The sequence below is a fragment of the Pezoporus occidentalis genome, unplaced genomic scaffold, assembly GCF_034315485.1.
Source record: "Pezoporus occidentalis ecotype Australia unplaced genomic scaffold, CSIRO_AGI_Poc_V1 ctg150, whole genome shotgun sequence".
Taxonomy (NCBI): Eukaryota; Metazoa; Chordata; class Aves; order Psittaciformes; family Psittacidae; genus Pezoporus; species Pezoporus occidentalis.
The window spans coordinates 1517756-1725497 of record NW_026913317.1 but is presented as its reverse complement, the minus strand read 5'-3'; the positions used below and the strand labels follow the sequence as shown (position 1 = coordinate 1725497).

Sequence of the window (207742 nt, the reverse complement as noted above, 5' to 3'; positions counted from 1 at the left end):
CACAAGTAGCTGTTGGAAGCAGTTATTAAAGTAGGTATTAGACTAGATTCAGATCTTGTGCAAACAGTTGTAGCTCCCTCGAATACAATCACACTGACAGGCTGGTTTCAGTCATTTAGGCAAGAGAGAAGCAAAAAGTGAGAGACGCTAGCAGAGCATCTGCTAGTTAGATCAAAAAAAGTCTGTCTTGTTGGCAGAGCTATTGTCCTTTGGTCACACCAATCCTAATTTGAGTCCTGCTTGCAGCAGCACATAAAACCTGTGACAAACACAGTCATGCTGACATTGAGGTGGGTGCCAAAAAATGATAATCACAAGTACTCGAGACTGCACAGAAAAAAAAGATAAAACACACACACAAAAAAAACAACCACAGACCCAGCAGGTCTGAAATTAAATTTAAAAAAAAAAAAAGATTAAAAAACAGGACGTTTCTTTTTCTCCCCAATCCTCATTCAGTATAAAAAGCAATAGTCAAAAACTGCAAACACACGCCTGGATGAGATCCTTTTCCAGAAATTCAAGTCTTTGTCTGTGCACTGTTTAGCCCAAGGCTAGGGTGTGTGCAAAACAGAGAAATACTTTATATCTCCAGACTTACAGTATTTTTATTCATGACTGTCTATGAACTCTCCTATTTGTTCTGGTTGCTGTTTGGGTCTTTTATTGTGCCCAACAGAGCAATTTGGCTTGGTCTAGAAGTGATTCATGTAATTACTTTGAAGAGCGACAAAATCCTCAGCAGAGATTAACAAATGCTTCTTGTAGTCCACATCGAAGAGCAGGATTGTGTAGGTCAGTTGCTGGCCTTGCCTGGGGCATTGATGAAGCCGCATAAGGCTGAGTGTGCAGCAGAACCAGAGGTGAACACAACTGGCTAAAATGCGTAGGCAAGCCCACTCTCCTTGGCCAAAAAGGATGCTACAAAAAGCGTCTGAGACTTGAAGCACTGTCATACTCCGTGGGTTATAGTTAATTTATTCATTATATTCATGCTGTACTACCGGTAGAGAGAAGGCAGCAAAAATAACTATTTCTGTTGTCCCCTCCTGCCCCATCTGTATTAGTAATCTGGATAAATACGTAAGAAGTCATCTGTAATGACCACTGAAAGTTCTTCTTGAATTAACTCTGCCAAAATATGCAGCCTTTTCTGCACCACCCCAAATACTTCGCATAGGTCTGTTTCGTAGCACAGATTTTTCAGTTAGCCCCCAAGATACCAGTTTATTTTCAGAGCTTTATTTACTTCCTGAAAAGGTATTTGGTTTTTTACACTGTTTTGAATAAATGTATTTTCAACTGCCTTGGTGCTTATGAGGATATAATACTAAGAAGAATGCTCCCAAGAGTATATGCAAATAGACTGGCTTTGAGTTAATGAGAAAAAGGTTTCTTGGTCTGGCCTGGGTTGAATCCTTGCAGCCAGCTTGACTTCTCCAGAATTCCCTTGCTGTTTGGCTCCTCTTGTGTTCGTCTGTCACATACAAGCTACTTGTCAATTCTTCCTGACCCTGCCTGGAGCACTTGTGGTTTTGGTGATGTTGTGGTTTTGATTAGATTAATTTTGTACTTCCCTCCCCACTTGCCCGCTGTGCAGCAAAAGGCACCCTCACACATTGCATTAACCAAAAGGACATTTTGTCTTCGCCCCACCCCCCCACCCCCGGAAAAAGACAACACTATTGCTCTCTTAATGACGAGTAAAGCCACATTATTAGAAATGTGAGCACTTGCGCTGCATTGTGCAAAGGCAAGATGAGGTTTTGCTTTTAATAATAGGTAATTATAAATGCACGGTAATTAGATACTAAGGAGGAAGTTCACCTTCCTTATTCCAGTTTATAACGAAGATGCCCTCTGGTGGCTGCAAGGTGAAATGTTATTTAAGCTCCTGGGTAAGGACAGCAGCAGTGGGGCAGCGGTGGGCTGAGATCTCCCCAGTCTGACCCCCTGCCTGCACCAGCAGGCAAAGGCAGCTGGAGCAGAGAGCCCCTCTGAGCCCAGGGCTCTGCTCCGCTCACTCACCTGTGTGACACCCACTAAAAAAGGATGGGTCCCAAAGGTTGGGTTTGCTGATGAGGACAACGCTGTTCAGGAAATTAATTACAGCCTTGACACGGGGCAGCACCGTACACTGCAGGGCTGATCAGATGATCACCATCTGGAATAGATGAGCTGCACATACACTTACTGTAATACATACAATGGTATGGTTTGTCCCAAATTGTTTTCCCAGAGATGACTGGATAGTTTCATCTGCAGAATATTTTCAGGAGTGGAATTCCTGGAACCGCCTAATTCTCCCTTTTAGAAAATTTTTTAATAGCTGAAATCTGGATTTTCAACATTTTAGTACAAAATCCACTCTAGAATGCTAGAATGGAATGTAAAGCTTTGCTCTTCCTAGGGTCGCTATAGTGAAGATTGAGCTAGACCACTCTGTTAAATAGTTTACCAAGAAACAACTTAAACCCCAGGGGTTTCCACTCTTGTACTTCCACTACGTTTCTACTGCTGTCTTTGTTCAGTAACTTCTGTGATGCAAGAGCTCATGGCACAGTGGCATTGGGCTTTTTACTATGTGAAGCCTGTGCCTTGCTTGATGAGCTGCCTCCTTCCCACTCACATATGAACCCTCTGCCTACAGACAGCTGGAACTTGTTGAACTATGGAAAGTGAGACGAGCAGAGCTGAAGGAGGTCATGAACTCGGAATACAAGCAGCTGGTAACTTCTGGAGCACTGTATTCTACCTAGCTGCACTGGCCTTTCTTAAAGCTGTTTGAAACCTAGTTTTCATTCTGTTTTGGCACAGTCAGCATCACTTGGAGGTCCTGAACACCCACCCCTCCAACTGCACTTCACCAATGCCTTCTTGACACGAGGAAGACCTGGAGTACATCACCTCATTGCTCAGTCCATGCCATATACTCCCTCCCGTCTGCTGGGGCTGCAGCTGCCTGTGCAAAAAGGCCCAGCTCTGATCCAGCCCAGCTGCAGAACCCTGCCTCAGACTGCCAAAACAAAGCTGTGAGAAAGTCTGTGGAGAGATAAGAAAGGCAAAATTACAGGCAGAGGTAGAGCTGTTGAGACAGGGGTGCCAGCAGCTCAAGGATTCAGGAGGGAAAGCAGGCACAAAATCTAAAGGAAGAAAAGAGTGAGGCTAGTCAAGAAGTACCAGGTCTGTTTGTTGGGGCAAGCAATCAGTGACCATGGCACTGATGGAGCTTGGCAGAAAGTGGAAACGTGGGTCTGCCCTGGGGAGCTGCAGGGAGAGACCCTTTCCCTCCTGCCTGGTGGCTGCTTGGCCAGCAAAAGCACTGCAGGACCCTTGCTGGGTAAGCGTACTCATGCTTAGCCTAATGGCTTGTAAAATCCTACTTTTCTTTGCTGTGAGCTAGTCTGTAAGTAACCTGTTTATGCACCTAGTTACGTATATTCTGCTTAAAGATTATCTTTCAGACTGGCTAATGATACAAACTGATACAAAAGCAAGGCTGTGACAAATATCTGTAAATACATTTGCATATTTTTTACATTCCTTGGAAAGCATAAACCCCCAAATATTTCCTAGTGGGTAAAGACTGAGGCACACAAAGTCATTTTCTATCTGTGCTTGCAAAAAGCTAAAACTATTTACCAAAAAATCCCACCTACTAGTAAATTTTCTCTTGGCCTTCTTTTAAACCATTGTCTTATCCCATTTCCCTTAAGTGCTTCAAGGATATTGCCTGAAAACATCAGCCCTGTGTGTGAATGTCAGGTGGTGAAAATACCAGGGAAAACTCCTACTGCAGATGACTACCTAGGATCAGCAGTGTGTACATGCAGAAATCATTTCCCAAATGTGTTTTCCCTTGGCAACATTAGCATGTTAGGCTCTAAAACAATAAAGCTGCTTAGAAAGCTGCCTGAGCAGGTTGATGTGAACACCTGTGGTGTGCATGTCGGATGTTTTTAGGCTGGCACATACCCTCATTCTGCACGTTCTCCAAAGATCTTTCCATCCTAGTGAAGCTGTTGAAAGAGATCAGTTTATTCAAGCTGCAGGGAGACCGACAAAACACAGCAGAATTCAGAACACCACTGATGTTAAGTACTGAGCAAGGGGATACTGTTGAAAAAAGGCAAGATAACTTCAACAGTTAAAGCTTGGCTGCTGACAAGCTGTCTTTTCTTCTTGGACATGGAAAAGTACTCCAGTAGTATATTTTCCTGTGATATGACTCCTTCTTTACTACAGAACTGGGCCCCACAGGTTTCTCAGATGGTTGATGCAGTTAGAGCTGTCCTGAAAAGGAAAGACTGACTCATTCCACACGCAGGCTTTTCCACACTCCCTCTGGTCACCACACTGTAAATCTTTGCTGTTCTGAAATCAGCTTGGCTTTTCTCAGCTGGAGGAGAAGTTGCCAAACAGAATAGGTTTTGTATATCCTAACCCCTATTCTGGATAGAATTAATGGACCAAGTCTGAAAGCCAAAAGCCTCAGATTTGTTTGGGTTAATCAATGCCAGAATTTGTTGGCTAAGGAATGACACAGATGATCTTTCACAGCTGAAAGAGTATGTCAGTGTTGCAAGTGTTTTGGAAGGTAATAGCATACATGTCTTAAATGCCACCAAATAACGCACTGGCTTTCACAGGAAGACACGGCTGGACAGTATAGGACTGGGTATCTTATTCCAACGCATGTGAAAGTTGGCAAATGCTTATGGAGCACTTGATCAAAGCAAAAGGAACAAGTGCAGTGAAGTGTGCACAGGAGGAGTAGGAGTACAAACTCATATAAATATTCTGGCACACAAAATGCATTTCTCATAGGATGTTTCTGCAGAAAGGGAGGTGGCAGAGCTTTAGTCAACCATCAGATTTGTCTGGATTGGTGGATGTACCACAGTGTAAATTAAAGCTGGGAGGAGAGAGCAGAACACCACTTTTTTTTTCCCTACCCAAGAAAAAATGACAAAGAGTACCAGGAAAGAGCTCCACAAATATTCTAGCCTAATATATGTGAACAGTCATTAGCAGGGCTCAGCTATCAACAGGACTTTGCTACTTTGCCACACTGCTGTTAATGCATTACTTGCACTCGTCTTGCACCTGCCTAGTGCAGAAAATAGAGATTTTGTTCAGCGCCTAAAGAAAGGCTACTTTCTAATCACTAACAGCCAACAAGCAACAGAGTCTGTGCATGATCTTGCAAAAAACATTTGTATTGGTACAAAATCATCCTACAAGAAAATGATGCTTAGAAGTATTTGTTAATAGGTAAAAAAAAAAATATTCACAGCATGTTTGCAGGTAGGGTTCAAAACAAGCTGTGTGCAACAGGATGGAGCCAACATTTGAACAAGCCAGTTGGCAATAAATATGAGCTTTATTATATATAACAAAAGTATATTACATAAACACATTGCCTCACTTGGAGTACTGTGTGCAGTTCTGGTGTCCTCAACATAAAAAGGACATGGAACTGTTGGAACAAGTCCAGAGGAGGGCCACGAGGATGATCAGGGGACTGGAGCACCTCCTGTATGAAGACAGGCTGAGAAAGTTGGGGCTGTTCAGCCTGGAGAAGAGAAGGCTGCGTGGAGACCTCATAGCAGCCTTCCAGTATCTGAAGGGGGCCTATAGGGATGCTGGGGAGGGACTCTTCATTAGGGATTGTAGTGACAGGACAAGGGGTAACAGGTTAAAACTTAAACAGGGGAAGTTTAGATTGGATATAAGGAAGAAATTCTTTACTGTGATGGTGGTGAGGCACTGGAATGGGTTGCCCAGGGAGGTTGTGAATGCTCCATCCCTGGCAGTGTTCAAGGCCAGGCTGGACAGAGCCTTGGGTGAGATGGTTTAGTGTGAGGTGTCCCTGCCCATGGTAGGGTCATTGGAACTAGATGATCTTAAGGTCCTTTCCAACCCTGACTATTCTATGATTCTATGATCATTGCAGACTGCCTGATAAAAATGATACAACCTTTACTCAGGTAAAGGGTACGAATCTGAAAGTATCCATTCTTATCAAATATATTTGGAGCTACAGTAAGAGACCTAAGTTTACAATATGGCCAACTGGAAAAGCAAATAGATAGCAAAAAGCCTTTCCAACCTGTATTATTCTGAATGCACCACATACAGCTTTTGTGAGGTAGCATGCACACTTAATTCAAAAAGACTGCTTATTGATCTGAAATTAATTCAGTTTTATGGTGAACAAGAATAATTTAACAAAACCCTTTAAAAATCTTCATCTTCTCATCCAGTACATTTTATACAGGCAACGCAGTGGACCACTATTTAAATTATCATAAAATGCTTAAATTTTTTTCAGTTACAAGTCTAAATGTGTTTAATACCACACAGTGTGAGGGACTGGTTTGCTTGTTTTGTTGGGGCTTTTTTGCTTCATTAATAGTAAGAGCCATCATTATTAAGGATGCCCTTATTGCATAAGCTAATGTAACCTCTAAGTGAGTCCCTTTCACTAGCTCCACCAGAAAAACACGTATTTTCAGAGGGCTGGGGCACCTTTCCTACAAAGACAGGCTGAGAGAGTTGGGTTTGTTCAGCCTGGAGAATATTCCAGACCTCAGAGCAGTCTTCCAGTACTTAAAGGGAGCCTTACAAGAAATCTGGAGAGAGACTTTTTACAAGGGCATGTAGGGATAGGACAAGGGGGAATGGCTTTAAATTGGGTTAGATTTAGGTTACATATTAGGAAGAAGTTCTTTACTGTGAAGGTGGGGAGGCACTGGAACAGGCTGCTCAGAGAAGTTGTGGCTGCCCACCCAGCAGGCTGCCTGGCCTGTTGCAAGGTCGGTGGAACCCTTGGTATATGTCAAAACCATGTGTATAGTGTAAAGGACTGTCTCCCAAGGGGGAGGAGGGTTCTCCAGGACAGCACAGCCTATGGTAAACAGGCCTCCACTTTGCTTATCCAGCACTGGTGGCAAGTCACAGGAATCCACTGGATCACCCAGCCATTGCTTTCTGCCACTGGGTGCACCCCTGAGTGCCCAAGACTAGGTCAAAGCCCCTCTCCTGGCACACTCATCGATACAAAGCTATGTTGAGGACCACACAGTTGGTAAAGCAGTTGGCTGAAGCAATGCAACAGTTCGCATTTTCCCGTCTTATCTTCCCCAAGCCTTACTTTAGGCAGAGCAATCCTCTATCTGACATACATCAGCAGCAGCAGTGATCTTGTAATAAAAATCAGAGACCATCTTTAAAGAAATACAGTGCTTACAGATTGCAGCTGGAAGGCAAACACTTGGGATCATTTTGAATTCCAGTAAAGCATCACCTCTGAACCCAGAACTGGGCATGCCACCCAACGCCGCTGCACGTGGGAAGGTGAAAGCACTTTCAGGCAAGCAGTTCAGTGCTATGAACTACCGAAGTGACCTACATCTCCATCCTTCTAGAAAACTGGCCTGCTTACAACTACAGTGTGCAGGCCTGGTTACACATAACTCTCTGTGCAGGTTGAGACAGAGGGCAACAGAGTTCTTGCATTCAAACCAGATATCTCATCATATGTTTTTCCTAAATCTTTTCCTGTCTTGCCTGAAAGAATAAGTGACTTGAATGTGGTCTGAAAGAGTTAAAATTTGCTTTTACCAAAAGGCAGGAGGGAAAGACCCAGACTGTAAAGCAGAAAGCTACTCCAAGCACTTCAAAATGAACACCAAGGTTTTACCACAACCTGTTGGCTTTTCCCCCAATAAAGGAAAGGCTGAAGAAAAAAGACAATGGATTTTCATTTTTTTGGATCTTTTTTATTCAAAAGTTTTCAAAGAAATAAAACAGAAAAAAGCTAACAATCTAATCAAATTTACAGTTCAAAAATGTCTTTTGGCGTTTAACAACAAGTCCTAGGAAACAAAACTACAGAGTTATCTTGAACCGGACAAATAAGTTACCACTGGCAAGTTTGTGGCACTAGTAAAACAAAAATAAAAAATTAACTCTCTTGATCATATAGATATCTCTATGAAAATCTTTTTTTTTTTTCAATCTGTACAAAAGGTCTTTCTTCATAAATTAATTTTTTATAATTTAATGGCTGTCTACTATGTGATGTTTAAGTAACTGATTATTTCTTTATGTACAGAGGTTAAATTTCCCAAATCTTACCCAGACAATGAGTATGGCACTTAGTTCAGACATTTCTGGCAGCAGCTCTTCCCTCCCTCTAACACAGCTATCATACTGCAGTTTTAATTAACGCAAAAATATCAAGTAGTGAGAGATCCAGGTTTGGAAAGTTACCAGATACAGGCAAGGTGCTGCAGGAAGTCTGGACTTTTACAAAGCAGTAATATTCCAGGGAGCATAGAACCAATAATACCACAACTTCTTAAAAAAAGAAAAAACAAAAACACATCTCTTATGACTATGTATTTCACTAGAATCTACACTTCTCAGAGCAGCAATTTACTTTTGAAACTATGAAATGTCACCGACATCTATACTCCAATACTCACACAAAATTTAAAAACTAAAAAATACTTGAAAGAAACAACTGCTTAGCCCTAGCTCCCGAGCTAGGATGATTTGGTCTGTGGAAACAGGGAGGGCCAGCAACCTGTCCCAATACAAAAGGAAATAAACTTTGAGGTAGATAACTGATCATATACAGCTGACCAGAGAAGTACACAGTTTTGGAAGACAACTTAATTTATCATTCGATTTAAAACATATGCAATTGTAATAAAGAGCTTTAGTAGCAGTGAATTATCTAATATGTGAAGTACAAATAACTGTGTATTTATGAATCAGGAATTTCATAGTTTCAAAATTGGTTTTCTTTACACTTAACACTTGTAGTGATGATGTAAAGTGTGGCACTGCTTGGATCCAAGTCTTCCTTCATGCTTTTGTGTCCATACGTCAATTAAAATTATAAAACCTAAATGCAAATGTACAAAAAAGGCACATTCTCCTAACCGCAAACTGGTCCGGCAAAAATAAAGAGTACAGAAGACGTAATGCTGAGACAAATCAGAATTATTGGTTACTGGCTCTTTGTTCTTTGGTAAAGTTACCTTTTAAAAGTGCCAAGTCTTTTTATTTTTATTTACCTACTATAGAGAGCTAGTATCCAATCAATTATGCTTCTACTTACATCTCAGCGTATGTTTGAAAACAAGTCCTTTAGCTTTTGCCATTTTGCTGTAATAGCAACTTTTCTGTTTGCTAAGTCTCAGCACAATCCTCATCCTAAAGCACTATCATTAGTATAAAGGAAGGACAAAAACATTCGGTGATATCTCCGCCCCAAACTCCCTACTCTACCTATGCTAAAACTAGAACATCAAGTTAGTTTCTGAAAAAAGGCAAAAAAAGATTTTACATTGCATCATACAGCAGAGTTCCTAAATCATTCAAACTACCAGAGGGAACTATTGGCATATGGCCTTACAAACAATTTATCCTATTAAAATTTCCCCAGTCAGAAAATGTGTTTCACACAAAACATTTTTTTCCCTCTTGCATTTCACTACCTTACATATTATGTGAAAAATCATTAAAAACACTTACTACACATTAAAAAAGCCAAATTTTCAGCAATTTTTATTGACTACCTTTAAAAGCCCTATGCTGCTGTTTTACAAGGCATAATAGACCAGCTCATTTGGTCAAAGCATTCTACACCATTAGTTTGGACTACTTACTGAAACAGCTACAGCATTGAAAGATTTAAGGCAAATTGGAATTTATAGAAAAGGATAAGACACTTCACACTACATTAAAAGAAAAACAGAAAGCTAAAAGACCAGACACTATAATTGCAACACTGCACTAAAGCAACACTCACACACTGCAAGCACAGAACATCGTCTTAGATGTTTTACTATTTTAAACTTGAGAAAACCCATTTCATACAATTACAAAAAAAAAAAAGGGAAATAAAAAAGAAAGAAATAAAAAAAAAAAAAGAAACCAACAAAATAAAAAGAAACCAAAACACAAATTCTGTCATGCACATGAATAAGTCTTCGTGGTCATCTGTGCATACGCAGAAATTCAACTTTTTTTTTTTTGCGTCATAACACTTGATAAAAATTTTTTTTTACTAAAATAAACCTGTTCATGGGAACAGCTACTAGATGAATTTAAGGTTTTTCTTATGCACCTTATAGAACTTATAGCAAAAATAGTTTTAGTTGATTTCATTATAAATAACATTTTCAAGAACCTGTGCAAAACTGTCAATAATTCCTAAAGCACAATTGATCAGTAAAATCCATGATTGTTTCAGCCTTTGCACCCTTCTCCAGGCCAGGTCAACACTGGACATCTGTAACACAGAAAGGTCAGAGCTAGAGCAGAGATACAATTGCATCCTTTTTTTCTAATGTAGCTGTTGACAAAACTAAATAATTTCCTATTTTAGAGAGCTGTGAGAAGAGTAAGTGAATCCAAGTATAAATTTGAGAAGTAACACAGGTGGCAATACAGGTGCTTGGCCCTTCCCGGGACAAGGGATATCTCTGCCAGGACACAGCCTGTATTGTACTTTCCCCCCTCTTATCTCCAATACCTGTTCAGCATGCGGAGTTCCCACTGGGGAACCCTGAGACTGCATTCAAAGCTATTCCCTTCTTTGTTGTTTTGTTATTGTTGTTTCCTTTTAATTGACCAAAAGTGCTTGAGTGCGTGAGCTTACTCCCGTGGCATCTCCAAGGCTTTTGATGTCTGGAAAAAGAACACAACTTTCTTTTGGCGCAGCCTCAGGGAGGCTATGTACAACAGCTAATGCAGAGACAGCTACTGTGCCTCCATCACTGCTAATACTTAACGGCAACTCAGGGCCTATTAAACTTGAAGAAAGACTTCTCAATTTACTGCACTGGCTTATACTGCCATATGGATTAAAAAAAAATACATTGCTAATGAAAAAGGTTTTAGTCAATTGTTGAATTTCTCAACCCAAAACAAAGTCTGCTATTTTAAGGCTTGTACATTTACAGGTGTATATATAATTATAACACGTTTTTCCTCTCAAGTCCCTTTGACTATTTTCACATGGCAACTTTCTGAAAAGAAGCTATAAAGTGGTTAAATGTAGCTGACAAAGGAAAGACACTATGTATCTTTGATTGACTGCATCCACTTGTGCCAATATGCTAGTTGTCATTTACTCCTTGTTTATGGCAGTATGCATATTGACTTTTAATAGGACACTCCCAAAAGTGCTGCATGTACATTTAGACTGAAGTTTCAGTTTGACAACAGTAACAAAGCCACAACAATTAAGAGACTGCAGTGTATTTAGGGCAAGAAATAACTCTCAATTCCCTCCCCTTCACCTGTCCAAAAACCGACAAGTACCAACATGTTCCAGGGACAGAAATACCAAATGCCATACTCTGAGGCTGAAATTAGCTGAGTAATATTAACCTTCCCCACGTGCTCACTGCCATAGCCACTGCTGACATAGAGTCCTCCGGCTTTCACTGCATATAAATACAGATAAAAGTATTTCTCTTAAGAATAAAATATATGGAGGATTGGCTTACAGCAAATGAACAGGGTTGCTCACAGAGCTCGGTATTCTACACAGTTGGAATTATAAAATGTGTCTCAGAAGGGAACACACCTCATCCTTTCAGGAGACTCTTGCCTGGTCCCAGTCTATGGGAAAGACACTGACAGACTGGGAGAGAGAGGCAGGATGGGGAGATGACATGCAGGATTACACTTCATCATCTACCACAGATCTCTACTGGTAAGGAGGTTTTACATGCCCACAGGGAAGACTTAAGGCAAAACAAATAATTCATTGAAAAGCAGCTAACACCAGCCAACAGCCTTGGCATCGGAAACATGCAGGAGCCATGATTTTAACACCAGGCAATGGATAACGGGAAGAGTCTGTGGCTTTGTTTTCTCCCTGCCCTGGAAGCAAATCAAGGATATGGGCTTTCTCTCGATACCAGCATTTGGCTAGACTACAATAATAAACACAGGTCATGCGTTGCACTGTGCAGACTGGTGCCTTCTGTTGAATGTGTGAAGTTTTCTCATTGGTTTGTTTCTATCTTTACATTCTTGAACATGTAAGAAGTTGCTCTGCCAAAAATGGGAATGAGAGCATTGTTGTCAAACAGCACATCTGACCTGCAAAATCCCAGGTAATGCCAAAATGTGTGTATTGTTAGATTTATATATTTTAGGGAGAATATCACACAATTGGAAATTCTTCACACATAACTGATTATCATTTTTTAGTATCTAACAAATGCTGCGAAAGCTGCAGAACCCCGTTCTTAACAGCCTCTGGAACATTATTGCAACAGAACGGAATTTTTCACTATGAGGTCTTCGAAATTTGATTAAAATGATTTTGTATTCAAGCTGCCTGGTTTACAAAGCACTCAGAAAAAAAGATGAGTTAAGAAAGAATTAAATTCCAGAATTTCAAAACATGGGGGATGCAGAAGGGAACAGTTAGTGCAAACAATACTTTCACACGCTGGCAATCTACAGAAAGCAAAAATTTTGCACTGAAGGAGTTCATGTTAAGTTAATTATTTGTTAGTAAAGGCCATGCAAAACTGGAGTAGGAAAGTGAAACTCTGGAGTGGGAGCCAAACAAGGATGTGGATTAAAAAACAACTGTCAAAATTTTGGATCAAACTGCTTTTTGCTAGAGTAAAGGATGAACAGCGAAGTCTGCAGGAGAAAAGGTCAAGCAAGGATTTCCACCAGACTAACTCCGTGCCTGTGGTCTGTAAGTCAGTCACAATGCTGCTTCCAAATCTTACACGTACCACAGAACTAGAGGATATTTTATGTGCAAATACAGTTCCCTTTCTCATTGTGATTCTCATAGTTTTGCACTAATTCATTGTTATTCTTGTATATAGCACACTGCCAAGATGAACAAATTAAAATCCAACATAATCCAGTTATGCTACAGAAAATTATTAAAACTCTATTACTCGTAATTCATTAACTCACTTCTAGAACCTGTGCTTTCCTTCCTGGCTTCTAACTTTGGCCAAGTTCAAATTAACCTCACTGCCTGTCCTCAGATTTATCAATGTTATTTATATGACATTGAAGAAAGAATTAAAATTCAATATAGAGCACTGTAGGTTATGAAATAAAGTATCTCTGAATTCACATCTTTCATGTGACAGGATGAACCCCTACCTCACAGTTACTTATTTTGCTGATACGTATATGGAGAATGATCACTGGACGTCTCTACTGTAACTTGTTGCTGACCACTGGCTTCCTGCAAATAAAAAGGAAGACAAGACATGAGACAAAATCAGGCAGCATTAGCTGCAATCTGTATTTTGATGTGACTCATGCAATTAGCAGTCTTCAAATAGCTAAAGTCTAATTTTTCTCAAGTGGGGTATTCCAAACTGGAGATGTTAATTTTGCATTGATTTCCATTTCAGCAAACAGAAATAAAATGATCAAGCAAACGTCGTGTTACCCCAGCTGCCTTGATGACTAAAATAAACCACAAACTTTTAACATTATAAAAATAAATACACAGAGCAAGCAAATAACTACTAGTACATTTTCTACCTGAAAATGCTAAAGATCATTCTGCCCCTCTCCTTTTGAGGGTTAGAAGAATATCTACTTACCACATGTACAAACACTATTGCTTTAAGTACTGTGGTGTGACTGGCACTAGGGAACACAAAGAACTGTAGCTGGGACTTTGCACACAGACCCCCAAGAAACCAGGGAATTAATTCAGCTGATAACGCTCTGGCAGACAGTGCTACCAGCTATTACCAAAAGCTCTTACCTGCATGTGGGTAAATGAATAAACTGAACCAAACAATTTCTAGAGTTTCTGGGCAAACAGACTTTGAAATAAAATGTTTTGCCTTACAGGCTCTGGAATAGACTATCCAGCACTCATTCTGAATACAAGAGCTGCAGTATAACTGCTCCTCTGTTAAAGAAGTGCTGACCTATGAAAGGGTGTAAGATATAGTAGACAAACTATTGTGTACCGTTTAGTTATGCTTTTCAACTGGACTTGCAGAGGAGTTTTTTAGGCAAATAGCCTAATAAGTATCCTGAGATGCCAGGGTAAAAATCAGGATTCTTTGCTAAAAGTTACATTCATGGTCTGTTAGCAGAGAAGTTTGCTCACAGGAAAACTAAATGAAAGCAACAAAACTACAACATACCCTGAAGTTTTTCTATTGGAAGTTAGGCTTCAAAACCCATAAAGTTCATCTCAGTCATGCTCATATGGAATACTGCTTCAAGTACTGTACTGCTACAAGTACAGGTCATTCTTTGTTATACTACTATTTATATTAGTAAAGAATAATGATATGTTATAACTTTAATATACAGTGCATTCACAGTGCACTCACAGTTACAATGTTAGGCTTTAAAAATCAAGTTTTCTAGGAATATAACAAAACAAACCCCCCCAAACCTAGTCTCATATTCATGTCTCTCACCTCTGGTCTTTTATAAAACATACTGACCTCAACAGGAACTGCTGCTGTCTGGACATGTGTATATTGGGGTATGTAGGCTCCTTGCATAGCTGTTGTGGCTGGCATGTACTAAAAAGACAGGGAGTCCATTAAGTTGAGTTCAAATTCAATGTAAATAAGAGTAGTCAAAATATTTATCATGCTATTGTTTAACAGCTATTAACTGTTTCCCTAAAGTAATATACATGAGAAAAAGACTTTTGTGTTTGACATTAACAGGCTTTTCAGGAAAATGAGATACCTGTTTCAAGAAAACTCAGATGTAGAGTCCTGCATCTGGGCAGGAACAACCCCAGGTTCCAGTATAGGTTGGGGAACGACCTGCTAGAGAGCAGTGTAGGGGAGAGGGACCTATACCATGAGCCAACACTGTGCCCTTGTGGCTAAGAAGGCCAATGGCATCCTTGTATTAGAAGGGCGGTGGTTAGTAGGTTGAGAGAGGTCCTCCTTCCCCTCTACTCTGCCCTGGTGAGACCCCATCTGGAATATTGTGTCCAGTTCTGGGCCCCTCAGTTCAAGAAGGACAGGGAGCTGCTGGAGAGAGTCCAGCGCAGGGCAACCAAGATGATTAAGGGAGTGGAGCATCTCCCTTATGAGGAAAGACTGAGGGAGCTGGGTCTTTATAGTTTAGAGAAGAGGAGACTGAGACCTTATAAGTGTCTATAAATATATAAAGGGGGAGTGTCTTTTCAGTGGCAAACAATGATAGGACAAGGGGTAATGGGTACAAACTGGAACACAAGAGGTTCCACTTAAACTTGAGAAGGAACTTCTTCTCAGTGAGGAACACTGGAACAGGCTGCCCAGGGAGGTTGTGGAGTCTCCTTCCCTGGAGACATTCAAAACCCGCCTGGACACATTCCTGTGTAAATCTAGGTGTTCCTGCTCCGGCAGGGGGATTGGACTAGATGATCTTTTGAGGTCCCTTCCAATCTCCAGCATACTGTGATACTGTGATTTAGACTTCAAATACTGTGTAAAGGACTTTTCTTTCTCTGTTAATCCAAATCATCATCATTTCTCCTGAAGAGTAAAACAACTATTTTTCCCTTTCCAATACAACTTTGGAGCTGTCTCCTAAGTTCTTTTCATTTGGTTTGATCTATTTTTATTTATTAATTTCCAATTTCTGATCAAGTAATAGACTGACAAAAAAAGAGCTGAATAAGATTTAAAAATGGAAGCAGTTATTAATATTTTACTGGATGAAAGACTGAAGGACTACTTTTCCCTATATGCAGGCTGAACATGCCTACTGTGATCTACATGCAGTATTTTCTACTTGTGTAAGTTCTAGTTAGCATTCAATTGCTACATACTGTTCCAGTACTGCCTAATGAAAGATGACTCATCTGCTGTGTCAGAGGGCTTATCATCGATGCAGGCTGTAGTGACATGGTGTGGTCCATGGAGGGAGTCAGTACAGCACCCTATTAAAAAACAGAGAAAGAAGGAAATGGTTGTGGCAACACTGGGATTTTAATTACATTTTGCATTTGAAAGTCTAAGTCCTTCCGATGTGATATACCACAAGAACCCTCCTTAGACCAAGACACTGACTCAGGGAGTAGGTCTGGGGCATTCTGAACATTCTACTTCAGCAGATGTGTTTTGTACAGTTTGGGAATGGGTTAACAACTACATTGACTTCCTATTGAACACACAACTGAAGTACAATGAGCTTGAGACACCTGCTGAAAACACTTTGTAAAACATGAGTTTAACCAGATGCTAACTTTACAGCAAAAATCTACACATGCTGCCATAGATTCACTCAGGTTAAGCTTTGCAATTTCAGGCTTTAGGAAGAAATTCTTATCTCATCTTTAGGAATGAAGGCTTTGGAGGAACATTTGTATTAGGAAAATTCTACCTGTCAAATGTGAAGTTCACATACAAGACAGCTGCCCACTTAATGGCTGGATTCAGTAGAAGACACATTCTGGAAGAGCAGGTTAGCAACACTGACTCTGTCTAAATACTAGCTGCTGTGATGATCTCTATCACTCCTATACCATTTTGTTAACTTCATCAAAAGTACATGTTGAATTTTTAAACACTTGAGATTGCTAAATATGGAGGACACACTTGTAAAGTTTCCAGAGTTATCTGAAATGGAGGATTATCAACAAATTTCATTTTACAAACCATGCTCTACAAAAAGAGATTTCCAAATACTTTGTACGACTTATGCTTGCAAAAGTGTTGATTAAGACTAATGGAGGCTCAAAACTAACAGAAATAAATGCAGTGTACTGAAAGACAGCACTCTGATTCAATAACTAATCCTTGAAAACAACAAAAAGAAAAAAAAAGAAAAGAAAAAACACCAGTACAGAGTATAGTTGGAAAAACAACCATGTGATCAGTGTAGATTAAATGAGTCACAGGCACATCAAACACTAAAAGAATTTCCTGTCTGTAGACTGCAGGCTTCTCTGCAAAGCAAATGAGCAAGACAGCACCAGTCTTTGCACAGGCCAAAACTGAACTTAAAGTCAGGAATCTAGATCTTCATTTTCAACTGTGAAATCTCATTTTGTATACCTGTGAAACTAATGCACCTTACAGCATTATAATTTATCAACTTGTGTATTTCACAGCATGGTGTGCAAGATTTTGTTTTTCAGAAAATCTGTGTTGACAAAAAAGTTAAAACCTGTTGTGTGCATGTGTGTTTAGCATCAAAAAACACAAATACAACAATTAAGCTTGCGAGAGGGTGTTCTGGTTAAGTATCACCTTCTCTGCATGCATAAGAAGAAAATGTTCTGCCAAGAAGATTTACATTCTATAATCTGCATGGAGAGGTTAATTAAAGTCAAGACAATATCCTTTCTATATCTGGAAACAGACCTGTTTGCTAACTACAGGAGGGCATATATTAAAGCTCCTGTTATTATTTGTAATACTCATCTCAAGAAACCCACTAAGTCTCAGATATTATGGTACTTAATTGGCAAATGACATAGATAAGAAGCAAAATATCATGGGAGAGTATAGATTAGAATGCTTGACAGTCTGGTACAGATGCCACAGCCAAAAGTGTAGGGAGACCAGCATTACTCATGAGCGGGGAAGCCAGAACCAGCTATGCAGGTTTTCTTAAGTGGGTGCCCATAATGTCATCTATATCACTACATCCATCTGTCTTTCACAAATTATCCAGTCTGAACTACTCCAGACCCATTTTAAAACCTTGGGTCTTCAATTCCAGCTCCTGATAGGTAAACAGTATGTAAAACAATGGTATTTGCAAAGTGCTTTTCATTTAATAAAAAAAGTTTCCTCAGGATGCTGACTTAGTAACTCTGATTGTTCTCATCACTTTGATACCCTGAAGAAAGCTTTCTTTTTCTCCTAACGAAGCCCCAGTTCAGGTTACTATCATTGTTTCTCTTTTTATTTGAATCCATTATTTAGTCATGATGTAATTGTCATGATGTAATTGTCTGGAAGTAATTGAGTGGGAATTGATCTATTTCCTGTTGTTTAAAGTGTGCAAAGTGTTTATACAAACAGTAAACAGCAATGAAGAAGCATAGAGACTTACTGGGTGCTGCATTATATATGGTTGAGGCTGCATCCAAGAAGGACTCTGAACCTAGAACAAAAGCAGTATTTTCCATTTTAGTCATTCTTTTCCTGAATACTCCAACTGAGATACAGTAGTAGTTTAACAAATAATGTTAACAAGCCCCCTCCCTTATTTATTCACTTCTTAATACAGTCATTCTGTGGAGCAACAATGATATCTATGAAAACTACCTGTACATCAGAAACAAGATTTGGAGACAATATACCACATGCGCCTTTCAGAACACTACACTGTTTTAAGTGCAGGTCTCAAAAGCTTTATCAAGTACACTGAAAGGGTTCAGACAGATCCATGAGAAAATTGTGATGTGTTAAAAAAGGACCGTCTTTGAAATCCCTTTGAGGAAAAGTAGCTGGGACCTCAGAAGTTACAGAATTATTTGCTTTCTAATAAACTATTGGATTTTCAAAAGAGAAAAAGGAAACAGGAATTCTGCTGGACTCTTATTCCAGGAACAAGGAGAAGATTTAGGAGATTCATTCTCCAAAAACATTGCAGTATGAAGAGGAAGAGGAGAAGGTTCTGATGAGCTTCCCTGCTCTTGAAGCTAGCATGTTTTCTCTCTGCAATCACTGACTATGCAAATCCTTACATTGGGATAGCATGCCTAACTTTGCATGAAAAGGTAAAGTAAAAAGATTAAAAGGTAAACTACTAGGTTTCATGGTTATCTTAGTTAAAAAAAAAACAAACCCAAAACCCAGCTGATTGCAATAGCTCTTTGAAAAAGCATGCTCCAAGAAATATTTAAAGGTAGGTATTAGAATGTTTCCTCCCCATCTCCTGCAGGTGTGTAGGATAAGTCAGGATTCTGACCTGTACTACACATGCAGAACTAACTCACCACTGTTGCCAGACATTTAAAGCCCCTTAAAAGCCTCTACCATCATTCTCAGGATTCTGGGACAGGACAGGTAGACAGTCCGGAAAAAAATCCAGGTGAGGTATTTTATACAAGAAGTAAATATTTCTTCCCTCCTTTTGCTACTGACTTTCAAATCTGAGTAATATTTTTACTTTTTCAAACAGAAGAAGAGCAAACAGGAGTTCAAAAATGGAAAACACCTGAACCCTCCCTTTCCTCAGGCAAGAGCTTAATAGCAAAAATACTGGTACAGCCTGACTAAAGCTTTGGCTGATCTAATCATACTATGATAGTACCTGGCTTACTACTGTCATTTGGGTATACAGGAGTTGCAGAAACAAACAATGGACAAAGCTTTATTAAATTTGTTCACCTTTAATAAGAATAAATCCAGGAATAGGTTATACCATGCCTCAAAGAAAAAAAATAATAAATCATGCTCTTATGATACGTCCTGTTCTGTAGATGACAGAATGTTGCAGGTTTCAGTGAGAAGGGTTCAGTAACAAAGATGTGACTAATGCTCAAATTGTGAAACTTTTCTGGCCAAGAACCTCCTCCCTCCCCAGTACAGAATACTTCAGTTAATTCTCAATTCCTTTTACTGTAGCACTTCAAGCATAATGTTGTTAATAACTCCATCTACAGTAATTCAAGCTCCACAACATGTCTATTTAAATAATGCTAACAACATTCCTGCAAACATACACTATTGTGGTCTGCCTATCTCTTAAGCCCAGGAAAGTGAGACTATATTCCTAAGTACGTTTCCAAGCCAACTTCCAACTTTTACTTGGATTATGAATATCTGAGAATCTTATGTTGAGAAATAATTTATATTTTAATAAAGAACAGCAGATAATTCTACCTGAATATTTTTTCTGGGTAAGAACTTGCTGTAATTTTTGAGGTATTGCTGTACAAAGCAGAATGATTCAATATACTGAAAAATACAGTACTGGCACTGTCTGCCAAGAGTAAATACTGTGTTGCATAAGTCACCTCAGAAATTAATATAAAGTTAATTCAGCCCTTTACCCCAGAGTACACTGTTTTCATTCCTACCTAACACTCTGCTCACGCAAGAAGGCACTAGACCTCCAGACTAATTAATACTAGACAATTCTTCCTCTTCTCACTTGGAATGGAATGGAAATACCTGCAAGGGAACACTGACCAAATGGCCCACAGTGCCTCTGTCAGCCTTCTACATTAATTTTCACCCAAACCTAGAAAACTTAGCACATCTCTCTCACTAAAAAACAAACAGCCTCTTCTCCTTCCCCTGACATAGAGAGGTAAGGATTTCCTAAATTTAATCAGTTTTGGTGATTTATCGCCTGATTCACTGATTTTTACTTTGTCTATGTGTTAAACCATAAAATGCCAAAAAAGCTGATTATTTACATTATACTGGAATAACCGGCATATCTCAAGTAGTAATTACAGAGCATATGTCTGAGATTGCCATACCGGTTGCATTAAACACAAGTTATTTGTAAACTGAAATGTATGATGTCCTAAAACGAGCATTCTTAGGACTGTATCCAACCGTTCCACATAATTTCCCAACATGTTGAACTGTTTGTCAATATCCCCTAGTAGGGACTCAAGATGCCATCTATCAAAATACCTTCCCAGGAAGCTTTGGACCAATCCCCAGGAGCAAAAAATGTGCATGGTTCATGTTTTAAATCATTGTTCAAAATAAAGTAACTTTTGGGTTAGAAATACTGTTCTATGCTATTAAATGCTTTAGTCCTAGTATAAAATCACTGAATTTGAATGCTAATGCAATTTGTGCTCTGAACTCTTTTTCAGATTTCCTTCTCTACTGTCTAGCAAATGTCTGCACTCTTTACTCATTACAATCACGTAATACATTATTGTTGGGCCTTCTTTTGCACTGACAAAAACCTGGAGAAAAGTTCAAAAAGCATGGAGAAATATCTCTGAAAGAGAATTTAACTAAATCAAGGAGTTTTAAGTAAAGAATAATTACTTTAAAGATGGATTACTGACATTAAAGGAACTTGACCAAGAAAAAATGAAAAATCATGCATGAAAAGCAGAAGTGGCTACAAATATCTTGGCTATCGGCACAAGTCAGTGACTTTGTTTTGCGAAACACCATGTATCTCATTCTACTGTGTGCTTCCTGAAACAAACACACAGTTTTTAAGGCGATTTTTATCATGCTGTTCAGCATAAAGAACCCCCTTCATCAAAATGAAGCATTACTGGAGAACTCATGAAACCAGATGTAGCAATTGATAAATAAACAGAAGCTCCAATGAACCATTTCAGCTACTAAGTTCCAAATACAAACCTGGTATGTGGAAACCGGAGAAGCGATATATGGCGTAATAGATGTCTGAGTGATCATTCTGTTTGCTGTAATACTGTAGGGTGATGGATAAAATCTAGAAAATTAAGAAATATCAATTAAATGCCAGTTCTGTGCATCTTTCATAATGCAGACTTTTTTTTTTCTTAAGTGTACCAGTATTTAACATACCCATTTTGTAAAGCAGCTGTGGTTGGATCATATGTGAGTGTCATTCCAGCCTTTAATCAAGAAAAGAAAAAAAAAGTGGAAAAAAAGAGTTGACAAAGTTAATTTTTATTGAAAGCTTCTCTTACTAAATTTCTCTTACTCTTTCTTTAGTTGCATTTTTTAATTGAAAATTTGTATTGAAATAGTTTATTACTATAAGTTAGGGAAAGGTCAACAGACAAAAGTAATTATACAGTGAAGATAGTCAGCAATATTGGCTATGAATACAAGTTTCCAAGTTCCCAGCATGAGGAACAAAATGCAATCTATGAAATACCTGGCTAGGAGAAAATGTGTGCATTTGAGAGGCAGGGCATGAAGATGATTATGTGAGGGTGTTGCCTACAATATATTAACTAGAAGAATGAATGGGGAGTGCTGTTTTTCAGAAGACACATTTGAATTTTTCTGTCTCATATAAACGAGGTGTCTAGGCTTGCTAACCACAGTAAGCGTATGGAACTATTATCTTGAACATTAAAGATGAAAAGAGTTGTGATTAAAAAAAAAATTACTGCTGGACTGCACTGGTATACTATTTTAATCTTATGAAAGTGATGTACATTTCAATGATGCATAAATCAAAGGACTGTTTACCACATGTAAATAAAGTTATGTCTCAGGTAGTTTTATTTGAGAAATATCTCGGCATATTCCTGACCAAGTTGAAGGAGATTTTGTTTTTCACTTCAATGAGATAGGATTTAGTGTTTCACATTTTGCCTTTTTTCCTCTTAAGAAAAATACAGTATTTTATAAAGCTGCAAGCTGTCAGGTAAGAATTGCTTGCACATTTTTAATACACCACAGAGCCAAGCCAAGAAGTCTCAATGCCTATCATTTTCATAAGTATTCATTATTGTACACCCACACTAAAGCTTGAAGGGAGGACTTACAAGTCTCACCTCGCCTTCTCTGTGCCATGCTCTTCCATTCTGTATATATTTATTCTGATTCTGTCTCTTTTTCTGTCCTCCATCCGCAAACTTGCACAATAAAGGTTCTGCAGGAACTGAGAAGAAGGAGTATTAGTTGAAGCAGTGCTCCTACATAGACATTCAGTGCTTCAAATGAGGCATGGTTTTTAAGTTATATTCCCAATATGACAGTTAAATAACATGGACTCATACCACAGCATCAACTGTTCTGCATAGCACAAAGACAGCTGCCACACACAAAGAGAGCATCTGGAATGCCTTATATCTTTGATTTAAAACTCCTGCTTTAAAACCTGTTGGAAAGAAACATGATCTATACATCCTGAGCATGCGGCTGTTGGTCTGGGGATGAATGAGAACTACCACCTGAACTCAGAGCTTTGCCTCTTAGGAGGTACATCTAAGGAGGGTGGAGAATAAATCTGGCCAAAGGTCTTTAATATATTCTCCACCCCACCCCTTGGAGGTTTCAGTAAGGTCCCAAAACTTAAATTGCTCTGCTCATCTAGAATAGCCAAATGTATCTCCACATACTCTAACCAGCAGGGTGGAGCAGGCACCTTTATCTTCTGCCACCTTGCACTGAAAAAATGCCACAACTGTCCATTCCCTTTTTACCTCTGCTCTATAAAGAGCATGCAATAAACCAGAAATTCTTCAAGGCTTTTGTCCATACTGTCTCGAAATGCTATCTATCACCTTTTCTTTTTCGTAAGATAAGCCTGACAGTGATTTCAATTTATAACATCAAAATTAAAGAAAAAGAAAACTTTGCACAGTATTATCTCCCTGTTACTAGCTTAAACTGCAGTAGTTTCTGACTACCTATAGCTGAAGCACAGTTCTGCTACATCACACCACACCCTCCCTAATAACAGGGTGGAAGCTCTGTTATGACTTGGATGTGAGTGCTACTCTGCCAGTAATTCCTGATGCATGAGCTGTCTAAGCTTCACCGTGACACTCCTCCAGTCATTCTCTGTTTGGAAACACCTTCATCAGACACAGCTGGATCTGAAAACATGTAAGTTCCCAAATGCAGAGTAAACACATGCGGTGGGAGGGCCACCCACAAAAGAAAACCCCCAAGAAAAAAATTAATATATCTGTATTGTGTAACAAAAAGAGCTGATGTGCTCTTCATTCTGCATGCACTTACAAGAGATGACTGAAAACCTCAGAGACTTGTAACCTGGCAAACAGCTTGACTTTTACGATTTTGGCACAAAACCAGCACTAATGGCCAAGTCATCCCTGGCTTCGGATGGCATACCTGAAGCACTAGCGCTGGTTCTACTGGGGAAAAGGTACCATATCAATAGGCTGACGGATAATTTGACATTACTTTATAAAAGCCAGATCCTAAAAACCTTGGTCATATCACACAGCATTTTAAACCACATACAATTCTGTTGAAGTAAGAGGAGATAATTTCAGATGTTAGTCAATAGGGGCAGAACTGTCATGGTCTGGTCTGAAATTGTTTTGACTCTCCATTTTACACAATGGAAAAAAACCCCATCCGTCAGAAAGGGAGAGCTGAGATCTAATACTGAAGTTAACTGCCTTAAATGAAAAAAGTCTTCCCCAAACTGAGCATCTCTGGCTACCTGTAAATTATTTCAAACCTACCAGCATTATGGGAAGCATGAGTGACTTCCAAAATACACACTATAAATTACTGGATGAAGTTAAAAGAAACTGACATGAGAATGGCTTATAAAGACGTCAGAAAACACCTAAAGGTTTCTAGCCCTGTTATTCTGTATTATAGCACTCACAGGTAGTAAATACTTCATTCGAAGTTGCATTATGCTTTCATGAAAAATCACTACAGTGAATTGGATAAAACTTTTCTTGAAAACATTATTTGTGCTTAAATTTCCCATCACTGTCTCAAGACAAAGACAGTTGTTTTTAGAAGTCGGAGTAAACCTGTCCGAACAGTTAGAATAAAATGTTCACAGAAAAATATTTTAAGAATGTTTTTTTTTGCTGAGTCAATAACTGAAACCAGCTAAATTTTAAATGTTGAAACATCTTCTATTGTCCTCTGTAAACACTCTCTTGATAAATTTAAAAAGGAAGAAAAAACGGAGTAAGAATTATCCACATGTATTGGACTTTGCATACGCAAAAACCTGCAGCAATGACAAAAATATTAAAAAGGCATGCATCTGTGATTTGCCGGGAGTTAGTGCTCCATCTTACTGAGAACAGATCTGATCACGGGAACCCCTGTTTTTCTTATCTTCCAGCTTCTCTTGGTCCTCACTATGTCCATAAATCAAGCCAAACGCAAGAGCTCCAACTCATGTTAAAAACCACAACCAATCAAACAACTTCCCTCCAAAAAAAACCCATGAAGACCGTCTATTTAATACAGCCAACTGCTGTGAAAAGGCTCTATAGAATTTGCCTTCCCTGATTCCAGTTCAAGATCTGAATGCTGATAGTAGGAACTGCTGCAACTAACTCCCAGTCTTTGGCTGCTCTTTGATACATGTGACCTGAGTACTACTGCGTTCATTGCTTTCAGAACACAATGACTGATGGTCATCAGAGGGAGGGTCGTGAGAAGGAGATAAACCTTCATGGGAGCCAAGTATGACCTGTTGATCTCCCTCTCACCGAAGAATGAGTGTAGCCCTTACTTTCTTCAAACTCAAATCTGAAATTTATTTCTTCAGCTTACCTTCCCTCCTATTTTTCAAATACGTGACATACTTTCTCTTGCACATGCAAACACGTATACAATAGATATATACACAAAAAACTCCAACAAGTCCTACAGACCAGTCAGCAATCTTTTTTGTGGTCCAGGAAGGAAGGGAGAGTCATTTTTATTGTTTAATTGTTGGGAAGTGTGCAGGCCTCAGCGATGAAGGGGATCATTAATCATTCAGTGACTTGTCTGTATGTGCAAGACAGAGAGGCATTGTATAAATATTCAGAGTTGCATTAACCACTAAAAGACTGCTGATGTAAAAGGCCAATGTAAAAGGCCACAACTTAGAGTGGACTTACTTCTAGCTAAGCTAAGCAGCTAAGACACCACATTTAGAATGACAACTCTACTGACAATGAAAAGCAACAGACACTCTCAATGATTTGTAGATTTCTGTTGAGGGGCTGTTATGGAGGCATTCTGTAACCATAAGTTTTCCTGCACTTTAACAGCAGGTCAGTGATTTAAAACCTGTCTTTGGAAAGTGCTGATCATCTCCTCCTGCTCCAAATCACCCTCTCCTAGGGTTTTTTTACAGAAGAAAGATGTGAATGAAGTATTTGTCCACAGAGTAAATACTTCTTGTCATACACACATGCACATGTGTAGATCAGAATTCAGTCTTTGTTCAGTGTCTACCCAAATATATACCAGGCAATCACAGAATCATAGGATGGTTAAGGTTGGAAAGGACCTTAAGACCATCTAGTTCCAGCCCCTGCCACAGGCAGAGACAATGATACATATATACAAGAAAAAAAAACATGATGTTTTTATGTCTGACTTTACGTTTACACCCTTAGCTTTACATGGCCAGTTGTATAAACATTTCAATAAACCCTGCTTTCAGATATTAAATAAATACAACAAAAGAGTCTTAAAATACTATTGTTTTAATAAGTTCGCAATTAAATAGCATCTTTTAGTGACTTTCATTTCTTATTTTCCAGTGACAAAGCATGTAAGTCTACTGAATTTTAACATTAAAACATTGCTTGAATACTAGAGCAAGCCTGTACAGCTAGTACACCTGTTGCCAGAAGCTGTGCAAAATGAAAAAGTTGTGCAACCTAAGATCGCAGTAGCTTTGTATGTTTGAAGAGAAACTAAATATATACTCTTTACCATTCTCATCTTCACTTAAATGCAGTGCTCAGGGCCACATTTCTTTAATAATTCACACAAAGTGTAATAATTTGTCACAGGAGCATATTTTTAGTGGGTTTATCCAACATTGCTTCTTAAAACTAAGAAGCAATTATGAACTATGAGAATTAGAGCAGTAAAAGCTTCTCATCTTTGATCTAATGTACAAAATTTTGGTTTCTCTGCCTTCAGTGTGACAATCAAGAGTAACACCAGCACTGTGACCTCTTGATACATTTTAGCAGTGGTTTTCAGTCTATGGTTCCCGGATTATTGCTAAAGGATCTGTGAAATGTACTGAGATATGAGTTTATGGTCAAGCAAATTAAATTCGCTATATAGAGATCTCCAGTGTTCTTTTTAAAGGTAAACAAATAGAGAACACTCAAAAATGACTGCCACAAAATAACTACTTCAAGGCTCCATTTTACTCCTCTCCTGCAGTAGGAACAGAATAATCTCAAGCAGTAGTATCCACCATACCCGCTGGCCCTCTTCCTAGCCTATACTCAAGAGAACAGGCAGAAGCAGGGCTCTCTCAGCTGTCTTCAAATACCCTCCTAAAAAAAAAAATAATAATCTGAGTGACCAATATCCTTACCATAAGTGGGAAGAGTGGCTCACAGACAACCTATGCTTTTTGGGTCATCACCATAACCCACCATTCCTGAAGCAAAAATGGTATGAGCTGCTCATCAAAAATGCCCTCCACCTTAGACCCCTTAAAACAAAATTATTCAGGTTATTTCTCGGAAAAAGAAGTATTAATTAACCCATAAAGCCTGTACAACAGGCATAAAACTTTTGTAGCTTTCAACCTTCTGTATTTTTCATTTTAAATGCAACAAAACCAAACACACTCAGACTTGCAAATACCTTAGGTATTCTACAGCACAACTGCTTCATGTAATCGTTTATATAATTATTCTCGGATATCATCATGCTGCTGTGATAGGGAGGAGATGCCTTTCATGATTTTGCCCAGCAAAATCATCATTATGGGACCAACACAAGATAAAAAGACAGTATCATCTTTAATATCATCTTTAAGTATCACCTTTAGGGGAGGGAGGCTATTAATGCTGCTCTGCCCTCACTACTCATCTTCTGCCTCCCACCCCCTTATACTAGCCTACTCTGTTTCCTCCAATTCTTGTCATGAGCTTCACATTTCACAGAATAGTAAAGCTTTAAATATCACATTATTCACTGAAAATAATTCTTTAAAGAGAAAAGTAGAACTAAATGCAAATTATTTCAATATTATAGCAATCATGTAATAAACATACAGTTGAGAAAAGAATGAAACACAAAAAATCAAAGTCCTAAGAGAAATGGTCAGAAAGTCACAGTCCATAAAACAGAACAAACTATTACAGTAACTTAAATAATGGAAGTACAAACCCCAACCAGAACAAATAGTGGAACTAATACACCACTCCTAGGAGTTTTAAGATTACACCAACTTGCAGTGCATTTGAAATTGCTCTCTGAGCTAACCTTCCTTCTTCCTCACTGAAGACAAAGGAGGACATATTAAATATTGACTGTATTTCATTAATCTTACTATAGAGCAGGGAAATAAAGCCTGAATAGCCTGTTCATCTGGGTTCAGCTTGCTCAGTATCATCAATGCCCAGTCACTCTCTCAATTCTACAGTCAACACTTTTGTGACCACCCCGTGCTACCTCTGTTCTCTCAGATTCTCAGAGAGCTTTTCTGTTCCATCTTCTCATGCTCCAGGTTTCACCTATGCTTCCTATAACTGTGTTTAACCCCTTCTTCCATTTAAACCCAAACTTGATTAAAATAACAAAGCTACATTATGAAAGCTTGTTTTTGTTGAACAGATGTTCTTCCTCCCACACCTATCTCATTACAGGCCAGTCTCTCCTACCCTCCTCATCCTGATAGCAGTGTTTTTATAGCCAGCTCTCTTTGCTGATCTTAGCCAAGTTTCTAGGACACAATGTTTTAATTTAAACGTAGTTCCAGTTCTACGATTTTATTCTGCATTTATTTGAACTTGCTCCTCTACAACCCTGAAGGATGCTAATCTATTTCAAAACATTTTCCTAACCTTTGTCCAAGAGCTTTCCCACTATATCCACTTTTCTCTCTGCAGGTAGCCCAAGACCACAGATGCCCCATGACTGCCCTGCTTTCTGGCAAACTGCACCATATTATTATGCATAAGCTGCATCCTCTAAAAAGACTGCATTATTTGACATATGCTTGTGATGTGGTGAGGAACTACAGAAAGAATCTGAACTGCATAAAAGCCTTTCAAAGAAGCCATTCAACTTCACAGCACCAGCATGGAAAAGCAGAGTTGAGGCTGTACCCTATACAACAGAATTGATGGTCTTTAATAACAAAGACTCTCAAAACACCCTTATGCACCTAATTATTTATTGCACTTTTCAGCACCATGGAGGTGTGACTCATCTCAACTGACTTTCAGACATTGAGAGTCAACTATTTCTGAGCAACTCATCTAGAAATTCTTTGTAACCACAAGGACAGCTGACAGCGAAGACACATCAGTCACTGGAGGTGTGTGCTGCTTTACCTATTCTAGAAAGAGAGCCTAGGTGAATACTTTGCCAAGTAAGCATTAGAAGTTAAAGTCCATGAGGTGGATTACATCTTCAGACCCCTCTTTAGTTTCCATTTTCTGACAACCACCAGTTCTGTACAAATTTATTGTCCCTAATTTTTCAGACTTTACTGCTAAACTTTCCTCCACAATGCAGAAAGTGCACTTAGAATTCCATGCAGCAACTTATTTCTACCCCATTGAACCTGATTATATAAGGGTGCAAGTCCAACTTCAGCAACAGCCCACCAGAGACAGCATGAGTAGCAATGACACGCTTGATAACTTGTTCATTGAGAACACAATAATACAACTGAAAATAAAAATGTGTAACCTAAAAAGCACTAATAGGGAGTTCTGATACAGTTCTTTTACTGGTTCTGATTGAAAAGAAACCCCTATATGTTAATTTGAATTCTTAGTTTCTCTATGCTTCTATTTTAGGTCCAAAGCCATAGCAGCACTATAAAATTAATCACAGAGGGTGGATCAGAGCACAGTCAGAATTCAGAGAAAATGGTTCTATGATCTCTTTGCCCCTAAAGGGATTTTCCATCTCATAAAACACAGATTGCTAAATATATGAAATAGCAAAATAAATGTTACAGCCCCGATGTATAAAAGAGTTTCACCTAAAGAATCTCAGCAATCAATACCAATGCAAACGGTCTGCAAAAGCCAAGACGGGGAAGTCAAAACCCTGCATTAGATTAGTGTTGGTGAAGGGAGTGGTTTCCTGTGCTCTGCAGCAGCTTTCCATCCCCACTGCAGAACAGACTGCCTTGAACTGGAGTAATCTTTCAGGGATGAGGCATGTATGTAGTTTTACTAAACAAGCCACATTCTTGTCTGCCTGCCGAGGACTGCTCTCCTCCTTGGTATCAGGGTCTGGCTGCAGAGAACATTTCACCAGAGGGATAAAGGCAGCTTCAGCAACCACATCAACAATGTAATTTGTAAACTTCCCACTTGGGATTCTCAATAAAATGGTTACTGAAAGCTGCCTGGAATGTCAGGCATGTATTCTTTTCTCCTTTATTGTCCTCTTTTCTTGCTGTTTTACTCTGCTGCTCTGAATTTCCTTCCCTCACTTTTAAGTGTTTATAGAATACATTTTGTCTCTTAGAAACAATGCTGACAAAGCAAACAAACTGATGAGGAACTTAGTGTGACAAAAAAAATTGCACTGTGTACCTTCTCTGCATTTTGCCTTGCACAACATTTCCAGAAGTAGCATTCATTGACCTGCCCTTCAATCGTCCTGAAGAATCTCAAAGACTATGTAAGACTTGAGAGTCACAGCTTCCCAAAGAATGAAAGTGCCGGGCCTTAAGTCACTGCTGCAGAATCTATGCTTTTTTAATCAAATCTTTTATTGAAAATTACTTAAAAAAAAATCAACAGATAGCAAAAGTAGTCCATTTTTTGCCTCTCAAAAAAAACCCAAACCCAAGAAAATCCAAACAAAAAACCCCCACCAACCCAAAACAGACAAGCAAAACAAAATAAAACCCCAAAACAACCAACCAAACAAAAGCCCACCGAACCTGTCCATGGACCATCAGCCAAATTCTGTTCTGATACACATACAACACACACTTGTTTCCCGACTTCAATGTAGGACGTAAAGCTGTGCATAGCTGGCTTAAGGCTTTCCAACCCTAACTATTCTATGATTCTATAAGGCACCTTAGCCACTTGTCTTTCTGCTAGGAGAGAACACTACTGGATTCCTGTAAAAGGTTTATAGGAGTGATATACTGTGTTACAAGTGAGCAAGCATTACAGTCATCCAACAAGACACAGTTTAATTTTAATAAGTCTGTTTCCGAATGAGAAGCCAGATAAACAATCAGGCTTCCACTCCACAAGCTGTAACCCATTCATACATCTTGTTAGAAATGTATGCAACATACCAGAAACTCCTGCTGGTGTCTTTATGAATTTTCCATTAAAATGAGCAATCACTGCTTCACATTTTTCTGTTGACTCCATCCTAAGAAAATAAAGAATAATTTGCATAAATTAAACACTCATCCAGATTTCCATGTTTGTGATTTTTTAAAGCACATTTCTTGCTTTTTCTTGCTTCATTTTGTGGCTTGCTTTCCCATGTATGAGCAATAGAGAAGATGCCTTCTAAGAATACACAACTTCAGAGAGGGAGAACTAAACTCCATTAACGTTTTAATGCAATCTGAGGCCCAAGTCAATACAATACCTTTATTTACTTAGAAATTAGGCAAAACGTGACTTAGACAGCTATAGTACAAATTACCTATGCTGTCTTGAAGGAAGCAAAGACTGATTCACAATCACCCACAGCTGAATCCTTAAGAGTCTATGATATATACAACAAACATTAATGCCACTTTTGCCAAGGATTCTGAAGTGTGTGCATGGTTTAAAAGTAATAAACACAAATATAAACATGCCTGACAGCATGACCCAAACTGCCTTTGCAGTTTTTACCTTATAGGTATCATTCCAACTAAATGATGTATCTGTCTCTTATTTAATTGTCTCCAAGTTACCTTCAAAATAGGTACCAGTAACAGAAAATGTGTGACAGCTACCAAGAATTCATCCAGGATCCTGAACAGGTTTGTGTGCTTATGTTGTGAAAACCAGACTTAGTAGGCTGGGTGGACTACTGGTGAGCTACGGCTAATCTGGGAGCGGCTCCATAGGCTGCAGCTACATCCTTGCACTGCAGTGTAGACTTGTCAGTTCTAACTGCCAGCCTGGACTAAGTTGCAATAGATGACTGAGACATGCAAGTGTAACAAAGTTTATTTTAAAAGAAGAATATATTTTGCAGCTGTCTGCAAGATGATGCTTGGATAATACTGAACCGGTATTCCTTTCTATTTGTTCGTTAAGTTCTGTAATCCAGTTCCACAAATTAGGCCAATGACCTCAGCAGCAAAGCAGCAGTACTAAAAATTATGAAGTTTTGGCACCATTTTAATTCCGATAGCCCTTCTGCACAGGCTGTCAAAAATACAGTCACAGACAGCAACCAAAATCATCAAAATGCCAGACTGAGCAAGAAGTTTTCCTCATGGTTTCAAAAATACCTTCTAGGGAATTTTCACAAGTTTCGGATCGTTGGATCTGCATCAAACTTTTTTTTGTTTGTTTGTTTTTTTTTGTCTTCCATGGAACAAACAATATGATTCAGCTTCAGACTCAAGCTTGGACTTGATAAAATACATTACTGCTTATTAACCTAAGAAAATGCTCCCAAAGGCAAGAAATTAAAATCTTTACTTAATGACTGCATGTTTCTTGGGACAATTTTAACTTGAACTAGTAGTTACCCAAAAATATTCCAATACCTAGCTTGCAGAAGGGGAGAAATTCTTATTAGCTATGACAGCAAATCCTCACTCTATAACTTATGTGCATAAATATGTGTACAAAAATAACCAAGTTTATACATATATATAAACCAATGCATAATACAGAACCTATTGAGAAAATACTATAATCACTTTTAAAGTCTTTAATACAAGTGAGGTTTTGGATACACACAAGTCTTTTGGACTTTGACACACAATTCTAAAACTCTTCTGGGTATATTAAAATAAAACCATTCTTAAAATACCACTGATTCAAGACAGTTAGTAAGCAAGTTTAGGGAGAAAAGACTCAATGCCCCTATATTTGATGATAGAAATACCCAAACTAAAGCCTCCAAATTTTGATTGTCATGCTATGCTTAAAGCAGGACTTAAAGAGAGAAAAATACTAGAAAGGCACAGAAAAGGCTCTGATCAAGAGACCCCAGAACAAATAACTGAGTTAACTAGAGAAAAAGTAAGCTCACACAGACAGAATATGTGGGAGGTATCTACTAATTTATAGAAAATATTTGTTCTTGTTGATTTGGGAGAGATATTTGACCGAGCTGGCAAATATTTTAAGGTGAGATTTACCGTAAGTGAACGAAAATATTTTCTTTCTCAGATGACAACATGTTAATGAGCCAGAAAATTCGAAGAGCTGACATTCAAAGGGCAATGGTGAGTTCATTTTCTCAGAGTAACTAATGAAGGGGAAAAAAAAAGGATGGGGGTGGGAGGAAAGGGGTTCCTCCTTACAGTCTCCTGTCTCAAATGCAAGCCTTAAAAGCCAGAACAGTCACAGAAGAAGTCTCTGTAAATCACTGCATAACTCTTACTTATTGGTTCAGGGATCGACCAGAAAAGAGAAGTACAGAGAAGAGAAGGAAGTAGCAGAGAATGAACTCTTACTCTAGATAGCTGTCCATTAAGAGCAATAGATTCAGATTTTGCCATCTAAGCAAGATGGGACACATCCATATTTGCCTTACCAAAGGAATAATTAACAAAACCCTGCTGGTATCCCCATCTAGATCTCACTTTTCTTTAAAAGATTGATAATTTTCAGTAATTTATCCTATTCCTGTCTTTTCAATTAAAGAAAAAAGGAAGAAAGCTGCCAGCATGGCTAATGCCACTGAAATACCTTGCAAAGCCAACACCACGGCTTGTCCCACTCGAGTCCCGCAGTATCCTTGTAGAGATAACCTGCCCAAACGGTTTCAGCATGTTCTCAAGCTCCTGCTCATCCATTGAAAGCGGCAAATTGGAAATGTATAAATTAGTTGGGTCTTGTTCTTGTTGCTGAAAGAAAATTAAAGCAAACTGTTACTACTGCTGCCACTGGAAAGATATTTTGAATATAAGATATAACAACAATTACATATAACTACTACTGGTATAGATTTTTACTTCTCAGGCCTCTTTTTAAAAGGCTGTTCTTCCCTAGGATTAGTGACCTCCATCTTCAATCACTCTCTACAGCATTCCTGAGAAAGCTACCCTCCTCCTATTACTGCTGACAAGAACATTTTTTAAGTGCAGATAAAGGTGAATAATTGACTAGTTTACAGTCTGGATTACAACTTCGTCTTTCAGATTTCCCCAAAAGGAAAAAAAAAAAAAGACAAACAGGAATCAGCAGACAAAGCAATACAAGAATGGTGGAAAGAGCTGAAAAATGCCAGAGCCAAACGAAAAAGAGAAAATATTGGAAACAATGCATCCAAGAGTATGTACATTGCCAAAATATTGACACAAGAATAGACTGATACAGACGTGAGTGGGACACTGTCATCTTCTCCCACATAATGTTTTTGAGTTTTTACCTAACTTTTACATTATGCATACAGACAAAAGTCTTCCAAAACCATTCTACAGAAACAGACAAAATGACAGAGCAGGGCAGCCTTGAGATGAGTGATTAAGGAAGAGATAAAAGCAGTCATGTCTTTGCCATTCCCCTGATTTTAGGCTATCTACATTGTGTGATCTATGTATGCGCCATGAAATTCCATCTCAAAGAAACATTTTTGCTGAAAATTATCATTTCCAGTGTTGGTCTACAGATTTTCCAGCTGTGGTGATTAAGCATTTCTCCCATGCTACTAACTGTTGGCCATGCTATGTGATGAAACAGATTCTTAAGCTACACAGAACTATATGACTTGGCCCTGACAGTTGTGCAAAACATTGATGTCCTCATTGCGGCTCCCGGTACAGATCAGGATGCGTTATATGCAGAACTTTTTGGCATTAGGAGTGATACAATCTGAAACAAACACAATTTGGTCGAAACAGTCCTCATCATATTTCCATTCTGTACAAGAGGGGTAACTCACAAAGATGTTCGAATCAAACCAGAAAACAAAAAATAAAGCCACAACACTTGCCTACTGGAATTAAAGCATTTATTAAATTGATTACAGCTGCACAGGTAACGCTACCTTGTTATACAGATTAGGTATCAATCTGTCCTTAAACTGTCCTTATATCAGCAATATCTCAGTGCCATTGGCGGCATATTGTATAATTTAGTAACTTGCTATCCTGGATACCACCTCTCAGTTGGGGTTGGTTTTCCCTAGGAAAAAAAGAAAGAAAAGGAGTTGGGGGCTAGGGGAGGGCAGGATTGCACCTTTTAGGCATAGAAATGAACTATTCTGTTCCAAAAACTAATGAAACTTAAAAATGGGGAAGCAAATTCTATGTTTACGGACCTTCACTATTTGCACTTTTACTCCGAGACTGAACTAGAAAGGGCTAATGTTCTGAAGTTTTCTGTAAAGGTTTTTGACGGAATTTCAGCATCAAAGGACCTATAAAAGGGAAACAAGCTCCCATTGCATCTTTCTGATCTGCTATGCCTAGCCACACTGAAATCCCACATACCTTAGAAAACACAAACTTTTCCAAGTGTCAAGTGTTGTCCTCATCAGTCCCTCTACAGTCCATCGCAAATGGCACTTGACTATCATGTATGTTTTTCCTTTTGGTATCTACTGGAAATATCCCTCCTCCCATAATAATACTGAATTTACACAGTACGCACAAAGGTTTGTGATTTAAATTATCTTACAGTATCTGACTTCTTTTTCAAGTTAGAAAAATCAGCAGAAAGACAAGAAAATGGATTCACTGTGAGGCCACAGCTGACATTAACACTTCTTGCTGGGGAGTGTTCAACCATGAGTGAAAATCTATGTTATACACAATTCAAATTTCCTCAGGAAGGAATCTGAAATGAAGACAGCTTTCACATTTTTGGAATTAGTTTGTTGCTTTGACTGTATTAGCCAGTTTTGTTTTGCACCTTGAGATACGCAGGCTTCCCTCCTACTTTAATGAGCACTATTAGCAAAAGCTTTATAAGGAGCTTTCAGCCATGGGTATTATAAAATTGCATTTGTAGCTATAGCATAATTATCTGAAACTCTAAGTATTATTTGAAAGGAAAAAAAATTCTTTACTTCTTCTTATAAGCTGTAAAATGCATTGCACACAAATACCTTAAAACTTCTCTAAATAACCTAAACCTACAAGCTGGGAAATCAGACCCCTTGCATATTTTAATCTAATTTGCTCATGTTTTTATTCTATAATAACAAAAGGTCTAAATTACATTATAAAAATGTTCTCATTAAAAAGCCTAACAACATTGGGAGAGATAAAAAAAATGCCCCATTTTATTCACACTAATAAAAATGTAATTTGCATGCAAGAAATAAATGCTTACATTCAGAAACACCTAATAGAGAAAGAAACTGTCAACTGCAGAATGTCAGAGCAATCTGTTTTATTTAGGTAACTGGGCAGATCACATTGCACTCCTCTTGGGCTCCTATTCTAGCCTAGGGGGTTACCACACTCGCATTATGCGGACATTGTATTCAGGATGAAAGATCATGAGTTTTCCTTTCCAAAAGGGACAGAAAGACCTATGACAATTCATGGTTAAAACATGAAGATCTTCTTCCACACATGCTGGGAAGCTTAATTCTTGTACCTATGCATCTAGCAAAGGAAACTTCATGCCATAAAAATCAAGTAACAGCACTGTGTGAGAAGGGAATGCTCTACTTTGAAAGACCATTGTCAACTTTACCACTAACCTACATTGCAAATCCCTTAGGAACAGGGCAGCGGGGGGGGGGGGGGGGGGGTCAGAAAGAAGTGCATCTGAGGAAATTGTTGTAAAGAAATTGCTTTCTCTGAACAGAAAGTATATTGTGATGGAAAAATCTGACTTGTGGCCCATTTAACAATACATATTTTGCATTAGCAACTACTGGGTTTTGAACAAGTGACTGGAAAGGACTTACTTTGCTTTCTGGATCCTTCCTCTATGTCGCAGTCTATTACAGCCTGAATTCTACCAGGGATTCAGTTATTTCTGCTTTTGATCCTTCGACAGGACATACTGACCACAGTGGAAAAAGAGAAGCTTGAAAATACTTTTACATATATCCATAGCTAGAACCCGTAAGATGGCAGATATGGGAGAAGAGGAGCAAAAAAGCTGCCAGTGGATAAGGATGTCAAACTGAAATCCTTGAATATGAGTTGAAATTTCATTCATCTGCAATTCTCCCAGGACAAAGTAGTTGAAATGCCAACAAACACATTCCACAGTGCAACAGGGTTGTGCCTGCACTGCAGGAGCAAACCCACAGCCATCCTGGGGAGCAGCAGCAGTTCAGCTACAGGGACAAATCAGAGTCACAGACTCTCTCAAGTTGGAAGGGACTCATATGGATCATCAACTCCAACTAGGTCAGGATAGATCAAATTAATCCACAATCCACTTCTTCGCTTTGCAGGGAAAAAGCCGAACAAACGAAACAAAACAAAAAAACCCTGCCATCTCTAAAAAGTTCATTTACAACAGTGGGATAGTGCTGTTGGGGTACATCTAAAGCAAGGCTGAACTCTTTCTAGACTGCATTTGAAAATTTATATAGTTTGGCAGTGGAAAAATTCTTAATGTGCCAAACACCTCCTGTCATTAATTACTTACGTCACTGTGCAGCTTCTGTCATCACAAGACTACTAAACCTTAAAACAGCTATCTGGGTACATTTTGGGAGATCATAAGCAGCAAGCAACTTCCTTCCCCTTAGAACATGCTAGATTTCCAAGCTGAATTCCAAATGGCAACCACAACTAAGACTCCCCATGCATCTTTATCCTGTCTTACACAAAAGGCACCCTACAAACAGATGTTTGCTTTTATACAAGATTTTGGCATCAAAAATGGTTAAACAGTTAAAAATTCAGGAAGTTAGGAGAGAGACAAACTCTTTAACTTGTCCCCCCATCTCCCTGGCAAACAGCAGTTTAATACATTAAGTACTGTGACTTCCTTCCTTACCGAAACTTGCCTCACCATAGTTTAATTCACATGGTTATTTCAGTTCTGTTTCAGAAGAGAAAATAATTCCTTTGATAGCCAAGTTTCTAACTCTTAGTCTGGAACTCCACAAAAAAATGAAACTGGCAGAAATATCTGCAAACATGACTCAACTCAAACCTTACCCATCCACTGTAATTAAGTGCTTTCAAAGGTAGAGTTTTTCTCCTGGGCTTAAAATTCATGAAATCATAGAAATTGCTTTCATCTTATAAATCCTGTATCTCTTGAAAATGTTTGTACCAATTTAAGGGAATTATCAAAAAGAATTACTGGAGTCAATTCACAGCTTCCTACACCAGGGTAGCAAGCTAACATTAAAATAAAGACCACTGAACCATTGAGGGTTTGGTGGTTCTTTATTTTTAATTCTACATTATTTAGGATAATTGCTTATTTTGAGAGTCTTCATAAGTCACACAGGGTTTCCCCAGTTAACAGAACTTTCAGCAGTTCCTGAAAGTTGCTGAAAATGCTCAATATTTGCAGAATATGGGCAATGTCAGGGAATTTGTGGGCTACTGTAAGCATCCATTTTAGTGAGGAAGCTAGGAAGTCTTGGTTTTAGCAATTCTCATCAAGTTTCCATCACCTTTAGCTATGCCTCTAGAGTTCTAGCAGAACATAATAATATGAAGATGCAGAACAGTGCTCTTGCAGATTAATGCACTTCTTTCTAAAAAGCACTTACAACACTAACTTAATAAGCTGACAACAAGACACAGTACTTCTCATAAAAGGGATAGGAATAATCAAGTGCTAATATTCATTTCTGTAGAAAGAGGTTATCAGGAGTCTTAAATAATGCAAAATGCTCTACCATCATCTGAAAGAAATTAACAAAAACCTCCCTGTGCGTGTGGAACCGTTCCTAAACTGCAAGCAAGAAACTTGGCAAAATGATACGACATCTGTTTTCTCTTGCTCTGTGTAAGGTCAGAGTGAACACACAGCCATTCAGAAACATGTGACGAGGCACCGCTCACAGCATGGAAGATCCTGGCTGATAGGCATTAAATGCTTGTCTGCCTTCCTATAGAAACTACTTTAAAAATTACAATTGGCCTGTGTCTCCCTGAAATACGTCTGTTTTAGCCACAGTTTTAATACTGCCTGACCACAGACTGTTAACAAGACAATTCAAGGGAAAAAATCACTACCATAATCTTCACTTGTTCTCCAGGACTGCATAAACACTCCATATGATGAATAAACTAAACATTTTAATTTCTTTTCATAGGCACATCTGTATTCCAAAGAGGGGTAAGAACTGTATGAAAAGGCATTTTTAACGACAATAAGCACCATGTTCAGATTTGCAATCAGACTACCACTGCAGTCATACATTCCCTTTTTAATCCTTGATATTCTTGTTTTCCCTTCCTCAAAGGGCACCAAGGTGCTCCCTGGGAGCTCTACATGTTGATCACTGATGCCTGTGTTTTCCATAGGAAACTGAATGATGCCACCACGCTTCATAACAGGGCACTGGACCCTCATCTGAACAAGCCACAGCACTGCTTAGGAACTGAGATAAGACTGTGGGTTGGAGCTGTGTACTCAAGAGAAGTGGTTGTTACCTGTCTTTTTTAATACACATGCAACTCCTGAAATGGTCATTTATTCTCCAGGTAAGCAAAATTTGGATTACTTTCCATTTATTTTATAATGACTTTTAAGAGTTTTTACAAATAAAAAGAGGAAAATTGATTATTTTGTTAAAATTTTATTACAGTAGGTTTTAATTCTACTACCTACAGAAAGCATTATAAACTAGGTGGAAAGAAAACTCTTCTTACAAGACAACTGCTGAAAAGCACTTTTGAAATCTGCTTGTGTTAGCTCCTGTTTGCCTAGCATGTGTTCTTTGGCATTCAGAAGCCCAGCTGCAGAATAAAACAATTGCATTATGCCTACCTTCACCAGTTAAAGTGCACTAGCTACCATGGTAACCTAAACTTATTTTCTTATTTTACTCTGTAGGAATGAAAACTGGTACCTAGAAAGTTGCCACAGTGAAGACAAGTACAAAACACAATACATTATTAAAAGCCACAAAAGTTAGCTATTTCTCATTTTTGCTAACTCAAAACAATGTTCTTCATCAGTGGCATAAAGGATGACTGCCTTTGAAGCATTATGTTTAATAGCTGTGGAAAAGTCTTGATTTCTGTTACTGAGATGAGGACAAGTGGCTAAGCAGCCTTTCCCTCCCCAGAAGCCCCCAAACGTGCTGTGCAACTCACACTTTATACTAAGGCATTCATCTTTTCCAAATATGCTTGGCAAAAGCATATGCTTATCTAAAGTAATCATAGAATATAAAAAGAATGCTCCTGCATTGAACTTAATTGGAAAGAAAGATCAAGCTACAAGCCCATGGAGAGTGCTTCACAGTTCTGCATTTGTAACCAATAGTAAAAAATACAAAGATTACAAATTTATGTCATCTCTAGGTTCTGGAGGATGAACAGAAACTCAGGCAATGGGCTAATGTTTATCACAGACTGAAAACCACCCTCATGTAATGAGTTTTGGAGTTTGATCTGTTACTTTCAGGGCCAAGAGACTACTCTCCACAACAGAAATTGTTCTTAAGAATGGCAGAAGGGTCAATAACCATGGTATAATATACTGTGCATTGTTATTGCAGCCATTCTTCTGACACAATTTGAATATGAAACAGTTCTGAAGATGGCCCTAATTTTTTGCACAAACCTAAAATACCTGAAAATAGTGTTTTGTTACTGTGAAAATTTGTGATTTCTTAAATTAGAAAATTAGTGATTTGTTACTGTGGGAACTGATACAATATAAGCAAAAGCATACTTAATTGTGTCAGTGGAAATAAAGACCTTAAGGAGGAGGAAATTGTAATATTATAAATCTGAAGCCCTGAGTCCTAAAAATGGGCAGCTGTGGGGAAATCTTTGAATGCATAAACAATGAGTCTTCCCCTCAAAACACACATTAGTACACAGAACAGCATTCCTTGGCTCAAATTAATGAGTTTCATTGACCACAGAAATCTTCCATGTCCATATACTACTGTCATGGGTTCTATTATAAGTAGCATATATTTACTAAAGGTAAGCATGTGCTTCTGTAGAGAAAAAAAAAATAGAAAAACACAAATTGGAAAAGAATTAATATCACTTTAGTTACAAATGATTCTAACAATCTTAAAGTTTTACATAGAGATGAACTAAAAATCTCATTGAGAGAGAACAGAGAAGACATGAAAGAGGGTAATGTCTTCAACAACTTAGTCTGGAGGATCAGGCTCATTGAGTCTATCAGTTGTGCTGACTTGCATGGTTAAAGCATTTTAAAGGGAGGACACTATACCAATTTTAAGGACACAGCTGATATACAGTTGTGAGAACACAGGAATGTACATTAATCCTTCTTGTGATGCCCAAAGTACATTACAAGCTCTTTGAAAATATGGTAACTCCATATGTAGAACAGTTTTAGTACAAGCCTTTCACTATTTATCTCAGAAACCTGTTACCCTATCACGAACTAGACAATATGGCTATGCAAATGTCACTGCCATGCCAGGAAGGAAATTTAGCATTTGAACTCTGAGCTGCCACAGGCTGGTATTCTAGCTGGCTTGCATATCCCTACATTGCTGTCAGTACAACATCGATATTCTCCATTTGACTTTATCTGGGCTGCAAACACAATCATTCTCCTCTTGGCTTCAGTCTGCTAGATAAAAAATATAGTTCTTCTAATATTTCTATTAACTATTCTTATTCAGTAATTCATTTTACTTTTTATATTTACACATTAGTTTGCATTCAGAAGAACAAGAATAATATTCAACCTTTCATCTTAAAGGGCCACTTTTCAAATCACCTGAAACAGTTTCTTAAGTAACTACAGTTGAGCTCAGCTGAATACCATTTGATGAGGCAGAGCTACACCTGAAAACTAAATGCCTTATGTTAAGTTCAAGGTCAAAAACACATAAGAATTTAAATGATGTCTCAGATGTCTATACCATTTAGACCTCACTATCTCCAAAACATCCCTTACAGATCCTCAGGTTTTTTTAAATCTTCATTCAAAATACCAATATGCAATAGATTTTTTTCTATGCATCTATCTTCCAACTACAACTTTTCTACTAAAGAAAATGGGCAGAGCTTTTCAATACTATTAATTAAGCTTATCTAAACTCTGCAAAATAGGAGCTTTTTAACCCATTACTACTGGTTTATAATCAAAGAACTTAATTACGTTAAAGAAATTTCAAGAAACTAAAATGAATGAAAATAAAAATTATACACTCACTAGTTACTTACTAGTTTAGAAATTACAACAGTCTTGAAAGACATGTATCTTCTCTTTCCGTACCTCATGTCTGTAGTAACATACAGGCTATTGGTTTTGTACTAGGTACTGAAGCAAGCTGGCTACCAATAGCTCACATCACCTCCTGATCCCTTCCTGCTGCCGCTTATACACTCTGACAAGACTGAACACTGGTAATAGTCAACTGGAAGGGAGAAGAAAGGCAACAGCCCAGTATTTCTAGTTTAAATTTCCATCCAAAAGCTATTCCCATGCCCTGGCAATGCAGTATCATCTTACGTAAGCTCTCCACAGCATTATCTGACCAACAGGAATTGTTGCAGGCGTTTCCCTTTCAGTGGGAAGATACTGTTATACAGCACAGATCAAAACAGTTCAAGTTGTTTCATCTTAGTCAAGCACTCCCAATTCAGATCCAGAAAAAGGAGAATAACTGAAGACATAATGTCTCCTGAGCAGTGGCAGTCATCTGACACTGTGTTCTTTCACTGACACCATCATTGTGACATCCCCTGAGGTGTCACCAGCAGTGATCCCCCTGGAACAGATTTATCAGGATTTGGCCTGAAGGCACATCTCAGGCCCCAGACCCTCCTGACTGCTCAGCAATAGCAGAAACATAGCGGCTGAGACTAGATTTTTCTGGAGTCAGACCAACTTGAAACCAGACTGCCAAGTACAGCATGATCTTACACCATGGATAGGAAAAGCTCACACAGTAAAATATTTGAAGTTATCTCCACAAATGAAATAACAAAGATTTGAATAGGTATAATCTGAACCACTGCTACTAAACTAGGATTTACAAATGAACTTGCTGATGTAATTTTTAACTGACTAACCTACAGCTACAGAAAGACACTGCAAAAAGGGCTTTACAGCAGCCAGAGTCAGAACAAGGCTTCAGCAATAACATTTTCCTATCCCCTCAGTTGTTGCAGGTCAGGGACTACCACCACGTCTGGGAGGAGGGCAAGAATACCGAGAAGCCATCATGTTGGCTGAAACCCTGGGCATAGCATAACAACAACGCCTTCCCACAGACAAATCCTGCCAACAGGCATTTATTTCTCTTTGAGACTGAAGCAGTCATAATGGTCAGTAAGGAAATCTGTCAGCCAGACATCTGAGATACTGTCCTCCCAATCCTTCTCTGTGATACTCAGGCTTAAGCTTGAGCAGTTTCACTGCAAGAAGACTACGCAGGGCACAGGTGAGAACACATAAAAGGACAGATTATTAAATGTAGAAGTTAGCTTGTGTTTGTGTAGTGTCTTGCATGTGAAAAGTCTAATTTGCTAATCTTGCCAAAACAACTGTAAGTGACTGACACTTCCCAGCTTGGAGCATCCAAGTGAAGACAGGATTTTTTGGACAAAAGCAGATCAGCACTGCCCAGGAGAAAAAAAAAATAATTAAAATCCAATGGCTCAAAATAGACAAAAGGCAAAAAAAAAAAAAAATAGCTCTTAGTCACTTGTGTTGTGACCGTTTGTTGTGGTTCTGTTCATTGGGTTAGTTTGGGGTTGTTCTTTTTATTAACTCAAACACACTTCCAATGTTTAGAAGCAGAACAACCAGTTTCACTGGAATGCAAACTTTATAGTTACAGATTTCCCAAAGGTCACCAGGCCTGATACACTGTAAGAAAAATCAACCAAAACTGTCAGGTATTATGGTGCACATTTTTTCATTAATGCTGACAGAAAGAAATATTAACTATATTGCAACAACACACATACACAGCTGTCCTGCTGGGTTCAGCAGTAGCGGTCATTTTTCTCCTCCTTAGTAGCTGGTGCAGTGCTGTGTTTTTGACTGTTTTGACTGTATCAGCCTGGGAACAGCGCTGAAAACACCGATGTTTTTAGTTGCTGCTCAATAATGTTTACTCCGATCAAGGACTTTCTGAGCCTCATGCTCTGCCAGGGAGGAGGAGAAGCCAGGAGGAAGCAGAGACAGGACACCTGACCCAAGGTAGCCAAAGAGGTATTCCATACCACAGCACGTCATGCCCAGTATATAAACTGGGGGCAGTTACCCGGAAGGGTGGGATCACTGCTCAGGTCAGGCTGGGTATTGGTCAGTGGATGCTGAGTGGTTGTATTCTCTTCCCTTGTTGTTTCCCTTATCATTATTATTATTGGTGGTAGCAGCAGTGATTTGTGTTATACCTTAGTTACTGAACCGTTCTTATCGCAACCCGTGGGAGTTACATTCTTTCAATTCTCCTCCTCATCCCTCTAGGAGCAGGGGGAGGAAGTGGAGGGGAGTGAATGAATTGGTGCGTGGTTCTGGGTTGCCGGCTGGGCTTAAACCACAACAACAGCGTTCAACACTGTCCCGCATGACATCCTTATCTCTAAACTGGAGACATCAATTTCACAGATGGATCACTTGGTGGATAAAGAACTGGCTGGATGGTCGTACGTAAAGATTTGTGGTCAATGGCTCAATGTCCAACTGAAGACTGGAAACAAGTGGTATCCCTCAGGGGTCGGTGTTGGGACTGAGCCTGTTCAGCATCTTTGTCGCTGACTTGGACAGTGGGATTGAGCGCACCCTCAGCAAGTTTGCAGATGACACCAAGCTGTGTGGTTCGGTTGATACGCTGGAGGGAAGGAATGCCATCCAGAGAGACCTCAACACGCTTGTGAGGTGGGCTGATGCCAACCTCATGAAGTTTAACCATGCCAAGTGCAAGGTCCTACACCTGGGTCGGAGCAATCCCAGGCACAGCTACAGGTTGGGCAGAGAAGAGATTCAGAGCAGCCCTGTGGAGAAGGACTTGGGGGTGTTGGTTGATGAGAAAAAGAACATGAGCAGGCTTCAGTGTGCGCTTGCAGCCCAGAAAGCCAACTGTATCCTGGGCTGCATCAAAAGGAGCGTGACCAGCAGGTCAAAGGAGGTGATCCTGCCCCTCTGCTCTGCTCTCATGAGACCTCACCTGGAGTATTGCGTGCAGTTCTGGTGTCCTCAACATAAAAAGGACATGGAACTGTTGGAACAAGTCCAGAGGAGGGCCACGAGGATGATCAGGGGACTGGAGCACCTCCCGTATGAAGATAGGCTGAGAAAGTTGAGCTTGTTCAGTCTGGAGAAGAGAAGGCTGCGTGGAGACTTCATAGCAGCCTTCCAGCATCTGAAGGGGGCCTACAACGATGCTGGAGAGGGACTCTTCATTAGGGACTGTAGTGACAGGACAAGGGATAACAGGTTCAGATTTAAACAGGGGGGAAGTTCAGGTTAGATATAAGGAAGAAGCTCTTCACTATGAGGGTGAGGAGGCACTGAAACAGGTTGCCCAAAGAAGCAGTAAATGCTACATCCCTGGCAGTGCTCAAGGCCAGATTGGACAAAGCCTTGGGCGACACGGTCTGGTGGGAGGTGGCCCTGCCCCATGGCAGGGGTGCTGGAACTAGTAGATCTTAAGGTCCTTTCCAACCCAAGCCATTCTATGATTCTACGTATATTGCAACTGTCAGAGGAAATGAGTCAGAAAAATATATTGTGGGAAAAAAATAAGAAACTATTAATCAGATTACTATGCCGAATTATTAGAGCTTCTCCATCTACTGACGACAATTAAATCAAACCTCAAAGTACATTAGCAAAATGAATTTACATGACTTCACGTTGTCTTTTCTACCCTCCTACCTAGATATCTTACCCATAAGCTGGCAGACAGAGGCTTTGAAAAATCCAGTGTGTATTTTAAAGTGATCACTTAAAAACTAAAGATTAAAAGGTCTTTATTAACCATGCATAAAATCTTATAAGAAGAAGGAAAAAAGAGGAAAAAAAAAAAAACACACCACCACACCAAATGTTTTCCAGTAAGCATATATGTTTGTGTCATGGCTGTAATGAAACATGCATTAAGTATGAAACATATGGTTTCCATTTTGCTGCCCTGGAATTCATCCAAAGACATTTTATGTTGTTAGCTTAACTGTTCTCCTCAGCTGAGAAGCTGTGGAAAAATCTCTCATCTGAAAAAAATCTATGCCTAATAGCTGACTATAAAAGATTTGCTAGATCTGCAGCAGACTACTTTATTAAAAAAAAAAGCCTCCAAGATTACTAGTTAATTACTGGACTATTATTTTTTCTGATTAGAATATATTTTTCAAAGTAAAATTGCTTTAAGAGGTACCATGAATTACATGAACAGATTATGTTGGCAATATTTTCTTTATTTAATAAATTTGTAGCAGTGTTTATGGCACTCTACAGGAACCAGGCCATGTGACCTAACAAGAATGCATAACAAAATCATTACTAATGTATCATCTCCCTGATTTTATAGATTTGAGAAACATAGGCAGAAAAAACATTGCTCTGAAGATCACTTTCTGGTTAATAAGCTGATTCAGAGGCAGGGGTCAGTAAAAATGAGAGAAAAAGAAGAAAGATCATATTTCTCTATTTTTAATAATGCTTAGGTTTGCCCTGATGCAGAAATAGGTTGTCAAAGAGTTGGATAAGAATTTCAAGACACCTATCATGAACGGCCAGATTTAGATTTTACTCATGAAGGGAAAAGAAAGACTGAATACAAAGTCACAAGGTTAAATTTTGCCATGCTGTGCTTAAAAATTCATCCCCAAATTGAGAGGCTGATAACCTCAGTAACAACAAGCAGGCAGCATATAAAACCTTTCATACCCTTGGTGCTGTAAACTATTTGAGGTATTGACTTGCTTCAGGAATTAACATGTATTTAAACCATTAAGCCTGCAGTAAGAACGGTAGTTCTTAAAATTTATTGCTAATCTTTCTTTTGATTAAGCCAATGGAAAAAACTGTATTTTAACCCACCTTTGCCATCTGTGCTTGGACTCCACTAGCCTTTAAAGCGGAAACTGCCTTCTGAGCAGCTGCTGGGCTGTCAAAGTCAACAAAACCATAACCTGAAATATAAAGCATACTCATTAACAAGACAGCAACCAACTTATAATGAGTTCATATGCTACTAGCATAGTTAATACAATTTTCCTGTTGGGGAAGAGGGTCAATTTGAACTCCAAAGCTCTTCATGTAGTCCCCAAGAAGAAAACCAATCGTCTAGTAAAGTCCTTCAACCTTGAACTGGTGGGGAGCTACCCCACTGGAACAAATCAATTTCCATGCCCAATCATTATCAGAATTTTGTCCAAATTGCCAACAAGTAGCATAGTGTTTTGTTTTATGTTACCTGGTATGTATCATCCAAGAGCAAATGTGACATCAGTTTATTTCATAGAGGTCAGAGTGAAGCATATTCTGTTAATTTTTCTAAACTAAATTCTTAGTCCCGTATGAAAATAAGTGACAATCCCCCAAGTTACGTGTAATTTATTCAAGGCTGAGAGAAGATTTAGTTTAAAAGATGCTTATCTACTGTATCATAACCCAATGTTTGATGAATTACTTCATTGTATATATATATATAGTTAAATTTAAGTAGAGAAAACCCAGCTTCAGTGAGAGCAGATGAGTTTTTCCATTGTTGTTACTGAAACCAGAATGTAAAAAGTTGTCCTAAAAGCATTTTCTATGCCCTATAATGCAGTCTTTAAATGTTAAAGTAAACCCAAAGTTAATTGTATATTTCCATAGAGTTGCAATAGCTTCTTTTCTTGTTCTGAACAACAACATACAGCTAATAGAATCCAGGACATCTGAACAGCCATACACTTTGGCATTTACAGGCACTGACCTTACAGGCTGCAATTTTTAATGCTACTTGGGAATTGGATGCTCAAGTCTGACCAAAAGGCAGGAAGAGTTTGGAAGCTACTTCCCCATAATGTTATTGCAAACATCATTCTGTACTTTTCAAGCCCATTCTTTCCCACCAGTGAACTGCCTCAAATATTAAATAAATCCCTCTCCAATGTCTAAGTTGGGTTAAAAGAAAACAAAAGCAACCCACCAATAAAAACAAACCACAATTCTGGGGGAGTAGAAAATTGAATTCTTTCTTCAGAAGGTAATAGCATTCTCTTACAACGATATATCTATACTGAGGACAAAAAAGGTTGTGTAGAGCTATAACTGAACCAGCTTTGAAGTCCTTAATTTGGGAAAAACAATTCGAGCAGCCTTGTACATCAGTGCTAGCTTATTTAACCTGCCAAGAAGCTGAAGAAAGCAGCATATTGTTCTGTGTAACACGTGGTGTTGTGGACTGTTAAATCTTGACATGAAACAGAGTGAATTAGCTCATATCAAGTTTTGTGCTGCCAAGGCAAACTAACTTTCCATACCCAAACTAGCTTTCCATACCAATGACAGCCCAGGTTATCAACACCACCACACTGCAGGGTGAAATACAGATGAAGTTGCATACTGATACCAAGCATGCCATCGAAGCTGGCTTTGCCATCTTCTAGATGTTATATAAACTCAATTGCTTGTGTTCCAGTTAGTTCAAATTCCATGGTATGTTTTCTTGGCAAGAGACAGAGATGCTGTCAAATCTTTTGGGTAAATTCCAGTTAGATATTTGCATTCTGCCTACTTATGTAATTTTAATGACATGCAGTAAGCTTCCTTACAGCCTTACCTTGCTGAATATTGTTTCAGCAGAATGTTAGTTACTGCTTTTCACCAGTGAGGTTTAAAATCTGTATCGAAAAAGTCAGCTTAAATCTCTTAATGTGAGAATTTCTGTACCACTGACAGAACTACTGAAGCCTTCAGGAAAGGTGGGAGTGGCCAGATTAAATCAGTTAAGTGCTGTCATAGATATTAATGAATTAAAATAATTGAAAGGGGCATCTCCTCTTTCCTAGTCACAATACATGCAGGTGACATCTGCATACAAACTAGGAAAAAAAAAAACTATAGAATTTTCAGTTTCTGAGCTGTCAGAATACCTTTAATTGCTTAAGATGAGGAGCACAGCTGAGAAGCTATGCTGCTGCTTCCACGTTCTGCACAAAAACTCTGTATTAATGATGAACTCTCCTCTCCTGCCTCTGCCTATCACCTTTATGCTCATTCATGAGCTTCACGCTTATTAACATTGCTAAATCAGCTGACTTAATTCTTCACTTTGCTCAGAAATTCTTTTTTTACAATTAAAAGGATAAAGTCTGAAATCTGATATTACCACACCTTCTCCCACCATGCACATTGCTGGGATATGATCTCACTACAATTGCAATGAGTGATGAAAATAATTGAACTGATGCATCCAGCTTATCTAAAGGAGTTCTAATTTTTTTTTCCAGCTGCAATTACTGTGGTGAAAATGAACCCTTGCTTTGCTCCCAATACATTCAAAAGCATATAACAAAACACAATTAAGAGTATTAGAACATGTAATTAAGTGCTGCTTTAAACTACTCTAGTCAATGGAGCCGATTTCCACAATGTGTAATTTTTTCAGATGCTTAGTACAGTTGAATGGTCTTCTGCAAGATTCCCTGGTTTCTCCAGGCAAAAGGGTGAAAAGCTGCTTTTAACTCCATTTTTGTTTTTAAAATAGAGGCAAACTGCCAGCCAGCCCTATGCATGTCAGCTCCACTCTGGCTCGGCTGCACCACTGACACAGGCTGTCTGCCAGCTTCACTGGAAACAAATGTATTGAGTAAGACTAGTTCAGGAATAAAAATGGGAAGAAGAAAAGAAAAAAGAAAGGGGGGGGGGGAAGACCCACACAGCAGCACCACTTCCCCCCCCCAAAGAAAAAAGGTTAAAAGCACTTGAAATACATTAGCATATTTTACAGAATCAATTTCGACTTTCAGGTGAATGTAATATAAAGGCAAATATACATACCTTTGCACTTGTTTGTTGTCTTATCCAAAATAGCCTTCGTAGATACAATTTTCCCATACCTAAAATGTATTACACATATGTAAGGAAAATGAGAAAAGAATGTCCTACTACAACAGATACCCAATTCCATTATTTTATATCCTATTATGCTTTACTTTTAACAAAATGGAATAATATATAGACCACATAAATCTGTAATGAAAAATCATACACAGATGGAAGTGACAAGAGAAACAGTTTCGAACATGATCTTGTTCTATTCTCCCTATCTTCTCAGTGGCACAGCAGAACCACAGAACAAGGCAGAGAAAGTGCTTTATACCAAAAAAAAAAAAAAACAAAAACAATATGGTTAAAACCCTAGTACTTACAAAAAACCACATTTTAGACATAAGCTTGGACTTAGCATATATACAAATAAACCAATGTAAAAAAAATAGCCATATCTTCCGCCCCCACTGACAAACACAAAAAAGATTAAATACTCCTATCTCGAAGATGACAAGCAAGGACAGGTTTACGAAACCTGATCAGCAAATGCAGTAAACGATTTTCTGTATTTTTAAATGGAAAACTGAGATGCAAAACATCTCAACCAAAATCAAAACAGCCCTCAGGAAAGTTGCTATTTCCTTTTTCTTATTGCCTGTTCCTCAGCTTCTCCATAACTGGCAAGCCCAGGTGCCAACCTGCTACACAGTCCAAAGGTGCATAACCAGATAGCAATACAGCTTGGGAAACAGGTGGACAGCAATAGGAAGATAACTGCTCCTTCCAAAGTGCCCTGCAAAGTTCATCAGCATTAGGGCTTTTGAGCAAATTTAGAGTAGAATTTGTCACTGCTTGTGAAAACTTGCAATTTTCCTTCAAAGTCAAATCCTAGTTTCATTTTAAAAAAAAAACAACTCCCTTGGCCAGAATCAGCAGCACAACTGGAAATGGAGCAATGGATTCCCAAGTTCCTTACTACAGCCTCCTATTTTTCCTGTGAACTACATTTGATACAAGGCTGGGAGTATACAAGGGAGAAATGATGCAACATGAATTTGTTTTCACTGAATCACAGAATGGTTTGGGTCGGAAGGGACCTTAAGGATCACCTAGCTCCAACTTCCCTGGCACAGGCAGGGACACCTCCCACTAGAACAGGTTGTTCAAAGCCCCATCCAACCTGGCCTTGAACACTGCCAGTGAGGAGGCAGCCACAGCTTCTCTGGGCAACCTGTGCCAGTGCCTCAGCACCATCACAGTGAAGAACTCCTTCCTAATATCTAATCTGAATCTACCCTTTTACAGTTCAAAGCCATTCCCCCCTTAAACTATTCCTGCATGCCTCTCTAAAACGTCCCTCTTCAGCTTCCGTGTAGGCTCCCTTTAGGTACTGGAAGCTGCTATGAGGTCTCCCCTGAGCCTTCTCTTCTCCAGGCTGAACAAGCCCAACTCAGCCTGTCTTCACAGGAGAGGTGCTCCAGCCCTTGAAGCATCTTTGTGGCCTCCTTTGGACTCACTCCAACAGGTCCGCATCCTTCTTATGTTGGGGGCTCTGGAGCTGCATGCAGTACTTCAGGTGGGGCTTCATCAGGACAGAGTACAAGGGGAAAAAAATCACCTCCCTCGACCCGCTGGTCACACTCCTTTTGATGTGTCCTAGGATATGGTTGGCTTTCTGGGCTGCAAACGCGCACTGCAGAGTCATGTGGAGCTTCTCATCAACCAACACTACCAAGTCTGTTTCCTCAGGGATGCTCTCAATTAGAATATAATGTAGCTTAATATTACATTAACAGGTATACCTAGGCACTGTGTACTAAGAGGTTCTTTATCATTGTGCAAGAACCCAGAATGAACTGAAAATTCTAAGAAATGTTATCAACATAAGAAAGTGGAATTTGGGGAAGAATTCATTTTTACCAGCTCACCTGCTAAATATAACTTCAACAGAGTTAACATAATTTCAAGAAGCTATTATTTCAAAAGACAACTACCTCTATTTGTGCAATAGTTGTACTAGTCTTAAAACTTCTTCAAAATATGTAAGAAGCTTAATAAGTAAAGTTAAGCTTAGATTACTCAAATTTTCACTTGCAAAGTGATAGCTAGTCAAAGATGAAGCCTATTTACAAAGTACTTTCCCCCTAAAGAACATTTAAATACATGTTTCAGTATAATCATCACTCTCTGTGACCAGTTTCAAGCACCTTCTGCTTGTTCAATGAGTTACTGTATGGCTTCAAATAGTTGCAAAGGGGTAAATCTGAGACAGTAGGTGTTTGCTTCCTTATCGCATCTGAAATTATGAGCATCTACACTGATATAAAATAGAGCTATCCAGCTGTAGCCTAAAAAAAACCAAACCAAAACCAAAACCAAACGCAAACATCAATGAAAATCAGTGCACACCTGAATCTGCTATGCTGGAAGCTGTAATAAGGCAATAGAAATTGTGCCTAGTTATTGGAACAGGTACTTCCTTATTAGTGCTACTTATTTTTGAAATATATTATTCACTCAGAAAGCGCTATCATCTGTGAGTCAAAACTTCCCAAACCTTCTCCAGAATTTTCCTGAGTGCCGAGCAAACTTACATGAAAAAAAGGCAAACTGTTCAGGAACAGTGCTCTTTAAGATCCATTGAATTCTTGTGTCCTAAGTCACTTGCACCCAGCATTACATTTGACAGCAGCCATTCTCTATAATCTAATGGCTTCAGCAAATTGTTAAACTGAAGAGCCACAGAACCTTTTGTGGCAAAAATCCCTGAACCATGATCTTGTCCTGCTACTGTTTCAGTTCTTGAAAGTGTAGAAAGTGGTTGTGGTGGTGGTGAAAAGCAACAGCACTGGGTATCCATGTGAACAAAGTAACTGCAGCCCTCCCACAGTTCGGTCACAGAGAGGAGCGAGGGGCGGGCTGCAGACTGGAGTGGCCCGTGACAGTGAAATACACCAGCCCCTAAATAAATGTCTGCATGTCTGTTCTTTGCAGCCATTTTATGGATCATCTTCCTGTGTGCAAAACCAGTAACGATTTAATTCGCTGTCCTAGACTGCACGCCTTCTGCAAAGAGCTAGCTGCCATGGAAGACTGCCAAGAAGTTTCAGCAGTGTGAGTCTAGGAACAATTCAGAGAACCAGTATAACAATAGCAGCTATCGCCAGGATTTCTCTTACGATTTTCCCTGTGAATACTCCTCCCATAATGTGAATACTCACACCATGAAGCACAGAAATGCAGTTTAGTGCCTGGGCAGAGGGATACATCCCCTCCTTGCTCCTGCCCAGTGTTCTGATACCAGGGGAAATTACTCCCTGCAATTCCTCCTAAGTGCTTCCTTCAAATGATGACCACCATGAAAATCTACTTCCTTCCTCCTGAATTCTGCAGTCCCAATACTGCTGTTAAAATAGGCTTTTGTCTTCGACTGCTCATTTGTTGGGTGTAACTGCAGCTAAGACCCACCGGAAATCAGTGACCTAAAAAACACATCAGTCATGGTGCAAACTAATATGTATTGCTTGCTTACAAAAAGAAATATAACAAGCAAGAGAAAACTTATATTCCAAAGATGGCTATGATGTTAGGTCTCACATAAAGATCATAATTCCTCTCAAAGCTCATGCACATCTAGTTGTCTTAGGCATCCTGCTAATGCTAATCTTCTGCTCCAAAGCCTTACCACGTGCTTAGTGAGACCTGCAACCCCAGGCAGAGTACATCTCTTATGGCTGGCAGAATCATTTCAACAGTAATGGGCAATTGCTCATTCCCTGTCCTTTGAAGCAATTATTTAAAAAATATGCTGTCTTTTACATTAAGTGCTAATCTTCAGATATAACTGCTAATCTGGCTGGTGACAAGCAACTAGGTATTCCTTATTAAGAAGGTTGTTTTTCTCCCCAAAATACCATCAAATAAACTCCCAGCAGTAACAGAGTGCCTTCTTTGGGGTGGAGGGTAGGGGGTGTATGTGGTTTTCGTTGGTTGCAGATTTTTCTTGTTTCTATTTGGTCTTCTTTGAGTTCTATTAACATATTCTCTCTTCATTCTGAATTATCTTCGGAGATGGAAAGACGTTTTCAGCTTTGCATCTCTTTTCCACAGACACTTGTACCAATGTCAACTAAGGTATTAAGGAAGAGATGATATGAGGCACGTAAGAGATTGCCAGAGTGTATTGGTTATGTGATTAAAAGGGCTATGTTCAGTACATCTCTGTACAAGCTACCATTATAGTACAGAACATCAATACAAATGTATATTTGTATAGCAGATGAAGAAACTTATTCAAAAGTCAAGTTAGGAAGATGCACAGTACTGCCACTTAACAGGATTATGCTTACCACTGCCCATTGCATATGCTCTGTGCAGAAATGAAAGGGTAAGCCCCACTTACTCAACTGCTCTAAGAAGACCTACTGCCAGGCAGTGTGAATGTCAAAATACAGCACTATACATTTGTCTTAGATACTTTTGAAGTGGGAGACTTGAAGCAAAGCATCGCCTTACACTTTTAAAATACCATACTGTTCAGCAACACAGACAAAGCCAGTGCAAATAATCACACTGATTTATTGCAAATAGCTGTTTCAGTTTTAAATAAAACAAAACATTTAAAACATCTCTGAAGCCTAATTTTGACAACCTCCATGATGCTGAAATAAAAGGGTCCTTAGAAAACTAAGTACATGGATCAAAATGAACCACTGTTTATTTTACTCCCTTTGTACATCTGCTAGTATAACGAACATACTTGCAAATGTGAGGGCGATAAAATGCCATCATGAGCATGACAAAGAATGGGGAACGAAGTAGCTTGAAGTCTCTGCCACAAGTGCTATTTTGAGTGTTGAAAGAACTTATCTGTGTGTGCCTTAGGGGAGGTACAGTAAGAACAGGCAGTGAGAGGCTTGTCTGGAATGGATTGCTGAAATCCTCATCTACAAAAGCTTAACATAATATACCTCATACAACCAAGTTCACTCACAGTGCTTCCCTCTGCAGTACTTCTAAACCATTCTCCAGCTTCTGCTGCAAAGGGTTTCTCTTCCTGATGTTGACTTGGATACTAACACACCAGAAGGATGTTTCCATATCTCTGCTACCATGAGAAGTCCTTGACTTTTAGAACTGCTTGGGTCCTCCATCCTGAACTACCCAGAACTTGATGTTGAAGAACAGTGCTCCTTCTTTGCTGAGTCCAGTTCAGCTTTAAAAAGAGCATTCCTAGAGATCCTGCTGTTGTAAGCCTTGCATTACTGTGGTGCTGTCAGAACTTCTCTGCTATGCAGAAACAATGCTGCATATCTTCTGTGTTTATTCTAGATTAATTTTCACATCTTAGCATCTTATCACTGCCCTCATGGAATGCTCTTTATTCCTAAGAGCCAGAATCATGTGGTAAAACCAGGCATGGATTTCATAACATATAAGTGGCTCCGAGTACATGAACTCATTGTAAGGTGAAATTGTGAAAGGAAAAGAGAACCTGGCTGAACACAAAACTTTCAGTAGAGAGCAGATTTCTCACCAGGTGACCCAAAGACAACAGTGAACACAACAAACAGGCAGATCCAGCAAGGATTGTCACATGGGAGAGCAGATCAGCTAATACTAAAATACACTGCAGTTGCTGAACCAATTCACATCAGAATAAACCTCACTTTAGCCTAGGGTAAATAAATAGAACAAAACGGACAAAGCAAATACTTCCAAAACAATACCTGTACATTAACTATAACACTGAAAGGAACATGTAGGTGGAGATGCTTTGTCTATAGATCAGCTTAAAAAAAAAAAAAAAAGAAAAAAAAAAGTAGAACAACAGCAACAAAAACCTTTCTTAGTCAAACGTGGCTTTATTCAGTGTACAACACTGTGGCACCCTGCATGTGTTCTGAATGCAGCAAATTCATGCTTGAAAGGAAATATTATGCTTTAGTATAATCTGAAATAAATGCCATGTGCAACTTTCAGATGGCATCCTTGCCTCCCCAAACACAGAGCATCCTATTTTGAACAGTACAACTCAAAACATTTATGTGAAATTAATGGTCTTAATAGCCAAGCCCACATCACAGCCTATCTCACTTGTAGAGTATGCAGAAGCCCCAACCCATTCATCTCAACAGAGACCTGAAGAGGAGAAACTTGAACAGTCCACGGGAAGGCCTCATCTATGCTGCAGTTCTCAGCTCTGCTATACCACCTGATGGAAAAGGAGCAAAGAAAATCCCCTGTAACTGAGGAAAAGAGTCAAGGGAATTGTCAGCAAGAGCTGACTTGGTACAGCTGGCTCCCATTCCTCACTGTTCTTCCAGTGTTCAGGCCACTTCTAAGCCAACACGACAGCCAAGGGAACATAATCAGCCCCAGCAATCTTTCCTGCTGGATCCAAAAAACAAGTTCAGAGCATTCTCTAAGCAGTACAAAAGGTTTTATCTGGCTCTCATACCTCCCTTTCTCTGCTGCATCTTGGAAAAGCAGTGTACTGAACCTTAAGCTCCTCTTCCCTTTTAAGCTTAGATAAACACAAGAAGTTTTGTTTCTCCATGTATCAAATTTTTAATTTTCCAATAAGGGGAATTTCAGAAAATATTTGTCAATAAAATACTGCTAGTCCTTGTGATAGCCTACTCTAATCCTGCTATTTAATTATGAGTAAATGTTCTTCTACAGAAACTTGATGGAGAAATGTATTCAATCCAGCAGACTACAGAGTTTGGAGAACAGAATCAAACCATATGGTTTCCATTTTTAAATTCTTCACCACATCTATGCCATAGTGTAGAAGAAGACATTGCTGAGAACATTTTGTCCATATTTTGTTTTCTGTTGTTGGAAGACACACACTGTTCTTTGAGAAAGTTTTTGGAATCACTGAGTTGCTTTATGGCCATCATGGGCCTAAATATTTGCTACCAGAACATGATGAGTACCTACCACCAAAAGCTGGACCAACCATTTTTAGTGCATAATTATACATTACATAAAAAGTTGCAGTTGTATTTTTCTTATTTGCAGAGTTGATGGGTACGCATAATCTATCTTAGTATGAGTTGTGTTTTCAAACAGTTGCAGATTTGGCTAATTTGTTCAGTTCAGCAAAATCTCCTTTACTAGCTTCAGAAATTGAGGAACTGGGTTAACTAACTCAGCCAGATGTGTTCTGGATCACTATGTGCACTGGATCACTATGTGCAAAATAGAGCTTCCTTGTAAAGCCAAGTTAGAGCACTGCTTTGATTACACACTGTTAAATAGTCATGTGGTTTTGACATAAAAGCTAGTTCCTCTCTTATTAATTGTTCCTTTGTCTCTCTGGTACTTCAAAGAGAAAGACAATATTTTTAAAGTATCCAAGTTGTTCTCATTGTCTTTTTTTAATATTTTAATTGGGAGATAAGTAATACATTCAAATAAATTACAGTTTATTTTTATGGAAGCCAATACTGCTTTGATTGTTTTAAAATGAATAGTTACATTTTTTCCATTAATGTAAAACTATTTCTGAGGAGTCAGGGTCTGTGTACTTTAAAAACAAAAAAAAAAAACCACAAAACAAACAAACAAACGCAAACACACACCCCCAAAAGAAAAACGAAACACCAAAACCACCAAACCGCAAAACAAAACACACCTCACAACAAAAAATAAACCCAACCCCTCAGATCTTTACTTTACCAATTCAACAGTCTCAATAGTCTTACATGTGGCTGTAAATTCTTCACAAGCTCATCAAAGTCTTCACAACCTCTCTATCTTTAAATCTTCATTTAAGTTTTGCATAGTTGTGTTTTCTATAAGAATCAGTGGATAAAAGCATGTACCATCATCATTACTGATACAGTTACCAACATCAGCACAGTTCACAGAATCAAAGTGGTTTGGGTCAGCTTCTCCATAACTGGCAAGCCCAGGTGCCAACCTGCCACACAGTCCAAAGGTGCGTAACCAGATAGCAATACAGCTTGGGAAACAGGTGGACAGCAATAGGAAGATAACTGCTCCTTCCAAAGTGCCCTGCAAAGTTCATCAGCATTAGGGCTTTTGAGCAAATTTAGAGTAGAATTTGTCACTGCTTGTGAAAACTTGCAATTTTCCTTCAAAGTCAAATCCTAGTTTCATTTTTAAAAAAAACAACTCCCTTGGCCAGAATCAGCAGCACAACTGGAAATGGAGCAATGGTTTCCCAAGTTCCTTACTACAGCCTCCTATTTTTCCTGCGAACTACATTTGATACAAGGCTGGGAGTATACAAGGGAGAAATGATGCAACATGAATTTGTTTTCACTGAATCACAGAATGGTTTGGGTCGGAAGGGACCTTAAGGATCACCTAGCTCCAACTTCCCTGGCACAGGCAGGGACACCTCCCACGAGAACAGGTTGTTCAAAGCCCCATCCAACCTGGCCTTGAACACTGCCAGTGAGGAGGCAGCCACAGCTTCTCTGAGCAACCTGTGCCAGTGCCTCAGCACCATCACAGTGAAGAACTTCTTCCTAATATCTAATCTGAATCTACCCTTTTACAGTTCAAAGCCATTCCCTCCCTTTACCTATCCCTGCATGCTCCTCTATAAAGTCCCTCTCTAGCTTCCTTGTAGGCCCCCTTTTGGTATTGGAAGGCTGCTGTAAGGTCTCCCAGGAGCTTTCTCTTCTCCAAGATAAACCACCCCAGCTCTCTCAGCCTGTCTTCATAAGAGAGGTTCAAACTGGTATTAGTGTGCTACAAACGATCTTTCAGTCATGCTCAGTGGGTTACAATTCCAGATTTCACTAAGAAGTAAACAGAAGCACCAAAACCAGATAAAAATCTGATATCAGCTTTTACAGTTATCTGTCCTTAGAAGAGCAGATGCTTAGAGTAATGAACATATATAATTTGATGAAGTGTGAACAAATGTCTTCTTAGCTTCTTGGACAGTATTAATTTTAACAGATAAGAAGCATTATTTTAGGAATAGATATTTGGTTTATAGCATACAGGTTCTATACAAATGTAACTACTCCTTCTAGCTAAAAAGAACCAGAAACTCAAAGCCCTACCAAATAGCAAATTGATACACAGGAAGTTCTTGGAGATAATTTTTCAGCTACCTATTTTGGTTTTCTTAAGAGTAGTTATTTCCTGGTTAAACCAAGGATGAGGTGTGGGGATAGGGAAGAAAGGCTTTTAGAATCAGGAAATGTTTGCTTCCTCTTGCTTTGCAGAGGTGTGAATAATGTCTATCCATTCCTTACAAGCTGACAAGTCAAGGGGACAAAGTGCTGTTAATATCCTACCACTATTTTTATGACATTTTGAAAACGTTTTTCAATTGGTATGCTCCTTCCTGCACAACCAACTGAATATCTTAAAAGCATGATCCACTGTACAAGGCCCTTTCATTTAGCACAGCTGAGGAAAACTGCCTTTTTTTTCGTATCTCCGAGTATTTCAAACAGTTAAGACATGTTACAGCTGACACTAAACCAGCACTCCTAATGTGGCTTTCTAGTGTGCAGCAAACGAGCAGACTTCTAACAACTGCCTGCAGAGGTGTTTTCTCTGTCGATCTTAAATCGACAACAACGACAAAAAAGTAATGGCATGTTTATTTAGTCCTACTTTATAACATTAAGAATGTTGCAATATGTGAAAAAAAGCAGTTACTCTTTAGTACTACGATGATGGGGGGGGGGGGGGGGGAGAGAAATAATCATAAGAGTTTTTCCCCCAGGGAGCTTTTGGAGATGGAGGAGAAGGCTCTTATATTCTTCCCTGGCAGGCACTGAGAAGAATTTAGCTTCTGCTACTTTGAGAATAACACAACAGCGTAATGGGAGATTAAAACACGTAACGCTGAAAAAAAGAGAGAGGAAGAGCAGTAAAAGTGGCAGGGCCAGCCTCTTGCACTGCACAGATCATCTTCATATTAGAATAAAGATTCTAATCATCCTAATGATTCTTATGAAAGCCAGGATGCTAACATGCTGGTCCTAAATTTGTTGATTACGTATCTGTTTTAACTGTAAAGACATAAGATGTTACATGCTGCGAAGAAAAACAGTTTCAAGCAAACTGAGAAAAATGATCCCATTCAGTGTTTCTTGCAGCCACTGCCCCTGCAGTAACCCAACCTAACTTCTGACAAGTTGAGGTGATTTAGCATAATCTCTGAACCATCTGCTAGGCTATCTATCAGTTCAGTAGCCTTGTTATTTTACAGTTTATAGGTTAAGCAGGATAAATAACCTATCAGAAAACACAAACGGATTTGCCTCTGACACACTCTGAAGTGCAAGTATTGCCTAAGTAACCATAGCTTGCTTTCTCCTCTGCTGGAGAGGATAAAAATCACAGCACCGCATTAACCAAAGTGCCTGTTCTTTCAGAAAAGGAAATTGTTTATCATCTTCTTTACAGTTTATGAAATCAACAGTTTTGCAGGGCTATGTACACACTTCATAACTTTTTTTTTACCTACACTTTTAGGAGATTTTTCCATTTACTCATTTGAAAACTCACATGTGAAGTATTTTAAAAGGCGTGAACTAACACAGAATTAAGTTTCATTTTCAAACATCTGTATGCAGGAACACAAATGCTGGTTGACATTAAAAGTGTTGTTTCCTGCCAACTTTCTACTGAGTTTGATGACCAACATTAGTGAAAGACCATTCCGTGTTTTTTTTTTATAAATTATGTAGCATTGTTCTTTGAGAAAAGTACTTTATATTTGCATGGAATATGAAGTGGTGTGCATAAATTAGACTGAATGGTTTAGAAACTGATTTGCTACTATTCTACTTCTAATATTGTCATTTCTATGAAGTACTCTTACACTGAAAGCATTATAGAAAGTTTCACCATAAGATACCGAACCAAGGATCATTGATATGAAAACAGTTTATGCAGTTAGATAGTCAAAATAATAAATCTCAATTATCATAAATCAACTACCATAGTATATATTAAGACCTTCATACAAGTTACTAGTAAATGCTACAGTATTAGGAAAAAAAAAAAGAAGAAATAAAAACCAAAGACATCTGCTTCTCGCTTCCTGCCTCACAAAGCAGGCTGCACTTTGTATCATTCAGCATCCAGTTTAGCAGAGCAAATTCTGGAGAAACCTTACTTTACAAAAAGAGGTAATTAAAAAGATATTTGGAATTCTTGACTAACCCACTTCTTAGTACTACAATCATTCTTACTCAAGAAAACCTAGGAGGACTTAGATTTTCTGTAGGAATTTGCCTGCACATCTACTGACAAGGCTATACAGTTATATGGGAAGGGGCTAGTTCCCTTACAGCTACAAGATGGAAGAACAAAGCCATGTTATTTTAAGAAAGCAAATGGTAAATGGTCTCACCTTGTTGTTTTCTTACCCTAATGCTACAGAATGGACACAAATTATGCCTGGGTTAAGAGTAAAGCACTGGGCAGAAGGGGGGCAATATGCATTTTACCCACAACTGAAAGCACAAACTGAAGCAATAGTCTTTGAAAATAAATTATCACAGTTCCTGTGGCTCCCAGAAAGAATATAAAAAAAAATGAGACCACAGTTTCACATAGCCATGAAAGATAAAGGTTTTTTTTTTTAAAAAAAGCATAATTCATTTGCAAGCAAGATTATAAAGTCTCAACCAGGTTCAAATTACAAGTCTAGGATATTATTTCTACAGTCTAGCAATTACTTTTATCGTTTTTCCTCAGACTGAGAAAAGATCACTAATCAAGACAATGATTTTGGAAGATAAGAAATTAAACCAGATGGATGCTAATATGTATTTATAAGCCAAGCTCATGGCAGGTCTGCAGACATGCATGTATTGACTTAACCAAGCGCTAGCTGTTTTAATCTGAAAGTAAGGCAATATTTCTGCACCCAACCATAAATCTTTGCAGATCTCTCAGCCTCACCAATTTTGCAGAGCCTATACTAACAGCTTGAAAGAATAAAAGTATGAAGACTTATGAGAGCAGTTCTTGTTATTCATAACTCCTTTCTCTTCCCTGTGCTAAACAGTACAGATCAGCTTGGAAGCATAAATTACTCTTTCTACCTGAAGACCTTTTAGTTTTTCTATTCCTCCTCCTCCAGCCAAGGAAGCCAAGTTCAGCTGTTGTCAGCATACAATGCACTGTCTTTTATTTTGGCTTTTCCAAGCATATTTCTTTTTCTTGTAGGAGGGAATTAAGTACAAGCCAAGGGGAACATAAGGTTATTTATCAACACCTCCCAATACTTTTTTCCCTTGTTTTATTCGGAACTGTATAAATAAAAAAGGTATTATTCTGACTACAATTCTAACTAGTATAAGATTACCTCCTATTTGGATACAGTCACCTATTAATGCCACTAGCCTGGATACTTGAATGAGATTACTTTTTAATTTATTCTTGCCTATTAATTTCACTCCTCGTGAAGGTTGCTAACCAAGTCTTAACCTCAGTTAAAACAAATAACACCCTGAGGAATATGCTGGCAAAGTCCTGAAAACCATGAAATGGAGATTGCCAAAGTACATGGGCACTTTCAGCCACATCCCATTTCCTAAACCCTGACCCATCTGTCAACTCTGAACTGTAAAAAAAAAAAAAAATCTTACATATTGTGCAAGTTACGTATACACATGTATTACAAAATACATACCTATATATGTACACAAACACACAATGCTTTTTCCTTGCATTTGTCTTGTATAGAAGATGCTTGGTCACTGGAATAGTGCCTGCCATTGATAACTTTTTAAAAATGCGAGTTGAATATTTGCGTTCTGTTTTTGTAATACTAAAACAACTTAAAGGCAACAGGATGACTCTAAAACCTGGCCTGCTGGGTTAAAATACCTTCTACACCAAGATACCTATTTGTTCTTACCTGCATCTTGCACTAATTTAACTGCCCATTTTGCAAAGTTCTGACTGCTTACCTTCTGTCTGGAAGAAAAAAAATCCCAATACATTCAAATAACATCCAGTCTCTCTAAACTGCATTTTAACAGCAGTTCTTTCATGGAATACTCATAGTAGCATCCTGCTTTCAATAGCTATTCTATACTGCAATTAACACCTCAATTAGTATTTGAGTCTGATCTCCCTTAATTTCTGGTAACTTAATGTCAGTCATACTAAACAGTATTAAATGAACAAATTATTCTAAATAATTGCTAAGCCTTCCAGAGGCCTTGCCCCCTTAATAGCATGGCATGTAGACTTTATCCCTATTTGAATCTGCTTCTCTAAGTCTCAAGTCCCAGCTGTGCTGAATAGCAAATATCTCCATTTCAATAGGGAAAATGGTTGCACTAAAGTAGTTCTCTCCAGGGGTCAAAATACTTCGGAAGGTCATTTAAGTGGCTGTATGTTCCTGAGCAGAAACATCAGCTCACATATCGATTAGAACCACGTGGCTCTGTTGAATAGATGTCTGCAGCACTATTAAGTGCTGAGATAGGGACAGAGGAGTGTCATGCATTTAAAAAAATACTATCCATCTGTTGCCAAATTTTAGAAACATGAGCAATCACAAGCTAACACAAAATCTGAAGTGCGACCTTTGTGGCTGATGCGTAAGGGTCATATTCAGTGACACTTCTTCAGTTTCACACTGCTTAAGACAGTCTTTTGAACATTGATTGAAATAAGCAGGAGGCAGTGTTTGATTTCTGCAGTCTTACAAACAGAATGTTATAGACATGTATACGAAAATTTGCTTTTGCTAGCTTACATATACCATTCTTTTTAAAGACACCATTAACCTATTCTGATCCCGTCACTACAGGCAGCTAGCCAAGTACAACTGAAGTCTTCTAGAACCACCGCCTACCCTGGGCCCTGCGCTGCAGATGGGCCTGTAGTGCGTTACCAGATTGTCCTATAGAATTTACCCAAGCTGGCTGAAACTAATGCAATTCCCCAAACCCTCCCTTCCACTGACTTTTGTGCAATTACTATGTCAAGTGACACCACGGAAGGATAAATCCAGTGTCACAGACTGAGCTTTGGCTGGTATGCCTGAGGAAGCACTTGGATCGATGGGCTTCACAGTAAAGAAGACAGACAATGGAGCTTACTCCTGACCTAGCAGGGAAAACCCAACCCATGTGCAAAGGGGTGACTCAAGACTGAGTAGACTGGGCTCAAAAAAAAATAGGATCTTCCATTTGGCTGTATCAACTGCATGCTTAGATGAAATCTACATTGAACAGAGTAAGAAATAGATTCGGTTTCTTAAAAGGAAACAGCTGCGGCGTTCACAAACTCAGAGCTCAATACCCACAGAAGGGACTACTTGCAAAACACAATCTCATTCAGGGCCAAGTAAAATTAACCAACTACTGCATGACAGCAAGTCTGACAGGCAAGTCCAAAGTCAGTAAAGTTAGTTCTGTATCACAATCTTTCTTGAACAGATTCAAAAACACATGCCAACAACGGAGCTTGTATGACACAGTCACAGGGTTTCTGGGCTTTACAGACCTGTTTTATTATCAAGAGCCTCAGACAACTATTTCTTTGCCTGCAAGAGAGCAGCAGAATTAACTTTTCTCTTAGAAATGATAAAGTATTATAACAAAAGAAGCTAAAACTCTTACTCAGGTATGAATCTCAGTGCCTACACTTCAGATTTTAAAATAGTTGATGTCATCTACCTGGACTTGTGTAAAGCGTTCGACACTGTCCCACACGACATCCTTGTCTCTAAATTGGAGAGACATCAATTTGATGGATGGACCACTCAGGGGATAAAGAACTGGCTGGATAGCCACACACAAAGAGTTGTGGTCAATGGCTCAATGTCCGGCTGGAGACCAGTAACGAGTGGTGTCCCTCAGGGATCGGTCTTGGGACCGGTCTTGTTCAGCATCTTTGTCGCTGACATGGACAGTGGGATTGAGTGCACCCCCAGCAAGTTTGCTGATGACACCAAGCTGTGTGGTTCGGTTGATACGCTGGAGGGAAGGAATGCCATCCAGAGGGACCTCAACACGTTTGTGAGGTGGGCTGATGCCAACCTCATGAAGTTTAACCATGCCAAGTGCAAGGTCCTACACCTGGGTCGGAGCAATCCCAGGCACAGCTACAGGTTGGGCAGAGAAGAGATTCAGAGCAGCCCTGCAGAGAAGGACTTGGGGGTGCTGGTTGATGAGAAAATGAACATGAGCAGGCTTCAGTGTGCGCTTGCAGCCCAGAAAGCCAACTGTATCCTGGGCTGCATCAAAAGGAGCGTGACCAGCAGGTCAAAGGAGGTGATCCTGCCCCTCTGCTCTGCTCTCGTGAGACCTCACCTGGAGTATTGTGTGCAGTTCTGGTGTCCTCAACATAAAAAGGACATGGAACTGTTGGAACAAGTCCAGAGGAGGGCCACGAGGATGATCAGGGGACTGGAGCACCTCCCATATGAAGACAGGCTGAGAAAGTTGGTGCTGTTCAGCCTGGAGAAGAGAAGGCTAAATGGAGACCTCATAGCAGCCTTCCAGTATCTGAAGGGGGCCTATAGGGATGCCGGGGAGGGACTCTTCATTAGAGACTGTCATGACAGGACAAGGGGTAACAGGTTAAAACTTAAATAGGGGAAGTTTAGACTGGATATAAGAAGGAAATTCTTTCCTGTTAGGGTGGTGAGGCACTGGAATAGGTTGCCCAGGGAGATTGTGAATGCTACATCCCTGGCAGTGTTCAAGACCAGGTTGGACAAGGCCTTGGGTGATATGATTTAGCGTAAGGTGTCCCTGCCCACAGCAGGGGGGTTGGAACTAGATGATCTTAAGGTCCTTTCCAACCCTAACTATTCTATGATTCTATGAATAGTTCATTTACTAATTTCTAATCAATTTATCTAAACAAGATTCTTAAAACAGTCTAAATAGAAATCTTAAAACTTTTTTTATGAAAACCACTCAGAAGCAGGAAAATGGAATGGATACAGTACGACACAGAAAAAAACTGAGGATCAAAAGATGGAATAGCCATATCCAGTGTGAGAAAGCTACTCACTAGTAAAGAGTTAAACAGTATCTAGGTCACTCTACAGTCTCCTGCACACCCTCAGCTCACTGCGTATCGGAAGTGCTGTGTGGGAAGGCCAGGGAACTAAACTCACAGACCAAGTATGACTCAGACTGCAGTAATTTAATGATATTTTTTTCTCTTAAATCATCCTTGGGATTAAAAGAATCCACACCCTCAACATGAAACCAAGTCATTGTGAAAGGAAGAAACCTTCACAGATCTTTGAGTCATAAAAAAAGGCATCTAGAAGCAAATTGATTATTAATGGCAAAGGACTGAGACCTTTCCTATAGCATACTATATGATCAGAACAGCAGAAGGTGAAGAATCTGAGCCCCAGTCAGATGTTCTTCTGAAAGCCCTAGTGGGGATGATCTCAGCAATAAGAATGTCAGAGAACTGCCTGCCAAAAAAATAAAGGAGAGCTGTCACAGCCAAACACACTGACCTCTACCACTAGAGGAAAGCAACTTGAGAGAAACAGCCTCATTTCCCCCACCACTGCAGAAGCTGAACTCAAGATTTGTCAGATATCTTCGGCACAAGCATGAGTAGAAGACAACTGTAAGATCCTGGAGTAAGGCAGAACACCAGTGACCGAGATCCAAACACAAATCCAGTTAAATCCCTGAGGAACAATTTAAATTTCTGCAAATTGAAACAAAAACTGAACAAAACAGAATTTGGGAAAGGACACTGATGAGCAGAAAACAACTCTGCCCTCAGGAACACTCCTTCCTGAGTACAACATAAAATTATGAACATTTACTCTTTCCTCTGCGCTTCCAAGCTGCCTCCCTCCTCTTCCCTTAAGGTAAGGCACTCCAACCACCACAAAAAAAAAGAGTAAAGCTACAATGTCTTCTATCATAGGAACTCATAACTTTTCATCCACAGAAACAGAAACCAATTTCACATTTGTCATGACAAAAATTTAACTGGTTCTGCTGGGATGATATAAACAGCAGTGAATTCCTTTTCTGGAACAGTTTTTCTTAGTATATCATAAAGAGCATAGCAATATAATTATAAAGAATTGAGCATCTGGCTTCACAGCTATATATTTAGATGCATTCTGCTCTGTTTCTAATTAAATTATTTAACTTTTTATCCCATAAGATAAAGAAACTAACAGTGTTCCCCAAACCTATATCCACCATGCAAACATCACTAGGATGCTTGGTCTGTAACCAGTTACCTTTGAAAGTAAAGTCTTGGTGCATCTCACCCTTCAGCTACAACCACGAACTAGCTCAAATCCCTAATATCCTCCAATTAAGTGAGGGGTTCAAACCCAAATGAGTTCAGGTGAGGGCTTTATCTTGAGAATACAGCATCACTTTATCACTGAATTTTGAGTACCAATTAAAAGGGCTATATCTTTGACAGAAAAGACCAAAAGAGTCACCATAAATACAGCAAAAGTCCCATGTTCCATACTGACTTAAACCAATACTGGGTCTGCTTCTGGTCATTGCTTCAAGTGCAATTTACTGATTAAATGAAAACCGATGAAGAAAAAAAAATGAGTTCTTCTTGTTTTTCAAAAAGCAATCAGACTCAAAAACTTTTATTACCCAATCTACCGAAGAACATCTTAACTCAGGGCCTTTCTGTGTCTATTGAAACCTATCTACTTTTGGAACCTTACCAATTCTACCGAATTCAGATGGCCAGAACAATGAGCCTGTGCTCCTTAGACTACCAGTTCAATCTCAGTTCAAGCGTTAGATGGGAAAGAGTTGAACAGTGGCAGTCAGGTCTGTTCCCTCTTCCTCGGAAGGCCACTCTTCTTAAAATATTTAATGACATTCACAAAGCATAATTCAGAGTGAGAGTCCTAGATTCAAACAGAATTGGCAAATATTTAACTGAATAGGCAATTAATAAAATGGATGGAAAAAACTTCAGAATTTCTCATGGAACAAAGTAAAAAGCAATTCACTAGGGAAGAACAGAAGACTGGGACAGATTACTGTGTATTTTTATAATGTCATAGCTCTGAATATTTGGAAGATGTTCAAAAAGAATTGATTCTAATTTACATAATAAAAAGTACATTCATGCTGAGTCCTTGGTATGAGAATGGACTTTTTTCAGCAGCCATCGTGCCTAAGGGTCTTTCATGCCTAGTACTGTATGTACCTCCATACTGCCACATGGAAGCCCTGTAAGTTGCCACTGAGAAAAAGAAATGTGGAACAACACTTTCCCTCCAGTACTTGAGATCATCAAAATATAGCAAATAGACTTTTGGCAACAAATAAAAAAAGCTTTGACAATAAAGTTAAGACAAAGCCTACCACACAATAAAAACAGCTTCAAGTGTGGGAATTGTAGGGGGTTTAATACAGACTCTCTAGAGGGAAAAAAAAAAAAAAAAAGCAGATATTTACAAACACTCCATTTCAGATCACAGTACTACAAACAGCAGTGCAGAAAATATGCACTCTGCTACCAGCTCCACTGGATATCCCCACCACGCTGATAACCTCACATCTTGCATGGAAAGAGTCTCTTCTCTCTCCTATATGGCTTCTCCAGGACTCAGCAAGGGCATTCAGACTTAACTAGGGGAGATTTCTGCCTTGGGGTACTACTGCACAGCTACAGACTGAAAAGGATTAAAAACAAACAAAAACCAGCCGAAAACCCAATACCAAAGGAAAGAACTACAGAATTTATCTGGCACTGTGTAATTACATAGCTGAAAAGCTCAGCCTTCACTGTCAAACAAATCCTAAGTCCACGCTATGGAGTTCTAAGTGGTTTTAAGTCTTAATACTAGCTATAGGAGTGGTGGGCTCCTGCAGATGCTCCATGTTTCCTAGGATCAGGCCTTTGCAAGCACACTACGAACAAACAGCAGTCAAGCTTGCCATTGTTTTAGGGGCATAGGTACACATTTCTGTGTTAAACCAGTTGGTTTCTTTAGCACACCATTTCATTGGTGATTTTACATACACACTAAAGAAAATACAGTCCTGAACTGCAAAACCATGCTAGTCTGCAGGCTCCAAAAGCTCTTCAGTCACCCTTTCAGCAAAGTCCCTGAAGCCAGAAACAAGTAGTTTGTCTCCATTTTTGGTGTTTAGATAATTTTATTTCTGACATTTGGGGTTTGCATATAAAAGATCTCAGATTTTTCCAGTAATCTGTATTACTCTGCACGAAGCAGGCTCCTTTTTTTCCTTCTGGTTTTAGATCTTCTATTAACATAACACATTTCACTACTGCATTCACTCAGACATTAAAGTCCTTATTAATGCCAGAATAATTGCTAATATTTTGATAACTTGTGAAAGCTTATTAGTGACTATATGTAGGCCAAAAAGCATCACTAGGATTTGAAATATTGATAATGTGAAAGGCCTAAGTCCACAATGTTCTCCTAGGCAAAAATAATGATCCATACTCTTGTCTTTTAAAGACACTATGTAAAATTACCCAACTGCACAAGTAAAACAAACATTTAAAAAGAAAACACATTTTGGGCTAATATATTTCAATTAAGATACCCAAAACAATCAATTAATTAAATGTAATTATTAATACACAAAAATGAAGTTTCACACAATGTTTATCTTGGTGGATTTCTCTTGAGGCAGAAAAGCAACAGACTACAAGTTTCTCCTCTTTGGGGAAAATAAGAAATTAAAGTAAGTACAAGAAGAATTGAAATGGAAGGGGAAATAGGAGTACAAATCAGAACATATTTCTTCCACCCGAATTGATTCTGTTACTGATTAACTCAAGTCACATGGGTTATTTCAAGTGGAATATTTGTACTAGTAAGTGCTAAAACAGACCCCAAATCAAAGTCTTTGTGTGTGTGTGTTTATTGGTGATATTTGCTCTGTGTCCGTATATCAACATTATCAAAATTCAAATTATTTTACTTTTTGCCCCAGGTACTGCACACCTACCTGCAAAAATCAGGATACTTATATGACAAAATGTTAATTCTTCTCTCAGCAGCCCTTTACTAATTTAATTTACTACAGGGTTGTTCTGAGTCCTGAGTAAGGCACTGCTCAAACTAAACTGAGGTAGTGGATATTTTTTGAGTGTCAAAAGAGGGTAGAATTCTAGCCAGTTGTGGGAAAACAGTTAAGAACCAAGGTTTAACATTTTATGGAGATTTTTCAAGAATACTGTTTTTTCTTCCCTGTTGCCTCAATTACAGGTTTCATTGGAGGTAGCAGAATCTGAATTGTTTACCTATATTTGCTACTGCTTTCACTCTGCAGGTAAAATATGCATATTTATTATCTGGGTTGCATACAATTTGGGGGTGTCAGTTTCTCAATCCTAAACGCAGCTTGGTAACAACATAGGGAAAAGTGGTTGAAAGGTTACAAAAAAGACTGGTCTTTTAATGTGTCAACATTAGATGGCTCTTTTTTTTGTTTGTTTCAAGGAGTTAATATTACAGACATCAGAGGTAAGTAGAACTAACCTTTAGCAAATAAAGTTAAGACTTCACAAGATTTCTGAGTTATGTGAAACCACATGAGATACTAGATATTAGATATAAGACTCTGCTAGATATAACTGATCCTGCTTTCTACACTGAATGGTAACCTGAGAAAAAGGGCAAGCTTAATGTAAGCATGCTGGGACAGAAATCAGCTTGGGCTGTAAACTGATTTAATCTGAACTGGTTTCTGAGATGCCTGCCTAAGCAGTCCCTTCTACAGAAGGGCCAGGTTTTGGCACCGGGGAACCCACTAAAAAGCCCAACCAGTACTTGTTAACATTTTCAGTAGTCCATTAAAATTCAACAATCCCCTTCAAAATGTTCTTGAATTACTGGTTATTCCAATGAATAATTGCGCTGCTATCACCTTCCATCTGAGTCAGGCCCCTGCCATCGGGGAAGCTGGGGACCAGGAGCCTGATCAAAGGCATTCCATCAGCTGCCACAGGACATTTCTTTCCTGCGGCTCTGTGATATGGAACAAGGATTGCTTCTCTGTACAACAAACACCTACAGATTTGCAAACACTCACAGATTTTACAGGCCCCACACTACCAAATCAACTTTTTGTTTTCCAACAAAAGAGCTTCAATGGTGGTAACTTTTACCAATCTGTTTTCCTAGCGCTTCTTTTACTAGCAGCTGCAGCTGAAACATTCCTTCCACTCTCTTCTCCTCCCTCGCCCCCACTTCCTAAAGGAAATTCCATGGGATCACCTCTCCTCCGGCCCCACACTGCAACAAAACTCTCATCTCCTAGGGGAGATGGAGGTTGTGCAATAGCTGGGTCCCTGCAGCATCTGTGACCACAGTGCAGACACAGAGTTCCTCAGTGCATTTATATTCAGATTGTTAGTTTTTAACAGGGTATGCTGAGAGGGAACTGCTGATTACTGTTAGGCTAAATGAAATACTAAGTTTGAGAAACGTCAATCTCTGCTTAATCACAAAACAGAGAAAATTCAAACTGTACTTGTTTTAAATTCAAGGCATCTCAAGAGACTGTCTATATCCAGAGGATAGGACTTTAGAAGACAACATTTTTTATTTTTTTTTTTTTACTTTTTTCTCTATTAAAATTTTCCCTCAAAATACCTATGGGTCCCTAATGACATTCTACAAGAAGGCATTATTGCTAAAAAGGAAACCAAAACCCAAAAATCCCCCCAAAAAACTGGAACTCCTCCGAGATTTCATTTGATCTTGAATGTAAAGCTGTCTGAATTTTATTTCTGTCTAATTAAAGTGCAAATACTGAGGGGCAGACAGAGAGTCTTCCTTCACCCCATGCCAGGCTTTTCACTTCATAACATGACTGCTGAAAGCAGTTACTAAAAAAATAAAGGAAATGACTATTTAAACCAAACATCATGTCTCCAGGCCAATCACAATTCCCATGGCATACCACGCAAATGCCTCAAAACTGACTGTGGAAATCAAATCCTAACAAAAAGGACCATTCCAGTGTCCATGTCAGGCCTAAATCTCTCCAGTGTATCTGTCAAAAGAGATGCACAAAACTGAATGCTGTTTCTTCTCTACAGAGAAGAAATGAGACAGTTAATTTTGACAATAACCTCTTCAAAGATCATCAGCTAAGACAGAAGTTAGCAGAGCCAATTTACATACCCTACTGGAATTTAAGAAAGCCCAAACCATGCCACAGTCCTTAAAGAATGAATAAAGATGACATTGGTCCCATGCAATATAGAGATGAACATTACAAATGACACTGCTCGACTTCTAAAAATCTACCTCCTCCTACAACCAAAGGATGCTCTGTAAACGTGGTGTTATTTATTCAGAGATGCATGCAATAATAGTATTTTCTTAAATGCATACCTAAGCCTCTAAAAGAATTAATTTGCAGAGGACCAAAGAAAGAAGGATGATAAATACAGGCTTTTGCTCAGTATATAGTAACTATTAATACTGATCTCAAAAGGAACAGTTTCAGAGACACTGCCGTATCACACTTAATTATATGACATCAAATCATATTCCACATAATTATGAATGCAATATTTCACTGCAGCTGACAAACCACGAAAGAAAAATGCACGGAAAAATGGATAATAAAGGAGAAAGGAATTAATAAAAAATACTTCAAAAAAATTGGAGAAGCTAGGTTTGAAATCTTCCATTCTGCTTTCCCTTACCTATACCATCTATCTAAAGGCATTGTATTCATGTAGTACAGAAATTTCTTTAGTGACCTGCTCAGACCATTCTCCCAAAGAGTTAGACGCAAAAGACAATCAGACTACTTCCTAAAGTCCAGACATGTCTTTTTTTCTAATGAGATGCTGAGTAAAATTAGCAGATTTCTTGCTCTTAACTGACTGCAGACAATGACAGCTTCCCATTACAGTAAATATTTGAGCTCCAGTCACCACTTCTCAGTCCTGAGTGTCTCTGAAGGAGATGGGAAATAGCATCAGAAGGAGAAGTCACAATTACACAGCAAGCAAAGAACATGGAAACATTAATATGCTGATGGCTGTCACATGACTTAATGAAAATGTGTTTTATGAAGAGTAGGTAATTGAAACAACTTCTGGGTGCTCTTGCCACAAAACAGGGAAACATTAGCGTATGGAACTATAAAAAATAGAAGTTCTCATGCTGTGGAAACAAAGCTGTATTGCACATCTGGCTCAAATGTTTCAAAATGACCATTAGCCCACCATTCATTTTGTAATGCTGAATATTTAGGAAGGAATCCTTAAAATACCCTTTCAACATGATACATGATTTCCTAATGCATATAAGCAAAGGCAGTCACCACAAGGTTCTGTTGTGTTCTTACCATCCTAGTACAGAACAATGGCCAGTCATTCTAATTATCTAATTTGATACCCTTAAGGCAGCTGCTTTCCTACTTGTATTCCCATAGAGAAACAGCATTATAACCATAAAGCGATAACTTAAGGGGGAAGGCCAAAGTGAAACTGTCCAGAGCAAGAACAGATTTCAAAAATATCATATAGACTACAAACAGCTTGATACAAGCAGCAAAGTAAGTACAAGCAAACAGCCTGGAAAAGAGCACACCAAAGGGCAGGCTGGCAATATGATTTATGCTCAGCTGAATGGGGAAGACCTGGGTTAAGCCTCAAAGCTTGAAATCTCACCGTGGGACTGGGGATTGTCAGGAGGATGAAGGGTCTGCTGCACCATCCTCATTTAATGATGTAAATGGCACAAAAGGAGGTCTCTGAATAAATTCAGCAGTACAGAGATGCCATGCTGCAGGCTAGGAAGTAAATCATAGAGAGATGGTAGAAAGCACAGTGTTTTGGAACTGTATGGCTTAGACATAAAGGTCACCCACAGCAAAGCACAGAGCTTAGTGAGAGTCTGGAAAGAACCTAGCAAACATGTCAAAGCAAGTTACAAACTCCTGGCTGAATCTCCTAAGACCCAATCATGTAAGTCCCTAATCGCAAAAGCAGTCTCAACAATTTCAGTGAATAGCTGGCATGGATTTAACCTTGCATCTTCAGATCCACATATTAAATAAGCTACAAAAAAATGACTGCCTAACAGCCACCAAATAAGAAAGTACCATTAAAGCCTAAATAATGTATTCATAAATCCAACCCAACAGCTGCAGGGGCACATCAAGAAGTACTGATAGCCACACCAGGGGAAGGGAGTACAATTAGGCTGCAGCTACCATTGTTCCAGCAATCCTGTAAAACCAGCTCTTCATAGCAGAGGTTTTGCTCAGTACAGATCTCATGCAATAGCACTATGTGGTTTGGGAAACGAAACTGCACACCAGAGTCAGGCAACTTCCTACAGGCTTCCCCAAACCATGCTCATCGGCTCCTAACATTAACTTCTTCTTTCCTCTGCTCTTGTTCTTCTATTTAGCTGAACGCTCCTGTCCAGCCTCCCACAGAAAAGATAATATCAACAGGATACTGCATCAACTGCTTTGCCTACCCTTACATACCCGATGAAAAGCTCTTATGGCCAGGACTGACTCACAGTGGTGTCCCCCTAACACTCTTTTTGGGTTAGCTGTTACGACATCCTTATTATGTGACAAACGTAATACCTACACCTTATTCTTCCCCACACTTCTGCCTCTGGCACAACTGATACAAAGAAATTTGCTTTCGCAACACAGAACTGGAGTAGCAGGCTCATGTTTGAATGAACTATTCAAAAACATGGCAGCTTCATTTCCCACACAAAAGCAAATAATACTGTCAGAAAACAGCTGTACTCCCAGGTAAGCCTTCACAACAAAATTATAATACACTCTTTTCATCTTGGAAAAGAGGAGAAAGCTTCACCTAATAGAAAAACTAGAAAGAACCAAGCATATAAAGGTGGAAAGCAGATCTGTAGAGACACGTATTGGCAAATTGTGCTCTTGCCGAGAAATTAATTTTCCACTAAACTGGTGAACATTTGCTGTGTTCGTAAATACTGCACAGCTGTGCTAAAACAGGAAAGCAAGCCCAACACACCTATCATTTGATAAGGGGTTTCTCTAGTGATTCACCAAAAATAATTAATCAAAATAAAAACATGGCCAAAATTAGCACTGCTAGCTGTCGTGAGCAAAAGCTAAAGGAAACACACTGACTAAAGCAAATCAAAGTTACTGTATAACCAGACCTCCACAAAAGAACTCTAGTCTAGATTCTTCTACCTCCTACTCTGAGGATTATATTGAAAGCAGTATTTCTCTACAATAACCATCACTGGAAATAACTTTTCAGTACAGTGTATATGATACAAGTCCACAAGGATCAGAAGGAAAATCTGAACAGATGGGATGTTTCTGGCATTTGTAGTGACAATGGTGTTTTAAAATTATTTCCTGAACCCACAGGTGTTTTTCTGCCTTGCCTGACAACAGCCAAAAGATACAAAACAAAAGCCAGTAATATTTTTCTTTACATCCACTGAAAACTAGTTATTGCCAGCCAGCAAGATCATTTCTACAATATGTAGAGCAGTCTTTCTATCCATTCTTAGCACCAAGCACTCCAGTGGATACCTTAGGATAGCAAGATCCACTGCATATCGGTAAAAGGAACTAAAATTAAGGCCTCCCAGTAAAGTCTGAAGCATTTGGACAAAGCTAATGAAAATATTCTGGAGTAAACAGCAGTTTCTACACTGAGTTCTATGTGCCCAAGATTTTATTCTCTACTTATCTGGTGTTGTCTCAGCTTCAACAATGAACGTGGCAGATTCACTTTCAAAAATATCCTACCCTCTATGTCCTAGAAGTTTAGGCAGATTTTGCATCTGAAACTTTCCATAGTTTCTAAAAGTGGATTACTGACCTTCTGTGAACAAGGAGAGAATGTTGTCATTTCTACCTTACTGCAGCATCAAGTTAGTTGCTAAAGGGCTAGGCTGGCAAAGAAGCCTAAAGGCTCTTTCTTAATAGATTGCCCAGATTTTTGAAAGATGTTCCAAGGCTAAAATTTCTGGACATCTTATTTAGTTCCTCAGCAGAAATGGAGAGTCTTGAGACACAGCCTCCTTTCCTCCCAGGGAAGGCATTTAGGAGAGAACTATCTCACAGGAAGAAAAGCCACAGCCTTCCAAGTCTGTAAATTCACATCAGAATTGATTTAGTAACTCCATGGCTGCAGCTCTTGCCTTTAGTTGCAAAATTCATGCTGTCCAACTACAATTATATATTGAACATCAACAAAAAAAATAAAATCAGGATCTGTGGCTGTCCAAGTGGGAAAGGACCAGTTACAGCAAAGTATCGAACATATTTTTTCCTCAAACATTCGATGGCATCTAAGACTGTGCAAACCAAAATGTCTTCAGAAAGAGATTAAGGAGCTATAGTAACCACTGCACAAACAGTAGTTACTGGGCGGCTCCAGTGCAAAATAACCTCACAACTCTGGCCTAGTGTAACATGAGTACACAGGCCAAAGTTTCTTCATCAGTTTGAAAAACAAAGATGGGATGGAAAAATCCACTTCTGTAAAACACGCATTTGCCACTAAAATGCAAGTGAAGAGGTCACTTTCACATGGGAAGCTGTAAAAGTGTTTAATTTATTAATGAATCTTTACAGATTGATAATCTGTTCTCTTCTCTGTAAAACACATGGATTTCATTTGCTCTTGGGAAAATGACCAAATGGAAACTTTTTTCCTTAAAGACCCGAGAGCGAGTTGTTATTACAATACTCAGATGACTGATACGTGGCTACAATGCTGAAAATCCAAGTTTTGTTTAAAAAACAGGAAAAAAGAAAAAAAGAAAAAAGGAAGAAATCACCTCTATAAACTATGTACTAGGTTGTTTTGCAACATTCAAAACCAAAGGCACCTCATATAAGCTGAGATTCAAGACTTACAGGTTTTTCTTAGCTATTTTACTAACTTGCATTGTGGTCTTCAGTGTGTATTTTTGCATAGTCCCAGTTACTGATCTGCTAAATTGAACATAAAATTACTTTGAGAATCTCAGAGAGCAGTGATACACACAAATTTTAATGACTCTCCACTCGTTCAAGACAGCTGGGTGTTTACTTACAGGTAGCACTGAAAATTTAGCTGCGTAGTTTTGATTCCAAAATAACCCAGAAAGTGCACTATGAATTCTGGAGTGAAGATTTCAAGAATTCAGTAAAGCATCCAAGAAAGGTGATTTTAAACAGTGCATAAACAACATAACTGCAAGTATCTGGATTTCTGACCCACGTTTGAAAGTAACTAAAAGGCATGTGCTGCTGTAAAAATTAATAAAACAAAACCGAACACCTCACAAACAAACAAACAAAAATCTCATGTTAACAACATTGCCTGAAAACCCTCTGCTAAGCCAAGTCTACCCACAACTCCAGCCAGCAGAGAGGATTATAACCCAGATCAACCATTTCTAATGATAAACGTAATTATGCAGTAATGTACAGCCAACAAATTGGTCTGAATCTATGATAAGCATTCAGATGCACACTGTAATGTACAGTGATGCAGAACAATTACTTGAGGAGTTTGTATCAGCAGATTATCTTAGTGGTGAACAGAGGAAACCTCTGTTGCAGGTTCTTGATAGCACGTTTCGCATTCAGGTGTTAATTTTCATTTATGTGCAATTTCAACACCATCAGGCAGCAGTATGGGTGATTACAGTTTTTATTAAATCAATGGGTTGCTTCTGTTCACCACTTATATTTAACTTTCTTTGCTTTTCCAAAGTGACAAACACACTCTTTTCCTTCTGATTGACGGGGAAGTTCAAACTTGCCATTACACTATAGCATGAGGATTTTTATTTACAAATCTGTTTTTCTTCCCTCATAATCCAAACACTCATTCCAGTTTCACTTTATAAGCTTTTAAGGTAAGACATTATAATTTAAATTTAAGTATAGTACTTACGGTTGGCATAATTTTACCAGGTCCTGATCAGTGGTGTTTGGAGGCAGTGCTCTGATGTAAAGGTTTGTTTTACTTAATTGATCCCATCCTGAGTTGCTGTTGCTACTGCTGTTGTTATTACTGCTGGTGGTGCTGGGACTAGGAGGAGCCATTGGGTGGGCTGGTACAATGGACTGCTGCAAAGAAAAAAGCATGTTAAACTACAGACAGCACTTGCAGTATGCGCATTAGCCCAGTGTACAGCAGCCTGTTTACCATTTGCAGCTCTGTGTAAAATCGGTACATAATTATTCATTTATTTTAAATACACCTGCTTTCACACCATGTTTGGGACAGGATTTACAAGCACATTCTAGTATACCCAACAACCATATGAAGAACAGTCAATGCATGACACAGGCTCAAATTACATATAGCCTCTGCTGAATACTCATAGAATTTCACACTCTTCATTGTGGCATCTGATGTGAATATGAAATAGGAAATATTGTTCCTCTAGGTTCCAGCAAGTGTAAACCAAGTTTACACCACTATGACTATTTCACGTCCATAAATGAATTCTTGTGGCACACATGAATAATACGCTATTTTCTTAAACTACGCAGAAATACAAAAATAAGCCTCTTTTACATCTCTTCATGCTTTTAGTACTTCATACAATACTGCAACTGTGTGGGTTTTTTTTTTTTTAAAGATAGAGAGGGACCACAGACAGCTTAAGGACCAGACTTTGAATTAACTGTGTGCCTTGGCAGAACTATCACCTTGCTGCTGACCTCAGTATGTGTGGATTATTTCAGGGTCAAGAAAAAAATTATGTATAATGGCAACTAAAAAATTAAATAATAAAGTTTCAGAAGTAGATAAGCACATCAGCACTTCTACCTAGTCCTCAAGGCATTAACGCAATTGTTCTTGAAATCAGATTCAAATGGAACATAAAAACATCCTGGAGAAAATCTGCAATAGAGGAGTCTTAATCACTTGCATTAACAACAGTACAACAGGACACTGTACAAACCGTCATGAACAGGTCTGCGGTGTTGTCAGAGGAATACTTTAACAAATTACTAGAGAAGTAAAGCTGCCAGTAAAAGTCTTGTGACTACAAGGTTTTCACTGACAAAAAGAATTGGCTGCATGCAGCCCCTGTCCTGCAAAAGCCCGAATGAGCTTCTACGGCTCAAGAAGCTCATACCAAAGAATCACCCTGTGAACTGCAGAGGGAAGGGTGTGTGTGTGTGTGGGTGGGTGGGTGGGTGTGTGTGTGTGTGTGGAAATAAAGTGGAATATAAAGTGAGATGTCACTGTAGACTCACTTGTTCCCGCCCTGGTGCCACCCTCTTCTTTGGGCTAATACAAACAGTTGTGTAGCCACAGCCTGAACCAAAAAAATTATATTCCCTGATCTGGTTCACCACATGTGGCTTTGTGCTACGCAAAAGCTTTGTCTGTCACAAGGCAGGGAACAGGAATATGCAGGCAGCGAGGAGGGGATTGCAGTTTAGCTTGGTTTAAAGCACCCATGAAACTACAGCCTTAATACACAAGAAAAGTGAAACTATTTTAGAGATAACCTCAGGAAATTGGAATGAAATTGTGAGTGGGAGGAAAGTACAAAGGCATACTTTATATCAGAAACCTCACAATAACTATGCCCTTCTTCTTTGTGTTTCCCTAAGAAGGTTTTGAAATCTTCCAGTTCAGCATATTGCAAAGTTAATTATGCAGCAGTAACAGCCTGGAAAAAGAAAACTCTGTAAAATCAACACTGATATGTAGAAATATTGTTGTTGCCTAATTTTATAGAACTGAAAATTACCAAAAAGAATGAAATATATTCCTGATCATTTAACATTTCACAAATGAATACTGGTGTTTCACTGCCATAGAGTTAGAGGGGTCTGGCGTTCAGGTTTTTTTGGTTGTTTTTTAATTAAGATTTTTAGAAACATCAAAAGCTTTTCCAGAAGATTTATACTTGGAATTGAAGCGCTGATCTAGAATTTTTTCCAGGCATGATTTAAAATGGGAAAAAGATTGAATCCTCCCTCCAAATTTGTAATGGAAACATTGATGGATTTTAACTATAGCAGTGCAAGTTGGGCTGTCAGACTGTTCTGCTTCCAGTAACACCAGACAATTATTTTTAGGGTTACAAGCAAAGCAGAATGACAGAGCAACTACTTTCAAAACATCTTCATAACAAACTGAACAAACCTAGTCTGGCATGGTGCTGCTATTCTCTTCAAGAAGCCTTCAGTGGAGTTCTCAAAATGCACGCAAAGATCAAATACGCAACTGCTCTGCTCAAGCTTTTGAGACGTACACTTTCCTTTGTGCATGTACAGCTGCCATAAAAGTCAATGCACATGTACCGGTTTTCATCTTAAACAGTAATTACTACAGGAGACTAAGAGCCTCTATTCTGTATTTCAGTGTCTTTTTTTTCCTTCTTACAGTGTTTTTTCCCCTTAAAAATCTTCAGTTTTCCACATTCTGAAGAACTGGGGCTTTGTAAAATTTTGTTCACAGCTGGCCAAAGACAGGACAGGAAAAAAAAAGCAACGTGTGCCTCAAGAAAGCAGGAATCTTAACTCTGCCTTCCTGTAAAACATAAACACTCCATTCTGAGAAATTTAAACTTTTATTTAAACATGAAGATGCTCTCATGCTAGTGGTCACATCCAACTATGACGGGAATGTAGATGTGATTACAGTTGTCTTCCTAAGTTTACAGATGGGAAGTTTTTCACTGCTTTCACAGAAACTCATACCTCTACCAGCCTTAAAGGCTTTACAAAACACAGATGCTGGGGACTGCAGCTCTCAAACCCTGCAACCCAATGACACAGACAATCATTAAAGGGGCAGTGACATCTTAAAGCCATAAGACTTAAACACATTTTTTACATTAGAACTTCATTTGAGAATCTGAATCACTCTTTCCACTCTGTTCCTCATCGACAGCTACTTGTAAAAACTAAATTAGAGGGGTCCCTCTTTTCTTTAAAGGGGCTTTTCTTTCCCAGTTGCTGCAAAAGGCTCATCGGCAGTGCAGAGCCTCACCGCTGGAGCTGTGCTGGCACAGCCTCCTACGCTGACAGCCCACGCCAAGAGAAGAGTTTTCTGCTGGCGTAGCTGCATCACATCCCCAAGCGACATAAACTAAGCTGATACAAGTTCTCTTCTGCCACCACAGCTGCATCCACACCTGGGGTTTTGCCAATGTATCAATGTCAGCAAGGATGTACAACTTTTTTCCACACCCCTGGCTGATAGAGCGCTGCTCGCTGGCAAGACATTCTGCAGTGGAGACCTGGCCAAAGTTCGGGGTTGTTTGTTTAGACACAGCTTTCACAAACATGAACTGAAAGCTTTTTATAAAATCTGAAATCAATTGTGAAGAGCTTTGCTTCGCAAACTGTAGTCTTCACTGCAAATCCGTATCAAAATCTGTTCTTAAAGTCAAATCGTATGGACTTCACAGCAGTTCGCAATAATTTAATGTACATAAAACCACATTCAATAATTTTCCTTTTTAGTAATTGCATCTTAAATTAAAACATTCAACAAAAGTAGAGGAGGAATAAATCTAAGTAACAGACCATTATTTCTTGTGACAATATTGCTGTACACAAGAAGTACCATTGTCACACTGGTTTGCCATTTCCTCCTTAGTCTTCATTCCCAAAAGTAATTAGCAATCATTCCTTCTCCTCAGTAGTTTCCTCCCAGTCATCTTCAACAGCTAAGCAAAAAAGATCAGTGACAGTATAATCATCCATATACTGTATGACCACCCTATCCCATTCTGGAGCCAGCTGTGAGGAGCTCCCAACACTCTTGGCCTGGTATCCAAGGGACCTTCCCTCCAGCTCTCCATCCCTCCACAGCCCAACTAGAGCAGTGGGAAAACCACAGGCACTCACTAGAAAAAGGAAAAGCTCAGTGACAGAAGAGTCCCTGTGGAACGCCTTGAACCAAGGAACACTGTCTGCCTGTGTTTTCTTCTCAATATAAAACCCAAACGGGAAGAAAACACAAGTACTGAAAAACAACTGGAGAAGACACCCATCTTTGCATGAACCATTCCTGTCTTTCTTATAAACCACTCTATACTTAAGGGCTGGAAAGGAGTCAGAGCAGGGTTTTGCCTGCCAAGGAGAAGTATCTCTTTGCTGTCAACAGGAAAAAGCCACATAAAGAAAGAAAACAAAACAACCAGCCAAAACAAAATGGAACAACAGTGAGAAATTCCTTTGACCTGGGAGCTGAGAGATACTAATCCTTGCTGCCTTCAGACTACAAAAGTCCAAGGAAACTCCAACAAGCAGAAGGTAACTTGGGTAACAACTGTCCCAAAAACAAAGCATGATTATTATGGTAGCATTCCATTCAAGTCTCTAACTTTGTGTTATTAAAAGCATGTCTATGAAGTTATACAACACACTAGCATTTAATTATGAGTTCTTTCACTCAGCTAAAATTCCTGATGGGAAAGTACCATGACTTAACAACAGAGTTCTCACACATCTACTCAAAATTCAAACCATAAATTACAGCACACATTAACTATCTGATTTATCCTGAACTGCTGCTTGGATCATCTCACAGTTTCAAAATCCTGACATTGGTGTTTGCCTAGCTTTGGTTCAGGTGATTAAGCTTCAAGTACCTGCTTACGCTGCCTGGTTTTGCCTAACCTTCCTGATTTCATTAAGTAGCATTTTGAAACAGCACCTTCAGTAAGGGGGAGATATAAAAATTACCACACATTTTTGTAGATGTGTGTAACTGTTAAAAAGTATTAAGTTACATTAATTTGGAAAAAAAAAAACCTAAAACACAACCCTTTATTAAATTAGGGGGTGATTTTTTATTTATTACTCTACTTAACACAGAACTTTACATGTACAATGAAAGCAAGGGCTCAGGAAAATAGAAGATGCCACATATAGTGAAGCAAGACACTGCCATATTCAGTGCACAACTTCAGAAACAGGAGGTTGTTTGTAATAAAATCATGTCCTGAACAGAAAGAACTCCAAATGTCTAACAGAAACGAGTGTTCACTGATGAATACAGTTGCTTTATCACTTTCCTATAGATGAGGAAACATCAAACACTTAGCCTAAGCCTGCACCTCTCTAGCGGAGATGCCATTTTGAGTGTCCTGCACTATTCTATTTCATGGTTTCCATCATCATGTCTGAAATGTTACAGCAAGCAAAACAATTTCTGGAGGCCTCTCCAAGATCAATTCTCAGTGGACATGAGTCAACCAGTAGAAATAGAAAGATGTGCCACTGCTGTGTTCACATCTCCTGCCTTAGGGTAGCCTCTCCGACTGCTGTTCTTCAGTCGGACAGCACTTGTCACAGCAAGATAATGCAAGTCAGCTGCTTTCTAAACATTTTCAGGATGAAGTGTAGAGAGCATCTCAGAAGCTGGGTCCTCCAGACTCCTGCTGAAAATCTCCTCAGGCAAGAAAACTCCTTTTCATCCTTTAAACCACCAACCCTAACTTCTCTCTGCATGGGTAAGGAACATGGTCTTATCACAGTGATGCTGCAAGAGTCAACAAGACTATTCCAGCAAGGGCTGGTTTACTGCACCAGGCTGAGACCACGGATATTATGTCTTGCAATCATACAGAGTTATTTGCACACCCAGGATCCAAGCCTATTCTATCTTCCTGGCTCCAGCCACGTGGAACAGAAACAACTAGGTGTTGGGAAGAGGCAGGACCCAGTGGGTGGAAGCTGGCATCCAGCAGAGACTCTCCCTGTTACAAAATACCACAGACAGCCCAGGAGCATATGGAGATCCAGCGCTGGGTTTCTCCTCAAAAGCTCTCTAAACCTTCTACATCTTGGCATGAAAGAACTACGCCCAAAATACTACAGCTGGCATTATGACAATGATGGACTGCAATAACCAGCTTGAAAATCAAGTACTAAAATAAATAAATATATATAATATAAAAAAATAATAAATTACACTGAACTGGGGAAAAAAGAACAAAAGCAGCCCCTCAGCTTTAATTTTATTTGTTAGCACATAAGTTCTATCATGCAAAACTTCTCTTAAAAATAGAGGGCTATGCTCTTTTTTCTTGCCTGGATGTTATAGCCAAGTCTATGAAAACTTTGACTTTTTTTTTATTATACTGTCTTTCTTTTCAAGTCCATTGTGTTTTAACTACTTTAAATCACCCTGCCAGTAAGAAGAAGAAACATTTTTCAGCAAAATCCAGGAAAGGAGTCAATACACCTTTTTTTCTGAGCCATTTAAGAAGTCCTTCCTTGAAATACAGAAATGTAAAAGTGAGTAGGTGCTTCTATAAGCTTCCTTTGTAAAAGGATCTTCATGAAGAGTGGCTCTATCAGCAATGATATAAGACAAAGTCTAGTATAAAACCTTTGCCACAGCTCAGAGGCTCATAAGAATTTCACCCCTAGATGATTTTGATTATTCTCTCCTCACTGGCAGTTATTTTGCTTCCTTTCCCTCAGGATGGTGAGAGAACAAGCCACCCTTCACAGTGACATAACAGGACTAAACTTGTTCTCACTAGAAAGCTATGATTAAGAACAAAAAGTACAGAAGTAAAGCATTCCAGCTTGTTGACAAAATGTCACATTCCCAATTTTTTTTTTTTTACAGGAAATTGAACCAATATTATTTAAATTACACATATTAAAGCTTAATATAACAGCAATCTTCTGCTAGCAATGAAAAAAAGCTCTAAATCTATGTATTTCCTTTTTACTAAAACACTTGAAAAAGTGGGAGCATAATCTTGGCTGCATTGCAAGTATCTGACAAAAATCAATGCTGATGCTACCAAACAGGTTTTTTTTCCTTCAAGGATAAGTTGGGGTTCTTTTCATTATTATCACATACAAAAACCTCTAACTTGGAAGCAGCAGGAAAGGCTGCTTTCAGTGATAATGAAAAAGCTTCAAAGTTCCCAGGAGCTCACCTATTCCCTTGATTTAATCCCCTATCAGGGATACATGAAACTAGCCACAAAAGGCAGACAGGAGTGCTGAACTGGGTTACATCCTGTCCCTTTGCAGATGCTATCAACTCTTCTTCCTTCTACTTGCTCATCATGAATCGCAGCATCCCTCTTCCCTTTCACTTTTATACCTGGATTCCCTGGACAATCCTCTGACTACGAACCACACGCATCCCATGCCCTAGCCATGATACAATTATAGGCAGCTGAAGCAAAATATCTGAGGCTTAGGTTCTGAAATTTGAACAGGCTGCAGCAACCCAACATCTAGTCTACATTAAAAGAATGTAAAAAGAAAGTCAAGATGCTAAGTACCTGAAGAAAGAGAGCTTGGCACTAAGAATTCAACAAAAAGAAAAAAGAAGCATGTACGTGTTTTTGTGGTTAGCTTCATTGAGCAATAGACACAAAGGAATTCACTGCCAACTTCCTTCTTGACTCTAGTAAATACGCAGACCTATTTCCTTCAGTGAAACCAGCCAAGGCTTTTGATCAGGATCCAGAGAGAAAAGGGTACTGAATCCCTACGCTATGTTAAATTTTTTGTTCCAGCCGGAGGATTCAAATTACAGTTAGAAGAAAACACATCCATTTTCAGAGAGGCTTAACACACATACTAATGGGTTTATGCAAGCCTCTGAAACATAGCAAGTCCAACACATGACACTGAATACAGATCATTTCTCTCTTGCATTACACATCTGCTGGTACACGTTAATAGCAGGGTATAAAATCTTACAACGTCCTCTGCAACAGGAAACATCCAAGATACCATTGGTAGGAGAAATGCTTCAACTGAAAGAACAATTAACACAGAAACTCCTGCGCCATGTCATACGTAAGACTACACCAGGAATGATCACATTAGAGCTGCAAATCACATACAGCCTACAGACTCTAAGCAAAAACGACTCAATCAGCTTTTTATGTCTCAGGCTGCATGATGGGAGAGGGGGAACACTGGGTCATATGCCAGCAGGAAGGCCTCCTATGGCCACGTTTCCAGTGGAGATCATTAAATGCTAGCAATAAGCACATAAAAGACATCTTAGAGCAGCAAAAGGCAGCAGTTTTGAAGTTTAAGGGGAAACATGCAGAAACGAAGCATTTGCATATGCCTCTTGCACAGGTGACTATTACAGTGCTCACAGCATTAAGAGGTTCAGAGATCCCTAAACTGAAGGTCATAGCAATCCCGTTATGATTCTGCTTAAACATTTATTAAACAAGAAAATTTCTACTCAGTACCCCCATTTAAAAACTCTTCAGGTGTTATCCCAAAACAGATGACAAATCAAAGAAAACAAGTACTCAGGCAATTGTTCTGCTTCATGAAAGCTGTAAAATTCCCAGAACATGAAAAAAGACATCCAGCCAAACTGCAGCTGGCACATACAGAATTACCATAAATAGTTTCACTTCTCCATCAGCCAATGTCCTGCAACTTTTTTAAGGGGAAGAGGAAAACCCAGGGAATTTCGCAGCAGTCAGCTCAACTCCAATTCCCAGAAATACTCTGGAACAAATTACTGAACAATCACCTCACATGAATCCAAGGAGATTCGGAAAAAAAAAAAAAAAAAAAGCAGACAGAACAAATATGCCAAAAGCAGATTACATCAAAACAAATGTAATTTTCTTCACTGCCAGTGCAACCAGCTTAGTGGGTAAGGCAGAAGCAGTAAACACCTAAAGATCTTGACCAAGTCTTCTGACATTGTCCACGTGACATTTTCATCAGCAAAATAAGGAAATACTGCCTAGATCAGCAGTTCCCTTTGTACAGCACTCTCTAGCAAAAAGTGAGGTGTGAACTGCAGTGGAGCTTAAGCTAATAAACTCATTAGCTTCTCAGCATGCACTGTCACGGGAGGGGAGGAAGCAGAGCAAAAGGCACATTCAAAGGCATCACTGATCCTATCGCTTCCCCCTCCTCTCCAGTCATTAAATTCATGGTGCTTCTAATACACTTTGGTTTTAAACACTGCTCAGTAAGTAAAGTTATTCACAATAAACCTGAAGATCAGAAGGTGCACTAACTAATACCTCAAAGTAAAAAAGTTCCTCTGTTCTTTTTTCCCCTCAAGAAAAAATTAAACCAGACATTTACCTATAATAATAAAAAAAAAAAAAATACAAAGGAAAAATGGAAATTATTTTTTTCTCATTCATGGAAACTGGAAACAAGTGTACTGCGATCTCAAAATAAATAGTATGTATTATCTTCTTACTGCACTGGAGAGTGTAATTGGAAGAACTAACCAAAAGCTGCACCATGAGGTGGGACTTAAATGTATGGAAATAAGAGACCTGGATTTATCTGGGTATTTTTTGGCTCCCTTGTAGGAAAATAAGAGACAACAGATAACCATTTCTCTAAGTGAATTCTGCAAAACTAAGCTCGGGCAGTGAGACTTTTCTGTATCACACAAGTCAGTTACTTCTGCAGAGGACAGACTCTTCTATCAGAAGAATGTCAACCTCCAGCTCAGCTGTTATTTTGCTCACCTGTTTTGTCATGAGGTGTCCTGAACTTCTGTCTCCAGTGCCAACAAATGGGGCCGCAGACAATATTCAATGTGATCAAAAACTTACTGTTTTCAAGTACTTCTACGTGCAATGTTAGAATGCATACTGATGGTATAGGTAATTAAGGTTTTAATTTCATAAAGTTATAAAAACGCAATGTTCATGAGGGCAGCCTCTTTTCTTACCAATTAAGGATGCCACCCATCACTGTAGTTTGGCGGTTAGTCCAGCTAGGTCTGTACAGCTCATGAAGCTACTACTGATGAGCGTTAAGTATCATGTTAAAAAATAGCATAGTGCAGACACATAGATACTCACCTCAGCGTATTCAGACTAGTGCTTGAACAGCTGTACTACAAAGACTAGCAGCACCAGTAAGGAGAGAAAAAAAGAAAAAAGAAAGTACATCTGGTCAATCTCAAGTTCCTTAAAATTATTAGAGAAGGAAATGTTTTCTTTTGAAAAGTTAAAAACACCACAGAAAGGTTTCTGAAGTACTATTTACTGTTCTTCCATCCTGTATTAGACTGAAGATTTCTGATAAGCTCCTGAGAGCATTGTTTTACTTAAAAAGTGTTACAGGTTTCATGAAACACATATGATAATTCTGCAGTTTTTTATTTCAGCTTTTTCAAACAATTTTTTTAGTGTTTCCTTTTTAATTTTTGTTACTATTTTCTAAACTCCTGTTTAAACAAAACAAACAAAAAAAAACCAAAAACCTACAATTTCATCATTCTGCTCATCTGGCTATCATACCCACCCTCCCTCCACAGTCAGCAATTATAGGATAGAAACGGCACTGCATTGAAGATGCATGTCAGAAGAAGCATCTGCTTTTTTGGCAAACTCCACACTGTCAGTGGCATTGGAATTGCTGCTATACTGTTTGTGACAGGGTTAGACCACAGATGGCTCTTTTGGCTGACATGGGATCCACTGTGTCATTTTCTGTTTATGCAAGTTAAAAAAATAAGTTGAAGAACTTGTGCCTGACCATGTAGGAGGGAGTCAATTCCTTTCAAAATCCCTTTGTCTACATTGCTGGTTCCTTATGGGCAGCATATTACACCCATCACAGTAGCAGCATTGTTACTGTGCATCCCTCTACTTTAAAGTGCAGAATGTACATTGGTTTTGGCAATACGACCTTTCTATTACACCAGTATTTAATAGATAAGTAGCCTAGTGCAGTACATCCCAGCCTATTCCTGCTTCTCCTGCTGCACTCTTTGACAACGCAGATGGGACAGTGCAGGCAGCTGGCTCTTTCTTCTACATTCCTAAATCTTAATGTTTGTCTGCCAGACTACACCCACTTCACTGCAGCCAGCATCTCCAGCTGGAGGAAAGGTGGCATGTCAGGAGAAAACAAAGGAAAGAATATAGAAAAAGAAGCCAGGTTTTTAAGATTTCACCATAAAGACCGAATCCGGATAACCCCATGAACAGGCTCTTTTGAGAGCATGATTTATGCTTTAAAGTAGAGATCAGTTCAGATATTTTATCCTTCCTACTCAGTTTGCAAATGTTTTTTCTTTTCTGATTATCTAATGCATTACTGTGTTTCCAGGCCTAACTACCACAGAAGTATCAGCGAAGAACAAAACAGTGTAGATACACTGCACAAGTACAGCACAAAGGTTCTTGTAACACTGATACCAAAAAGGTCCAACTCTGCTGCTCAGCAGTTTGTTATGTGCCTATGCCAGGTTACAGTTAAACCGACTTCAGTGAGAATGGCAGCATCTTCCATCATTTCCCATGGGAATGAATGACTCCTCCAGGAGCCAGACAACAGGGAAAACATACCCAAAGCATCACTGCTCTTCCTAGTTACTCCATTGCGAGTATTTCCACAGTCCCTTATAGTATTTGCCATAGAAGTAAGGTCAGCATGATCTGTGCTAGGCTGAAAGTTCCTTTCTTTTTTTGTTACTTCTGCAATTTCAGCAAGTGCCCTTATGGTTCTTATATTCTGCAGTATGATAAAATGCAGCAGACACGATTAATTATAATCAACACAGAGGAAGAGGATATAAACAACATTGCTGGTAAATTATTAAGACAAGTCTCAGGTATAACTAGGAAACCACATACCTAATTCAAGAAACACTAACAGTGTAGATTAAATACAACTTTGGGATTTCATACCCCACTGCCTTCTATGCACTGGAGTTGCATAAAAGGGAAGTGTAAGTACTTTCTACCATTATTTCAGCACAAGTCAAAGTAAGAGCTTGTGCTAAATTTGCCATGGTATTTTGACATTCAAGGAGCCCATGGTTGAGACCATATTGCTACAAGTGGTGTATGTATATACACATATACACTTACACACACACACACACACACACACACACACACATTAATACAGGGTCTGACACTGAACTTGCAATTCTTTAGTGCAGGGTGACCACATCTCCATAAACGTGATTCTCCCCCATGGCAAAACCACCGAACTGAACAGAAGCAGCCAAGTATTATTAAATTAGCAATCCAGCCATTTTTAGAACAAGAATGAGATTGGTAGCAGCTCTTTAAGTCAAACTCATTATGTGAGGAGTTGTCAGTTTTCTGCGCTTGCACACACCGCCCTGGTTCCACTCTCACCCAATGGCTCTGCATTTATTCACTCAAGCTGAAAATCTGTCCGGGAGTTTTACACATTTCAACATTGTATAAAGCTGACAGGCCAGAAGACACAAGTGTATAATGTTGGCAAAACTTAAACATAGGGCTTTTCCACAGAGACCAGGGAACAAACTCTGCTTGGTTTGCACGCTGCGACACGCATACCAATTTTCCTTCAGATTTTAATGAGTATGTGTGTCGTGCATGTGAGACTGCAAATTAAATTCCTGAAGTCTTCTAAATGACTCTCCAGACTCTCCATGGTTTCCTAAAATAAAACATAGAAGCTCAAATCTCATTAGGAAAGAACTGGAGTTGAACTTCATTGCTTTTAAAAAACATTTGCCTCTTGCATCGTTTCCCACTCAGGAGGGGAGTGTTGCAAACACCATGCAAGCTGCCCGCAGACACGGCAGGCGTACTTAAAGTTTTTCATTAATGCAACTATATTAGTGCAGTTACGTGTGTGTGTGTTAACAACTCCTAACAGCTAGCCCATTCTGCTGTATTCTCATGGAAGGCGATGAATACCATAATGATTTAAGCATGCCTTATACCTAGCAAAAGCAATTTAAAGCCAGAGCTGAGAAAAAGCTGTGTGCAGGAAGACCTGAAGTTAGCATCAAGGACAACTGTTTCTAAGGTTTTGGGGCCAATGGACAACAGTCAACTTTTGACATTTCTCAAACGTATCTTGCACTATTACACAGCTACACTAAAGACCATCACATCTAGCCTTTTTGGCCAAGTGTTTACTGAAGCATATTCAGTGTACGTGGCATAAAAGGTCCATTTTCTACATGTATATGACATAATACACAGTCACACACAGGATACCCTCTGCTCTTCAGGAAAAAAGGACTGGTCTGTCATGCCCAGACTGATTCGCACAACCTTCCCTCATGTAACCCATGGAGACTTACCCATGCACAGGCACCACAGAACAAATTACAATCAGTTTAGCATGACAAAAGCAGCTATGTTTAACTCCTGAGAAAGACAGAAACAAGAACAGCTCATCTGGTTGATGAACAGCTCAGATACCAAGCAATACTTATCTGTGGCTGCTATTACTACAGAAAATGCTGCTAAGATGGTACAGACAGCTTAGGATGGCCTCAGCTGATCAGGAAATAGTAGCAGAAAATTTAGCTTGACAAGCAGCAAGAAACTATGAATGTTTCTCTGAGTTATCACCACCCTGCCCTTTTGCCCTTAAAAAGTCTCTGTGTGAGTATACACACATAGAGCTTCTATATTCTTTTAGATTTGAGTGTCCGATCTACTCAAATCTTGAACCAAACTACACGTTGTCTGAACACTGAGGACTAAGTCAGTATCATGCACTTTCTGCTTTTCCCTTCCACAAGCGTTTATGACTTGCTTTCTTAAAACTATGCACTCAGAAGAGTACAAGGAAAATGTTGACATTTGGACAACTTTCTCCTGGAAAAGATGACAAGGAAGTCATAATTCTCATCTCCAGATGTCTCCAAATTCCTAACCTGCAACTGTAGCTTGGTTTAGTTTCCTAGAACTTGAAGGGAAGCATTTTCTTCTCCCATTTCCTATCAGCACGCCAATTACATCTCACAGTACTCTGTAATTATGCTCTTCAACATCTTTTTCCTCTCCCCAGCTAAACAATTTTACGCACAGGATTGGAAAAAGAGCACTTACTTTGTTTCTGTAAGGATAGTTTCAGATGTTACAGTAATATACATATAACTTGTTTCATTACCAGCATCCTTCATGGAGAGATCACTTTTCCAGCACAATTTGAGGAAACGGGTCCTGGGATACCCCAGAACAAAATGCTTACTATAGTACAAATACTATTTAACTCCATTCAACTTGAATCCAGCAGGGCTTGTTGGCATTTGCTCAGCATCAGTCTCAACAGATCCAAGCTGTTTCTAGCAAAACTATTCTGTTGTTGTTTGATGAAAGCCAGTTCGGGCAGCACATCTACCCCCACCACCCAGAGAAATTGCCTTTAGAAGTCTGTTTAAAGCACAAAGTTGCCGAGTACCGATTTAAGACAATCAGTGGGTGAACTTTTGAATTTTAAGCCATCAATAGGAACATAACACATTTTAAATTAAAAATAGTAGTTAGGGAACTTAACGAATTAGTAAATCAAATCCTCCTTATGTGAAGTTATTTAAAATGCAAATATCTTCCTAAATGCAAGTGATTGAGGGTGTACAGATGAAGAGTAGTCTTTTTATACAGTGAATTGCCTTAAATTCACTGCAACACTGTGAACACAACTGTTCCATCAAATCCGGGGACTTGATAAAACATAGCAAGGAGTTTGCAAAGATCAGCATAGCAAAATCCAGCACATGAGCCTGCTTTCATAAATAGTAGTTTGCTTCTCTTTATAAATAAGGAAACCAGTACTCCTTCAGTAGGATAAAATTCTTGAAGTTGCAAAGGTAGGCAAGATTAAAACTGAAGATTCATACATAAGAACTAGGGCAAGATTTCCAAGGGTAGGTAACTTTTGCTGAAGGTTCCCAGTAGGTGATTAGTTGCATGTAAGGGATGATTTGCCTGTGCTGACCTTTGATGATCTGAACATGGCATTGGGTCAATTAAGAACAGCACCGAAAGCTGAAATCTTTTAACTGTTATTGATAGGGTGTTTTAACATGGAAAGCCAATTCCTGATAAAGTTGTGAAGTAGAAACCGCACTTTGAGAGATCTAGGACGTGCAGATAGGGAAAAGGGAAAGGGTGCTATAAAAAAAGTCAAAAAGCTGTAACACTGGTGGTTAGATCTGCTGGTCTGGTAAGCTGGCTTTGGTAAAGCACAAAGATGACTTTGCTGGCCTTGTTGGCAGCTCAGCTTTCAAGCCAACCTCTCCCTCAGTTTGGCTAAGAAGACCAAAGGGCAATGGAGGCAACTGCTGCCCCATGTGTCTCAGCTCAGTCAGTTCTGTGATCTGGATTGCCCCAGAGCTGCAAGTGTGAGAGAAGGCAGAAGGGACAGGAACAAGGTAGAGACATGACTGATGGTTCAGAGTGCTGCTTTTTACCATTGGTGCTGACTCATTAAAGTGGTAACAAAACACCATTAGGCTGTCAAACAATCAGGAATTAAAACAACTTTGCTTTTTCATAAACAACACTACTGCAGCAAATACATGTAGTACCTGTATCTGTAACTAAGCCTTACAAGTAAGGCAACAAGCAGCATGCACAAACCTGTCTGCTAAACTTCGGTGAAACCCTGGGCACATACCACATGAAGCAATGTTGCTCTGGCCGTAGGGTCAGATTTTCCTTATCTGAAACATATCCAGTCAGTCTTTTCTCATTCTTTAAAGGATCGTGTTTTGGTAGATGCTTATCACTTATTAGATCCAAAACTTTCTGACTGCTGAAAACACTATTTTCTCTTTACAAATTCCAACCTTCCCAAAATCCTTGTGCATGCACATCCAAGAAAACGTGTGCTTATGTATTATTTGTCATTCCTTGTTCTCCTTGAAATCTATAATTTATATTTGAATAATGCAATCAGAAGAGCTATTCTAACTCACTCCCGCAGTACTCATCAATTTTCCTCACATTTTGCATTCTAATTTGAAACTTCACTATTTGGCTTGAACCAAGAGAGAAACTTTTCCTTTGCAAACTGCAGTCTTATCTCACACACCTAGTTTTTAACTCTAACAGATTTTTAATTCTGAAGTAAAAGTCAGCTTAAGTGGTGAAGAATAACATTCAGGTGTCAAACTCACACAGCATAATAAAAGCAACAACTTACTCTAAAATTAAAAATCATGGTGCATACTAATTAATGATTCCTTTTTCATCCAGAAACATGGTTCTAAAGGTAAGTTACAAATGTTTAGCAACAGTATGCTTAGCAAATGCAGAACACCGTTCCTTGGTGCATATTAAAAGTTAAAGCAACACTCCAAATAGCTGCTGGGTTGAGTGTCTGACTGCACAATGAATCATTTTCATAGATGCTACAGATCACTTAATTCTGAAATGAAAAAATACAAGAATTAGATAACACCTCGGAAGGCTTCCAGATATACTACTAATACAACATTTTAAATATATGAGGAATTCAAGTGCCAAGATGAACTGGTCCTGGCAGCACAGATAATAGTCTCAGACATATAAACAGTTATAGCTGAATTCACAGAAGTGATACCAGCAGGGCTTACAGCAGTCACCAATGAATTCAGAAGCCATGCAGTCAGCAGGGCACACGTGAGCACAGCTGGCACATACGACTGAAGCACCTGCATTAGAGAGCCTCCATCTCTGGAAGGAGAAGGGACATTTCACTTGAACCATGTCTAGTGCTATTTATGCCTAGAGATGAAGAACACCATGTCAAACACTAGTCAAGAATAAACCAGTTCAGTTGGGCACAGAGCCCAACTCATCCACAGCTTTATTAGTCATGTTCTTGTCCCTGGTACAAGAATTCAACTGAGGAATCACACCTCTGAACACATCAGAAAGTTACAGATAAAGGAAAATACTTACGGTAAGTACATTTGGAACTGATAATTGCCTTTAAAACACTGCAGTGAAAGAGAACCTGCCCAGCTAACAGCTAGCATTTTGACATAAATTAACCACCTGCCTCTACTCACTGCACAACTACAGTCCCTAGCAACTGCTTTCAGGTTTGTCCTACACTGCAGCCATTTTATATTTTTTAATAAGAATATTCAGCTCCACTTTTCTTAGTTGCAATCCTACTCTTGGAGCTTATCAACCTGCAACTACTGGATGCTTAAAACTAATACTGAAAGTCACCATTAGTTTGCTAAAACAATCATAGTAAATTGAACTTGAAAGACTACACTGCATTTCCTAAAAGAATAAACTAAATATTTGAATTTATACAATTTAATTGGATTTCAAAATTGAAATAAGACAACAAAATCTTGGAATAAGGACTTCAGGGGGAAGGGGGGGGGGGCGGGGGGGGAGGGAAAGTTAATTTAGTAGGAAAGGTAAGGCCACAAAACCACTAAAGCCATCAAGATAAAAATTCTGCAAAATCTAGGTCACGGAACTTCAGAGTTATTCCCACTCTGAGCAATATTTTCATGGTTGAAGTCTGCCTTTTTGCACATTAAACTTCCGCTTAGAAATAAAGGCAACCATTGCTAACAGAAAAAAAAAATCTACTCCTTTATAAAACTAGAGTTCTAGATAGTTTTACCAGTCCAGTTTCCTGCCAAAACAAACTCCGCCACTGTTATTAATCTGGAAATATCAGTAATAGTATTCACATGAACATTCCCACAGACAGTAAAGAAACTACTCGCCCAGTAAGTGACAGTCAGAATTTGAACATTAAGTTCTAGCAGGATGAACAGTCTGATCTATCCTGAGCTTTAGAGGACAGACTTAAACATGTATCATCTCTATACGTGTGCATGTACATATATGTATTTAAGATATTTAGTCCTAACTGCTGTAATATCTGACCCACTTCCAGATGTTAGTACATTCCTGTGCAAAAGTCTATGGGATATAGGAAACTATTAACGAATACCTTCTGAAGAGCTAAACCTAAACAATTTACCTAAAATTATCCAAAATATTGTTGACAGCACAATCTGAAGTTCATGTCACCTTCTTAATTCCTACGCTGTCCTTGAATGAACTTTATAGGTGTGGCTGACCAGGGACCTTTATTAACACCCAATACAATGACTCAACACAGCACTTACTTCAGGGGAGGAAGAAGGTGGAGATGGAAACCAGCTCTGAGGATTCAGTAATTTTGAAAGAGGATAACTAGAAAAGTGTCACACACACACACAAAAAAGGGTCTTTTGGTAGAAGAATAAAACACACAGCTAGGCTAGATGTTTCATTCTATGATATTATATACTGGAATACAAACCTATATATTAACAATACTAAAACAACAATGAAGTTGCAAGTGAAACATTAAAACAGAAAGCACAAAATGGTCAGGAGCTTCAGAAAAGGGAATTCCTAGCAAGTCACTGGAATACGTAAAGAGCGGTTACATCAAAAGCCAAAGCGCCTTTCCTAATGACTAAGCCAGTCTTCAGCCCTTAGTGACTTCCCCGAGACCACAACACTCCACACCTGACAGATCTAAGACCAGTATGGTTGTTGGCAAACTGACAAAATCTAGTTCAAAAGTTAACCTGATTTTGTCACTATAGCAATTATAATATCAACATAATGCTGGAACAATTAATGACTTCCTCAATCATTTCCATCTTGCATTAACAATTAACATCCATAGGATCAAGTACTTCTGGTTTTCTCCTTTCAAAAGTTGTCCTTAATTCTGGAATAATTTACACATATGCGTGTGCAGTGGAAGCACTGTTGCCAAGACAATAAAAGAAGAATTATTTATCTTTTTATTTAAACTAAACACTGCAGAGATGCTTTTTTAGAAATCCAGTTTTGGTAAGCATTTCTCCTTAAGTAGCATTCAGAGCCACATCTCCTGGAATGCTGAAGAAAAGCCAAAAACTGCCTGTGTTACAAAGATTACGTATCAAATACAACTGCTCAGCTACTAACTAATGTTTTTTCCCAAATTATGCAAAGTATTTTTAAATAAGCACAAGTACTGTCATAATGATGATCTTAAGCCAAGTAGATTAGATGAAATATTAAAGCAATCTAAATACCATTTGATTCTGCTGAATGTCAGTCTAATTCCAGCCCTAGGATACACCAACTAATCATCTCAGGTTTCTCATGGGGGAAATTCAAGTCTTCTCGTTCTCGTCTCAATAAGCATTTATTCATGTCAGTGGTCTCACCACAGGCAGTGGCACCACTGGGTACGTAAATATGCACTGGCATAGGCAAGAGTCTTAAAATTCAGACCCACATTTTCAGAACTCTTCTTGAACTCATCTGGAAGACAGACCACTGAACACTTCAAAGGATCTCCTCCTGCTGGTGCTTGCTTTCACACTGGACAGAAATCTGTGGAACTGTGTGCCTGGCTCTCACAAAGATCAGGTTTATCTGGCACGGGTGCTGCCACCCTGGGCTTGCAGGAGGCATGATCCTGACCATGCGATGCATTCAAACATTAACTGAAGAGCACCCCAATGCCTGGGCAGGCAGGATCACACCTGGTGATGCCCAAGAGACACTACTACATCCAAAGCAGGAAAAAACAAACTATGATCTGATGAAAGAAGGTGGAGTGAAAAAGGCAGCACTGACTTCAAAAATACAAAAGGAAACCTCTACCCCTTACCCTCCAAATGGGTTAAGTATAAAAGTAAATACAGAGCCTTCAATCAGCCCCTTCTCTGAAGAAGGCCTGAGGCAACAGGGTTGCACAATAACCAGTATCCCTGGGAAGACTGGAGATCATCTGCCACAGGGTTACACACAAGTCAAAGGAAACTTTCAGCTCCTGTAGCACTGTTTTGTTTTGGGTTTTTTTTGTTTGGGTGGGTTTTGGTTCTCCCCTCCCTCCATTCCTCAGTTTTAAAAAAATGTCTACGTTCGTTTGTGGATTTGTAAACAAGGATCTGGATTTTCTACCCTTGCCTGCCTGGTGTTATGAGTGGTTTCCAATCGTTGCAGATTGTCAGGTACCAGCACAACCTGATAATGTTGCTGTGAGTCAGACATACCCTAAACCAGGATTCTAAATCACCTCAGAAGAATTCAAACATCTACAAACATTGCTTCAGATTGTCAAAGGTAACTGGATACCCCTCCACTAAGCTGCAGCAGCCTTCCTGGGAGCTGCTAACACCTCAGGCATGAAAGAAGTGCCCTGCAGTGACTAACAATTCTGAGAAAAACTCCCTGTAACACTCACCCAAACTCACACCTGAATCCTAGATTTCACTCCCTGAGCACACTAAAAATGGAAGTGCCACACACACATACCTCAGAATATCCTAAGGTACTGAATTCTAACATTGTTATGCCATAGTACCCAGATGACAGAATATATGAGCTGTAGTTAACCTAAGGAGTCATGTTTCCACTCCCTTGAAGCAAAGCACCATATGGTGTAGGAGATTCAGATATAAAAGAACAGAAAACAATGGAAGGTAAGAAAAGAAATAAATCCCCTTCTTGTCTAAGTGGAGAAACAGAAAAAAAGGTTAGAATAAGGTGTGAAAGTGCCATTGCCAGTAAGAAACAACCCATTATAAAATTACAAATTACATATATTTAGTTGTTCTAAAGAAGCATTTAACTTCATTTTGCAAACAGGTAAATGTCAGGCTAGACTAAGCCTGATGCTCACCTTGCCCTACTGTTCCTGCTGTTCTTCAACCAAGGAACTAAGGAAAATTAAGCCCAAATGAGGCTCTCCAGAACAATGTGTTATTTGTTTCCACTGCAACCTCAAAGTTCTACAGTTCTACCAACCAAGTAAAATCAAAACACCTACTTTATTTGACATACCATTTTTCTAAAGCAGATTACTTTAAACAAATAAGACACGCACCAGTGATTTCCTAAACTATTATGGCTAAGTGAACAACACTGCTTTTATGAGGAGAAATGAACAAATAAGGTATTATGTTTTATACTCATATTTATACATATCTGTAATTATCAGCTTTTATTTCGCAACATACCATGGAGCCGATATATCTTAAAACTACATCATAAATTCAGAAAAAGACTCTTTTGAAGTGTTGTAACTATATTTCTGTTTTAAAGAGCTTACAACACTTCAAAACATTTCCTAGATATTTTTAAGGCAGCACATCTTAACTGCACAGGGTATAAAGTATTTTTATATATACTGGTATAAAGTTATTGTTAAAAATCAATCTACATAAACTGTAATAAATTTTACTACATTTAAACTACTACAAATAAACTAACTCAAACAGTCACGAAGCTAGTTCGTCCTGAATCTGTTTAAAGTGATCCCTCCCCAGCATTCTATTCCTTCAACTGTCGCTTAAAACTACTTGGTACGTAAATACACAGCTGCAGCTACACTGCTTTAACTGCAGTCTTTTTAGTAAAACAGGGCTAAACCTATGCTAATCACAGTAACCAGGCCCTAAAGCACATGATTTTTCTGTTGTGCATATGTTTCCTAAGTTAGAAGGCTCGTGCTTATCTAACCCATGGTTCCCCCCTCCACATTTCTCCTCTATTTGTAACTTATCCCTTCCCCTTCCTGTTGGTTCAGGAAGCTGCAAATACAGTGGCTTCTGCAGGGCTGTTATAATTACCACAGTACACTGCAATTCTGAAACATATGCAAAATAACCAACAATTACTTCAACAAGGTTTCTGAGAGCAGAGGTTCTCTTGGCTTTCTGGAAAACTTCTGACAGACTTCATCTGAGATCAAAACACCTCCATGCACCTTTTCATTAGGACTACAGCTTCACAAGCCTTCACATTGTCCCTTAAGTAAGCTATTTTAAAAATAATCTGAGGTAGAAACAGAGAAAAACATTCATAAGATGCCGGAAACAGAAAAACATTCATAAGGAGCTGGAAACAGAGCCATGAGGGAAAGCCAGTAAAAAAAAAGTTCCTATTCTCCACTGACTTCCTTTGTTACACACAATCTCATGCAATAAGCAAAGATCAATTTTAATGAAGACTTTAGAAAAGGGGGGGGGGGGAATAGGCCAAACCAGCTATCATGTCAAACAACTATTATTTTTATTTACTTGGTTGCAGCACTGTGCAGATGTGTTAGGAGCCATCTCAAGCTCTCAGGAAAGGATTTTCCCCTCCCTTCCTTCCTTCCTCTCCCCTCCCTGCCAATAATCATAGTTTAAAGGATCTAACCCTTCTGAAATGTGTTAACTCAAGCAAATTATTTTTTTTTTTTTTAACAGTTGGAAGTTTCAGGAAAAAAGGATTAATCCAAAACAAAACAGCAGATGTTCAAGACACAGACTTTTATTCTCCCTTCCATGTGAAGCTTCATGGCAAAGATACATACTTTAAACAGTAACACTTCCAAAGAGATAGAAATATACTGTTCACCCTGTTAGAAATACTAAACAAAAAGTTCACATTGCTAAACACAGATAAGACAATCATATCACTTTTCATAATCTGTAACATCATGCCTGACAAGATAAGATGCTTCATTTCTTTCATTCACCTTTGTGTTACAAGTATAGAAACCCACTGACTGAGCAGTTTTGCTCCCTTGAGAATAAAGGGGAACATCACAATCTGATAGATGCGCTTAAAAATATTAAAATAGCCAGTACTTAATGTAAGAATTTGTTAAACACAGGTAGACCTTTCAATATAGTATGCAGAGTAAAGGAAAACCTACTCTGTCAGCACAAGATAATGATACAAAATGATATAGTTCTTGTAGTTCTGAAAGAAAAGAACGAAGATAAACTAAGCTCATTTATTTAGGTAACCAAAGATACCGATCTCTTCAATCTTAGGCTTCTCAGCCTCCTGCCGCAGCACCATCTATACATAGAAGTGGTATAATTTCATATTAGTCTGGTCACAGACTGCTCTACAGAGCTGCATGGTTTGAGTTACGACCATGCGCAGGTCTTCCAAGTTTAACGAGGCTCCTTCTCACAGACATCACACACAGCACCAACTGGGAAATAATAAAGCAGGATTACAGGTGTAGCTTCTTGATACGTTAAACCTATAGATGGAGTGAAAAGCTAATCTACATTTTTAGTTTAAGACGAAAAAAAAGCTTTCTTAACCATCATTAAAAACCTACCGATCTTCAACTTTTAACAAAACCCAACCTGTGACACGGCACTCGATGGTAACAGAGCTGCATGAACAGATTAATTAAAAGCTTTGTACAGCCTTTTTACACAGGCCAAACACCAAATCAGTGTTAAATTCCTCACGTGCAGCTACACCCAGTTAATCTGCTCAAAAGCAGCAAACTATGTAAATCTCCTTACACTGGCGAGATAAACATTACACTCATCAAAACTTAACAAGAACCACTGTTACTGGGTAGAGCTGTTAAAAGGCACAGACGCGCTGGGCTTCCTGAGCACCCAGGCTGGGGTAGGTGGGACCCCACACTTGCCTCCATCCCCAGCCTCCAGAGCTGCTTCTGGTTTCCTCTCAAGAAACCCGAGAGCCGAGAAACATCCCTGCAACAAAGCCATTTAAAATCCCTAATCAAATAGCTGCACTAGCTCTGTAGATTCGAGGAGCAGATGGCAGGAGAAAGCCTAATTTTCCATTTACGATAATTTTACAGAGTGTAGAAATATTTACTTCGGAGGAGTGCCTCCCGATTTGCATGAAAATACCAAAAGTGGGAGGAGGGACTGAGAACCATCATGTTCTCAGCACACACAAACTGAGAGCTAAGAACTCCTGTATTAAGCAGGATATTGTATGTCATTTTGTTTCCTTCGCATTTCGGATGCACAATCTGCATTCTTCGCATAGCTCGAGTATCCTTGTTAGTAAAAATATTACCTTACACCTGCCTTTTTCAGATAGGATGCATGGCCACAAACATTGCGATGGGTTATTACTGCAGGTACTGTACAGCTTTCATTCTTTAACTAGACCTAAATATGCATTTCAAGCCAATTCTGTGACGAGTTGCCACTCATTTAAGCAACATCTAACTTTTAAGCCTGGTAGGAGTATTTTTAATATGCCACTCTGCCCGTAACACAGTAAACTGTTTGAAAATACAACTTCAGAGACCATATTTCAGTATTGTTACAAGTACCAAAAGAAAAAGATTAGGCAGCAGCCAATTGAATCTGGCCTGAAACTGACAATGTCGACTGGCTCCTACATGCTTGAGTTACAGGCTGAAATAAGACAGAGCAGGTAACAAGCCTAACACTATAAGCACAGATTTGTTTTTAGAACAAAACATGATTCTTTGGGAAGCAAAAAGAAAGTACGGGTAAAGCTCTAGACCTGCTTTAGCTAACTGGTATTTTGACAATGTTTTAAATGCAAGTATTATTTCATTTTACATTACAGTGCCTTAAAAATAAGTCAAGAGAATATCACCTTGCCTTTTACCAATAAATCACTCATCTTTTTACCTGAATCTGTCCTAGACTCTTAAAAATTAAACAGGACAATACTAAAACTGAAATGCACTTATACTATTCTGGTATCATATATGTTACAATACTAATAGAGACACACAAGCTACTAAAAAAAATTTTAATTTTTAAGGGGGTGGGTTTGGGTTGTTTTTTTTTCAGCTTCATATACTACATGCTGTTAACACTCAAAATACAGTTTCTCTTTTAAGAGATGATGGTAGCCAACTTTTCCTACGCTAACAGCACCTAGTGTCTCCGACTAAAACACAATTATAATTCAGTTGTCTGAATATGGGTTACACAGAGCATGGAGAGACTTAATCTGGACAACTCTTAATAAGAGCTGAAAAGTTAGGCTCCTAACACTCTTTGGCACTGTTTGACATCAGCACACCCCTGCAGGTGAAGCCCAAGTGAAAGGGAGATCAGAAAGTCGATCTTTAAACGACCTTAGTCTACATGAATGAAGTTAATAGTTTTCCATGGACTTAAACGGAGAAAGGGCAGGCCCTGGCTCCTTATGTAGGAAGTGTTTGAGTGAAGAATAGCTACACACTAACAAAAGGAACCTTTGGTACCCAGGGTCTTAAGCCCACATAATACCCCCGCATTCATTTCTTTCACTGCCTATTGGGGAAAAAAGGGTCTGTTTGTTTTTCTGATTCAGCCGGCCCTTTTAGCTCTTTGAATCTAAGAAGTGCACTGTGAAAAGGAGAGCATCTTACCAGCCTGCTCCAGACCAGCCGGCGAAGGAGCTCCTTTCCTGCCTCTCGCAGACACAGCCGCTGCCCACCGCCCCTCCCTAGCCCACCCGCGGGCACAGCAGCCCCACGGAGCCTTACTTAATTCATGGCCCCTCCAGGTAGGGTGAGAAAATATTATCTCCTACACTGGCTTTATTTGCAAAGTATGCAGGAGCCCCAGACAAGATCATCACCGTGGGCGGACCGGGGGCAGTTACTAAACCCGAGCCCGTGCACACAATGAGCGTGTTTTATTACGCACGGACTTGAATACGGTGAGGACAAGATGCAGAGATAACTCTGCGCGCTGCTGGGCAGCATCTGCAGGGTGTTGCAGAGATAACACACCAGAGATTCCCATCTGGAAGATACTGCTGTAAAATGCGGGAGGACGAGAAAGGAAATGGCTATTTTGTGTTTAAGCTTCAAGAAAACGAGTCTCACTCGCAGTGTGGCGCAGGTCGGCCCTGCAGATCACACGCCAGCCCAGCAACGCACCGAGAGGGTTTTAACATTTCGAATATTCCCATTAGTTCTATGAAACCCTTCCCCGCTTGGCAGCCCATCTGCCACTTCTGCCCCTCATGAATTCTGACCCTAGCAAAACTGGACAGAGCTCCCCCAGCACTGTGAATCGAATCCGTCCAATTCCGTCTTCCAGCTGGGAAGAGCAGCAGAGGAGGGAGGATTTTTCCTCACCTGGGAAGAAGCCTGCCACAGGATTTTTGGCCCGCTTTGTCGAGCCGGGAGCTTGTTAGTGACCTCTACTCCGTTTACCCTCTGGCACACAAACACACAGCCCGCTTTCCGAGGAGCTTAAAAAGTCACAGTGTATTTTTTTTCAGTCGAAGACTCAATAATAACACGCTCTGCAGTAAACAATGTAACCTTAATGACAACGTTTTCAGGGGCGGGAAAAGTGAAAAGCGCAGCCGAGGAGACAACGGCCCGGCAAGGCTGTGCCCCAGCTATTTCAACTAGTTTATTTCCAGCGACTAAACAAACAAACAAAGAAATACCTCTTTCAGCACAGCTCCACAGATACGAGTTCTCCGAGTTTATCGGAGCGGTCTGTCTACCCATAAAATGTCACACAGGATTTCCCTTGTGCACTCCGGGGGGGGGAGTTAGGGAGGGCAAGGGGTAAGTCCGAGGCGCGGTGGAGGATTTGCGGAAAGCTGCTCGAACGAAAGAGCGCGCCGCCGTTCTGCCGCTCATCTCACGCCGAGCAAAAACCATCCAGCCCCAAGTTTCGCTTCGCGGCCCGTGTTGCAACATCAGATCCTTTTTAACTTGTTGCCGAGCTCGGCAGGGCCGGCAGCCGCCCGGGCCTCGACGGCCGCACATACCGCCCCGAACCGAGCCGCGCCGCCCGGTAAGGTCACCCGGCGCCGGCTGCCCGGGCACTCGGCAAGGTCACGGCGCAGCTTTTCAGAGCGGGGGGGCGGGAGACGTGAAGGGAAAGTAGTTTCTTTTTGCACATCCCAGCTCTCGAACAGCACACAGGCTGCAACTCAGGCGAGTCGCCACCCCTCTCCCCACTCCTCCCCCAGCACCTCGGGAGAGGGGTGTGGGGTGTAAACTGGAGAAGCCACAATCCCCCCTCCTCCCCTGGCTCTTACCTGCTTCCGATACGGGGTCCGGCTGCTGCCCGCCGCGCTGCTGTTGCTGCTAGGGAATATCATCGCCCCGCCTGATTCCCGGCTCCCCCTTGAGATGGGGAGCAACTTTGGCGGCGGCCGCCGGACTGCGGCACGACGAGGCTGCAGGGCGCTCCCCGCCTCCGTGCCTTCTCCGCCGGTTGCGCTTCTTCGCTTCCCTCCGGCCCCCCACCCCGCCCCACTCCGCGCCGACCCTACCCCGCCGCAGCACCCCCAGCTGCCATCAACGGGCTCTCATTGACCGCCGCGGGCTTCCCCGGCCCGACCCGACCCGACCCAGCCCAGCCCAGCCGACCCCACCTCCCGCCGTCCTCAACCACCGCCCAGAAACAGGGAGGGAAAGAAAGAGAGAGAAAGGGAGGAACAAGACGAACACCCGCCGAGCCGCAGCAGGGGAGCGGGGAGCGGGCACAGCGTCCGTGCCCCGCCCCCGTGATGCGCGGGGCGGCGCGGAGCTGGGCGCGGGACCAGGGGAGGAGCTGGGCCAGCAGAGGCGCAAGGCGGCGGCCACCCCCGCGGAGCGCAATGGTTGCGCCTAATCGGGGGATGGTGGGGGGGAGACGGCCCCACGGCGGAATGCGCGTGCCGCGCATACCCCCGCGGGGTGCGTCTTGCGCGGTGCCGGCCCCGAGAAAGGTCCGGGCATCCCACAAGTGCCCGGCTGCTGTGTAACACCCCTTCAGACCCACACAAAGCCAGGCGGGCTGCTCTGAGCGTAGCACGTAGCGTAGGGCTCAACTCTGCAATTGAGATATGGGGAGAGGGGGAGGAACGCCCGGTCAAAGCCCTCTTCAGCGCCTAAAGGCACTGTCTGGGAAGCAGGGGGAAATATGACTTTCCTGGCAAAATCTGGGCCTAGGAAGTGTTGCGGTTCTGAGGCAGCAAGAGTGGGGCACATGGAGGAAAGGAGGTTCAGTCACTACTGCTCTGCATTGTTTACATTATTACAGTTGCATTACCTAGTGATGCTGGTAATCTAGTTTTTTACAAAGTCCAGAGTTACAGCTCTGTCAAGGCTCTGAGTTTCTGATTGGTGACACTGCAGAAGACCTTCTGGTATGGACATGCATCAACAGGCACCATTTGGTTTCTCTTCCTCTTTCTGCTAATATTGCGGCCCCAATTTAATGTATACAAACATGACAGTGGGAATCAGCTGGAGAGAAACAAAAAATTTCCAGGTTGTCCATTACTGAAAGTCCAAGTAACACGGTGCCATCTCACAACGCTGACATCTACAAAAACCATAATCCTCAGTTACTCAGTTTCCTAGAAATAATCACTGAGTATTTTGGTATCTTCATATATTGCCACCACAGGTCAGAGCCCATCTGAGTAGAACTGACACTAAGAAAGCACCATCAATTGGCAGAACTACATTCTGCATAACTTTCCTTTTATTTTCCTCTTTGAAGTCCTAAAATGGATCTCATTCAGTTTGGCCTTCATTTGGTAACACAAGTTTAAGTGCTGCTAGTACTGGATGAAAAGCACTGCAGCCACATGGTGATCACTGTCACTGAAAAATGTTTGATGGAGTTAGTTTGTACCAGCAGACTTTATGCCAGATCAGTTACCATCCATCTGTACTACGCTAACTTTGTGTTGAATCACGGGTCATTTTTATTCCCACTGCTGGCATAAACGTAGCACAGAGGCTTAAAGCTGGGATAAATTCACATTACATAGCCTGGTTAAGGCTGTAGCCTCACACTTGCTTTACAACATCAGTTGGTATCACTGCAGAAAAAAAGCAACTGTTCAGTAGCTGATTGTGGGTGAAGCATTTTTTACTATTTTCTCTCTATGATCAGGTTAATTTTCTTCCAGATCATTTCCTTTGTGTGCCTGTGCTACTGCTTGTGCCAGCGTAATGAAAGGGGTAGCATGAGAGCAAAAATAGGCAGGGGTGAGAGGGTGGATATGGCTGCTCGTTTTGGCAGCAGTATCAGATTATATTGGTTTAATACGTTCACGTACCTGTGGCTTAATTTGACAGAAATGTAGCTGTGTGCTCATGCCTTCCTGAGATGTACTACATACAGTAGGCGATCTGTGCTCCGGTCTTACTTATTATAGCCCCATGGTCACAGATGACACAACTGGATCCAGTGCTGAAGCACTGTCTTAAAGCAGTATAAACTGTAACGGTGACAGGCTACTTCTCCTGCTCAAATCTGTATTCTCAAGCGGAAATTAGCAACAGTCTTTTTCTGCGCAGTGTTCCGGTCACCAAAGGGGTGACAAAGCTTAGGTCTGCTACACCTACAGGAGGGCTTTGTTAGCTGGAGATGCACAGAGTGACCACACCTTTCCCTTGCAGGGAAAAGCTTTTCAAAACCCATCAATCATCCCTCGCTTCCTTCCCTCTCCTTTTCCTGCCCCATCCCCCAGGGAAGAGGCTGGAGGGATGTAAACACTATATGCTCGATTGGACCTATTCTCAGTCACTGTCATACCAGGGAAGGCACTCAAAAGTATTCCAAAGCAGTACCTGAAATGCTCCCATTTTGCCCTCTCTGTTGCCACATGTCCTGGAGCTTCCCATGATACATTTCCCTCTATTACCATTACTTTCTCTCCTAACATATTAGGAAAACATACAGTAACAAATATAAACCTGTAAACATCTACTAGACCACAATCAAATGGTATCTGTTTGTTTACTGTTATTAAGGAAAAACACATTACAGAATATTCTCAGAAGAAAACCTTGATGTCTTATTCTAAGTGTTAACCTACTTACCAAAATTTTCTGTTCTTTTAAAAAGGCTTGAGTAATCTATCTCCACTTTTTCTCAGGGGAAATAGCTGCCTTCCAACAGCTATGACAAGGTTATTCAAGAATACAGAGCCAGAGTCCTTACAGCAGCGTGGCTGGAGGGATGGGGACAGCAGACTTAAACTGGGAGTTTCTGACCGGACATAAGGACAGCCAGGCATTGCCCAGAGAGGCTGTGCGGTCTCCATCCTCAAACATTTTCAAGACTGCATACTGCCCTAAGCAACCTGACCAGATGTCTTAGCTGATGCTGCTTTGGGCTGGAAGTTGGACTGGAGATTCCCCGAGGTCCCTTCCAACATGAACTTATGCTCATATGAAAAAGCTGCTTGCTTCTTACTCTGGAACAGAGACAAAATGATTTCTGTGTAAAACCCTGTATTTGAGATTAAGTTGATAAGGCTTGAGATAATTCCCTGGACTTTTTAGTACATGTACAGTGATATATCAGTTCAAGATACTAATAACAGTTTCTATACGTATTTTCTGGGATGCAAGAAGCATGTCTTGTTTGCAAAGATCAATCTCAGTCTTACTCAGGTAGTCATTCCAAAGCTGAAACACCTAATATATAAAACATACTCAGATGTGATAATTTAAATCATCTTTTCAGTAACTTTGTTATTAACTGTGTACAACAGGTGTGAACAGACTTGCAGATAGCCAGGTATCTCACTGCTTACAGTTACAAACGAGCAATTCATTTTGATCCTGAGTGAAAATGTGACCGTAGGTCCAAGAAAATCTAAGTGTCTGCATAAATTATGTTCAGAGGTTCTTTAAATTACCCAGAGTTGCTTATTCAGAGCAAGGAAAACTTTCTGGGCAGATCTGGTGCATTCTGGAGCTACAATGTTGTAATTACACATTCTGTTTTGTTTGGAGGGTTTTTTGAGTGCAGCTCAGAAATCTAGGTTTGCAGAAAGACTGCGTAAATACAGAAAGAAAGATTTCTCTTGAAAACCTGGAAACAACCAGAAGCCCTCAAGAATCTTTCCAGTAATGTTTATCAGTCTTAACAAGTAGTAGATTGGCAAAACTAAGCCATTATTTTAAAACAGCTCTACTCATTTAAGCTGCTACTTCACCATTTCTGGTTTAAATCAAATCCATGGCTTCCCTTATTTATCTCAAAATTCAACCAAAGTAGCTATTTCCCCTCAGGGCATTCAGCACCTCTGTAGGACAGATGGTCCCAGGATCTGCTTTAAAAGGGAAGCTTTCACACCACTGTAAAACCCTGTGAGTCCAGACTGGACCTCCTGAATTTCACCATCAGTCCTGCTCTCCTGGCCACTTCAGGGCCTCCTGAAGACCCACTAGGGAAGGAGTGATTGTAGGCATCTCATTTCCGTACCTCGATGGGATCTAAAAGACCTATGCATTTTCCACCACAATGCTCAGTTCCCTGAAGATCCATCCTCCCATCACACCCAGTCATACATGGAAAGATACTAACCAGAGTAGGCTGAACTACAGCAATGCAAAAATACTTTGAAATACCCTATGCAAGCTAAGGAAACAGTATGCATGGCTTAACACTGAGAGATATTAAGCATTTCCTGAGAAATGATAATAATGGGGTGTGGGAAGCTAACTATCGTACAGAAGTAGATTTTTAATTTTAGGTTTAAGTATATCTATTCAGAACTGAAAGCAAGAGAAGCATTTATTACAGCCAAAGGAATCAAGTAAACTTCATTACATGGGAAGCTTCTTCAAAGATAAATAATCTTATAATTAGCTGGTTTTATTATTACTTAAATATTCCCAGTACACAGGTAATGAAATAAAATCTCTATCTTGCTAAGTGAGGATGAGAAGGAAAGGTAGAAATGGGACACAGTAATGCCGCGAACATGCAAAACACTTTCTGTATAAAAACTTCTGTATTTTTTTTCTTTTAGAAAAAGAATATCATTAAGAAACAATTACTTCTGCAGAAGTATATGCACTACTAAGAGCGAGATATTGCACACACAATGAGAAGCTGTTGTTTAAGAATGCCATTTTCAAAATAATTACAAGAACGTATTCAACAATAAGAAAGAATCTCCATGACGATCACAATCAAAAGGGGAACTTTTGAAAAAAAGTGGCAACTTTTCAAATATTGGTATCGAGAGACCAAATTACTTATATTCTAGATTAGAATACAAAAAAATAAATGCCATTTTGTCATTCATTATAAAATACCTGTGCACAGCACTATAACAGATTTCTTTAGATTCAAACTCGTAAGTTCATTCTCTCTGGGAATCCTCCAACCTGTCTCTGATTTTCCCATCACCTCTACTGTGGATCTTTTTTCTCTTAAATCCAACAGCTCCTTGTGAAAAAAGAGCAGTGCTCAGCTCCCTTCAGTGCACACACAATGCCTCTGCTGTGGCCCCTGGGTTTGTGCCTCCCATGATATGTTTTGACTCCTCCTGTTCATTTTAGCTTGCAGTTCATTTCTTCCATACTTCCTTAAATGTTCTTGGAAAGATGCTTTATAAATTGCACAATTATAAGTAATTGTTGCCATTCCTTCACTGATGACTGGTGTTAAGAATATGTACATAGAGAGCAACACAATCTCTTGTGAATGCCATGCCAGAATTCTATATTATGGAATGCATTATTTATTGAGAAACCCAACAAGATACTCTCTTGTAGAAGTATTTCCACTGTCAAACACACACCCCCTTCCTAAATATACCCTGTATATTCTGGGAAGCTCAAATATGAAACAGAATTACTGTAAAGGATTACTATTTTAAGGAGGGTGTTCATAATCAGTAATTAAAACACAGGACAAAATCCAATCTTGATGACTCTGAAAGATCTGAATTCTGCCATTAGCTTGATAATGTTGCCAAACACTTGTTTGAAACTATAAAGCAGTCAAAGTCTATAAACAGTTGCCAGATTTACTGTAGAACAAAATAATAAAGTCTGTCTGAAATGACAAATTATTGTTTTTTCTGCTTTGTTATTAACTATGTAGGAAGTTGTTCATTATAGTAAAACATATTTATGTTTTTAAGTAAGACTGCTAAGAAGAGCTCACTGTTTCAACACGCTTTCTTGACTGTGTATTTTCTACACTTTGTGCAGAATAAATTTATGGAACAGTAAAAGAAGAAAGTGAAAATATTTGGTAAATATTTCCTCGGAAACAATGATTCTGTGCAGCCATTTGATTTTTAAAATATTCTATATATTTACATTTTAAGGCAGTTCAATTTTGGTGTGCTGGATTTTCTTGGATTAAATTTTTCATTATGCAGGGCAGGCTTGAATGGTTGCTACTTTACTAGAATCACAGAGATAAGAAAGAAAAGAAATTAAAAGACTCCTACAATTAAAATACGTTTAAAGACTGAGAACAGTTAATGACACTGAAAAGATAAATGACTGCGCACTGGTTAGAGTGGAAGGTCTGACAAAATCAGCCAGACATAAATTTTATTCCTTATGTTACTCCTTTGTGTGCTGTTTTCTTGTAGTCTAAATCCACCAAACAGCTTCAGATTTGTCAGTGCTCTATGGTTATGGAAAATAAATTAAGAAAATCAAACCCTTACCTGGTCCTTCCACATCTATAAAACAGGACATATAGTTTGAAGCCTTTAATGCAACATGCACTATTTGCATTATAAACAAATTTTGTACTAGAGCTATAAGGAGCAGGCTGGAATCGCAACACATGCTATATCCAAACTGGGTCATTATGGGAAAAGAGGGAAAAGGCAGAAAAAGGCACTTAAAAGATAATACGCAAAAACAAATACGGGAGTTATTGTCACTAGGGCAAAACCAGGCTTACCCACTCAAGCTATGGGCTTGAAGTACACCTGAGTTAAAAAAACAGACCAGATGCCGCTCTGCTAATCTCTGTTGCATACAGCCGTCATGCTGGCAGGAGCAACAAGCCAGACTAGAGATTGTGTACAGTAGGTGTACACAGGTGGGTATCTTGGATCAAAACCACAAAACAACACTCTTTCCAAACAATGTTGTTGCTCTAAAGTGACTCTTTTTGCCCTTTGTATTTCCTTATCCTTCCCTGGAACCAAGTCCAGTTGTGTTTGTTCAACAAATACTAGTGGTCAAGTGAAGAACTGACAGCTCTACCTGCTGACAAGCACTGTGCAAATTTTTCCTGTCCTCACACACATCCCTGTCAATTAACCTCATTTCTGACCTGCAAATGTCTTTACAGTGCTCAAACTCCCCTGAGTACACTGACAACACTGTACTCGCTCTCTGGTATCCATTTACATCATCTCAGCTGGAGTGTGAGAAACTAATTTCCATATAGATTTCACAGGGGCACATAAATTTTATCTGTTTCAAAATTATAGCCTTTACGCTCCAAGTTTGTTTTATAATCACATATAAACAGAGAGACATTTGTTTATAATACACAATGACCTAATTTAGAGTACAAAGGGAAGAAATAGGATCATGTGGCAGAAGGTAAGCAAATATTCAATAATGACTCTGAATCTTATCTCATTTTCAATACCTTTAAAATAAAAGTATTCCATAAACCTCGACAGAATTGTTTCTGGTGTAGCGTACTTCTCTGACAGGCATTATGGGTTTCAGTTTGCCAAAGAAGCTAAAAAAATTTTTTTTTCCCCCCCTAAAAATGCATGCTTTACCCCTGTGAGTTTTGAAATTGCATACTTGTTACATTTGTAGCACCTACACAACACCAATGTAACACAGAATAAAATCATCAACAGATCAAATTTCAGGATAAGAATTCTTCTTCCCATTTAAATTCAGTACTCATAAATGTCATCTGGCCAGTGGCCATGGCAATGGCAAACCTCCACCAGCATGGTACTTGGCATCATGGAAGGCTCCCCGTGCCTTGTGATTGTCTATAATTTGCAGAGCCCCACTCCCAGAGATGAAACGAGGACATTGCTCCTGCTGATGCAGCCCTTCCCTGAAGAGCTATAGGATCCTGTACCTGAAGGTATAAGATAGGGCTGACTCACTATAGACAGGTGAAAAGCAGGAGCAGAACATCAAAGCCATCTTCTGACACACTGTACAGTCATCAGCTGCAAACAGGGGTTTTGCCACTTTCACTCCAAGCTAAACCAGCCACAAATTCATTGCTATCCCAAGTCTGTGTCTTCACATTCATCATTTCAGTTCCTGTAATTTTAAATTCAGAGATGATCTGAATATTTACGCTCAGTAATCAGTAAATTAATCAAGATGGTTAGGACAATTTATTTCAGGGAGTAATTCATGAAGTTATTTACTAATTGTTCGACACTAAGTGTCATGGGCTGGCAGCAGCACAAATCATTGTGGGAAAATATTTCATTGCATCATAATTAAGTTTTATATTTATTTAGGTAAATAGACTCTTAAAGTTGTTTTCAACACATTCTCTGGAGTTGGATTCAAAGAATCTGTCAGATACTGCACCATCATATTTCACAGTCTGTTCTCCAGTATCAATGATAAAACCTGGAATGAAATCCTAGCTTGGTCAATAGGAGCTTTGCCAGTGAGTCCCTGATTTCACTCATAATGGAAGCATATACACTCTGCTATTGTGATCTACTGAGTGCATTTAACCACTCAGGGATGCTAAGAAGGAGGAAATCTCTGCTCTTTTTCCCCTTCCTGCTTTGAGCTTCATGGTTTTGAGCCCTCTGCTTGATCCTGTTTCTTCTGCTTGCTGATTCAACTCACTAATCCAGCAGAAATCTTTCTGCTTTTCTTTCTGCCGTGACAGGGAGTTGATGTGGGTCACTGAAGTGTCTAACAAGACCATCACAAGTTAAGTGGCAGGAGCACAAAGCTAGGAAAAGGCAAGGTGGGGAAGGTGTGGCTTCCGTGGGAGGTGTTGCTGGCTGTGTGACTGGGTGGCATTTTGGCTGTGTGGCTTCTCTCCGTCTAGGGCTCCCCCATAGAATTTTACATTGCACATTTTTAACTGGCAAGCATTTATTTAACCATATATTAAAAGGGAGGTTATTGCAACAGCCAGACCCCAGCCATTTTGTGCAAATGTGCTGCAACTGAGCTGGGTGAGTGAGTTCGGATAACACAAGAATAAGGTTGAACTTTCGCCCCCAGTTCCAGCATTCTTTGAAGTTCTTCACTGCCTTGGCAACTCCTTCCCTATCTTCCACTGCTGCAGACTCTGTCAGAGGTTCTGCATAGCCAGCATTTTCTCTGTTCTGGGATCTTCAAAAAGAATTTTGCACTAAGCTCCCTAGGGACCAGATCTTCACAGTGTTTCAGTGCTTGCACTACGACTTGCTGCACTTATTTCTGAGCAGAGCAAAACTCTCAAGCAGTGTTTGCTGAATGGGGCTCTAAGACCAAAAGGACTTCAGCAAATGGCTACAGGAACCTTCTAGACCTACTTACTAGGAGGAAAAAGATGACCATCTTCTAGCGGGAAGCACATTTCAATAATTCTCTCGATAATATTTTAACATAAATCTATGTAAACATAGATGCATGCACATCAGGTTTTTGTTACCAATCCATCAAAACTACCAAATAACTGCCCACTTCTGATCCAGTTGTTCCCTAATGTAATCCAGAAGTACATAATAAATACAACTGGACAGGACCATAATATTGCTTCTGACTCTAAGACACAATTTACCCCTCACTATTCTACAGATCATTGAAAAGTTTTCACATGAACATTCACTTACATAATTATACATTTGTTGTATTTTCCACAGTTATCTGTTGGATACATTATTTAACCTGACTGGCTGACCTGCAATCCAAAATATCATCCAAGTATATTTGGTGAAGCACACATAAAATTATGTTTGGAAAACCAGATGGATTTTGGAGACCCACAGATAACAGTGCTGCAGAAGACAGGCTTAGGTACTCCAGAAGTTAGGAGAGGGTAATGGCTTGGAAAGGCAAACATGCTTGCTTCTTATACCTTCACTGTAATCAGTTACTTTACAGCAGACAGTCTCATTACTATAAATTGCAACTAGAGGCATTTTTGCCTTGCAAAGGAATTCATAAAAACATGTCAGATCATGTCAGCTGAGATGTTATATAAATCATATTCTGCACAAAATGAAAACATATATTTTGCATCCAAGAAATTTCTGATTGTTTTCTGAGCAGAGCCCACTGCTTCACAACTCAAGAATTTTTATCAGAATTACCAACATCACTTAAAAGACATAAAGTTGAAAATCTAAATATGCCTTAATGCTTTCATTTGAATCGCCTTGTTCATTGTATTTCCACTTAAGTTACTACTTCGTTCCACAGAAGGGTTGTTCCCAACACCGCCTCAGACCATTTCAGAATACGCATTAGCTCCTGCGCGCACATGTGTGCAATCTAGTGTCATTACCTAGAGAAAAAGGAGTGTTCTTAAACCAACTACTAACATACTGACAAGAGGTACGAGTAAAGAAGAATCCTTATGTTGTAACACTAATTTCAGCTCCTGACACCAGTCACTAAAACCTGTGGAAACTACTAACTTCTTTGACATTACTGGGTCTTTAGGGTTTTTTTATCTACTTTATTTGGTATTTGGTAACTTGAGAAAGAATAAACCCTTCTTCCTAGCAATGACATACAATATGACAGTTCACATGAGTAAAACATGCAGGCACATGATTTTACAGGAACTAGGCCAGAGTGAAAAAAAGTCAGAGAGCTGTATTAATCCTTTGGTGACTATATTGAGTGGGCTCTGCATCGGCTACACTGGATTTGATCAAACCGTTCTCATAGAATGAGAAAGAAAAAAAGGAGAAGCTAAAACTTTGAGATATGACTTCAACCACAAAATAAAGTCCAATCTGAATCCTCATTAAAAAAAAATGTAAAAAATAAATTACATATTTTGTATCAAAACACATAAAATCTGACCACAAATACATGCAAGCAGAATCACACAAAACAAGTAATTCATGTTGAGTGAGTTTCCTTATTGTAGTTTTTACTAGTGTCATTGTGAAATAGAGAAAAAAAATCTTCTTATTTTCCATTAAAAAATTCAAGGTAAGTCTTTGAAATGTCACCAATGTAGACAACCTTTAATTTTTTAACAAAACAAAAGGCAGTTTTGAATTAACTAAAAGGTTAATTCTAGAATGTATTACCATAACATTTCCATTTAAAATAATACATCCTTTTCTAATCTGCATTTTAGATTCCTCAGCTACAGTTGGTTTATATGCTTAAAATTGTCTAATTACTGATTTTCTATTATGCTTGGCTGATAAAATTCAAGAATTGAATCAAAACTGTGCTAGAACTCCTTTGTTAAAATGTTAAAATGTTAAAACAACCAGGCAATTTGCCTCTCATAAACTACTAGCTACTTCTTGATTGTCAGTGTTAGGCAGCTCACCCTGCAATGGAAATTATTTTATGATACCTAACTATGGATCTTTGTTTCTGCTGGACTACTAAACTGCTCCTTGATCCTTTCAAGAACTGTAAACTATAAAGATACTGAAAAGACAGAGAGAAAAAAACCAAAAAGGCATGCTTTTTCATGCTGAGAAACTCCAGGCCTCAGATGACACACTGTACTTAGTGCTATTTACTGTACCACTGTCATTATTTGGTAGCTGATCAAACTAATAAACATACTATTTAGCAGAGTGGGTACTTGTAGTGAGTAGCTGTGAGCTCCTTCTGTTTTTTTTTTCACTGAGACTTTGCTAGTTCTTTCGTACCAGATCTGATTTAAGAGATGTCTCTCGCTGCCACAGCATTCACTGTCCACATCCATGCCAGCCATTTATTGCACCCTTCAGAGCAGACATTACCACACTCCTTAGCTGGATTGAACCAACTGCTCATGCGGGTACGCTATGAAGTAAAAAAGCAAATTGATACAGTTTAAATCTACAGATACACATACATACATACTTTCCCTAATGGGTTAATTTCCCAATTCTGATGCTGAGAGCAGCTTCACATGTAAGTCTTGGCCAGATCCAGGGACAGAGGCAGGAACTTCTAAATCCCACCCAACTGCTGAGGGAATAGCAATGGGGAGATACAGTCTGCCTGCAGAGCCCTGACCAGACTCCAAACTGAAAGCAAGTAGCTACTCAGGGTTTTACGTAGCAGCACATAAAATATTTTCATTTCAAGAGACATTTGCAAACATGGAATTGGTTTCGTCTTCAGATCTCAAATTTGCAAATGAAATCATCTTTGTTTAAAAATATACTTTAGGGAAAACTGCAAAATACTATATGCTTGGAAACAAATTCATAAAGCTGCACAAAGAGAAGGAAAATGGAGGGATTTATCTCTGTAAATATCAGTGGTTTAAAAAACAAAGTGGAGATGTTGCACATTTAACAAAAACCTTAAGTTCACAAATTTCCTCACATGTACAGCAATTCCTTCTTTAAAAGCTGAAATCATGGTTACAGTAACTTCCTATTCAGTCATTTCCTTAATTAAAGCATTGAACTTTAATGTGAAATACAGCCATTACAAAACCAGAAAGGAATCTGAACAATAACAATCCAGTCAAATGGTCAGCGCAATAACCAACAGTGACGTCAAGAACACCGGCTGATAGATACTTTTTCATCTGAATCAATTATGCTGTGATTCTCTAAGACACAAAATGAAGTTCTAGGCAACTCTGTACTGGATCAATGCTGCACTAGCCACGTGATACAATGCAGTGAATACTCAGCACAAATGGGCTCCCCTGGGTAAAAGTTATTTTAAAACCAAGTCGTATGTCACTTTTTTCCCAAATTTTTGAAAGGTGGTAATTTTAGTCCAGCAATATGTATACCTCAACATAGTCTCAAATAACTTTACTGCTCTGTAACTGAGTATTACCCAAACAGAAGCATTTTTGAGTCCCTTTTTATCTTTGTTCTACTGCAACATCACAATTCCACTGATGCCCCAAATGTCAGTGTTCTCATTTTAAGCAGTCTCCTTCCCTTGGACAGTCACTGCATTCATGCCTATCTTTGCCTTCCACAAATGACCCAAACTCCCAAAAAGCCAACACCTTGGAGGATGCTGGTCACCCCTGCTTAACCCAGGGCAGTGTCTGCTGCATTAGAGACAGCAAGGCTGTTCCTGTAGCAGCGCTGGAAACCCCGCCTGGCTCAGGAGCTGCATTTAGCGGAGAAAGAGGGCACCAGTACAGGAACGCTGCCAGGAGCTCCAGGCAGGCTGCAGGCATTGCTCACCCCTACAGTCATAAGCACTGCACTGTGCACACTGCCTCAGCAGCAGCAATGCAGCCCATGTGTTCTTGTACCTGATTTGAACCGCATTTGCACAGCCATACAGTCCCACAGGGCACAGATCTGCCATTAACGATCATGGGACCACAGTATTAGGTTTTGACACTATTAGGGCTTTCCTGTTGCCCAGACAGCAATAACTTTGCAGGTCTCTAGTTACAGCCAGCTCATGCTCTGGGTAGGTGCAAAGGGTCAGAGAGTCACTGCAGGGAAGGGCATCATCTGTTTTTCAGGCTGGTTTATGGTGTTGGGGCATAGCATCTTCCTGAAGATGCAAGGTCACTTAGCTCATCAAAACTGATAGGTTTTGAGGGACTGGTAGAGTCAATAAGAGTTAAAAAAAGAGTTTACAGAACAAATACTATCAGAGTTCTAGTGCCTGCTATCTAGAATCTAGCTACTTTCACATAAATCCTTATATTTAATCAGGATGGTTTTGGCTGGTATAATCAAAGTTTTTTCCAAAATAATTGAAAATATACACTGACTTTTTTTTTTTGTTTGTTATATATTTTACACCTCATAACACTGAAGGGCATGTTAGATATCTGGAACTGTCTGATCCCCTGGATCCATGTCTACCATATTCTAGTTACTCTAAGACTTTAAACTGGGCTGAAGAGACAATGTTTTAAGTGCAAACCTTGTTGCACAGATTGTGCAACAATCAATCACACAGTAAAATGGGCATAATGAAACCCACAACTTTTCCAGTTAGCATCACACCTCCAGGGACTTTTATGTTTTTTTTAAAGAAAAACAAAACCAGACAAAACCTCAGAGTTAAGAGATTACTTTAAGAAGGCAACAATTTGTCCAGACTATGGAGTAAGACATAACGATGTTCTCTCCTCTGCCTTAAAGAGGGCTTTTCTAAGTGTTTCTCCTAGCTGATTTTATTAACTGTTAAAAAAAACCTCCATAAAGGTAAAAATAAAAAAAAAAACCAACTCAATTATGCACTTTAAAGCACATTGTTTACAGTTTGATCCAGCTCCCAGACAGTGGGATTTTTCTTTTTTCTGACTGAAGAACGCTGGTCAGGAATGGTAGGTATCACATTGCTAACTTCAACACTGCAATCTGATTTCTGCAGGCCAGCCCAAGCGGATAGCTACTGAAATCAGCTGGAGTCTTTGATGGGTACAAGATAAAACTGTACAGATAACACTGAAGATTGAGTGCTACAGCTAGAGCCTGCTGATTTATCTCATTGGCTGCACTATCATATCAACAGAGCCTCCTTGGCTTCGCCGGCAGAATGCTGTGCAGGAGCAGGCTGTGGGTGCCCCAGCGCACACTGCAGGACCCTGCCTTTATCTGGTGATGGAAATGCCCTGCAGTGAGGTTTCTGGGTAGACAGAACTCTTATTTTCACAGGTGTAAATCCAAAGTGAGGACTTTTTGGTCCAGTTTACAAAATCTAATTTGGAAAGAATCCTGGATCTCTCTTGTTGCTAGATGCTTGTAAAACACAAGCACTGATGAGTTAGTAATTAAGTAATAATAGCCATCATGAAATTGCAAAATTCATATTTACTAGGTAAGACCGTAATCCTGCTGCATGATATCATGATAACCAACTTATTTTCCCTTGAAAGGCAAATGTAGATGATACTTGGTAACATGCTACTACTAATACTGCTTTTACTTCACAAATGATGAAGAGAAATATTTTTCAGTAACTGTTCAAGAAAAAAAAACTTGTATAATGATCCTGTTAAACAGACACAAGGAGATATGGAGGCTTTGTTTGCAATTAAGATACTTTATTAAAGGGAAAATAAATCTGCTTCTGGGCTGGATTCTCCAAAATGAAAGGGATTTTCAGGTGATGGAAGTGAGCATTGTGCTGGGTCTCCAGCCTGATTACTTCCTGCAGGGATGGTTTTGTCATTGTACCACCACCCCTCCCCTGCTACTCTTAAACAACCCAGGGTCACCGTGTCCTCTCTTTAATTAGTATCTCACTGCTGGAGGGAGGGGAGAATGTCAAGGAAAAAAAAGAATGAGAAGACACTGTAAACAAAGGTCCTCAGGGGCATCTTAACAATCTGGACAAGAAATGGAAAAAATGCTCAGTTCTTTTGTCTGTGATAAAAAGGAAGAAACTGATTGGGGTGGGCAGAATTTAAATGTAGTTATATGAATTTGGATAAAATAAACAGAAATCATGCTAAGAAGGAATCTAACTTTGTTCCCAAGAGGGCTTTATCGTAAAACAGATGAGCATATAATCTGCATTTTACAAAAAAGCCAACTAAAATAGGGTGTTCCAACTATAAAGCAGCCAAAGCCCTAAGGTATACTCTGCTTCCCTAACAGCCATAACCTAGCTCAAGTGGGGTGAAAGCAATTACTGTTATTTGCATTAGAACTGCCAATGTGTACCTTTTTTTGTGCAAAAGTATTTGTACTGCAATAAGTAGCCTGTTGCATTACTGCAATTTATACCTACATTTTCCACAGAAAAATATAGATAATCCAAAAATAAAGCAAAATGGCATATAAAGCAGTAAGAGAACCCCACCACTTCACACTAGATAATTAACTTGTCCTCAAAGCTCTCTAGGCTGATGAATCATAAAAATAGCAAACATTACTAAAGACTGTCCTTCTCAAATGGGCAATGTTGGGCACATAAGCATATGAACATTTACCTTTTTTACTTTCCAGAATCCATAACATGACACATAGGAGAAATTTGTTAGCTAGATACAGCCAAAGGTCAGCATTTACACAAAATTCAATTTTTCTTAGAATTTAGAGTATTTTACAGATTTCAGATTACTTTTTTTGTTGTTGTTACTGTTGTTCTCTCCTGGTATATCAGGAAGGAAAACTTGATTTTAAAGCAAAACTCCTGCTGAAAGTAAGGTTTCTCTGTAAAGCTGACGGCATAGGAAGTTAAATGGCAGTGTGTCAGTCACTTGGCTAGCTGTTGTAGCACAGAGTAGGTGGCCTTCCCCCTCCTGGAATTTCCTGCTCCAAGGTAGGCCCTTAGGTTACTCATGCCATGAGAAAAGGGAAAAGGAAAAGAAACCACACATGCTTCAGAAGAAAACCATACATGCAAAGAGTTGCAGAAAAAACATACATTTGGAACATCCCAGTGGAAATGAGAGCTCTAAATTCAACCTGGAGCGAGTACTCGCACACCATCTTAGCGCCTGCTGTCTTGAGCGTTCAGGAGTGGATCTCTCACAATTCTGCTACCAATGTGGTCACAATTTATGTAAAATAATGAAATGCTAAAAAGGAAGAAGAGGAATAGACTCTAACCTGTGGCTATGGCATCATCCCAAATACAGGAAAACCGCATTCGAATCTTTACTTTATTTTCTGCTTCCAAGCTACTGAAAAAAGAAATACATACAAAATATATTTAGATACTGTCCTGGGTTCAGCAGTAGCTGACAGATACTTAGGTACAAACAGAACTATGTGCCAGCTAAGGCAGGACCCCAATGACTGACTCAACTCCTCAGCCCCTGCAAGAATTTAAACATCCTATTCCTCTATTTAAAATCTGAATACAACTGAGCAATTTCAGTTTGGTGTGTTGGTCTTTTTGGTTGTGTTCTGAAGTCCTGAATCATTAAGTCAGAAGAACACCAGACCTATGTCAACAATTCTAACACGCAGCTTCAGTGCATGGATGCTTTTGGTTATGTCTTGCGTTTTGAAGCCCATGCACCCTGAGCAGTACAGTCACCGCAAGGTGGGTTTCAGCTCCACTGGCATAAGTTTGGCTGTGAGCTGAGCATTATTCTGTGGTTTCAGTCTATACCACAAGAGTGATGCTTACCAGTATGCAGGCTAGCTCAGTTTCTACCTCTGGATCGCAGCATAAATACATCTGGAATCTCACATTTCATCTTTAATATATATATGTAAAAAATATAGAATACCTCCCACCCCTTCTTTGTAACAAGCAATGTTAAACTGAAGAACTGCTTGATTTTTAAATTACTATGTTTTACAAAATCAGATGCAGCTTTTATATACCTGTCTTTTATTAATCAGTTTCATGATTTTCATGACTGGATTTATGATGCCAAACACTTAGAGTAGGTAAGAGTGCCATTCTTTGTGCCCTAACTCGTCTCCTCTCTCACCTTGCCCAACCACAGCTGAAAATTCTTTGGGGAAAAAAAAAAAACAACAAAAAAACCCAAAACAACCCCCGCAAACTAATGCACTCTATGGGTGAGAGGAAATAAAAAGCACATTTGAAAAGTATGAATTTTAGCTTTAAAAACACTGACATTGATTAAAGATTTCCATAGTGTACAATTTACAAGAAATTACCTCAGCAGGGTGAATGGATTCGGTTTCATAATCACAAAGTTCCCTAATTCCATGGTATTATATTCCAAGCAAGCTTGTATATTAAGTTTAATTTCACTTTTTTCAGGAAGTGATTTTACTCAAGATTGAATACAGCTGCTAGAGGAGTTCACTGTTCCAAAAATTCTTCTATGCAAACTGAAATAAAAAGACATTTCTGGAGGTGAGGATTCACGTCCTGATTCTGAAACACAGACTACTTTGGAGAAGCCAAGCTCCACTACCAAAAAACGTTACTGAAGAAATAACAGTCTTTAAATATTTAAAGAATGGGAGAGAGGTCTGTGTAACAGATTTGATGACTTAAATGAATGGTTCAGTCTTCACTGACAGTGCATAGCTAGCACTCACTGGTTTAACAAAAAGAAACATGATGATAGATATATTGCTTGTTTTGTTCCAAGCATTAATATTAAAACCCCAGTTATTGGGGGGTGGGGGTGTAGTTTCATCTACTATTTCATCTTGATTCTGTTCTTTTAATATACACAGAAATGTATGCCGGCATACAGAACAGGGCCTCAGCAGAGGAAACGCTGCCAGCTAGAAACACAGGATGTAATCGAGACCACAAGAGACACACACTCAAGTTATAAATGTAACGATGCTGGAGGTATGGGAAAGAAGAAAAAAAAAAACAACTCAAAACAACTCTTATTTTTCACTGCCAGTTTTAATTGTTTCAGTGACATTTTCCCACTCTTTATTGTGTGCCAGTATAATGAGAAAAAAAAAAAATTATCAAATTTAATTACTTCTGCAGCTAAGATAACTGCAGGATTCATCATTCGAGTCCAGCCATTCACTTCTTGAAGTAACCCCCAGTTTGCTTTAAGCATATCTCAAATGACATGCACATATTCTTCTTGCAATACAAGCTTAGCAAGACACTATCTGGTCAAATTAGCCCCAGATGCATAAATAAAACCCCTAATTAAAAACCCTATTAAAAACCCCGTAAAAGAAAACAATACAAAAACTAAACAAAAACAAACACATATACCACCCCCCCAAAAAAAAACAACAATCTCCAAACCTCTGAATCTCGGAAAAACACTACCCAGCACACTAAAACGTAAGACAAGAAGAAATACACGGCAACAACCAAACTCCCCACCAGCGTTTGCACCCCAGACACTCCAGCTTCGTCACAAGAACCAGGAAGTAGAACAGACGGGAAAAAAAAAAAAAGCTAAACCAATTACTTTCTCCAACGAAATGTTTTCTCTAAAAGCAACCGAGAGTAAGCGAGCTGCCTAAAACGCTCTCAGTTTTAATAATAAAAGGTTTTCATCATATAATGTGGCTTAAGACTGTTAAGATTTTATTTCAGCGCACGGCCTAACCCACTCGCTGAAGGGCAGGCGACCGCGGGGCCAGGAGCCCGGCCCCAGCCCTCGACACACAGCCGACTACGCTAGGGCCAACCCAATTCGCTTGTCGTCCTGCCCCGCGCCTCCTACCGCGGCGTGGGGATATCCCGGAGGCCGGGGAAGCACGGGCAGCGGCGGGGGCTCGGGGCGGAGAGACCTCCCCGGCGGCCAGGCCGTGAGCGAGCGGGGCGGCTCCTCCAGCGCCTCGGCGGGAAACCGCCGGCAGCACCGCGACGCGCCCTGCTCGGACGGGGCCGCCAGCAGGGCGCTACCGGCCGCCCTCAGACACGGCCGCCCTCAGACACGGCCGCCCTCAGACACGGCCGCCGAGGGAGAAGCAGCGCAGGCTGCTGAGCCATGAGCCCTGTGGGGGCCTCCGCTCTCGCACAAACCGGGTGGTAACAGGCGCACCGCACGCTCTGTGTAACTTTCCCCGTAACTTCGCTGAGAGCGGCGGCAGGCACGGGCTGACAAGAAGCCCGGAAAGGCTCTCGCAGCCTGTCAGCCATCTTGTCTATCGGCTGTAAACTCCCCGAGCACAAACCCCTCAGAAAGGCTCATAACGCTGCAATTACCCACTAGGGGGAGCCCACAGATCCCCGCGGTAGGAAGAATAGAAGTATATTCAATTAGGGAAATCGCATTTTTACTTATTCGGAAAGTTTGCGTATGATGTATTTAGAACACTTCACCACCCACCCGCAGCCTCCGGTTCTGCAGAGAACTGCCTCTTCTACATTGCCAACAGCCTCACTGACTCATCGCAACATATTAAGCAACCTTGAAGTTTTGAGGCTATCACTGTTACGCAGTATTTATATAAACTCACCAGTTCATAATGCACTTTAAAAATAGCATGGAAGTCAAAACTCTCTCTAAAATATTTCGTATGTGTGTATGCGTAGTCTGAAAGGCAGATACATGTGCATGCACACATGCGGAATGAAGATCACAAACACCCGTTTTTTTCAACCCTAGCAAGGCTGTGCTGGCAGATGCGGTGGAACAGGGCGTACATTCTGGTTTTGGTAAAATCATCAGACATTTTACTTCTGAATCCTGTGGGAGCAGATTTAGCTGTAGATGCAGTGAACTGGAGGGGTCCCTACACACTGCTCCAAACCACAGGCTCTAGGGTTTCCCATCATTTGCAGGAACGAGACAGCTCTTGGGCCAGGCCATCAGATAAAAAAGCTGTTAAGAGATGGGTCCCGTCCTGGGATGTATTTATCATCTGATTGCCAGCTGTTCAGCACCTTCGCAAAGTGGGGTTTGTGCGGAAAGGACGAGTTTCGCCTTTAGCAAATTAACTAAGAGCGTAGATAGAATTTTCTGCCTTTACAATTCAACATTGCTCCGTGGGAAATACAGTTGCTACAAGAAGGGAAAAGAAGAGAAAACCACTTTGCACAAAAGCTTGAGACATACATTTGAACATTAAAAAGGCACTCTTTGTGACAACAGATGGGAGTCTATTCACATCAAGTTTGACAATATATGCTTTTATTTCAGCATCCACTGAAATCCATATTATTACAGATTTGCTTAAAACTTTAGTAACAGCTTGCTGATATGCTTGGAATATCATTTATCTGTTACCCCCGTTACAGTTTACTACTCCTCAGATTCTAACTTGTACACTAATTTTGAACTTACTTTCAATAAAAGGACTACAGTACAAATACCCAAGTACCCAAAGCCAATACAAAAGGGAGATGACAACATACATAGTTTAAAGGTTGTCCTTTTGAGCCTGTCAGCAAAAAAAAAAGGTAAAGGGTTCTTGTGATCAATACACCACACTAGGATACAAGAGAGCTATGTTCTATTCTACTTCTGCCACTGCATGATTCCTCCACTGTGAACTCATTCCTCTGTAGTAAAAGACACTGATAATCCTGAGATTGTAATTTAAAACTATTTTGAACCTAGCAATGAAAAAGGAGGCATTAATACTATTATATTACAGCTATGGTTGCTCTTTATCTGCTGCTACTTTTCTATTCATACGTGAAGATTTTTAAAAAAAGCCCGTTATTGCATACACTTCTAGCAAACTTTTTTTTACCTTTGGAATTTAAATAGGATTTGATGTACTTTGACCTTTTATTCAATCCAATATTGGTTATTAATATTGACTTTAAAGCAGTTCTGCTTGTACACTTGCAGCATGACCCAAACAGTAAAACAGCTGATAGTTTTGTCCATGTTTCATGTTACCTGTTTGTAATCTTGATGTTTTCCTTAAAGTAGCTGACTCACACAATATTTGGGAGATCCAATTCAGTCTTTTTCTCAAGCCAGTACTGCTTTTGATCTCTTCATAACATAGAAGAGAGAGCAGAATACTTACAGTATTTCAAAAGCATTACTTCCTATTGAAGAAAAGGACATCTAAATAAAATGTTCCTGAAATGTGCAACCAGTAGTTGTTCAACAAGCACTGGTTTAGGCATGATCAAGAAAATTACTAGGTCAAATCATGTTTCAATTCTTTTTCCAGTATCGGGTTTTGAATATCTTAATCATTTAAGAACATCAAAACTGCTTAAACCAGGTATAAACACGATATAAAGTAGGTTAATAATAGTCTTTTGCTGATCATGATAGCATGCACAGCAGCACCCTTAGTGATTACCATCATCTGATCCTTACTGTAGTGTCTTAAAACCTCTGTAGTCAACATGGGAGACTTAGGTAAGATACATTCAAATGGGATAGTGAAAAGTTCCTTGCACTGCAGAGCTGAGTGGAGAACTGGAGACAGTATTGTTTCCTTCACACAGATTACTGTTCAAACTTTTATATGCTGATGAATTGGTACAATTTATTTTATGACCCAAGAGTCAACAGAAGAATCTAAAAGATTATAGAGATAACACATGCGAAAAAGAAAATGGTGGTGTTCTGTCATTTCAGTCATGTATGTTGCAGGTTTTAACTGGGAGGAACAAAGGGAGAAAACAGAAACCATGAGAGTCATGTAAGGAAAAGTGCATTTTTTTATCTACCTTGCTGAAGTGATCTGGCAGGCTACTACAAATATTATGAAATAGATAATGGCTATATGAAATACAGAAAATGGAAATATGGAGGCAGTCATCAGACAGGAAGCTGTGCATCTGCAGCCTGCAAACATTCATAATGGGTATTAGATCTGATTTAAGCATCTGATTGACAAAAGATATGTATATATTGGTGGACCAATACAGATTTTTAGTTTAGACAAGAGAACTAGACATTGTGTTGACAGGCCAGTCTTGAAATAGGAAATCTGGCCCCTGTTTGAAAGCAAATCAGGACTACACAAATGCAGAAGTCAGGATTTATTTCTTTGAAGGTACCAAAGGTTTTTAACTAAAGGCATGATTTAGGAATTGCGGTGTTCTAGGAGGTGTCCCTGCTGCTAGACTTCCTCCTGTCTTGTACTGTTGGACCAACCTTTTGTGCTATTTACAGACTACCTAAGCTGTCCATTACTGGCAAGCTGATGACAAAACAGGTAGCCCGGGAAGGGGGTGATCTGGGATCTGACTCATGAATTCCTCATGCTCTGGGTAGTCATTCATTATAGTGTTAGAAGACTACTGAAGGATTTGATTTAGATTTAGATTAATTTGAAGGCTGTGAATAACAGACATCTTATGCCCACTTTGTTTTGCTATAAATACTTTCATAAGAGGCAAGGCAATGAAGAATCACAGCCCCTGTCCATCCTCGTTATGAACACAAAGGAAAAACATGATGACCATCATATAATAATAAGGACATTCCTTGTTTTGTTTTATACTTGGGTCTTAGGGAGGGGGTGTTCATCAACACAAAATATTGCTTTTTTAACACATTTGTATCTTCTTTTTCTTTCAGAAGTATTTGAATGGATATAACTAATACTAGAGATAAAATGAACAACTCCACAGTACCAATTTCTTCCAAATTTGAAGACAATTTCATAGCATAAAATGATGCTGACTCTCTTCATCTATGTATAGATTCCCTGCTCCCTTAGTCATAAAGAGCAAAGTCAGGTCAGAGAGAAGGAGAATTATGGAAATAATTCAATACTGAATTGGAAATGGCAGCTGAATAGCAGAGATGGATTGGATTTAAAATGTTATCCCACAGTGGCTGCTATTGTAGACAGCTTAGGATGCATTTGCCTGTTGAGAAAAAAATGGTGCATTCAGTTGCAGAATGCAGACCTTTCCTGAGAGAAACAGAACTTTGCCTCATGTAAACAAAAACAGTGACATGGATCCATACGGAAAGAAGACATTTGAATTTGATATAGATCCTTTTTCCACTTCCCCCTGCCCCAGCCTGCATATTTGCCATCACTGTGGAGCACAGAGCAGGAATCACTCTTATGGAGGAAGAGATTGTTGCTGGAGTCAGGCACAAGGTATTTCCTGAATTCATTATTTTCAAGTAGAAAGTTCTGCAAGCCTGTTGACGGCAATTTGTTTCCTCAGTATTTGAAATGTCAGATCTCCCTGTGCAACTAGAAGTTGTGCTTTGCAGAAGTTGTGCCTGTGTGCAGCACTCAGTACATAAATGTTTTAGAAAAATTAAAATATATTACAGTCACATATGGGAATATTTTAGTTCCATAACTCCATGCTAATGAATGTGTTGTCATTTAATTACAAGACACCCATTAATTTTTACTCAGTTTTCACAGTGTATAAAAATAACAATCCTGGGTTTCATCTTTCCACAAAAGATGGACCAAAGAAGGAATGACAATTTCAATTTTGGCTAATGATTTTCCAGTATAATTCGCTGAGCATATTTTTCTATTACTCACACAAACTTTAATTACTAATTGGATTTACTTAACACTTTCATTCTTGAAGCACTGAACAAATAATGCATCTTCTCAACATTATTGCTACTATTAATATTTCTTATTATTGCTTACTATTACTAAACTCTTCATTTACAGATGGTGGAACATCTGTAACCATCCTAGGGAGCTATCCTCAAAAGTAAGCAGAAGATAGCAACCTTTTTTTTTGACAGGCTAGAAAATTGGGGCTGTTCAGCCTGGAGAAGAGAAGGCTCTGTGAAGACCTCATAGCAGCTTTCCAGCATCTGAAGGAGGCCTACAAGGATGCCAGAGAGAGATTCTTCATCAGGGACTGTAGTGATAGGACAAGGAGCAATGGGTTCAAACTGAAACGGGAGATTTAGGTTGGATATAAGGAAGAAGTTCTTTACTGTGAGGGTAGTAAGGCACTGGAACAGGCTGCCTAAGGAAGTCGTGAACACTCCTGGCAGTGTTCAAGGCCAGGCTGGACAGGGCCTTGAGCAACCTGGTCTAGTGGGAGGTGTCCCTGCCTGTTGCAGGGAACTAGATGATCTTAAGGTCCTTTCCAATCCAAACCGTTCTATGATTCTAAAGACCTTTCCCCATTTGTGCATCACTTTTTAACAGCCTGTTCAGTAACTCAGCATTAAGTTGAATATTTAGCATCTTAACACCTTCACAATCAAATCTGTTGCTCATCTATAACATGTTCAACCTCACTGACGAGGGCCAGCAGATAACTGGCCCCAGTGTTAAACTTTCCTGACTAAATAGGGAGCAACTAACAGCTCCCAGGTTAGCTGTAGTGGATCAGCCCAGGGTACCAGTGGTATTCCATGCTTCTATGAAGCAGTTTCTTATCGTCAGCCTTTACAGCCTTAAAACTTACCTGATGACCTGTATTTTTATTCTCTTTTCACTGAGCATGATCCTACTTATTGCCTTTGAAATCTTAGGGACTTGTGACAAGACATTCACAGAAAAGGTGTTCTGCATTTGGCCTGGGCCCTCGCTTATTGCCCCACAGCCAGCACTGCATGATTTCCACATTAAATCTCAAAAGGCTTAGTTTTGGGGTTTGGGGTTTTGGTTTTTTTTTCAGTTAAGGACTTGCTTATATTTGAATTAAGACATTAATCTCGAAGTTAAAAGTTAAATTCATCTTGAAGCTAAACATGAAAGCCCTTCCTTGTCTCACTCAAAGCTAGTTCAGTAGCTCTGGAAATTACAAGATCCCAATTTCCACAAAAGGATGTACAATGTGGGCAGTGGGAGAGCAAGCTTCCCCAACCTGCCCCGTGGATTTGCTTCAATCCTACTTTTTAGGTTTTCTTTTGAAAAGAAATGAGGATGCAATGATGCTTTTTTAACTCTCTACTGAGCATATGAAGAAGGATAACAACTGAGAAAGTGACCTCTGTAACTACAACAAACACAGCCTGAGACCAGCATCTCATTTCACATTACCAACAAACAGCCATTGAATGCTGACAACTTTGCTCACTTCTTACTAGCTACTGTGTCTTTAGACAGTTACATCAGATTGGAAATCTTTCATGTTTTGAGGAATTAAGGATTTTTTTGAATCAGATGTGGTTGGAATAAAACCATGTCAACATCATTCACACCTTTATATACTATATTCTCATTGTCAAATCTTAAACATCATAAAATACGAGACAATTTACCAGATGTAAAGTAAGTGAAAAATGAACTCTCATAAACTATGTAATTTTTGCTGAAGTACTTGCAAAATCTGTGAAAAGCAAAAGCAGCAAAAAGCAAAGCAAAAGGAAAGAAGAGCAGAGGTAGAAGTTGATTAAAAATTACTTATCTTACAGCAATGTAGTTCAAGCAACCCTTTTATTAGCCAGGAAGAAGATAAAGGATATACCCTTATCTTCCAAAAATCAGGACATAGAAATAAGGACAAGAGCTCTTAAATATACAAGGAAGCGTTTGATCTGGAAGATGGATGAGCAAGGAGGGTCCAGAGACAATACACCAACAAATCTGAGCTAATTTTGACATTGGCATCAGGAATGACAGCAACAACAATAAACCTCACTAAAGTTATTTACAGTACACCTATTTACAACATTCTAACCTTTTTCTTGTTAAATCATTAAATACAAAATTTCAAAATTATCTTAATTTTAAATTAACTTTAAACATATTAAAAATTAATTGGGGCAAAGAATTGTTCTTGTTTCACTGAAATCTCCACAAATGTTACAGTTCAGGTGGATGATAAATGTCTTCAACTCAAAAAAAAAATCTTCAGATAGTTCTTATCAAGTAAGTGTTAGTCCCCCTAAACTATCCAGTCTTTTAATCCACTTTATAAGGCATAAGACCCAGACAGATAAGGCTATGTTTGAAACTATTTAAGAGAATCTTGCTTTAAGACACAAAAGGTTTCTTCAAGGTGTTGGGATGTTAGAAGAGGTTGGCAAAGTTCCTTGGATGTGGAAAGACCTCTGCCTTTGGCATCCTGCTTCACCACATATGCAAAAACATTGTCATCTCAACACCCAGTCAGTCGTTCCCTGCTGTGTTTGTCTTTTTTGTTTTTAACCAATTGCAGATATGAAATATAATGTGGCATGCCCTATTTACATGAATCAAAAGACCTATTTACAAATACATTGGATAGGGTGCCCTAGCCTTTGTAAATCTGATTTTTCCCCAAATATAGCATGCTCTTCTCATTCTATTTTCACTTCATGAGCTTATTTCATGACCTGTGGTATGATTTCACCAGAAAGAACAGACTGACTGACTGGATTATTTTTTATGCTGTACAGCAGCAGTCATTAATCTCTACTTGGAAAAGGTAGTTCATTTTCCCTCTATTTCTATACTTCGATACTAAGTTTCTCATTTCATTTGTAGTAATGAAAATAAATATCCTTTCTTTATATATATCAATTAGCCTTTTAGCATGGCTATTAGTCTACTTTATACCAAGAACTACAAAATCTAGCATTAAATATTCTGATACTATAGCACAGGATTTTATCTAGAAGCTCCCTAATTCTAGTCTGAGTTGCACAACTAATTTTTCCTCCACCATAATACAAAAACAATTTTTAACATTTAACTTCTGTAACCCCTTTTTACTTACAGATTTTACAGGGGGGCCTTACTACGCCACATTCTCCATGGCAGTAACATTTATGTAGTAAATGAATACTAGTTTACATTTTTATAAGATATGAAGGTAAATAATAATCACAGTTGCTCTTCTCATACTGTTACAACAGAGATCTGATGTTTTATTTTGCACATCATCAACTGTCATTTTCTCCAACAGTAAATGAGAATTCACTAGTGCAAAGTTTCTTACATTTCTTTCAGCAACAGTGCTAGCATAAACATTTCCCCCCTTATCCTCCTTGTTCCTGGTATTCATTTTTGCTGTTTATTTTTAACCTGGACCAGTTCCCAGATGTATTTCATTGTATGGCCCCACTAACAGCTCTGCTGGCATTGTTGATGGGGTAATGTGGGGAGAAAGAATATCTGGAGACAAAGAGGGATGCTTAAAGTTGGTACTGCTACAAAAGAATACATCTGAAAACACAGCTTTAGTTTTACAATGCATCTTCTGTATTATAGGATACTGATCTGAATTGAGCTGCGGACCTTGGAGCACAAATTATGAGCACTTAACGTTCGTCTCCCGTTCATCTCCTTCAGACCCGCCACTTGCACCAGCTGCTTCTATTGATACCATACAGCAATGGTTGACTACTGGAGAGCAGTGAATGTTCTTGCTATAAGTTAGGCTTTGGCAGATGAGCATTTGCAAGCCTTCCTCTAGTAGTCTGAGGTATTGCTGCCTCCAGGTGTCCTTTTTGCTCTTTTGCCAAAAATGCCTGACTAGCAGTAAGCAGAAGGGAATGCTAGAGCCTCAGCTGCTCCAAGCTCAGCAACCTTTTTTCCCCACATCTCCCCACCCCCCCTCACCATTAGGGTTACTTTCCAGGCACTCCACCTCCTGACTGTGAGAAGCATTTTATTCCCATAGGAGAGACTGAGGAGGAGGCTGAAAGGTGAGCTTTCACGAGCTTGCAAAGTACTCTTTCTGTTTCTGCTTTTCTTTATTCCCTTGGCTGCTGTGCCCCCATCCTCATTCCCAACTGATTTTTTTCAATACAGCTCTATTTCAGTCCCAGATGTATTCCTTTTTCACCTACTGCCTACAGCAAACTTTCTTCTCTGCTCCCAGGCAGCCTTCTGTAGTTACCCAGGTAGGGAACACCTTGCTTCAAGAAGCAGTGTTTATGATGCATCAAGGACAGTAAACTAGATGGGTAATGTCAAACTCTGCAAGGGAAGAGCAGAGGCATGGGCAGATGTCCCCTTGCTGCCTCCACTGGGAAGGTATATGAGTAGGGAGGAGAGCCTAAGCAGGGGAGGGAGTGCAGTTAGCTGGTGAAAGTAACATCTGAAATATGTGCAGGAAGATTGACCAGAGTTAATTTCTAAACCCCCTTAAATTATTGCTTACATAGGAAAAGTTTAAAAATGCATTTTTCTCATGTTTCTTCATTTTGTTTCTGATCCAGAGTCAAGAGGTTTGTGGTCAGGATTAGAAATAAGGAGGCACAGCCCACTGCTGTTTCAATGTTAATGGCATTTGTGACACATCCTGAGTTATGACTCTAACAGAAGAAAATGTCTTATGACCAGAGTTACTTGGGTGGAGCCTCTAGCTAAACAAAAGCTGAAAAACAGTTGATCAATGCATTCTCTTGATGATTTAAAGTTGTAATCTTATTATGAAAATTTGCCTTAGGAAGGCATCAAGGAATTTCCAGCTGGGGACTGTTGGTAGGGCCTTACATGGTTTGGCAGTTAAATACTGCAGTTTGTAATAATCCAATTGCAACTGTTGATTATATCATATTTAATAGATAGGACTCTATACTCCTATGTTTTTCCTAACAAAGTTGCCATCTCTTGAGTTTTACTGTCGTGCTCTCCAGTTCTTTCCTCAGCATACCTTTAGACAACACAGAGTATGTCTACACAGCCTTCTTCCAATAGGCCTGGGATTACACAGTCTGAGCCCCTGGACCAGCAGTCACCTTGCTGACACCTCAGCAGGACGTTTTAGCTCAGGTTAGGCACTGCCCCACAAGGTTTCCTTTTAGCTCAGGGATGAGACAAAGTGAGCTTATGTCAGCATGATAAAAAAAACTATAAAAATACCTGCAGGTATCCCTTAGGGAGTATTCACAGCAGCTACCCTGCTAATGAAGGAACACCAGAGGACCTGAGGAAATTCTGACTGTCCACCCAGAAGACGGTTTGCAACACATTTCCCACTTACTCTCCCTCTGCCCTTTTCATGCCAGGTAGGCAGCAACCACTTCCCTTGTTGGTTTTACTGTGAAATTGGAACTTGTTAGCTAAATTGATGGAGAACACCCCTACTAAACTAGAGGGTTGTTAAAGAAGGATTAATTGCATTTTCTCTTAAGAGGAACATACCCCAAGGAAATATAAAAGAAAAATATAAGAACCCTTTTTCTCTCTACTAACAGTTGCACAATTAACTTTCCTGGACCAAGCTTCTCACTGCCTGGGTAGGGCTACTGTAATAGTTTATAATCATAAAGTTTAAGCCTTCACTGCCTCATATCATTTGCCATTAAAGTCCACTAAAAGGCGACAGGCGTTTCATTTTCTGCTCGATCCATTTGCAACATGTATTGGCACCGTGCTCAGGGGAGCAGGAGCTGAGGGTGCTGGGAACACTCAGCAATACCCAGGACCTGCAGCTTGTGTTTAAGCCGCAGCTCCCTGCCAGCTGGAGACACATTTAACATTCCCTGCATGACTTCAGCAGTTCAGCCGCTTTCCCACATTCCACAGCTGGCCTCCCACCACCGCTCAGCCTGCAAGCACACATCACACCAGGGTCATATTCTTGCCATCAATTCTCAAGTAGATCTTGCTAGTGAAAGCACTGGAGAGTTCTGCTTAAAACGTGATGGCACTGTAAGGCCCAAACATCCTAGCATCTCCAAAGTGGCAAGGCTACATATAAAAAAGTACTTTGCTTCAGCTCCTCTATTTTATGAAAGGTCTGCATATCTTGGGAGCCACAAAATGGTTGGGTGGCAACCCTGTAAAGTCCCAGAACAGATCCTTACTACTATGAGTAATCCCAGTGCTTTACAACAGGACACATTTTGAGAGAAAGTCCTTTAGGACTGCATTTGTGGAGGTTTATTGTTAATAGTCTGTGTTTCTGACTGCAAATTCATGTTGCTTCACAGGCATGCCAAATCCATTTCTGTCCTGATGCAGAAGTTAAAAAAAAAAAAAGGAAGCATAGAGTCTGGAGATGTTAATTTTTCATATCATAATTAGTTTAGTGGGTTACAGTGGTTTGTATTTTTTGTGTCTTCTATAAGCTGAACTGGCTTGTGCCTTTTTTGTTAAGCTTTTTGTGACATGAAAAAATAAACAACAAATTTCTGAAAGAATTGATGAAGACATGTAAATTCACTAAATAGTGAGACCTTATGACAGCAACATTCTAGCAATTCATAAATTAGAATTTATCTATTGAAAAAAAAACACAAAACTATTCAAACAATTTATAGGCTAAGCCTATAAATTTCCCCCTTTATGAGAAACTGACTAGGAGGGAAACCTACTGTATGATTTGAATCTGGATTCTTCATTTATCTAATCCCAATCACATCAGCGGTTATGGACCATGCAAATAAAGAATACTTGCACAAAATTAAACCTGCACATCTGGGTGTGTTGAACAGAAAGGTCTACAAATGCATTTTAGTTTTCACTGGAACAGTGAATGAGACTGAGTGAACATATCATTGACTTTTTGAGGTAAAACATGCAACTATTAATTCCACTGAAATCATGATTTGAATGGCTGAAATGCTCTTGACGTGGATATATATCAACTGGGTGTTTCAAGTCTACTGAGATAATCACAATAGCCATGAAACTCATTCATGGATCTGGACAGAGAATCAAAGCAATGTTTGGGCGTTACTCATGTATCACTTTAGGCCTATTTTAGGACATAAATAGGACCTCATCTTTGTGTAGCACCTTACACCTTACATGATTTGGATCCAAACATGCACCAGAAAATACCTACCAAAAGATACAGCTTATTTTATCTTTTGATAATTGTTTTAACACTTATTTTACTGTTTGAATGACAGTCTTAAAAAATTCAACCAGCCATATTATCAATATAACATAAAGACATTTGGACATCATGAAATATCAGGTAACAGTCTCTCACTTTAAATGGCAATTTATATCACTCAAACAAGAGTGATATAAGAAAGCAAATATCACTCAAACAAGATGCTATCTTCCTTTTACAATTAAAAAAAACAAATCAAAACATATTTTGTACTAATTATTTTCTATAAACTCATTTTGAGAGAAGTCCCAGTTTATAAGTGAACATAACAAATAAAATACAGGCTAGCTCTAAACCTAGCTAATACAACTTTATTATAGAAGCAGTGACAGCCCTTTATCTGCACATGGGATGGCTGGCACCAGTACACAGAGGCACTAGCTACAAATGCATGCCATTAGATATTATTAGAAGAAAACTGTGCTGCCAGTGAGGAGAAGGTAGAATTATATTAGCAGACATTAACATTATCTTAATACAGAATTATTTACAGGCACAAGAGGTGCAGTGTAGCACAATATTCTTACAGTAAATGTGGTAATTGCAATTGAAAGTGAACTAACTGTAATGGCTTTCAGAGTTTCTCTATTCATTAGGTGTAAGCCCATTCAAATTGGTGGAAATACAGGTGAAGTTACCAATAAGTATCAACAAATTGCTCCCCACCTAAACTAGCAGGCAAGCCTCTACAGAGGACACAGCTGTGACTTTACTGATTCTCACCAGCCATGTGCCTTTAGGTTTGGCATTTTCTTTTACTGCCCTCAGCCTACAATTCTTGCACACCTAAATACCAGTCACCACCTAAACCCAGAGTGTCCCCACAGTGTGCTTGTTTCCAGCCTACAAGTGCAAAGCTGTGTACCAAGCGTACGTAGCAAACGATGAATTCCCCTCACAGTCTACACAGTTACTTTCCATTGATTTATGTACTTAGAGCACCAACATATTAATTGGACTTTGTAATCCATTGACTTTCTTTGGATTCCCAGGACATACAAAACCCCATCTAATTTAAAAAGTAAGAATTCATTAAATATTGAAGAACGTTTTTTTTGTATTGAAAATATGAGGGAAAGGTACTGGCAATAGCTGGCAATGTTATGTCAATTGCATCTGGCACAAAGGCCTAATTCAAAGGAGAAAATTCATTTCAAAGTTAATAAAGTTGCCGTACATTCACAGACAAAAAAAACTTGTGATACGGATTGCTTGGAAAAACACTTTCTAACACTGTTAGCTGGCATGCTGCAGGACTGCTAATAAAATTGTTTATCTACTACTCATACAAGAACCCGTGCACTATTCCCAAGTTCTGTATTTTTACAGCAATAATACTGGCATAGATAATACACTCTCCAGCTGAATATCTGTCCAGACAAAGTAGAATATAATTATTCTATCATAACTGCAATAAACTGCAATTTCAGACAATAGTGCGAACAAATTTTGGTCAATGAGCAGTAAAAACTGCTCAGTGAAAGTGAAGAGAATGTCTAATTTAAACATTTTAGTTTCACGTCTACAAATACTACAAAAACCTAGTTTAAGCTCAGATGAGTGAGTGTTGTGACTATCTGTAATTGCACAGGATTAATGTTATTCCTACAAAAGCAAAGGTGAAGAGGTCTTGACTGAAAAGAATATTTGAAAGAAAACACTGTCTATTTGGAGCATTTATGTTTATAATTTGTTCGTAAGCTTTGAACTGCTCTTCTGGATGCTTGTAAAAGTTCAGAGCATCTTTCGTAGTCAGTATAATTAGCGTTCATCTTTCTGCAGTGTCACCAACTGCACCCAACCTAGTTAATTGTAGATTTAAACAACTCATATACAGCACATTTAAATTCATATCCTACACTAACTTCCACTTTTACATACAGCCATTAACAGTTTTTCATTAAAAATGTTCATTCATATATAGTCTGCACATAAAAATAAACAGTTTAATAGAAACTGAGTGCAGCAAATTAATGAGATAACATTTGTTACAAAGGCTACAAGAACTATTATAATGCATGTGTATGCAAAAGTGGTATCCAAAATAATATTTTTTAACTAAAATTTAGAAATAACTAGAACAAGTGTGAAATCATCTGATTCTGGAAATCCCTACTGTTATAATGTCAAACACAAGTATTTCTGAGACTAATGACATGCCAAACTGCAGTTCCGATTCAGATGATCCACTTTCAAAGTGTACAAGTTGTACAAGTTGCTCAGTAATTTGTGTTTACTTTTCTTGGGTTACTATACCAAAGCAAAGATGAGTACACAGATGCTTATTAGTCACAGAAATAGAAGGGCACAGACCCAATCAAAATTAGTTTTGCAGTGTTAAATAACTATTAGTCCATACTTACAACTCCCAAATTCAGGTATAAACACTCACATGTCAGAATTGAGTTCATGTTTTACTATGCCCTTACCACTGTTTTGTATCTCTCATTTACTTCTGAAGCTCTATAGATTAAAATGCAGTTCTGGCCCTTCATGCTCTCAGCTACCATGGGATAGAATTACAAGTAAACGTTCTCTACTCCTGTTTATGTTGTAAGTTCCAAGAATTACTATGATATGAGTACAATGGAGGTCGTTTTAGCAGTACACTGACATGAAAGAAAAGTTCAGCTATGTTGTTTAATTGTGTATACTCCAGTGCTAGGCAACTATCCAAACCTTACTGTAAACATTGTTTAAGGTTCATCCAGATCAGAGTGATAATGAAGCTTATGCTTTTTACACTTGGCTTTAAAACGGCAATTGCTTTTCTTTATGGTTTTATATTTACCTGTACTGAAGCACAGTTAGAGGCATCACATCAGGATGACCTTTTTCTTATTCAGAATGATGGGTTGTCCTCTAAAGCCCTGGTCTAATATTCTGTTTACGTCTTGTTATTTTCCTGGACAGAGAACTGATCTATTATCTTTTGTTAGCTTGTCTGGAGAACATACTCATCACAGCCTAACAAATGGCAATATTAGATTAATGAGGAAAAAAAAAATGCATATTCAACAGACATGTTGCTGAATACTTGAATGGAGCCAAAACCACTTAACAGTTCCACAAACTGTATGGTTACTCTGAAAATATCATTCATGTCCTAACACGTATGCATGCACGCTATAATGCAAAACTGGCACCACTAACTCTAATGTATAATCATTATGAAGTTATTTTTGTTAATGTAAAGACATCTTCCACTACAAAAATATACAGTTGTCACCAAAAATATAGGACATGTGTGCTCCTTCAATGGCAAGTTGTTCTTAGAAGTGCAGACTGGGTGTGTGCAGGCAGAAAATTATGAGACAAAGATGACTACATTCCTAAACTTCAGTTCAGTATAAGGAGAGAGTTCATTTATTGTTCAAAGTACGTAACTTACAGCATTGCAAGTTTCTATTTTATAAGTGCTTCTGTATTTTGTGCTCAGCAGGGCAGTGAAATTTCACTGAACAAATGGCCATTAGATTTCATACAAATGCACAGTCTTCCTGTGAAATCCCTTTTCAGGGAAAGATGTGCTTTTTGTAACTGGCTTTTATTTTGCAAAATAACAGAATAACCAGTGTAGTGTTCCTCCAACCCCAACTACATGTGTCTAAAAACTTACACAAAGTTCAACACACCTACATTTTTATCAGTGTGTTTGCTTGAATCTGGACAATTCTGAGCTATGGTAAATACAGGCAAAATACTTCCAACCTGATCTGCAAAGGTCAGATAGCAGGTCAAACTTTTAATCATGTGAGTATTCTTAACTACATGAATAGTTCCAAATGCTGTTCCCAAGAGTAAGCATTTTAAGAATCGTGACACAGAGCTGAAAGTTGTAAAAGTTACTGTAAAGGAAATATTAGCAAAAAGTGTCTCACTTTGTTGCAGCTGAGGTGTATATATAGTTCTTTTGACAATTAGATTAATGTGTCGCTTTGTTCTTTATCAGGAGTTTAAGGAGCCTGATATTATCTCCCTAGATTTCCCTAATAAACTATTGACATTTCTCTACTAGTACCCATTACTTACAGGGTATTGAATGCACATTAGGCAACAGTTTCCAAAAATGTCTATCTTAAACGCAAAGATGATCAAACAAAACACTACTACTCCTCAGTTTGTTTATAAACTCCTAAATCCATTTTGTCTCCTGTGTTTCACTGAGACACGAAAGGCCTGTGTGGCAGTCCCACACCTCATGTAAAGGATTCCTGACCTGTGAGTAGGGCTTCTAGGGTGTTTTAATAATATAAAAAGTAACAGCTGATAAACTAAATAAGTTACAAAGTACCTTGTAGTCTATCCTGCAGTGACAAACCCAGCTTCCACAGACAATCCTCCTGACCACCTGGGCTCCCATGAACAGAACCTCAGGTAAAATAACAAATATAAGAAAATTTGCATTTCCTTTATTATGTGTTTTATGTCAAATAAGCATTGTTTTCTACTGCCTACAAGAATTTGCTCTCTGCAGGTTTGGTTGGATCCTCAGCCATTTCTTATGTTGATCAAAGGCAAGAGAGAAGGGTCTCCCCAACTATGAGAGCTGTTTAGCCAAAACTGTGATCATCACCTTCCCTACCTGGCACAACACTCTAGGCAGGCAGGAGTATCATGGTAAGAAGATAAGATGGATGGTGTTCAGTGCCCCCCATTAAACCTCACCAGTATATGGTTTTACTGCAAATAGATTCAAGAAATCCGAGTGGAGTTGACACCACCGTATGTACGTCCACATGAGGACAAAACAGCTTGTCTATAATGGCAAGGGTAGTGAATAGTCACGTAATTCTTATTGCTCTTAAATGCAGTAACATGGACAAGAAAGTTCACCAATTTATTTTTTGTTTTCAGTAATTTTAATTCTTTATTTAATAAAAGACACCTTGGTGGATGCTTCTGTGCAGATGCCAATGAGAATTTAGGGATATTATGTTTGTTCCTTCCTTGCTGAAACAAGTCTGTATGTTTGGAAATTAGCTGCTTAAGATCAGAAATTCCAGACTTAATTGGAGTGCAGAAAAGAATGTAAAAAGAAATTAAAAATCCCTAAAAGAGTCGAGCATAAAACTCTAATAAATGAACTCAAGGAAAAAAAAAAAAATCTTACTCCTTAAAGAAATAGTACTAAAATTCATTTAAAAAAAAAAAAGGAAATAAAACCGTACACATTTAGATACTTCATGTATTTATATTCCAATGCATAGAAATAGAAAACATATATTGTTTACCCAGTATAATGCTCTCTTTTACTAGAAAAATATTTAATTTCAAGTATTTCTAATGTGTAATTTGATTCTCTGTTCCTAGCTACATATCAGCCATGGGATACATTCCATAGTTATGAAGTATTACCTTGAGAGATTTCATGCTTCCAAGCACATGGCCAATTTCTGCCCTGGGATGCAAATGTACAATTCTCTTTGAAGTCTGTAAGGCTCATATTGTACAAAAGCAGAATATGCTACAGACTGAAACTGAGTTTTTTCTGTATCTAGAGTTAAATTCTACTCAGTGTTACTTATTTAATTCCATTCCCCTTCAATTTTAATTGGAGGGCTAGAACTGAGAGGAGTTGGTCTGTCTTGCCAACATTAGTGCAATTAAATTAAATATAGGTATATCTATACATCATTGTAAACATGGTTTTTATAAAGCTAAGCAACTTCAAATCCATTCTTCGGTGCAACATAACTTTATAAAACTACTACTAGTAGTATACTATTTAATATAAAAGTGTTAATATAGTTGATACATATATTCATGTTATTACTTGTGTTTTGCAATGCTGCCTATCCTAGAAACCTTTCCATTTACACTTAAATCCAAGATACCTGTGTAACTTCAGTACTAAGAATTTTCAAGAACAAAGACATCTAAAAGAACACAGACAGATCCCATCTGTGTTCTGCCGAGTGCACTGGAGCCCAGTTGTGAATACTGTATGCAGGCAAAATGTTCACTTAGTGAAGTGAATAAATATTCATAGTGCATTTATTTATTTCTGGTATTACTGAATTTAATCATATAATTAAAACTATTAAAATTATTAATTAGCAGACAATACAGTTAACAGAGTTTTAGTGAACATGAATTTAGCACATCAAGTCAGCTTAATTAAGTCTTGTCTACATTTGGAAGTTTACCAGAACTACTCTCAAACAACCCCTGATATGGACGTGCAGGTATGTGAACATATATATGGGAATTTATAATGTTCAGTAATTCCAGAACAGTATTTCCTTATAAATCCCATTATATTTTTAAGCGTAGACAAGCTTGAAATCTTGTTGGCATCAATATTTTCCACCTTTGATAGCTTTTACTCTCTTAACATTCCAGTGCGTTTACTTCAGTATCATCAAACCTGTAAGGCTTTGTCCTGGAAAGAAGTAGGAACAGAAGCCTCATGTATGCATTAAAATTGTATCAGATTAACAGTTTAAAATATAACAACATTTATAAATAATGCTGTGAATGAAGGCAATCACATTGCAGAATACGAATCGTTTTCCTTGTTTAGCTGGCTTTGAAAGTGGATTAAGCTGTTTTGGACAATGGTACTCTTATTCAAGAAGTAAGCTCTCCTCACTTAAAATTATTTGGGGATAATTATTCCAGAATACCAAATAAATCCTCATACCTGGCCTTCCACCAGCACTCGCTGTGCTAGCACTGCGCAGTGCTTGCACAGCAATTACCTCTCAAAGATCCCTGCTGTCAGTATAAAGGAACTAGATGCCAAATACCATCCTTAGAGGATCTCTGCACATGAGAGAGATGCAGGATGAAACCATAGGCCATAAAACTCTGGGATTTTATCACTTTTTGAGGGATAATGTCACCTATAGAACCAATGATTAAAAAACAACAAAAAGAAGCAAAACCAGAATCTACCAAAAAAGAGACATTAAAGCTAAGTAAAATAAAAAGGATCTTCTCCTGGTCAGATGTGGCTTCAGAATAGCATACTCAAAGTGCAAAATCACTGTTCATTATTTGTGACCCCTTCTTCACAAAACGAAAGCCCTGCCCCTACAGGGGTAGACTGTTGACAGAAAAACACAAGCTCTGCATTACCCCTTTGTAACACCGTGACCTCCACCACCTCCAAACGCTATAGCGCAGCTGAGAGTGATTCTAATGACTTCACAAAAAAATATGAATTAAAATATACAAATCATTCCATCTCAGTTATAGGAACTGAAAATGCTATTCTCTGGTGGTGACTTTAGGACTTCAAATCTTCTCTTGGTACTGCTTTTCCCTCCAAGTGATGTTAATCTAAATAGAAAGCCCACCTCCCTGATCACCAAAGCAGGCTGGAATGTTATTTCTAGCCCAAACACCAGCTCTGCTCAGGCTGCTAGGACTGACCCTAGTCTCTGAGTTGACTGACACTTGACCAGAGTAGCGTGCTTGGATACGTAAGCACGTATTGTACGTAAGCAGGCATTGTACAAACAGCACAAATGAATTATAAAATCTTTCATATAAGAAAGCATGCCTATGTAAGCGTAAAACTTAAAAGACATGAAAATACATTGCTATGAATTCACTCAGAGTTTCACTCTGGCTGATACACTGTATAATGTCAACTGAAGTCTATTTTCCATGCATACTTTTCTAAATTTTTTATATTGAGATGGGTGCCTTCTCATTATTTTATTTTGTTTCACTGTTTAGCCACTTTTGCCAGTAATGATATTCTGGCTGCCAAGTAGATGCTAACTCCATTCAGTCTTTGCTATACTGTGTATTTTCTTGGGTCAGATTCATACCAACTCTATTGGGATAAATGAATTTCTGAACATGTAAGATATCAAAAAGAATAGCAACATCACCACGTTACTTAAGACGGTGTTCAGGTAGCCCTTGCACTTACTCTAGTTTCAGCATAACAATAAAACAGACATATAATCTACAAGAAATAAAAAGAAACAGCAAAGTCTTAAATTCTGAGGAGTTTACCTCTGAAACTTTAGCTACAGTATCACAATATGGCTACACCAGTTACACAGCAAAGACAACTGCCAAATTTGCTCCACAACTAGCTTTTGTCCTCTCACATATATAAAACAAGGCTTTTCCCAGAGGACTTGCCTGTCTGTTCCCCAGAACTCTCCTTTGTTTTTGAAAAAATAACCTTTAATTCTTGGTGAACTTTAGCAATCCTCTAACTGAGTTCTTGCAGAATACTGCCTTCAATCTCCTTTTGTCAGAGATGCAACTCCCCATGGATGACCTGGCAGCTGGAGGCATGTTCTTGTGCCATACTCTGGCACACATGCCACAGCCTCTCCACTCAACTGTGCTTTTTCTCCCCCCTGCTCTTTTCTCTCTTATTCTTCTCCCTTATCTGTTTTCTACAGCAATTTTCAAAATTAGTTTTCCTTATATTTTCCCTGTGGTCCAGCTTTGTATTTTTCACTTCTCTTTTCCTATCTCGAATGACAACATAAGGCTCAAGAGACAGGTCTACAGCCAGCTTTTAGGAACCAATTTAACCCACTTTCAGAGATAAGCTCAATGCCAGGAAGGGCAAAGAAAGCAAAGAGGATCCCCCCCTGTGGAACCACCTGCCTTCTCTGCAAACCCACTGCTCCCAAGGCCAGCTGCTATAGGTCTCGGTGTAGAAGTAAGGGCTAACAGCAGGTAGTTCTTCCAGAGGCGTCTATGACTTCAGTGAAGCCAAGATCATATGAAAATACAGAGACCAGACTACTTCTGTGTTGTTTTCACATTGGTATCCTGAGCCATGCTTTCCTTTCCTCTTTTCCAGATGCTATTCCTATAAGTATCAATTATCAGAAGAGTCTCACTGAAACTGTGAAATATTTGTCATTCCCAGACATGGCTCTCAGCTTTCTGCTCCCAGAAGTCCCAGCTCTGTCTCCTGACATCCTCCAGTCATTAGGCAAGCCAGAGTTGCTCAGACTTGTACAGAACCCTTGATGCCAGTGAGCCTTCTTTCCGCTGTCCCCAAGGGATCCAGAGCAAATGGCTGTTGAATCCTGCTTTAAAGCTATAGGCTGGCATGAACAATAGCGTGGTATGGCCTGGAGGTTTTGCAGCTCACTGAAACTGAAAAAAGGAGAGCTATAATGAAACAAATATGAAAATTAATGTTATAATGTTCATTATTTCTTGGGATAAAATAGAAGTAAGATTCTGGTGCATGATTTTTCTGCAAAGCCTAGATTCTATGGCCATATAAATTAGAGAACACATGGAGCTCAGTATCAGTGTCAAGAGAAGGACTAAGTTCTTGTCCTGGGTTCAGCAGTAGCAGTCATGTTTCTCCTTCTTGGTAGCTGGTGCAGTGCAGTGTTTTGACTTTCGGCCTGGGAACAGAACTGATAGCGATGTTTTGGTTTGGCCAAGGCCTTTGTGAGCCTCATGCTCTGCCAGGGAGGAGGGGAAGCCGGGAGGAAGCAGAGACAGGACACCTGACCCAAACTGACCAAAGAGGTATTCCATACCACAGCACGTCATGCCCAGGATGTAACTGGGAGTTAGCCGGGAGGACTGGGGGACTGCAGGGTTGGAGGAGGTATCGGTCGGAGCTTGGTCGGGCTTGGGGGCCGAGTTATCGGTCAGCTGGTGCTGAGGTGTTGTATTCTCTTCCCTTGTTATTTCCTTTATCATTATTATCATTGGTGGTAGCAGCAGTGATTTGTGTTATACCTTAGTTACTAAACTGTTCTTATCTCAACCCGTGGGAGTTGCATTCTTTTCGATTCTCCTCTCTGTCCCTCCAGGAGCAGGGGGAGGGCAAGAAAGGGGGGGAAGTGAGCGAACGAATTACCTGACTGGGTTTAAACCACGACAGTTCTTAATTTAGGCAAAAAAATCACAGCTAGTGCCCTCTTTACACATGAATGCCTTCATTGTACGGACAGCAACCCGGGATGCTTTATAAATAATGCACATACATACATCCTTCATCCGATGGCCCAATATCAAGGTTACTTGAAGCACAGGCTATCCTGCAGAGTAGACACCACACTGTTACGAACGAATAACAATAACAACGAACTGGAAACTGAACCAACAGTGAATATTTTGTAACAACTGGCAGGTCAATCTAAACTAAACTGTGTGTCCAACACATCTTACAAATGTGTGTATATACAAGTATTAGCAACCACCACCAGAGCACAGGGATCTGCAGCATCCTCTCGGGATGACAAAAGCAACTGGGTGAGATGCAGCACGCTTTCCACCAGTGAGAAAGAACACAGTTTGGAAGACAACACTCGGATAAATCCTTATTCCTAAAAAGGTGTGCTATGGAAATGCCAGGAGCTCTGTTGTCCAACATACATGCATTTCTAAACTTCATATAAACATCAGTAGAAGAGGAGCCAGCTATACTAACCTTAACATAGCTGAATAGAGTGCAAGTGAGCATTGAAAATGACCCATAATATGAGGCAAACAAAAAAAAAAAAAGGATTTATTATTTATTTGTTCATTATTCAATTATTCATCTGACATAAAATTCCACTTGGATATTTAAAAGATGGAAAGCAGTAGCAGATATGAAATATGCATAGTTGTTTTTCTGCCTCTTTGGGGGGCAAGATGGCAAAGGAAACTTCTGTCATTCTTCTGTCATTTTTAACCATGGGGTGGATTTTTTTTTCTATTTCTCCCAGAAAGATGCATGGCTACTTAGTTTCTTAGATGCTGGAGAACACTTATCCCTAGTCCCAGGCCCTCAACTAAGTAAAAGTCCAAGAATATCATTTAAAACTGGTAAGAGCAGAAATATCCCCAGTGCACAAATACCTCTTCATTTCTTCCAAATCCTGTATTTTTGTAGAACTGTTCACTTTTATTTATGTTCAAACAGCTGTCACCATCAAGGTAAACACTCTAGGATAAAGAAGGAAATAAAGAAGTCTTCAATTAGGTAATTTCTGCTCTGTGATAATGATTTGGAGTGATAACACTGCTGTCTCTGCAACCTTCTGACCACGAGGAAGTCATCTTAAGGCCAGCTTAACCCTGTCTTAGATCCCTAAATATATATTCTGGCACCTAACAAGAAACCCAGTTTTCAGAACTGATGAATAGCCATGATCACATGATTCAGTTAACAGCGCAAAAATGAACTCACCATTTGGTGGGGTTTACATTTTTCCTCATCATCAATCTGGCTGACAACTACAGCCTAACTTTTTTATTGTTTGGTGGTGTTTTAAGATCTAACAGAAACAGCATCTTTAAGATTAACTTGAGGGTTTGGGAACATGAGAGCTTCCTATTATTATACCTGCCATTGAAAATCCTTAGAAAAGATGTGGGAGTGAGTATATAAAAGACACTGGAAAGAAGTGCTAATAAAAGCAGAGCAGGCTAAAGAAGCTGGGTGGGAGGGTATGGAAGCCCGTCATATATCCATAGCTTCTGCAGCTGATGAATTTACAGTAATTTGGAATAAAAGGCACTTGAAGCAGAACTGTCAGTGAAGAGCAACAGTAACATGCTAATTCTTCCCATTTTTACTACTAGAAAGTCAGAACGCTGTCTTCCTCAGTACTCAGCTGTTCCTCTGAATAATGTCTACCTGGAAAGAAACAAGCTTAAATTTGGGGTTGATGATTGTTTTATTTAATTTTTAATCCATGCCCAAGACAAACACTTATCAACAAATTCAGATTTGACGCAGGAGCAAGAATGTCAGCCTAAAGAGTGGTTTGGTATGAGAATGCATACATGTTTGTCATTGTCTTGCAGCACTATGATGTTCTGCCAGGAGAAATAAACAGACAAACCTAAAACTTCACATTTTAAGCAGCTTAAACAAGGTATTTGCTAAAATGGGATAAGGGAATTTGCATGATGGAGAGATCACTGAAATATCATTTGCATGTTTGTAGAATGCATGTTCTATTAAACAGAAAAAGGGAATTCCATCTATACCCTTCCTTTCCAAATACCTTATCACAGCGTACAATGATGAAACACAGAAGGAATAGTAGTAGCAGTTATTTCAGGGACTCCCTCATAGAATCACAAAGTAGTTTGGAAAGGATGTCTGGAGGTCATCTAGTCCGACTTCCCTCCTAGAGCAGGTTCAACTAGACCAGGTTGCTCAGGACCTTGTCCAGTTGCGTTTTTACTGTCTCCAAGAGATTCCAGATCCTCTCTTGGCACTTGTTCACACGCTTGGCCACCCTTATGGGAAAAAAAAAATAATAATAATAAATCTGCACATCTAATTACAACTTTCTCAGGTCACAACTTGTGTCCACTGTGTTGCATCCCACTGCCTATTCCCTTCTGTGACAAAACTAGTACATCTGTAGACAAGGGGAGAGCAGTGAATGTCATTCACATTGATTTTAGCAAGGACTTTGTGTCCCACTGCATTATTGGACCCAAGCTCCAATAATTATAGTCTGGACAAGTGGACAACTAGACTGGAATGAAACTAACAGGATGGCCACACAATAACGGGTTATACTCTACCTGGAGACCAGCACCAAGGGGAGCACTAAAAGAGTCTGTCCTGGGACTGCATGTTTAACATATTCGTATCAGAGAAGCGCGAAGTTCCGCACCTGGAAAGGAAGAGTCCCTTTCAATGACACAGGCTGGGGACTGAGCGGCTGGGAACAGGTCTGCTGGAACAGCCCTGAGGAGTTGTGGCAGATAGCGAGCAGAGTATAAGCCATCAGCATGCTCTGGCAGTAAGGTGTGCCTCCTGGGCTGCATTTGGGTGAGGGAAGCGAGTATCCCCCTATTTGATAGACCCCATGTAGAATACTACATGCAGCTTTGGGCCTCCAGTAAAAGAAAGTCATTGGTAAGCTGGAATAAGTTCAGTGGAGGAATATCAAGATGGCTGGGGGCTGGATCACACACTCTGTGAAAAGCTGAAGGAACTGGGCTTCTTCAATTTGGAGAAGAGAAGGCTTTGGTGGGACTTACTAGCAGCTTTCCATTTGTAGAATGGAAACCTTTAAGGGGGTTATCAGGGAGAAGGAGCCAGTTTCTTACACTGGTGCATGGTGTGACAATGAATCAATGAGCATAAACTGAAACAAGAGAGCTTCAAACTGGAAATAAGTAGGTAAAAAAAGAGAACCACCATGAGGACAGCCAGCACTGGAACAGGTTGTGCAGACAGACTGTGTCTTGGAGGCTTTCAAGAACCAGACTGGATAAGGCCCTGAGCAACCTGGTCTGATCTTCTAGATGACCTTGCTTTGCACACAAAGTTGGATTAGAATGCTCCTGAAGTCCCTTCCAACTGGAATTATCTTGTGATCCTATTCTGGTGCACCTCCAAGAAGTGTCTGGCTCCACCTTGTCTATACGTTCTCATTCAATAGATTTACACATCAATCAGATCTCCCCGTAGCCTTCTATTCTTGAAGTTAAATAAAGCCATTTGGAGGACCTGGGGATAAAACAGGGAAATACACATATTCATCAGAGGAGGGGAAAAAAATCGCCAAAAATACAGATATGGAAAGAGTAGAGAACAAACCAAGCATAATCACTGATGATACAGCCCCATAAAAGGCCTAAGCAGAGAGAATAGTGAATTGGGAAAAGGAATCTGGGACTAAGAACAAAGAAACTGCTTCTATTATTAAAGATCCCTGTGTTCAGAGAAACTTAAGTTTGACTGCTCTTTGTCAATAGTTCAGCTATATCAGAGAAACAACTAAGTATCACCATTTTTTCCTTCTATCTGGAACAATAAAAATCTGAATTTTCAGCTAACTGGCTGGGTCAAAAGAAGTAAGAAGCATTCTGGAGTCTTTGACCCTGTTAACAGAGATGCTTCCCCCTCTAAAATGTCCCCATGTATTCTTCTCCCCTTAATGGGCAGCTGTCACAAGCAAATGGTCACTAATCAGGAAAGCTATCCAGAGGAAACCAGAAGGTCACAGGCACTTTACATGAAATTCAAAGTTTGTATCATAACCCCTTCTTAAATGTTTTTTCTAAGAGACAGAATGTTTTAGCTAGTACTTTTCCAAATGAGTCACTAACACCCTTGTGTTAATTCTGCAGCTGCTGCTAATTTGAAGTGCCAGCCTTCTCCCCTCTCTCCCCAGAATGAAATAAAATATCAATGTTGCACTGTGCTGAAAATGGAAAGTTAGATGTAACACTACGCTACAAGGCCACTAGAAGTCACATTTACATTTGATTCTTTCTTTCCTCCCAGGCCTATACCTAACTTAAGCCCTCTCAGCAATTTACTTCACACTCTCTTCCATGCTTATTGGTTGTAAGAATGAAAGACAGACTCGAGTGGGGTTTTAACACTTGATGCACCAACATCTAAAACAAAACAGGGAAAGAAAATAAAGTCACAGAAAAGTTATGCTAGCAGTTACCTGCACATATATGCAACTAACAGATTTTGGTAACCTAAGAGCTCTGTTGTATCTTCCTTTGGGTTGGATCTTTGGCCCATTTGGCCAAGGACTTGGAAAGCCTTTTATTTAGACAAGTTAAGCACCACCGTATTGTTGTACAGAAGTGAGACCCACGAGGGTGCACTTTTCTCAGAGACTACTTTACCCATAGCTATGCACGTCAAACTCCTTACACAGCTCAGTTATTCCACTATAAAAATGTGCTGCGGTTGGGGTTTTGGGGTTCATTTTCAACCAAGACTGGTTTCTTGATTCAGCTCACTGACTGATCATACGAATGCTAGTGCCAGCACAGGGCAAGGGACAGGAATGAGTTGCTGGGGGGCAATGGGGAAAGACAAGACGGCCCTTTTTGGCTGCTGTGCATAGTTATGTAAAATTGAAGTGATTATGTGGCTATGGCCTGAGGGATAGAAGAGGTCACAGATACTACCACAGCCTATAAACTGCTAGAGGAATTATGTCAATTTGTGCTGCCAAGAGACAAGCAAGGGAATTCAGTTCTTAACCTGTAGTAAAATCCACAAAGCGAAGCCCATTCACTCTACCTCTCTACAGCAGATCAATAGTTTCCTCTCAGTGCACAAGAGTCACACAGAACATTCCAGGATGCATTTTGCATCAATAAGCTCTGTTTATCTACCTGGAATGATTCTGAAATGCTTTTCACCACCCTTAGGTGTATGCTGAGATTTCAGAAATTTTGCTCTGAAGTGTTTGAAATGTTTGCTTTATGTCAGAGCAGTTAAGACTGTGTATTCTTATGCTGTCACACCATGAACAGGGCACTGTGGCTTCAAAAGCTACCACGAAACAAGTGAACCACAGTACCTGATTATACTCATTTCCAAGCTCTTCATCTTCCTCGATTCTGATATCATGCAGTTCAGCTAGAACTTAATGAAATTACATTTAAATGCAGGACTCAGTATTTTCAGCTGAGGAAGACTAAGAGAATTATGAAGTCAGATAATAATTATCACCTATTAGCTACAATAAATATGACCTGAACCTGCTGTGTGCTTGTGTTTGGACTGAAATTAATTAAACTCAGACAGACAGATTTTTATCAGCATGTTTGTGCAACACGTCTCACTTCTTCAACAAAGCAGGTGATTTTTCAGTTGAAACAGATGTGATCACTACTTTGCACAGGTCATAGAAAGTCTATACAATACAACAAAAATGAATATATAATTTGTAGCGTATTTTTGGCTAAATCTGAGCATGTATCTTCAAAGGACTATTTCTTACACCAAAAGCATAACTTAATGAAAAACAATTTCTTTTTTAAACCACTGCTATTCGCTCTTGATTATGACTACTTGGAAGACTGAAACTTAAATCTGTAACTGTATCAAGCTGTATTTTCCAGATTATTACTACACCTTTGTTCAAACTCCGTTATTGCTACCACAATCAAGTGTCCTTCATTAGGAGCACTGGATTAGTAGCATCAATTACCTTTCTGAGTAAGAGAGATGTACCTACTATCAACATTGACAGCTCAAACTGCTGCTTGGACCTTCAGGCAACTTAAAGAATGTATCCCAGGTGGGGGTTTGATGTATATCCCAAATAGATACGTTTATGAAATGTATTGTTTTATAGAAAAGTAGACTTAGAAAACAACGCTTTACTACACAAGTTATTCTCCATTGGAAAATGTTTTTGCCTACCTCTTATTTAATCCTTCAACACTAAGTGGAAGCTCAGAAATTTACTCTCAGGAAATTTCATCCTTGACACCTGAAGTTTTATGTGCTAACTAGAAAAAAAGTATTTTGAAGTACAGGGTTCATGTTACAAAGAAGGTTAGACTCGTCAGATTCTAAACGGCATGCTCAGCTCTGGTTTAAAAGTAATGAGAAGAAACTACGCTCATTACCAGGGTAACAGTTGAGCCGAGAAAGAAAGCATACTTTAAAGAACTATTTTATTCAAAGAAAATTGACTTCTCCCCCCACAAACTTATTGCACACCTTTCATGACTGCCTTGGGAGCTTGTGTTGAAGGCAAAGCTAGAAAATACACCAGTACACATCAGATATTCTGGTCTCTTGCAGCTGTTGCCTACCTGCTGGATATAAAGTTCATAGACATGGCTTTGGAACATGCCAGGTACCAAGAGGGGGGTTAACCATCAAACACAAAAGGAAAACAGCACTAAATAAGTTTTTCAAGCCTTTTTCAAGTCATATACTGGGTTATAACTTTTCGGAAAATCAGTCCCATAAGACTATCAGACTCAGGATCTGACTCATACATCAGCAGTAAAGTTACTACTGAATCAAGGAGAGGGACCAAGATTTTGTTGACATTTGTTAAATGAGGCCAATCACGCAGTATCAAATTAAGCCCCGAGCACAGTGCACTCTAGGGATGAGCTTCATTTCAAACTTCTAGAAATTACAAAGCTAAGAAGAACCTGCCATTTCTACCATTAATGTGGTGGGAGAAATATTTTTCACTTTGCCATTTGCAAATCCAGTCTCCGGTGCATATATATCATCCCGCTCTCTAAGGAAGTGGATTAAGGGAGGAAAGTTGTAGCTTCTTAAAAACTCTTTTGAAAACATTCCCTAGAAAAAAAAATAAAAATCAGCAAATCTTATGGATGGCACTGCTACTACGCCTTGATTCCAGCCCCCATCACACAATCTATATGTTGCACTGCCTAACCTTTGCTCTTCCAAAGTGAAGGTTATGAATATCACGTCATTGCAGATCACCCCCAAATTAAGCATGGTCATCATAACCCAAGCATGAATCAAGTTTCTAGTAAATAAAATGTTGCTCATCTGAAATCAAAGGCAAAACTCATGTTGTCTTGAATGAAGCCAGTCTTGAAAATGATATTGTGAAGTGGTTCTCCATTTCCTGTATCTTTATCAGAGTTATTCAGATAGTTACAATGATGTACATTAACATATGTGACACATTAACATACATCCTTCTTGACCCTACCTAACAATGCAGCAGTCCCAGTGTGGAATATCTAGGATTAAACCTTCCTGAAGTCACTAGTATTAACAATGTATCTGGTTACACTCTGCTTCTAATGCGTATTTGCCCATGGGGCTAATCTGACATTACTTCTGAAGAGAGACCCTGATACAGAATAATTCAAAACTGGAGTAATTCAAGGCAAGGATGATGAACATTTGCAGAGCTTTGCATGAGTTTCGCTTGATCCACTTCTAGAAAGGCTTCAACTTTTGCATATACAAGAATGATTCTAGCGACAGTTTCCAGAAATACTTTCTGAAGGACATATTTCTAGTTCATACCAAGCCACCTCAACTAAGCTTCAAAAGTTAAAAGGAGCTATAACCGGGACAAGGATAGAGATGCCCACACAAAATAAGCTAGCTGGTACCTCTACGTAAAACAATCCTTGTGACCAGTGACAAAATGTCACTGGCCTCTCTGAAGGATGACACAGGCACTCCCAGTTTTGGACTGGGATAGTTGGAAGAAGAGAAAATGCTCTTCCTGGGGAACACTTTCCACTTCTCCATATTTTACATCCACTGAGGTTGTTTTCTAGAGCCAGAGGGATCACCTCACCACCAACACTCTCAATCTTTTCTTGAAATTGGTAACTTTTACACTTCTTTCTTTTACACTTCCACAATCTGGTACACTTTTTGAAGGAATTCTTTGGAAGTTGCATAATAAAATCCCAGCCTGGCCAGAAAGGAAGGGAATACATTCAAGAGGCTGAGGGGGCTAACAGGATCTCAAGATCAGGTAACTGATGGATTTCTAAGCCTAATCAAGAAGCAGCAGGATCACAATTATGGACAATACCGCTTCCCATGATAAGATATTTCTATCCGACCTCATAAACATGCACACTTTGTGTTACTGTAAACTTGTCTTTTACTACATACATATTTTGCAGTCACAGTGCATGCAGAATAAATCTAACTAAACTGATTAGAATTAGTAATTGTTTATGCTGATTAAAATCAGGTTGTAAGCTAGGATCACTTTTTAAAGGGTAGCAGACCTGTGCTTGGCACAGAATTCAGTGAATAAAGGTTTTCATTAGCAGGAAACCATTAGAGGGTCTTACCACTTCTGCATTAGAAGCATCTACACCAGAAGGTTCTTCATTCAGTCTGTGAACTTCAAACACTGACACTAAACTGTGTCTCTTAATATGCAAAGTTCCATATCTGCTTTGTTTCACCCTACAGTAAGTTCCCTGTTAACTGATTTCCTACTTCCACTGTCATCAATAGGTAAATATGGATAAAAATTAAATGTTCACATTTCAAAGTTTGCTGTCAACAGCCTGAAAGAAGTTTGTGACACGCAGGACCTGCCTGCTCACTGCAAGTTTACAGCAGTCTACAGTCCTGCCTACAAACCTACATGAACTGCTAGAAATATTAGTGCTTTTCATAGCTGCCAGAGCACTAATTTTGCAGCTACCGAATTATACAGCTGGAAGCCCACTCTAAGATAATTTAAGAAGATTCACACAATTTCATTTCTTCTGAGTTGTTGTTAGCCAATACAGAACAAAAGAAACAGAACAGAATTCAAATACCACATAAATATGACCTATGACTATTAAACGCTTGCACTTTAAATAAACCATGTTATCTGTAGGGAATGTTGTCATTTTCTACTATATCTCTCTTATACAAAGAACTTTCCTTTACAAAATAAAAGCCTATCAATAAAATTAATCATATTGTTGCATATCTCCTTGTTGTCCAAGGGAAAAAACAGTAATACAGCTAATACAGCTAGCATCACAATTTATTTGTAAATCATTGTGTGCATCATGTCACTGAATTCCATTCGATATTTTAGTAAAGGAAACCAAAACATAAATTCAATTCTATTTCTTCCTTGACCAAAGCAAACAGACTGTGGACTAGAGATGCATATATACATTTATATTTGCTTATGGGTACCCTGCCTTGTTAAATGTTACAATACTTTGCCTAACACAGTCAGATTTTACTCCTGGTCAGAGGGGCCTTAAAGCATTACTAAAATACATACAATCTTAACTAACATTGTCTGCTAAAATGTTGAAATACAGAATCACTTCATTACAAATAAACTATTAAGGAAGGAAATTATATACACTGAGTTGAAATGTTACAGAAATATTATTAAAGAAAGTATCTAAACCTTCAGAAACATCCATTGAACTTGAAAAATGCTCTCCGACATGCCATACAATGCTGCAACACAGGAACTGTCCCAAAACATACATTCATTAGAAAACACAAAAATTTAACAGCTACGTCAGACATATCATTTGCTGGAGTAAAAGCTCAGGCAGTCCCAAAAATGCAGGTTTTACAAGCTTCAATTTGAAACTATTTTCATTGCTATAATGATCTTTCATATTAAAAGCCTTACACCTTCTTCCAGTATTTATTTTGTTCATTTCATTTCAGTCCATGTTTTCACTAATCTCTTTTGATGCTGAGCTCCCTAAGATTAGGGGGACAGAGGTGCTGAATCACAGCAAATGTTTATATTTCCTCCCAGAATATATGACTGAACCAGCTTGAATACTTCACGAATAAGATTGTGAAGATCATAACAGGCAAATGCAAAATCTGTTTTTAAAATCTATACCATATTTTGCAGCAATTAAAACAGTTGACCACATCAACATTTTAACCCAAAGAGCCATTAGGAATGCATGCAATTTCTAATGAGGATTTTTGAGCTCTCTACAGAAAAATCCATCTTCAGGCAATGCCTGTCATCTCCTAATTATCAATTTGCAGTTTATTAGTCAGCAGATTTTCCATCATTATTTAAATAAGGATAAGATGGGATGCAAAACTTCCAGTTGCAAAATCTAGTTTCAAAAACGTCCCCCAGTGTAACCATTACCCACCATACACTGAGCTACTTGATTCTAATATCATTTGTCTTTAACAAAAAACCAAAGATTTCTCCAGAATTACTGAAATAGCTCATGTACTGCAGAACGGGTTCTTTTAGGGCCCAAAGGACAAAACAGCTGAAAACTGTGAATCAAATTAATTTTTCTGTATGTTCCAAGAGGATCAACAGTGAGAAGATTGCTTATATCACTGAATTCTGCATACCTGAATATTGAAACTCACTGTTCCTTTTATCTATACCAAGGAGCCACCTTTTCCTCTTTTATTTCTCTTATAAAATCAAGCTCTCTGAAAACAGGGAACTTTCACTGGATCCCAGATATTTGATTTCATGTGTGCAGGTCAAATGGCTGTGTGTGCTCTGCTGAAACACAGTACTGTAATTTCTGGCTGTATAATTTTATAGCAAATACTGCAAGATGTTTTGAAGATGTCACTGACTGTAATACAAATCAATATTAAATTATCTGTACAGGAAACATTTTCAAAGGATGGTCCATCAAGATTTCTCATAGGATCAGAGATTTCTAGGATCATACTTTAATAACTACAGTAAGCTATTACAGTTCATCTCCCTCTTCAATTATTTACAGGTCAAAAAAGCCAAGTGACATTGCTTTATATATATAGTCAATGTTATGCAGTTGCTTCGTAACTTACTAATGCCACACAAAATCGTGAAGGTACAAGCTTTTAAACAAAGACATTTTTTCATTTGAGAATATTTATATAGTTATACAGCTACGTGATGCAAAAGGCTGTCCTTGAGGCACTCTACCTTTCTTAAAAATAATGCATTAAAAATATACATCTAAACAGTACTGATTACTCTGCCGCATAATCTTTAGGTGGCTACAGACTGTGCTATTTAGCCTGATATTAATTACACATTTAAGACATTTGTCATTTCAAATCACCTAAAGACCTTCATCATATTTCTATCCATTTCTGTCTACAGGAAAGCACATTTCAAAGCCTCCTCATTGCTGACTTCTAAAACGTCAAACTGAATTTAGTTTTCAGACAAGCAGTGTAAATGGCATTTCACAATATAGCAACACAGAACACAGTAAGACGAAGAGCCTAATGAGGGTGCAGATAAAGAGAAGGGAATTCTTGTCCTGTCATTGTCACAGAGGCGGGAGACTTCAATAGCAAAAAAAAAAAAAGAAGAGGAAAAAGAAAAGAAGACAAGCTACCAAACCCCCCACGCACACTACGGTTATAACCTCCAAAAAAAGTTCACACATTGAAGCCTCATATGGGGCTGTTTTGATTTGTGAGGAGTGACACTGGTGGTTGGAGAGGCTTATGCTAAATGTTCCAGACAGCTGATGCAACCACCTCTGCATCTGCCAGTTTGCAGCATGATGCTGCTTGAGCGGTGGGGCTGGCTGGCCTCACAGAAGGAGAAAGGAGAGAAGAAAAGCTGGGGACCCCCACACAAGCATTACGAACATCAGTTTGCCTGCAAACGCCAGCCACCCTTGCACAACACCAGCCATCAGGCTCTGGACCCTTAATCCAGTTTGCAAACTGCGAGGCGGCAGCTCACAAAGCTCAAACTCCACAGACAATGCGTGTCCATCCGAATCCGGGAGCCTCCTCAGCGCCCGTATTTAAGCGGAATCACGGCCACCCGCCCCCAGCAGTGAGCCCGCCCTGCCACCCCGGGTTGTCAGCGCTACCCCGCCACGGCTCTCGGCCTGGACCAGCCACCCCAGTTCGGGCCGCTGCGCTGCGCCCGGGGAGGGCGGCAGGAGAGGGGCCGCGGGCTTGCCGAGCTGCGCTTTGCAGGGGGGTGGCCGGGGACGTGGTGGGGAAGGAGACCCGCCGCGAGCCCTGGGGAGCAGGAGGAGGAGGAGGAGGAGGGCCCGCCAGCGGGAGGGGGGAGGTGAGAGGGAAGGAGACGGGTCGGAGACGGCACAGTCGAGGCGAGGGAACGGGTGGGAGCCAGGCGGGGAGCAAGGCGGCCCGGGGGCGCCCAGCGGCGCTCCCAGGGCGGCGGCGGGCGGCAGGAAGGGGCTGCCGACTCTTTCCTGTCTCCGTCCCCCGGTGCAACCTGATGGCCTCCCCGTGGCCGTGCCCCGCGCAGAGGAGCTCCCGTCCGGGCTCGGCCCCCGCCAGCCGCCCTGGAGCGGGGCCAGCCTCGCACCCGCCGCGCCGCGCCACCCTGCGTGCCGTACCCTACCTTCGCCTGCAGATACTGGGGGTAGTAGTAGGTGGTGTACTGGGGGTACATCTGCTGTTTCCACACTTTGCCCATGAAGCTGGAAATGTAGCCTGCAGTGCAGGGATGGGGGGGCACTTTGGGGGGCTCCGGCCGCCTCTCCGTTTCTCTCTCCCTCCTGTCTCTTCCTCTCCGGCGGCGGCGGCTGCTGCTCCTCGGCCGAGCCCAGACCTTCCTCCTCCTCCTCCTCCTCCGCCCAAGAGCCACAGCGGAGCGGCGGCAGCTGGGGCAGGCACTCTCGCTGTCTCCCCGGGAGTTCCTGCCAAGTACCCGCCCGGCCGGGGCCGAGCAGCAGCAGCGGCGGCGGGCCGGCTGGCGGAGCGGCGGCGCGGGTAGCGCTTGGGGCCGGCGCGGCTGCGGTGCCAGGCGGCGGGGCAGGGCTGGCGTAGGGAAGGAGGGAGGAGGGAGGCAGAGAGGGGCGGTGCTTGGCCCCGCTCAGCGCCCGCGTTGCGAGCCCCGGCCCGGGCCCGGCGGCCGGGCAAACCCCACAGGCAGGGGGAGCCTCGCTGCAGCGGGCAGCGAGCGGCGCCCCGCGGTCCTGGGGCCGCTTCAGCGCCGGGAAGCCTGCCGTGTCCGGCCGGAGCGGTGCGGGGCTCTACGTTCCGCAGGAGGAGGAGGGCTGCAGTGGTCTCACCGCACAGGGCTCGGCTCTGACCTAATTAACCGGGTTGCGCTTTGTTACCGCCTCTGCTCTTCGTGCATCTCGTTGCCGAGCAGTGCTTTGGGGCGCAGGCTTTAGGGGAGAACTGGATACAATTTGCGAACAACTACGTTTGGCTTCGGTTCTGCCTGGCGATAGAAAGGTCCATTTATGTGCTGGGAGCAGAAGGGACTGCAGCGCTAAAATGAGTTTACAGAACAGCAACCGCAAAACCAGACCAAATTCTCTGTTCGGCCCATCGTGCATCCTTCAATTTGTACTTTCGCCAGCGGTGCCGAGTACACTTAATTCTCAATCAGGAAACGTTTCTGTTCTAGTTGACAGCAGTTACTTTTATTTTTTTATTTGAGTCTTTCCCCTCTGAAGGATAATTTCCCACACATTAAAAGTAGGGACCAGCAACATGCTATAACCCACTGTTATTTGTTTAAAAAAAAACACTTTGCCCAGTGGGTTTACTTCTGATGTGTCTCTTTTTGACCCAAAGAAAGACTGATTCTCAAGACTATTAAGCAGATGTTCCTTCTTTGTCACACGAATCACAATCATTTTTGTCTCGCAGGACTGTTTTATTAATAAAACATATATGTGAGGTCCACCCAAACTCCTGAGTGTACTGGCATCGGCCAGGCTAAATGTGATAATAGTGGGAAGAAAGATTAAAAAACCTTACGGATTTACAAGTATCCCAGTGCAATAGCAAAGGCAGCCTTTGTGCAGTCGTGAACCCCTGGTGCAGGCAGAGCAATGAGAGGTAACTGCAGATATTCGGCCAAATTCCAGCTGAGCAAAGAACAATTATGCAAATGCCCGTGCAGGTCTCCTGCTAGCCATTCAGATCACTTCACACGCTTTTTGGAGGGAAGCCATTTGTACACACTTTATGCTCCACACAGATAAATAAAAGACTAGTTGCATCTTTCAGAGATGTCTTTTTCTCCAAGAAAGAGGCATGGGAGCTTTTGAGTTTTAGCTAGGCTTGAGGGGGTTTGTTTGGATTGGTTGGGGTTTGGGTTTTTTTTTTTGTTAACACACAGCTAGTCTCACTATGAAAAGAAGGACAAACACAAAAAGCATATGAGTTGGAAATACTATTGTGTCCACGATGGTAACTTTCTGTTGGAGGGACAAAGATTAAAGTTAGAGAAAAGTTGAGCAGAACAGAAATATCAGGTATTTGAGGGGGTTAAGAATGCGTGTCTAGAAAAGCTGAAATGGCGATGGCCAAAATCAGCTGCTTTCTGTTGACTGCACTGACATTTACACAGTGGAAAAAGCATCCAGGCTGCAGCCATATCTGAAGAATTCAAGGTAATATGGCTCCAGGGTAGCAGATGGTCAAAAGGTAGTAGAAATGAAGTTTCAGAGCTTCACAGGGAAATGTGTTGCTACAGACCGGACACATGATGATACTGTTGTAGGTTGCTTTAAGAACTGCCAAACTAGTCTAAAGTTCTTGGTTGAGCTACAAAGAATGTGGTGCTGGCCTCTCTTAAGCTGACAGGTTATGGGTGCTAGTACACTTAGTTTCCTTCTGAGAAAAAACAGAACAGGCAAGAAGACTGGTGGCTGATGGATGGATTTTGTGGGGATTTTTCTGAGGAGAAGGAAAGAATGAGATCTGAAAAGAAACGCATATTCTGCTGAAGACAGCTAGAAACAGAAGAGTATTTTCCTAGAATCCATATAAACAGTTACTGTGATTGTCACAAGTATGTTGTGCAGTCATGAATGGGGAGAGAAGCATTTTCCAGAAGAAAATTCTCTAGGAAATGAGGAGAGGGGAAATGCAGCCTATATCATTGTAGCACTTAACAACTGCAACAGTCTCCAGCTCAGCTGTGTCAAGTTACTGAGAATGGCTGCCAGCAAGAGGAGCAGCGATGCATTCTGCCACAAGGGCTCCTGAGAGTGATGAAAGAAGAAATCTGGCTAAGAGAGTATTTGATTACAACTGTAACAGCTAGAGCTGATCTCCAAGTACCTTCCCAGTCTCTCCTTGCAGAGACTTATAACTTTCCTAAATGAGGTCTTTCACTCTAGAAGCTTAAGCTCATCCTCAGACGTGTGTCACTGTTAATGTAAGGTTGAAACCAATCTGGTTCCATTTTCAACTAGAACATTTTCTAATTAAATATCTACTTCTACTGGAATATCTGCTGTAATTTATTTAACAAAGCTAATATTGCAGAAGTTCAAGATGAATAGTTTAATATTTATCATTGAATTTAAAAAAATAAGCCTGCAACTTAATACTACCAACTTTTACAGTACATTGATTCCACTGACAATTAATGAGAATTTTCAAATGGTGCTCAGTTTTTATTAAAATCAGGTTATAAAATATAATTATTTTATTGGAATCATTTATATGAGCCTGTTTTATATAGATTTTTCTTTTAAATGCTAGTGAAGGCGTTTACTGTATAAAGAATGGATCAGTGAAGAATTCTTAGGCAAAAAGAATCTTAATTTAGCATCACTCAGGACAGTCTCTGCTTGTATCTTTTTAATATGTTGATGATTCAGCCAGCTTAGTAATATGAAGGCAAGTTGTGCAATACAGACAGGATGGCATTGCAGAAGAAACTTTAAGCCAAATGACTAATTTCTTAACTTTTCATACTGATGGAAATGTTTGGTTTTAATTGCTTATTCTGTGTTCATAGCAAGGGCAAACAAACACTTTTAAATTGAAACTGCTTTTGCTGTCTGGCAGTACTAGTTCCTGCCATCATAACTAAATATCCACAAGGTTAAAAATGCTTCCCTCGTTTACACACTACACAAAGTATAGGATTAAGAATGAAAGTAAACACTGAATTTTGTTCTGAAGGCAAGTAGATACCCAACAGAGTAACAAAAAGATTTTTTCTTTTCTTCTTTAAGAGCTGCCTCCTACCCACTGCGCCACTACAAATGTAGGTACTGCAGCTTTGTGTATATTAAGGAAAAAGGTAATCCATAATTTTGTCTATGGCCATATTTCACTGATTATGGATGGAACAATACTGAATTCTGTTTTCTTTATACATATTACTTCTTTTACACAGTTATACTGATCACGACTGATTAAACCATGATGAAAGCATAGCTGGGCTGTTGCTGCAAAACCCTGAGAAGCACTGTATGTCCCGCTGTGTCAAGAGGGGTTTTAAGGCAACTCAGGTAAATGCAATCAGTGGTCATCCACTGACTCTTAAAGAGTGTTGGAAGAGAAATCCCGTTTAAGATTTACAGACTAACTTAGACATTACAAGTTCTACCCTGAGGCAGAAAAAGTCAAATGCAACATAGAATAGGAGGGAAATATACTTAATCCAACTCACTTCAAGAACCAAGCGGGCTTGGGGTCTTTGCACTGGTTTAAGCTGAAAGAGATATGTTTTTGCTGGAATCATGATTACTTTGACACAGCCAGTAATATTTGAATAAGGAGATATATATATATATATTTTTTTTTTTCCTGGTTAAGATACTAGCTTGAGTCTTGGGAGATCTTTGTCCAATACCAGATCTACCACAGAATGTAGGCGAGAGGGTGACAAGTCACTGAATTACCCTGTGCCTTACTTCCCCTGTTTGCAAACTGTGTCAAATATTCACCCTCTTCTGTTCTTTGTCTGCCTTGTGTGGTCAGTCTGTAAGCAATGCAGGGCACCACAATCATTTGCTAGGAATCTGCCTAGTGTTATTCACATAAAAGGACTAAGATAAATAGAAGCAGTGGCGGTGCATCACTTGTGGATGCAGAGAAGTCAGGTGCAGCATCCTAATTCACATACAAGTGGTAACAAACCAAAGATCTGCTTTATACCCCCAAACAGTGTGTTAGGGCTACAGAAATGCAGCTAGGTTTAAGCTCTCAACCAATAACTTCTTTGCTCTTCCCCTCACCCCCAACACACACTGTTCCAATTACTTGCAAAACCTCCTTGTTGTAATGCCACCCTTAGCCCCATCATATGGCCTTGACTGCTTTGCAACACAAATGAAAGACTCTTCAGGTCGCAGTAGGCCACACTCTTAAGCACAAAGGCTAAATAAACGGCCATTGTTAATGGGCCACCAAGATGAAAAGCACTTGATTGTTTTCATCAATTAAATCAACTCTCTAGATTTAGTGGCTATTAACCCTTTCAGCAAAGTCTTAAATATTTATCTGAACAGAGTGACTACAATTCTGTATTTTTACAGCAGCTCTCCTGGTATAGCAATGCTTCCCTGAAACATTGCTGAATGTGGCTTGCCCTTGTTTATCCTTACAGCTGAGCCATATACACTCTGGCTCAGCTGCTCCTGACAGCTGCAGTCAGTGTAATTCACTCTTGTATAATCTTCAGGGCTGTACGCTATTCTAAGGTTGTCCAACTGAAGTATTTAACTGGTACTAACACACAGGACTTTAACATACCTCTGCATTCAGGATCCCCCTCTCATGAAGTTTCATGAGCGCCAGGCGATGCTTCCGCCATGGGTGGTGGACATCCACAAACAATGCAGCTGGACTGCTCAGGAAAACAGTTTCTGTATTTGGAGCTAAGCATATCACCATGAATTTGGGTACACTGCCAGTAATAACCTCTCCTTTGTGTTTAGATAGGTCTGAGAGAATCCTTTCCCACATAAGCACTGCATTTTCTGAGTTTTCTGTATTCTGGTTTACTTCATTTACCCTAAGATGCCCAGCTGATAAAAATTATTTCATGCTAAAGGTAATTGGTTGTTTGGGTTTTTTTCCAGCATTCTTCATTAAACCTGTGATGCACTTCTTGTGGGTCCAGCTCTATAGATCTATTTAAACAGTCTTCTCACTGATGGCAAAAATTAGCTGTATTATAGAAGTATGTTCATCCTAGGGTGGAGGTAGTTAAGAATCCAACTTCTATTCATACATTATTTATCAGAAACTTCCATTCCATGCAGCTTCTAACTGCCCTGGAGTCTCCCTAGCAATACAGTCTTCACTGTGCCAGCAGATGAACAAGGAAGAGAATAATTGTATCTCTATAAAATATTGACCAGCTAAAATTCTTTCATTAGGACATTCCCTTTCAATTTCCTCATCTCAGTTTCAGGGCACTATTTGCCATTCCTTCCCATCCTTCACAAACAGATGAGGAAAGCACAAAGGCCAGGCTACTCTGGCGGCAGCATAATTTTTGTGGGTGTCTTTTTACGAGCTTGACTAACCAGTAGTGGTTGGTCCTGATCAAATTCAAGCCATTGATTTTAAATATTTGTGGATAATTCAGACCAAACACTTTTTTCCTGCCATGCAAACAAAATTTAAAAGTTTAATTCACATAGGCAACAGACATCTTATTTCTACAGACTCTAGGGACACATTGCACTATGTTTAGGCATATCTTAAGCAAGTTCTGAATAAAAGGTGAAGGATACATCCTTCAGGTTTCTATCCTAAAGCACCTTAAGGTTTCCTATTTTTTGAATGAAACTATTCCCAACCATGAAACATCAACCTTCCAATGCAAATGCACTTGTATTTTAGAGAAGTTCTGTAGCTTACGAAACATCTAACAAGTCTTTCCAATGTCTCAAACTCCTCGTACTCCTTCCATCACCCACAGCAATGCCTTCAGCTGTCCCACACCCTCTGCAGGGTCTGAGTTAGCTGATGTAATGCAGGCGCTGACCAGCCAGCAGGCTGCTGTCTAGCCAAATGGCCCAGGCTGAACCCCACCTGCTGGAGCAAAGCACCAGCTTTCACACCTTTTCTCAGCTACTGATTTTCATGCAACTTTTAGGGCCATCCTATTTGTGACACCTGTGCTCCACCATCACCTTTGACTGAAATTATCCATGGGCTTCAAAAGTTATAATGGCATAAGGGATGAAGAATGAGAAGGTGAGTAGGCAAAACAATTGCATGAGCCTTATTTCCTTAAGAAAGTGCATTAGTAAGTCAAAGAACATCTTTTTACTAATGCACATCTGAAAAAGCAAAGGCTCTTTTAACTGTTACCAGGTATAAATATTAAATTCTATATTTTTGGTGTGTATATTTTTAGAACCAGAGAATGAGGAACTATAATAAATTTAAAAACTCCTTTTCCATATGAACCAAACCCTTAAAGTGTATCTCAGCAGTTTCCCTTCAGTGCTTTTGTATTAGATTTTCTTTACACAGAGAAAATGCCTTTCTCACAAAAGGACCACCACACATTGCCCTTTTGAATTAGTTTACATATTTGAGCTTCATTCACCGTTTATCATGTTTAGCTTTATCACAAATTATTTGTAAATGCTGGACACTCAGCCCCATGTACATGCAAATTAACACTTAGAGTGCAATACATTGTCGGAGCTAATAGGTGCTGTGTCTCTACTGCATATTTCAAAAAGCATTAAAGTGTCGTCACCCTTGATCTGCTGTAAAAATGGAAGCTTCCTCCTTGGCTTTGAATTCATTTCTGTCTTCTAGATGGAGCACCAGAGCCTCAGTCAAGCTGGGGTGGTTCACTCTGTGTGCGGCCCTTTCTGTGGAAGACCCAGCATTCCCTGCTAGAACAGCTCTCGAGTCATGCAACACTGACAAAGCAGAGTTGAGCAACTTCATTTATTTTTCTCTGTTCAGCACAGACAGTAATGCTAATGCTGATGTCAATTTGTGGAACTAAGGGCAAGACCCAGCTATGTGTCTCAGTTACTGTGTATTTCTTAGGGGGTTAAAGTTTTTCTTACATCTGAAAATTGATAGTGGAAAAGTGTCAAACTGATAAATTGAGATTCTTCTGGGTCCATTCTGTGCTATGTCAAGACATGCCAATTTCCATGCTATTGGGACTAAGAAGACAAACCTTTTTTATTTAACTGGAAACATTTAGGCTGTTTCTACCCTGTCCTTTATACTGTGAAATATCACAGTATTTTTTTGATTAATTTTCACAACACTTTTCTGAACCCATTTTGTGAGCCCATTTACACGTACAACACTGAGATGTGGAGGGACTATGTGTCTTTTACAAGATTATGTATGACAAATTTTATTGCAAATAACATAAAATAAAAATACAAGAAAATAAAAATAACATTAATAATCTTGGATTTTTTGCTTCCAAGGCTAGCTCTCCAGTTTTGGACCAGCTTAATGATTTTAGTTGTTGATAACATAAATGAGAGAATTAAAGCTTTGAATTCTCATACCTATATTTAACCATTTTGTGTCTTTCTTGTTTCCAAAACTATCAGTCTCACTTTGCTATAGTTCTTCCTTAGGATCTCATGCATGTCAGAAACTGTGGGATCAAAAAAGTGTTTCAGATGTACACCAAAATGTCCTTAGCATTCAAAATTATTTCCAGATCTTGTGTTTCACAACAACTCTTTATAAACCAGTGTGTATTTACTTTGCTGGAAAGTTACCCAAATAAAAATATTGCATTTCCAGTTCTGGTCTCTGGGGATTTAATCCGCTGAGAAACTTAAGCAAATGTTCACTGATCGTGGGATAGTATTTCTATCAGATGCTAGCAGTATTTATTGCATAATTTTATGAATTTTGATTCATTTTTGTATAATTTGATGTTTATAAAGCATTGTTGCCTCCATTTTCACTAGGGGAGGCACAAAGATATCAAACCTCCAAACGTACGTTCCTATGGGACCTAAAATCTGTAAATAAACAAGCCAAAGTCTGAGCCGTAATCAACACATCTCTAGCAATGAAGAATGCTAATAATTTTTTTCTCAGAGGACTTAGAGACTAGCGAGTGTTTTCTAAACTTTGCAATCATCCTTAAGATTGATAGGCTTGGTGTTTCATGTTTTTATACTGGTTGGTTAAATACGTTAGGGACTCACAATGATTTTATAGGCTTAGTTTATTATGATTTTCAGTTTATTTGCAACCTTAGACTCCCTGCTTATAGAATCATAGAATCCCAGCCTGGGTTGTGTTGGAAGGGACCTTAAAATCATCTAGTTCCAGCCCCCTGCCATGGCCAGGGACACCTTCCACTAGACCGGGTTGCACAAAGCCCCGTCCCATCTGGCCTTGAACACTGCCAGGGATGGGGCATAGCATAAAGAACGTGAACACATGTGACAGCACCTGTAATACAGCATTTTTGAAATATCAGCATGCAATTCTGTGCATGGGCGGACATGGCCACAGTGTCTAACACAGGCAGTCTGGGCTGGGTTTTTTTCAGGAATCTCAGACCAGTACCAGTTCCTGATCCCTCAAGAAAAGGCTCCTTCGGGAAGTGCCTCTTGCCAGGGGTGAAAGTGGACACCAAGCGCTGCAGCTGTTCGGGCAGCCCCACGCCTTGTGTGCAGAAACCCGGCGTTTGACTCGCCGTGCCACGGGCATCCCCAGCTCTCAAAGCTTGCCGGTAACGCCTGGAGAAAGAATGCGGCAAGGTTAAAGCCATGCCGATACGGGTGGCGCTGAGGGGAATCCCCTCCCTTCCTCACAGGCCAGGGGCCCACGCGATAGCCCCGCTGGGCAGGCCGGTAGCCACTTCCCCACGGTGCTGCTGGGGCGGGCGGACCAGGTGCCGGTGAGTCCCCGGTGTCGGTATTGGTGCCTGTGGCAGAGGTAACAGTGCCACCTGGTGATGCTCGCCTCCTCCTCCGGCTCTTTACAACGGGTCTACCCGCGGAAATAACTCGCTCCAATCCCAGGGGGACGTAACTACGCAGCGTGTCAAAAGGTATGTCGTTCTGATTTAAGAAACGCAGGAAACTTATTAACGGCAAAAGCTCTATCCCGAGTGATGCCATCATGGATATACCCAGAGAAACATAATTGCTGCAATTCTGATTACAGGTTTGGTGTCTAAAACGTTTGATGCTCCAAAGCGCTGCAGGCTTCGCATTCCCACTGGATTCACATGGAGGGAGATTGTCTCTCACAGGAGGGATGCAGCACCTGGTAGGAAGTTCACGGTCCTGCACATGGCCTATCTCATTATCAGATCCATTAGTTAATATTCCAAATTTTCCCACATACCACCATGATGGTGGTTCTATTAAGAATATGTTGAAGCTTATTACAACATTATCTCTGCATATTAAATAAAATAAAATGTATTCTTTTTTCTTGTATTTAAAAAGAAAAAGGCAGCATCTCATGTTGAAAAGTAACTGACATAGTTGATTCCTGTTCAGCCCTTCTACCTTTCATATTCTTCTTTCATATTGTTTTAATCACTGTTATCAAATATCACACATTTTAGAAGTTTCTTTGGCTATTGATTGTGTATTTTTCTGACAAGCTCTGAACATATTCCCCATCTCAGAATCCAATTAGGTATTCAGAACACCCACAAAGGAAGTAAGTTAATCTGAGAGAACTGAAAAAGTGAATAATTAAAATAACTGAAATTAATCATTGTTAATAATACATTTACAGGAGTATTTAACAGGACTAATGCAAATTAATCATGTATGTTATATTTATACAAGCTTTCAAATAGGGATTTAAGTTTTTAGGATGATGCTGGGATTCTTCTTGCCAGTCAAAGTTCCTGCCAAAAATAATAATAAAAAAAAAACAAAAAAAACCAAAAAACAGAAACCCCAAACACCTTAGGAAAATCTCTTTTCCAAATACAGATTCTAGAACCAGTGGACAGGCTGCTTCATTCTTTGGTTTCTTCTATTTTGATTTTTAAATACCAGTTTTTTTCTTTCTTCCCAGGATATGGTAAGATAACTATGTAAACTAACTTCTCAGTAGGATGCTGGAGGTGAAGTTATTCCTAAAAGAGCACATGCTCAATATAGAGTCCTTTTGCAAAATGTGTCTATGCACCAATTCAGCTGGGAGCATGTGAGCCCATTTGTGGGTGTGTGCATGGTTATTCCTGTAGGCATAAATAGACATGGACATCTTCAACTCATAGAAGCAGGTCTGGTCTAAGATCATGGGTTTGAAAGACCTTCAAACAGGAAGGAGCCTTTTTTTCAAAACAGAGTGGAGTTAAAATTACAAGACACTACATGTTTACAGGAAGAATGCTGTTATTTGACTTCATGTTGGAGCTCAGCTTCTTCACTTTATCAAAGGAAAAGATAACCTCAGTCCCAGTTACTCATATAGCTGTTCATAGACAAAACCTTGACAATGACCTTTCTTCAGTCTACCATTTGATCATGGCATGACTCAAACCCAAAAGTCATTTTTTCTATCCCAATTTGTCCTTCCCTTTGTACATTCAGGACACTGAGAACAGTGCTGAGGAAGGATTGTATCTTCTCATGAGGAATATTTATTTTATTGCTAAAAAGTAAGCATTACACATCTTTTGACACTGGTAGGTTTTTTTGGCCTTGGCTTGTGTCTGATGATCCAATTCTTATGAATAGTCCTTTTCATTTGGGTGTTATAGTCACCCAATTATTTTTACTTCTACAGCTGTTCATATGCTGCTGTTTCTGCCCCTCTTTATCTCCTCATCTCTGATCTTTTCCCTCAACTCCATTCCTATCAGGTTAGTTTAAGTCGGTGAAGGATCAGAGATACAGGGTCACTTATAATATGGTTCTTTAGGCCTTAAAACTATAGATTCTTGCAATTTAGGGGAAAAAAAGTAAGTGAATAAGGCACCTCTTTCAGATAGAAATACCCCTTGTAAACAGTTTACTCATAAAGAGGAAGCTGATGTCATAGACTTGGGACTCCGGCCCTCTGGGAGTACACTGCCACGAAGAAAGAGCAGAGGATCCCAGCAAGATGCAGGCTTCTGATTTAGGGACCTAGCCCACAAGGAATGGAAAAAGTGATTTTGTTTTCTCTGTGTCACTTTGCCATTATATTGTCCTGTGTCCCTGTAATGACTCCATCCTCCAGGGAGTATTCTTCCCAGGAAGAATACCATTGGGCTCTTTTGTTCTCAGTTCTGGAACTTGGTTTCTGATAGTTATAGATGAAAAAGTAAGGATGGGGGCAGATGCTTATTGGGAAAGAACTGCATTCCCTTGCAGATTTGTCATTTATAATTATTTCCCTTTTCACTTAAACATGCTCACAAACACACAAACACCTAAACTGAACCTGATTCTTAGGTGGAAAGATGAAACATTAATTTCTTGGGTTATAAAAAGAAGTTGCCATATGTGCTCTCAGATGGGTTATGAATGATCTCACTATCAAGCACATGCAAAGGTAAAAACCCATTGCTCTAAATAGTGGATAGTCCTGCATTTTGCATATCACATAACTCCATGAGACCTGTCAGACTAAGACTTTTGAAAGTTTTATGACAAATGCTGATTCGCAGCTGTACTCTTCACAGTAATAATTTACCATGGACTTCCAATTCTCCCAAACCATTTGTTCCTTAAAAAAAGTTTACTTGAGATGTCTGTCCCTTTCTCAGTACCTATACACTCACAGTAACTAAAGATACTTGGTTGTACATTATTTCTACAAACTAGGTCAAAAAGAGATGCACAGAAGTATTTTTCTTTCCAAACCGTCATGCTAGACACTCCTCTTTTACGCTTGTGGAATATTCTCAACAATGCCTTATCCTAACTGGCTTGCCACCAGTCACACCATAAAGAGTTAACAAGCTCAGCCTAAACTAAGTGTGTCTTCCTGAGATGGTTATTCCACAAAATGAATTGGGATACATTGGACAAACAGTGCAAAGAAGCTAGTGATCTGTGGTTAAGATCAGTTAAGCACAAGGGTTTAGTGTTCAAGGACAGCTAACAATTCAAGAGGACAAACTGACATCATTTTAAGCGCAGTGCTAATGGTAGGCAACCATCAAAAAAAGGTCAGTTAGCATTAGCATCCAGAAAGCTTAGCAGCTTTGTTGAACAACTTTGGATTACAAAGCTTGTGTAATTTTTCTATGGGTGTTAGCACTTCCTGGCTTTGGTAAGGCAGGAAGTATTGCATAAACAACCCTTATCGTTATATCTTGGTGCTGCCAGTTCCAGTGCCAGCAAAAAACAAGAAGTCCCACTGAATTATAAATATAAATAAACACAAGACAGAATGTGTCTCTGAATATAAAGCATAAAATTATGATGGTTTAGATTTTTAAAAATTTACTTGCCTTATAAATATTTTTACAGAAAACGTGCAATAAATGTATGGACCTAGTGAAAAAAACAAACCTGAATTATGTACATCACAAGACATATATTAAGAAAAGTAGGTAGGGACTTATAATAGTAGGGTACTAATCGATCTCCCACCTGCGCTATCATTATTATTGGCTATATACTGACAATGCTTTGTATAAGATGTTTTATTTCTGCCTCCAAAAGTCTTACAATCTAAACTAACACAGACATGGAACAGGTAGGATAAACAGGGAAGGTAAAAGTAAGGAAAAATAGACAAAACCAGTCTACCTATATTCCATCAAACATCATTACCTTTTGTTGTAGATAAAAATTAATATCTCCATGTGATCATGACGGAAGTCCATGAGTGAAGGGAGAAAATGCTGACTCTGCAGCGTGCTTTCTTTCAGCAAAAAAATATTCCCAGGCATCTTCACAGGAGCAGATGCAGAGGGAATAGGATGAAATGGTGATCATTGTCAGTCGTGTTATCCTGACCACCCACTAGAAATTTTGAGTGTAATTCAATGTTAATGTGTAAGAAGTAAGTATGGTGGTCTGTCCATCACAATGGGAATCTTTCCGAACAGGGGCAATGCATCTACGCTTTCAAGGACAGAGAGAAACTTCTGTTCAAACCTAAGGTACTTTACTTTCTTTATAGCTTGCAACGGCACCTCAGTGGTGAAAAACCTTATAGTTTTGTGGTGTGGACCTCTCTTCACAGCCACAGAAGGCCCTTTTAACAGCATGTGAGCCTTCAGTTCTGAAGAGTACTTGGCTTTGACTTTGATCGAAGGCAAAATCCAGAGTAACTCAAAGCTAGTGTGTCTGCATCAGAACCTATAAGATAAATGACAATGAATGACACAAAGGGTGTAAATCTAGATCTGCTACCTCTTTGTTCAACCTGCAAAATATATGTTCTCGTGTTTTAGCTGGCCTTGGTTCACTTCCTTCTGCTAACAGCTTACAACACTCAGAAACTGCACTGACAATTTCACTTGTAAAGGACTTCCTGAAGGCCCCAGAGCAAAGTAAGCTATACCTGCTATATACATAGCTATACAGCTATGAAAGTAGGTACACATAATGATTTCTTACACAGGAGAGATCCAAATACAAGTTAACTAATGTAGGAAGAATCACAGCCATGAAATCCAGACTAACTTCTACACAGAGATAAAAGACAAATAACAACATCTGTGCCTTTCTGCAAAGTGGAAGAATTTGGGAGCAATGAGAGAGGAAGAGGTTACAAAACAGAGAAATTTTTCAGAGCAAATATATTATTGCATATATTGGAGCAAAATCCTTCAAAGTATTCCATAAGCAGCACAACTACCTAAGCTTAATTTCCTGTGCATCTGTGCCCTGGGAACCTCCCTTCACCAGCTACCCAGCTCCATATCCAATCTGTGCAATATCTGTGCAAGTCCTGTGATAAAGCCGATTCCAACTGTATCTCAACCACTCACATTCCCTGACATTATCTCCACAGCACTCATCTGCCTGCAACAACTGCTTCGGCCAGAGGCAGCATAACCAGTCATTGGTTTCTAGTCAGGGAAGTGCTTACTGGCCAGCCAGCATTTGCATGCTGACTGACTAGTAACAGGCTAAACAGGACTGATCACTGCCGAGCTCATCATGCAGCCTCTCCATTCCTGGGGGTACTGCTTGGTGTCTCTTTCCTGTTCTATTTGTGTTATTTTTTCAAAACCTGTTTTGAAAACATTAGGTGAATTAGGTCTTCCTAATTTCAAGTAATCTTCAATAATTTCAGCGCCAGCTTCAAGAATTATTAAGGGATACACACATAGTGCAACTGCAGAACTTTGTTTCCTGATGACACCCAAACCATTAGGCGTGTAAAGACTCTTCAGAGATTAAGTTGCTCACCAACATTGGTACCAAACACCAAGAATAATGGGATCAGTGGTGATCCTCTCAATTGTCCTTTGAGTTTGTGATAGGTCCATGGTAACACAGGCATAATATAAAACAATGGTAGTGTAACTTTACTGAACCTACTTATTAGAAGGGCCATGATGATTTTTCATATGTGAATAGTGTTACTATGAATTATTTTTAATGTAGTCAAGGACAGCTTTTTTTATAGAGCAATCTTATAACAATGAACCTGTGTTGCTACTTACCACCCATACTTTAATTCAGCGGAATAGCTTAGCCTCAGCATAACACAGCAACAAGTTGAACTGATGAAGTCAAGTTTCAGGAAAATTTATACTTTCTGAGCAAGTTAGTTTTAGCATCTCTCTGGATAGGACTTAGGATTTAGATCAGTGAATCTTTGCTAAATATGCCATTTGTTCTCATGTTTGCTGTGGTTTCTCCAAGCATTTGTTCCTCTGAGGAAAACCTCTGGGTGTCTCCATTGGTCACTCTACAGTAACTCTCTTTGACAGAGCAAATTGAGGAAAATCAGAAAAAGAGAAGCAGATCTATCTTTTTTCCTCTACTCTTTCCCAAGATTCCTAGCTGCAGTATCTTAGTTAGGTGTTTATAAAGGACGACTGGTTTCTCAGTATCTTAGTAAGATCTACAGTGACCGAAGACGAATAAACTGTAATCAAAGACAGGATGGAGTTATGATTATTTTCTAACACTAACATTTCACAAGAGGAAGATCATTCTATCTTACAGGTAGGATAGATTTGTTTTTTTGAAACAAAGAGCTGAAAAAAGTAAATGACAAGATGGGAATAATTAAGAAGCTCTTAAGAAACCTTTTGAGATAATAGAATACTAGGCTACAAATTCCGCGCTTTTGGAAAAGGCGGAAGAGCAAGTATTACAGCTTTTCAGAGGATATACAAGAAAAGCCTGCAGGGTGTCAATTTGTAAGGAAAGACGATAGTAAGCAACTTTTTATAGCAAGAACAGAGATGTGGCTGGACAAAAAATGTTCCCACACATCTTCACTTGCAAGAAACTTTTGAGTGCTGAAGACTAATGGCTAGGTTCTGATTTCACTGGAAACTCTGACGACTTTTTTTGTTCGCATTTCCATCAGAGAATCAGATGGAAGAAGAGAACCTGACAAAAAATTTACATTGATTGAGGTTTGTTCTGCACACTTTTGTACAATATAGACTATGGGGAAATTATTTAATTTTTTTTTTTGCCTTTAAGTAACAATACAGAAATATAGGGATTTCCTTCTAAAGGATACTGTGTCAGAAATGTCAGAGTAAGCCGAGCAGATTTACTGAATCTGTGTCACATTTACTTTTGTGAAATTGTGCTTAAGCTGCTAAAGATGCAGACATCAATAACCTCATAAACCAGAGAAACTATCAAGCAAAACAACATATCTTGTTATATGTTGTTATATAGAACATATATAATAGTTTAAATATTGTATAGAAAACAATAAAAATTGAAGCATTTCCTGTAGTTCACTTTGGTACTTAAGAGAATTCACTCAAGACAACAGTGGATATTCAGACTCAGTAGGAAGAAAGAAAACTGTCTTTACTGAAAATAATTTGTGACTAACTTAGGTTGGGGGAGGGGGGGGGGTGTCTCTTTTTTATGATTATGGGGTTTTGCCCTGTTCCATCATCTATCATAGAATCATAGAATCACAGAATAGTTAGGGTTGGAAAGGAGCTTAAGATCATCTAGTTCCAACCCCCCTGCTGTGGGCAGGGACACCTTATACTAAATCATATTACCAAGGCCTTGTCCAACCTGGCCTTGAACACTGCCAGGGATGGAGCATTCACAACCTCCCTGGGCAACCCATTCCAGTGCCTCACCACCCTAACAAGAAAGAATTTCCTTCTTATATCCAACCTAAACTTCCCCTGTTTAAGTTTTAACCTGTTACCCCTTGTCCTGTCACTACAATCTCAACTCAGCAGCACTCAGATTTGAAAGGAAATTTCAATCCGTTAACTTTTTATCTTGGCTATTTACTTTTCTTATTTATACTAAGCTACTTCAGCTAATTCATATTTGTGCTTCTTCTCTTTTGGTTCACTGACACTGTCAAAATCTCGCAATATTAAAAAATGAGCAAATAAAAACAGGAAGAAGAAAAAAAAAAAAGCAGCCAAACAAATGAGAAGCTTTTTCCATTCCTGTTCAAACCAGATAACCGAAGTGTATAGCTGTTGTGAGTTATGACTTTAAATTACACAACAAAACGAGGGTTGACCAATATTCCTAAGTATCTGAAGAAAGCCTTTACTTAAGTAATTCTTAATTTTCTTCTTCGGTTGCTGTTTGGCTTCTCTAATGCATCAGAATTCCCATTCATCTACAAATATTTATGCCTTCTTGCACCTTAGGCAAGGAGACCCCTTCAAACATCATAGATTCACCTTTTTTAGCTCCCTCTTGATTTGGTGTAAAAATCAACTAAGCATTGAAAAGTGACAGATTATTTTCTTTTATGTGTGAGAACCCCTAGATTCAGAAACCTAAATACCATCTTGAAGACTTCAAAATTTAAATCAAGTTGAACCAAACATAAACCATGAAAAATCAAAAGTGTTCTGAGCAGATATTTACAGGGTAATAATAAAATAGAAGGAACTGAAGCTTATGCTGATCTATCAAACCTATCTCCAAGTATAATAAACAAAACAGTTCTAGGAAATTAAATATAGTAACTAAATTAATTAGAAAAAGTCTAGAATGGAAGACTGAAGGAATTATCTGAACACTGTAAAGTCTAGTGAAGTCATAAATCTGAGAATTCCTGTAAACTTTATGTTCAGAAATGGACAAGATAGAGCAGCAATCATAAAAATTCCAAAAAGTCTACCCTAGGAATTTATTAGGGCATCAATTTTTAGATACCAACATAAATTTGGAGTTTTGTTAGAAAGCGGATGGTAATATATGATTTCTAATTATTTATGAGAATGCATTAGGATTCAAAAGGGAATAACTGATTTTCTACTGAAGGCATTGGAAGCCTTTGGATCAAACTTCTAAAAATCAAGGTGTTTATTTTGATTTTAAAGAGTATGAACTCAAAATAATATCTTGTTTGGAGTTTGATCAGAGACGTAATTGATGGCAGAATTATAATGAAATTTCAGAGCGTATCCTTTCCACTGGACTATGCCATAGGCAATAAATCACTAAATGCAATCTCCTAATTTTCTTTTTTTCTTTTACACAATGCTACATAGGAATTTGAAAATCCATACACATGAAGAATCTCTTTCTTTGTGCGTGGTCTTACTGACATTTTAGCAAAAATACGATTAGGTATTTACAATGTTGAAACTGAGATTATGAAATAACAGCAAAATCTATTTACTACATAATTTATTTTACTTGGTGCCAGCAGCTGCTTTGTGTAGTCAGTGATGAAGTCATACAGAATAGAAAAGAAAGAGGAGATCATCTCATATGTCTGCTTTCCTCCTCCAAAGCTGAATACCTCCTCCCTGCTTGGAATTTTCCAAATGACTCCTATGTTTCTGAACCTAATTTCTCCATTTTGCAAGACTATCAGTAAACTCTTCTGTAGCTTTCTATCACAAAATCTTCAATAACAAAAGCAATGGAGTTTCTATCTTGCAAAGCTCTTAACAGATGTAGTTGTTAAAACTTCCCACCCTCGTTTTCAGTGTTTCCCCAATAGTTATAATCAGCAACAGCATAAAGAGATAATTGTTGAATGACAATGGTGTAAATTCCACTAAATTGCCGGATGTTAATGTTATGCAATGTTCCACCGTACATGTATTTATGAGCATGGGAGACCTTTCCTTATTTACCTCAGACCACTTCCATCAATTTCTTGGTGAATGCTGTCATTTTTGTAAGGACTTGTCTGCATAGATATTGCATGATTCTGTGTGTCTCTAAATGCTGATTTTTTCCCCTCTTTACCTATTACGCTTGTCACAGGAGTCTCTAGCCTGAAATCAACATAAATGAGTGTGCCTGGCAATATGTGCATGCACAGTCACACAGCCTCATCTGTGAATCCGCAGCAATTAATTATATTTATAGTGAAATATCTGCAGAACATTTGCATGTATGAATTATGTATTGGGTAAAAAGCAGTACACTATGGTTTATGCATTTTTGTTCTCATGAGAGTCCCTTTTTGACTGTAATATATGCTATAAAGTAAAACAGATTTTTATTAATTTGTCTATCATTTTCATGATGAAATAACTCTTTAATTAAAGATATTCTTTTTAGAAGTGTTTTTCAAATAAGTAGTTATCCTGGTTTTACCGCTATGTTTTCCAATACATTTTCCATTACTGTTTAATGTATTATCATTTAATATTAAATTCTTCTAGAAAGCACCAACAAAACCCCAGTATCATCAATGAGTACAGGCCAGAGTTTAAGGCAATGAAGTGTGCATGAAATATAAGCATAATATGATTATCCCTCTTATTATGGTTATTACAATACATAATGAGCAGTGTCAGTCTGTTATCTTATCATTTTATTATTTTGTGAATTCACCCAAGAGTAAAATGTAAATGTAGTAGCTGAGAAGTAATGAGTCAATGGGCTGGGAAGCATGATAAAGAAATAATAAGACGGTAGAGGTAGTATGCTGCAAAGACTGTTCTTAGCTAGACTAATTGTATGCTCTGAAATTAATTACCTGCTACAAATATGACAGGTGGCTAAGTTAGCTGTGAAAGAAAACAGAACAGAATATTCAGAAAACCTTTTTTCTTTGCTAAACAACTTTTGGTGACAATACTGAATTAAAGCTTCATATACTAAAATTAAACTGCGTGAGGCACCTGTTCAGAACTTATTCTTGGTTTTTCACATGCTGTCCTAAACAGGGATGCACCAAAATGCAGCTTTAAATTTTTCTTGAATTAACGTCTGCAGATGGAATGACTAACATTCAGCTTCAGTGTACATCTCTATTTTTTTAAAAGAGCAACATAAATTACGTAAGAAATAATGAGGAATCAGAGAATCTGTTTAAAAAGTGATTGAATAAAATTGTTTCTCAAAAAAATAATAAAAAAAAATCATAGATTTTATTTTAAAACCCCTAAATTCTTTCATGGTTAGGTCAGAATTCCTTGCACCTCTCTCACACTGTGTAACGAATGTATATATACCCCTTGTGCCTGTTTGCTTGTGTAGAGCTTTGCAGCCTGGAGGAAGATTCAAAACATTAAAACTGAAATGATATAAATTAAATCTGTGTGAATATTGCTCCCTAAATATTCTAGTTGCTTACAGTTATCACAGAATTTTGACAGATTAATACAAACCATTAAAAAATAATTATTATCATAACACTTGAGAAGAATTCTAAAATGAGGTTGCTTTTTTACAAAATCCTGGTCAGCATCACCGCACACTCCTGTGTTCCTTAATTTATTTTGCTGTAAGACAGTACTCAGCCTGGAATTATCTTTGTTTGAGAGGAGGAGGGGGTTATATTATTCTTCAAGGTTCGGCTGCAGGAAACATTAACATTCATTGACCTTGCAGTGCTAATTTGTACTGATGAGCATCATTATATGACTGGTATATTAAAGGAGCTTATTAGAGATAGGAAGCATCCTATGCTATTCAGAGACACTATTACCATTTGAGATGTGGCTGTCATGAAGTGTTCACATACAGAAGACATTTGGAAAAGTGGAAAAATACTAGAATAGTTTAGCTAAGCCATCAGGTTATTATGGCTCACAGGTCAACCTTTTAAAATCAGATCATGTGAAAAATTCACATTGATACATTCCTGGTAAAGAAATATCACATCTTTCCAATTTTAACCACAGAACTATTTTCTTTTAGTGGATGAGTAAAAATTTAAGAGTGTAGTGAATGAGAAATACACGTTTGGGAGTAGAGTCACTCTCCGTTCTGACCATAGAGATGCTGGCCAAAAATAGAACTGTGATTGCAGTATTCTAAATAGAGAGTCACCCTGCAAGCTCTTCTTAGGAGGTGCAACACATCTCATTACCACATTTTGGAAGAAATATGTTGTTAACAGAGGATTTTCTTCTTGTATTGAGGCCATGAATATAATTATCACTTGATAATTTACAGCATGCCAACTGTTTTACTGCATCTAGTAAGCAGTAAAGCACTATAGGGAACATGAAGTTTGTGGCACCTGCAACTCATTAAGAGGGCACTATCAGAAACAAAATGTTTAGTTATCATGTAGTGCTTGGCTATACGCGAGCAGCATTTAGGATTAATTTGGGGATGCCTGCATAAACGACCACTGGTGACATAAGATGATTGGGGAGTATATGTTCAGAACAAGGAACATAAAAAGCCTTACCAATTTATGAAGGGAAATTAGTTTTCTTCAAAAGTAGAGCATACCTTCTCTGACTTGTCATAAGAAGCTATTTTTCCTAATGGTCTTCTCTGTGCTTTCTCTTGCTTCTCATGTTCTGTACACACTTCTACTAATAAAAGCGTTTACTATGTAACCAGAGGTGAAGGTGTTTAAAATGAATCACTTCACTAATTAAAATAAACAGATGCATAAAACATAAAAGGAAACCTCAGGTTTTATTTCTTAGCAGATTTAAAATTTCCCCAAGATCAAGAAGTTACCCAGCTGAAACCATAATTTATTTCAGAAGTGCTACAACAACATTTTTGTTGGTAGTTCCTTTCAGTATCAGGGACACTGCACGACTCAGCCACTCCCATGCAAGCAATTGAGCATGTTTGAGACACTTACTGTATTCAGAGTACAAGTACTAGTTTTATCACATATGCATTGCAAGCACATCCACCAAAGTTGAATCCTATGTTCTTCAGGATTGTCTGAGATAAGAGGTCACTCAGGAAGCTCATGGAGCCTGTTCCCAGTTGCCCTCTTCATTTGAGGTAACTCATGTGCATTCAGGGAATGGGTTAAGAATTGTATTAATTGAGCTGGGTACGCAGCAGGAGAGGGATCCTTGTGGAAAAGTAACTGTGTAAGATAAGCTACCTTCTCCAAGACTATCCTGTTGGCACTCAAAATGTCACAAGAAGCTGCAGGATTTAAATGCAGGTGAAATACGAGGCAGTGTATGGAGGTAAAGAGGAAAGAAAATCTGGAGCAAGGAATGTGGTGATATGGAGACTGGGTTCGTAAATGGAAACAAGGATTAATAAAAAGGAAGATTGGTTGAACTAGGGACAAGAAGTTAGCAAGAAAAATGGAGGCCTGGGAATCAGTTCACTGGGGGAGAATGACTTCAAGGTAGAAACAACCAAAAACAGATACCTTCAGCAAATGAACTCAAAATAAAAAGTAAAGAGAATAGGAAAGTAATAGGACAGCTCAGGCAGGTTTGATAACAGCCAAGAATATAGGCCACTCAGCCTGTATATAGAGCCAGCATATACAGCCTTTTGAGATAAGACTGACTGGACAAGTAGACTGGGACAGTGAGCGAGGCTGATTGCCAGGTGAAGATTGAAAATGAGACCTGAAGGAGGGAGATGGGGAGCCAGAGTAAAGAAGAATGTGAATGAAGAGGCAGGAGAGCAAAGTAGAGCAAAAATCTGAATGAAGAAACTAAAAAGGGAGTAGAGGGTGAGGCAAAAGAGCCTGGACCAAGACAGGTAGTACCAGAATGGCTGGGAAACTATGGGATTAGTGCCAGAAAGCAACATCAGGAAAAAAAAGGTCTGCCTGAGCAAAACCACAAAGGCTAGGCTGAGAAATTAAATGGATTGCTTGGATGTCAAAGTACATTGTACTAGAACAAAGAGAGATTGGAACAGCAATAGAAATCAAATATATGTGTGTACTTTCCTATTACCATTACTGGATGCTCCATGCTGGAGCCATTATAAACCTGAAGGTTTTTAAATCTCATAATTTCTCTCTTATTAGCAACACTTGTAAATCCTACTGAGCTGCTCTCCCACTCTGCCACTGTCCCTTCACCATCTAGTAACATTTAGTAGAACACCCTGCTACTGGCTACAGCAGCTGATGTAGCTGAAACAGTGCATCACAAAGTTCAAACATGCAATGGGCACATGCACAAGGAGTAATAATATGTTGCCCAGGGATAAACTTTAACATTTTTTAACATTTTCTCTGTTATTTTAAAGAATTCTGAAGTTACATACAGAAGAACCTGAAAAAATTGGCTAAACCCCTGTGCAATGGTAACTGGTAATTAGCATCCCAAACATTTCTGTGCAACTTTTAAATCAGTGATTCTTCAATACCATATTGTGAACCTTTCTGCTCTTAAGAAAAAAGCAACACTAATGCTAAACATTAGAAGCATCTAGTAACATGGAAGATATTAAGTCTTATGTGTGCTGCCTGTAGATAGTTTGTTCATGATTCATAATTGCTCATATTGAATGAGTCATCCTAAAGCAGATCATCAGCCATCTTCCAGCTATTTCCCCTTCCCTCCATCAAGGACTTTGTGCTTGATTTAACAAGAGGCTTTAAAAAGTAGCTGGAAAATAGAGAGGACTTTTGTTTTATACGGATAAGTGTGAGTAGAAATTAATCTTTCTGTAGACTAAGTAACCCAGCGTTCAGTGGTTTTCTATGCTTTATACTGAGAAACAAGCCTAGGCCTCCCTTTTCAGAATGAGACGCCCAGTTCATAGCAATGTAATTGTACTTCAGCATTCAAGTTGATGCAGGCGCGTAGTATACAGCAAGCAGCAATTAGAGTTAAATGAAAAAAGAAGAGACCCATATTTGGTTGAAAACTGATCCAATTAAAGTCTGTTAAATTGACCCATTTTATACTACGCTAACCATGAATAGGGCTCTGGATAGAGTTTTTGGGAGTCTGCCAAAGGAGGGACCATTGAGTACACACTTTTACATATTAAGTAGCAAATATTCTATCATGAGACTAAAGGATATTAGGACCAGTTTTCCAAGAAAGGGATTGAAGCCTAGCTCCCTACCTTTATGTTAGTCAGAGAATACACTTCTTTCCTCCTTACGCATTCATTGCACAGTGCCAAATAATTCTGGACTTGTGAAAACATATGCAAATTCTTACCTGAGACTATTTCCTATTAATAAATTCTTCTGATTGTGCTTCTTTCCACACTTCTGTTCCTTTGTCCTTCTTATCGTGAGGCATTGTTAGGGGAAAAAAAAAAACAAAAAAAACAAACAAAAAAATAGATTGTTAGTTATTACAGACTGATTACTATGGAGATGTGTTTGTTAGCATCTACACAAAGCTGATCAAGACCAGAAAGTCATTTCTGTGGATGTTTTGGAGGTTGGTTTTTTTTTTTTGCAAAAAGACTGACAAAATCAAACCCAAAAGAGTATGATTTATTATTGTTTACATTATCCTCAATATACTGAATAAAGAATGAACATGCTGGACCAATATTCTGCAAAACTTGCCTTAAAAGAAAACAGTCATTTCGCACAATTCTTTTTTCTCCCCCCCTTCACTGCAAAGGGAAGAAAGATGACCATATAAAAATAAGCTTCCCCCCCACCCTCCTATATACAGTTCTGTTTCAATTCTGTTAACTATTGAAAGAAAAGTCATTATTATAGTAACACTAGGCATCATGTGAGTTCTATAATTGCACCTGGTGCAATAGGTACAGTTGTCTCCCATAGTAGTGATGCAGCATTTAAATCAGTGAGCCAAATTTATTCTGTGTGACTCATGTGTCTTCAGCAGTGTTATAATGGGAATTAGTCTGTTCCAATAGACTTAGCTGTTTCATAGGAATGCCACGTACTTTTATAATTTTGATTAACATTCCAAGACTAAACTTCAACTCTCAGCCCCCAAGCACTTTCTGTTTAATTCACCATTTCTGCTGTTACAACACCTTTTCTGATGCAGTCCATCAATCAGGTTACTGTTCTTAACAATGATCTATAAATTGCCCAGTTTCCTAAATAACAATGATAATTTTTCTTAGTTACATCTTAGAGGAAGAGCTCTAAAAGCATTTCTCACTTTTTTCTTAGCACAAAGATAAAAGAATTTCTCTCCTTTCTGGACAAAAATCAGCTTTGAAATTTCTTCCCGACAGTGCTTCAGAAGTCGCACTGCAGCATCTTAACTAGGAATAGAAGTTTCCTGTTATCACAGCAATGAATCAAGACTGACTGTAACACTTGCTTCATAGCAGCAAAGAACTCTTGAGTTGGATTATATGAAACTTATCACTGAAGAAAGCAAAGCAGTAATAAAGCTCAGAGCAGCAGAAAGAGATTGCTATTTCAGTGACAGTGTTTTGAATAATTATTTCCTAATTCCCATGTTAATTTCTCTATCTTTACCATCTTGGGGTAATAGAATCAGTTTTCACTTCCAGAGGTGTAATGTCTTGCCAAACCTGTTAGCTTTATTGTGCTTTACAATAGAGAAACCTGAACTTTTTTGACATTAGTACAAACAAACAAACAAACAAAACCCCTGAAACCCAGCCACTGAATAGATCCGTGAATATCTGCTTCATGTCACAGCTTGGCTTTGCCAATATCCAAGTACAGGGAGCCATAGCAAAAGTGTTATAAAAGCGAGTAAGCCTTTGCTAATATTTGGATACAAGAGAACAATGAGACAAAACAGAAAAATCAGTATCTGCAAGACCCAGTCTATTAAGGTTCTTGTGTGTCTCCTTATCAGAATAAATGATCCTCCTTCGAGTAGGTAACACCACCTTTTCTTATTCTCCCCCTCCTCTGCCTCCAGAACAGAGAACTGTGATAGATTCCTCTTCTATCCATTTTCTCAATTCTAGGATTGAATGTGTTTAGAACCTGAGATTAACCAAAGTCAAAAATCCAGAATGACTTAACCTAGAAGAATAGTTAGAAGCTACTATGAAGAAAGAGATTTACTGCCCCCCCCCCCCCCCCCCCCCTTTCAGGGACATCCAAACACAAACCCTCAGAACATTACACCAAAAAGAGGAGAAAACATCAGCTAAGCTAATACTCAGCAGCACAATCTTGAGTTGGTTGCCTACACAGCATCCCCCAGGCTGCAACCTGGGTGGGCTTGTACTCAGAGGACCACAGACCGCAGAGCATTGCAAAGGCTTTTCGATCTACTCACTCTCATTCTACTTCAACCACTAATGTAAATCTTTCCAAAACAATATCTGAATCGTGCAATCATAAATACATAGGCTGGCAAATCTTCTCAGTTGCATTTTTCACTTCAATTGCACGTCTGAAAATTGGGTTTGGATGAAAACATTTACATGTCTAAGTCTAAACTGTATGCCTCATTCTGCAGTTGTTGAAAATTCCAGCCCCAAATGTCCTTATCAGATACACCTTACTGCATACTTTATTCCAACTGTATACCAATAAAATCCTCAGAAGGAAAACTGCAAGAATGAGAACAGCCCACTATGTGTTTGAAAACCAGAAGATTCAGAGATAACCATAACTTCTTCAGTGTCAGGCTGTAAAGGTACATCCCAACACTGGCTCTGCTAATAGCTATTAGGATGGATTATTGTTACAGCTGCTAATTGGCAGCTGGGTTTGAGCACGTGAGTAGCTTTACGATTGGCTGCCATCGAGTTATTACAGCAATTGATAAAATACACCCCTGCGGTGTAGCTGCAGTAACATGAAACTCGTTTTTTAGCAATACAGCAGACTACCTCCTACATTCATCTTGCTGCTTTGTAATTTCGAGGGAGCAAAACAGGACAGAGAACAGGAGGGAAATGCCCAGAATGTCTGGAAAGCTTCTCATTTTAATCTTTGCATGTACCCAAGAGGTGAACATTAACAAGGGCTGGGGAATGTGTTCTCCTTGGAGTAAATGCTAATTTAAACTTTCACTGTGATCTGATATGCTTTAAAATGCAGCAAATCCCTTATTTATGAGTATAAAGGCCATGAAAGGGCTTTCGAATCTAACCCTAGGGGGCTCTTCAAGTGCATGAACCCAGCAATGTTTAACACTTACCCTTGAACAGTTGCTTGAAAAGGATAGAGAAAAATACCTGGTAGACTGTCTCTTCTGAACAGTTGAGAAAGCTGCTTGCATGAAATGAACAAAACATTTTCTTAAGAAAATGCTTTCTGGTACTGTAGCTATTGCTAATGCACTTTGTTATTTAGAATTCACGTTTCTAGAGCAGAGATGTTGCATATATTTTTTATGACATAATCTCTCACATAAATGCAAGTTTTGGAATGCTGACAGGACAATAAAGAAACCGTGCTGTATTTGGGGAATAAATAACATCTCTCATCATGTCACATATCAAAAAAGTTGTTAAATGTATCCTTTGATTTTTGTGATTTATTTTTTCACAAGGAATTCCATAACACTGGCAATAAGACATTATATAAATATATAAAATAAGATGTATTCTAAATGCTACAAGCAGTTAAAAGGCTGTGTGTTCTACAAATAAGATTTGAAATATGTTCCATGAGAAACAAGTATTATAAATTAAATCTGTTAAGCTCATGCAGAGTTAGATAAGGTACCCTGGAATCAATAGTTATACTTACATAAAACTTGTTGAGAAATTGCTCCGTTGACTTATATCTTGCTTCTGAGAGTGTTTGTATTGCTGCTAATAGGACTACAAAAGAATCCTTTCATAAAACTCTGGTGATCCTTTGGGATGATATAAGATACCAGTATGGTGCATTCCCAGCAGTCTGCCTTCCTTCCTCCCCTCCTCCACTGCCCAAGGTTAGCATCCAGCCTAGCCTCAGTAAAATATATAAGCTGAATCTTCATTCCCAGCCTTCACAGCCAGAAAAATTAGCATCAGCTGCCATTGGTCTTGGGTTAAAATAACTTGCCAAATAGTGAATGCAGGGAAGACTTGCAGGCTGATATGCAACAGGTATTTGTTTTCACCTTCTTTGTTCCAACGGACAGTATTCCCTCCAGCACAGGGACAGACTGTTGCTGGGACTGGAAAATGCTCAAAACATCCCTCCGTGCAGGAAACTCCTGCAGGGTTTGTCTGTAGGCATCCCAAGACTTGTGGTTCCTGACAAACTTCAGTATTAATTAGTGCAGCATTGCTCTGACTCTTCCTGAAAATATGAAGCATACAAGTGCTACCATAGCTGCTTATTTTCATTAGTGTTTCCTCCTTGAAAAATAAGATAAAGCATTCTAATAACACACAAATATACAGCACATTCAGACACATCTAATTAGAAGCTGCCTCACACTTATTTCTAAAATACCTTGTTAAAAAAAAGAAAAAAAGAAAAAAGAAAGAAAAAAAAAAGCTCTATTTCTGCTATAAGCCCAGACTACCTGTTACAGGCTGTTTGAAAAAGGAATACTCTTTTCTCTTTCTGCAAGCTATCCAGCTGCTACTCTTTCCACCTGAAAGCTTTAGCAAGAGTAGGAGCTACTGGTACCTATTCTTTAGCTTTTTCAACATTTCCAGTAAAGTAAATACTCATTTCCATTTAAGACCAGCCTCTTGGTGGGCTTAGTCTCTCCTGAGCAAATTTACCAAACCAGCAAGCTATACCTTTCTCAAACAGAGTGCTTTCACCTGGAGTTCTTGTTCTCTTTTTTCCCCTGACAACCTACAAGTGTGGTCACTGATAAGTCACTGAGGACAACAAGCAGCTCCCAAGTCTGTTTGAGAGCTTGATAACTCTGTCCTATTTCATAAAGCTAGAAACATACACTACCTCCAATCCAAGAACTGGAGCTAATATGCAAAAAGTGATACAGCAGTTTCACTTGCTGAACCATCTTTTGTATCATACCCACTAGTAGTGGAAATCAGCTTTTTGGCCAATAAGTATATGCATAATTATACAGAATGAACATTGTACCAAACAATTTCTGTGCTGAAAAATATACAGATGTGGAACATGAGGATTACGACACCATGTAAGATAGGTGGTGCAGTGCTTCAGCTATCCCAGCTTAGTCAGAAGTTCATGAGTACTCAGATAATACTTCATCATCTTAGGTAATGATAGAGGGCCCCTGAGATGAGCAACTGAGGACCTGACCATGAGGAAAAAATTGTAGTAACTTTCCCTTAGTCAGTAGAATGGTTCTGTGTAAGAGAGAAAGTTTAAAAGTTCAAGGTTTAAAACATCTTATAAATTTGTGCAGAGACTGAAGATGAAAAGGATAAGGAGATTAGAAAAAATCCTGATGTTTATACTGCATGGAAAAACCGCAAAAATTCATGCTTATTATGCAGTGAAGTGGCAAGTAGAGACTGGCGCTCATTCTGAATATAAGCTGGTTTATCTACATGGCACAGTAAAATAACCATGAAGCGTTATTAGCTTGGTACAATTATAAAGAAGGAAAGCTAACCAGCAGGGGCACAGCACCACCTGTCATCCTGCTTCCTGGATGTGAGTTAGCTCAGTTATCTCAAGTTTTGTAAAGAAGAAATACCCAGCAAAAGAAGTGGAAAAGATCCAATTCACCTCATCTCAGCCACAGAAATTCCAAATTGAAATTCAAATTCAAGGCCTGGATGAGCCATAAATCCTGGGGGCACTTGAAACTGTTGTGTAAGAGATTGTGAGTAACGAGCTTCAGTTTTACATTGCTAATAATAGAAGCTACTTTAACATTAAAGTCTTACAATGTTTTACACCGATGATTACCTGTACTTCTTTATTTTTTTCTTTTTGCTGTAATATCCTCTTTTGAAATCCCCTCACAAACCAATATAAAAGTTATTATATGAAAGTAATATGTATTGTAAATGGTTACAGCTTCTCTAAGAGTTACATGCCTTTTTACTACACCAAAGTTTGGCCAAGGACTTAAGCATTCCGTATGTCTTGAGATAATTTTATTTATAGGAGGACTGGGTATGTGGGGAAACAAGCTATTTAAGGGAAAGGACGAGCAGAAAAGAAGTGACCAGTGCCATAAATAATATTAGTCTTGATCGTAGAAGAATATCTTCAGCCTTCAATAGAGTGATGTTCTGGAGCAGCACTATACTAGTTATAAATACCCTGTTGTTCTTCAGGTAGAGATGAATGCATTTCTGAAGGGCACTGTGTGATGTGACTGATCATAATACAAGGCTGAGTTCAGTATCTTAAGAATCTCTTTTCCATCTCATGTTTCTGCATTTCCTCCTCTAATACTGATAAGGAGCAATGCATTTATCTGCATCCAGAGGTGAAGTATAGTTTGAATCAGTTTCCTCAGTTCTTTGGCATCTTACAGTATCTAGAGAGAAAGATACAGTAGGTAGTCCCAAAAGCACTTTAGCATCAGTGAGAAGACTCCTGTGACATTCAATAGATTGCACATGAAGCCCTTAGTACAAAAAAGGGGGGGATTCAAAGTATGCTATGCAGATTATTTCCAGGTGGTATGTGAGTTAAGGTACCCACAGTTTATCCTGTTGATGACTTCTCAGAAAAGAAGCTTCTAAAGTATCCTAGAGAACTCAGACTTATGGACAATGGGAAATCTTGATTGAGATGCTTAAACTTAAGGGCAGATTTCATAGGAACTGTGAGCTCTTCCCAGAAATTTTACCCTACATGAGGGAAGTGTCCCAAAGGTAGGAGGTATCTGAGACTGACATCTGCTCATAGCTAGCTCTACACTAGAGTGAGCTTTTCTTTCTCCCTTCTAATTTAATAGAGACTGTTTAGAACTCTCAGGGCAGAGCAGACTCCCTGCTGCATTCAGCAGAGCTGCAGCAGAGATGAGTTGTATATATTCCACAGTAATAGGAATTTCAGACCTGCATTCAAACCTTATTTCTGACAAACTGAACAGAGCCACAGCCAGAAGCTGCAAAGTTTTTCCAAAGGTACCCAAATGGTAAATGCAGCTCACCACAGCTGATGAAAGGGAAGCCCCCCTGCCATGTGATTTGTACGTGTATACAGTGACAAATAAAGCCTTATCATCATTAAAATGACATTTCCTATCTTGGGATAGGCATGGCTCTCATAATGGAAGTGAGTCAGAGTACTCTCACACAAGCAGGTAGTAAGACTACTTCATATATACATATAAAGATTTCCTAATTTCTTTCATAAAGTCAGAAAATAATTTAGATTGTGTTGATCAAAGTTCTGACATGCCAGCATTTTTATCTCTATGCCAGATTTATTTATTACTTTTTAATGATATTTTTTTCCTTTCTCTCACAGTTTTGTAATAGTTAATTGGTATTTGTATAATTTTGTGGAAACCAAGTGTACTGTGCATAAATGAGGAATTCTAATCTGCTGAAATGCCATTCTTTTGAAATAATTCAACAGCTCATTACTTCACTGAGTGCAGCATCTGTATTCATAACTTAGGAAACTCATGCACAGCACACTTTTGCCTTAGACACTGTACGAAAGACTAACTTCTAATTTCACAAAAGGCCTGCTATATGACAGAGAAAACAAAATGTTTCCTAGTTCTGTTAGTGTAGACCACACTTTGCTCAGTGTTGGCCATGTTTACTCCTGCCTGTTCTCAAGCTCTAGAAAGAAAACATTTCATTCTTGTGTAAGTTCATTTTACTAAACCTTTCCAACAATATCTTCTCTTCCCTCCTTTTCAAAATGACCAGATTAAAACATGACAGAGTAAAAAGAATAAATGAATATTCTGTTCTCATTTTCACTGGAACCAGTTACTTAGTACTGCAGACAACAGGCAAAATCCAGACTGGGTTTAAGAGGTGATGCAATTTATCTGGTAGCTTATCCTGAGTGGAAATTAAAACCACATACTTTCTATTTGCTTCACATCCAAATGCCAGTTGATGTCTGGTCTTACATTACATTACATATAACAAAGTCAGAAATGTAACTTTCATTGAAAGACAAAAGAAAGATATGCTCATTAGACCATCAAACTGCAGATTTTCTCAGAAAAGAGAAATATTATATATGCCAACTAAGCAGTTATTGACACTAAAGTAAATTCTTACGGCAGCATAAAAGGGTGGTCCTTATTAATTTAACACATCCTTCATTTCCTTCAAGTTATCATTCATTCTTGTAAGAGACTAATCAGAAAAACATAGCCTGCAAAGATGTAATAGCCTGTAAGACAATTTAGAGTCATTGTTTAGCTCTACGCAGGAGTACATATACAGGAAACATTCCATTTTAGTCACAGGGGACTGATTACATGGAGCATACTGTGTTTCTTCCTATCATTTTTTGACAACTTATTTAGTTCAGACTCCTTCTGGAAGCTGCATTTACCTATTTCTACATCTGTCCTAGAAAAATATGATCTGGAAAACAGAAAACCCTTTCAAGCTGTGAGAAAGTGAAACTCTTTTATGTTTTTGTTTGTTTTTTTTTTTCTAAAGACTACTTTGCTTAGAACTTTGGATTTTCCTGCTATTTGCTAGTGAAAACTCCTAATTTAGGTGATGCAAACAATAATTTCTACTTGAAGAGCTTCCTTACGTTTTCAGTAACAGTAAGCTGTGGAGGGCAAGGCACGATGTTGCGTGTTGGCATTGTCTGATGTAAGCTGTACTACTAACTGGAATGGTATTTGGTATAGGGACCAGCACTGGACTAAAATTTTATTACTTTCTTAGTGATTTTTCTAATGGCTAGGATACCAACAGATACTATTTGGAATGACCTTCCTATTTTAGGACTGCAGTTACAAAAACTAAAAAATACACAAAAAATATTGGAAAAAAAAATCCTTACATCTTCATCATCCTCAAAATAAGTACCTGTTGAAAGATAAAACCTACACTGAGCCAAGCAAAAATTTCTTACAGATTCCTCTTGTCAGTGCTCATGAGTCATCATTTATGTAAGCATATAAGGGACACTGAATGTAGTAGGTGGGACAGCTGTGACCTGGGGTAATAAATCTTCACTGGACATTTCAATGGTGAGTCTGTAAGATCTCTTTTTTAGGGCTTTCATTTAAGAATATTGGCTTCCAAACAGTATTTGACTCTTAACATAAGTACCAGTAACAGTACTTATTCTACTTTATTTTTTTAAGTGTTTCCAAATTCGGCAAACCCATCTGGCAAAATACCCTGCACCGAATCCATGCTGAGTTTAAGATTCTGATCTTGGTCTTTAAAGACTTTTGGACATGTTATTTTGAAGTAGTCAAAGGAACTGTTTGACCATGTTGTAAGAATGGATTCCATACTTCTGTGGTTTTGCACAGAGGTAGTTTTCCCAGAAACAATAAAAGATTCATTACAATGGTGAAACAGCTGTGGCTAGAAGACTCAGAAGAAAAATGTAAGGCATACATCATTAGCAGAATAACAACACTCATTAGGATTAGTAAACATACAATGACATTTACTATGCACTTTCCATGCTCCTCCACCTGTCTGAACAGAAGAGAATGGGAGAATCAATGAGTAAAAACCCTGTTTAAAATTTATGGCAGAGACGACTTCTTTTTAGGGTCCTCAAACTCTCTGTAATTCCTGCAGCTGTCAAAATGCTTAGGAATATTGACTGGATAGCTAATTTAGGTCAGAGAAATTGAATGACAAACGCCGTGAAATGAATAGTTTCATGTTTCATGAAGACTATAAGTTAATGTTGCTCTTAAACACCTACATTCATCTGTGATAACCTGTGTTAGAGAAGGCATCTGTCCAGCACTTGTACACAAGGTGTTTATTTCCTCAGTTTGATTTTTTACTTATTTTTATATGCTAAAGACTTTTTGCTGAGGAAAAAAAGAATTTGTCTTCTGTGTAAGGGATACAAGGAGTTTGATATATTCAAAATATTTTGTTGTTTTCACAGAGCTTTTTTTGTAACCCATCCCTAATCTCTTAATTACTCTGCAATAATCTCTCTCTATGTTTCAAAGTAAACAAGACTTTATGCTGCAGTCATCAATTCACTTCAGTTACATTTTTACATATCTGAATATAATTTTCTGTGCTTTTGGAGATTTATAGGATTTTTTTAACATGCCCAGAGAGTCCTAACTGTCTACATGTGTCTAAACTGTTAATGCAAAAGCATGGTTCCAGTGAGGACTTTTTTCCCCCCCTATGTCAATCCCAGTAGATGACCTTTAAGCTTCAGTTAGCTTCTCCATTGCTTCCCACTGAGATTGTTTAAAATACTTGCTTATATTTTAGTCAGGTTGTCAAAAGCATGCTTCAGTATTTAACTAATGAACATTGCATTTGAGATTCTCAGGTGAGTCTGAATATGCATGCAAACACTGATTTTGGGATATGACAGATTAAGGAACTCTTCAATGTTTCCCAGTGTTTGCATCTAAGCATAAAGCACTTATTTTTGAATAATCTTTACCACTGGGAATAGGAATTTGCTTTGTTGGTATTCATGACGCAATAAATGCATGGTTATCTGTTATATCTATGCACATATGAAAATGTTAAGTTTAAAAAATGCTCATGTGTCTAAACTATCACACACAAGTGCACAGGGGTGCAATGTTTATGCATATAGATCTATGCCATCACAAAAGGACATAATATACACTTTAATTCTCAACTGAATATATTTGGCCCTCATTCTCTGTTACTTCCATTTAAGGCTGTAATAGTGAAGGGAGCTATATGGAGTTTCTGCCCAAATTACATACAGGATAAAGTAGTCTATGTTGTACCAGCCAGCTATGTTCCTTCAGAGACTCCACTGTAGCTGAGAATTGCTCAAACAGTCTGTGTTACTTATTTTGCTTGGCACAATCTCCATAGCTTGGAGCTGTAAGAAGAGAAAATAGAAAGTGGTTTAGGAATGAGCTGTGCTGATCTCAAGTCTCGTGAGGGTGCCTCACCAACAAGGATGACACTCTGCTAGAATTCTCTGCAAGAATGCTTGGAGCTGCCTTAACACTAGGAACATGAAGAAGAATCTTACTGGTTCTGAGTTGCTGGTCCAAAGAAAGAAAATATTTCTTCACTGTTTGTATGGACCTGATCCAACATCTTTAACGTTAACATCATCTGTTCATTGATGACAACTAGGGTTTATGTCCTTAAGTTAACTATGAGACTCACAGTTGCAAAGAGGGAACTTGCAAATTAGTTTCACAAAGAACACAAGACACAGATTTATGTATGCATACAGGTATAAACATAACACATGAGAAAATGAATCTTTTTTTCACAACTATGTAAATAGTGTACAGAAGTGTCCTACAACAGGATCAGAGCTTCCTTCATACAACATGTGATAATGCCCTATTTACCATCAATTTTCTTGATTCTGTGTAATTACTATGCTACCCTTCTACACTGCTTTAATTAACAAGGTATCTTAGCCCAAAGATTGCAATCCTAGGGTTCTTTCAAACTATATTAGGCAGTTAAAATATGAAATTAAAAGAAAACAGAGTTCCGGCCAACAGAAACAAGTGACTCATTTCCTTGTGAAAACACACAAGGTTTATGTTACTCTGGCAACGATGTTCACCATTCCAGAATAAAGTCTCTGTGCTCCCTTCAGAGCTTTTATATATTCTTGTTGCAGTCTATGTTCCACTGTGACCTAATATTGAACCAAGTTATTCAGTTATTCAGAAGAGGCTGTAAGTTATGCTTTAATTTAGATTCTAAGTGGGTTCCTTTGACAATGAATTAAGGAACGCATGCATTCTTTTTCACAGCAAGGATTTCAGATGAGAAAAGTTGTTTCTGAAGCATATTGGTAATATGTGCCATACCAGAACTGTGTTCTGTCATCATAAAGTTGAACAGCTGTGACTGCATTCACACAACCCTGCAAGCAACAAACACATCAGCATTACAATGGCTGGTTTTCAGAGGGAAGCTGATCCAATTGTTTCACATATGCCAAAATATAGGTTAGAAAAAAAGACACAACTTATGATCTTATTGTGAAATTAGCCACGTTTCAGAACACCAGCATAATGGGGATACAGAAATTTTGCCCTTTGGAATCCACGCCAAAAAAGAAGTTCTGTAATGCAGCAGCTCTCTCATATATAAAGGCATAAAGTCATCTTGCAGAATTAAAGAAGTATGAAGTTCTAGTTCAAAACCAAAACTATAATTTGATATTTGTTATTGATTTCCTTCAAGATGTGTCCTTAAGAGAAGAAGAAAGCAGATTGCTACTTAACTGGTAAGACAAATTTTCTGCTTAAATTTTGAAGCTGTTGCCCATGTATTTGGAGATTTCTCTGGAGTTAAAAAGGAATTCAGAAGATTCTTTTTTTTTTTTTTTTTTTTGTGCTAGAATTCTTGCTTTTCTTGATAGGGAAATAAACTCCAGTCTTAAAAGAAGCATTTTCTTGAGAGATTGTGAACATTAAAAGTTCTAGAATACTGCGTAGGAAAACTCCCACAGAACACATGATGAGCAAAAATATATTGCCATAAACTTCTGCAGAGTAACTGAATTTGAAAGCCATATGTCAAAAAATGGAGTTTTGTGGCATTTATGTGCACACATAGGTGTTCAGCTGAATGGCTTCATTTACAATCTCTAACATTTTCCTCACCCATGTACAGCTCTGACACATAAATTAAGTCTTGGGAAACTTCCATTGAAGTCCCTGAAAGCTTTGCCATCATCCTCCAAGGGTTCAGGGTTTTGTCCTTGCCCCCAAAGGTAGCAGGGAAGAGCAGGCAAAACACCGCTTTGTGCCTAAGTAGTGATAAAAACATCATATTCAGAGTTTCCCCATTTCAAAAGCATATTAAGCTGGAGTTTCGTAAGAAAGTAAAATGCTAAACTGAATTTGGACAAAGATAAATGAAAGCTCAGAAAAGCTTTCCTTGAAAAAAACTATTGCTTCTTAAATAAAACCTTCCCAAAAATCACTGACACTTAAAATGCTTCCTGGGCTTGGCTAGAATCTCATTAAATTACTGATCTTCTTGATGACTTTGACAATGAATTCTATGATTAAGCTGTAAAACCCACAGCCATGAGTTACTACCAAAGCCAAAAGCATAGTAGAATTCAAAACACGATTACACATCTTGATCCAAGTTCTTGGCTCCAGTTCTTTCTGTTGAGCGTTGCTGAGACAGCACAAAGAAGATGGAAAGCAGTCTTAAAGGGGCAGATGTGGATTTCCTGACACTGAAAATCCTTGAATGAGGCAAAGTTGGGGAACATTAGAATAATGCCACCCAACCCTAAATCTGGTGGTTGGAGGGATGGGTCAGGATTGAAAGATGGAGAGGAATCTGGTACCATGTGATCCACAGCTGCCTCAGATGCTGTGTATTATATGGCACATGTTGTGGACGTATTTCTCTTCTTACAGTTTCTTGGGGACATTCTGAGCACTGGTGAAGAAACCATGTTTTATATGCACAACAAAAAGAAAGATTAGATGGGATGAATTAGAAAGGACCTGTTCTGAGACATACAAGCATTCATATTTCAAAGCAAAAGCTGTCTGCTAGTTAGCTGCTGAAGACCAAGATGAAGACTTTCTTTTTCTGTGGTTTCTTTCTTGATTCACTCAAATATCTGGAATTGGTCATTAACAGATGTAGGCTACATGTTTGAATAGGGGACGGATTGCAGGTCTGTTCCCATGTGGCAGTTCCCCTGCTGCAGTTCTGTTTTTACATAATAACGCAGTGCCAACATACAGATAAGAAATATAAACAGGAATATTTTGCCTCTCTTTTCATCTTTAATAATGGAAATAAACAAGATTTAGCAGGGTCGCCAAGCAAAAAATGTTGGTTTATGTAAGCGATTAAAGGGAAAAGGGTTCTTTCATGCTCTAAGATCCCACAATACTGTAAACTGCCATAAGCATTCTTGGATATTACAAGGCATTGAGCAAGTACTACATAATCAGCATGTGCTCCAAAGGCTTGTTATAAAATATGCATAAGCTGTAATTGCCTGTGAAAGCTGAATGTTGATAAGAAGAAATAATAATTGTGGTTTTGGCCTTGATCCTTAAAAAGACATGTCTCGCACTAATAAAATACAGTAGCTAATACAGAATGCATTATTATGAGAAATGAAATAATTCTGCCCGGACTAGATTGACAAACCGTACCATCAGTATATAAGTATATTAAAATTGATAAAATGGCACTAGTTTACACAAGCTTCATGCATAACTGCTAATTGCTATAAACTCACAAAACTATAAGAATAAATTTCATCTTAAATTGTCACATGCTGAATATCAATTCTTTTACTCTGATTTTGCTGGAACAACCTTCTTATACAGTACAAGTACATAGAAAACATTGTTTGACTGAAGTCACTGGCAAATGACAATAACAATAAACTCACACTGACATCTCTGATAACAGCAAAACACTCAATGAGCAATAGCTTGCTCATTACTGTGATTTCTACATTTCTTTATATTTTTTTCCAGAGTTTATGTTGTCAGGGTAGTAAAAAAAAACAAAAAAAAAGAAAAAGAAAAAGATAAAGCATGTGCCAAACCATTTCTGAGGAGTCTTTCCCCTAGTATGCTAGAAGATATGAAAGAGCAGCTGTCTTTTACATCTACAAACCTCCTCACACCATTTGTCCACAATTCAGCTGTTGCAAGAAACAGAGTTGCTGTGAGAGTCAGTGGTTAGGGCTGGAGAGAAGATTTCTCAGATGTATCTTCCAACAGAGACAACTAGCATCTATCCCCAAGAGGCCTGCACAGACAGAACAGTATTGAGATGGCTGGTTCATTTTAACCTCTTTTGCTGAGGAAACAAGCCGTTAGGTTTTTACTAGCTGGAGGGTTTTTTCCCCAAGCACCTGGCAGCATTGGTAGGTAAAATAAATTACAATAATCAACGCTGGAGGTCACAAATGCACGGATCAGGAATGTATTACACATGGGTCCTGCTGCCTCTCCAAACACTTCCCTTTTTTTTTCTGTTTTATTGAAACACTTCAAAGAACTGTTTTCACCTGCAAGAAAACCCCCGGTTCATTTAACAATGGTTTTTGCTGCCTGTGCAAAAACCAGGGACACCGGGAAATACATTTTTCCTTCCCTGGTTTAAATAACTTGCAAAGTTCAATTGTCAAAAATATTTAAAACCAACATGACTTGTGCGCTACCATAAACAGTGCCTTGAGTGAATGCTTGCATTACAAAGAATATGTATGTACAAAGAATATGAATGCTGGGGAGGGACTCTTCATTAGGGACTGTAGTGACACGACAAGGGGTAATGGGTTCAAACTTAAACAGGGGAAGTTTAGATTGGATATAAGGAAGAAGTTCTTTACTGTGAAGGTGGTGAGGCACTGGAATGGGTTGCCCAGGGAGGCTGTGAATGCTCCATCCCTGGCGGTGTTCAAGACCAGGTTGGACAGAGCCTTGGGTGACATGGTTTAGTGTGAGGTGTCCCTGTCCATGGCAGAGTGGCTGGAACGAGATGAACTTAAGGTCCTTTCCAACCCTAACTACTCCATGATTCTGTGACAAAGCACATACAGTTTGGTTTAGGAGTGCCACTGGAGTCAATTAGGAGGTTCTGGGCTTTGCATGAATTTGTTGTTGAAAGAAACTTACTGCCAAAGCAATAAACAATAAAAAATTCCCATCTTTAGTTACCTGACTGGGTCAAAAATCTTGACAATGCTTGTTTAAAACAGCTGGATGGCTGTCCATACTTTCAAAGGCAGGAATAGTCATTTGGAGACCAGTGTCTGAGTAACAGAAGGTGTCTGTTTACTCTGAGGACTAATGTTAGTACTGTTAATGCCGAAGAACCTGCCGGTCTTCCTCGGTACTCAGAGACCATGAGAGTAAACAGTTATGCTTGTCCCCTGACTCCCTTCTCACTAAAGAATCTGCATTCCATCACATAGAAAGCAGGGCATGAAGCAAGTATTAGTGGAGAAAGTTAAAGTGCACCTTTGGCTTCCCCGGTTTATACAGAGCTTTGTGCTGTCAAGCAGAAATAGCTAAGCTCTTTCTAAACTGGCTAACTGGGAACTAGCTATTTAGCCACGTGGAAGCGGAGGAATATAGAGCTCTGTGCAGGCTTATTGCCCTTCTGAGAAGCGCTTTCTCTTGATTAGACCTCCTACACAGTGAGAACCCATCTGTGGAGCAACTGTTAAGGATTATCAAGGGAGCTATGCTCACCATACTCTGTGCACAGAGGAAAACAGGCATTTGGCAAAATCTTGGTGGAACAAGCCTCAGGCCAGATCCCAAGCTGGTGTTAACCTGGGAGTCATTACTGAGAGTGAAGTTACACCAGTTAGCAACAGGACTGGAACCCAAGAACCTAAGAACACTCTTTCAGCTACCTTTGGGATTTCTGGGTGATTTTGGTTTTTGCATTTTTTTAAACATGTGTATTTGTAAGGGTTATACTTAACTGCATATATATTCAGCCACACTGCCAAGAACTGACAACGGTTTTCTGTCTGCACCCTGACAGCCATTCTCCAGTTTCTCCTTTCCTACGATTTACTGAGCAAGTGCCACACTCTCACACTAACTAAAGCGTATAGTGGGCTAGGATGGGAAGAAAAGACAGCTCTCCAACTGTAATAACCCCACTATCTCTTCCGAATTGCAGAAGGGGTTCATAACACGGATATGGGGTAGGTGGACAAAGAGGTTTTGCAAAAAGGAAAAGATTTAAAAAAACAGGTGAAAGAAGAAAGAAAAGTGAAATCTAAGAACCAGGAAAATAGAAAAGGAAATACAGGATGGGGAAGAGGAAAAGACATTTGCATGAGTAGCAGATAAGAGAAAATACAGGATATTTATTTTCAATGGTGGAAATAATGCAAAGAAAGAACTGAAGAAAAACAATACAAGAAAATAAACAGGAAGGATCTGAGAATACATTTAGTAGTACATTAGTAAATAATAAGGTGGGGAAAAATATATATAACTTAATAGAAGCACAACTAAGTATTGCCTGGCCCAGGCTGACTCAAGTCTGAAAAAATAACAGTTTCATTTACATGGTCTATCTTTTCAACTAGTGAAAGCTCACCTAGCCTAGGGCAATTAATGTTCTGCTATAGTGAAAACAGTAGCTGAATAGAGTCTTTACTCAGTAATATCTCAACCTGCATCCAGACCACCACAAAATCTGTTTTCATTCGTGCTTTTAAAAATACCAAATGTAGACAAGTACTTGTCAAAACTCTTTGAGAGGGGAGTGGGCTAGAAGAGGCAGGTTGGATACATGGCCTTTGCCTGCTTTCCTTATCTTGAACTGTGGTTCTTCAGTACCACTAAATTATTTCTAGAAAAAGATGAGTTGCTTTAAGAAGGGGTTCTCTGGACTGTAGTAGATGATACACAGGTTCTACCCAGGAATGCAGGTAAGGGATATTGTGTTTTGAGTTTATCAGTGATTACTCCAGAAGGTTACACAGACAGCTGGCTGTGGCAAGCCAACATCAATGTGAGGATCCACCCACAGAACTAAACATGTATAAAACTCTTGGTCTATGACTCACAGTTTTACTTACCATAATACTGAGCTGAGGAAAACAGGCAGCAAGACTTGATGAATGCTTGTCTTTGTGTTTTACTGAAATTCTGCTGCACAAATATTTCATTTAGCTTAAATAAAAAAAAAATTGAAATATTTTCTCTACCTTTCTGTTCATTTGGTATTTGTTCCATAAAAGGCTGACTACAAATTCACATCTGGCTAAGCTCAACATTTGTCTTTGTGTACTTCATTTTATTTTTTCTTTAAAGTACTTGGAGTGTAAGGATGATAAAGTGCTGACATTTATAGGAACATTTCATTATTATAGATTGTATTTGATAAAAACGTATGACTGAACTTTACAAATAAAATCCCCTCTTGCTTTAGCAACTCTGCTTTATAATGAGAAGTCTAACATACTATTTTTTAGTGTTATTATTACTTTGAGAAAAAAATTAGATAAGATACCAGCTCAAGATATTCATCACCTTGGTAGCAAGCAAAGAAAATAGATCAACTACAGATAAGATAGTGTCCCGGTGTAAGAATCCAGAAATGAACATTTTTTAAGTATGTGTTGATGCCACGATAACAATTGCTCATCAATTGGCAATGACTGCTGCATGCCAGCTTTGGATAAACAGAAGACAATTAGTCCTCTTTTGTTTCTGCTTATAAAAACTGTCATAAGGATGTTAGGAGTACAGAATGTATATCTTTGAATTTGGAAATGTACCTTTTAAAGGATAGTGTAAGAAAAATTATTGTGAGTGTAGAAGCATCACTATGCCTGTTTTCTCCTGCTGCTTTGGGGAGTTCAAAGAATTAATTCAACAAGATGTTGTACAGGGACAGTTCTGACATTTATTGGAGCTCTCATTTTTAAAAATGGCTCTCTCAATACAGTGTTTATGTTGCTTATTATAGTCTGTTCTTGATTCCTGAGTGTTGTTCCAAATATCCCTTGTAAGTGGAATTTACTTTTTACAGGAGTTCAATCTCTGATGGGCTAGCAGACAGTGCTATTCAGCTAAACCTGTCTTTTCTTACTGACACAAAAATGCCTACTGCCTTATCTAGTTAAAATACTGGACTTTGACCTGGCCTTAATACCTATCTCTTGAGGAAGACATAAGAACATAATCTACTGAGCATCTGAGCAAAATGTAATGACTTGGAGATAGAAAATACATTTTAAATTGGAACCTGATTTATGCTGCAGCTATTCCGTGTGACTTTGCATTGGGAAATTGTGTTTAATTATGAACAGCCATAAATCTGTGGAGTCATTCACCTTTCTGATCCTTTTCAGAAAATGGACTTTTTGAGTCTAAAAGGAATTCCTACTTGTGTACAGTGAGGTTTTTAAAAGCATCCTCTAATCCCACTCCCACAAACAATACCTCAGTATTTGCATAACATGTATAATTTTTTAAGGAACACACTCCATAATTCCTAGAATTTGCAGAAGCAAGTATTGTTTATTTTGCAAATGGCCAATATTAAGGCCCCAGTCATATTTTCAGGCAACTATTTGTAACTATTAAGGTATAAGTTAGCAGTAATAAGTAAGACAGCACTTGTGATTCCTGGTGTTCTAGGTAGGTATTTTCATCATTTGCTGTGGTTCAAGTAATTTTCTGGGCTTATTGCTCTCCATTTCAGTGGAAGATGTTCTGAGTGGGAAAAGCAGCTTTTAAACAAATGTTTCTTTTAGAGTAGAGAAAGAATGGGCTGCATTAAAAAGAGTGTGACCAGCAGGTTGAAGGGGGTGATCCTGGCCCTCTACTCTACTCTCATGAGACCTCACTTGGAGTATTCTGTACAGTTCTGGGGTCCTCAACATAAAAAGGACATGGAACTGTTGGAACAAGTCCAGAGGAGGGCTACGAGGATGATCAGGGGGCTGGAGCACCTCCTGTATGAAGACAGGCTGAGAAAGCTGGGGCTGTTCAGCCTGGAGAAGAGAAGGCTGCATGGAGACCTCACAGCAGCCTTCCAGTATCTGAAGGGGGGGCTATAGGGATGCTGGGGAGGGACTCTTCATTAGGGACTGTAGTGACAGGACAAGGGGTAACAGTTAAAACTTAAACAGGGGAAGTTTAGATTGGATATAAGGAATAAGTTCTTTACTGTAAGGGTGGTGAGGCACTGGAATGGGTTGCCCAAAGAAGTTGTGAATTCTCTATCCCTGGCGGTGTTCAAAGCCAGGTTGGACAGAGCCTTGGGTGACATGGTTTAGTGTGAGGTGTCCCTGTCCGTGGCAGGGGGTTTGGAACGAGATGATCTTAAGGTCCTTTCCAATGCTAACTATTCTGTGATTCTATGATTCTGAAACAATGCATCTAGCAGTAGGTAATCTCCATTATATGTTATAATAGAGGGGGAAACCAGCACTGAAGTTGTTATGCATGAATACTAAAAGTCTGAGAACATTATCTCAGGATCAGGAATCTGCAGGATCGGAACTGGCATAACAATTGCCTGTGACTGTAGAACTAACTTACTTCCACAAAGATAAATTAGACAGTGAGTCTTGGTGGCAAAATGACAAATGCATTACTTTTAAATGTAGCTTTACCACAGAATTAGGTGAAATAAGTTAGGATATGAAAAATACAAAGATTCCACTGATGTAAATATCAGTAATAGAATGATATCCTTTTAGATATGTACATAGAGGTATACAGGTACTCCTATACACATATGAATAACTGGAATAACTGCTCAGACAAATACAGACCATGCGCAGACAAGATCTTTTTAGAGTGTGGCCATGCACTCATTGTGAGAGTCAGCTTTCTCTTCCAGATTCAAAAGCCTGCATTACACATCTTAATTTGTGATGGAGAATGAGCCTATTACACTAATGTGGTTGAAAGAGGTACAGAGAAGATCCTCTTTGGATTGCAAGAGAGAGAAAGAGATAATAAGCATTGCGAGGGTGTTCTAGAGGAGAGGAGACAGCAGGGATTGCTCTGTCTGGGTTACTAAGGTTTGTTCTAAGGCCAGTGGAGACAATACAGCCTGAAGGCTTTTTGCCCTAACATGCTATAGTATAACTACACTGAGGTCAATAGGATTGCAAATCAGAATTTAGCCTAAAAAAAATTATAAAAAAAATATGTTCCTGTTTTAAAGATAATATATTTTAGGCTTGAAGTATTATACTGAAAGTCTTCCGTTGTTTGCATTTCTCACAGCTCAAAAAAATAAAGTAATAATAATCCTAGGTTATAATTCTCTGTGATCAATTTTAATTAAAAAATGATAACCTTTTTATATATAAAAATATATTTATGTGTGCTAATTACACAAAGTGCAAAAGTAAAAATTAGAGTGTTAGGCAGCTTCCTCAGTAAAGTACACTTTCTTGAAATGGAACTTTTTCCAGTAATCTTGTATATGCTATAAATAGACTTCCACTGCTTAATCACTAATTTGCAAGCTGGAATTTGCATTGGTATGGAATTCAGTTCTTTCCCTCAGTTAAGATCAACGCTGAACACAGAATCTTAACGGAATAAAATTATTATTCAAAAAACTTTAAAAAGCAGGGGAAGCCCTTTGCCATTTACATCAAATGATGGCAACTGAGCCATTAGATAAAAGCAAGAAGACGAAAAAAGTGATGGATAAGTATTCACTGTATCTTTCTAGCTGTGAGATGGGAAGTACATTAAGAAGAGTGGTGACAGAAATAACAGAGCACAATTTTCTTACCAACCATTTTCAAGTTTTTAATTTTGAGAAAGTCTTGTAGCATAACAATTTTGCAACATCCAACATTCAGAATTCATTTAATGATGGCTTTTGCAAAAAGCTCCTTTGAAGACTTACACACGCTTCTTCTCATCTTTATCATAAAGTTTCAACACTTGTGTCATTCACTAATATTTAACCAAAGGATGAAATAAGAGGTAAATTTCCACTCTGCTGTTTAGACACAGAATTGAAACAGCTCCAAAGTAAAAGAGGATTCAATATCTGGAGTTTGGTTTTTTTTTTTTTGCACTAAATTTCTGTGATAATCAAAACCAAAAGGACTTTCTAGACTGAGAATACTTAAGAATTGATAGTAAATGTGAATGCTCTGCTCTCAAGGTATTCAACTTAAGATGCTTGAAAAGACAGCTTCAAAATCTGTGTAGTCCATGCTCTTCATAGATTTCCCAAGAATTTATGCTTTTCTATTTAATTGACTTAGATCAAAAATTATGGTTTGCACTTTCCCATTACAGAATTTATTATTCTTCTTGTGACTCCAACCATAATTAAAATTTTATTTACCATATGTAAGCAGAAATTGCTTTTTTGATGGCTAGATTACACAAATTATTTAAGAAATTCTATTAATCTTTGGAATTATTCTTTTTTTTCTCATGTCATACATTCAAGATATGTTTCAATGTCCTTACTATAAATTGTTCTATGGGGACAAGGACAGTATCTTCTTCTAAATTAGTAGAGCTTCAAGCATACAGTAAGTTACAAAAGCATGTCTCCAGTTTGTTTTTTCAACTTGTTCTGTGAATCACAGAGATGTTTATTTACCATAGGAGAAGAAATAGCAGAGAACAAAGAATTATAGTCGAGTTAATAAATTTATACTATGTAACATTTTGACTATGAGTAAAGGTAGATCAAATTTACTTGTTTATTTAGCCAGTTCATTTCATTTCTTGGGTCACAGTAAAATGATACCAGAGTCTTTACAACTGTTCTCTGAATTGTTTCCTGCTATCCAGCAAAAGGATAGCTATTTGACCAATCTTTCTTCAAAGCAGACCTACAGCACTTTGTTTACATTACCAACCACAGGGACTGTAATAGTCTTTGACAAAGACACGTTACTATGCAGGTTCAATGCGTTTGGTTATCAAAAAATAACTCTTTTTATAGATGCAAGAACCGTATGTGCAGATTAAAAAGATTCTGTGCTGTGGAATAGCTTGGCCCAGGTTTTAACTTTCCTCAAAACAGTTCTAATCTGGTGGGAACTTCCTCTGACTTGTAAATAGCCTTTGAAAATAGTTAGCATTCTCTGGCAAAGAGACAAAAATAAAATAGCTTGGGCCAGGTTTTCAAAGCTTGCGTACAGTTTTGTATGCCCTCTCTGTCTCAGGACTTCAAATACGTGATTTGACAGCTCATCATAAAGCCAAGGAGAGGAGGGGAGTCTAGCTTTGTATTCTTAGGATTAGCACCTAGGAAAGTTACATATCCTATTACCTTTTTGGAGGACAAAACTATTGAAAAATATGACACTTGACATCTGAGGTTTTCACTTGCCATTTGTAGGAACATAACAGTATAACACAGTGCCTCCGTTGACAGTTGTATAAGATATATTACCTAAACCCATCCAAGACAGAAAATTCACTATTTTCTACTAAAATTTGTATTACTTGTATAACATAAACTTAATACTCTTCTCACATGATTTTGCGAACTGCAGCGATGGTGATACTGCTAAATACTTTCAAGACTTTTATATCTAATGCATGAGAAGCCTGGATTGTTTCTATGATTGGACTTAATTTAGCAAATAAAGTAGTCACTTATTCATTCAAGCCAATAAACATCTAATAATCTGGAGAGTAAATCAGATTCAAGGAAGTCTTTCATATTAAAAACTTTAAAATAAACTGGATGGAGTAAAGCGTTTGTGCTTATACCTGAAGTATTTACTGATATTAGAAACCACTACCAAATTGAATCACGAACTGGAGTTTGTACGAGGGATCCTTCAGTATAAACAGCTTCAGAACTCTGGGAAAAATACATATTCATAGCCCTACTTTGATGTTAGACTCTTGTCTAATCTGATTGAAATGACAAGAAAACTTTCCAGAATTTATGAATTAATTTCTACTAATGAGTCTCCCAGGTCTGCATCAAAGCTGCAAGTCATCAAATAAATGCAATGTCTTTCATTTCTTAGTGAAGGATTTTCATGATCTTTCATGATCTACGAAGTAAAGTAGGTACCTAGATAAAGGTGATACTATAGACTAAGCATCGTGCATGTCTCTGAAATGCAGCTAACAATTAGGGATGTGACTTGACCATTTTATACAGCTATGCTGGTATTTTCTGAACAATCAACAACCAAATCTGAAGCAGGAATGAAAAGTGTCCATCAGTTCACAGCTCTTGAAGGACCTAACTGATTTATATTAGCTATTCATCTGAACTTCCTGGGATTTGTGTTTGAACAGAAGTAAGCCAATGTAGCTCTGATAAAGCCAACTGAGCAGTGCTGATTTAGGCTAGTGGAATTTAAACTCCACTGGAGGGTTTGAACGCGGAGAGAATGAATTTATAGAATATATAGTCAAATTAGACTTGCAAACCCCACTGTTTTTGTAGCACTGTTTCCATCACTTCAAATTTCTTTTGAGATGTGTGATTCAACTATGAAAATTAATTTTGCAGTCAATGCTGGCATAAACAGCTGACAAATCTACTTTAAAAGTTTCATAAAATGGCTAAACTCTATATTAAAGGAGGACAGGAAAAGCTGTGATTCAAGAGGCTTTGTGTTCCTTTCCCTGATCAACTTAATTTGTTTTAAAAAAATAAGAATTTAGAGAGTGTTAATGGGACCTAAGCATGCTTAGGAAATAAGAGTAGGCAGTTACTCACAAAGGCATTTCACCAGTCTGGGTGCAGTGCTTAGGTGCACCAGTTAGCACTGCACGTTATGAAGTCATAGCCGCTCTATGCTCTCAGGTCTCTTTACCTACACTATGTGATGACTCTGCTAGTTAAATCACTCTGGGCAGAGGCCCAAAGCCTTTCATTTCCTTTCTATGACCATGTGTTCCTACTACCAGAATGGAAGAAGATGCATGTAAATGCTAAGCATCTTGCAGTTGGTAGCTGAATTAGAATAAACTGAGATCACCGGATAGAAGGATGTGAGCTGAGATACATGATCACCGAAGAGGAAAGAATGGCAGGATTCAGCAAAAAATGAGTTGGTATACAACAGCAATATGTAAAACAGACTGTTTGTTTTTTGATTTGTAGGAAAGAGTCTGAGCAGAGGCCATTTCTGTTTTGGCAGAAACATATCCTGCTTCACAAAATCATCAGAGAGCAGGGAAGGATTTTCTTGATTTCCCACTCAAGTACAGACCCCGTAGCCACAGAAATCCATAGTTTGCATTGCAGTGGAACATTGAACATTGCACATTGCACTGTGTGGTGCAAAAACTTATCCTTGTGGAGGGAGAAAAACATTTTGTAATGGCCTATCTGCAACATTTGGTTAACCTTTATGCTCTGAAGAATGAAATGTAGGAATTTGATACCCTAAATTAAAAACAAATATATTTTTAAGGATTTCTTTAAAGAGAAGTTGCATTTTATTGCTAGTTTTATGTTCTCACACCTCCATTTTGAAAATCCCTCTTTCATTGCTGTTGAAAATCCAGGTAATAAATAAGAAGTATAGCAAAAATAACAAAGAATGTAACTTACAAATAATACTGCTTTTGGCTCTAAACTTCAAGAAAAAACATAGCTGCCATAAGAATACATTAACTTATTTATTGACTCTTCTGTGTTTTCAAATCATGGCTGAAACCTTTTAAAAGGCCATGGAAAGTAATCCAAGAATAAATCAAGTTTAAAGGAAAACAGCGTGAGGGAGACTATGAATCTGACTGAAGCGACTATGTTCGCTTCAAGATTGTTTTTCTGTGTCTATATTCTGCCTGTGAAGGATAAAGGAATGGCTGTGGTACGGACAAGCTCATTCATTTTTTTATTTAATTCAAACATTATTTCTTACCTAGCACCTTTTTCTATGGAGATATATGTTCCAAAACATTGTAAAACTTCTGTATCAATGTGGGTAGTCTATTGTGCTGTGTCTAATTCCTTTTTCTCTTTTCAGACAACAGGGTTTTAGGATTCATTGTAAGATTCTTCATCCAGGCTTGGACAATAAACACTGCATTAATGTGTTTGTACCCAACAGACCACACGATTTTTGTCAGTTTAGCAGATGGAGGTTAAAAACAACTGTATGCAATTTTTATCACATACTTGCCATATTTTTGGGGGTACTTTTCTGCACATATCTGAAGGATCTTCAAATACAATTGAAAGTATACACAAACTATATACAAGTATACAAAAATATTTACTTTATAAAAAGAGACACTAAGGCAGGTAGGGTGAGGGTGAGATTTTTAGATGTGATGCTACTTTATTTCAAACTTTAGGCCCTGGGACCTTGCTGTTCTTAGGTTCACAAGATGAAAGCTTTCACTAACATATGCAGTCATCATGTTCAGTATATTTAAACATCTGTCCTCTTAGATGCTCCTAGAAACTAAGGCATTCAAAATGATGTACACTATAGTCAGCACTCATTTGTCAGATACGAGTTATAGCTCTCTGCTCATTAAGTTATAAGCAATGTACATTACTGTTAACTACACGACCTTCTTATCCTGTTGACATCAGTTTTAATCACTGCCTGGCATCCTCACATCTGATCTGCTCTTTCCTAAATCCTCCTGTTGATCTTCTGTCCCTCCAAAGTTCTTCATAAACCTGACATAAAACTGTGTTCAGTTTGCAGCAAGATCTTTTTCCTAATGGTAATATTAACCCAGTCTTTGCAAGCAAAGAGATTCTTAATGTCTTGTTTCTTTAGAGAAATAGGTAACTTCTAGGCAGAAGGCCAGGATCTTGGCTAGGATCAGCCTCTTATGCCCCATCTTCACACGGAAAGGCAAGTAGCCCTTGTGTTTTTTCCTGCAGCAGTTGCTGGCTGCCAGATTAGCTTCTGGAGGCCAGGGGCATCTGAGCACACTGAATTGGAACTGGGTTGACTGTCAGCCAGCTTGGAGAGGAGGGAACCACAAATGCTTTAAAGCCTTCACTTCCTCTTCCATTTTCCAGTCCTTTGCCAAGGGCAGCTCATTTAGTCTGGAGAATCTAGCCACAGGAATCCAAAATCTATTTAAAGATGTACATTCATGAAAGGACAGTGATCCTGATTTGATCTTAACTCCAACACAGTTTTAAGTTTGACTTTACCAGGGTCCAAACCCACAGAGTTTTAGATTCCATAAACAAACCAAGAATTACTACCTGCTATAATGGGGTGAACAAAATGCTTTGTTTGAGAGTG

The 207742-nt window shown here is 39.1% G+C and overlaps 2 protein-coding genes and 1 long non-coding RNA gene across 8 annotated transcripts; all 3 read right to left on the bottom strand.

Annotated features, from left to right (window-relative positions):
• Window positions 1–4273: 4273 nt before the first annotated feature.
• RBMS1 (RNA binding motif single stranded interacting protein 1) lies at window positions 4274–157761 on the bottom strand. Of its 6 annotated transcripts, none has more exons than XM_062611071.1 (14): window positions 157548–157761; window positions 77654–77829; window positions 49787–49845; window positions 46838–46929; window positions 33428–33585; window positions 30850–30929; window positions 22418–22533; window positions 21483–21532; window positions 21294–21387; window positions 18055–18105; window positions 15821–15931; window positions 14490–14570; window positions 13171–13255; window positions 4274–4293 (listed from the first exon to the last, which is right to left on the bottom strand). In XM_062611071.1, the coding sequence occupies exons 1-13, from the start codon at window positions 157620–157622 to the stop codon at window positions 13178–13180; spliced, it is 1221 nt and encodes a 406-aa protein (XP_062467055.1). In that variant the 5' UTR covers window positions 157623–157761; the 3' UTR covers window positions 4274–4293; window positions 13171–13177. The 6 variants fall into 6 exon arrangements, with proteins under 6 accessions (XP_062467055.1, XP_062467054.1, XP_062467057.1 ...); XM_062611070.1 differs by lacking the exon at window positions 4274–4293 and adding an exon at window positions 7763–10309; XM_062611073.1 differs by lacking the exon at window positions 4274–4293 and adding an exon at window positions 7763–10309 and having other exon boundaries at window positions 22427–22533.
• Window positions 157762–166452: 8691 nt separating this feature from the next.
• On the bottom strand, window positions 166453–168823 carry LOC134159753 (uncharacterized). Its single transcript, XM_062611029.1, has 2 exons — window positions 166687–168823; window positions 166453–166611 (listed from the first exon to the last, which is right to left on the bottom strand). The coding sequence occupies exons 1-2, from the start codon at window positions 167344–167346 to the stop codon at window positions 166453–166455; spliced, it is 819 nt and encodes a 272-aa protein (XP_062467013.1). The 5' UTR covers window positions 167347–168823.
• Window positions 168824–178868: 10045 nt separating this feature from the next.
• LOC134159752 (uncharacterized) lies at window positions 178869–184987 on the bottom strand. The gene is made up of 3 exons (XR_009963281.1): window positions 184757–184987; window positions 181293–181361; window positions 178869–180728 (listed from the first exon to the last, which is right to left on the bottom strand). It is a non-coding gene; the product is annotated as an uncharacterized LOC134159752 (long non-coding RNA).
• Between the last annotated feature and the right edge of the window lie 22755 nt (window positions 184988–207742).

Bases quoted from the DNA above. Each gene is read 5' to 3' on its own strand.
- RBMS1 (XM_062611071.1), bottom strand. From the start codon at position 157,622: ATGGGCAAAGTGTGGAAACAGCAGATGTACCCCCAGTACACCACCTAC. The intron at 22,534-30,849 runs GTATGTTGCATA...CCTTCTTCTCAG, and splicing joins GACACCAGCAGGAGTTTCTG to TTCCTGCAGAACCTTTATTG. The intron at 21,533-22,417 runs GTAAGTCCTCCC...TCTTGATTAAAG, and splicing joins GAGAAGGCGAGGTGAGACTT to GCTGGAATGACACTCACATA.
- LOC134159753 (XM_062611029.1), bottom strand. From the start codon at position 167,346: ATGAGATGCTGCCTTTTTCTTTTTAAATACAAGAAAAAAGAATACATT. The intron at 166,612-166,686 runs GTGAGGAAGGGA...TTCTTTCTCCAG, and splicing joins ATCGCGTGGGCCCCTGGCCT to GCGTTACCGGCAAGCTTTGA.